Source organism: Cydia strobilella, chromosome 13 (genome assembly GCF_947568885.1).
Source record: "Cydia strobilella chromosome 13, ilCydStro3.1, whole genome shotgun sequence".
Taxonomy (NCBI): Eukaryota; Metazoa; Arthropoda; class Insecta; order Lepidoptera; family Tortricidae; genus Cydia; species Cydia strobilella.
Window position 1 is genome coordinate 1,287,254 of NC_086053.1, and position 204,443 is coordinate 1,491,696.

At 40.0% G+C, this 204,443-nt stretch overlaps 14 protein-coding genes across 17 annotated transcripts; 7 read left to right on the plus strand and 7 right to left on the minus strand.

Moving 5' to 3' along the window:
• Positions 1-275: 275 nt before the first annotated feature.
• Positions 276-18,621, plus strand: LOC134746465 (putative leucine-rich repeat-containing protein DDB_G0290503). The gene is made up of 10 exons (XM_063680862.1): positions 276-475; positions 4,968-5,132; positions 6,116-6,233; positions 6,744-6,923; positions 8,631-10,324; positions 13,405-13,568; positions 13,965-14,075; positions 16,293-16,437; positions 17,761-17,822; positions 18,473-18,621. Exons 1-10 carry the CDS (start codon positions 422-424, stop codon positions 18,612-18,614), a joined length of 2,835 nt encoding a protein of 944 aa, XP_063536932.1. The 5' UTR covers positions 276-421; the 3' UTR covers positions 18,615-18,621.
• Positions 18,622-19,254: 633 nt separating this feature from the next.
• Positions 19,255-45,318, plus strand: LOC134746483 (pericentrin-like). Its single transcript, XM_063680886.1, has 11 exons — positions 19,255-19,395; positions 19,789-19,912; positions 20,901-21,074; positions 21,863-22,047; positions 23,172-23,304; positions 24,454-24,633; positions 34,995-35,158; positions 35,977-36,093; positions 37,080-37,213; positions 38,945-39,008; positions 41,099-45,318. The coding sequence occupies exons 1-11, from the start codon at positions 19,295-19,297 to the stop codon at positions 41,193-41,195; spliced, it is 1,473 nt and encodes a 490-aa protein (XP_063536956.1). The 5' UTR covers positions 19,255-19,294; the 3' UTR covers positions 41,196-45,318.
• LOC134746507 (uncharacterized) lies at positions 28,921-34,067 on the minus strand. The gene is made up of 5 exons (XM_063680918.1): positions 33,937-34,067; positions 32,530-32,635; positions 32,044-32,170; positions 31,207-31,327; positions 28,921-29,191 (listed from the first exon to the last, which is right to left on the minus strand). Exons 1-5 carry the CDS (start codon positions 33,981-33,983, stop codon positions 28,963-28,965), a joined length of 630 nt encoding a protein of 209 aa, XP_063536988.1. The 5' UTR covers positions 33,984-34,067; the 3' UTR covers positions 28,921-28,962.
• Positions 45,275-80,191, minus strand: LOC134746879 (trichohyalin-like). The gene is made up of 15 exons (XM_063681454.1): positions 80,019-80,191; positions 79,211-79,386; positions 78,517-78,720; positions 77,934-78,054; positions 76,542-76,712; positions 64,046-64,167; positions 60,950-61,093; positions 59,945-60,044; positions 59,535-59,745; positions 59,393-59,502; positions 59,217-59,324; positions 48,437-48,520; positions 47,565-47,702; positions 46,164-46,259; positions 45,275-45,410 (listed from the first exon to the last, which is right to left on the minus strand). Exons 1-15 carry the CDS (start codon positions 80,172-80,174, stop codon positions 45,333-45,335), a joined length of 2,019 nt encoding a protein of 672 aa, XP_063537524.1. The 5' UTR covers positions 80,175-80,191; the 3' UTR covers positions 45,275-45,332.
• On the plus strand, positions 53,036-57,439 carry LOC134746488 (odorant receptor 42a-like). Its single transcript, XM_063680895.1, has 5 exons — positions 53,036-53,814; positions 54,479-54,578; positions 55,156-55,257; positions 55,976-56,131; positions 57,315-57,439. The coding sequence occupies exons 1-5, from the start codon at positions 53,060-53,062 to the stop codon at positions 57,390-57,392; spliced, it is 1,191 nt and encodes a 396-aa protein (XP_063536965.1). The 5' UTR covers positions 53,036-53,059; the 3' UTR covers positions 57,393-57,439.
• Positions 64,931-67,688, minus strand: LOC134746420 (uncharacterized). The gene has a single exon (XM_063680787.1). It carries the CDS (start codon positions 66,496-66,498, stop codon positions 64,987-64,989), a length of 1,512 nt encoding a protein of 503 aa, XP_063536857.1. The 5' UTR covers positions 66,499-67,688; the 3' UTR covers positions 64,931-64,986.
• An 884-nt stretch (positions 80,192-81,075) lies between the features above and the next one.
• Positions 81,076-130,388, plus strand: LOC134746880 (protein transport protein Sec31A). The gene is made up of 28 exons (XM_063681455.1): positions 81,076-81,164; positions 81,313-81,533; positions 82,017-82,153; positions 84,468-84,637; positions 85,990-86,072; positions 87,366-87,482; positions 95,745-95,889; positions 97,989-98,147; positions 99,343-99,498; positions 103,747-103,818; positions 104,206-104,306; positions 105,198-105,310; positions 106,665-106,741; positions 107,964-108,020; positions 110,178-110,262; positions 111,417-111,527; positions 112,932-113,129; positions 113,995-114,203; positions 115,645-115,806; positions 118,477-118,585; positions 119,095-119,229; positions 119,276-119,501; positions 119,707-119,909; positions 120,086-120,531; positions 122,953-123,192; positions 124,061-124,189; positions 125,198-125,269; positions 125,886-130,388. The coding sequence occupies exons 2-28, from the start codon at positions 81,331-81,333 to the stop codon at positions 126,072-126,074; spliced, it is 4,104 nt and encodes a 1,367-aa protein (XP_063537525.1). The 5' UTR covers positions 81,076-81,164; positions 81,313-81,330; the 3' UTR covers positions 126,075-130,388.
• Positions 130,389-134,115: 3,727 nt separating this feature from the next.
• On the minus strand, positions 134,116-139,187 carry LOC134746509 (glutathione S-transferase 2-like). Of its 2 annotated transcripts, XM_063680919.1 has the most exons (4): positions 139,042-139,187; positions 136,838-137,005; positions 135,996-136,138; positions 134,116-134,307 (listed from the first exon to the last, which is right to left on the minus strand). In XM_063680919.1, exons 1-4 carry the CDS (start codon positions 139,175-139,177, stop codon positions 134,137-134,139), a joined length of 618 nt encoding a protein of 205 aa, XP_063536989.1. In that variant the 5' UTR covers positions 139,178-139,187; the 3' UTR covers positions 134,116-134,136. The 2 variants fall into 2 exon arrangements, 1 of the variants encoding a protein (XP_063536989.1); XR_010128239.1 differs by lacking the exons at positions 135,996-136,138; positions 136,838-137,005; positions 139,042-139,187 and adding an exon at positions 135,082-135,141 and having other exon boundaries at positions 134,167-134,307.
• Positions 139,188-141,889: 2,702 nt separating this feature from the next.
• LOC134746527 (glutathione S-transferase 2-like) lies at positions 141,890-152,176 on the minus strand. The gene is made up of 5 exons (XM_063680939.1): positions 152,146-152,176; positions 148,868-149,007; positions 144,454-144,621; positions 143,667-143,809; positions 141,890-142,454 (listed from the first exon to the last, which is right to left on the minus strand). The coding sequence occupies exons 2-5, from the start codon at positions 148,998-149,000 to the stop codon at positions 142,284-142,286; spliced, it is 615 nt and encodes a 204-aa protein (XP_063537009.1). The 5' UTR covers positions 149,001-149,007; positions 152,146-152,176; the 3' UTR covers positions 141,890-142,283.
• Positions 152,177-159,500: 7,324 nt separating this feature from the next.
• On the minus strand, positions 159,501-163,349 carry LOC134746510 (glutathione S-transferase 2-like). 2 transcript variants are annotated; one of them, XM_063680921.1, is made up of 5 exons: positions 162,927-163,349; positions 162,572-162,652; positions 161,366-161,512; positions 160,860-160,990; positions 159,501-160,027 (listed from the first exon to the last, which is right to left on the minus strand). In XM_063680921.1, the coding sequence occupies exons 2-5, from the start codon at positions 162,627-162,629 to the stop codon at positions 159,866-159,868; spliced, it is 498 nt and encodes a 165-aa protein (XP_063536991.1). In that variant the 5' UTR covers positions 162,630-162,652; positions 162,927-163,349; the 3' UTR covers positions 159,501-159,865. The 2 variants fall into 2 exon arrangements, with proteins under 2 accessions (XP_063536991.1, XP_063536990.1); XM_063680920.1 differs by having other exon boundaries at positions 159,504-160,027; positions 162,572-162,666; positions 162,927-163,348.
• A 252-nt stretch (positions 163,350-163,601) lies between these two features.
• LOC134746946 (non-structural maintenance of chromosomes element 3 homolog) lies at positions 163,602-168,911 on the plus strand. The gene is made up of 5 exons (XM_063681518.1): positions 163,602-164,003; positions 164,700-164,871; positions 165,735-165,847; positions 166,925-167,020; positions 168,204-168,911. Exons 1-5 carry the CDS (start codon positions 163,731-163,733, stop codon positions 168,279-168,281), a joined length of 732 nt encoding a protein of 243 aa, XP_063537588.1. The 5' UTR covers positions 163,602-163,730; the 3' UTR covers positions 168,282-168,911.
• Positions 168,912-170,300: 1,389 nt separating this feature from the next.
• Positions 170,301-174,896, plus strand: LOC134746475 (uncharacterized). The gene is made up of 3 exons (XM_063680877.1): positions 170,301-170,436; positions 170,552-171,950; positions 173,864-174,896. Exons 2-3 carry the CDS (start codon positions 170,575-170,577, stop codon positions 174,234-174,236), a joined length of 1,749 nt encoding a protein of 582 aa, XP_063536947.1. The 5' UTR covers positions 170,301-170,436; positions 170,552-170,574; the 3' UTR covers positions 174,237-174,896.
• Positions 174,897-174,914: 18 nt separating this feature from the next.
• Positions 174,915-182,625, minus strand: LOC134746474 (SET and MYND domain-containing protein 4-like). Of its 2 annotated transcripts, none has more exons than XM_063680874.1 (4): positions 182,387-182,625; positions 180,897-182,279; positions 178,282-178,429; positions 174,915-176,978 (listed from the first exon to the last, which is right to left on the minus strand). In XM_063680874.1, the coding sequence occupies exons 1-4, from the start codon at positions 182,404-182,406 to the stop codon at positions 176,775-176,777; spliced, it is 1,755 nt and encodes a 584-aa protein (XP_063536944.1). In that variant the 5' UTR covers positions 182,407-182,625; the 3' UTR covers positions 174,915-176,774. The 2 variants fall into 2 exon arrangements, with proteins under 2 accessions (XP_063536944.1, XP_063536946.1); XM_063680876.1 differs by having other exon boundaries at positions 182,379-182,625.
• A 352-nt stretch (positions 182,626-182,977) lies between these two features.
• LOC134746421 (mitochondrial 2-oxoglutarate/malate carrier protein) lies at positions 182,978-201,012 on the plus strand. Its single transcript, XM_063680788.1, has 6 exons — positions 182,978-183,183; positions 185,332-185,550; positions 195,624-195,803; positions 196,372-196,474; positions 196,811-196,929; positions 199,174-201,012. Exons 1-6 carry the CDS (start codon positions 183,104-183,106, stop codon positions 199,352-199,354), a joined length of 882 nt encoding a protein of 293 aa, XP_063536858.1. The 5' UTR covers positions 182,978-183,103; the 3' UTR covers positions 199,355-201,012.
• The last annotated feature ends 3,431 nt before the right edge of the window (positions 201,013-204,443 follow it).

Here is a 204,443-nt window from a genome sequence, read left to right on the forward strand (position 1 = left end):
AGTAATTTTCTAGATGACCGGAAACAACCCCAAAATCTGCCAACCCTACAAAAATGTGTCCACAAAATTAATTACTCTGTACAGATAAATCTGATGGCAACCGTATCATGACATCTCGTGTCATTTCGTGAACGCGAAACATCTGGTGAAAACTGTCCTATCATCTCATAGTGTGATCACAAATCATGTAGTGTGGTGTAGTTGTGATGGACATCGTCGTGTCATTCCGTGAGCGAACCATATGGTATAGTAACTATTGGATCATATCATAGAGTGATCGTAGATCATGTAGTGTGGTGTAGTGAGTGGTGATTGACATCGTGTGTGGTCATTTCGTGAGCGAACCATATGGTCTAGTGACTATCGCATCATATCACCGTGTGGCGTCATGGTATCATGTAGTGTGGTGTAGTGAGTGGTGATGTTTCTGTGGAAATACTTTAGGGATAGTGGTATGGGGCTGCCGGATTTGACGGTGAGTGTGATTGGATCGTCTAGATCGTATATATTTAAAATAATTACTTTGTAAACTTAGACAATCTTGAACAAGATAACTTCCATACAAAGTAAATATTTGCTCTTATAGCCAAGCATCTTTATTTTAGTTCGGTCGAAGATTTGTTACAATTTAGATCTCTATCCAATGTCCCTGCAAAGGATTTTCCCGGTTACTTTTTAAGGATAATTTTTACTTAACATTTTTACTATTCACAACCCTGATTTCAGGGTTGAATTTGCTTCCATATTGAACAACGTTTTGTCACTTATATGTATACGAAGTCGGTGGCAGAAGCTATTAACAATTAATAAAAATCACCAGTTTTGAATCAGTCACAAGTCGTGCCAATCAAACTGATGAAAACGTGAACGGAGCTCAATTGAGGAGTCTTTTCAAAAGGGCTTATTTCTCTATGGACACCATACAAAAATAAGCCCTTTTGAAAAGACACTCCTCAATTTGATACAATGATATCCCTCATTACCGTCAGGATGTTTCAGCGCTTGCCTCTCAATTGAATATGATGCCGTCAATTGGCCCACAATGTCGCAAATGGCCACCTCGATTATTGCACGTTCGCTTGTGTTTATATGCAAGGTATATCTGTAAAATAAATCACAAGTACAAAAAAAATATGATTAAAGATAATACTAATCACACGGTTTGTTTGTGTTAACTTAAAGTTTAACGAAATCATCTCTCCCGAGCCAATTTGTTATACAAACAAAGTACGTAAATAAATTACGGTATTACCACTGTAATAATAAGACTGTGAGCGTCTTGGCTGTGAACTAAGTGTCTACTGCAAACCACGTTCGACGTATTGCCTCCCTGTCACACTTACGTACGAATAAACAAGTGCGACAGGGAGGAAACACGTCGAACGTAGTTCGCGGTTGACCCTCTGACATCACATATGGTGATACAATAAAAACGATTAACTGACTATTAAAACATTTAAAACGAAGTGGCCGTGGCATTGGTGATATTTTTATTTCGAAGGAAAAATAGCGACAAATTAAATACGCGAGTCTCAAACCAAAGTATGTAAATAATTTATTGTAGTTTTTAAAGTCTGCTGTTCATGCTAAATACATATCTACACAGCTAAGCTGGCCAGGTGTTCGAGATTATCTGAACACATTTTAACAACGTTTGCGTTCAATCAAAGCGAAGAGAGATAATACTAACGTTTTAAATAAAATAAAAACTACACGGTAATGACATTAATTATGTGTACAAAACGCGAGAGTTTAAAGTGTTATAAAAACTAAACGTATTGATTTTAGTGATGTTTTTTTATGTCACAAAAATACCTCTGTAAGCTCTTTGTCAACGTATTTTTGAACCACCCCCCATTCATCCTCGAGAACTAATAGCCATAAAAATTATCGGAATGCATTAGTTTAGTGCTCTAATTTACACATTTTCTCAATGAGCATCGTCGAAAATGTTTTCCAGAAAAACTCCCCAATTCTCCGTAAACGCAAAATGATACATAAATGCTATTTATAAAATGGAATTCCAGATATTAGACATTCCAGATGTAGGAAGATGTTATCTCTCTAATAATAAAGCATTCTAATAACTAGTGGATCAATGAACTGTAGGTTTTGCTAATAAATGTAGTGTTGCAATATAATAGCAGTTTATTTATACTAAATTGAGTAAAAAAAAAAAATAGGTTATAGACAGACTAATTAAGTAGTCGGTCAAAAATCAACAACAAACCAAATAGTTGGTCAAAAATCAAGAACAAAGTCCGATTGATGGACCATTAGTGTATACACTTTGCGAGGAAGTCGTCGGTTGCACCAAACTGTTTGTTAAATTTTATTGTATAGAAAGTTTCATAGTAAATTGCCGCGGCGCGCTGGGTGACGTTAATCACTCTGTCAAATGCGGATGGTGCAACTGGCACTTATAAACAAAACGTCTTACAACCAGATAGACATGCGAAAGCATTTTGCAAAAGCTGAAACCGAGAGGCTTTGGGCCTTCGCGCACGTTCGGTCAATAACCGCCTCTCCCAAAAAGGACGCAAGATTTCAATTTACCGCCATTTTTGTATTTTAGTGCTGGCAACCCTAAAAAAACCATTTGACAGCTGAAATAGCTGAATGTTTAGGGTTTGTAAAAATGGCGGGTTATACGAATGATCAACGCGTTTTTATTATTGAACAATATTTCAAAAGTAATGAAAGTTTGGCGGGTACGGTTCGAAAATTCCTAGTCGTGTGATCTCTCGATTCGGTGATCAGAATTGTCCCCCTAGATCTTGCGATTTAACGCTTTTAGATTTCTTTTTAGGATTATTTAAAGTCTAGCCAATAAGCCCACAACCACTCATGCTTTAAAAGAGGAAATTCGATGCTGCATCGGAGAAATTCAGCCGCATCTATGCAAAATGGTCATAGAAAATTTTGACAAAAGAGTGCGTATGTGCCAGCAAAACCTAGGAGGACATTTGCCTGACGTATTATTCCACAAATAACCCTATTTTATGTATTTCAAGATTTTATATACAAATGTATTATAACGACAAAAAAAAATGTGTTTTCCATCAATTTCAAATCTTGCGTCCTATTTTGGGACACCCTTTAGGTGTATGATATCATCTAGGATTTCGAAGAATATACTATTATTGTATCAAATTAATCGTGACACTGAGCCCGAAAGTGATGACGAACGGCCTGGTGATCTTTTAGGCTGAGTTGTAACCGGGGCGGGTAAAATTAGACCGTGTGTGACCCGGTTGGCTAACCGTTGGACTATCGACACGTTAACGTGTTCGGTTTAATGTTTTTAACTTTATTGTGAGTTTATTGCATTGGTTTGGTTTTCGTCATTATATCTACAGGGCTACAGTGATGCAGTGGCGTGACTAGGGGTGGGGGGGCAGAGGGGGCAAGTGCCCCGGGTGCCATCCAAGGGGGGGGCGCCAAAATGGGCAAAAGGCAGCAGCAGGGAAACTTTTGTTAGTCGTCAGGGGGCGCAAATTTGGTGACTACCCCGGGCGCCATATCCTCTAGCTACGCCCCTGCAGTGATGTTTCAAAGCACGAATTAGTCTTACACTTTACACGTCTTCTACAATCAAATCTTTAATGGTGACGAAGGGCTTGGTGATTTTTAGGCGGGGTTTGTAACCGGGGCGGGTAAAATTAGACCGTGTGTGACCCGGTTGGCTAACCGTTGCTGGACTATCGACGCGTTAACGCGTTCGGTTTAATGTTTATTGCTTTGGTTTGGTTTTCGTCATCGTACCTACATCGATGTTTTCTTTTTCGATGTGATGATTTGGAGACGGAAATAAAAACCCATGTAAGAAAAGAAAACATTTTTAAAAATCATTTAGTCAATATTTAACACAACTGGGTGGCTTTTTGGAAGTTCGAAATGCATTTTTTGTCTAAGCGCGTTCACGAACAAAATGTGTAACTGACGAAGTTTATGTATGGACATACTATTTCCAACTAATATTTACCACGTATACAGGGTGGCTAAAAATAAGTGCATTCCCGTTGCCAGGGAGGTTTTGGGGATATACTGAGCAACCACGAAATCGCAAAAACCCTCCCATAGAAAATGGAACAGGCAAAATGTATGAAACAGGCAAATATTTTTTCGCGATTTCGGGGTTGGTCCCGTAGTAAACGTTGCTTAGTATAATCCCAAAACCTCCTTGGTAACGGGAATGCTTTTTATTTTTTAGCCACCGTGTATATGATACCACAAATGTTTACGAACCGTAGGTATTACTTGCGCTCGCATAGCAAATTTTCATAACCGAAGTATATGCATCGAACCAAAAGCCATTAATGGAATTTTATTGTATACTTACTCGTAAACTAGACAAGAACCAGGTCCATGTGAATATTGTGAATACAGGAGTAAATCACAAAAATTGTCTTACTGCAAACATCAAACATTTATTCAGCAAATAGACCACAGGGGCACTTTTACATGTCAATTTTTTGTTAACACTAGTTCTATTTTCGCGCTATCACAATAGAGTCCTTTGCCAAATACTCGAGTTGCTTCTAGTTCAAACAAAGTACAGTTTATTGCAGATACAGGGCTTTATTGTCCTCTTATCAAACATGCGTCGAAAGATTGTCTTTACGTTCGTAATAGGACATTTACCATTAAGTTTACGTTCGTATCACTAGTTCTATTTTCGCGCTATCACAATAGAGTCCTTTGCAAAATACTCGAGTTGCCTCTAGCGTAGGAAACGAAGTACTCTTATCAAACATGCGTCAAAAGATCGTCTTTGCGTTCGTAACAGTACATTTACCATTAAGTTTACGTTCGTATTTTTTTTTATTACTACATGTCTCGATCGTTAGAGGATTACCAGCCTGGTGTTCACAAAATGGCCTCTCTTAAAAGTGTCCTTTATGTCACATTCGGGCGCCAATTTCTTGCGGCCTTAGTATTAATGTACTATTGTTTATTTGTTATAGGAGGTACGCGCTGAACGCGATGTTCTCCAAGCGCGCATGTCAGAGCAAGCGCTCAAGATATCCTCGCTGTCGGCGCGGCTCGAGACTCAGAGGAACAACGCCGAGGCGCTCGCGCACCAGGCGGCCCACCAGCTGACGGTCAGCCTGCACGACGCGCTGGCAGAGGTCAGTCATGTTCACACACATATCATCAGCCTCGCTTTCAGTTGGTGCATATAAGGATGAGAGCGCTAGCATTAGTGTTATCTGTCCCTCTTGAGAGGTCAGTTAATAGTACATTTCCTCTTTCTTTAACTCAAACCGAGGCTGGCTAATGCCACACGGACACCATGGAGACTGTATAAAGGAGCCAAATCACTATGTATGAAAAGTGTCCATCAAAAAACAGTAATTAGGCGGCGCCACCATACACCGAAATACTACCAAAAACAACCTACGTAATTTGGTCGGGTTATTTGTTGCATTATATGCATGGAGACTGTATAAAGGAGCCAAATCTCTATGTATGAAAAGTGTCCATCAAAAAACAGTAATTAGGCGGCGCCACCATTCACCGAAATACTACCAAAAACAACCTACGTAATTTGGTCGGGTTATTTGTTGCCTTATATGGTTCATGTTATACTCATGTCCCAGAGCCTAACTAGCGCCACCGGAGAGATTAGGAACTATTATTTAAAGCTTAACGCGGTCACTTTTACAACAATTCTGCCATAAGAGATTGCGATCCTTTCTATACCATCCATAACGGACACCTCGGCCCTTCCATTCCGTGGCCTCCGAGTTAGTGACTCAAAAACCACATCTCTTGCCTCTCAACGGATAACTTGTAAAAAATAAATAATAATTATATTCATATCTGCTAGTGAGGCACGAATAGTTTATGTTTATGTCTAACCTAACTTGTAGCGGTGGTAGCGTGGTCGCGTCGTGCGTCACCTTCGCGCTTACATACTTGTTAGTACGTGACAGGCAGGGTGACGGCGATAAACACGCGACAGAGTAGATTGATTGCCTGATGTCGAAAGGCACTATTTTTATCATACCCAGACATCTAAAATCATTTACATTATATTTCATTTCATATCAACAGTATTTGGCCGTAAGGTGCACGGAGCACAGTAATCTAATTGTATTTAATTTAACAGGTACAAAGGCTAAAAGAAGAGTTGGAATCAAAAGACAAGCAGTTGATACGAGCAAAGCAGAATTTAGAAGGGAAGGAAAAGCTGAACGAGCGGCACCAAGCGTTATATGGAAACTCATGTAAGTTTACTGACAGCTTTGGATAAAAAACGAATTACAAAGCACATCATATCAGAATCAGAATAAAAAACATATAAACCTCTGCATGCAGGCATAAAAAGGACCAAACACTAATGCAACCATCTCATTCTGTCTTGTAAGTGTGTCCTCTACGTTCGTGGTTTGCCACTATGTAAATTGAAAAAAGTGTAGCCGGGTATAAAATATTTCAATCACAATTTATATAATTTCTATTCTTTTCTGTCGGACTGTACTTGAGACGAATAAGCGAGTAAATGTGGAACATCATAACTATAAGCAAGTCACTTCTTGATTGTTGTAGCAGTGTTAGCGATAGTCATTATCCATACCATATTGTAATCTAATTCCGCTTGTCCGCTTTACCCACACTGCTAACCGTCCATCGGTAAACCTTATTACGAGCACAAAAGCCATAAGATCCACCGATGGGCAGTTAAGAGTGTTGCTGTCTGTACTTGCACTTGACAATACATATTATTCTTCCATCAGGTAACCCCAAAGACAAGGTGATCATTCTCGAGCGCGAGCTCTCCGCAACTCAGACACGTATCGGTCAGCTGGAAGCCCTCGCCAAGAGCTTAGAACAGGATAAAGATGAATTGCAGGCGAGCTTGCGGGACCACCAACGCGCGCTGGCCGAGAGAGAGGAGCAGCTACAGGAGATCATGGGTAAGTCTACTGTCATCTCCGCAGCTCAGACCAGCACAGGTCAGCTGGAAGCTTTAGCAAAGAGAGTAGAACAGGATAAAGATGACTTACAGGCAAGCTTGCGGGACCACCAACGCGCGCTGGCCGAGAGAGAGGAGCAGCTACAGGAGATCTTGGGTAAGTCTACTATTATCTCCGCAGCTCAGACCAGCACAGGTCAGCTGGAAGCTTTAGCAAAGATAGTAAAACAGGATAAAGATGAGTTGCAGGCAAGCTTGCGTGACCACCAACGCGCGCTGGCCGAGAGAGAGGAGCAGCTACAGGAGATCATGGGTAAGTCTACTGTCATCTCCGCAGCTCAGACCAGCACAGGTCAGCTGGAAGCTTTAGCAAAGAGAGTAGAACAGGATAAAGATGACTTACAGGCAAGCTTGCGGGACCACCAACGCGCGCTGGCCGAGAGAGAGGAGCAGCTACAGGAGATCTTGGGTAAGTCTACTATTATCTCCGCAGCTCAGACCAGCACAGGTCAGCTGGAAGCTTTAGCAAAGATAGTAGAACAGGATAAAGATGAGTTGCAGGCAAGCTTGCGTGACCACCAACGCGCGCTGGCCGAGAGAGAGGAGCAGCTACAGGAGATCATGGGTAAGTCTACTGTCATCTCCGCAGCTCAGACCAGCACAGGTCAGCTGGAAGCTTTAGCAAAGAGAGTAGAACAGGATAAAGATGACTTACAGGCAAGCTTGCGGGACCACCAACGCGCGCTGGCCGAGAGAGAGGAGCAGCTACAGGAGATCTTGGGTAAGTCTACTATTATCTCCGCAGCTCAGACCAGCACAGGTCAGCTGGAAGCTTTAGCAAAGATAGTAGAACAAGATAAAGATGAGTTGCAGGCATGCTTGCGTGACCACCAACGCGCGCTGGCCGAGAGAGAGGAGCAGCTACAGGAGATCATGGGTAAGTCTACTGTCATTTCCGCAGCTCAGACCAGCACAGGTCAGCTGGAAGCTTTAGCAAAGAGTCTAGAACAGGATAAGGACGAGTTGCAAGCAAGCTTGCGGGACTACCAACGCGCGTTGGCCGAGAGAGAGGAGCAGCTACAGGAAATCATGGGCATGTTTACAAAGTACTACTTACAAAACTTTAGGTTTAGGTTGTATTTAGGTTCACTTGAACTGACCGTTATTTTATTACCATGTTTACATTTAGACTTTCCCAAATTCACTTGTCAAAAATAATGTGAACAGCCAAACCCCGACTCACTGAGTCAGACTGCACATGTTTGGCAGTGCTCCAACTTCCATTAGTATTATATATCGCGGCACCCACTAATGTAACGTTAAGGACCGTTCAGTGGCTGTTAAGCATAGTGGCTTGGGTTCCGTGTTCGATTGTGTCCAAAATTATATTTGTCGGATTTAACATTTTAATTTAAATAATGCCACTTGGTACATTTTAATAACTTCTAAGTATATTTTATTTAATTCTTACACTGCAGATCAGCCACATTTAAAATCGTTTGCATCAACAAAATTTAACGACTGTCTTTCGTGAGATAGATAATTCTGAAAATAATATTGATGGAACATTACTTTTATAGAAAATGGTCCATTAAAACAAAAAAGGGAGAAGAGAATAAATTGAGGAAATAAGTTCGTCATTCAAACTAAACTATTTTTATTGAGCAATAAAGTTTCAATAAACAATATGTATTTTATTGTCCTACAGCTCTCAAACTGGACGACGACCAAAAAGAAGACGAACCAGAAGGCAAAACGTCCGCCAGAACCCTCAGCGACATAGTGTCCATCTCCGAATTCGACGAACAGGACCTGCAAATGCGTCGCGCCGAACTCAAAGCTCAAAACCTCAGCCTCTCCGGCATCCCCCACGCTGATAACAGAGATAAAACACAAAACAGGACTCAACCCCCTGATGTATCCAAGGCTAACATTAGCTCCCTAAACCTAGACTTTATTGACCACTTTGATCTACCTAGCTTCACACCGAGAGCTGAATCTTTACCATTAACATCCACTCAGAATAAGGACAGGTTTAAGAGAAACGTTAACGAGATGACATTATTCGGTACTGCGGAGACATTTGAAAATGTTAAGCATTCTACAGCTCAAAACATACCTGATAACTGTTCTTTATACCCAAATAGAGAGGTAGATGATAGTAAAGATGTCAGCGTTGCTCCGAAGAAGATTGATTTCTCAGCAGAACCTTCACAAGATAATAGGAGTCATGATGAAGAGTTTACTTCACTAAGAGAACTTGGTATCACACTTGATATAAGGCAGGAGAATTTCCCAGACATATTGACACAGTTGAAACACGAGATTAAGAAGTCTAGGAGCGAACTTGATACTTGCAAATCGGAGTTGAAAAACGCTGAAGAACAATTATGTGAATTCCCAGCTCTTAAAGAAGAAGTAGAAGAGCTGAAAGGATTGCTAGAAAACACCATGGCTACTATGGAGAATGATAAGAAGTTCTATGAAAATCAGCTGGAACATTTCTCTTCAAATAAAACTCTGTTAGAACAAAGAGTGAATGAACTAACGCAAGAAGTTAATGAGAAATCAAAAGATTTACACCTTCTTAAAGAAGATATTTTAAGGAGAGAAAATATGATACTAGAACTAGCTAAAGAGAAACGTAATTTGACCAACAAATTGACTGAATTAGAAGTCAAAATTGACGAAATACAGAGCAGAAATAATTCTCTAGAAAAATGTGAGACCGAAAACCGCATTTTGAAAGAAAAGATTTCTGAACTTCAGAAACTAGAACAGTTAGTATCCGAGAAGAATCAACAAATTGACAGTTTGAACCAACATTTAGACAGATTAGACGACATGCAGAGACGCCTTAATGACAAAACGGAAGAACTGGACAACTTAAAAGAGGCGTTTGAAGAAAAATCAAACGAATTATTCAGACTACAAGATACCATTGACGCTCAAAATCGTGACATCGACAAAATCAACGAAGAAAATAACAACCTTAATGTAACCAACAAAGAACTAAAGCTGAAACTAACTAAACTAGAAAAAGATCAAGAGAACGCGTCACTCAAACTACAAAATAGCGAAACTGAACTAGAAAGAGTGAACTCACTAAACAACGAATTGACATCGAAAATAGACGAACTAAAAGATTTAACAGACAAGCTTAAAGATAAAGAAACAGAGATAGATATACTGAATGAAGACATAAATTCTTACCATGAAGAGATAGCGTCTTTAAAGGAACAGATGAAGATGGTGTCGCGCAGTCCGTCGCCGAAGAGTAAGAGTGAGAAAGGGACGGACAGACAGGCGAGCAACGATAAGAAGCAGTTGGCTAAGATAAGGAAGCAGATCTCACTGCTGCAGCATGAGCTGGACTTTAACAGGAAGGAACTCAATGATAAGGTGAGACATATTTTATTGCTTCGTAACATCATAGAGTAACTTATACTAGAGCGCTACTGTCATAGTAAATTTTGTAACCACAGTAAATTCACTGCCATCTGTTGACACACTTTAAAACTAAAAATGAAGATTTATAAAAATACGATAAAATGTATTTAAATATGGATAAATGATTTTTTTATTTGCATTAATTATTTTTATATGATTTTAACCCATGTTCTTTCACTGGTATGCGTTAAAATTATAAATAACAAACGAAACAGTCAACGCCCTCTATACGAGTGTAGGCCAAAACTAGTGGCGCCATCTGATCGAGAATCAAATTTTCGTGATTTTCGAGGCACGTTTTTTCCTTAGACTGTATCCATCTATTACGGAGTTATATCTGTCTTTGGTAACATGCAGGAAAAAATGGAATACGATGACGCAATAATTTTGATTGTTTAGTTTAGCAGTCAACTCATACAGTCAGATCACTCAGTCTGAGCTAACTTTGAACCAACTTTGATGTGTCATAATAAACTTCGTATTTTAATAGAAATTGGCGTTTATGGAGGACACTGCCACACTTCGTTATTGCAAAGTCTATGAAGAACTATTATTTCTGCTTTAATGATGCTACCGCAGGGTGCATTAATTCTTAGCAGTAATTTTTTACATTTGATTCGATGCCAAAAATATCGGCGATAATGCCAACTTATGGTGTAGAATATAAAGATGAGCGTGAATTTTCACGGCTAAAAGCTTTTTACAGACGTGGGCTATTATAAGTATTAATACGAGTATTAATATTAAAAATATTATTTAAATGAAATTAAATTTCTTTATTTGACAGCAAATCCAATTTGGTCCATAAATTTGTTAGTTATAGCTTATACCTTATGTTAGTAACACAACAACAGTAACCTAATAATAGTATTTTATACAATCGTGATATAATAGAGAGCTTTTCAGTCGAGTACCGTGTTTAAGCAACGAAGCTTGCTGAGTTGCTTAAGTTAAGGTACGAGATTGAAAAGCTTGATTATATCACTATTGTATACAATACTTTTTCTACGAGACAAAAAAAATAATACTTTCAACTAGTAGAATCATATAGGTAAACAAACCAAAAGTATACAGCTATACGCGAGCTGCCGCAGCCCGCGATACCTTCATACAGTTCATACCGATGCCCCGGCCGCCGGGCCCGGCGCCCCCGGCGGGTTGGTCAACGACACCTCCGAGTAACTCATGAGGCCCTGGTACCTGCTCAAGCTAAATTCAATTTTAAGACAGTTTTTTTCTCGATTTTGCCCACCGTAGCCTATGGAGACTAACAAGCAACGCTAAGTGGTTTTCGTAGGGTATGGATGATGCTATATGAAGGGTGTCACATGCGCGTTTCTGACTTATGAAGCAATTGTTTCTACTACAACATAAAATAAAATGTTTTTGTTGGCCAACCAATCACAAAGCAGATGCATTAAATCGAGTCTCCTCGAAATGTATGAAGTTCTATTTTCAAAAATTTTATAATTGACTAAACCGTATTGATAAAATTCTTATGCTTGAGTCGGAAGTGCCATAGACTATCCAACGTTGAAAAAAGTAAGGTTGTAGTGTTGCATGTGAAGTTGTAACACACAGATTATACTCGACGAGTAGAAAAAATATTTAATGAATTATAAACAAAAAGACTTGGTCCGCTGACCCATTGCCCATAACAAAGGACAATCTAGCTTATTAGCTATCATGTTTAAACGTAGCGTCAATATGCTGAACGATTTTCAAGAAAAACTTACAGTGGTTTAAATTAGCACTAGCCCAGCACCAGCGTGAAATAAATTCAGACATTTTTGAATTTAATGTAGCAATAAAGTTCTTATAAGTATTCTCCGATCCAAAACTTTATTGCTCCAAAAACGAATCAATCCAATGTAACTTTGAATGACACCCCTATTCTTCCGTATTAGAGATGTATATGTATATGTTTTTATTTCCGTTAAATTCGACACGTTGCTTGGTACATTAATAGAAGCTACCTGGTATATCGCTTTTTGTAAAATTCGAAAAAAAAATATTTTTTTCCTTTTTCATACAAAATAAATGAATATTGCATTGTAAAAGGTCCTTTAGAGTTACGTAAAAGTTAGTGTGACACATAATGAAAGAAAAGTATGTAATGTCGGAATTGTCAAACTAACTCACCTCAGTAACCTTCTTGTAGTGAATAGCTATCAATGGAAAACCCTTTACTGACGAAACTTAAAAAATAAATAAAATTTGAAGGCAATGAAGAATCTTTTACACAGGCTCAGCAATTAAATTTATTTATTGAATATCTCAAAAACTGTAAGAGTTAAAATACTAGTTTCTTAGAGAAATTAACTTTATATAACCAGAAGAATCTCCCCTTAAAATTAACGGAAATCAAAAATGACACGGTATATGAAAAGATAAAGAGATAAAGAGTTAATTTTTCAACTAGGCATATTACAATGCGCTTATGTACGTCAAATAAAGCTACGCCGGCTGTAACCCTTATACCACTGCTCGAGAAGATATAAATCACTCCTCAATTAGAGGAAGGTAACCCAATATGGGACCGGCAAGAAACTCGGCGGGATACATCATGCATTAATTTACCACAAACGGGTTGTTTTCTGCTCTATTTCTTCTTCTTCCTTGCTCCATCCCACTTCAGGTGGGGACGGCTCTCCTAATTATTTTGCGCCACGAGATTCTTTCGAGGGTTGTCGGATCGGGTAAATTGTTCCTCTTAAGTAATGAGGGCTATCGTTTTTTTGCTCACCAGTTGGCGCCTCTGTTGATGGTGGTCCAAAAGACTATAGAAAAGCTCTCAGTCATTGAAGTGACAAGTGACATTTGACATTTCGAACTATGGAAAAAACCACCATCTACACTAGCGCCCCTAGTGGCGAATTCACACGCGTTAGCCCTCATTGGGTCATGCTGGTCCACCATATTGAGGGCTCTTTTTCTCCAGCAGGTTCAGATCTTTTTTGGCAACGTACTCTACGCCCCTTCGCATCACGTGTCCGTTTTCTGCTCTATTTAATATCTTATTTATTTGACAGGCCTTCGAGCTAGCCAAAGCCAAGCTAGACGTGACAGAGCTTCGCAACAGCCTATCACAAGCCACGAAGCAAGCAGCCGACGGTGAAGAATTCAAAAAAGAAGCAGAGACAATGAGAGCGGAAAGAGACAGATTAGCCGAGCAGCTACAAGCAGTTTCAGAGAGGTGAGAGATCTAAATTATGCGAGTGTTTAATTTATGACCATGATTTTTAGGGTTCCGTACCCAAAGGGTAAAAACGGGACCCTATTACTAAGACTTCACTGTCCGTCCGTCTGTCACCAGGCTGTATCTAATGAACCGTGATAGCTAGACAGTTGAAATTTTCACAGATGATGTATTTCTGTTGCCGCTATAACAACAAATAATAAATATTTAAGTGGGGCTCCCATACAACAAACGTGATGTTTTTGCCGTTTTTTGTGTAATGGTACGTACGTGGAGTCCAACTCGCACTCGGCCGGTTTTTTTTTTTATCTTGTCATTCTAGTCTGTTAAAACCTTGAATTTGGTTGGCACTGCTAATTCCTTGGATATCGTTAAATGCTCTTATTACTGCAGAATACGGGAAGAATCGGACATGACCGAGCTGAAGATGAAACTTCATGAGAAGACTGAGAAGTGCCAGGAATTGGAGGCGGAGATCCAAGACTTGAGAGATCTAGTAGACAGGTAAGTTACCTGTGAAATGTATGTTACCTGAGGCAGGGGCATGGCAAATGAGAAAAAAAGAGTAAAAAGCTTAAGGCCGTTCCATCGGTTTGCCGCTGTCTTTGTCACATTTCGCAAGAAAGAACGGGAAAGAACATACGCGCCAAGTGTCAATTTTGATCGAATTTTGTCGGTTTTTATTTATTTTAAAAACGTTATCTTACAATATCGAAATTCTAAAGCTATGAAATTACTATTTATGTTAAGATTGTTTTTTCTTCTTTTTTTGTTTATAGTATCACATAATAAATAACCGAGTAAAGTAGGATTAAAAGTCCAAGTTAGAGGTTACTTTGGGAATTAATTGTATCGAGCGAAGTGTCATAATTCGTGTATCGGAAGCTATGTTGTTAAAGATAATATAGTCAAGAACTACATATATTTTTTCCACGTCTACGAATATCAACGCCTCTTAGAAAAACATGATCATATAAGGAGATTTTTCGCCTTCTGGCTCAGGGAACCGCCTTAACAAAGGGCGCCAAAATCCCATTTCGCTCTACCCTGATCAAGGATTTGGTCCGGCACTGCTGAGGTAACATACATTTCACTGGAAGCTTAAAATGTTAATAGTGCTCACCTCAAGGCAATGCTTTAGATATTTTCGAAGGTAAAAAGAAAATATACCATCGTTACCGCTCACGGCAACTAGCAATGAAAATAGGTACTATCTACGAAGTAATATAACTGAATTCCATAATTTCATTGAGAGATTTTAAAATCTTCTTATTGGCTCTACTATTCTCTAAGAACAAATAAAATTATTTTCTATGAAAATATTTTAATTTGTGGTTTTTCAAGTAGACACACTACTATTTAAACTATAAACTGAAATAAATGTCATATACGAAGGAAAAAATGACCAAGCCTCCAGTGTCCAGAGCTGGAATCGAACCAGCGTACCCCGTTTACCGGACAGGTGCCTGAACCGCTCGGCTATCCGGTCACGGCGGCATGGGTCGAAATTTCCAAGTATATGACAATTCCCGAAGGCTTGTGGCGCCCCCTGGCCATCTCTAAGGTAGAACAGTATGGTTCGACCTTCTAACTGAATCAACTCAGGTGATTACGGGCTAGCGGGGTTTTCCTTCGTATATGACATTTATTTCAGTTTATGGCTCTACTATTATTTATTAAAAAAGAATAAGTCTAAGGTCTGTTCTTTTTATTCCGTAGACTAAAACGACGTTTCATGTGTAAGACATGACATTTATTAGTACCACATGAAATGTCATTTTAGTCTACGGAATAAAAAAACAGAATATAGTACATGTGGCAGCATTTTTGTTTTCAAAATATTTTTATTTTTAATATTTTATTTTATTTATATTTAGAACGGTTTCACTCACTTGTATTTTTAGTCGCTTTACAAGTAAATACAAGTAAGTGAAACCGTTCTGATCTAAATATTTTGAAATATGTCTCACGATAGTTTGAGTTCGAAAATATTTTTACTTTAAAAAAGATATTAGTTTAATTTGTAAAGTTTAAAGCAAACTAGCATAACGTCATCGATCTCGAAATAGTTTCCCGTCTTTTTAAACTATACGGAATACAATCAGCATCACCTACAGAGGTTGCTAAGTGGGCGGGGTGTCTATCTCAACACAACGTATTGGAAATTTAGTTCTTTAAAGATAAATGTCGTCGCGGGTAAAATTTAATAATTTAAGGTCCTTTGGCTGGCAATTTTACGCTTGAGAGTTAAGGGGTTAAGGAGATAAGCGTCAGATACACCCTTCTATTAGTTACTTCAATGTGCGGAATGCAGTAAATAGAGAAGCATGGCGGGAAACTACGAAAAAAGCCGTACAACGACCTCAATGACCACGACTGCTCTGACAAGAGTATCCGACTGAGAAGAGAGATTAGTTGCTTCTACTTCTGACTACACAAACACAGTCTATAGGTATACAGTCACTGAACCAGCCGTAGCACAGTCGCATTTTTTCCCTTGTCACCATGCCTGTCACGTTCTAACAAGTATGTAAGTGCGAAAGTGACGGGCATAGCGACAGGCGATAAAAATGGAACCATGCTGCGCTCGCTGTAAACTGTATACAGAATGGTCGCGCGCACCCGAGCTGCATACATCGCGATTGTTAGTAGCTCGGTACACATCAAAGTCGTCGGTCTACTGTTACTTCTTACACTGTGAAGTGTGAATTTTGTGTTTAGACTACGCGAAACCGGGCAGCAATGTTCATCGGAGCAACGCGCACTCGTCGTGAGCGGGACGAGGTCTCCCACCGCGGAACTAGAACGGGCACTCAGAGACCAACTCGACTATTCTCATCAACTCGATCAGGACATTATGGAACAGGTACGAATTCACAACGGGACATTCTACTTGTGGACAAATATTTATAAATTTTATAATTTATAACAGTGAGCAGACTGTGAAATACTTTTATAGTTTAATGAGGGCTACCTTTAGTTGGCGCCACTGTAGATGTAGGTCCAGAAAAACAGATCTCAAAATTCTTCTATGCTTATTTTTATAAAATCAATACATTATAATATACACAGAGGTATTTTAACGTCTAAATGTCCCATTTTTACTACCTGTCTAATTTTGCATATATTTAAGTTGGCACTTTTTTAAACCACTAACATTTATTGAGCTATATCTATTGTTTACCATGATTAATCAAAAACGGACAAAGATTTACCACAATTATGAATAAGGAGTGAAAATTTCCCGATAAAAAAGCTTGAAACCCCCAAAACTTCTACGCATTTGACATTTTGAAAGACCTCCATCTACACTAGCGCCCCTAGCGGCGAAATTAAACGCGGTAGCCCTCATTGCGCAATCTCGTAAGAAAAAGACTGCGATTATCGTGCTAAAGCGTTTAAAGTAGACCCATTTTCTAGTGTTGAATGTATTTACCGGTTGATATAACTAACGGATAACCTGCAAGATTGTCATATGTGCCATTTTCAATCAAAAGGGTACTTACTGTCAGTTGTCAATAAGGCGCTATTTCCATACAGCTTCAATTTGAAATCAACCTTATTGACAAGCGACAATGTGGTACCTTTTGGTTGAAAATCAGAAGTCCTCACCACGATCCTCAGAAGTTGTGAACTCTGCAAGTGTTAATAAATTTAAAAATAGACTAGGCAAACTATGCTAACTGTGCTAAGTGAACTATGATTTAGACGTACCAGCATCAGCTGCCTGTCTAAAATGAAATAATAATAATAATAATAAAATACATAAATATACCGACCTTAAAGACGAAATCACTAGGATCTGGAACCAAGAAAAAGTCTACATTGTCCCCATAGTCTTGTCAACGACCGGCGTCATCCCCAAACATCTCCACCATAGTCTGAAGCTCATTGATCTGAAACAAAACACCTACATGCAGCTGCAGAAAGCTGCGATACTAAATACATGCAGAATCGTTAGATAGTTTTTGCAACAAGATGAAGCTAGAACCGAATAAGCTGAATAACCTATTTTTAAAATGTATATCTTTGACTTTATGTCATCTACTTGGCTTAGGCCCGTAGCTGGCATTAACTACCAGCTTATGCTGAGATATAAAAAACCCCTGAAAATAATAATAAATGTCACATATTAGGTAATTAACACCAATGACACCCGAAATATTTAGTAATCATTTCCTTGTTTCAGATTTTATCAGGGAGTAGCGACGAGCATGAAGACATTCCAAGACTCGCTTTGAATTCTTCAAAGTAAGCATTACTTATCTGCTGTACTGTTTTTAGGGTTCCGTACCCAAAGGGTAAAAACGGGACCCTATTACTAAGACTCCGCTGTCCGTCTGTCACCAGGCTGTATCTCATGAACCGTGATAGCTGACAGTTTGAATTTTCACAGATGTGTTTCTGTTGCCGCTAAAACAAATACTAAAAAGTACGGAACCCTCAGTGCGCGAGTCCGACTCGCACTTGGCCGGTTTTTTTTTTTTAGTTAAGGTTTATAAACCATTTGGTTTAGGTAGTCATTTATTTATATTAGTATTTTTTTTCTATCCATTTGCCTATAAATAAATTGTCAAGTTTTAAATATTATCTAAATATCAGAGCAATTTATTGATGCAGTTATTATTGTTCTTAAAAACATTGAATTATTATAGATATGATAAGAATTCACAAAAGGATCGTCAAACACCAAAATTGTATAAAAAAATACTAGTCTAGAAAGTTTCTAGAATAAAAATCTAAATGTCAAAAAATACGGATTACCTATTATATGTAGGTATTCATTGAATTATCAATTTCATCATTATTAACATCATAATAAATAATTAATTAATTTTCAATCACAATCATGAATTGATGATTTATTTATTTTATTTAACTTTAATTTGTATTTTTTTTAGATCATCAAGCTCCCTTCACTCGACATCCTCAGACCGCATGAACCGTCTCAAGTCTGAGAACGATAAGCTGGTCATGCAAGTCAATAATCTGGAAGCGAGGCTGAAGGATAAGGACGCTCTCATCACGGAACTCAACAGGTGAGACCACTTCTTTTAGATCATCAAGCTCCCTTCACTCGACATCCTCAGACCGCATGAACCGTCTCAAGTCTGAGAACGATAAGCTGGTCATGCAAGTCAATAATCTGGAAGCGAGGCTGAAGGATAAGGACGCTCTCATCACGGAACTCAACAGGTGAGACCACTTCTTTTAGATCATCAAGCTCCCTTCACTCGACATCCTCAGACCGCATGAACCGTCTCAAGTCTGAGAACGATAAGCTGGTCATGCAAGTCAATAATCTGGAAGCGAGGCTGAAGGATAAGGACGCTCTCATCACGGAACTCAACAGGTGAGACCACTTCTTTTAGATCATCAAGCTCCCTTCACTCGACATCCTCAGACCGCATGAACCGTCTCAAGTCTGAGAACGATAAGCTGGTCATGCAAGTCAATAATCTGGAAGCGAGGCTGAAGGATAAGGACGCTCTCATCACGGAACTCAACAGGTGAGACCACTTCTTTTAGATCATCAAGCTCCCTTCACTCGACATCCTCAGACCGCATGAACCGTCTCAAGTCTGAGAACGATAAGCTGGTCATGCAAGTCAATAATCTGGAAGCGAGGCTGAAGGATAAGGACGCTCTCATCACGGAACTCAACAGGTGAGACCACTTCTTTTAGATCATCAAGCTCCCTTCACTCGACATCCTCAGACCGCATGAACCGTCTCAAGTCTGAGAACGATAAGCTGGTCATGCAAGTCAATAATCTGGAAGCGAGGCTGAAGGATAAGGACGCTCTCATCACGGAACTCAACAGGTGAGACCACTTCTATTAGATCATCAAGCTCCCTTCACTCGACACGTTTATGTGATTAACGAATAAAATGGCGGCTCTCGCTGTATATAAGTCAATTTCCTGCTTCGAGTTTAACAGATGACGTAATACGTATGCGGTAACTCAGTTTACCAAAAGACGTTTGACAATTCAGTTCAGTTCAGTTCTATATGTTCAGTTACCACAGAACATATTATCGCCGTACAACGCCATTTTGTTGACCGAGTTTTTCTTGAATTTTGCACATTTTATACATAATAATTAATGAGTTTCAGAACTAGCGTTTTTTTATAAATAAAACTTTCTTTCTAGCTTCTTCCCTCAGTATTTGCTTGCCAAAAATGTCTGATTTCTGAATAAAACGCATTGTTTCAGAATACGTGACAAGCTAGTCCAGGACTGGCAGGCGGCCAAACTACGTCTGCAGGCAGAGAAGGACAACTGCGGACGGTTACAGTTGTTACTGCTCACACATAAGGAAAGCGCGGAGACTTTGCAGGTTTGTCCACACTTTCATTCTCTCTCTCCGCCTTATCCTCATTTGGGGTCAGCTCTCCTAGTCCTTCGCCAGGACGCTCTGTCCCGGGTTGTCTCAGATGTGACATTTGCATCTTTCATGTCCTTGTTTATGGTAGCTATCCATTTTTGGAGGGGTCTTCCACTCTTCCTCTTCAAGTCTTGTCCACGCTTTGATTGCTGTACAGATATGATGGTTGCTATTGTATTGCCTATCTTGTCATGCGTAGCTCACACACTTACATACTTGTTACCCAGTGACGATTTAAATGTTAGGCCCGCTAGCAATATCTCGGGGCAGTAAATGGCGTAACTTTTTTTGAGGGTGGGTATATCGCGTTATCAAAGCTTTTAACCGTATCTCGAGAAATTATACCATAACTTCAGCTCTAACGCATATAACTGATTAAAAATGTAAGATGATTCCATTTTCTCTCAAATTAAAAAATGCAATATATTTTGGGCAGGATTAAAACTAACATTTCCAATCAATAAAACTCGAATATAGCATGTAATCCTTCTACATTTTCGTTCAGGATTCATCCGTTTAGATTTGACCTAATGTGTACCTAAAAACTCAAAAATGACGTATGCACATTAATTAATTATTAATTGTGCTAGCCAAGCAGCTAAACCAGCTAAAATTTTAATCAAATACTGCAATACAATACAGTACAACATCACCATTCAGATGTTATTTTACATTGTTTTTCGTCAAAGATCAGATATGTTACATTACAATGTCATGATTAATAATCACCATGATTAATTATTAATTTATAACATTATTCTATGATTATTAACTTGAACAAATAAATCTATCGTACATTTAAGTCTAATCTTGAATCATTTAGAAATATGACGTGTAAAGATTGTATTCTTTTTACCAATAAATAATCTGAATGTGAATCTCTTTTAGTTTCTTTTAGTCTATTGTCAGTAAAACGTATTTTTTTAATCTTTATTTTCAGAACCAAGATTCAAACATGATCCAGATCCTAAAGAAGCGTCTAGAAAGCGCGATGCAATCCGAGCTGGAGCTGCAACAGCGTGAGATGCAGCACAAAGCACGCCTCGCTACGCTCGAACGCCAACTCATGCCCTCGGGGCAGGATGAGCCTAATGCTAAACTGCTTCAGGCAGAGGTAACATAATTTAGTTGTATCTCAAAATGGCAACATTTTAATTACAATTTTCATAGAAGTACGTGACACGACAAGACTTTTTGAAGCCAAAAAAGCAGAATCACGTTCTGAAGAAGAGATCTGTCTTGACATCAAACTAATTTTACAGTTTAATTCATGCATTTTTAGTCACTCGCGCGACATTTCACACGAGAGATATGTCTCGATTTCTCCCTCTTTATTAGTTAGAAATATTAAGCGGGGCGTACCTGTATATCGTGCGAAATGTAATAGTATTTTATACAATCGTGATATAATAGAGAGCTTTTCAGTCGAGCATCGTGTTTAGCAACGAAGCTTGCTGAGTTGCTTAAGTAAGGTACGAGATTGAAAAGCTTAATTATATCACTATTGTATACAATACTTTTTCTACGAGACAAAAAAATAACACTTTCAACTAGTAGAATCATATAGGTACACCAAACCAAAAGTATACAGCTAAGATACGCGAGCTGCCGCAGCCCGCGATACCTTCATACTCGTGCGCGCCCCGGCCGCCTGCCCGGCGCCCCCGGCGGGTTGGTCAACGACACCTCCTCGTAACTCATGAGGCCCTGGTACCTGCTCAAGCTAAATTCAATTTTAAAACAGTTTTTTTCTCAATTTTGGCCACCGTAGCCTATGGAGACTAACAAGCAACGCTAAGCGGTTTTCGTAGGGTATGGATGTTGCTATATGAAGGGTGTCACATGCGCGTTTCTGACATATGAAGCAATTGTTTCCACAAAATAAAATATTTTTTTTTGCAGCAGGAGAATTCAGAAAGGCTCCTTGGCGAGATCTCCCTCCTCAAGTCCAAACTAGAAGTGGAGCGCGTCCGCGCGGGCGACGCGCTCGTCGCGCGCGACCACAGCCGCGCGCGACACCAGAAGGAGATAGACGCCAAGACAGAACAGTGCCATGCGTTAAGAACAGAACTGGCCGAGCTCAGAAGGTAAATCTTAAGGCTGGCGTCCACTAGACTCGCCGAGGCGAATCGAATCGAATCGCAATAATTCACCTTCTATACATTTACTATGAATGGTAAATTCGATTCGATGCGCCGCGGCTCTTCATCAATAGACGCAGTTTCATAGTAAATGTATAGAAGGCGAATTATTGCGATCCGCCTCGGCGACTGGTTGGCAACTGTCAGAGGTTTGCTAACAATGTAGGTAGTACCTATTTTTTATGTAAAACGTGAGATGTTTAAAAAATCCATAGGAGTCTAATCAAAAACTAAGTAATTAATTCCAACTCATGCTATACGTTTCTAATAGGTTTCCCTGTGATCTATAGGTAAAGAGCTATTATGTATTTATTTTTTTTGAAAATTTCGACCCAGTACTTTCGGAGATAAAGGGGGGGAATGGTCATTTTTGACTATTTTCTTAAATAACTTCTAAACTGTTCATTTTAAAATTACAAAAAAATATATTCGAGTTTCTCATAATGAGCTCTTTCATTTGATATGTAACACGATATAGTTTTAAAAACTTTTTTTTTTTTTCTCATTTACTCCCCAAAAGTGGCCCCCATATTTAAAATTAATTTGTTTACAGTTCATGTCCGTCTTTGGGTCACAAACTTACGTATGTGTAGCATATTTCAACTTAATTAGTCCAGTAGTTTCGGAGAAAATAGATTATAAGGATTGACCCCAGTCAAAGTACTTTACAGAGGGTCAAATCTAACAAGTCGTTGACACTCGTTTGTCCCTATCTGACATTTTGACATTTAAGGTTTGCTAGGTTTTATTAATAAGGGGGCATGGTTTGATATACATCATCATCTTCCTCGCGTTGTCCCGGCATTTTGCCACGGCTCATGGGAGCCTGGGGTCCGCTTGGCGACTAATCCCAAGAATTGGCGTTGGCACTAGTTTTTACGAAAGCGACTGCCATCTGACCTTCCAACCCAGAGGGGAAAAACTAGGCCTTGTTGGGATTAGTTCGGTTTCCTCACGATGTTTTCCTTCACCGAAAAGCGACTGGTAAATATCAAATGATATTTCGTACATAAGTTCCGAAAAAATCATTGGTACGAGCCGTGATTTGATATTTTGATTTTTATTAACAGACTTAAGCATGACGCTGGCGTGGAATTACTCCGAGCTAAGGAGCTGCTGAACATCCAGAGCGGCGCCATCGCAGAGCTGGAACAGAAACTGGCGACGCAAGCGCAGAGGCAGAGACCTCTCAATGATGCCTTGGTAACGCAGCATTTACTTTGCTATTTATCAACGTTTCACCAAAGATAGATATAACTCCGTAATAGATGGATACAGTCTAAGGAAAAAACGTGCCTCGAAAATCAAGAAAATTTGATTCTCGTTCAGAGGGCGCTACTAGTTTTGGCCTACAGTCGTATAGATGGCGTTGACGGTTTCGTTTGTTATTTAACAATTTTAACGCATATCAGTGAAAGAACATGGGTCAAAATCATCAAAATAATTAATGCAAATAAAAAAAATCATTTATCTATATTTAAATACATTTTATCGTATTTTTACAAATCTTCAATTTTAGTTTTAAAGTGTGTCGACAGATGGCAGTGAATTTACTGGGGTTACAAAATTTACTATGACAGTACCGCTCTAGTATAAGTTACTCTATGGTTTCACTAAGAATAGGCGGACCTTATGTCTTTGTAATATTTATTTAGTCGTATGGCATATTACAATTCATGGTCGCTTTACAAATTTACAAATTAATAGTTACGTTCTTCACCCAATGGGCTCGTGTACTTCCTTTTTGGGCACTCGGCTTTGTAATATAATAACTAGTAAATAAATTTGACGAACTGTCAGTTATCAATGTGGACCATACTCTCTAGCTAATATTTGTCATGCAAATAAATAATTGGGGTCCCTTTGTTTGACATAATCATTGAAAGTCATAATGTAATGATTGTCATATTATCATTAGTCATAATTCTGAAACCGTTACCTTTTCAGGATTTTCTTTGGGTTATCCTATAGATAGGTTAGAAATCCTATAGATAGGTTTGAGAAAAACCAAATTATGACTAATGATAATATGACATTTACATTATGACTTTCAATAATTATGTCAAACAATAGAAACCCTAAATAATTAAATACGTTAGACTTATAGTGACCGGGATATAGACCGTGATTACCTTTTGTATTATTTATGAGCTCCCGATATTTCGACGCAGTTACATGCATCATGTTCACGGGTGACTGAAGATAGCGGGTGGGTGTCAAAGTTGTGTAGACAGCGCTCGATCTACCCTCATTCTTGCGCGTAAGGTAATCACGGTCTATATCCCGGTCAATATAAGTCTAATGAAACTAACCGTGAATCATTCAAAACTCTAATTAAATACGTTGTTTCAGACGGAAATCGAATCCCACAAAACGGAGTTGGCTCGCGAAATAACCAATCTTCGAGTGTTAGTGACGAGTCCGGAGTTGTCCGCACTGCGCGACGCGAGACAAGAATTATCGTCGCGCGTGCACGCGCTGCAGGACGAGCTGCGGGCGACCAACAAGGGCACTGAAGAAAAAGATCAAGCTGTAAGTACAATCCCGTTGCATCTTGTAGGAGCACTCACATAATTGAAGGCATGTTTACAAAAACAACATAACTAACATTTTTTTGCGGATTTGAGTTTTTGGTATCATAGCATTCGTCTGAGCAGGATCTACACGTAAGAGCAAAATATAGTGTCCAAAAATGACCCCAATGTGAGGATTAAAATAAATCCACTAGTTAAGTAAGATAAATATGTACCTCTGATAGAATACAAAACATAATTTCTATAGAAAATTGTTTTATTTTCTTACAAAAAGAACATAACTAACAAAATTTTACAAAAACGGCATAAGTGACGAACTTATTTTTCAATATTTTTCCAAAAATACTGGTCTTTGAAATGTGTAATCGTATATTTCGGAACTATTGGCCACTTACTAAAATCACCTATACAATGTTTATGTCCAATAACTAATATATAAGAAGACATTTAGTTTTTTTCGTTTCCTGTAAATTCATGTCTAGTGTACTTATGTTGTTTTTGTAAACATGCCTTCAATTATATTATGTATAGACAAGCTGTCGAGAACAAATTGTGTCCGCGAGATGTCCGCCATTTTTTGCGTTTGACGTCTGTCATTAAGCTAAAGAATAAGCGCAGCTAGCCAGTAGCAATAAAGTGCATGCACTTCATTGAGGTGCGGAAACATTTTCTTCGAGAGGCCGCCGCTAGTGTATACATTACCTCAATGTGTAGGAGGGCGTTTTCGAAAATAAATATTGAAAACCTGATTCTTTCAAATCTGGACATTCCGGGGCTCAATCTACTCCGAATCTACAGGATTCTCTATCCTGCCATTAAAAAAAGATGTCCCAAAATTACCTCACGTTTTAATGTGAAAAAATTTCACTTGTATGTGTGTGACGTAGTGGAATGTACAATTTTCATAATTTTTTTTGGATTTTTTTTTTATCATCAGGACAATATGCTAGTGATTCTGAGTTGAAAAAAAACCCAAACCTGTGAGACCCGGATCTGTGAGAATCGGGTTTTCGATATTTATTTTAGAAAACACTGATTTATTCACGATTTTTACTCATTATTATTTACAACGGCGGGACTTAATCACGTAAAATAAGTTATAAAATTACCTCCGACGTTTCGAGGACGGCGTTGTCCCCGTGGTCTCGGAGAAGACTGGCTAAAGTTGACATCAAAATCTTCTAGCCGCGCGAGTTTTTCGAATTTAAAACTTATTTTACACAATTAAGTCCCGTCGTTGTGAATAATATTTTAGAAAAGGCCCAGGAACGTATAAAGCAATAATAGAGAGTACTCTCTCCAGGCGGGTGTTGTGCCTGGGGACCGCAGTCCAAAGATAATTGATCAATTGTATTTATAGTAACTGACGTTCAGAACTCCGTAAGCGCGATGTTGGAAATACTAACGCCATCTGTGTCACGACGTTGATAGTGACAGAGGAGACGTAACACATATACTATCTACGACGAAACAAGAGTGAATAGGCTGTTACTGAACCGGTGAGCTCCATCTTAGGCCCTGTCTTCACTTTCCATCAGGTGTGACTAGGGCCAATCGCCGATCAGTTTATAAAAAAAAAAAAACAAACGAACAAACATCGTACATGTATTTTGGATAACTGAACTAGATGGGTGTTGGTGGATGTGTGTAAATTTCGTTATCTAACATCTGTCACTCTTGCATATTCGAGCGATAAAGAGGCAGATAGCGAAATTTCGGATTCGTGTTTCCAGGTAGGTCCTCTGTAAACAAACCGCCTTGATGCATCAATGTCATATTTTATTATCTCTGAAAACTTGTCAAAAACCTGCTAAATAATAATAATAATAATAATAATAATAATAAATTTATTTGGCAGGCAAGAAACCCAATTTTTACAATTTACAAAAAAAAAAAAAAACAAAAAATACAGTGCAAAATACTAAAACTTACAACCTAAAACAATGAAATAAAATAAAGCATGTATCAGTTACTCTATGGATGGTATAGAAAGGATGCCAATCTCTTATGGCAGAATTGTTGCAAAAGTAAGTTCAGCTTTAAATAATAGTTCCTAATCTCTCCGGTGGCGCTAGTTAGGCTCTGGGACATGAGTATAACATGAACCAACAAATAACCCGACCAAATTACGTAGGTTGTTTTTGGTAGTATTTTGGTGTATGATGGCGCCGCCTAATTACTGTTTTTTGATGGACACTTTTCATACATAGAGATTTGGCGCCTTTATATAGTCTCCATGAGTTACTCTGATTTACTAAAAAGGCTTGTGCTGCACCCTGGTGGCAGAACATTGCAGTAATATTACCTATTGTAGGACCATCTATTTCTTTCGTATAGAGAGCTGAAGACGTAGGCGTGAGTTGGATGGTACGCTTGGGGATACGAGTAGCTTGCTGGTGTCTGCAGCAAACCGTTACGTAACTATACGTTGGAATGTTGAAAAGTTTGTTTTGTAGGTTAGAGGACTACTTTTTAGGTATCATAATGTTTTTAGGTGTCTGGTATAAATGTATTATCAACTTTTTAAGTTTTAAGAATGTCTGTTAGAACTTTCAGTCTAGTATGCTGATTTAAACTAACATGATTTTCACTCATAATTTTAAAACTAACACGCGACTTAATCGCGTACAAACTTACGTTTATTTATGGCCTGACGTTTCGAACGTGACGTTACGTTCGTGTTTACAGGCAGGTCAGTCTGCCTGTGACCACAAACGTCGCGATTAAGTCCCGTGTTCGTTTTAAAATTTCCAGTCTAGTGTCAGTAAATTTGCTAGCCAAAAAATGTCGTTTTTTTTCGCGTCCGTAGGACTCAAGGGGATAAAGGATGTTTGTTTCTGGATTACGTCTCCGATAGTAAACGCTGAAAGACCCTAATAATTTAGTTGATTTTATTTTAGGGTGATTTTATTATTTTAGTAAATCCGTCGGCAAAATGGAAACGCTTAGATTACGTTTAAAAATGAATGATTGGTTTATCGTTCCAAAAATGAACTTTAACAATAAAATAAATGTTGATTGCCGAAGTTGGTTCCTGTTATGTTTAGTTACTAATTATAGTTTAATATTCAAATAAATAATTCCTTTATTTACTTTCCATTGTTTGTTTTCAATATGTTATAAATAGTTATGATCTACAACAATATTAGACTACACTAGTAACTCGAAATGTCAGGCGCATTTTACACTATTTTAATAACAAAACTTCCGTGAGACACAGTCACATTAAATATATTAATAACGGGTCACTCACGTATTTTAAGTCGAAAAACGCTCGACATGTTTCACTCCTCCGGATGACACTCCTCGGTAAGGAGTGAAACATGTCGAGCGTTTTTCGACTTAAAATACGTGAGTGACCCCTTATTATTTACAACGACGGGACTTAATAGCGTAAAATAAGTTTTAAATTTACCTCCGACGTTTCGAGGACGGCGTTGTCCCCGTGGTCTCGGAGAAGACTGGCTAAAGTTGACATCAACATGTTCTAGGCGCGCGAGTTTTTCGAACTACCCGCACTTGGTCTTGTTTACACGTGAGTGATCCGTTATTAATATATTTAATAAATTTACACTATCTCAGGAAAAATCATTAGTATGTTCACTCTCAACATGTTCTTATACTCTCATACAGATGTAGTGCATAATTTGTTTGTGATGTGAAACGCACGAACGTGTTATGCTATTTCAGTCAGTGTCAGTCCAGGAAGTGCTGAGGTTGACTGAATAGCATGATAAATACGAACGTTTCCGAGAAAATACGATGGAAAACAATTATACACTACATCTGTACCCCACGGATCCCTGCATGGGAATTTAAATCTGTTGTTTTATAAAGTCAAGGTCACTTTTCAATTATCAAATCTGACAGGCCGCATACGAGGGGATACTCCTATCATAAAGGCTGGCAACGCACTTGCAACCCCTATGGTTTTGCAGGGGTTCATGGGCGACGTTAACTCATGACCAGGGGCGTAGCTAGAGGATATGGCGCCCGGGGCAGTCACCAAATTTGCGCCCCCTGACGACTGACAAAAGTTTCCCTGCTGCTGCCTTTTGCCCATTTTGGCGCCCCCCCTTGGATGGCGCCCGGGGCGCTTGCCCCCTCTGCCCCCCCCCCCCCCCCCCCTAGTTACGCCACTGAACTCATCAGGCGAATCGTCTGCTTGTTTGCCTCCTATATCATACAAAAATAGAGTAAATAACTAATTACCTACTTATTATTAATATATTTGCTTTGCATTAACGCTAATGCGAATAAGACTCTCTAAGTGAAACCAAAAAAACTTTTATAGCCTTTATTTCGTCTCAATAAGAGCTATTTCAAGCTAAACATCGCTCTCATCGTAATCCGTGACCTTGGTCTCCACCGAACCGTCCTTCTCGTCCGTCAGCGGCTCCACGGACCACACGGCGACCGCGTGCAACACGTAGAGGCTGCAGTATAAAGCGTAGAGCGCCGCGGTGAGCGCAGCGAGCGCGGCCGGGCACAGGCGGTTGGTGGCGCTCGAGTGCCACTGGTGCTCCGTGCATGAGCGGAGGTGCTCGCATAGGTTTCTGGAAATATCATAAAAAGTTAACTTTTCTGGTCTCAAGGTATCAAATTAAGACGTAAACGCGCGTCGCAAGGCATCTGCTTGCGGAAGTCTGCGGTCCTGATGATTATGTTTAGAGATGCACTGGATATTCGGTTACTATCCAGTGTCCTACCTATGCGGCCCTTATTTTAATATCCGGCCGGATGCCGGATAGTGACTTACTATCCGGCCGGATACCGGATAGTAACATTGCTTGATTTCGGAGTAAACAAATTGGATTTAAGAAACAGTCACGGTCATAATCGTACTCGTTTATTATTTTAAAACAATTTAAAGTATTTAAACATTCCACTCACTTGCACGAGCACTCATTTCGAACCTAGAAATGAGTCCGCGCGAAACACGATGCGCACAATCGACACAAACCCTACGGGTTTAACGATACTTTGTAAATTAGTTAGATATTGTTGTTGTAATTACTTAAATAAATAAATAAATAATGAAAAACCGAAATGTAGGTATAGTGCCGCCGATAATCAGGCCGAACATCCGGTATCCGGTCAAACAACTATCCGTTGCATCTCTAATTATGTTACTCCTATGCTGCACCGTTTCACTTTTATGACGCAAAAGAAGAATAGGTACATTGTTGCACGAATGATGACTCTAAAATAGAACAGAATACTCTACTGTAACATCAAAAAAAATAGAGGCGGACAACAAGCGGTCTTATCGCGAAAAAGCAATCAACAACATATAGTTAAAAGACAATTCACAGAACATTGCTGGATCTACCAAATAATTAAAATGGCAACAGTTTAAGCTAGGATTACGTTAGTAAAGTAATAAATATACCTAAGGCGAGGCAACACGCGAGGCAGCTGACGAGGCAATGCAGCGCGTGTGTTACCACCAGCACTATCACCAACACCGTCAGCAGGTACGGCGGCCAACGGAAGGTTCCTAGGGCCGCTGCAAACCTAATCGAAGCTAGGTGTGTGCTAGTAAAGTAATGAATATACCTGAGGCGAGGCAACACACGCTCGAGGCAGCTGACGAGGCAATGCAGTGCGTGTTAGCACCAGCACTATCACCCACACCGTCAGCAGGTACGGAGGCCAGCGAAAGGTTCTCAGGGCCGCTGCAAACCTATAGAAGCTAGGTGTGTGCTAGTAAAGTAATGAATATACCTGAGGCGAGGCAACACACGCTCGAGGCAGCTGACGAGGCAATGCAGCGCGTGTGTTAGCACCAGCACTATCACCCACACCGTCAGCAGGTACGGCGGCCAACGGAAGGTTCCTAGGGCCGCTGCAAACCTAATCGAAGCTAGGTGTGTGCTAGTAATGAATATACCTGAGGCGAGGCAACACACGCTCGAGGCAGCTGACGAGGCAATGCAGTGCGTGTTAGCACCAGCACTATCACCCTCACCGTCAGCAGGTACGGCGGCCAACGGAAGGTTCCTAGGGCCGCTGCAAACCTAATCGAAGCTAGGTGTGTGCTAGTAAAGTAATGAATATACCTGAGGCGAGGCAACACACGCTCGAGGCAGCTGACGAGGCAATGCAGTGCGTGTTAGCACGAGCACTATCACCCACACCGTCAGCAGGTACGGAGGCCAGCGAAAGGTTCTCAGGGCCGCTGCAAACCTATAGAAGCTAGGTGTGTGCTAGTAAAGTAATGAATATACCTGAGGCGAGGCAACACACGCTCGAGGCAGCTGACGAGGCAATGCAGCGCGTGTGTTAGCACCAGCACTATCACCCTCACCGTCAGCAGGTACGGAGGCCAACGGAAGGTTCGCAGGGCCGCTGCAAACCTATAGAAGCTAGGTGTGTGCTAGTAAAGTAATGAATATACCTGAGGCGAGGCAACACACGCTCGAGGCAGCTGACGAGGCAATGCAGCGCGTGTGTTAGCACCAGCACTATCACCCACACCGTCAGCAGGTACGGAGGCCAACGGAAGGTTCGCAGGGCCGCTGCAAACCTAATCGAAGCTAGGTGTGTGCTAGTAAAGTAATGAATATACCTGAGGCGAGGCAACACACGCCCGAGGCAGCTGACGAGGCAATGCAGCGCGTGTGTTAGCACCAGCACTATCACCCACACCGTCAGCAGGTACGGCGGCCAGCGAAAGGTTCCCAGGGCCGCTGCAAAATAAACATTGTTTTACTATTGCGTATGCAACTTCTAAATTCACCCATAACAGAAAAAGTAAGGGCAAATCGCCTAGCATGGTACGGGCATGTGATGCGGAGGGATGAGTCATGTGACGAGAAAGGTATTAAGAATGAATGTGGAGGGAGGTACGTGGAGAGGTAAACCGAGGAAAAGGTGGATGGACTGTGTGAAAGATGATATGAAACTAGCGCAAGTGAATGATGAGATGACGGGTGACAGAGAGGTATGGAAGAAAAAGACATGCTGCGCCGACCCCAAGTGAATGGGACAAGGGCAAGCGAGTGATGTATGCAACTTCTAAATCAAACTACTTAGACAAAACAGAGAGATGTTGTCTTGACCAGGCGATTGTACTTATGTCCACTGTGATTAGACTACATTTCTTAGTCGTGCGTGGCGTGGCGTGCCGTGTACATAGGTAACATAAACATGTTCGAATCTATCTAGGAATTGTGACAACCTCTCTCGTCTATATCGCGAGCAAATTAGAAAAACTACGCTTTTTCACTGGACGTGCCTATTTGCCGCGACCGGAGTTTTTTTGAGCATTGCGGCAAAGCCACCAAGCCAAGCGAGGCTAGTTCAGTTGACTTAAGACCAGCTCATCCAGTCTCCTAGCACTTACTCAGCAAGGCATATAGCTACTGAAGTGAGATGAGGAAGATGTATTATTTAAATAGTATACCTGTCACGAGAGCGCCGCTGTGGCCCTGCGGGTCGAGCAGTCTATCGCGAGAAACGCGGCGCGTTACGTCCAGAGCGTGCCCGGACTTGCGCCCCCGGCGAGGCGAGGTCCGCAGGGAGCGAGCGGACTGCAAATACAAACATAAAAGTTTTACTAAAGCCGTGAACTGCCTAATTTAGAAGAGTCAAATATTTTACAGTGCAAAACATATCAATGCCTCATCTGGCTCACATTTTGTTCGAAAAGGAAAAGACTTACCCGAGGCCCACGGAACGCACGCGTGCAAGCTCAACGCTGGCGCCGGCCGCCATACATCGGTCAAAACAAAATGCTGTCAGCATCTTTTTGCGTTTGCTAGTAAATGCATTTGCAACTAACAGAGACGCTAATATTTTATCACTGTCAAAGTCTTTACGTAAATATCATGATGAAGAAGGGCCATCTGACTCGAGATTTACGTACAAAGTAGAACAGAAAACGGGTTACCGTAGAAGAGAGCTTGGCGAACGAGAGCGGGATGGGTTGCTCCTTCTCATCAGTCTCCTTGGCGTTCAGCTCCGTCTTGGTGAACGAGGGGTGGTCCCCGCACATACTGCGAAACAAAAATATTATCAACATCAACAATCCATTGAGACATATCTAAGATCGATTAGTTCTATCATAGAGTAACTTATACTAGAGCGGTACTGTCATAGTAAATTTTGTAACCCCAGTAAATTCACTGCCATCTGTCGACACACTTTAAAACTAAAAATAAATATTTATAAAAATACGATAAAATGTATTTAAATATGGATAAATGATTTTTTTATTTGCATTAATTATTTTTATATGATTTTAACCCATGTTCTTTCACTGGTAACTGGTATGCGTTAAAATTATAAATAACAAACGAAACAGTCAACGCCCTCTATACGAGTGTAGGCCAAAACTAGTGGCGCCATCTGATCGAGAATCAAATTTTCGTGATTTTCGAGGCACGTTTTTTCCTTAGACTGTATCCATCTATTACGGAGTTATATCTATCTTTGGTTCTATGTTCTGTAATCCAGTTATTATCCAACTATTCCAAGTGAAACTAAAGCCTGAATAGGACGACAAAACTACGAGTTTTTCTAATTATATTCATATTTGAGACGATAAACCCACATCCGCAACTTGCAAACAATAGAGCAAAGTAGCTTGTATTCTGTCATAACGTGAGCTGCGTTTAACGTAATTGGGGACAAAACATAGAATTACCCGCGGTTCCGTCTTGCAGCTATTAATTCTTAACGGCCTTTTTTGCTTAACTTCAGCCGAAGACGAAAAACGTATTTCACCGAGTCCCAACTACCCTTGTGCCAAAACGTTTGAAACCTTTTTAGCTGTTTTGAGCTGATGGAAACAAATATACAATATTATGTTTCCAATCTTTATCATTTTGGGAATGAATAGCATGTGTTCTAGTCAGGCGCCTTTGAATGAATGAATGTTTTCTTTATTCAGGCAATAGACACATTACATAATTTTAATTTTAAAATGCAAATTGCAAATTTTTGACTTTGAGAACCAATAATTTTGCCGATCCAAAAGCTACAATGAATATTGTTGCTCCGCGGATTTGTTGGTATAAATCTGCCATCGACTGCGTAGAACTCGTTAAAAATTCTACCCCATTGTAGTGACAAGGATGTGCGCTTAGGGATTGAATTTAAAAGAAATCTTTCTTACTGCACTTCTCCAACATGTGTTTTAAATTTCAAAGTCCTGCCGGCAATAGTAGGCTGTGTGTTTTTATCAATATCTATATAACTTGACCATTTTATATACTTCGAAGGTGTGTTAAATATAACCACCAACGTAAGAATTTTCCGCGAGATATTGAACATTGAATTTTTGTGTGATACTTACACCATATTGGGGAGCTTGGGTGACTCGGTTATAGGATCCATCTCCATTCCTGCTATTCCTTCATCTTTACAGTTTTATGCACTTTGCAAATAAAATATAAATAAATAAAAATGTATAAAAACAGTCACACCAGTGACCGTGACATATAAATAAACGTTTGTCAAAACGACATTCTATTTTTAATTTTTCAAACGAAAATTTTAATCCAGACGTTCTTGCGAATAGGTTGATTTAATTTAGTGTCATTATCTAATGGACGAAAGTGAAAGCTCATGAATACAGGTCGTTCTTTATTAACTGTTCTTAAAATGTGTCTTGGTAACATGAAATAAATGTATTGAATTGGATTAACTGATTTCTTTTAATACTTTTGTTTAGTAGCTAATTGACCTGTACCTAGGACAATTTGGTACGACGTTGGAATAAGATAAATATATAGTTTTCAATCGTCAAAAGCCTTTTTATTGTTCCTAATTTTCTAGTCATATTCTTGTAACGCCTACATACCATGTGCCTTTAGTTCTCCTTGAGACAGACTTGATACAGCAGAAGACACAATGTTCATTAGATTCGGACCAAGCTGGCTTTGCACAGATTTTGCAGTGACAAAGTGTGGAAGCGTTACCATCATCACATCATTAACTTAAGAGTTATTCTCTTGTCGGTGGAGTATCTTCCAGCTTTCCCTATCCTGCGCCAGCTCTTTGACTTTATGATACGACACGACCCCTACTTTTTTTCACTTGATCTAAAAAGCTGCGTCTGGGTTTTCCTCTACCCCGCTTGCTTGGTATGAGCGTTACCATCAATGTCAAATTCCTATGAAAATGTATTTGCACTTCCACACTGTTACGTCAAGCCCGTCAAGATTGGTGCAGAGTTAGCTTAGACGGTTCTTTTTTTATGCCTTCTTCTTCTTCCTCGGTTCCTCATGGCTGAGTGTCGCGTCGCGACCACATGAGGTCGTTATTTTGTGCACCAAGGTTCTCCATTCTGCACGATTTTCCTTATTTTTTATGGCCTTGGTTATTAAACATAACCAACCTATTTGTCACCAGATCCGCTACCTCCACAACCGCTGCCTGAAGCTGGAAAGCTGCCGCAAGGCCCTCGTATGGCAAAAGCGATATCTACAGCGAGTTGTGGCCGGATACAACGAACTGGAACGTAGCCTACGGTTAACGCGCACACCTGAGCGGAGCACCGGCAAAAAGAGATTCAAGTAAGTGTTACTTACTGCTGTGGCGCGACGACCCGAAGTGGATCTTGGCCTCCGACACCAAAGACAGACGGACACAACACAGAACAGAACAGAAGTAAGTGTTAGGAGGAGTTAAAGTCTCGAGATCAAAAAGATGCAGCTGTTTTAAGTTGCAGGATTGAATCGAGTTGTAGTAGGTGGCGATCACGATAGATCAGGGATGGTCGCAGTGATACCTACATATTAGGCTTTGGAGCCATAGCCCCTAACATGAAGAGGAAGCGTTGTTTATATCTAGCCTAGGTGTTTGTTGTTGTTGTCCAGGTCAAGTTGTTGTCCAGGTCCAGGTGACGTTCTCCAAGCATGTAACAAGCACCTAACGGACCTAGACGAGGCGAGATAAACCGTAAAATTCTACCGGGAAATAATGGGACGGCCAATAAAAGCTAACTGTTAATAGGGCTCTTCCAGATTCCTTTGGAATATAGATTAGATACGAGAGACAAAGGCATATTAGAAATTGAAACGCAATGTTTATTATTAAAATTAAGATAATGAATAAATAAATATGAATAGTCCTAATCTTTGCATTACATTTACAGTCCGAAGGTTTTTTAAAGCACAAACCTTCCTCATAGTTTTAATTCACAATGTTTAAATTATGAGGGTTTTCGGAAAATTGTAGATTCCCATTTCGGAGCAATTTAGGAAAAAAAATGCTAGTCGTTTTCGCAAAAATAAATAAAAAACTACTACCCGCCTTGCAAATTTTAAGTACCATCGTTGGCAATGCCAGATTGGCAGTGTTTCCATTCCCTTTAATGACTGGTTGTTTTCAGATGCGTGGCTACGTGCGTGATCGTGGTGCTGCGAATGAGTTTCCTGGTGCGGCGGCGCGCGCAGCTCCGCGCGTTGTCTGCCACCGCTATCCTGCGCCCGCGCACCGATAATACTCCGTGAGTATTATTGTTGCTATCCGATCTCCAAAGGGGAAACTAGGCCTTATTGTAGTATGTGTGTTTGTGTTTAATAGTCTCCATATTTAGCTACACTACACTACCTGTTGACGTTTGTATGAGTTCTACATTTCCTGCTACCCAAAGGTTGTCTGGAAGAGATCGCTTTTTAGCGATAAGACCGCCTGTTGTTACCTGGTTCTATTTTTTCTTTAAATATTTCTTTGTAGTTTTACATGTATGTAAAATGTATAATTTTGGTGCAATAAAAAATATTTACTTACTTACTTATTTATTGGGACTGTGAACTTGTTGATACAAGCACAGAATAAATAATATTCTTACAGAAGATTCACTCTCTAACAAAATGCGTCTATTACGACAGATATGACCGCTAGGTGGCGCATGCGCGAACCGTAGCGTAGCGGTGCGCGGCAATTATTATGGCTAGACCTCAGAACTGGGGGCGGCCGCATGTACTTGTAGCGGGGCGACGAAATCGCGGAGCGAGTCACGCCTGGTACAAGTGTGGTTCTAACTTGCAAATTCCCATTTATAAACTGAACTATTAGGTGTTTATCATTATCAGATTATCACAGTATGGGGTTCTTCAAAAAAGGAGTGTACAGGTTTTTAAAGGGTCGGCAACGCGCGTGTAATATCTCCGGTGTTGCAGGCGTCCATAGGCTACGGTAACTGCTTACCAGCAGGCGGGCCGTATGCTTGATTGCCGACGTGGTATAAAAAATAATAATAATCACACAAGTGTTTATGTGGCGCTTGTGTGGTAACCGTTCGGCTGCAAGTGAATGGACATTTTATTCATATGTGATAAAACATCTCTCACAACTCATCTCAAACAACTTTGATAGTTATATAATATACTCGGATTCGTTAACTATTTGATTACGTGATCTGAGACATTAGTTACTTTACTGCCTACTTACTAGGTATGTACTCGTAATATAGTATTAATGTTAATGCAGGTCGTCCGCGAGGTCCACGGACGGCGCGCCGGCCTCGCGGCCCCGGCCCGGCCCCCGGCCCCGCGCGCGCGACACGCTGGCGCGGAGGGTCCTCGACCACGACCGGACGCTGCAGTCGCCCGCTACACCGCAGCGTAAGTTTAACTATTTTAGTGACATGGGCAGGGCCGGATCTAGGGTAGAGCGGCCGCTCTGGGCGCCGGATGGCAAGGGGGCGCCAAAAAAGCAAATGAAAAAAAAAAAAAAAATAAGGCGAGTGTGACGCGGGCCCAAAATACGGTTCGTTTTGCTTTTGGGTAAAAAGCTTCAGCGAAGGGCGACAAAACCCGATTTCGCTCTACAACTCGTTTTCTTAATCTTATTCTTAAGTGAACAATTCTTATTCTTATTCTTAAGTGAAATTAGAAAAGGAGTTCCGCTTGTAATATTAGTTGTAGTTTATTATGGTCTCCGGTTAACGGCGTATGCTGCGCACAGCGTCACGTTCACATCACATTATATGGCGGAACTACAACATTTCCATATAACATGACGCTGCACATACGGCGTCAACTGGAGACCAAATCTTTATATATCCTTTAGTTTTAAAAATATTTTCTTTGTCTAAAACACCCAGGTTGAAGCACAGAATAAATAATAGTACTACCGTACAGAAAGGAAACTTCCTACATCTTATGTTGCGAAAATACCATTTAGTTGAGGTTATACCGTGCTTGCAGTTGCAGGCAGTTTTAGTTTTGCCAGTAGCCGCTGGCGCTAGCAGCTGCAAGCTGGTTTTTGACAGATGGTATGGTCGCATTCATAATTATTAATTGTCTATGGATTTGTTTGTTTGTTTCTTGAATGTTTTTCTTTTTTTTTCTCGTATACTTGTTTTTTTATTTTTGTTTGTGCTCTTCGTGTATTTCTTTTTGGTTTGGTTAATATGTTTGTATATAATTAGGTATTCTTTGTAATGTTTTAATATGTATCTTTGTGTGTTATCTGTCGTGGCATCACCGAATGGGCCCTACGGAAGACCAGCGCTGGCTTTATAGCTACCATTATGCTGAGTTGGGTCCATTTCGTGATGCACACGATGATCTCTTCTTTTCTTGCTGTTGTTGTCTGTACATGTTCGTACTTGTGTTGTGATCGTCACGAATAAATGTCTTTTATCTTTATCTTTATCTACAAAATTGAAGTTTGACAGCGGTTTAGGGTCGAATCATGCTGTCCCTTTCTAATATACGGCACTATCCCTTTCGGCTATTTAGGGTTGTCAAAATTCAAGTCAATATCTGTGGTTGTGCACGCAAAGGGACGTCAAATTGTGCCAATACTAATAATTACTCGGAACAACGCTGAGCCGAGCCGAAGCGAGGAGATTCGCACCCCTAGTTGAAGTCTGTCTGGTGACAAACTATGGGGGTTTCGACTAAAAGGATTTAACTATTTATGAGTGATGGCATAGAGTAACTTATACTAGAGCGGTAGTGTCATAGTAAATTTTGTAACCCCAGTAAATTCACTGCCATCTGTCGACACACTTTAAAACTAAAAATGAAGATTTATAAAAATACGATAAAATGTATTTAAATATGGATAAATGATTTTTTTTATTTGTATTAATTATTTTTATGATTTTGACCCATGTTCTGTCACTGATATGCGTTAAAATTGTTAAATAACAAAAACGAAACCGTCAACGCCATCTATACGACAGTTGGCCAAAACTAGTAGCGCCCTCTGAACGAGAATCAAATTTTCTTGATTTTCGAGGCACGTTTTTTTCTTAGACTGTATCCATCTATTACGGAGTTATATCTATCTTTGGTGATGGTAAATAAAAACGACGGAAGCTTATAATTTTTGTTCTGTTCCAGTGGGTGACTTCATCCGTCGGTCCTACAGCTCCAACTCACAACATGACGACTCCTTCGAGCTAAGGTGAGCTATCTGTACTCCGGTTTTTTTTTTAATCATATTTTTTATTGCAGAGGCGTATTTAAATATTTGGCGCCCCGGGCCATTAGGCCTCTGCCGCCCCTCATGACCCATGAAGTAAACACGAAAACATATTTTTTTCGCAGTGCCTTTCTGCAGAGCTTGATATCGAACCTATAGCCAATTGTGAGCGAGGCCGACGGCCGAGCTCTGCATAAGGCCGGAGGCCCGGAGCGTCTGATTGTGGTGTGCTGCCCTGTGAGGCATAAGGCCGAACTGCAGAAGAACAGAGCTTAAAGCATTGGTCATGTCTAAGGGAGGCTGAAGGCTACGAATATGATTAAAGTTTTCTGCGGGCCCAAGAGACTTAAAGGGCTTTAGTGGAGCTGAGCTTCCCGCGCATCGTCTTCCGCGCAAAGCCAAAGGTCGAGGTGGGAAAAATCTATGTTTGGGATTGGAAAAATGACCACGTTAAAGTGACACCAAAAGGCCGAGCTCCACATAAAGAGGTTCAATGCAAGGTCGAAGACCGAGCTGGAGGAGGGGAGAGCTTGGAATTGGCTTGGAGCTTGGAACCAATGTGATCTCGGCTCTCCTGCTACCTGCTACTCGACCTTTGGCGTTCGCTCAAATTAAAGCAATGGCGCGACTTGCTGGAAATGCTGGAATGCTTCGGGTCGCCTGGAAGGTGCGACTTTTAAGCTTTTCAGGGCTCGCAACCTAAAAAAAACTAACTAACTAATTATGCCGGACTAAAAAGTCCGCCATAATTTTTATTGGCCGGCTTCTATAGTCGTCGCTCACGGCGTTTATGCCGACGTCAAGCATGCAGCATTAAAAAGCATTAACGGAAGCGCGCGGCCTTAGGGCGATGTGAAGAGCGACGTCACAGGGCGACATCATGAGAACTCAGCTGAGTTTCTTGCTGCAGTCTTCTCGGCTAGGCTAGGTTGTAGTGAACCAGCGATAAAACTCCCATTAGCTCGATTCCCTACACCCTCAGATCAGGTTGAGACCGCTCAACCGATTTGCGCTGGAGCGAAAACTCTTTAGGAGTATTCCAGCGTAGCAAAACCGTCTCGTGTAATGCTGAAGGGTCCTGGATTTTCCCCAGGCTACCATCCCCCACACAGTCCTATCGCTCTAATTGGCCTCGTGCAATAGTGCCCAAGTCAGGTTCGAAAAAAAGGCGACATCATGAGAACTCGACGACAATCCGACGTGGGTATATAGGTAGAACGTAGAAGGGAAAGGGGCACAAACGCGCTGTAAAAATTGTAATGTGACTACTGGCAATAGACAACGAATAGTTGCTTATTTTAAATTAAATTATGTCCAGTCAGTAACACCACAAAAAAAAACAAATTATTCGGGCGCCACCGGCGCACCCGAAACTGAAAGCCAGCGGCGGCCTGCGCCGCCCCCCGCAGCCTGCCGCCCCGGGCCATGGCCCCCTTGGCCCTAGGGTAAATACGCCCCTGTTTTATTGCATTAATTGTATTTATGCACGTACATGTATTCTATATGTGACGTTTTCAACCAAAAGGTACCACATTGTCGCTTGTCGATAAGGTCGATTTCAAATTAATGCTATATGGAAATAGCGCCTTATTGACAACCGACAATAAGTACCAGTTTGATTGAAAATGGCACATATCTTTATTTTTTTGACTCCCGACGCAAAAAGAGGGGTGGTTTAAGTTTGACACCAATGTCTGTCTGTCTATCTGTTGCATCGTAGGTATTTAACGGAAAGACCGATTTCGATGCAATTTTTTTACGTGAAAACTAGTTTTCTTGCGGTGGTTCTGTACTATGTTTGATAGAAATCCGCAACTCGACTGGACAACTCCTTTGCGCATCCCGTGACCGCATCTTTAAGACAAAGTTTGGTTTTGCGAGCCACATTAGGGCATTTCATAATCCGGACCAGAATTGTTAATGGGGTCGCCATTGCCGGATGCGGCAAGGAAGAAGATGATGATGATGATAGAAATCCATAGAAAAATATCAGCTCTTATTCAAAATGATGTATTTTTGGCATTATAGGAGGAGTAGTGTAGGAGGTTCTTTAAATTTTATTTCTATTTTAGTACTCCCCTTGGCGGCACCTCGGCCTACCGGGACAAGCTGGGCCTCGTGAGCCGCCGCCTCCACCACGCCGTGGACGCCTCCCGAGACGTGCCTTGATGACGCCGAGCGTCACGTCACATCGCCAAGACGTGACGTCACAACACCGAGCGTCACAACACACGGCGAACAGTCCAGCGAACGTACTGGAGTTTACGCTAATTCTGTGCGAACTTAGCGTGGCCGCGCCATAACTTGGCGGGCAGACTTGGCTCAAACGAAATCTAGCATTGGTCGCGAATATTTCAAAAAAAGAGTCACGTGACCAGTTGTGTCGGGGCAGGTTCGTTCGCATCGTGAAATTATCTAAACAGCCAAAATATATTATCTAGCCAGTTAGCAAAATGTCTTTTGAAGTTAGTTTCACTTTTAATTTAGACTTGATTAACCAAATATTTTGGTTTATATTTTGTAAACTGGCTATTGTTTTAGATAAGTTCATGAATGGTAGAAGTAATTTATTTTCATATTTTATGATGTATGACTGGTGCGGAATCTTATATGCTGACATATTGTACTTATCACGAATTGACTCCTATCTTGCCTATTGATACGAAAGTTGTTTCTGCTATTCCTACTTTATTTTCGGTCGTGTAGATAAAGTGCGATTTTATAACTTTCAAGAAAATAGCGCACTCCCATCTTAAAAGCCGGTAGCGCTATTGCAACCTTTAGTGTTCATGGCCGACAGTATTGTGTACCACCTGCTTATTTAAATTGCCTCTTACATAAAAAACAATCTTTATCTGATTATTGCTGGGCCTTATATTTGATGTGAATGATATGTCGGCATTTGAAGGTTCTAATGTTGCATTTTATTTATAAATGAATCCCAATGCATTTCCATATGATTGGCCAGAAATAGACGTAAGTATTAGAATAGTGCCAAATTGAATTAGTTTTATTTGTGTTACTTAATTTATGTTTAAATTAGATAAGCGTTGGAAATCGTTCCATGTTTCGGTTGTTGCCACTCCGCCTATTTGTTTTTTTTTTGTATGTATGTATGAGAGTGGATTGTATGTAATATTTAATATCGGAAACCTTGTCGTCCTACCTTGCCTTAGTACAGTTAGATTTGAAATTATCAAAGCGTTCAAAAATGACGATAAAATAATGTCATTATAAATTTCGCTATGATATTTTGTGTCTATAACTATGGACTTTAGAATAATTCTTTACATACACTATTTTTGATTCAAATTTTAAACAATTGTAGATGACATATTATATTAATGACATTTCTTACATAATTTAATGTGCTAAGATTTAATTAAAACACAATATAGACTGGTATTTAAGCATTGCACGTCGTTGCAAAAACAGCCTTGCTCGATGCACTTAAAGTTCATTATTTACTGACATACCAGTCTTGAAGTCCAGTTTACAGGAATACATTTGGTCATTGACCTCTTGTATCTCTATCATCACAAATATACTCGTCTCTCTCACACACATAAGGCATATCTATTCAGAGTTAGCTTGTGTTCTTTATAAACTTTCTTTAGAATTAGAATTATTTTTAGTATCAAAACACTTAAGTAGAATTAGATAGCAATGACCAAATTTCTTCCTGTATTCATTTGGAGGATATAACCAAATGGAGACGCTTTGTCTGTAATTTTCTGACAATTTTTGCGGGGGAGGGGCGCGTCAAATGTATACGTAACCACAATAAATAATAGTAGTTGGTACAGAAGGTTCACTCTCTAACAAAACGCGTCTATCACGACAGATATGACCGCTAGGTGGCGCTGAGCAGGCCGTTCCGTAGCGGTGCGCGGCAACCACTATGGCTAGACACCAAAATTGGTGTGGGTCGCATGTACTTATAGCGACGCGACGAATTCGCGGAGTGAGCCACGCCTGACGTGACGTAAAAATAGCCGTGTCAGATAAACGTTAGTCCATACAATGTGTATGACCATTGGTCATAGTTTCGACAGAGGAAAACGTCGGTTAATGGCTACTCCGTTTGGTTATAGGTGTATTCGTTAAAATAGCAATTGCATTATAATTTTTAGATTTCGGACACACGAAAGTACAAGTTAGTATAAGTTAGCGACTGACTCGACCGAACGATCTAGAGCTCTATTACGAACGACATAGTGGCGTTATTTGCAGGTCCGAGTGAATTGTTATTAACGAACATATTTTATGACTAACTGATTGATAGAATACCTTAACTCACGTGAATAAGGTTTAGTTTTTGTTAGTTTATCGCGTCAATGGAACGAGTTAAAAGCTACAATCTTTTAACCGGATTTTCATAAACGATAATTGACTTTATATGTGCCATTTTCAACCAAAAGGGTACTTATTGTCGCTTATCAATAAGGCGCCATTTCCATATAGCGACAATGTGGTACCTTTTGGTTGAAAACGTCACATATTTTCAGTTTTGTAGTACAGTCAGCATCAAAAACAGCGAAAAAAGCGAAAGAAAATATTTTCAGTACTTCATGTATTTCTATTGCCGACTGTGCTTCCAGTATTATCTATAAAACTATGTATTTAAGTTATTTTTCCAATTAAGATAAGATAAGATAGTTATCTTATTATCTTATCTTTCTTATTATTTTTCCAATTGTATGAATTATCAATGACCTTTTGTGCAGGTATATTTGAAATGAACTATGATATCTAGATAATAGTTGTTCGCTAATAATAATTTATTTTTTTAACTATAGACAATATTTTGTAAGCCAAAGCCAACGAAAGTATTACGAAAGCTGTGTACCTAGAAATTTAACTTAAGGCAAATTCCACTACATTTGTTAAACCTTTCTAGAAAATCTAGTGAATACTGATCAATTTAAATTAATATTTAAACATAAAAATAATGCTCAAGACTTTCTAGAAAATGGTTGCTGTTTGTATATGTACGGTCAGCAGTAAAAGTCACGCGTCTTGTAAAAAAATTGGTTCACGTTTATAATTGTCAATAAGACACATTTGCAAGTCGAATAAAATGCTCTCTAAAAGTGTACTTTTGTTGTTGACTGTACGCATGTTAAACTGTCAGTGTGCATTTGCCTTTATCTTTCCGATGGCACAAACCTGTTACAGTATTGGCGTATTTGAGGGACCAAAAGTTCACGTTGCATTCAGAAGACCTTATCATAAAGAGATAATGTCCATTTTGTAGTGGCAAAAGTATCATGGATCAATTTAATACCAGAAATTATAATCATGTTAATAATTCTGTTTTAACCCTTGAATGCATAGTGATGTATGTATGTACACAACAAAAAACATATAATTTTATGCATAATTAGGTAAAATCTATTTGGTCCTGTATAATTATTATGATCGTAAATTAATACGCTTTCCGTCGTTTTATTGAAATTTGCGCAGTATTTATGTTTAAAAAAAATTACATTTCTTTTAACACGAAATGGCGGAAAATTGGGAAAATTTTATGATTTTTAGTATGTAATTTAGGCGGTTTTTTGGGGTTTGTAATTATTTATATTTAAAATCTTTATTATAGGTATATTACAAATAGTATAAATTTCTAATGGTAGTAAGATTTTTTATATCTTTTACCAATAATTGTATAAATTTACATAAATTATTATTTACCCTATGTAAATTCTAATACTGGTTAAGCAGTGAAAATCGATGTTTTAATTTATATTTTTATTTTTCCTAGAATCAGTAAACAAGTATGTAAGACATATATTAATTTCCGGCAAAAAGAAAAAATCATGCATTTAAGGGTTAAAATGGTTTGTTAAATTAAAAACCTTATTCCAACAAGATAAAGTTCAAATTTCAATGCGAACTCGAAATCCCTCGATAATTGACGCAGCGTAAAGAAACTACACTCAATATGACCAAAGATTTATTTTAGTAAGCTATTTTAATTTAGTCTTGTAATCGACACGCAACGAACAAAGTGGGTACTTCGGTAGCACGGTGACCGCACTTATTACATTGACAACAATTTTTACTAACATACCAATAAAAGTAAAGTTTAGTTCAACCAATTTACGCAGAATAAAATACCAACTATGCCTTAATTAAATGCATTGTAATAAGGTTTTAAGCACTGGTATTACCGAACCGAATACCGAAAAACCCTACTAATATTACTAACAGGACCACCAAGTGTCTAGTCACAGCAGCAGTGCCATAGCTCTCTAGACATGACAGAACTATAATAAATTAATATTTTGTATATGTTTGTTTTATTTATTTCTTCAACGGGCAAGTGCAGCTCGGCGTGAGGCAGGGGACCACGGAGATCGGTGGTAGCTTGAACAGGTCAATCTGAAAACGATTGTAATTGGTAATATTACGCGAAACTCTGCGTAGGGGGCGCCATGGCCCCCAGGCCCCAGGTTGCCAGGGCAATGTATATACTTTGTGTAATTTGTGTTAATAAATAAAAATAAAAAAATACCACAATTTGAGGGTCTATCGCGAAACAAGATGAAAATCGAAATTTCGTTATCTAACATCTCTGTCACGCATATTCGAGCGATAAAGAGGCAGATAGCGAAATTTCGGATTCGCGTTTTCCGGTAGGTCCTCTGTAAACAAACCGCCTTGATGCATCAATGTCATATATTATTATCTCTGAAAACTTGTCAAAAACCTGTTAAAGGTACAGTATGTATAAGTTACTCTATGGTTTACTAAAAAGGCTAGTGCTGCACTCTGGTGGCAAAACATTGCAGTAATATCCCCTATTGAAAGAAAGAAAGAAAAAACATTTATTGTAAAAACCTTCTACAAACAGCGCCACTTCAGTTACAAAAAAAAGAACTTACTCACTAAACACTTAAAGCAGTGTTATTGCAGTGGCTGGATACAAATTGGAAAATAATTTAAATATTAATATATTTTTACTTTTTTATTGTGGGACGTACCACATTATTATAATCTATAAACGGTTAAACCCAGTGTCAAATTGTACTGGTAACGCATGTTAACTCCAGGTTTAACGGATTAACCCTGGGTTAGTGAATGGTGCAAGTGGACCTTAAGGGTAGACTAAAGACATCGGCTGTAAGCAGTTACCTCAGCAGGTGTCCTCTGCAGACCGTTGGCGCGCCCGACCCTCTTATAGTCTGCCACCGTCTCCTCGACAGGAGACGCTGACGCAGACTGCCCCGCCTGCGCAAAACATAATTATGTCAGCGTATCAGGGCTATAACCGCGTAAATCGAACTTCGCAAATTGCGGGCATCTTTCTCTGTCCCTCTAATTAAGTCCCTTATTGGAGTAAAAGAAAAATATCCCGACAATTAGCAAATTTCGGTTTTCGCGGTGGGACTAAAAACAACACTATCATCTGATCATCAATGTAACCTGTCTTTGCAATAAAGTGAATTGTCACTTTGACCTCTCCCTTGAGTAGGGAACTATGATAGCACCCATGAGGCTGACATGTTCACCTAGTGTCCAAAGCCTCCATAAAAACCAGATAAAAAAAAAAAAAAAACCAGTGTGGACAAATGTACCATACATTCAAATGACCTACGCAAACGCCTTAAGAGGAAACAGGACGGCCGCTTCTTCATACAAACGTAGTCCCCATTTTTCCTCTCTGGATACTGACATTATGGAAAATATTTTTACATAATTTGATGTATTACAACCATAGCTATATGGCCCTACGCGATCGCGAAAATGCAGTCCCAAAAACGATTGCAGGATATCCTGTCATCTTAAACCACCTTGTTCCGATCCGACGCTTGTACGATCGTGTGGAAGGTGGTCCGCCGTATGTCCGTTAAGGATGCAGTTATAAGTGAGAGCAAGAAAGAGATATGCTGACCGGACCAAGGTCGCGATCTGGTACGCCCGTCTGTTAAGACCTTTAGATAGAGCCACGCCGTTGTGTCACCTATGCATGAGGGCTACCGCGTTTAATTTCGCCGCTAGGGAATGTAGATGGAGGTTTTTCAAAATGTCAAACGCATAGAAGTGTGGGAGGTTTCAAGCTTTTTTTATCGGGAATTTTCACTCCTTATTCATAATTGTGGTGTGTGGTTTCCCCTCTGGGTTGGAAGGTCAGATGGCAGTCGCTTTCGTAAAAACTAGTGCCTACGCCAATTCTTGGGATTAGTTGCCAAGCGGACCCCAGGCTCCCGTGAGCCGTGGCAAAATGCCGGGACAACGCGAGGAAGATGATGATTCATAATTGTGGTAAATCTTTGTCCATCTTTGATTAATCATGGTAAACAATAGATATATAGCTCAATAAATGTTATTGGTTTAAAAAAAGTTGAAATTATACAGGTTGAAAAAATGGCACATTTAGACGTTAAAATACCGTTGTGTATATTAGAACGTATTGATTTTATAAAAGTAAGCATAGAAGAATTTTGAGATCTGTTTTTCTAGACCTACATCTACAGTGGCGCCAACTGGTGAGCACAAAAGCGGTAGCCCTCATTGTCCTACAAAACACTTCACCTTGCCACCGTTCAGAGCGGGCTGCAAGCCGCTTCTCTTGCCAACAGGACCACCCACTACCTGGGGCGTAGTCTCCTCTTCTGGTTCGGGCTGCGGTGGAGGCTCGGGCTTATACCCCGGGTCTGGTATGCAGCAATCCTATAGAAATACTTGAATATGTATCATAACTATGAAACCTTAATAAAATATTTTTCTCAGAATTTAATTTTAACAACTTTAGATCAAAAACAACAAATTTATAAACCCCCGAACAATAATAACTGCTCCAACTGTTGAGTTAACGTGCATCATACTTCCTTTAAAAAAAAAGGTCGATAACTCTTTTTAAAGACATTTGCGGATATTAATTTGCAAGGAAACTGTATTTAATTTTATATGTGTAATTGTGTAGGTATCGCCGTCCCCGCGCCTTTGGGAGCAAAAAAAAAACAGACTGAAACTTTTCGGAAAGGATTAAACTGGCATATTATCTCTTGCATCAGTATCAGTAGTTCCATTGCACTAATTCAGAGAAAAGAAACAAAAAAAACTAGATTTTTACTTAAAAAAGGGCTTCCCATAAAATAATAAATGTCAAGATTCGGACTGAACCAACAGAAAAAATTACACTCCCAACGCTCTTTGTTCTGTTCAAGTCACTGAAAAAAAAGTTTATTTGAACAAAAAAATAGTAATAATCACTATTTTTTTCTAATTCCCAGGACAACAAACTTTTTTAATCGCAAGAAGTCGATTTTAGGCTTAGATACAGGTTGGCTAAAAGTTATGTGCATTCCCGTTGCCAGGGAGGTTTTGGGATTATACTGAGCAACTTTTACTATGGGACTTGTAAGGTAGTTTTTACATGGATACTGTGTTAATGTTAGTGTTACCTTGGGTCTGTAGTCGGGGAAGTGCGACTGTACCGTCTTCGACAGCTCCGGCATCGGGTACAGGCGGTACAGCGAACAGTAGCGCTGTGGGAAGAGATGCATAGTAAGTACCTAACGTATCAATCACAGGGCGGACACGCTATACATCAAAAATCACTTGCGTTTCTATGCTGAACGGCACGTCTGTACACGCGGCATGCGTAATAGTGTGTTGCTTAAAAATAGTACTGAGCGGCCGGCAAACGGCCGACAATCTGGTGTCGCGGGGCGAGGTAATTCGAATCGGGGCGGGGCGGTGCGTGGCCGTTCTGTATGATTCTGTGGTATCAATTACATTTACCGAGCGGTATTTATCTTGAAATTGCTAGCTTGTACAGAGATATTGGCGTGTGCATGGCGTTCTTGGGTATGACGGATAGCGTTCAAAAGTTTAATACACTACCAAAAAATTCAATCGATCGACCAAATGCCGCAATGTAAGTATCCATACTTTAGGGCTCTCCAATATTAACTTTAAGGAAGATTCAAAATCAATCAATAAACTCTATAACGTACAACTAATCACAGGTATTTATAATAATTATACTTACTAGGAGACTCCATTAACTGTATCGTCCAAACGAAAATATAAAACGAGAATATTTTTAATAGGTACCTTATATAGTAATCTAAAGCTCTCCATTATTAATAAAGAAAAAGGGGTTTTCCTTAATAGTCTAGTAAAAAAAAATCGCTCTCCTTCTTGATGCGACTGGCAAATTATATTACTTTTTGGGAAACCGGGTTTTTTAACCTAATTAGACCCCGTTGAATCCGAATTTGCCGGTTGCCCCATCGAAATCTTGACCGGAAGTGAGATATTCAAAAAGGCGCGAAATTCAAATTTTCTATGGGACGATATCCCTTCGCGCCTACATTTTTTAAATTTACCACCTTTTTATACTGACAAGATTTGCTTGACCAACTATAAAACGATTGATAAATGAAATATTCGCACAAATTCTAAATTAATAAATGGCTAAAACATTGAATAAAATATTTAATAAATAAATATATACCTAGTACTTATATAAAATCTATTTAATTAAAGCCCTTCAAGTACTTTTTTTTATACCACGTCGTTGACAAACAAGCATACGGCCTATGGACGTAAGCAATCACCATAGCCTACGGACGATTTTGTGACTCGGCTCACTACTGGGATTTCGTGTTTCGGTGCGGCGCTTACGACGATTTTATTTTAATCTTTAAAGGGCTTTATATTTTGAACCATGGCAGATAGTTACTCCAATTATTTCTTGCAACAATTATTATAAAAAAAAAATTTTAAAATGTGGGTCTCCCTTACAAGGAACTCATTAGGGTCGCTATGTAGGGTATTTAATAGCCGCCATCTTGAATATCTCACTACCGGTCAAGATTTCGATTGGGCAACCGGCAAATTCGGATTAAGCGGGATCAAATTAGGTTAAAAAACCAGTTTGCCAGTCGACATGGAATTTTTCAAAAATATGACCAGTCTATAACACCTGTACAAAGAAATTACAAATTACACAAAGAAATGAAACCAATTAGGTTGGTTAACAAGAAACTGCGCCATACCTTATAATTAAGGAAATATCTGGTAGCTAAATTTGTCGTTTTTTTACCAATTATGTCATTTAAAAAAAGCTATCTAATTAACACCTTCGATTAAATTACATGTTGTTGCGAGAAAAACTTTGTTCACACTTAAAAATTGTACTTTACAAGAAACCTTTTTTATGGGAAGCGAATGAAACGCTGAACTTTACACCTATATCCTGGTCAGATCTTAGAATTGATCATTTCATGATGTGGCAATCATTTCATTTTAAAGCCTGACCAGTAACATATGATCACGCGCCATGTTGCGGAATTTAATTGGAACTAATTTTTCATACTATACTGAACTGTCACCATATGAATGAGAATGACAGCGCCTTCTTTTTTTTTTTTTATGGCATCGCGCTCCTGGCGCATTCAGCCAAACGAGTAAAACGGGGAAACGGACAGCGCCTTCTTGACAATGATCATGTATTACTGGTCACTCTGGTCAGGCTTTAACCAAGTCATGTAAATGCCAAACCGAACCTAAAAATGCTCATTCTACCCTCACTCTACCGAATTTGTTGTGTAAACAGATAAAGAGAGCATTCTTTCATTGTTCTTCCTTTTTTGCGAAGATTCTAAGAATGCTTGCTCACTTCATCACACTCACGAGCGTGCCAAACGGTTTCTTCGAGGACTAGTCGAGGGACTTTTTCTATTTATTTATCCATAAGCCATAAATTGTATGTGTACATGTTGATGTTAGGCAATACAGTGAGAATCAATACAATTTTACCCAGTGAGTGTAGCTTAGCGTTGAAAAAACCGGGAAAATTTCGGGAAAATTACAAAATGGCTCGTTTTTTTCAAGTTTCTTTCGAAACAAACAATGTATTTTTCAATATACTTAATTAGGAATTTAAACAGGTAGGTTATTAAGGTTGCATGTCTAATGTGTTTGTTTATGGCATTGACACTGTCATCACTCATCAGTGGCATTGTGTGTGACGTATTTAATTTTTCTGAATAGAACTGGAAAAAACCGAAAAAAAACGAAATTTTGTAAAATTCCCGAAAAAAACATGATTTTTTCCGGAATTTTCATTCCTAGTGTAGCTACAGTACCTACATATTTACATACTTATTAACTAACAGTTTATACTATATTATTTTTATCTAAAAACCAACCATTTGGTGATAAATACCAGAATGAAACTCCTCTACGACGAAATTATTACGTCTAGGGGCTAATTGTATTGTCAAGAGCATGAGCTGCACTATGGTTGTAAATAAGTTATTTTAAATGGCATTCGTGTTATGTGGGGTCAGTTTTTTTTTCTCTATTAAAGATTATGTGTAAAAAGTTTTTATATAATGTTAACTTTAGAAAAACATTAGAAAAAAATGTGTTATGTAACTTATGTATATCGTCTAAGTATTTAAAACTACTTTTCACCAAGTCACTTTGTAAAAATAGGTTTGATTAATAAATCCCAAGCGTTTTTCTATACAGTACCGGCCAATAATATATCACCTTTGAGTGTTTTTGTATGGGGTTGTATAGAGTAAAAATATAGGTTAGTTTGTAGATTGCATGTTTTACTAGTCATTTTATACAAATATATCATGAATACTGCAATGAAATACTGTGAATTACAATAGGATACTCAGCATATTACTAAAAATCTCTACTAAAAAAATGAAGTTAGCAATACCAAAAAAACTTCTATGAAAAAACCATTATATGAGGCCAATTTTTCTCATCGCTTGTACAAAGGAATACTACTAGACTACCTAAAGTAGTGAGGTGGAAATCACTCACAAATATAAAGAAAAAGTTATACCGTAAAAACATTATTGGCCGGTACTATATACTCGTATCGATATTTCATTTTGTGTAGCCTTGTGTAGCATTTTGTATAATGAGGAGCTTTCTTCGTCTAACGTCTAACTAATAACTCAAAATATATATACCACCTTGGGTCAAACATCTTGTTGAGATGAATTAAACCAGCCTAATTACGAAATGGTTTTTTAAGACGGTTGATGAGTACCCTCGACCACCCTCTAGGTCCTACCTACTTCTATCTACAAGCGCTCCCGCGGTACTGCATTGCATGAGACTGCTGATGTCGCGAGCGTGCTTCACCGGTAATTTATGACGAGAAGGCGCAGTTTAAAAAAAAATATCAAAAAAATATAGTGGACATTTATACAAAATGATGTGTAAGAGCAGTTTAAGCAAATGTTGTAGATTGTTTTAGTATCAAAATTAAGTCGAAATTAAGTGACAATTTTCAAAGAAAATGTCACTTGTTTTGAAATAATTTCTGGAGAAAATTTATTTCGTCTAACTTTTATTTACACAACTTCAAAGTCACAATAACAAAAATGTAGTGTATTAAAGTTAAAGTACAGGATATCTGTAATACACAATTACAATTTTTAGCATTCCAAACTTTACGAAATTACAAATAGGAGCTTAAAAATCAGTGCTTTACGCGCGTTTACCTAAATGTCCATCAGAAAAAAAATCATTACTAATTTAGTGAGTCTGTTTTCAAATTTTTTTTCTTATAGAATGGAAGATAAGAAGATGTGCTAATTGAAATCAGTACTTGTAATTTCTATTAGTTAACAAAAAGTGTAAAATTTCACCGACGAAATCTATAAATTTTATATTTTTGCGACTCAAATCGTTACCGCCCTCTTAACATAAAAAAAATGTTTGATCTCAATACAAACTTTCAAACCCTTTTTACCGCCTTAGGGAATGAATTTTCAAAAAGGCTGAAATTAGTTTTCTTGTTTTGAATAAAATAACTTTTTACAAAGTTTTCAATACTTAGTCCAACCTGGTGTGCAAATTATAGATAGAATAAGTCATATATATAGATAGAATATGTAGGTAAGTAAAAACGCAGACCACATTTTAAAAAGAAACATTACAATTTGAAAGCGCCTTTACATTACACTAATTAGGTACACTAGACTGTCTTATACACCTACTTCTAGTAAACCCTTCAGAAGCAAAGAACCTACTTATTCGTCACTATGTCGACCAAGCAGTCAGACAGTTTCACTCAAAACAGATTTTTCTGGACCGTCTTTGGCCTATGGCCCGGGAAAATACCTAACAAATATTACAAATACTTCTCTCTTACCTATCTAATCATTACCTTCGTCACTTACAATGCCCTTTTGACGATAAACCTCTATTACACGCCGCCCAGAATCGACTTACTTATTCGAGAAATCGTTTTTTTCTTCAACGAAATAGCAGTCGCATTCAAAGTGTCTATGGTGATTTTTAAACGGAAGAAAATCGCAGCCATATTTGATATGCTCGATTGCGACGAATTTCAAGGAAACGATGATATTGGCAGAGAGATTGTTAGAAAGCACAACGATTATTACAAAAAATACTTGACGAGTTTTACTCTTCTGTGCAACATAACATATTTTTTTCTAGTGTTTTCTCCTGTATTTACATTTGTAATTTATGAAAACACTTTGGAACTGCCTGTGTGCAAGTATTATTTTCTTTCTGATGAAACAAGAAATGACTATATTTATTTGATTTTTGTATACCAATCATTTGGTATGTACAGTCATATGATGTACAACGTAAATATTGATACTTTTATCGCTGGTTACATTATATTGGCAATAGCACAAATTAAGGTGCTTCAACATGATTTGGAAAATTTGAAAGTAGATAAGTCTGACGATGGCAGCGGTAAATTGCTGGATCTAAAACAGCAGCAGAAATTGCGTAAAATTATTCATCACTACGGATTTATTTTAGAGTAAGTTAGGTTGATTAACGATTGCCGATTCTAAATACACATAAAAATAGGCATGTGATTATTTGTGCAACTAAAAAACAGATCATTTTTGCTTTGAATGCTAATTTTGAGCCCTGAGCAAGCTAAAGATTCTATAAGTTAGACTATTGAGTGCAACGAGGAACTCAAAACACGAGATGTAACATGTACACCCCAGGCAACAACGAAACAACGTTGTTTTCTTTAATATCTCATGTTTCTATCTTTGCTGTATATATTTGTAAACTAAGACTTACATTAGGCAAACCCAAAAGATTAAAAATACACGCTTAATATCAAAACATCCTAAAATATTGTCAAAAAGCTAAAAAAAGTAGGAAAAAGTTACATAATTATACCTACCCTTTAATTACATGACAAAATGTTGAATTGGCAACTATCACAGCCAGAGTAATTGCTTTTAAAATGTTCTATTATTATTTTTACCAAATTGCTAATGAGTAGTATAAAATCCATCGCTTAAAAGATCATACTTTTCTATTGAAATACTCGTACAAGCTTGTTTCCATACTTTTGGCCTGGGGTGTAAATAACTTTGGTCGTCATCTTACGAGTATAGTCACAGCAAAAATACTTTTCTCTGAGAACGGCCGTTTAGTTAGGCACTTGTTGCCCCTTGTTTCAGGTACTGCAAGGAGTTTCAGGACGTGATCAGTGGGCCTATGTTCGTTCAGTACGGGATCGGGTCCTCCATAATTTGCGTCTCAATATGCCGATTTCTTCTGGTGAGAAACTAATACTCATGAAAAATCTTTAAATTTAAAATTTATTTATAACACACATCTGTTTTAGAAAACAAATGTGGTTTTGAGACTTTTGAATTTGAAGAAAGGTTCTTTTTAATAAATAAATCAATTTATGTATACACGGTGGCTGAAGAATAAGTGCATTCCCGTTGCCAGGGAGGTTTTGGGACTATACTGAGTAATTTTTACTATGGGACCAACCCCGGTATCGCGAAAAAGTTTTGGTTGTTTCATACATTTTGCCTGGTCCATTTTCTATGGGAGGGTAAAAAAATTTTTTGCGATTTCGTGGTTGGTCCCATAGTAAAAGTTACTCAGTATAATCCCAAAACCTCCCTGGCAACGGGAATGCACTTATTTTTTAGCCACCCTGTATATATAATTATCGTTCCATTCAAACGCGATTAAGTTTTTGTAAACCAATTCCACCTGTCAAATAACCTTTATACTGTACCCTATGAGTTTGTATATGTTACTCGAAATAAAAATGATTGATTTATTTATTTTATTATTATTATACTATATGTGCCCACTACTAACATCTACCTTACCTTAGCCAGCAACATTGGAGACCTACACGTTCACGGTGACTTACTTCCTGTCCCTCCACATGGAGATACTCGCCCCGGCTTGGCTAGGCACTCAGCTTAAATACGAGGTAAACTATTTAGGTGGAACGGAACCATACACAGAAATAAATATACCATAGAAGACGCAAATGCATCTACTTCGCGTGTCCGAACCCCGAACAAGCGTCGAGGTTGACCGTCGCTCTTTACAGTCAACGCGCGTCAGTTGTTGCAGCCGGACGTCCGTGAAAATTTAAAAAATGCTTCGTTGCATCAGCCCAAAAATTGCGAGCACCCAAAGGCAAAAACATATTTCCTATCACAGATAAGTAATTTTAAAATTATATTATGCGTAAATTTTGTATGAAAAAGTCGGCACGCTTGGTTTCAATACAAATCGTGGCATTTGCGTCATCTAGCGTATATATTAAATCTGTGGAACCACAGTGGTTCCACACTATTCGTAGTCATGCCTTAAGAAGGGTGGTAGAGAGGATTATTTAAATATATTGAACTGGATTACACCTCTATCTATTTAGGTATAGTAACATTAGTAACTCGTGTACCTATTTGTTCAAGGAAAGCGTCATTTAATGAAGCGGAACTGCTGATGAGAACACAACGACATTAAATAACGGCTTTGTTTTAACAGTCATTTCTTTTTTCATTAAAGGTTTAAAAGCGTCGTACGATTGCCCCAAACCCTCTGTTAAAACATTCGCAATTTTTTTATGGAAACTATCATACATAGTTCCTGTTTGTAGTTGATCAGTCTGTCAAGTTAGTTCCCTGTGTCTTTGGTTTTAGAGTCACGAGTTAATGACAGCAGCGTACAAGAGCGAATGGTTGCCGCGCTCGGAGCGCTACAAGAGATCTCTCAAGCTCTTCGTGGAGCGAGTGAAGAATCCCATCATAATTACTGGACTGAAGATGTTCCCGCTGTCACTGCCCACTTACATATCGGTAATAAGTTCCCTATGTATTTTTCAACCCTGCTTTGGTCACGAGTAGGGAATGCAAATCGGTTATAACCGTAACCGAAATAATAGGATATAACCTATTATTTTGTCAAAAATTCATAACCGATTATTAGAAACTCGAATAACCGGTTATGGTTATTTTCGGTTATTTATTTATGACTTACTATGAATTGATCTTCTAATGATTACAAAATCCTGCCTTTTTTTTAGTTGTGACGCCTGTGGCTTTAACTTGTCATTCGTGAACTTTAGTAACGAAATATACCTACCTAATTTACTTGCCTTATTTATGAAATACATATTTTGATTGAATATTGTACCACGTTCATAATTTCAATTCTACCATATTTTAAAATAAGCGTACCTAACCGATTATCGGTTATTTTTCGGGTACCTACACGAATCGACACGACACGAGTTGCGAATTACCTATTCGCACGTATAAAGTTTCACAGTACCCTTTAAATTTTCGACATAGGCACGGAAACTGCTTATTCCCAAGTACCACCAATATGTAATACTGTAACCTCGCGCACTGTATTGACTCTGCATTCAATGCTCGCTCAGTACACAGATGCCGACATGTTCGCTAATAGTTTAGCATACTTATGCAATACTGCTAGACATTTTCTAAATTCTAAATATTGTAATTAAATTGATTGTAATGAATTGTAGGTACATTTTATCTTTCTTGAAATTTTATAAACTTAACATTGTAATTATTTGACTGAATTTGTAAATATCTTTCTTGACATTTTATCTGTTTGCATGTTTTTTTTTGTAATTTTCCTGACATTTATATATCTACTGTTCTAGGGTGTAAGTGAATTGGTGTAGTACTGTAAGCTTGCACTGTATTAAATAAACAATAAACAGTTATTTTCGTGGTCCAAGGGGCTAAGTGTTCAATACAAATTCAAATAAAACCGGCCAAGTGCGAGTCCGAGGGTTCCGTACTTTTTAGTATTTGTTGTTATAGCGGCAACAGAAATACATCATCTGTGAAAATTTCAACTGTCTAGCTATCACGGTTCATGAGATACAGCCTGGTGACAGACAGACAGACGGACAGCGGAGTCTTAGTAATAGGGTCCCGTTTTTACCCTTTGGGTACGGAACCCTAAAAGTAATCTCATAACATTGTAAGACTGTTTTACTTTTTCCAGATAATGAAAACTGCTTATTCCTGCTTCACATTGATTCGAATTCTCCAGAACCGACAAGAATTGGAGGCAAGAACATAAAATATATGTTATGTAATTGAATTGTGACGTTTTCAACCAAAAGTTACCACATTGTCGCTTGTTGATAAGGTTGATTTCTAATTGAAGCTATATGGAAATAGCGCCTTACTGGCAAGCGACAATAAGTACCCTTTTGGTTGAAAATGGCACAATTTATGTTGTTTATGTACCGTACCTACTTACTCATCAAATAATTTTACGGTTTAGTCTCACTTGTTTGTGTATGTCTTAATATCTCACAACAGTTAAAATTCGATTACTTACTCATCAACCAATTGTACTTAATGGAGAAAAAAATTAAAGAGATCATTGTTTATTAGTAGTTTCTTTGCTGATAAATACCTTTACCTACGGTTTTCCCTGTCAGTTATTGTTACATACAGAGTGGAAAAAGTTTATGGGCCCTGGAGGGAAAGTGCCTTAAAACCTTAAGTTAGTTCATTTTACTTAAAGGAAACATTCTTTTTTTTTAAGTAATAAACATAACTGCATTCTATTTTTTTTTTAATTCGCTTAGTCTCGCCCGGGAATCGAACCGACAAAAAAAATATTCGCTATTTTATTCCACCAGTCGATACAGTTCATGTCAATGTTTACATTTTTTTAATTTTAAGTCGGTACGATTCCCGGGCGAGACAAGCGAATATTAAAAAATCTGAATGCAGTTTTGCTTCTTTAAAAAAATAAAAGAATGCTTCCTTGAAGTAAAATGAGCTAACTTAATGGCACCTCTACACGATGGCCCAGCCTAGGCCAGTCTAAGGGACGCAGCTATGCGGTGGAATGGATAGCAATATCACTTGCTCCCTCTAACGCATAAATGCGTCCCTTGGACTGGCCTACGCTGGGCCATCGTGTAGAGGAGCCATAAGGTTTTAAGGTACTTTCCCTCCAGAGCCCATAATTTTTTGCCACACTGTATAACTATATATAGTAAGGTGAAATGCTGATTGATTGTACTAGACGTGTACATATTTAGACAAATTCGTGCAATAGAATTTGTCAGCTAATATAGATGGCGTTGTACATTATGCGATACCACAAGAGTCACATAACATACGGTAAGAAAGATTTTTCTTTACACTTAACATATACATCACAATATCACCATATATTTCATGTTAACCATTTTTTTTGTACAATAAAGTAAGTAAGTAAGTAAATATTCTTTATTGCACCAAAATTATACATTTTACATACATGTAAAACTACAAAGAAATATTTAAAGAAAAATAGAACCAGGTAACAACAGGCGGTCTTATCGCTAAAAAGCGATCTCTTCCAGACAACCTTTGGGTAGCAGGAAATGTAGAACTCATACAAAAGTCAACAGGTAGTGCAAAGAGCTAAATATGGAGACTATTAAACACAAACACACATACTACAATTACTACTTATACATATAAGTATTAAAACAAAACCTAACACACAAATAAATATACAATACAATATATATATATATATATATATATATATATATATATATATATATATATATATAATATATATTTATACAAGCATATATACAATATATAAAATGGCAACTTAAGGCAGAGATAGAAAGTATAGTTTTAGCTGATTTTATAAAGTGATTTATTTTGAATAAAGTGATTTATTGTACAAAAAAAAACTAGTAATATGTACGTACATCAAGAGCCTTGCGCAGCGCGTAGTCGGGCCTATGATGGCGCCGCGCCTCGGCCAGCAGCTCCTGCGCGTGCGCGAACAGCCTGTTGTCCGCGTCGCGTAGCTTCCTCTCTGCGACTCGATATAGAAGGAGCAAGAGATACTGCTAAACTCGAGCCTTCTAGGCTGGGTACGTACATCAAGAGCCTTGCGCAGCGCGTAGTCGGGCCTGTGATGTCGCCGCGCCTCGGCCAGCAGCTCCTGCGCGTGCGCGAACAGCCTGTTGTCCGCGTCGCGTAGCTTCCTCTCTGCGACTCGATATAGAAGGAGCAAGAGATACTGCTAAACTCGAGCCTTCTAGGCTGGGTACGTACATCAAGAGCCTTGCGCAGCGCGTAGTCGGGCCTATGATGGCGCCGCGCCTCGGCCAGCAGCTCCTGCGCGTGCGCGAACAGCCTGTTGTCCGCGTCGCGTAGCTTCCTCTCTGCGACTCGATATAGAAGGAGCAAGAGATACTGCTAAACTCGAGCCTTCTAGGCTGGGTACGTACATCAAGAGCCTTGCGCAGCGCGTAGTCGGGCCTGTGATGTCGCCGCGCCTCGGCCAGCAGCTCCTGCGCGTGCGCGAACAGCCTGTTGTCCGCGTCGCGTAGCTTCCTCTCGGCCAGCTCGCCGTAGAAGTAGCGGGTTTCGGCTCGCTCGCGCGCATCGCGCTCATCTCGCTCTTTCTGGAATTCAATGTCATTTATATCACCTGCATCAAAATATTTGGGTTATAACCCTTGCAAATATAGTCTACTTTCCGTATGAATTTTTTCATGGCGTTTGCCCTCGATTAAGTGTTAAAATTCTATATTAAAAATGCAATTTTGCGTTGGCCCCCTCTTATTTAAGTACAACATAAGGCAGAAATTGTATGTGACTCACCCAAAGCCTGAGCGTCTCCTCTCTGAACTCTTTTATCTTGCGCGCCTTCTCCTGACGTAGTTTCTCCTGGAAGTCTTCGTACAGCTCTTGATTCTTGAACCTTGAAAATAAATATAAATTACTTGCTTGTATTTTTTTAAAGTTTTGAAACAAATTCTGTATCTATAGTTTGTCAAAGGACTGTTTCATTTCAAACATAGACAGAGAGAATCATACTATCTTTGTCTTACACTAGTAGGTACTGTGGGTACTAGCACCCAAAAGAAAGGGATGAGTATAATTTTCCTGGTTGTTACTGACTGATAAATTAGTTTGACCAACTATATTTTGTATTTGTAGACTACAAGGAGAACGGCTGGAAATGCTGAAATGGCAACTGTCAAAGGTTTGCAGAGATGGCGCCATCATAGCTTGCCCCTTTTTCTGAGATTTGGCTTAAAGGGCTGGCATCCAGGGCACTTAAAAAACAAAAATTTTACACAATTCTGGGGATTGACAGGGCAAACTATGCTGGCGCCATCTGCTGATTATTTCGACCGGCCAAACCCATTCTTGGGTTTTCGAATTGTTATACGTCTTTAGGCGTTTTACACGTTGGAATTGTGCCCAGTAAAAAAACGCAAATACAACCATAGGTACCTGTATGGGCTCCATTGTCACCATGCTAGGTGAGGTCATTCACGTGGGTTGGGTCACTCTACTGGTGACACTTGACAGACATTTCATTTATAAGGGTCGTTCACGTGTAATGGGTCACTAAACTTCTTCCGGTCACTCAGCGATGCTGAGTCACTAACCGGTTCATCATCTCCCACTGCCGCCACGTGTTGAACTCGTGCAGCCGGCGCGCTTCGTCCTCGTCGGCGAGGAACTTGTCTTGAACGTGTCGTTCATATTTAAAGCTCCATTGTCACCGTTTCTACGTCAGTTCACTCATTGTGGGTCACTCACGTTGGTTAGGTCACTCACGTGGGTCGGCTAACTCGCCTCTGATGAGACACTCACCGGTTCATCATCTCCCACTGGCGCTGGGTATTAAACTCGTGCAGGCGGCGCGCCTCGTCTGCAAGGAACTTGTCTTGAACCTCCTGTTTTTCTCGTTTGAAGCGCGCCTCTTTCTCTCTGTCCTTGCGTAGTCTTGTCTCAGCGCTGATGACACAAAATAAAATACATTAGATTCTAGATACATCCATTTATTTATGGTATTTATACTGTTGTTAGTTAAAAAAAATATGGAAGACTTACTTCCACCCAACAGCTGCTAGGCGCCAGGATCGAGTACTAATACTATAGTATAACATAACCAAAGTAGGTTTTAAATTCAAAACTGCAAAAATGGCCCAGAGTCAAATAGGAGGATATTATGGCATTATAGACGCTGGCTAAAAAATAATGTGCATTCCCGTTGTCAGGGAGGTTTTGGGATTATACTGAGCAACTTTTACTATCCCCGAAATCGCGAAAAAAAATTTGGCTGGTCCATTTTCTATGGGAGGGTAATTTTTTTTTCGCGATTTCGTGGTTGGTGTCATAGTAAAACTTGCTCAGTATAATCCCAAAACCTCCCTGGCAAAGGGAAGGCACTTATTTTTTTGCCACCCTGTATACCATTTTTGGACTATACTTCGTTTCATTAGCATTAGAAAGAACTTTGCAGATGTAAGCTTGTTTCGAATTGGGCCCTTTTAGCTATTATTTTCCATGCTACATTACATTAGATAATTCCATTATTGTTATTATCCAATTAAATAGCCTGATAAAAACTACATGCTTACTTCTGTGGAATCCAATCTAAAACAAACGAAGTGTAGCTCTCCCTCTATTATTGAAAAGATACCAAATATATAAAGGCATAGTTGTACAAAATACCTATACATATTATTATGATGAATAAGGTTTAAAATTACAAAAGAAACACAGCTTAAATAAAACGAAAAGTAGCAAATATATTTTAATAATCAGCATAATTACATTTTCAAAAAATATTGTTAACTGCATGCATAGTTATTATCCAAGGTAATATTTTTCGTCAAAATCTTTCCATTCGTTTTGAGATCTCAGCACATGTTCAATAACATTCTTCACTGACAAATGTGGATAATCTGTAATTAGATCTTGTATTATGGATCTCTTAAACATACCTACTCCAAGTATATTTTTCGTCAAAATCTTTCCATTCATTTTGAGATCTCAGCACATGTTCAACAACATTTTGCAATGACAAATGTGGATAATCTGTAATTAGATCTTGTATTATGGATCTCTTAAACCCACCTACTCCAAGTGTAATAATATATTGACGGTCCCTCATACCCTGGCTTGGTTTTCCCGAATACAAAATACCTGAACACAGCCTTTTTATAATAGGATGGTCTTCTGCAGGCCCAGGAACAACTTCTATAACCGGAAGCACACTAGCACTCTGGTACTTTTCTATAGTTTCTTTCAATGCAGCATTTAGCAAGCAGATCTGATTAGCACTGAAATAAGTTGGGGATATCTGGACAATCTCTTGTTCCCTGATGATACTTGCAGGCCCTACAGCTTCTTCATCTTTCCATGTTGTTACTTTATTGATAGATTCTTTTATTTCACTTATAACAGACATCACTTGCTTGAAGTCACTGTCCAGATGACTGATCTGTTTGGTGCTAAAATCAGTTGGAGATTTTGATGAAGCCTGATTACAAATTGGAGTTTCTTTGTCTAATATTTTTATTGCATCTGCAGTCTCAGAATCTTCTGAAGTTGCCTTTGTTGTAGTCTCCCTTAACAACTCTTTTATTTCACTTACATCATACATAATTTGTTTCAAGTGTCCGGCCAGATTGGTCATCTGTTCCACGCTTAAAGTTGGAGATATCTGGACAATATTTTGCTTGTATGCTTCATTTTCGTCTATTATTTCTATCACCTCATTGGAAATCAATTCTTCATCTTTACCTGATGCATTAATCCAATCATTATTTTTATTATCATCATTGCAATTACATCCCCCTTCTATTTCAGGCGGATTTTGATTTGTTTCTTTGCATTCGGCAGATTTCTTCGGTTGGTTTTCCAGGTCGGCCATTTTGTCAAGCGCAGGTTTGTAGGCCAGGACAGCCAAGTCATTCAAATTGATTTCAGTCTCGTCATTTCCAAATAGTAACTTATTGTTTTTTAAAACTAGTTGTTCGAGCCTTTCCAAAGTTAATTGCTGCCGGTCTACCTTATTGTCTAACTCTGTCATTTTTTCAGACATGATATTAAACTTTTCATTTATATTTCTGTGTATGACATGCAAGTTTCTCATATAATCCTTTTGATCAGTTATATCTCGTTGGAGCTGTTTTAATACTTCTACCATAATATTAGCAGCCATTCTATTAGTATTACTTGTTTCTTGGCAAGAAATATCAAGTTACTTACTTTGAGTTTCTTAGATTTTTGCTAGATTTAACTGACTCGTTCTCGTGCGTTCTATACAACTCTCGCACTACACCACTTCTATTTACTACTCAGTATTCGTTTAATTTATAATAATCACAAACGATTGAGATTCATGGATTCAATTCGATACAGCCGTGGTAGGTAGGTAGTAGTAGAAATAGGAATTGAAATGAAATTTATCTAAATTGTGGGGTTGGGAAATTTTTAAAACCGCCATCTAACGATGTTGTCAGTGTAAAATTAAAGTAAGTGCGTTCAAAAAATTAGTTTTTTTAATACGGATTATTTGGATACTATAATACCATCTATGTTTGCAAATATAGGCTCATTGCGCTGGTTTCCGTCCATACTCTAGAGCCTAGTTTCCATCCACTTGAGGGATTAGCAAATACTATATTTCATTTTTAATTTGCTGCTTGCGAAACAGACGCCCATGGCCATGGCGATGACGGTGGCTTGGCATGGCTCATCGTTAAGGCCCTCCACACTCATGCGCGAACCACGGCGCGAAGCCGCGAACGCGAGTGTGGAACTTACATGACCTTGTCTGTGACGGTAGCCTCCAAACTGGCTTGCTCCTTGTCCGCGCGCGCGGACTCGCTGCTCTGCAAGCGCTTGCTGTTCAGCTCCAACACGCGCTGCTCGTCGCTGGCCTAATGGTCAACTCACATGGCTTCCTTCTCTCTGACGGCGGCCTCCAGACTGGCTTGCTCCTTGTCCGCGCGCGCGGACTCCCCGCTCTGCAAGCGCTTGCTGTTCAGCTCCAGCACGCGCAGCTGCTCGTCGCGGGCCTGAAAGTCATAAACAACCTATATAATCATTGCAAACTACGAGAATCAGAAATAATCTCAGAATAATGACTAAAGCATAGAAGTCGGGCAAAAATGCTTCGCAAATATGTATACCCGTACTTTACTTCCTTACGAATTAGATAATGTGCCGAAAAGAGATGCATATATGCTTGTTATTTCTCATTTACGTACGGTGTCATAAGCTCAGAATAATGACTAAAGCATAGAAGTCGGGCAAAAATGCTTCGCAAATATGTATACCCGTACTTTACTTCCTTACGAATTAGATAATGTGCCGAAAAGAGATGCATATATGCTTGTTATTTCTCATTTACGTACGGTGTCATAAGTTTGATAATTTGCTAGGGATGTGACTGTGTCGACTTTTTATATCGATAAATTATGCATAAGTTTATGTGCCGTGTAAAAGAATAATCACGAAATTGGCAAATTGATAATAGTCTGTGTTAGCGCCTATTTGCGCTGTTTAAATAATACAAGGTATCACTTGAGAATTACCATTTTAATGGGTTTTATTACAATGTACAATAACTATATGTATAGGTTCTATGTCTAGGACACGCGCGTTTATCGTGGTGGTTAGATTGCAAGAGAGGGATGAGCTCGCAGCGATGCCCGAAGATGCGTCGTATGTGTGAAACTCTGGCGCTAGCATCGCGCTTTCTGGTTGGACGCCGATCCCGCCGTCTATGTTGGCATCTTGGGGCTGCAGGGCTACGTTTCCACACATCATTGGTTGGCGCTGCTAGCGGTGTTGCCACAGCGCTAACATACTCCGGGGCGCTGAAAGACTCTCTTTCAGGACTCTCCCTGTTGGACAGGCAGCGGGCATATTCGGTTGAGTGCTCGCTTGACTATTCCCCTAGCTGTATTGATGTCTGCTACGCGCGGCACGCCATCCTTTCCATTATACAGCTTGACGACTCTGCCCATGCGCCATAGCAAAGGCGGCAAGCCTTCCTCCTTGACTAGTACGAGCTCTCCGAGCTGTAGATCGCGTTGCCTCTCGCGCCACTTGTATCGCTGTTGCTGTAGGGACACGTACTCGGCCGACCAGCGCTTCCAGAAGTGTTGCCGCAGCTGCTCTAGCCTCAGGTAGCGGTCCAGGCGGTTTGGGTTCCGGTCTTGCAGTGGCGGAGCCGGCAGCGACGTGAGCGGCCTAAAAATGAGAAAGTGCCCGGGAGTAAGGGGGTAAAAGTCATTAGGGGAGGGGGAGAGTGGACAGAGAGGCCTACTGTTCAAAATTGCCTCCACTTGGCTAAAGAGAGACGAAAGTTCCTCAAAGGTAAGGTGTGTGTTGCCCAAAACTCGTTTGAGATGAAATTTGGCGCTTTTAATACCTGCCTCTGCGTAGCCATTAAAGTTAGGGGCGTAAGCTGGCGCGAATTTAAATCTTATACCCTGACCAGCTGCAAAATTAGATATATTGTTTTCATGTAGCTTAAAAAAATCATTTATTTCTTTGGCTGCAGCTACAAAGTTTCTACCATTATCACAAAACAGCTCCGCAGGTTTGCCGCGCCTGGCGATAAATCTGCGGAGTGCCAGCACAAATGCGTCCTTAGACAAGTCGCTAACAGCTTCCAAATGAACACATTTATATCTTAAGCATATAAATAGACACATATAACATTTAGTGATCTTACATCCACGTCCACGGCGATCAGTTATTAAATAAGGACCGACTAAGTCTACAGCTGTTGACGTGAATGGAAAATCAGCCTTTATGCGTTGCGCTGGTAAATTGCCCATTATATTTTTTAAAGTTTGGCCAGCGATTCTTTTACAAGTGACACAATTGTGGGCCGTGCTCCTTGCTAGGTTTCTGCCCCCAACCGGCCATATCAAGTCCCGTACTGAGCATAGCAATAGCTGTGGTCCTGCATGTAGGAGACGTATGTGTTCATGTGTAAAGATGAGTTTGGTTAGTGTGTGTTTAGCACGTAATAACATGGGATGCTTCTGTTCGTAACTACAATCTGAAGCATCTAGCCTTCCCCCGACTCTCAAGAGACCTTGTGAGTCCATAAATGGGTTTAGTGTTATAATGTGTGATCTACGACTCAACCTGTGACCCATGCGCATCGTTTCAAGCTCGGAAGCAAATGACTGCTTTTGTGCAATTTTAACTAAAGTATGTAAAGAGTCTGTAAGCTCTTGTGGCGATAGTGAGCCGGTTAGTTTAGGCATGCTAGGCTTACAGTTATTTATGAAACGGAGCACATAAGCCATAGTATGTTGTATCCTTTTATATTTTGAAAATCTATTAAAATCTATGACAGATGGTTCGTCGCCTGTGCTTGTAAGCATAGACGTTACCTTGATTTCAGGCAAGACCTCCGGTTCTACAGACTTTAGCTTTGGCCACTCATTTTCAGGCTTTAATAGAAACTCGGGGCCCCCCCACCACAGAGCGTTTCCAGAGACATGCTGTGGATCTACACCACGTGTTGCAAGATCGCTTGGATTTTCTTTTGTAGGTACATGTCTCCAGGTAGCTCCGGGAGTGAGACTGTCTATAGCGGCTACTCGGTTTGCTACAAAAGTTTTAAGTTTGGATCTGTCTGTCTTTAGCCAAGCCAGGCAGCAGCTAGAGTCAGTCCAGAATATAGTGCGCGAGACAGGACGTCTCCAGGCCTTTACAACGGCTGCATACGTTTGTGCTGCTAACAAGCACCCGGCCAATTCCAGACGCGGTATACTTGTACGCCGGATTGGAGCTATTCTGTCCCGCGCACACAGCAGGTGGACTTGTTGTTCACCCGAGTCAGAAATAGTTTTTACATAAATGCATGCTGCGTATGCAGTCTCTGCTGCGTCAGAAAAGCAATGTAGCTCTATTGTGGAAGGTGACTCACACAATACATATCTAGGTATACTAAGTGCTTTAATGTGATTCAAATTTTTAATAAATCGGGACCAGCTTCGCTGTATTTCAGGAGAAACTGGCTCGTCCCAAGATTTGCCTTCTTTCCACAAAGTTTGAATCAATATTTTAGGTTTGACTGTGCATAGGCTTAATAGCCCTAAGGGATCAAATACTTGAAATGTTTTAGACAAAATTGTTCTCTTTGTAACTGTTTCATCAGATTGATCATTTTTAATTGAAAAATTTAATATATCTTGGCTGGGTTGCCACCCTAGTCCAAGTGTTTGACAAGCTTGACTCAAAGCTAGATGATCATCTTGATTAATGTACTCCGACTTTAATAACGCGTTTGAATTCGAACGGTATTTACGCAAATTAAAGCAACCAGAGGCTAAAACCTGTGATACGCCAGCCTGTATTTGAAGCAGCTCTGATTCAGAGTCTGCACCAGTTAATAAGTCATCACAGTAAAAATCATTTTGTATAATGGTCCTAACCAAAGGATCCTTGCTCTCAGCCCCTAGCTGCCACAAACAACGAGCCGCTAGCCAGCTCGCTGACGCAAAACCGTATGTAACAGTATTTAAAGTGAGAGAGCGTATAGGTAGGTGCTCGTCTTCGCGCCATAGGATCACTTGTAGGTTTCTGTCCATTTCATTCATTAAATTTTGCCTGTACTGTTTTTCTATGTCACCAGAGAGCACATACCTGTACTGACGGAATCTAAGCAATATCTCAAACAGGGTATTTTGTATATTTGGTCCTACCAGCTGGATATCATTGATGGAATAACCAGAGGAGGTTGGGCAACTAGCGTTGAACACAGTTCTCAAGCGAGTAGATTCACTCTCCTTCATCACAGGGTGATGAGGGAGGTGATTGGCTTTGTAACATTGCTCAGACTCCGACAGATGCCCTAAATCTCTATATTCATTTATAAAATCAACGTACATTGATTTAAGCTCAGGTTGTTTACTGAAACGCTTTTCTAAGTTAAACAAGCGCTTCTTAGCTATGTTGAACGTGTTGCCTAGGCAGTCTGGTGTGTCTTTTAAAGGCAAACGCACTACAAATCTGCCGTCAGGTTGGCGGTAGGTATTTTCAACAAAATGTTTTTCTATAGGGTGAGATTCGAACTCACGCCCATTTTTGATGGAGTCGGCCTCTGGCGGCAGCTAGTCTGTCTCCCAAAACTTAGTCATCTGGGCCGACAGATCAGCTAAGCAAAGATGGCTACGTGTGGTCAGCGAATTTACATGTGTAGTGGCTCCCTGTACGGGTCCAGCTACAAGCCACCCAAGTTTGGATGGGATTAGGTAGGTGCGCTTGCTCGTTGGCATTGTCTTAGCAGCACCTGTTACAATGGCCCAAAACGTTTCTACACCCAAAAGCATATCAATTTGGGATGGGACATTAAAGGTTGGGTCAGCAAGCTGCATAGAAGCAGGTAAGTTAAGGTGACTAACGTCAACATATTTGATTGGGAAGCGATCAGTTATTTGGTCTAAAACTAGAAAGTCAAGATTGGCATTGAAATCGCTTAATTTAGATTTAATATGAGCTGCACAAAGTACAGGCTTATAGGTCAGAGGTGTATTTCCTATTCCTGTAACATTTGAGGCAGTTAGAGGCTGAAGATCAAGTTGCAAGCGTTGTCTTAATGCTTCAGTAAGATAATTAGACTGTGAGCAACTATCTAAGAGACACTTCACAGTCTCTTTTTTATTGTTGAAAGGGTTAACTATTTCAATTAGAGCTGTTGAAAGCAATGCTTCGCTATTGGTAAGCAAAGTGTTAGCAGTGAAGGTGCGTGACACCTCTCCACTGTCAGTGGTTAGTATAGTGGAGGAGCAGGCTACATCAACCCTATCACTATTGGTAGACTGAACTGCCTGTTCTATGTTAGCTCCGCTAGAGGTAGTGTTTGTTTGTGTGGTGTGTAGGTATGTATTATGTCTCTTTCTACATACGCGACAGCCATTTAACTTGCATGCACGGGTCTCGTGGTCCGGTCGGAGGCAGACATGGCACAGCTTCAGAGCGGACGCCAGCGACCAGCGCTCGTCGACTGACATTTTTCTAAAGGTTGGGCAGTCGTACACTCTGTGATCTCCATGGCATATGACGCACGGCCTACCCTTGTTGTCACTTTGTTTCTCTGAAATCATGAAGGTTTTTATGTTTTTATCATGTTTAAATGAAGTTTTATTACCCACAGGCTCAGGCCTGTGGTTAGCTTGTTTGTCCCGCTTAGAGCGGTATAGGTTTTCTAAAATATCTGCACGATTCTTTAAAAATTCCCTAAAATCTTCAAGTGTGGGCCACTCCTTAAGAGTGTTTCTATGCTCTTCCCATTTTGAGTTAGTATTGGTGTCTAATTTTGCAGATAACAAATGAACTAACATTGTATCCCAATGCTCCGTCGGTTGTCCCAATGTTTTAAGGGCACGGAGGTTCTTAATAACATGATCGCTTAAAAATCTTAATGATTTATCAGATTCTCGCTGTATGGGCTCTAAATTAAATAAAGCATTCAAGTGGTTAGTAATTAGTTGCCTTTTGTTACTGAACCTGTTGCACAACAATTTCCAGGCTTCAGTGTAGTTGACAGCGGAGACTTCAAGATTTGCTATGACCCTCGAAGCTTCTGATAATGAAATTTATGAATAGGCTTGATGTGCTCATTATTGTGAATTAAAGATTCATAAAGGTCTTTAAATTCCATCCATTTGTAATAAGATCCGTCAAATTTAGAGATTTTAATTTGAGGGAGCTTGAAGCCGAGATGCTCCGAGTGGCAGCCGCCTGAAGAACAGGTTTTTACAGAAGTCTCCGGTGATATCTTTTGAGCCTGAGAGCGTTCAAGTATATTCTGAGCTGTAGCTATAGCAGTGTTAATATGGGTCTCATTAACGTCCCGCTCTGAAAGTTCACTGTCAAGATTGTCAGAATTAGCTACTTCTATCGAAGTTTGCAGCTCGTCAAGGCGCGTGGACAACTCTATAACTTTGTTTAATCTTAAGGTCAGCTCATTGAATTTAACACCGGTTAGCACTTCATCATCTGTGATTGTTTTTAAGTAACCACGGAATTTAGAGATCTGACCCTTTATGGAGCCACGTTTAACACGTAGTTCTGCCAAAAAAGCTTCCTTTTTTGCAGCTTCAGTCATGTTGAATTATGTTTTTAGCTGAGCTATCAAGTCTAGCAATAAAATTTTAATTTAAATGCAAGTTTAAAGTTATCCACGTAAGAAAATAAAAATTGGCAAAACAGCTTACGCCCCTTATTGACTTCAACAGCTACGCAGAGGCGCCCTTGGTGTGTTGCAACAGCTTGCGGCTTCACACACTGGATAGCCTGACACGTGGTGACAGACGTGGGCGTGGCACGATGTATACGTGGCACGTGGCACGCACTTCGACAGGCCGTCCACTGAAATCGTGCAACAAATGTGCATATGCGAACACAAACCAAGGTGCAAGCAGCGGTGAAGTTAAAGAAACTGCTTAGGTCAGCGAAAGTAAAATAAAAGTGATACAATATAATTCAATTTTTTAAATAGAACACACGGTTGGGCCTTTAAGTGCAAAGAACAAAGCGTGAATGCGTGCTCAAAAGGTTTCCCCACGAAATAAAAAGGCTCATGCAATTTCACTGGTTTTTTAGCGAAGTACGTTTTTAAATTTAAAATGTTATGAAATAGCACTTCACTATAGTTTATGTGCCTAATTAAGAAAGCCCCGATAGGCCTTTAAGCAGAAATAAAGTTAACAGTTGGTATATGCTAACGTGGCTTGGGGGGTTAGAATTTACGAGTTCACACACGTTTATCACTTTGAAGAACTATTCTGAAAGTAAAACACAACTAAAGGCAATAATTAGACAATAAGCACTCTTTTAAGGTTAGATTGGAAGGGAATTCAGTGATATTTAAGTTTAAGTTGTCAACTTTGTCAAGTAAGGTTAAGTAGAGGTCAATGTACTAAGGTATTTTTTACAAATGTCAAGTTTTTGAAGTTACGTTTAATTTAAGTTGAATTTATTTTAAATTAGAAGATAAGTATTAATGTTTAAGGTAAATGGCAAGGAAAACGGGTTAGGTTGGGCACTCCCTCACGGCACTTTCCTGGATTCGCCGGCCGCCTTGTAGTAACTTGATTGCGTGCCGGACCCAGTCGCCGCTGCCTCATTTTGATGTTGATTGCGTTGATCTTGAGCTGGCGGCGCTGGCTGGCAATGTTGCTGGTTGGTGGTGGCTTGCGTCGGCGCCTGCTCCAGGCCCACAGAGTCCCAATATGGCCGCTTTCTTGTTTGTGGCACTGTAAAAATGCTTAAATATGTTCCGCGCGTGTCCTGTCACGGTCGCCAATTTATGTTAGCGCCTATTTGCGCTGTTTAAATAATACAAGGTATCACTTGAGAATTACCATTTTAATGGGTTTTATTACAATGTACAATAACTATATGTATAGGTTCTATGTCTAGGACACGCGCGTTTATCGTGGTGGTTAGATTGCAAGAGAGGGATGAGCTCGCAGCGATGCCCGAAGATGCGTCGTATGTGTGAAACTCTGGCGCTAGCATCGCGCCTTCTGGTTGGACGCCGATCCCGCCGTCTATGTTGGCATCTTGGGGCTGCAGGGCTACGTTTCCACACATCATTGGTTGGCGCTGCTAGCGGTGTTGCCACAGCGCTAACAGTCTGGCTAATGAAAGTTGAACCTGGAAAAACGCGGCAATTTCAAGAAATCTGTAGCAGGCGGCTCGTTGAAATGAAATGAAATGCGTGGAATACAAGGATTGCATAACTTTTATACTTTTTATAATTTTCATATTCTAAAAATCATTAAAAAGTATAAAATTTATGCAATCCTTGGAATCAAAGAGCCGCCTGATATGAGGATTAATGCATGTACCTAATATAGCTTTTATCTCATTTGCAGTCTACCACTCAGAACCGTCTAACTATACCTCTCGTTTTTTTATCATTAGAAAAAAGGCGAGCGATCTTAACGTGTCGTTTTATCGAAAAACACTTTGAAAATAAGTCACAACAAATATAATATACGATCATTTACATACTTTTGCTTTCATAAGTAAAATATTGCTATATTTATAAAAAAACTTGTCAATAAAAAGACACGTGGAAATGGTTTACCGTTTTTTCTAATGCTAAAAGACTAAGTATAGTTTCTAGTCATGTACAGTCAGCTGCAGAGAAAAGGCACCCCCCCTGCATACAAAGTTCTGTAAATTAGTATGGACGTGGGGTACCTTTTCTCTGCAGCTGACTGTACCAAATAGGAAATGAAAACGTTCGTGTAATATATTTTTTTAAATTTAATAATAGGGAATATTACGCGAAACTCGGCGTAGGTGGCGCCACTATCACAATCTGAGGGTCTATCGCGAAACAAGAAAATCGAACTTTCGTTATCTAACATCTCTGTCACTCTTGCGTATTCGAGCGATAAAGAGGCAGCTAGATAACGAAATTTCGGATTCGAGTTTTCCGGTAGGTCCCCTGAAAACTTGTCAAAAACCTGTTAAAGGTACAGTATGAATAAGTTACGATACGGTGCACTAAAAAAGCTAGTGCTGCACTCTGGTGGCAGAACATTGCAGTAATATCCCCTATTCCTCGTCCTTTGGAAATCTGAAATAAAAAGTTGAGTTTTGTGACCAACAATATTAATAAAAGGAACATTCATCAATGATCATTAATGTCTTTTTTATTAGGGTTCCGTACCCAAAGGGTAAAGACGGGACCCTATTACTAATACTTCGCTGTCCGTCTGTCTGTCACCAGGCTGTATCTCATGAACCGTGATAGCTAGACAGTTGAAATTTTCACAGATGATGTATTTCTGTTGCCGCTATAACAACAAATACTAAAAAGTACGGTCCCCTTGGTGCGCGCGTCCGACCCGCACTTGACCGGTTTTTAGTATTAAACTATAGTCTGGCAAACACAATCTGTCAGTAAGTAAGAACAAAGAAAACTATAGGTACAGTCGAAGGCAAAAATATCGATCCAGACAAATGGCTTAAAAATATGTGAACACGATTTTATTGTCTGAGCGTACACATATTTTTGAGACTTTGGGAATGTATATATATTTATGCCCTTGACTGTACTCATCAATTAAAATGAGACAGTCCTGGGCCAAACTATAAGAAAGCTGTAAATGTCGATAGGTTATTGATCTGAGGTCGATACATCACTATGCCAAAAATATAACCTTTCATACTTAGCAGAAAAGTTCGAAAATTTATGCAAAAATCTATATAGACTTGAATGCAAGTAATTACATAAACAATATATCGATTTCTATGTTTAGGGTCAGGTCCTATAAATTAATTTCTTCAAAATTGAACAAAACTCACCGATTAAAGGTTATCGGTTCGTGCGTATTTTATTTTCTTCCTGTATGCGATTTACAGCCCTCGATCACACAAGACATTATCACAAAGGGAACTTCAAACCATTACAAATAAAAACTCAACACGTTTTCCAACAATCTTTCAGGAATAGCAAGAATATAATTAAAATAAACCAAGATGACCGCTGAAACATCCCGAAATATTTCAACTAAAATAATACGACTATGTCAAGTTGTTACAGTTGACACCTACCTGTGAAATAACGAACTTATATTTTATTTGGCTGGATTATATTATAGAACCACATAGGACCATTTGACATTTCCCTCAGTTCATCTTATGACAATACTGAAAAAAACGAAAGGACTTGCGGATTGTTGTCTCACTCACTCATAGACAAAAAGTAATAACGTGTTGTGAATACGATATCTTTTACCAAGCTTTTATTTTTGCCCGGCTTCTTTGCTTTAGTCATTATTCTGAGGTCATAAGTTTGATAATTTGCTAGGGATGTGACTGTGTCGACTTTTTATATCGATAAATTATGCATAAGTTTATGTGCCGTGTAAAAGAATAATCACGAAATTGGCAAATTGATAATAGTCTGGCTAATGAAAGTTGAACCTGAAAAAACGCGGCAATTTCAAGAAATCTGTAGCAGGCGGCTCGTTGAAATGAAATGAAATGCGTGGAATACAAGGATTGCATAACTTTTATACTTTTTATAATTTTCATATTCTAAAAATCATTAAAAAGTATAAAAATTATGCAATCCTTGGAATCAAAGAGCCGCCTGATATGAGGATTAATGCATGTACCTAATATAGCTTTTATCTCATTTGCAGTCTACCACTCAGAACCGTCTAAATATACCTCTCGTTTTTTATCATTAGAAAGAAGGCGAGCGATCTTAACGTGTCGTTTTATCGAAAAACACTTTGAAAATAAGTCACAACAAATATAATATACGATCATTTACATACTTTTGCTTTCATAAGTAAAATATTGCTATATTTATAAAAAAACTTGTCAATAAAAAGACACGTGGAAATGGTTTACCGTTTTTTCTAATGCTAAAAGACTAAGTATAGTTTCTAGTCATGTACAGTCAGCTGCAGAGAAAAGGCACCCCCCCTGCATACAAAGTTCTGTAAATTAGTATGGACGTGGGGTACCTTTTCTCTGCAGCTGACTGTACCAAATAGGAAATGAAAACGTTCGTGTAATATATATTTTTTAATTTAATAATAGGGAATATTACGCGAAACTCGGCGTAGGTGGCGCCACTATCACAATCTGAGGGTCTATCGCGAAACAAGAAAATCGAACTTTCGTTATCTAACATCTCTGTCACTCTTGCGTATTCGAGCGATAAAGAGGCAGCTAGATAACGAAATTTCGGATTCGAGTTTTCCGGTAGGTCCCCTGAAAACTTGTCAAAAACCTGTTAAAGGTACAGTATGAATAAGTTACGATACGGTGCACTAAAAAAGCTAGTGCTGCACTCTGGTGGCAGAACATTGCAGTAATATCCCCTATTCCTCGTCCTTTGGAAATCTGAAATAAAAAGTTGAGTTTTGTGACCAACAATATTAATAAAAGGAACATACATCAATGATCATTAATGTCTTTTTTATTAGGGTTCCGTACCCAAAGGGGTTAAGACGGGACCCTATTACTAATACTTCGCTGTCCGTCTGTCTGTCACCAGGCTGTATCTCATGAACCGTGATAGCTAGACAGTTGAAATTTTCACAGATGATGTATTTTTGTTGCCGCTATAACAACAAATACTAAAAAGTACGGTCCCCTTGGTGCGCGCGTCCGACCCGCACTTGACCGGTTTTTAGTATTAAACTATAGTCTGGCAAACACAATCTGTCAGTAAGTAAGAACAAAGAAAACTATAGGTACAGTCGAAGGCAAAAATATCGATCCAGACAAATAGCTTAAAAATATGTGAACACGATTTTATTGTCTGAGCGTACACATATTTTTGAGACTTTGGGAATGTATATATATTTATGCCCTTGACTGTACTCATCAATTAAAATGAGACAGTCCTGGGCCAAACTATAAGAAAGCTGTAAATGTCGATAGGTTATTGATCTGAGGTCGATACATCACTATGCCAAAAATATAACCTTTCATACTTAGCAGAAAAGTTCGAAAATTTATGCAAAAATCTATATAGACTTGAATGCAAGTAATAATTACATAAACAATATATCGATTTCTATGTTTAGGGTCAGGTCCTATAAATGAATTTCTTCAAAATTGAACAAAACTCACCGATTAAAGGTTATCGGTTCGTGCGTATTTTATTTTCTTCCTGTATGCGATTTACAGCCCTCGATCACACAAGACATTATCACAAAGGGAACTTCAAACCATTACAAATAAAAACTCAACACGTTTTCCAACAATCTTTCAGGAATAGCAAGAATATAATTAAAATAAACCAAGATGACCGCTGAAACATCCCGAAATATTTCAACTAAAATAATACGACTATGTCAAGTTGTTACAGTTGACACCTACCTGTGAAATAACGAACTTATATTTTATTTGGCTGGATTATATTATAGAACCACATAGGACCATTTGACATTTCCCTCAGTTCATCTTATGACAATACTGAAAACAACGAAAGAACTTGCGGATTGTTGTCTCACTCACTCATAGACAAAAAGTAATAACGTGTTGTGAATACGATATCTTTTACCAAGCTTTTATTTTTGCCCGGCTTCTTTGCTTTAGTTATTATTCTGAGGAAATAATAAACTGACAGCATATAAAAAATATGCATATGTTTACACATATGTTATAACTGATGTTTTTGCTTAAGGGCCCTCCACACTCATGCGCGAATCACGGCGCGTAGCCGCGAACTTAAGTGCAGATCTGCGAAATCGACTCCACACTCGTGTTCGCGGCTTTGCTCCGCGATTCGCGCATGAGTGTGGAGCGAGCTTTACACCTCGTTCAGTTCTTTATCGGCACATGGCATTGTAGCTTGTCGTCCAGTTGGTCGCGCGCGCGCTCCTCTGCCAGCCACGCATCTAAATCATCATTATTATTGTAGCTATCTGCTTACTTCTTTTTCAGTTTTCTTCCTCAGCGCCTGGGTCCTGGCCCGCGAGCGCTGTAACACGGCGATCAGCTTGTCGTCCAGTTCGTCCCGAGCGCGCTCCTCAGCCCGTCGGACGTCTAATTCGGCCTTAGACTGTTTCATGTCGGCGAGGATTCGGGCTTTTTCGGCTTTGTTCTGACAGGGCAAATAGATAAGTATGAATTGACTGTGTCTAAAACCAACCATATTTTATGAAAGAGCTATCCAAACGAATACATTACTTACCTACCTGATATTTAACAATTGAGGGTACCTATAATCATCATACTTAGTGCTAGTTCTGCATAGATTTTATAGTGACTAAGTTTGGAAGCACCGCCATAATCAACCGTCGTGACAGAAACCGAATGAAAAATTCGGTCCGTGCGGCGAGTCAAACAAAATATACTGCATTCGGGATGACGTCATTCGTTTTTTTTAGGGTTCCGTACCCAAGGCTGAAAACGGGACCCCATTACTAAGACTTCGCTGTCCGTCTGTCCGTCCGTCTGTCACCAGGCCCGTCATCAACCGGGCGGGCGGGCGGTGGGTCTCATGAACCGTGATAGCTAGACAGTTGAAATTTTCACAGATGATGTATTTCTATTGCCGCTATATGTAACAACAAAATACTAAAAACAGAATAAAATAAATATTTAAGTGCGGCTCCCATACAACAAACGTGTTTTTTTTGCGTTATGGTACGGAACCCTTCGTGCACGAGTCGGACTCGCACTTGGCCGGTTTTTTCGTTCCACCCGAACGCGCGGCTGCGCTTTGGAACGAACGTCAAAGTCCCTCCACACTCGTGCGCGAATCGCGGCGCGAAGCCGCGAACGCGAGTGTGGATTCTAGTTCGCTAATCAGCGAAATCGACTCCACACTTGCGTTCGCGGCTTCGCGCCGCGTAGTCTGGAGCGGGCTTCAGGTATTTTTCCCGTTCAGAAAAATACAGAACGGCCTGGTCGAACATTTTGTATGAAAAAAGTGCATTCATGTTTCCGAATCTTTATTCCCAGTTCGGATTCTTGATCAGGAAACCGAACGTATATGGCCAGCCTAATGTGGGGGATCCTAATTTGGCACAAAAAAAGTCAAGGTCGTGTGTTCAAGCCTCCTTATTGAGGCTGGCTGCAGCGCAGACGCACGGAATTTTTACCCGGTTTCCGTACGGAATAACATGTGTGAACGGGACGTCGCTCCACACATGCATAGCGTTGTCTCGCTTGCACATGTCATTCCGTACGGAAAATTCCGTGCGTCTGCGGCCAGGGTGACGCTCAACAGTTACTTAATATATTAGCTCTGATTAGGAAAAAATACAAAAAGAGGGTCACAGACTTTGTATCTCCTACACTATCAAATTAAGGGACTCACGAAATTGCGCTCAAATTCGCTAAGTGCTTCCATCTGTTCGTTGGCCTTCATGTTGTCTACGATCTGATAATTCAGCTCCGTTTCGTGCTCCGTACGATTGCGCTCAGCCACTTCGTGGGCCCTGTGTTGAACATAACGTCACCATTAGAGATCCTTTCCCTAAAGCTCCCTCCACACTCGAGTTCGCGGCTTCGCGCCGCGTAGTCTGGAGCGGACTTAACATGGCTTAAGGACGAGATGCTATCGTAACATGTGCGGTTTTACGCCGTATCTGATTATAAATTCTACAATTCTAGCTTAGTCCGTTATCGTGGTCACTTACAAGGTCCCTCCACACTCGTGCGCGAATCGCGGCGCGAAGCCGCGTAGTCTGGAGCGCGCTTTAGCCCTTTTTCTAGTGACAATATTGGCTTGCCAGACTATATACATAAGTACCATCCTCAATCAAAAGGTTACTTTAATGTCGGTTGTCAATAAGGCGCTATTTCCATATAGCTTCAATCATGCTTCAATTTGAAATCAACTTATCGACAACCGACAATTTGGTTAAAAAAGTCATATATGTAGTATAGAGTTTACTCACTGTTCCAAAATCTCTTTCTGGTGCTGTTTATTAACTTCGAAACGACTTTGACGCCTCGTTTTCATGAGAGCGTGCCACTCGGCCGCGCGGCGGATGATTTCGTCGTCGTCTTTCCTCTTCTGCTCTCTCTCTTCCCGCATTCGCTCGCCTTTAAACTTGAGCTGTTCTTGCTGCTCTTTCTGTACGCAGGTCTCTATAACTGCACTGAAATAGCATAAAAATATACTTTAATCTGATTTGGCTGAAACTTGAATTAATTGAATCCTCAGTTAAAATCTGGCATTAAATGAATCCATAGGGGTCCTGTTTAAAATTATGAGGTACTCGGACACCGGACAGTTTGTGCTGAGAGAGATAGAGAAAGGTATAGGTTAATTCCCTTTCGCTCTTACCAGCAAGATAGCAGAAAATTTCCCGCGACCGGATAGATCTATAAGCTAGACTTACTAGATTCATGGCTAGACTAGACTGGCAATGGCAAACCAATTTACCAGTAAAAAGGCGCGTAAGGAAAATTTGGTGCGGGAGGTCCAACCACCACGAAGCATATACATTTTTCAAACGTTGCGCCTTTTTCTAGCGACAATTGGTCTGCTAGTTATAATAATCATATTGCTTGACAGAGATATCTGTTGTGGTTTTCCTGGGGAACATGAACATACAAATCTTTTCGCAAAATTTGGTGTTGTCTTACCGGAGAAACATCTTCGGCGCGTCCTTATTCTTGAATATGGTGTCACGTGCACTGTACATGAGACGCGCCTGTTCATCGCGTTTATTTCGCATGTACTTCTTGTAGAATTTGGTGTTGGCCTGCTCGGCGGCCTCAACGCGTGCGCGTCGCAACTCCTCGTTACGTTTGTTCACATTCTGAAAGATTAAGTTACGAGAATAGTGCGAACTGTTTCTTGTTTTGAACTTTGAACATCTCTAAAACGGTATTAAGCCCACTCTAGACTACGTGGCACGAAGCCGCGAACGTGAATTGCGTGAATGTGGAGTCGATTTCGCTGATTAGCGAACTAGACTCCACACTCGCGTTCGCGGCTTCAGATACAGATACAGATAGTTTATTCATAACGCCAAGTTACATGTCATCAGGTAATAGGTACATATTCAATTTAACTGTTACACATTTTAATTGGTACATTCAATTTAACACATTTAATTTAACACGGAATGACTTCGCGCTATGATTCGCGCATGAGTGTGGAGGGCCTGTTAAGATTGATATAAAACGAAGCGCGACTAGACTCGAGGACCCGAGTCTTGAGATGATGGATGATGGAACGGCGGTAAAGGTTTGAACTTTGAACAATCACTGACCCTAGGTCGAGTCGAGTTTTATATGTTGAGCCCTGAAACGTGTTATTAACAGTTAGATATTACGTTATCAGCGCCTCAGAAAGAGATTGAGAGCAATGACAGGTTGCGTTTTATAAAGGCCTCTAGGTACTTTATAAAACGCGACCGCTAGTCGTAGGTACTTTCCTTAGACTCACCTCGAAAGAATTGGGCCACTCGCGAGTCATGTGTGAGCTCTGCTCGTTCAGACGTTTAACATACTCGCTCTGGCGCGCCGCATCCTTGTTCTCCCGACTGCCGTCCGTCCATGAGACCAGTTTGTCGAACTCCGCTTGAGATAATACCAGCGGCATGGTTCTGGAAGGAAAAAAAAACCTGATTATATCTTTTTAAATATATATAGGAAGAAATTTAGATAGGAAGGATTGCTCTGAAGCCTCTGAAGGACTGTTCTAAGTGCTTATAAAAGAGATGAGGATATAATCAGAAAATTAACCACTAGACTTGGAAAGCAGAGTCCGCGCGACTCATTAATTTTTTCATACAGGAATATAAAAGGGCGCAGCGTGAGAAGGCCCCAGACTAGATGGACCGATGATCTGGTTAAAGTCGCGGGAAACCATTGGTTGAGGGCAGGAAATGACCGTTCGTTGTGGAGATCCTTGGGGGAGGCCTTTATCCAGCAGTGGACGTCTTTCGGCTGAGATGAAGATGATGATGAAAAGGGTGCTTACACGTCTTTGTTTTGTTTCTTTCCAGTCAAACGCTTATAGGTGTCTCAATGTCTTGTACATATTTACAAATTCTTACGATGTTTGTTTTTACTTCTTTTCTTTTGTCAGGATCACTGACATAATAAATATTCTATGAGCAAAATGGTCATAAGTATAGCAAGCAGGTTGCAATACAAATTAGTAGCTATTCTAATTATTCAAGAAAATAATTGTGAATTTAGAAAATAATTAAAATAAAAGTTTGTAGACAAACCAAAACCCAAAAAGATGTACTGTTGCCTTAGTTGCCTAGGAGATTTAAATAGCAGTGTTGGCAAATTTTGTGTGCGTGTTAGTAGATTTTAAGAAACTAAATTTATTAAAGTAAATAAATAAATGTGGCATCCTATCCAACATGAGATTTTTTTAAATACATAAGCGGGCCCATAAGAGTGTTTGTCTTTATTTATATTAAGCCATTTTTAAACACACGCTATAACGAAACGCAACATCTTCAGCCATCTGTCAAACTGACAGCGTATTTAATCATAGTTAATATACGTCAGCCACGTTGGAACTGCCAACTCGGTGTTTTTATGATAAATATTTTATTTTTGTCATCTAAATACCGTAAGTTTCACATAAGCTGCATTTTTTATTGCTTCAGAAATCTTTAACAATGCTTTGGACACGTGCCACTGTTGTTTTTTCGGTTTTGCGCGTCATAAAAGTGGTGACATAATTGTCTGAAGTAGTGGTTGTGTTTGGTTTGTTTTAGCGGCGTTGGCGAGTGAGCATGAAGATCAAGGAGCTGAAGCGGACGGTGAACGTGAGCTGGTCGCCGGCGGAGCAGGCGCCGGTGCTGCTGGCGGCCGGCTCGGCAGCGCAGCAGGTTGACGCGTCCTTCAGCAGCTCAGCGCAGTTGGACCTGTATTCCTTGAATTTGGAGGACCCTGGACTCGATTTGGAACTAAAAGCCAGTCTGCAAACGCAGCATAAGTGAGTTATTTCGATCTTGTTGTAAAGAAATCTGCTTGCAGTTTATTTGCATTGCAATTTCACTTCTTATTAGTTAAATATCTTATAAGAAAAGGTTAGTGATATCGAGATACCAAAAGTCTTTAAAAAAGTCATGCTTTATTGAATGTAATTGATTATCTAGCATCCAGATTTATTATTATTTATTGACAGTGCAATACCAATATGCTTAATTGCTGACCAATTAAATACTATTTTCATAAACAATTACCACATCATTTATCAACCTCTTTAATTAAACGATTACAATAAATACAACCATCATCCTGTGTGCAAAATTACGTTATTTTTACGATCATGTATAAAGTAGTGGCTCTGTGAGGTATGCCGCGCCCGTACGTACAAAATGACATACTACTCTGTCATGACGCCCAACATTCCTCAGCCGTGCACGGAATTCGCGCGCAGACAGTACATAAATTTATATTTTTTATATATTTCCAGATTTCAAAAGCTAGTATGGTCAGGAGCAGGTGTCATTGTGGGGGGCTGTGATGGTGGTCTCCTAGAGTTCTACAGTGCTGACAGGCTGCTCAAGAATGCTGAAAACCCACTGCTGGGCAGCAACACTAAACACAACAGTAAGTATTGAAATTATTTTAAACGGGTTACTCACATATCACAAAGTTTACTAAATGCTCGACATTTTTCGATATAATTTTCGAGGGTCTTCTTCGTGGAGCAACAACTCGTCGTGCGCTCGGTCAGTTACGGCTGTGCAGTAAAATTGTTGCTCCGAGAAGAAGATCCTCAAAAATTGGATCAAAACATGTCAAGTGTTTATTGAACTCAACCTAGTAACTGGTTTAAGATATAGAATCGTATAAATTTTTTGGAGTCTCACGGGAGTTTTATAGTTAAACAATGGTAAGTTTGGAAAAAAGTATGGGTTTCCTGCAATTTTTTTTTTTACAAATTATGCGATGTGTGGTTCCAATTTTGCAGTTTTTTAAACATATTGTCTTTTTTTTGTGTACTCATTGTTTCATTTTATTAAAAATAATCCGTCTGCACAAAGTTAAAAGTGTTTGAATCTGAGCAGTTACTAAAAAAACATGTCTATTCTAAATGTGCAGTTCAGTGATAGTGTCCAAGTTATATCGCGCCTGATAAGAAGTGAGCATTATTGGCCGACAACGGTTGTTTACATTTTTAAATAAATTAGAACGATCAATGAACTGATAATATTTTACTCTTGAAGTTTTTGTATTATTACAAACGATCAGGTTAAATCTTAAGTTCAGCTTTGGCAATACATTGACAATTTAATTATAATATATAATAAAAAAATTAAAGGTACAAAACGTACAAGAGGTCCAAAAGTAAAGTACAAAAGGTCGTACGCGAGTGGAATATATTACCCGAAGCAGTGATATGTGCTCCTTCAGTGAACACTTTTAAAAACAGACTTTACAAACACTTAAAACAACTAACCAAATAAACACTAATTGTTTAAAAAAAACAAGTGCAGTGATATACACGCATCAGCAAACCATTTGTCACAGCAAATGTTTAGTTATTAAGTTACAGATATAAGGTTAAGGTTATAGATATAATGTTTATAGGTTAAGTAACTTTTTGATATTGTGTTTTCTGTATTCGCTGTTGTGGCAATAAATACATATTCATTCATTCATTCATATTCATCAGCTTTCAGCTGCTAGTGTATTAAACAATATAATAACATACTGATTTAAACTAACGCGATTTTCACTCATAATTTTAAAACTAACACGGGGCTACTTACGTTTATTTATGGCCTGACGTTTCGAACGTGACGTTACGTTCGTGGTCACAGGCAGACTGGCAAGGAATTTCAACATCTTGCCGCGCGGGTTTTGCGACCTACCCGCACTTGATCTTGATTATTAACTTGTACGCTAGGGTTGTCACGTTGCCTACACACAACACTCACGACATCCGATGGTATGTGGTGGGATGTTTTTTCCTCCTTCTATCTATCTATCTATCTAGCCCTTTTATTCTGAGCTAGAGTATGTCCCGTAGCTCAGTGTGCCGCTTGGCAAAGGCCTCCTCTAGCTCTTTCCATTGAGGTCTGTCGTGGGCCACTCTTCTCCAGTTCGGGCCCGCTGTGAGTTTGAGTTCATCCTCCCATCTTGTTCGGGGTCTCCTCTGGCCCCGTGTACAACCTCTTGGATACCAATCTGTTACCATTTTGCTCCATTTTTCCCGCCTGTCTCTCAACATGTGGCCAGTCCATCTCCACTTCTGCTGATCTATTTTAGTGAGTATGTCGGTCACTTTTGTTTTTTTCCTCCTTACATTTGCTAATTACTGGATTCCACGAAGACGAAATCCCCTATGTACGCGATTAAGTCTTGGTTAGTTTTAAAATGATGAATATAATAACAATAATAAAACACAACCGACTATAGCAGGCAGTGTCATTATCATTACCTCATGCTGCAAAGTGCATAAAAATGTTCACTATGTTTCAACCTTTCTTAAAATATTTCAAGTACCATTTCTTTTATCTCATTAAGCCGCTCCACACTCTCGACAAAACTACACGAGACTTGCCGAATACGAGAGTGTAGAGTGAGTATGCGTCTATGTTCGTATGCATTTAGTGTGCGACTGACGGGAGCGCGCCGAGATAGTTTCGCGCTAACATAAAAGTTCACGAGACCTCTTTGATGTTGGCCATTTTACCGACACGAAATGGAGACAACACGAATATACGCGAGACAACACGAACATAGACGAATACTCACTCTACACTCGTATTCGGCAAGTCTTGTGTAGTTTTGTCGAGTGTGGAGCGAGCTTTATGTTTTCTAATATAATAAATTCAATCAAACAGTACAACTGGGTTCAAACTGTTCAAAGCACAAGGCCATCACATTTCAGATTTTTTTGTGTCTTGTCCCACAGATCATGTGTCAGCATTGGATATAAACCCTTATCAGAAGAACCTCCTGGCCTCCGGAGCCTCTGACAGCGAGATCTTCATCTGGGACCTGAACAACACAAGCCAACCAATGGCTCCAGGCAACAAGAGCCAGCCGTTGGATCATGTGCAAGCTCTGGCCTGGAATCAGCAGGTGAGATCCATTAGCAGAACCTTGCCTCCAGAGGGTCTGTGGCTCCTGGTCTCCAAAGCCTCTGACAGTGACATCTTCGTCTGGGACCTAAACAACACAAGCCAACCCATGGCTCCGGGCAACAAGAGTCAGCTGTTGGATCATGTGCAAGCTCTGGCCCGGAATCAGCAGGTGGGATCCATTAGCAGAACCTTTCCTCCAGAGCAGGGATGTTACAGATGCCGATTTTTTGCGGATGCGGATTTTTAAAGGCTCACATCCGCGGATGCGGATGCCGATGTCGAGATTAGGTACATGAAAAACGCCAAATATTACACTTTAGTAATTTTCATTTAAAAAAAACGAAACTTAGTATTTGAACAAGAATATAGGTGCCCCACTATCGCATTACTATACTAAAGTCCAAATAAAACAAACTTTTGACTTCTTGTCGCTGTCCGTCATAGGCTAAAGTGCTCGATCGACAAATCACAAAAACGAAACTAGATTCCTATTGGCTAATGATGACGAAATTACCTAGCACTTACGCCGCCGCTAAGACGTTCTCGTTGCACCTACCTGTTCCACATCCGCATCCGCATTAAGCTCCGCATCGATTTTATGCGGATGCGGATGTTGAAAATAATGCGGAGGTTCTACTCCAGAGGGTCTGGGGCTCCTGGTCTCCGAAGCCTCTGACATTGAGATCTTCACCTGGGACCTGAACAACACCAGTCAACCCATGGCTCCGGGCAACAAGACCCAGCCGCTGGACCATGTGCATGGAATCAGCAGATGAAATATATGAGTTTGATCAAAATGGGGCAGTTTTATATGAAACATTCAAGAGGTTAAGCACTGCCTTTTTTAAATAGTAATACTACTCATTGTTTCAAATTTTATATTTGTCAAATTATTACAAAAAGACAATTTTTAGGGTTCCGTACCCAAAGCGTAAAAACGGGACCCTTTTACTAAGACTCCACTGTCCGTCTGTCTGTCTGTCTGTCTGTATGCCACCAGGCTGTATCTCATGAACCGTGATAGCTAGACAGTTGAAATTTTCACAGATGATGTATTTCTGTTGCCGCTATAACAACAAATACTAAAAACAGAATAAAATAAATATTTAAGTGCGGCTCCAACACAACAAACGTGATTTTTTGCCGTTTTTTGCGTAATGGTACGGAACCCTTCGTGCGCGAGTCCGACTCGCACTTGGCCGGTTTTTTTAAATAAACATGGCAAGAAATTTAAATGCTACAAGCAATATAATTTATTTGCTTTCACTAGTAGCATAGCCAGCATTACATCCTCATTCGGCAGTTGGTTGCTTTTACTTTTTGTAATAATTTTGTGTCATTTTCAATAAGGTGCAACACATTCTTGGTTCAACCTTTGCGTCCAGATGCGTCGTGTGGGATCTGCGGAAAAACGAGCCTATTATGAAATTAAGGTGAGGCTTCTTTCTGTAACATACATATTTTAACTGTCAACATTTTAGTAAATATTTTTTAATTATGCTGACTAATCTAGAGGTTACTTAACTGAGGCCTTTATTATGAATTTATTGTGGTTGTGATAAGTTATTAAAACTTCAATACTTACACTAAATTTAGTCTCAAAACTAAGCTAATTTCTACTACAAAACACCCGCGCAACTAGTTTACCGACCAGTCATAGCACTTGACGACTTCTGGCTTGCCTCATTCGAGAAAGTTGAGCTCTTTATCGTACAGAATTTAAAGAAAAATCAGACCATTTGGTAATTAATCAGATAATTTGAATTATCTTCAATGAAATCACTATAGCAGTTAGAAAAGCCATTTCTAGGATGAAAAATCACAAAGCGAGTGGACCGGACGACATACCAGCCGAAGTTTGGAAAACCCTCAAAGACGGGGAGGTGTGGCTATGTGAACTTTTCAACAACATCCTTAGAAATGAAAGAATGCCTGATACGTGGCGTATAAGCACGCTTGTTCCTTTCTATAAAAACAAAGGGAATGTTCGGGACTGTCGAAATTTCCGTGGGATAAAACTGACGTCACACACACTAAAAATTAGGGAAAGCCTGAGCGAACGCCTATTAAACGTCATCACAATAACTGATAATCAGTTTGGGTTTACACCGGGAAAGAGTACCACAGATGCGATTCATGCTATAAGATTAGTAATGTAAAAAGCCCGTGAAAATAAGGAGAACGTGATGATGGCCTTTATATAGGTAGATCTTGAAAAGGCCTTCGACCGTGTACCGAGAATGATCATATGGCGAGCCTTAAGAGCTCACGGTGTCCATGAATGCTATGTTCGACTTATAAGGGACATGTATACGGATGTACAAACAAGGGTTAGAAGCCCAGCGGGAATTTCGGAGAGCTTTAATATAAAAGTAGGTGTACACCAAGGTAGCGCACTAAGCCCATTACTCTTCAATGTAGTGATGAACTATCTGATTGCAAAAATACAAAACCCAACACCGTGGAACCTCTTGTATGCCGATGGTGTAGTGTTAATATCGAAAGACCCACACGCACTTCAGGAAAACCTCGAACAATGGAGAGAGTCACTAGAAACTAATGGATTGCGCATCAGTAGAACAAAAACCGAATACATGATCTGCAATTTCAACCCAAATAGTCCCATAAACGCTACTATAAAGCTCGACGGCATAAACCTTCCGCAAGTAAAAACCTTCAAATACCTGTAAAATGATGGTGGTATAATATGTATGTCTGTGTGTCAGTGACAACGTGTCCCGCACCCGCTGGCGCGCGCTGGCGTGGCACCCCGGCGTGGCGACGCAGCTGTGTGTGGCCTCCGAGGACGACGCCGCTCCCGTTGTTCAGCTCTGGGACCTCAGGTATTTATATATAGATGTCTGTGTGTCAGTGACAACGTGTCCCGCACCCGCTGGCGCGCGCTGGCGTGGCACCCCGGCGTGGCGACGCAGCTGTGTGTGGCCTCCGAGGACGACGCCGCTCCCGTTGTTCAGCTCTGGGACCTCAGGTATTTATATATAGATGTCTGTGTGTCAGTGACAACGTGTCCCGCACCCGCTGGCGCGCGCTGGCGTGGCACCCCGGCGTGGCGACGCAGCTGTGTGTGGCCTCCGAGGACGACGCCGCTCCCGTTGTTCAGCTCTGGGACCTCAGGTATTTATATATAGATGTCTGTGTGTCAGTCACAACGTGTCCCGCACCCGCTGGCGCGCGCTGGCGTGGCACCCCGGCGTGGCGACGCAGCTGTGTGTGGCCTCCGAGGACGACGCCGCTCCCGTTGTTCAGCTCTGGGACCTCAGGTATTTATATATAGATGTCTGTGTGTCAGTGACAACGTGTCCCGCACCCGCTGGCGCGCGCTGGCGTGGCACCCCGGCGTGGCGACGCAGCTGTGTGTGGCCTCCGAGGACGACGCCGCTCCCGTTGTTCAGCTCTGGGACCTCAGGTATTTATATATAGATGTCTGTGTGTCAGTGACAACGTGTCCCGCACCCGCTGGCGCGCGCTGGCGTGGCACCCCGGCGTGGCGACGCAGCTGTGTGTGGCCTCCGAGGACGACGCCGCTCCCGTTGTTCAGCTCTGGGACCTCAGGTATTTATATATAGATGTCTGTGTGTCAGTGACAACGTGTCCCGCACCCGCTGGCGCGCGCTGGCGTGGCACCCCGGCGTGGCGACGCAGCTGTGTGTGGCCTCCGAGGACGACGCCGCTCCCGTTGTTCAGCTCTGGGACCTCAGGTATTTATATATAGATGTCTGTGTGTCAGTGACAACGTGTCCCGCACCCGCTGGCGCGCGCTGGCGTGGCACCCCGGCGTGGCGACGCAGCTGTGTGTGGCCTCCGAGGACGACGCCGCTCCCGTTGTTCAGCTCTGGGACCTCAGGTATTTATATATAGATGTCTGTGTGTCAGTCACAACGTGTCCCGCACCCGCTGGCGCGCGCTGGCGTGGCACCCCGGCGTGGCGACGCAGCTGTGTGTGGCCTCCGAGGACGACGCCGCTCCCGTTGTTCAGCTCTGGGACCTCAGGTATTTATATATAGATGTCTGTGTGTCAGTGACAACGTGTCCCGCACCCGCTGGCGCGCGCTGGCGTGGCACCCCGGCGTGGCGACGCAGCTGTGTGTGGCCTCCGAGGACGACGCCGCTCCCGTTGTTCAGCTCTGGGACCTCAGGTATTTATATATAGATGTCTGTGTGTCAGTCACAACGTGTCCCGCACCCGCTGGCGCGCGCTGGCGTGGCACCCCGGCGTGGCGACGCAGCTGTGTGTGGCCTCCGAGGACGACGCCGCTCCCGTTGTTCAGCTCTGGGACCTCAGGTATTTATATATAGATGTCTGTGTGTCAGTGACAACGTGTCCCGCACCCGCTGGCGCGCGCTGGCGTGGCACCCCGGCGTGGCGACGCAGCTGTGTGTGGCCTCCGAGGACGACGCCGCTCCCGTTGTTCAGCTCTGGGACCTCAGGTATTTATATATAGATGTCTGTGTGTCAGTGACAACGTGTCCCGCACCCGCTGGCGCGCGCTGGCGTGGCACCCCGGCGTGGCGACGCAGCTGTGTGTGGCCTCCGAGGACGACGCCGCTCCCGTTGTTCAGCTCTGGGACCTCAGGTATTTATATATAGATGTCTGTGTGTCAGTGACAACGTGTCCCGCACCCGCTGGCGCGCGCTGGCGTGGCACCCCGGCGTGGCGACGCAGCTGTGTGTGGCCTCCGAGGACGACGCCGCTCCCGTTGTTCAGCTCTGGGACCTCAGGTATTTATATATAGATGTCTGTGTGTCAGTCACAACGTGTCCCGCACCCGCTGGCGCGCGCTGGCGTGGCACCCCGGCGTGGCGACGCAGCTGTGTGTGGCCTCCGAGGACGACGCCGCTCCCGTTGTTCAGCTCTGGGACCTCAGGTATTTATATATAGATGTCTGTGTGTCAGTGACAACGTGTCCCGCACCCGCTGGCGCGCGCTGGCGTGGCACCCCGGCGTGGCGACGCAGCTGTGTGTGGCCTCCGAGGACGACGCCGCTCCCGTTGTTCAGCTCTGGGACCTCAGGTATTTATATATAGATGTCTGTGTGTCAGTCACAACGTGTCCCGCACCCGCTGGCGCGCGCTGGCGTGGCACCCCGGCGTGGCGACGCAGCTGTGTGTGGCCTCCGAGGACGACGCCGCTCCCGTTGTTCAGCTCTGGGACCTCAGGTATTTATATATAGATGTCTGTGTGTCAGTGACAACGTGTCCCGCACCCGCTGGCGCGCGCTGGCGTGGCACCCCGGCGTGGCGACGCAGCTGTGTGTGGCCTCCGAGGACGACGCCGCTCCCGTTGTTCAGCTCTGGGACCTCAGGTATTTTTTTTTTTTTTTTTTTTTTTTAATTTATTTAGGAAACAAACAGTCACATACAGATAAGTTTAAACTTGCAGATATACAATAAGACCTATAGTTCCATTAATTATAACATACTGATATTGACAACAAGTAGAAACAGGGCCTGTTCGGCACTACCTATAAATAGGAAGATACACAGAAGTAACAATTGGATACACAACTAATAAAGTACCTAAGTATCAAACATGCTTACAAACATACATACGTTACATAAGACTATAGAACAATTACAATTATTTTTTTTTTTTTTTAAACAAAGACTGCTATGGAAAAAGTAAGCTCCGCAGACCACTACTATATTTACCGAAAGACAATGAGAAGATATCTAGATTTATGAAATTAACATTGTAATCATGACAGGCTCGTCTAAAAAAAGTATTTTTGGCGAAATTAGATCTACAAAAATCGATATGGAATGTTTGGGGGTGGCGCGTGGGAATACGAGGCAATTTAAAGACAATTTTTTCAAGAAGAGTGGAAGAATCAGTAAGGCCATTTAAGAGTTTATACAGAAACATTTGGTCTATATAAACACGTCGTGTATCTAGTGGCCCTAGACTACGACGGTGTGTGCTATTCTCTGACATATTCAGACCGTGGCGGAAATTGAGCGACTTTAACAGCTTTTTTTGGATTCTTTCAATTCTTTTTATGTGAACGGTATATTGAGGGGTCCAGACGACGCTACCGAACTCTAAAATGCTGCGAACGTAAGAGGAGTATAATACTTTTAGGGTGTTTGGATCTTTAAATGGTTGAGATAGTCTAAGTATCAGGCCCAATTTCTTGTAGGCCCTCTCGGAGATGTGGTCTATGTGTGAAATGAAGTTAAGCTTAGAATCCAAAATAATACCAAGATCTCGGACCTTGGTGATTCTATTTATGATCTTTCCTGAAAAACTATAATTGAAAAGAAGGGGACTTTGTTTATGAGTGAAAGTAATACAGTTGCATTTATCAGGGTTCAGAAGCAATTGGTTATAACCGCAATATGCGGCAAAGCTATCAAGATCGCGTTGCATGTCCAGGCAGTCGTTCTTTGTTTTTATGATTTTGAAAATTTTTGTATCGTCTGCATAAACTAGATGTCTTGAACTAGAAAACGATGAACCCATGTCGTTTACATATATGATAAATAAAAGCGGTCCTAAATGAGAGCCTTGAGGGACCCCTGAATCAATGGTTAAGTATCTGGAAGTATAGCCTCTTAGTGATACTGCCTGGCATCGGTTCTGGATGTAGGATTCAATCCACCTGTAGAGGTCTCCGTGTATACCGAGTTCGTATAATTTGTGTAGTAACATAGTGTGATTAATTTTATCAAAAGCTTTTGAGAAATCGGTATACACGGCGTCAACCTGATGACCGTTGCCAATAGCGTTCAAAATAAAATCAGTGAAGGTAATAAGATTGGTGTCAACACTACGGCCACGAAGAAAACCGTGTTGGTCAGGGGAAATTATACGAATGATACAATTTGTCAGTTCGGATGTAACAATTTTTTCTAATATTTTGCCAAAAATGCATAATTTAGATATGGGTCTATACTGTGTAACATCATGTTTATCTCCGCTTTTATGTATTGGTGTTATTAAAGCCGTTTTCCAAACAGACGGGAAACAACCCTCGGATAACGATTTACGGAAAATAATAGTAAGAGGAGTAGCCAATTCCTTGCTACAGCGAGAGATTAAGATTGGATGAATACGGTCAAGTCCCGCTCCCTTATTTGTGTTAACCTGTTGGAGATGTTTAACAACGAGTTTATTATTTATGTTAATCGAAGAGATATCTACCGGGCTATTGTTAGTACGAGAATTTGGAGAAACAGAGTACGCGATACCTTTAACAAAAACTGAGTGGAAATAATCGTTGAAATAATTAGCTACTGTCTCACTGTCAGTTGAGGAATTGCCTCCATAATACATACAGTCTGGGGTTTTATTTGCGGAAAACTTTGATTTAATGAAAGACCAAAAATATTTAGGACACTTACGGATATTTTTCTCAGCAAAAGATATGTATGAATTATAGCAATCCAGTTCCATTTTGTGCTCTCTTGTTCTTAACAGCTTGAATGCAAGATAGTCTAAAGGATTTTTGTAAGTTTTCCACCTGGTGTGAATTTTACGCTTTTCTCGACCTAATTTCACTAATGCCCGGGTGTACCAAGGGGGACGATTACTAGAGCAGTTTGTCTTACTGAGAGGAACGTACTTTTTAATAAGAGTATTTAAGATTGAGTAAAAATGAGTAGTAGCCTGTTCAGTATTCATATATTGCATTGGGGTCCAGTCAGTAGAAGAAAGAGCGTCACGTATTTTTTCGTAATTTGCAGCATAAAAAAGTAATTTCTCTCTAGGAGGATCATACGCGGCCGAAAGAAAAGGAAGCTTGATGTTAATGTCGAGAGATTTGTGATGGGAGTCCTCAGGGGTTAGTGGTGTCGTACAATGCGTAACAGAGCAAGACAAATCGCTTAACACCAGGTCCAAGATCCGATTGTTTACATTCGAGCACCCGTTAAGTTGTTTTAAACCCGAGAGGTTTAAGAAATCGGAGATTAAGGTTGCAGTCGTATTGTTGTTTGTGTCAATAACTAAACTTCCATTAAGAAGCGTCCAAATGGCATGACTAATATTAAAATCGCCTAGAATTATGTAACTATCGTTCGGATTACTAATTATAAAATCGGACGCAGAGTCAAAAAAGGATTGCAAGTCGGAATAATGTTCACCGCCGTGAGGGAAATAACAACAAGCAATAAATAACTTAGCCCGATGCGCGGCAGCGCCGGGCGGGCGCGTCCGCGGCGGCGGCGCGACGGTGCCGGCGCGTTCGATGCTCAGCCACAGCTCCTCCCGGCGCGGGCCGGAGCGCAGCTCGGGGCGCTCGCGCACCGCCAGGCCGCGCCCGCGGCGCACCGCCACCAGCACGCCGCCGCCCCGCCCCGCGCCGTCGCCGCGCGCCGAGCACCGGTCGTGGCGGTAAACGGCATAATCATTCCAGAAATACTCAGCATCGTTAAAGTCACTCGTCAACCACGTCTCTGTCAGGCATATAATATCATAATCGGCTTTCAAAACGTTTGCCAGAAAATAATGCGATTTAGTTCGCAACCCCCTAACATTTTGATAGTAAACGTTTAAGTCAGGTACTGTCGTCACGAGAAATACAGGTTTGTATAATATATTATGAAATTCAAAAGTATTAAATGTGGTAATAAAAATAGGTATATTAAAGGGCTATTGTTATTGAGACAATTTCCGAGCGTAACAAAAAATAAGTTGAGTCGCCTGTACGAGAAAAGTATGTATGGGTGGGTAAAACGAGTGCAGTTAATTGTAATTTTAGGTATAATTAGAAACACGGTTATAGTCAGTGAGAGTGTGTTTAAATTGTTTTTATAACGTAATAGTAATATCGTTGATCGGCGTAGCAGTAAAGTGAGCACGTAAACAACGTAAATAATGAGTCATTTCAGTTTTGAAAGGTCGGATTCGTTTGAGATATGCAGGATTTTAGATTTATCATTTTTACGCATTAAAATCTTGCAATCTCTAACCCACAGGTAGGCATAGTTTAAATTAGATTTAACTGCACGGGCTTTTTTTAATAATAGCTTATTTTCGCGAGTTAGGTGGTCGTTTATGTAGAGGTTTTGTGGGGGCCCCGGCATTCCGATGTCGACCGTGGTGAGTGTCCGGCGCGTGCGCATAGCCGCCAGCAGCTCGTCCTTGCGGCGGCGCTGCACGAATCGCACGATGACTGCTGGCTCGCGGTCCGCGCCGGCGCGCCCGGCCCCGCCGCTCGCTAAAGCGGTGATGGTTCCAAAGCGACGCACTCGGTGAATGGAATCGATGTCGGAGTCCGACACAAAAACTCCTAGCTTTCTTGATATATCGGTCAAAAGGGACATAAGATTTTCCCCACTTTTATAGGTTAGTCCGGAAATTTCAATGTTGCTCAAGCGAGAGAATTGATCGCGACTATTCAAATCGTTTTTGAGGGATTCAATAGTAACACAGGCCTCGTCAAAACTCTTCTGCAGGGGACCCAGTGAGGAAACTTTGTCTTCTACGAGAACCAGCCGCGCATCTATGGCAGTAAGCGAGGTGTCGAGCTCGCTCCATTTTGCATTAAGCTCCTGCAGGCCCTGTGAGGTTGCGCGAATCTCGCTTTTAATAGTGTTAACATCCAATTTCATTGCGTTAAAGTCATTTCGAAACGATCTGATCTCGTTCAGAATGTCGGCGGTGGTTCCGGTGTCCGCTGATGGCGTATTTCGGCAGTTTACACATCGCCAGGCTGCTTTTGCTGCGGTCCCTTTTTTTCGATACGTGGCTTCAGTCAATCCAGCACAATCGAAGTGCAATCGGCCGCGGCATTGACCACACTCAGCAAAGTCCGTTAATTCATCACCACACTTAGCGCAATTCATTTTAATCTTGGGTAGACTTTTGAGGTTAGTGCAAAAACACAACACAAAAATGAACCTTAAGTTTGTGAACACAAGGCTGCAATACGTATGCACTTAGATTAAAATTAACTTGTAAACAAGTCCCGGTACCTATGAGTCGAGTTAACCGCGATAAGGAAAAAGTGCAGGCGGCCGCTCCGACCCGGTTTCGAGCGTTGAATGACCTCCGAGGACGACGCCGCTCCCGTTGTTCAGCTCTGGGACCTCAGGTATTTATATATAGATGTCTGTGTGTCAGTGACAACGTGTCCCGCACCCGCTGGCGCGCGCTGGCGTGGCACCCCGGCGTGGCGACGCAGCTGTGTGTGGCCTCCGAGGACGACGCCGCTCCCGTTGTTCAGCTCTGGGACCTCAGGTATTTATATATAGATGTCTGTGTGTCAGTGACAACGTGTCCCGCACCCGCTGGCGCGCGCTGGCGTGGCACCCCGGCGTGGCGACGCAGCTGTGTGTGGCCTCCGAGGACGACGCCGCTCCCGTTGTTCAGCTCTGGGACCTCAGGTATTTATATATAGATGTCTGTGTGTCAGTGACAACGTGTCCCGCACCCGCTGGCGCGCGCTGGCGTGGCACCCCGGCGTGGCGACACAGCTGTGTGTGGCCTCCGAGGACGACGCCGCTCCCGTTGTTCAGCTCTGGGACCTCAGGTATTTATATTTACTGATATGAAAGGGTCTACCGCGATATAATTTCATTATTATTACTTTAAATCCCACCTTTGACGTTCGACGTCGGATTTAACGTAAAAATAATGGAATTATATTGCGGTAGACCCGTTCATATCACTAAATATGTGCAGAAACGCGAGAGTTTAAAGTATCAGTTATTCATTGTATCTACATTACACAACACTTTCCATCATATCACATAGCATCAAACTAACGATGCACATTTTAGTTTTTTTCTTGATGAAAATTTAAATAATACACTTTTAATAATTAACAATTATCGGGTTATTTATATTGAAAATTACGAGACCAATTATTTAAAAAAAATGTTCTGCGTTTTATTTCCCAAGTTAATGAATCGGTTTTGATTCGATTCACAAATTTTACTTATCACCACATACAAAATGCATCTCTACACTGACAAAAAACTTAATTGCACCCCTTTTTTCCCGACTTATTAATTATAACGACATCATAAATGCTTAGTGTACAAAAGTAATCCGATATCGTAGATATTTTGACAATTCCGTCTACTTTACACTGTTTGATAAAAAATATAGGTTTGTATGTTTGTGATTTTTTGTCGCCAGATTGGCAGCTTCTCCGCTAGTAACACTGGAGGGTCACCAGAAGGGCGTGATGGCATTATCCTGGTGTCGTCAGGACCCTGACCTCCTCCTGTCAGCCGGCCGAGACGGTCGGGTGCTTTGTTGGAACCCTAATAACACCCAACCGGTAAGTTCCAGACCTTACCAAAATATCCATTATGATTGCCAGATTGTAAAATTATGTACAAACTGTGTGCGTTGCAGCAGAACAAAAGGGTCACGGCTCAGTGATACGCTTCGCTCTTTGGAGCAAAGCACTGATTTTCTGCCGGAACCCAGGTCACAACAGATAATATATAAACGATGTACTTACGTAAGCGGAATGAAATGTACTGTGTTAAGTGTGATTATATGTGCATGTCATGTGATAATTACTTGATTAAATATTAAGACAGTAGGTAAATTGATCCGTGTGTACTGTGTGTAAGTCTCCTAGTTGTGTGACATCAGCCCCACTATGTTATATCTTAAAATCTACAACCAAATAGCCGAATGGAATCCCAGCGGTTTGTTTTTCAAGTATTTTTTAAAGTGACTTTTAAATGTCTTTTTAGATTTAAGCTGTCTTAAAGGCGGAGGGATATCATTCCAGCATTTGGTCGCAAAAAAACGGAAACAACAGAATATACGCAATGCGACAAAATTAAAAACACGTTTTAACATTGCTGACAACTGACAACACAACATACCAAAAACAACCTACGTAATTTGGTCGGGTTATTTGTTACCCACCATAAACCATGGGTAATTAAAAAAATGTGAGACTGTGACAAGGACAAACAATAATAGCGCTTTCTCTGCTACTCCTACTGAAAGTTCCATAAGTGCATCTCGTTCGGTCATCTGTCCCCTCCCCCATTTCATCTCTATATTATTGTACCTTTGGGAGACATACGAAATGCCGGGAGAATCCAAACTAATCCCGACCATCTGAAACTTCTGCCTTATCCTAGGGATCTTAAAGTCCATAATAAGTCATAAGATTACGTCAAATTAAATGAACAATAAATGTGAAATGGCTGAAATGCTCGAACAACATTAATACTACTAGTAGCAAACGTCAGTTGGACGCCAACGTGTGACGTTATCACGCTCTGTCGAATTCCCGCCAAAAATTATGAGCGTTTCAACAGCTCAAAAAATTTCACCATTTTAAATATTTTTTAATAAAATAATGTGAAGGTTTATAAAAGTTTTTTTTTCGGTGTTCAAACGATATCAATAATGATAATAAAAAAAGTCATGCATTGAGCTAATTCCATGGTGGCTAGCTGCTGGTGGAAATGGCACAGTAAGAACCTAAGAACAGTGGATGTTTGACGTACGAGTAACATGGTGTCCGCGCGGCCCTATTTAAGAGGCCGTAGTCGATTTTGGAGCAAAAATGTAAAATTGATAGATTTAGTCGTTGAAATTATACACGTTTTGTTACATAATATCTAAATAACAAGTATTGATTTCTATTAGCACGTCTTCTCATCTTGCCTTTTAATAATGAGGTCGGGAGCGTGCGTCACCGGTAATGCATGAAGAGAAGAGGCAGTTTTTAAAAATTCATCAAAAAATCATGGTGGTAAATTATACAAATTGATGTATAAGAATAGTTTCAGCAAATGTTGTAGATTGGTTAGGTATCAAAATTACGTTGAAATTAAGTCGATTTTCAGAGAAATTGTCACTTGTTTTGAAGAAATTTCTGGAGAAATTTGATTTCGTCTAACTTTCATTTACACTACTTCAAAGTCATAATAATAAAAATGTAGTCTGATAAACGTCAAGTACAGGATATGTGTAATACAAAATTACCATGTTTAGCAGTCCAAACTTTACGAAATTTACAAATAAGAGCGACAAAATCAGTGCTTTACGCGCGTTTACCTAAACGTCCATCAGAAAAGCAAACATTACTGATTTAGTGAGTCTGTTTTCAAAAAATTGATCTGATAAAAGGTAAGATAAGAAGACGTGCTAATAGAAACCAGTACTTGTTATTTCAATTAGGTAACAAAAGGTGTAAAATTTCACGGACTAAATCTATCAATTTTACATTTTAGCGACTAAAATCGACACCGGCCTCTTAATGTACATAGAGGTAACTGAGTAACTGACCATTCTAGACTGTAATTCAATATAATAAGGTATATTATTGATTGGTAGGTGTTCTGCCTAGAGATTTTTTAAAGAATTCCCTTCCTTATCGCTAGTACTTAAAGTCCATATTTCCAGGGTGGCGAGCTGCTCGTCGAAGTGGCACAACAGGAGCAGTGGGTGTTTGACGTGTCCTGGTGTGCGCGGGACCCTAGTTTACTGGTGTCGAGCTCTTTCGAGCAACAAGTCACCGTACATTCGCTGCTGGGCGGGGGAGGCAGTGCGAGGCCTGAAACTGTAAGTTTCATAAGTATTATTGACTTTAATCCTTTCCGATTCTATGAAATCTACCAATGTGAAATTTAGTTCATCTGTGAATTTGTTTTCTTGTCAACGATTTTTTTACAAATAAGCCAGAAATCGTTAAACAATGAATCTCACGCCTCTCTTTTGAAAGATTTCCAAAAATTAAATCGGCAGAAAAAACACTATATAATTATTGTACTTACACCTCTGGGCCCTATATCCTATATAACTTGCAATTACAACTTACAAGTGACAAAATTGTAGATTTAACAAGTTTGTGTACCAGAAATCATAGTAGGTGACAAATTTGTATTATTTATTTTTAACAAATATGTAAATTGTTAATTGTGTATGTTAATTGTGTTGTTACTAAACGGGCCCCTGATATGTATGTAATAATTGTGCATGTAATGCTATAAATTGTATAATTGTATAATGCTTTAAATATCGCGGCCATAAGCCTCAATTTCTGTCCATATGTAGTGGTACTCTATGTTACACAATTAGACATTTAACCTATAGGTATAGACACTTAGCCGTAAGAGACTTGACTGACAGACTGACCAACGTAAATCCTTAGTAGCTAAGGTTATTAGCACTAGCACCTATCTTCATCTTTAGACATACTTTCTTTTTTTTTCAATCTAGTTTTTAATTCACTAACTGGTCGCCCAAGATACAGGCTATGCCTAGTTTGGGGACCCCTGTTCATACTGTTTTAAATGTACCGCTGTATGCGCGCAACCTGGACCTCATGTATACTCAATCTGCAAATCTTTGTGTGCAAAATAAATATATTTTCATTTTTTCATGTAACACATTATCTACAACGTAACAATATTGTCGACTTGTACACTTGCAAAGTTTTTTGTGATCCCAGGATTCGCAGGGGCCCGTTTATCAAAAGCTTGTAGCTTGTAATACAAGTGGAAGCCCCTTTTTGACAGCTTTTGTTAGAAAGGGACTTCCACTTGTATTACAAGCTACAAGCTTTTGATAAACGGGCCCCCGGGGCCCGTTTCTCAGAAGCTTGTAACTTGTAATACAAGCGGATGTCACTTTTTGACTTTCACTTGTATTACAAGCTACAAGCTTTTCATAAACAGGACATTGATCTTTTTTTGCCCGAGCTGAAACGAAGACGCTTCGTGCTCGCTCGGCCTATAAACAGGCACGATTGTTACAGAGCGGTCAAAACCAGTCGAACATACTGGAGGCATTCGGAGCGGCGTCGCTCGGACAGCTGCCGGCCGTGTCGCGCGCCGCCCCCGCCCCCGCGCCGCGCGCCGTGCTGCCCCGGGCGCCCAGGTGGCTGCGGAAACCCGTCGGAGCCAAGTTTGCCGTGAGTACATACAGCCTGCCGTGTCGCCCCCGCCCCCGCCCCCGCCCCCGCGCCGCGCGCCGTGCTGCCCCGGGCGCCCAGGTGGCTGCGGAAACCCGTCGGAGCCAAGTTTGCCGTGAGTACATACAGCCTGCCGTGTCGCCCCCGCCCCCGCCCCCGCCCCCGCGCCGCGCGCCGTGCTGCCCCGGGCGCCCAGGTGGCTGCGGAAACCCGTCGGAGCCAAGTTTGCCGTGAGTACATACAGCCTGCCGTGTCGCCCCCGCCCCCGCCCCCGCCCCCGCGCCGCGCGCCGTGCTGCCCCGGGCGCCCAGGTGGCTGCGGAAACCCGTCGGAGCCAAGTTTGCCGTGAGTACATACAGCCTGCCGTGTCGCCCCCGCCCCCGCCCCCGCCCCCGCGCCGCGCGCCGTGCTGCCCCGGGCGCCCAGGTGGCTGCGGAAACCCGTCGGAGCCAAGTTTGCCGTGAGTACATACAGCCTGCCGTGTCGCCCCCGCCCCCGCCCCCGCCCCCGCGCCGCGCGCCGTGCTGCCCCGGGCGCCCAGGTGGCTGCGGAAACCCGTCGGAGCCAAATTTGCCGTGAGTACATACAGCCTGCCGTGTCGCCCCCGCCCCCGCCCCCGCGCCGCGCGCCGTGCTGCCCCGGGCGCCCAGGTGGCTGCGGAAACCCGTCGGAGCCAAGTTTGCCGTGAGTACATACAGCCTGCCGTGTCGCCCCCGCCCCCGCCCCCGCCCCCGCGCCGCGCGCCGTGCTGCCCCGGGCGCCCAGGTGGCTGCGGAAACCCGTCGGAGCCAAGTTTGCCGTGAGTACATACAGCCTGCCGTGTCGCCCCCGCCCCCGCCCCCGCCCCCGCGCCGCGCGCCGTGCTGCCCCGGGCGCCCAGGTGGCTGCGGAAACCCGTCGGAGCCAAGTTTGCCGTGAGTACATACAGCCTGCCGTGTCGCCCCCGCCCCCGCCCCCGCCCCCGCCCCCGCGCCCCGCGCCGTGCTGCCCCGGGCGCCCAGGTGGCTGCGGAAACCCGTCGGAGCCAAGTTTGCCGTGAGTACATACAGCCTGCCGTGTCGCCCCCGCCCCCGCCCCCGCCCCCGCGCCGCGCGCCGTGCTGCCCCGGGCGCCCAGGTGGCTGCGGAAACCCGTCGGAGCCAAGTTTGCCGTGAGTACATACAGCCTGCCGTGTCGCCCCCGCCCCCGCCCCCGCCCCCGCGCCGCGCGCCGTGCTGCCCCGGGCGCCCAGGTGGCTGCGGAAACCCGTCGGAGCCAAGTTTGCCGTGAGTACATACAGCCTGCCGTGTCGCCCCCGCCCCCGCCCCCGCCCCCGCGCCCCGCGCCGTGCTGCCCCGGGCGCCCAGGTGGCTGCGGAAACCCGTCGGAGCCAAGTTTGCCGTGAGTACATACAGCCTGCCGTGTCGCCCCCGCCCCCGCCCCCGCCCCCGCGCCGCGCGCCGTGCTGCCCCGGGCGCCCAGGTGGCTGCGGAAACCCGTCGGAGCCAAGTTTGCCGTGAGTACATACAGCCTGCCGTGTCGCCCCCGCCCCCGCCCCCGCCCCCGCGCCGCGCGCCGTGCTGCCCCGGGCGCCCAGGTGGCTGCGGAAACCCGTCGGAGCCAAGTTTGCCGTGAGTACATACAGCCTGCCGTGTCGCCCCCGCCCCCGCCCCCGCCCCCGCGCCGCGCGCCGTGCTGCCCCGGGCGCCCAGGTGGCTGCGGAAACCCGTCGGAGCCAAGTTTGCCGTGAGTACATACAGCCTGCCGTGTCGCCCCCGCCCCCGCCCCCGCCCCCGCGCCGCGCGCCGTGCTGCCCCGGGCGCCCAGGTGGCTGCGGAAACCCGTCGGAGCCAAGTTTGCCGTGAGTACATACAGCCTGCCGTGTCGCCCCCGCCCCCGCCCCCGCCCCCGCGCCCCGCGCCGTGCTGCCCCGGGCGCCCAGGTGGCTGCGGAAACCCGTCGGAGCCAAGTTTGCCGTGAATACATACAGCCTGCCGTGTCGCCCCCGCCCCCGCCCCCGCCCCCGCGCCCCGCGCCGTGCTGCCCCGGGCGCCCAGGTGGCTGCGGAAACCCGTCGGAGCCAAGTTTGCCGTGAGTATATACAGCCTGCCGTGTCGCCCCCGCCCCCGCCCCCGCCCCCGCCCCCGCGCCCCGCGCCGTGCTGCCCCGGGCGCCCAGGTGGCTGCGGAAACCCGTCGGAGCCAAGTTTGCCGTGAGTACATACAGCCTGCCGTGTCGCCCCCGCCCCCGCCCCCGCCCCCGCGCCCCGCGCCGTGCTGCCCCGGGCGCCCAGGTGGCTGCGGAAACCCGTCGGAGCCAAGTTTGCCGTGAGTACATACAGCCTGCCGTGTCGCCCCCGCCCCCGCCCCCGCCCCCGCGCCGCGCGCCGTGCTGCCCCGGGCGCCCAGGTGGCTGCGGAAACCCGTCGGAGCCAAGTTTGCCGTGAGTACATACAGCCTGCCGTGTCGCCCCCGCCCCCGCCCCCGCCCCCGCGCCCCGCGCCGTGCTGCCCCGGGCGCCCAGGTGGCTGCGGAAACCCGTCGGAGCCAAGTTTGCCGTGAGTACATACAGCCTGCCGTGTCGCCCCCGCCCCCGCCCCCGCCCCCGTTCCCCGCGCCGTGCTGCCCCGTGTATTTTATTCATTGGTTTCGGCTTGCCACGAAAACTGGGGCCCGTTTCTCAAAAGCTTATAACTTGTAATACAAGCGGATGTCACTTTTTGACAGCTTTTGTTAGAAAGGGACTTCCACTTGTATTACAAGTTACAAGCTTTTGAGAAACGGGCCCCTGTGCCCTGTTTATCAAAAGCTTGTAGCTTGTAAAACAAGCGGAGCTCACTTTTTGACAGCTTTTGTTAGACAGGGACTTCCACTTGTATTACAAGCTACAAGCTTTTGATAAACAGGGCACTGGTGTCGTGTAAACAGACTGAGAACGTGTTACGGACGCTGTAACTATTTTCGCCATAAATGGAGCTGGCGAAACTCTGCGCCCTGCGACTGTAGTGAAGAGGTTCAAACCGTTCATAACCGGGCATATTATACGGCGCTGCCCTCTGCACTCTTTTCCAGGCCCCCCGGAAGATCTGTTTAAATTAACACCTGACGCAATCTCGTGGCTCGGGACTCTGAATGTGAATTTGTAATTATTTTATTTAGCTACATAATGTTTGAAAATGTTTATGTAAATACGATACGGTATACGATTAAATAATTTGGTTTTAATCAAACACCTGCCATTCAAACTAGAAATTGCGTATAAACCATTCCATTAGGACGCGAATTATGACCTCGATGGATGCTACACTTATATTAAATGTTTTTCTGCAAATTGATTGCCTTGAAACATTAATCAGCGAGAGAGTAGTGAGAAAATAGGTTAGCGAATAACTTAATTAGTCTTACGTAAATGGAAGTCATAAGCAGAGCCCGGAACCGTCGCCGCAATCTTTTTAGAGTTAGAAACATTTTTTATCGATATCGATAGTTGGGTAATGGGAGAAAAAAATGGTCCACCAATTAAATAATATATTTAATAAGTAAATTTACGCAAGGGTTTTGTAAAATTATATAGAAATAGATGCAATTTCTTCTTCGAAATCTACGTCAGCAGTACATACAGCAGCACATGACATTATGTTTGGTTTGTGACAGTGTTAGGAGTAGATAATCATTATCATCAATTTCTCAAACTTCTCTGGGAGTAAACAGTGTCGTTTATCAGTTAAAAGCCATTTATGTATACTATTAAATTATGTATACTAATTTTATCTGTTTGTTTATAATTTTATACAAACGTAACAATTTTTTTTTGAAATATTTTGTTTTTAATTGATTGACCGTTGACCGTCTTTTTTCTTCTATTAAGTAACTTACTTACTAAATACTACTACTACGTATACTATAACTTACTTCATATAAGAAAAAAGACGGACACAACTATCGATATCGATAAAAAAATGTTTCTAACTGTAGCAAGATTGCGACAGTCTTTTGTTTTGCCGCGAAAATTCCGGGCTCAGGGGCCCGTTTATCAAAATCTTGTAGCTTGTAATACAAGTGGAAGCCCCTTTTTGACAGCTTTTGTTAGAAAGGGACCTTCCACTTGTATTACAAGCTACAAGCTTTTGATAAACGGGCCCCTGGTCATAAAATCTTAACATTTTGACGTATCGGCTGATGAGTGATGACAGACCCAGAAGTTAGTTGAAACATAAATTAAAAAATATAAATCTCCTTAACCTTACTTAATAAATAAGTTTTCTTTCAGTTCGGCGGCAAACTGGTGACGTTTGAGAAGTGTCCTCAAGAAAATCCACAGAAAATTGTACATATTAGTCAGGTAATTGTTGTTAAACAATAATATTAATAAAATCAGTTACATGTACGTCTAAGGTGCCTTGTTTAAAACCGTAAACCAAAAGGAATATATAATCCCACCAAAAACATTTTCACGTAAACTGTTGCCAAGACGAAAACATAAGGCTCGCACTGTCAAAAAGTTATCAGATCTCTTGTAGAGCCAAGTCACTTTTTCTTGAGTCTATCTCAGTGTATAAGTACTATAATGCCCACTTGCACCCTTGCACCATTCATTGCAGTTAAACCTGGAATTACCATAGTTACTAGTACAATTTCACACTGGGTTAACGGTTTAACCGCTTAACCCCGGGTTAGTGGGATGGATGGGATTTGTATTCATATTAATTTTTACCGGGTAATAATTCAGGTGGTGAGCGAACCAGAAATAATCGAGATGGCGGCGGAGCTGGACGGAGTTCTCAGCTCTACTCTCAGCAACGAGCCGGGCGCCATCGAAGCGTTAGCACAGTGAGTGTAATACCTAGTAATAAACTAGATATGGGCCGAATATTCGGTAATTATTCGGTATTCGGCAAGTTCTCCGATACTGTTAGAAGTATTAGAACAAATTAAATTATTTTCAGAAAATACTTTAATTTGTTTTTATTTTAAGTAGAAACACTACTATATAAATTATAAACTGGCACCTGCCGCGATAGCAGAGGACGCTGGTTCGATTCCAGCCTGGGGCACTGGAGGCCTTGATCACTTTTTCTTAGTATAGGCACCCAGGTTCTTGTGTGATTTATTGACGGTTACCTATTGTGTTGCAGAAAGTTTTTTGACATATTTTAATGTTATTTGGCAGAAATGTCGTTTAGCAAAATTACCTTTCGCATACTGCTTTTTGCATAATATTGCATTCCAGAATTTCTTTTTGCATAATATTATTTGGCAGAAAACCCTAACCTAACCCACTTAGAAAATTCTGGCATATTAATATTATGCGAAATGACTATTATGGCAAGTATATATTTATGCGAAAGTATATTGAAGTGTATTTCTGACAAATAATATTCTGTATTCGTGGAAAGAATGAGTGAAAGAAGGCTAACAAAGAGAGTGTATAAGGGAGAGGTAGAAACGGGAGTTGGAAGGTGCAGACCTCGGCGGACTTTCTCTGATCAGATCGGGGAAATCCTGAAGAAAGGCCAGGTCAAGAGCACCCTAAACCGGCGAGCGTGTATGAGGAATGTTATGAAAGTGAAGGAAGCGAAAGAGGTATGTCAGGATCGTAGCAAGTGGAAATCCGTGGTCTCTGCCTACCCCTCCGGGAAATAGGCGTGATTATATGTATGTATGTAATATTCTGTCAGATGAGGGGAACCCGTGGTCGACTAATCGTACTTTGGTTTGCAGATACTGTCGGCAAAAAGGCGACGCTGCGAGCGAGCAAAATGATCGCTACACGTGGTTCTTCCTCCGAGCGAGTTTCTTACCTAATTTTAGGAGCGAAGTGCTAAATCTGCTGGGTAAGTCCGCCGTTTTCAATATCTTTCTAAGGCCCAAGGTCCTACAGTACCTCTTCAGTTCGATGAAATTTAAACCCTATTCAATTGGAACAAAGTCGCTTTTTTTGCTTTGTTTCGTCCAATTTTCCAACAATGCAAACGACTCTTCCTACATTATAGGTTCAAATTTCATTGGCAAATTTTGGATATTTCATTTGTAAGGCTGGGCCTTAGGAGGATAAGATAATTTTACATTTATTTTATTGATTCGCGTTATATTGAATCTTTTCAGCAAGTAAAGTTAGCATCGAAAGTAGGGGATATGCTCTAATGGCTTTGCAAATAGATTTTTTTTGTACTACGTCGGTGGCAAACAAGCATACGGCCTGCCTGATGTAAGCAGTCTCCGTAGCCTATGTACGCCTGCAACTCCAGAGGAGTTACATGCGCGTTGCCGACCCTAACACTCCTCTCCCTCGAGCTCTGGCAACCTTACTCAACGGCAGGAACACAACACTATTAGTAGGGTCTAGTGTTATTTGGCTGCGGTTTTCTGTAAGGTGGAGGTACTTCCCCAGTTGGGCTCTGCTCTAGATCTGTAATGACATCCGCTGTCCTGTGCCCTGACATGCAAAGCGAGATGTCATTCACAGTGCCCATACCTCTCTTATGGACGTAGTTTAAGGACATATCCGGGTCATAAAAGAGATATGTCTCTATTGCAAGCAAGGCCTCCGCTGCAACTATTTAATTAGTGTTAGATTAGGTAATTATTAGTTTAGTTTAGTTTAGAATAGTAAAATTTAATATAGATTAGAATGTATAAATAAGATTAATAATAATTATTATCTTAATGTAATGGGTTGATACCTAAATAAATAACATTTTTATTTATTTTATTTATTTATATGTAGAACAGTTATAGTGTAGCAGATACTTTAGAAGGCGTTTTATTTGCTATGAATGAAGCATGTCTGCTGACTGACTGACTGACAAAATGGTGTAGTTTAGATAAATATTCTCATATTTAAATTCAAGCTAAATAAAAACATATTTTTATTTTTAATTCAGGACATTAGTAGTGTGACTACTTAAACACAAATCAAAATATTTAATAAAATAATTTGATTTGTTCCCAATGTTGTGTATAGATGGCAGTACCAGTCTCTCTCGCTATAACATAATTCCGTAAGGAATTCATATAGGAGGTGCAAGCGCGCACTGCTTGCCCTTAGAGCTGGTCAAAGACGCCTAGTCTTACTAAGATGGCATATAGTCGAGAAATTGAGACGGGTATCCTGCCTTCACCACTGGAGGGCTTCGTCACTTTTTCTTTAATATATGACATCTATTTCAGTTTATAATTTTAATTCAGGATTCAAGCAGGACGAAATCCCGTCGAAGTTCAAGAGTGGAATCGCCGACCAGACAGACCACGCTGGGCTAAGCCGGGTAAGTTATATAAGACCAGAGAACTCAGAGAAGTGTATTACAAAGATTTTTAGCATCCATACAACACTGAAAAAAAAATGCTAGAAAATTTGACATTCTTGATGCTATTTCTTGTGTTTGTAATTTATCCCCTGCTAACTGCCTAAAGCTAATGCTATACAGTCTGAAAAAAATTATGGGCCCTGGAGGGAAAGTACCTTAAAACCTTAAGTTAGCTCATTTTACTTAAAGGAAACATTCTTTAATTTTAAAAGGAACAAAACTGCATTCAAAGATTCTTTTTAATTCGTTCGTCTCGCCCGGGAATCGAACTGAAAAAAAAAACAAAAAAATTAACACCATCTATTTTATTCTACTAGATTTCTCCAAGAAACATTAGGTTTTACACTCGTCTGTCGTACAAAATATTCATAAAATCGAATATTTACTATTCAAGAATATTTTTAGCCAAAAATATAAATAAATAAAGATTGAATGAATGCAGTTTTGTTTCTTTTTAAAAATAAAAGAATGTTTCCTTAAAATTAATTACATTAACTTAAGGTTTAGGCACTTTCCCTCCAGGGCCCATTAGTTTTTTCCACCCTGTATACTCTTTCTGTAACTCTAATCTCACCCTTACACTCGTCATATAAAATTTACTATAACTTCTGTATACAGCCTACCCTTGGGCTCATAATTAATAACAGCTGTATTTCTTTACACTCTATTTAATACAAATTTACTTATATAACTCTATTTGGGCACCCTAATAGAAAGTCTTGAAATGTTATATTTTGTTATGCGTTACGTTCATTTGTAATGTAAAAGCTATAAAAGTATGAAATGTTGCTATAAAAATATAAATTAAGGGTTCCTAATAGAGTTGTGTATTCTAACAAAAAATAAACATTCAAAACAGTATCTGGAAAAATCTGATGGAGGATGACATTTATTTTCTGCATAAAATCAACATCGAGTAATTCCGAAAATCACCTATAATTGCATATTGCATCACATTTAAGTTGTCCCATTTTCGGAATACTCGTCAATCCGAAGCATCTATTCGGAATCACCCGAATAGGCTGTTATATACTCTATTTCAAACGCCTTAAAGTACAAAATCAATGAAAAATACAACCGTCAGATTTCTCCATGCCATAACGCCGTAACTCTTCCCCACTGCCACTGTAAATTATACCCTGCACCAGTGTACATAAGGTTTGTTTCAACACGCGCCCAGGGCGAGTCCACGGAGACCGACGCGGAACTCTCCACTGACACCAGCACTGATCTTTCGGTGAGTTCGGGTTCTATGTAACATAGCTCAACGATTGTGGACTTTAAAGTTATATGCATATGGTTCAAAATTAAATTTCAATAGTGCGACAGGTTATGAATACTTGCTGTGGGATGGAAAATTTACTATCATGAAATACATTTTTCTCAACAATGGACGGCAAAGTCGACGTTGCCGGTTAAAAAGTAGGTCGCGAAGTGCGTAGTTTATGGTCAGTAAAAAAATTTAAAAAGTTAAAAACATTGCAGTCTCGATTTTGGGACTGCAATGTTGCATACAAATTCCATTATTTGTCGAGTTCCAAACTTTTTAAAAGTTGAAGTGGCCATATCAAATGAAAGCATAGGTTCATTAAACAGCCAAACAGATGATCAGTACTTATTATTATAATGTTGGTACCGCGACTATTTAGGTGTCTCAAATAGGTTGGTGAATTTTCAGCAGAAAAATACACTTCCATTTTTAATTAAAAAAATAAAACGGCGGCAAAGCAAATCTTTTTACTTTTTTCTGTGAAAATATATACACAAGAACGTTGCTTCTGTAAAATATTTCTATTACATTTGCATTTATTGCGCCATTTTTGAGAAAAGCACTATATATGACTCGGCTGGAAGGCTACTTGCTGGCTTCGGATTCAATTAAACGGACTCCCAAGGTCGTCCGTTTAAAACGAATCCTCAGCCAGCAAGTAGCTACTTCCGAGCCTCGACAATAATGTACTATTCTAATGCGAGTGTTCGGGTTGCGGGTTGGCGGTGATGTTAAAACGTCCGGACTAGTCCGGAGAGTAGTAAAGTCGTCATCAATAGAACTTGCAAAAAATGTAAACAAATATGACAGATTTTGTTAGTGTTTGACATATAACCACAGAATAACTAATAGTACTACCGTACAGAAAATTCACTCCTTCACAAAAGTCAGAATTTAGAAAAAAATTTTTAGGATTTTTGTTCCTTCTGAGGGCGAAATGTTTATCCATTATTGTCAGTAACAGAACACTTTATAGTGTTTTTATTACGCAATAAAGACGTAAAATGTTATATTTTGTTATGCGTTAAGCTTATTAATAAATTAAATTTAATTGAGCTATGTTATACATTGGATGTCATCTAAATTCTTAACTTTCTAATCAGTGCTTACTGACTCTAACGACATCTTTACAAACTTTCCTTAATACAGTAAATAACGCATGCACATTGATATTATAGTACATTACGATACAAGTGCGAAAAATAGGAAATTCGCATCGAGTGGCGATAAATTAAAACACGACCGAAAGAAGTGTTTTAAATCGACACGTGTTGCGAATTAACTATTCGCACATGTATCGTACAACGTTTTACAGTACATATGGCCCTTTAAATGTTTGACATAGTGACGTAATGCGCTAGGTAAAGTAGGTAATTATCGCATTAGTGCGGTAAAGTAGCACCGATATGTACTGTAATAGTACATTATGATACAAGTGTGCTAAGTTGGTCATTACACACGAGGCAATATTGTGCGCGCGAGCTGTAAGCGAGCGCGCAATAAGAAAGCCGATGTGTGTAATGACCAATGCACACGCGTTTCATACGACGTTTTTCAACACACTTGCGAGAAAAAAAAGATACTCATATTAATCAAATTTTAATAGTTAAAACAGTTAGTATTGTGTGTTTCATCTGTCATACTCGTACTGCCGGCCGGCCCTCGCTCGCCCCGGCCGCGGGCGGCGCGGCGCGCAGGCGGTCGGGCGCGCCGGTGCCCGCCAGTCCGACCAATTAAAGAAGGCTCCCTTTCCATGCATATTATTAGCAATCAGTTAGCTTCTTAACTCAGTCGGATAATATAATGAAAAAGCACGAGTGGAATAATACACTGAAAGAGCACGCGTGTTTAATATCTAGGATTATGAGCCAAAAATCGGAAGAATAAAAACGTCGTTTTGAGCAAGTGTGTTGAAAATACTTTTACAGTAAAACTATGTACGTTACATGTGCAAATAGGTAATTCGCAACTTGTGTCGATTTAAAACACTCCCTACGGTCGTGTTTTGTATTTATCGCCACTCGTTACGAATTTCCTATTTTTCGCACTTGTATCGTAATGTACTATTAACATAGTTTTTAAAGTAATCATAAATGTATATAATTGAGTGTGTATTCGTTGCAGGATGCACACACACTGATCGAAAGGAAACTGGCAAATTTGGATCTGGAGCCCCAAGCGCAAAATGTCGTCATTCCCAACGGAGAAGGTACTTAATTTCAATTTTTAGGGTTCCGTACCCATAGGGTAAAAACGGGACCCTATGACTAAGACTCCTTTGTCCGTCTGTCTTTCACCAGGCTGTAACCGTGATAACTAGACAGTTGTTTCTGTTGCAGCTATAACAACAAATACTAAAAAGTACGGAACCCTCGTTGGGCGAGTCCGACTCGCACTTGTCCGGTTTTTTTATATTTGTGAATCCAAATACATTATGTAATACAGTTGTGTAATATAGATCCTGTCGGAACACTCCTAATACCTTATACTATTGATTTGCTATTATACCTTATACTATCCTATATGTGGTATTTTCTATAAAAAGGGACCTTATTGTCGATGGCGCTTACGCCATTATAAACGATGCTCCGATGATACAAATACAATGCCGCGCGACGCTGTGCGGCGTAAGCGTTATCGGCAATAAGGTCCCTTTTCATAGAAAATGCCCCATATTACCTTATCCTAATACCTTTAAATACTATTGATTAAAATTTCATAGCCAATTTTCTTGTATTGAGGGCTGCTGTAGCAATGGCACAGAATAAGTAATAGTATTTACAGTACATATGGTGCTACTTTCTCGCACTAGTGCGTAAAGAGCACTTTTTGTGCATATGTCGAAAGTTTAAAGGGCCATATGTATAGGTACTGTAAACCGTTGTACGATACACGTGCGAATAGGTAATTCGCAGCTCATGTCGATTTAAAACACTCCCTGCGGTCGTGTTTTAATTTATCGCCACTCGTTTCGAATTTCCTCTTTTCTGCACTTGTATCGTAAATAACTATTTCATACAGAACGGCCACGCCCCGACTCGAGTGACCTCGCCCCGCGACACCAGATTGACGGCCGTTTGCCGGCCGCTCAATACTTTTTTTAATCAACTTACTCACACAATGACGCATGACGCGTGTACAGACGTGCCGTTCACACATAGAAACGCAAGTGATTTTTGATGTATAGCGTGTCCGCCCTGTGATGGGACTCGAACCCAGGACCATCGACTTGTATTTGTAGATAGGGTCACTGCCACTGCCCACCTCTAGCCTATCCGGCCATGGCAGTATCCCTCTTTAATTTCTAAGTCTTAACTTAACATTAAAAGATTTAATAATAATTTGCACATTAAAAATTAAAAGATTCGACAAGCTTGATCTGCCGCGCGCTGGTGTGCGGGAACCTGGAGGAGGCCGTGGAGCTGTGTCTGGACGCCAAGAGGGTGGCTGACGCCCTCATCATCGCCTCTCTGGGTAACTTATTTTTTAATTTATGTCCCATCTCTGGTCTGATATTTTTTTGCAGTTCTTTCAATTTGCTACGAGCATAGCCTGTTTTTAGGGTTCCGTACCCAAAAGGTAAAATCGGGACCCTATTACTAAGACTCCGCTGTCCGTCTGTCTATCTGTCACCAGGCTGTATCTCATGAACCGTGATAGCTAGACAGTTGAACTTTTCACAGATGGTGTATTTCTGTTGCCGCTATAACAACAAATACTAAAAACAGAATAATATAAATATTTAAATGGGGCTCCCATACAACAAACGTGACGCTGTTTTGTTTTGTAATGGTACGGAACCCTTCGTGCGCGAGTCCGACTCGCACTTGGCCGGTTTTTGTTTCCGTAGACTAAAATGACAACCACAAATGTCAAACGTAGTAATAATGTGACCAGCATAAAACAAACAGTGCTGATCTTTGATTTCGGTTTGTGAATAACCGATAAATATTAAATTCAAAATAAACAATAAATAAAATCTACTCACTACTAATCTACTCAAACATTTAAAAAATGATATTGACGTATCGCCGACTTGACGCAACGCCATTTTGGTATTTTTGGTTTACGTATTCGACATTCGTTACTTGTATAGGGGTCCAGGCAGGAGGAGTGAGGCAAACAGCGGTCAGTCTTATAATGAATGTTTATTATAATAAATTGTCGCCTTATATAGTATTTCCATACTTTATTAAAATCAGAAAGGTAGGTATCCTAGAACTGTAGAATTTAATCTACCCTCTTACGTAAATCGCGCATCTAACGATAGCGATGGCATGTCTTCTATCCCGCTCTCGATCGCCGGATACATGAAGTGGGTAGTGGAAAATACAGCAATTCAGGATTACCCTTCCGCGGAGCATCTCACTATGTTGCTGTTGAGAGTAGCACGCCCTGTCTTCTATCTTGCTCCAACCGTTGAATAAATACAAGCGCGCCGCCTGCGCGCGCCTCAGTTGCGCCCGGCCGTCGATGCGAACGCATGTCCCATACTTGTATAGTGATCGGATGTATTCAGTGCATTTTCTCTCGTCTTCATCAACAAATATAAGTACCCCCAATAGTTAATTTTCGGTTAGTACCGGTTGTAGCACATCACTATTTATAAGACGTAAAAAACTAGCAACACATGAAATGTCATTTTAGTTTACGGAATAAAAAAACAGACTAGGTGTAATAAAACTATGAAAACGGATTATATCGCGTATATTGAATTTATAATACATCCCGACGTTTCGAACTCTTTACAGCGTTCGTGGTCAACGGGTGATTCAATATACGCGATATAATCCGTTTTCATAGTTTTATTTCATGAGTAACTATCGCGGTAACCGAAGACAAGACTAGGTGTACTTTAACAATTTAATTTCTCCACAGGCAGCCAGGAGCTTCTCTACAAAGTCCAGAAATACCACCTAGCGCATTCCGGACGAGACCCGGTGGCCCTAGTGGCCAGTAGTTTGTTAAACGGCCGCTGGGAGGCGCTAGTGTCTTCCTCGAGCCCGTCTTCGTGGAGAGATGTACTGGCGGCATGTGTCACACACACTGAGGGCGCCGAGCTACAGCATTACTGCGGTAAGGATTTTAAAGACTCAGTTTTATTGGTTGATGTCAAAGATAGATAGATATAACTCCGTAATAGATAGATACAGTCTAAGGAAAAAACGTGCCTCGAAAATCACGAAAATTTGATTCTCGATCAGATGGCGCCACTACCTTTGGCCTACTCTCGTATAGAGGGCGTTGACGGTTTCGTTTGTTATTTAACAATTTTAACGCATATCAGTGAAAGAACATGGGTCATAATCATAAAAATAATGAATGCAAATAAAAAAAAACATTTATCCATATTTTAATACATTTTATCGTATTTTTATAAATCTTCATTTTTAGTTTTAAAGTGTGTCGATAGATGGCAGTGAATTTACTGTGGTTACAAAATTTGCTATGACAGTACCGCTCTATCCTATTATATCCTCTTTGGTTGATATACAGCGTGCGGTGACTCCCCCCGCAGGCGAGGCGGTAAAACGACTAGTGAATCTAATAAATGAGGGTTTTATAGAATATATCTACCGATGAAAACTATTAAATTGGAAACAGTTCCCCGAATGCGGAGCCCTATGGCATGGGTTATGGAAATCTCCCGCACCCCGCATGCGGGTGCTGTCGACCAATGAAAACAGTTCCCGAATGCGGGGCGGTTCCTGTGGCATGCGTTATGGAAATCGCCCGGACCCAGAAGTCCAGCATCACTTTAATAAGAGCAACCACCGTATAACTTCATGCTCTATTAGCGCACTATTAATATAGACGAAATAGTTAGAAATTATGATTGTTAAATTGTCGCACTGTACAGATGCCAATTATAAAAAAAAGGTACTGAACTACTATTGGTAGGACCGTGAGCCTTAGTTATTGTTTTTTTTTATTCTTGTAGAAATGCTCGGCAATCGTCTCTCAAAAGAAACCGACCCAGCCCTCGCAGAGGCAGCGACAGTGTGCTATCTAGTGGGCGCGGCGGCCGACGCCCTGTTGTCTCGCTGGGCGGCGAGGCGGAAGGACGGGGGAGCGCACGCCTTGGCAAAACTCACCGAGCTGGCGCTGCTGATGAGGAGAGCTGCCGCCGCTAGAGGGAGAGACACACAGGTGAGATAGAGACAGTAATAGCCGCCCAAAAGAAACCGACCCAGCCCTCGCAGAGGCAGCAACAGTGTGCTATCTAGTGGGCGCGTCGGCCGACGCTTTGTTATGATGCAGATGGGACGAGCTGCGGCCGCTAGAGGGAGAGACACACAGGTGAGATAGAGACAGGAATACTGGGAGCTAGTGCCGATACGTTATTGGGCGGCGAAACGGAAGGACGGGGGAGCGCACGCCTTGGCAGAACTCACCGAGCTGGCGTTGTTAATAAAGGAGAGCTGCGGCCGCTAGAGGGAGAGACGCACAGGTGAGATAGAGACAGGAATAGTGGGAGCTAGTGCCGATACGTTATTATCCCATTGGGTCGCGAAAATGAAGGACGGGGGAGCCATTAGAGGGAGAGACACACGGGTAAGGAAAAACCGGCCAAGTGCGAGTCGGACTCGCGCACGAAGGGTTCCGCACCATAACGCAAAAAATGGCAAAAAAATTACGTTTGTTGTGACAATAAACAATATTTATTTTATTCTGTATTTTTTTAGTAAGTAAGTAAATATTTTTTATTGCATCAAAATTATACATTTTACATACATGTAAAACTACAAAGAAATATTTAAAGAAAAAATAGAACCAGGTAACAACAGGCGGTCTTATCGCTAAAAAGCGATCTCTTCCAGACAACCTTTGGGTAGCAGGAAATGTAGAACTCATACAAAAGTCAACAGGTAGTGCAAAGAGCTAAATGTATATATTTAGTATTTGTTGTTTAACCGCCAACAGAAATACATCATATTTTGTGAAAATTTCAACTGTCTAGCTATCATGGTTCATGAGAGTCTGGTGACAGACGGACAGACAGACAGCGGAGTCTTAGTAATAGGGTCTCGTTTTTACCCTTTCGGTACGGAACCCTAAAAACATGAAATAACATTGTTACGCTTTAGTTTTTTTTGGAATGACCCTTTTAGTGTATATAAGCAAAGATAGATATAACTCCGTAATAGATGGATACAGTCTAAGGAAAAAACGTGCCTCGAAAATCACGAAAATTTGATTCTCGATCAGAGGGCGCCACTAGTTTTGGCCTACACTCGTATAGAGGGCGTTGACGGTTTCGTTTGTTATTTATAATTTTAACGCATATCAGTGAAAGAACATGGGTCAAAATCATAAAAATAATTAATGCAAATAAAAAAAATCATTTATCCATATTTAAATACATTTTATCGTATTTTTATAAGTATTTATTTTTAGTTTTAAAGTGTGTCGACAGATGGTAGTGAATTTACTGGGGTTACAAAATTTATTATGACAGTACCGCTCTAGTATAAGTTACTCTATGATATAAGTGTAAGTGTAAGCTGATAAAACGCATACTCCCTTTAGTTTTTTGTGAAATGACCTATTTAGTGAATAAAAGTGTATTGATAAAACCGCTTTTTTCCAGAATGGCGGCAAACTGGAAGCAGTCCTCACAGAATACGCGGGGCGCCTGGCGGCGCAGGGCTGCCTCCGCAGCGCCCTCAACAGTCTGCAGGGCGCGCCGCCCACCGAGCTGCACGCACGCCTCAACACGGCCCTGGGACTCAACCCTAGACGGCAAAGCCAAGTAACTTTTTTTTTTTTTTTTTTTTTTTTTTTTTTTTTTTTTTTTTTCAATTTATTTAGGTAAACAAACAGCCACTACAAGTAATACATATTATACTAATTACTACAATGTCTACAATATGTGTGGCCCACACCGCTTACCACTAACTAACATGAATAATGTTCATTCAGAGTCAAACTAATCACCGTCAAGTCTTAAGGACTACCGGTGTCGACAACAACATAATAACTTGTTTATATGTGACCTTTTCAACCACACACACACACACACACACATTTAATGTAGATAAAATTGTATTAGTTTAAGTTTTCTTTCTGCTTCTGTTAAACTAAATACTAAATAATTGTAGCTACGGAGAAGCGGGGCTTCCTGATACAGGTATAATATACTAAATAGGAAGTCCCAACCTACTACCTTGTAATGTAACATTTTATTAATGTTTTTTTTTTTTACTAGCCCATTATGGTGTCCCACTGCTGGGCAAAGGCCTCTCCCCTTGTCTTCCACGACTCCCGATATAATGCCTCCTCCGGCCAGTTGTTGAGAAAGGTGTCTAGGTCGTCCCGCCATCTCCGTCTGGGCCTGCCGGGTCCGCGCCCCTCTTCTGGCATCCATTTGGTGGCTATGCTAGCCCATCTGTCTGGATGCATGCGGCAGACGTGACCGGCCCAGTCCCATTTGAGCCTAGCAGTCTTAAAATATTTTCATTTTTCATTTTCATTTTCATTTTTCAACCAAAAGGTACCACATTGTCGGTTGTCGATAACGTTGATTACTAATTGAAACTATATGGAAATAGCGCTTTACTGACAAGCGACAATAAGTACCCTTTTGGTTGAAAATGGCACATATCAGCGAAGATAGATATAACTCCGTAATAGATGGATACGGTCTATGGAAAAAACTTGTCACGAAAATCAAGAAAATTTGATTCTCAAACATATGGCGCCCCTACCTTTGGCCTACTCTCGGATAGATGGCGTTGACGGTTTCGTTTTTATTTTTTAACAATTTTACGCGTAGAGAAAGAACATGAGTCAAAATCATATAAAAATAATTAATGCGAATAGAATAAAAACATTTATCCATATATAAATACATTTTATGATATTTTTATATATCTTCATTTTTAGTTTTAATCGTGTGTCGATAGATGGCAGTGAATTTACTGTGGCTACAAAATTTACTATGAGAGTACCGCTCTATCCTGTTATATCCTCTTTGATATCAGTCATATTTGTGATCACAACCAACTGATCCACCCACCACTACTGTTTAGAGTGTTTAGCCACCTGTTTTTTTCGACAGGAAAGCTTCATATTTGTCATTTGAGAAATTTCCAACCGGAAATTTAAAATTTAAAAATTTAAATTTCATTAAGACTTCATTAGACTCATACGTTAATAAACATCAAACATCAAACATTTATTCAGCAAATAGGCCACAGGGGCATTTCTACATGTCAATTTTACAAACAATAAAATTAACCCAAAATTACAAAAAAAAAACAATTACATAAATATACCTAATGTCAAATTACACAAAAAAAAGCTAATAAAAAATATACAAACAACAAAAGTACTAACATTGTTTAGAGATGTAAAAGTCTCTAGGTGTCAGAGATAAAATGTATATAATAATAAAAAAGATCATCAAATTATCCAGAGATGTAAAGGGTCTCCAAGACTTGAATTGCTATATAATTAATAAAAAGACAAGATATTAAATCAGACAAACAGACAAGAACCGAATGAAGTGCCTCACGTTAATGCCACTCAAAAGTAAAGTTACATAGGTAAAATGTAGCCCGTGTAAACTTAAACAGACCGAGAAACTAGTAGCTTTGTGAGCTGTAGACCTCGCGATAAGCTTAATAACTGTAAAATAAAAAATAAAAAACTGTAATAGATGTCATATATTAAAGAAAAAGTGACGAAGCCCTCCAGTGGTGAAGGCCGGATTCGAACCGGCGTCTTTAGCTATCGCGGCTAACGCCATGAACCTCTAGGCCACCTCGCCACGGCGGTACCGTCACAATTTCTCCACTATATGCCATCTTAGTAAGACTAGGCGTCTTTGACCAGCTCTAAAGCGAGGTTTAGACTAGCAAGCACTTGCATGCAATTTACTTTACATTTCCGACTAGTGAGGTAAACTGCATTCAAAATGTTTATCAGATACCGCAATGTAATGAAAATTGCATGCAAGTTCTTGCTAGTCTAAACCTCGTATAAGGGCAAGCAGTGCGCGCTTGCACCTCCTAAACGAATTCCGCACGGATTTACCTGGTGCGACGCGTCCGCGCCAGCTCAAACAGCGTCCTAGAAATGATTGCGGACAAGTTTTGTCCGTATATCGCATTTTACTGCGGACTTCATACGCCCGGCGGCACTGTGGTAAACACATTGAGAAATAGATGAAGGGTGTCAATGTGTTTACCACAGTTACCTATCTTAATGTAATTTATGTAATATGTTATCGTGTTAATGTTTGTGTTTTGTTTAATGTTTGTATTATGTACTTATGAGCCACAGATACTCTAAATAAATTAATTTTAATTTAATTTTACGTTATAGCGAGAGAGACTCGTGCTGCCATCTATGATTTGTTCCCAAACTTGTTCATATTAAAAATACTTACTTCGTTGTAACTGGCTATGTTTTGTTGCAGCAGCAACAGCAAGGTATGCCGCAGTTCGCGCGCTGCCGCAGTACGAGCGGTCACGCCAAGCGCGGACATTTGGTGGCACACAACGATGTTTCAAATACCTACAGCGCAGGTTAGTTCTCGATAGTATTTTGAGATAGATAATCTGTGTACCTTTAAGATGGTTGTGATAACTTTACCGTTTAGCGGTTGACCATTCAACGGCAGGTGTGATTTAAGTTATTTTAATTATTTATATAATATAATAGGTTAACCTTTATTGCACAATACAAGAAAGTACAAATGTCGGACTTACTGCCATAAGGCATTCTCTACCAGTCAACCATTGGCGCGATCTTGTATATACGGTAGCTATAAAATAAGTGCATTCCCGTTGCCAGGGAGGTTTTGGGATTATACTGAGCAGTTTTTACTATGGGACCAACCCCGAAATCGCGAAAAAACATTTGGCTGGTCCATTTTCTATGGGAGGGAAAAAAAAATTCGCGATTCCGCGGTGGGTCCCATAGTAAAAGTTACTCAGTATAATCCCAAAACCTCCCTGGCAATGGGAATGCACTTATTTTTTAGCCACCCTGTATATGTATTTTAGTCTTATTTGGACTATTTTGTCTCCAACAGTGGCGCCATCATACGAGCCCAACCCTTGGGCACAACAACAACAAGCCGCTCCCTCCCTCCCCGCGCAGCCCTTCTCGCCCGCCGCGCCCGCGCCGCCCCAACCCCCCCGCCCGGGCAGCGTGGGGCCGCAGTCTGGTAAATGTTCCGCGCTACACTACAACACATACACAACAACAACAAGCCGCTCCCTCCCTCCCCGCGCAGCCCTTCTCGCCCGCCGCGCCCGCGCCGCCCCAACCCCCCCGCCCGGGCAGCGTGGGGCCGCAGTCTGGTAAATGTTCCGCGCTACACTACAACACATACACAACAACAACAAGCCGCTCCCTCCCTCCCCGCGCAGCCCTTCTCGCCCGCCGCGCCCGCGCCGCCCCAACCCCCCCGCCCGGGCAGCGTGGGGCCGCAGTCTGGTAAATGTTCCGCGCTACACTACAACACATACACAACAACAACAAGCCGCTCCCTCCCTCCCCGCGCAGCCCTTCTCGCCCGCCGCGCCCGCGCCGCCCCAACCCCCCCGCCCGGGCAGCGTGGGGCCGCAGTCTGGTAAATGTTCCGCGCTACACTACAACACATACACAACAACAACAAGCCGCTCCCTCCCTCCCCGCGCAGCCCTTCTCGCCCGCCGCGCCCGCGCCGCCCCAACCCCCCCGCCCGGGCAGCGTGGGGCCGCAGTCTGGTAAATGTTCCGCGCTACACTACAACACATACACAACAACAACAAGCCGCTCCCTCCCTCCCCGCGCAGCCCTTCTCGCCCGCCGCGCCCGCGCCGCCCCAACCCCCCCGCCCGGGCAGCGTGGGGCCGCAGTCTGGTAAATGTTCCGCGCTACACTACAACACATACACAACAACAACAAGCCGCTCCCTCCCTCCCCGCGCAGCCCTTCTCGCCCGCCGCGCCCGCTAAATCGCTGCCGAGTTAACTTGGTCTGACTCTTATTAATCTTGTATTATTAATAACTTACAAACTTATTATACTTTTTTCCAGGTGGCATAACCTCCAAATCCAAATACAAAGTGGACCCGTCCGTACAATCCGCCCCCCTCTACAACCAATACAGCTTCAATAACCCCCAACCCCCCACTTATGGGTTTAACAGTCCCCTTCCCGACCAATACAGTGGGGCGACAGTCCCTAGCAGTGGGAGCTACACGTACAACCAGCCGCTAAACCCGAGCCAGCTGAACCCGACCAACCCGACTGTAAATCCATTGAACCCGATGAACCCGAGTGTAAATCCGATGAACCCGAGCGTAAATCCATTAAACCCGATGAACCCGAGTGTAAATCCACTTAACCCAATGAACCCGAGTGTAAACCCGATGAACCCGGCGCCAGTAGCGAGTCAAGTGAACGGCAACTACCATCAGGAGCGGCGGCAGGAGGCGCCGCCTGGCTGGAACGACCCGCCACCGGTTACTGCCAAACCTAAGGTAGGTTTTGTAATTATATTTAAAAAAAATGTAAAGAAATGACTGCGATAAATTGACTATCATCAAGTTACTGACATATCATATATTTACGTGTTATTTTTACTTTATTTATCAAAATTTGAGGATCATCATCTTCCTTGCGTTATCCCAGCTTTTTGCAGTTCATGAGAGCCTGGTGTCCGCTTAGCAACTAGTCCCAAGAATTGGCTTAAGCACTAGTTTTTACGAATGCCGACTGCCATTTGACATCTGACCTTCCAACCCAGAGGGTAAACTAGACCTTATTGAGATTAGTCCGGTTTCCTCACGATGTTTTCGTTCACCGAAAACCGACTGGTTAATATCAAATGATATTTCGTAATCCGTTCTAATAATTAAAAAAGAAATATTTTGCTTGTACTACAAGTCAAGTTATACATTATTTCGGCAAACAGGGCCTGGGTTTAGAATATAAAATTGATTAGAGTGTAGTTTGTCAGGTTTAGTACTGAAAATGAATGTGTTTAGTACGGTTACCACCCCGAATCCGGCGAGATGTCGGCGCTCCACGCGGGCACGAGGCGGTGGGGACGCATTATAGAGCATCGCCGCGCCGGCGAGGTAGCCTTTGAGACGAGTTTTGTGTGTCTGTTAGTGTGACCCTTTTTGATAACAATTTTTACTAGAGATGCCCCGAATTGTGGTTTTGTACGAATACAAAATATTCGGCCCCTCTCGGCCGAAACGCCGAATATTCGGTATGACGTGCGATCGTTTTGAAACACAATTATTATCAAAACTGTTCGCCAATAAACCACGTTTGCCAAGATATTTTTTTTTGTTGAACGGAATTAATGAATGTACCGAGTTAGAGTCGATCAAATCAGTCCCATGATAAAAATAAAATATTAAAAGGTTCTTCGTACTCGTATTTAACAACTTTCCAAGAATACATTTTTTTAAATAATAAATATACCTAGTTTTTGGTTAATTTTAATGTCCATTTTTTTTTAGATAGAATTCGGGCGAATACTGAATATTCGGCAAAGTGACCAAATGGGCCGTATACCGAATAGTTTCCGAAAATTCGTGGCATCTCTAATTTTTACCAGAAAAAACCGACTTCACAAAATATTTCACTTTGTAAATCGGCCCAGCCGTCAACCTCCGAGAAATTGAGAAAAACCACTTTACGTTTAACCCGTGAAAAGTAGATTGAGATTAATCATCGATAATAAATTAGAACCATAACTCAAATCAAACCCCGAATATTTGGAATTATAGAGTTTGGAATGTAATAAAATTAAAAACATGACGAATCAGCCCAAACCCGTAACATAGCATTAACGTTTTATCATTCGTCCCCTTCATAATTTCATGTTTTTTGTCTCGTTATTAAAATTTTATGACCGAGATACTTTTATTTTTAACCGAACAATTTTTGCTTTTGGCCCTTTTGGAAGTGTTTCGTTTCGACTAATCAAAATTGTAAATAGAGTTTTTGTTGTGTTCTATTTTTCGCAAATTGTAACCTTTATAGGTAATACTTTACTTAGACTTACATAAACCAAAGATAGATATAACTCCGTAATAGATGGATACAGTCTAAGGAAAAAACGTGCCTCGAAAATCAAGAAAATTTGATTCTCGTTCAGAGGGCGCTACTAGTTTTGGCCTACAGTCGTATAGATGGCGTTGACGGTTTCGTTTGTTATTTAACAATTTTAACGCATATCAGTGAAAGAACATGGGTCAAAATCATAAAAATAATTAATGCAAATAAAAAAAATCATTTATCTATATTTAAATACATTCTATCGTATTTTTATAAATCTTCATTTTTAGTTTTAAAGTGTGTCGACAGATGGCAGTGAATTTACTGGGGTTACAAAATTTACTATGACAGTACCGCTCTAGTATAAGTTACTCTATGCATAAACTATACAAAGAGGCTTCGGGCAAAGCATATTTATGAAATGTTGGCGATGGAACATGGAACATTGTAACATTTCAAATAACAACCGTTGAACTAGCACCATTCTTAGTGCCCGTAAGGCCCGTCATACACGGCACGGCACGTAACTATACAAATATTGATAAACGGCAAATCTTACTTAATCGCGTACAAACTTACGTTTATTTATGGCCTGACGTTTCGAACGTGACGTTACGTTCGTGGTCACAGGCAGACTGGCAAGGAATTGTATTAACATTTTCTTGCTGCGCGGATTCGAAACGTCAAGCCATAAATAAACGTAAGTTTGTACGCGATTAAGTCCCGTGGTTTTAAAATTATGAGTGAAAATCGTGTTAGTTTAAATCGACAAATCTCACTAAAATGTGACCGACAAAATCTAAAATTAGTCAAGAGACTGAGACAGATTACATAATAAATAAAAAATGTTAACACTGTAATCCTTACCGAGACTAATCTACTTTTAGCCAAAACAAGAAGTCCAACAACAGGCACCCATCACCCACCCCTTATATGGAGTCGAACCCACGCACGTGCCTCTAAACCCTGCCCAGCAATATCCTGGGCAACAACAGTACCCTGGACAACAGTATCCTGGACAACAACAGTATCCTGGCCAACAACAGTACCCTGGACAACAACAGTACCCAGGGCAGTACGACCAGTATCAGCAGCAACAGTACCCGCCTGTACAGCAGTATCCTCAGGTAACAAACTTAACCACCTATTCTCCAAAATCTTCCAACTATCCTATCCACCAAAACTAACTCGAATGTCTCCGTTCAGGTGTGAATGGTGTGATAATTATTTACATAAAATAGTCACATAAATGGGAGAAAAAATCTAAAGTAATCTAAACAAAACCAAAAAGGACATCGGTATTCATACTTAACCTTTAAACCATTTGACATTCCTTTCTATTAATTCGATTTAGAACCGTAATTCTTATTAGTTGTAGCAGGGGTGCGAAACTCCTAGCTTCGGGTAAACTCGGCTCCGTTGGGCTCAGCATTGCTCCGAGCAATTGTTATTGCCGTCCTTTGCGTGCACGACCACAGATAATAGAAATACAAATAGAAATACTTTATTTGGTGTAACATATAAAATATAAAACTTAACCTATTACATCTTATTCTAATATATTCTAACACCAAAATGGATGCCACTCAGCATATGCCGATGACTAAGATATTTAGCCATGGCGCTGGTTTTCAGGGCAATAATAATGACCTGAATTTTGACAACCCTAAATAGCCGAAAGGGATAGTGCCATATATTAGAAAGGGACATCATGATTCGACCCTGAACCGCTGTCAAACTTCGGTTTTCTAAGAAGTTTCCTTTCTGTACGGTAGTACTTTTATTTATTCTGTGGTTGTAGTAAAGATACGTTTTTGTTGCAAGTATGTTACCGCTATGGACTTAAGGCGTAATTACGTATTGATCTATATTATTATTAGGTAATAAATTTGCCAATAAAACTGTCATTTAATTATCTGGGATATAAACCACCGCTTAGACATGCTACCGTTTCAAAATACACCCTAACCATTACAAAATATGGTCTACTTTCAGTCGGCGTCACCTTTACCGGCCGTGGAAGCAAAACCCGCGCAGAAGTCTGAACTACCAGAGGAACATAAAGTCATGCAGAGTGTCTTTGACGCTATTAGGGCTGAATGCTCTAATAGAGCTGCTAACCCGGTAAGTGGACCTTAATGTGTAGTAAATATGGTCTAGATTCCAGTGAAAGCTACTCCAAGAACATAGTCATAGCTGTTCTGTAAATTGAATACCTTTTGATCAATGATTTGTTTGTAATGGTTCATTAACCTACACCTATGGGGAATTCGTTGCACACAAGGTCAGTGCCTAGCATTGTAGTCAAGAAAAAAAAAACCTCTATAATTATAATAAATTTAATATAATTTTTGTGACATGTGAATTGACTTTTGTTTTCTTTTTTTGTTTTTTGATATTTATTTCTAATTTCGACCATGATTTACTTTATTTAATTTTTTGTTTTTGTTACACCTAAATATTTATTGTTTAGATATTAATTTTAAGTTTTATCTCGATTTATATTTTAACTGTATTGTAATTATAAGTATTTGACATGTAAATTGGTTTTATGAATAAAATGATTATGATTATGATTATGATTAAAGAAAAAATGTAAGATCAAGGAAGACCGCCATATCCTCTCATCTGTGGCTTGTAAAAGATGTGCTATTTAAATAGTGACCTTGAAGTTCAAATTTTGAATTTAAAATTGCCGCAAAAACTGATGCCCGATTCGGGTCTAACATAGATGAAAGGATATAACATTTTTGGTTGCGAAGATCGCCATAGGGCAAGAGCGTATGTGTATATTGTGTATACGTACTACGCTCAGAGACAGTCTGAAAGGAATAGATTCACTCTTGGGGCCCGTTTATCAAAAGCTTGTAGGTTGTAATACAAGTGGAAGTCCCTTTTTGACAGCTTTTGTTAGAAAGGGACTTCCACTGGGTCCCCTGCTCTACCGACCTTCTGTAAGCGGAGTATAACGCACGACTCGCACGAGTGAAGCGACTGAATAGCTTGTAGACACTTGGACAGTCTTACCCGATAAACGGTCTTCTCGACATTTACCTTATTTGTTTTTGGAAAGTAACTTATATAGACTTAATTATGGATTTAAATAACTGTTTTATTATTTGTTTCGTTTAGCAAATGAAGAGGAAACTAGAAGATGTCCAACGGAGGCTGGAAACTCTGTACGACCTGTTGCGAGAATACCGGGTGAGTGACGAACGCATTTATGGGCAAATCAACTTTTTGACCGACAGTTTAGAGTGTCTCTTGCGTTACTCAAAATGTCTCTGTAATTACCAAGAAATCAAACTTCAGAAAATATGTATATTAATACATAGTTTCTGTTTATTCGGTTTAACAGTTGGGGCCTTGAAATTTAGATGGGAATTTACAACGAAGTTTAAAAGTTGTCAACAGATTTGTGTTAGTCAAAAAATTCATTCACTCTTATAGACCTAAGGAGAACGGCCCCTCTCCATAGGTCTGCCACCTTGTAATACAGGCAAATAACAAAACTTCTGACAATCAAACAATAAAAAATCTTCTTCATCTGACGAGAAAGTAAGATCGTCGATACATCCGCCAAAGACATCTGACGCAAATGACGCCATGATTTTAGTTTTATGGTTTCATGATTAGAGTTAATAATACGATTACGCTTACGCGACGCTTGGTGCCCAGAACTACGCGTCTCGTACTCGTAACGTTTTTACGATACGCTTACGTTTACGCTCCGTGTGCTGGGGGCCTTATTCCTGGAATTTTCACATTTTCTACAATCGGTAACTACTTGCTTTTATTAATATTCTGTTATCTTGTGTAGCTGTCGGAGACAGCATTAAGCTCGCTCCACACGTGCGTGCAGTACGTGCAGTCGTCGGACTACGAGAACGCGTTGCACTTGACGACCACACTCGCGACCGGCGCCGACTTCGCCGCCGCGGCGTCGTTCTTGCCCGGGCTTAAAACGCTATTCCAACTCGCGGGACAACTGCAAGTTTACGTGCGGTGAGCGCCATGAACGCCTATGTGCGTTTGTAGTCACTGCCAAGAACGCACATGTGCGTTCGCTTGTTACACTGCAGTGAATGTGTCAATCTAACGCGATTCTATCCATATTTAAGTATGATAAAATTTATAAATTATTTCCAATATAATTAACTTTTGAACGCTACAGATCAATAGTTGTCAAACCTAAAATACAAACTTTTAAGTCTCCGGCAAGCTCGGCCGAATTTCACCTTCTCATTTTAAAACTACGTGTATTATAATAAAACTTTGCACATACAATGATATGAAGTATATCTAGGTCTGAAATTAGTTTATATAGCTCTAGTTTATAAAACAAACGAAATAGAGCTAAAACAAGTTTTGCATGAAAAACTTAATATCGCTGTATTTTTTTTACTATGGTACCTGAAGCTACATGAACTAATTACAGACATAGATATACCTTATCCTATTGTAAGTACTATCTAGCTAGCAATCTAGTTAGTCTTTTTTTTTTTATTACAAAAAGGCAAGCATTTGACCGCAATCTCACCTGATGGTAAGTGCCGATGCAGTCTAGGATGGATCATGCTTACCTAAAAGATGTCTATTCACTCTCGATTTAAAAAGTTATAGTGGACTGGGAATATATTTGCAGGAAGTGAATTCCACTCCTTAGCCGTTCGCATGATAAAGCTGGATGCATAGCGCTTAGTACGAATCAGTGGCAGAGTAACGACGTAAGGCTAGTCGTTTTATAATGAGAGCGTAACTACGTTTGTATGGAGAACCGACCTTGCCAGGGACTCTTTTAAGTATTGAAATTATGTGTCTACCTAATTCATATATATTTAACGCTATTTCTACTGAGCTCGTTCACTTACCTGTACTAACAATGGCATTCTGTTAAACAAAAGCCATTTTCTTTTGTGCCTGCGCGCGTGGCCAATTGTGTGTGAGCCTCAGGCACAAAGGCCACGCGCTGACACAAAAGAAATAATGGCTTTTGTTTAACAGAATGCCATTGTTAGTACAGGTAAGTGAACGAGCTCAGTAGAGATAGCGTTAACTATACCTATGTACTCATGTTCTGGCGGCTATTATAATACTGTAGCGACTGTGGTGTCCCTACGATTAAGAGGAAAATGGACGACCACTTCTCCACACAAAGGTAGTCCCCATTTTCCTCTGAATATAACACTATGGACATTTGAATGTAACATTATGGACATTTGTGACGTTTTCAACCAAAACATTGTCGCTTGTCGATAAGGTTGATTTCTAATTGAAGCTATGTAGAAAAGACGCCTTACTGACAAGCGACAATAAGTACCCTTTTGGTTGAAAATGGCACATTTAGATGACTTGATGTATAAGTATTAACCGTATTAACCATAGCTTTCATGTAACTTTTTAAAATTTGTCTTTTTCTTTGTGTAATAGAATACTTTCTATCGAATTCAGTCAGGGATAAGGTACCTCGTATGCAGAGATGGGCATTAATCGATTAATCTTTTAGTTAACTAATAAATCGATTAAAAATATCAATCGTCATTTTTTAATCGCGATTAATTTAGTTGCGATTAAATTAGTTGTGAGAATGTTCGACTAACAACTAAATTAGTTTTAGTTTCAATCGACTAAATTTCACGATTAAATCTATATTAAAACTACGTAGTCGCCCGTTTTTGCATTTTTTATCTTGTAATATGTAACTACAAGTACGTATGTATGTAACATACGGAGGTACTCGTATGTTGTAACTATGTTAGTTTGGGTAGAATTTTGCGACTTATTTTGAAGCAGATATCTTCATCCGATTGAGCTAAAATTATGTATACACGTTTAATTTGAAATGCTTGAATGACAATGCAAATAATGCCATAATATTATTATAACGATATATTGGTAATAACGACAAATAGCGAAAAACTGCATTGTTTACAAATCGCAAACAATAAAGTAGGTTGGTGGATTATTAATACTTTGAATTATACGATACTGAGTAAATCTTAGACATAGAAACTATCAATATTTCGCTGTCTCTGACAATAGTAAAACTCTTTTTAGTGTCACGCGGTGACAAAACAATGGGATAATCCTACTTACCTGGAACTGGAAGTTGTTTGTTGCATTTTGGTGCAAGTGCCGACGCATCTTCTAAAAATAACACGTTCTATGAATGACACATCTGCATGTTGTTTATTATCTACGCGGTCTATTTTGTTTTCAACGTGTGGTCATTAAACTTACTTACTTTAGTAGCAAAATAATAGTGAGAACAGATCTCACTCCTTAGAAACGGTCAAAATATCGTAAGTAATACATGACTATTTTATTTTTAAACATCCGTTAAGATGTCCTAATCAGTCTGTCAACATAGCCATACCGAGGTATTCTATACAATTTGCTTCTAACATTAGTCGCGAGAAAATAGTCTAACTAATTAGTCGATTACAAAATTTAGTTGTCCGATATCAATCGGCAACTAATTTAGTTGCAACTAATTTAGTTGCAACTAAATTAGTTGCACTCTATACAACTAAGATTGATCAATCGTCGTTTTCAATCGTCAGTCGCAATTAATTCTTGTAATCTTAATCGTTAGTCGATTACATTTTGCCCATCTCTGCTCGTATGTATCGAAGTTAGTTATTACTCGACTGACAAGCGAATGGTGATGTTTTGTTCATCTACCTCATTGAATTCCAGTCTCCATAGACCCTTAAAATTATCCCTTATAGTAGATCTATACAATACTTGGTTTTATTACTGATTACAGTATAATCTCACTAATCCGGCACTAATGCTGACACAAAGAGAGCCGGATTACTGGAAAATTCGGTTTACTGGAAGTTAGAGCAAATCTGCATATTATTGATGTGTTTTAGTATGTCGTAGAAATACATTTTACTAAAATAATAAATTAAAAAAAAAACTACTCTTATCTGGACTCTTAGCCCATTTATAAAGAGATTGAAGGGCGAAAATAAAAGCGCACATAGTAAATTAGGACATAGAATGATCATTTGTATACCAATTTTATGGCCGTAACACACCATCACACCGCACCAAGGTCATTGTGCGACGCATCCATAAGTAAGAGAGAGAAAGCGATATCTCTTTCTCGCTCTTACGTTGTTACTTACGCTCTGTCGCTGTTACGACCATTAGTGCCGGATTACTGGGTATACCGGACCATCGAAGTGCCAGATTATCGTGATTACACTGTACTATTAACGACCAATAGAAACTTACTAGAATATAATGCGCAGACTTTCCATAAATGTGCTCGTTATTAAACTTATTAATTTCATAATTTATACATTACCTATAAATAAAACTATGAAAACGGATTATATCGCGTATATTTAATTTATAATAAATCCCATTCCCAATTTATAGTTTTATTTCATGATTAACTATCGCGGTAACCGAAGACAATATTAATTTATACATTGTTTTATGTTAGATTGTTTGGAACTTTAAAACACATTTAAATTAAAAATTGTGTTATTGTTAATTTTTTTATATTATCCGATAAGATCTATCAAGTCGATGATGTAAGTTATTATTTTGTGCCTTATTTTAATTATGCTATAAAAAATGTACTTCTACTAACAGTGCCACTTAACAATTTGTGACGTTTTCAACCAAAAGGTACTACATTGTCGCTTGTCGATAAGGTTGATTTCAAATTAATGCTATATGGAAATAGCGCCTTATTGACAACCGACAATAAGTACCCTTTTGGTTGAGAATGACACACTTCGTAAGTGACAATAAAAACTCACTAATTACTACCAGAAGTTCTGAGCCATATTGAAAATCGATGGAAAATCAAAACGCAAAATTGTTTAGAAACTGAGGCCAAATGCCTGACACATATACACTCAACACAAGAGCAATTAATTCAGCTCATTGTAGTTAGAAATTATATATATGGTGACCGATTTTCGATGCTCTTTCGTGTAAAAAAAAACGCATGCATGCGTTTAATTTTCGATATCGCTATTGGTAAAAACGTTATTTGATCTATCATTACTAATATTAGATAAAAAATTGTGCATTTAAATGATTTAGTAAGGCGTTTGTTAATCATAAAATTTACTATTTGTTCCTTAATTAATATTTATTTTATTAAATTCTAACAATTATATCGTACCCCACTCCTAAAGGGTAGTACATATTTATTACCCAAAGACACTAATAAAATGAATGCGAGTGTACTTTCGTACTGAAGTATGACGACTATATTGTTTAAATTAATGTATTATTGTATAATATAATAATGTATTATAGATTTATAATAACAATGAAATATATTTTTAGAAATTATTGTGTATTTCATTCTTACCTTTTATCAATTTCAAATCTCAGTAAATTAATCTCAATCTTCACTGAGAAGACGATACAAACGTCTGAACATGACTTTAGAGACGTGTACAGTTATTTATGAGCACCTTGGTCGCTCCGATATATACCCAAGTAACAAAATTTGGTACTATAGAAGTCCTGAGAACGTTTTGGAGCGTGCTAATTAGTGTTCATGATTAGCACTATAATGGTGTTGGAAACGTTTACAAAACCCCAAATAGGCCCTAGTTTTATCACTGATTTATTCTATAAACATTACCATAGAGTAACTTATACTAGAGCGGTACTGTCATAGTAAATTTTGTAACCCCAGTAAATTCACTGCCATCTGTCAACACACTTTAAAACTAAACATTAAGATTTATAAAAATACGATAAAATGTATTTAAATATAGATAAATGATTTTTTTTATATGCATTAATTATTTTTATGATTTTGATCCTTTCACTGATATGCGTCAAAATTTTTAAATAACAAACGAAACAGTCAACGCCATCTATACGACAGTGGGCCAAAACTAGTGGCGCCCTCTGAACGAGAATCAAATTTTCTTGATTTTCGAGGCACGTTTTTTCCTTAGACTGTAAACATCTATTACGGAGTTATATCTATCTTTGACATTACGTAAAGGCTCTCACGGTGATAAATCAGTTCTATTGTTTCATGTTTTATTACTAAAATAGTGCTGTCTTCAACGTTTATGTCGCAATTTGCAATTATAAAAGTAACCAAAACATGTTAACAGGCCTTAATAGGAGCATTCCACGAAATTGTCTACCGTTGTCCCGTACGTGTACGACAACGAATTTTCTCAGGATTTGCAGGTATACGAGTTTCCTTTTCTCATTTCTGTGACAAATGGTCAAAAATATGCACAGAATAATAATCATTTGTTATAAACGCCGAAAAAAAGTCGCAACACAGGAAATAAAATGCGTTTTTCATTTCTCATGCTCTGAAAGAGGGTCATTGTTGTTCTAAAAGGTGTGCAGAAAATGATACGTGTCTGCACTAGAGCATTTTACTTTCGAAATACGATTTTTTTATTTTTTTAAGATAAGTAATTAAAATTTGAGTTTAAATGGATTTGTTATATAATTTCTATTCTGATATTTGACTCTCCATTCCATAAATAACGACACATTTGCCTGAATTGTTAATTGAAAGTACCCTCAAGAAATACTATAAAAATGTATATACACTTGGTCATGGTTAAAAATATGCATTTTACTTTCCTCGTATTCGAAATGAAAAGTAGAGTGTTTAACTCGGGTGAAAGGCACTCATTTCAGCCTCGGACTATTGGCGCTCTCACTGCGTTCGAGCGCCAAAATACCTCGACAGAAATTAGTGCCTTTCATCCCTTGGTTAACAATCTACTATTTCGGGACAGTCCGTGGAATGCTCCAATATTGATTGCGCGTGCTATATATAAAAACCTATTACTCATTCTCATCATGACCTCGGCAATGAAGATAAATTGTATAGCAACAGTCTTTGTATACTGCCGCTTGTAACTATAGTTACGAGTTAAAATAGACCATAACATCCTTATAACTTTACGATCAATGTCGGTTGATAATATCTATCGTATTACATTTGGAATATTGTACCTATACATATGTATTTATGACTAGCTTGAATAATAAAATTGTTTGCGCTTAAATCTAACAATGCGCTCTGAAGCAGGGACCGGACAACCCTTTCCGCGATAAAACCCTTTCAATGGGCGACACTTAAACACGGTTAACACATTGAAAGACTTTCCCTTTTGAACTGCAAGCCCATTCATACCCTTACCTTTGACTAACCCTTACCGAAAAGCTAACCAAAAATAAGGCTAGCTCTTAATAAGGGTTACCCTTATCTTTAAGCGCTTTTTATAAAGGTTTCCCTTTGCGTGAAAGAGACAGGATTAGTATATATCTACGGTAGTGTATGAAAAGGAAAGAAAATACGTGCCTAGTTAAAGAACGCCGCCGTCGCCGCCGACGATCGCTCGGATTCGAAGTAATGTGTGCTTTATGAACAAGGTAGACGACTTAAATTAGCACGCTTATATGCTAAAAGGGAAGCCCTTTATAAGGCTAACCCTTATAAGCAATATGCAAGGTGTTAGTGAGCGGATGATAAGGGTTTTGTAAGGGTATTTGGGCTACCGATTACTCAAATGTGGTAGCTTTATATAAGGGTTTTTAAAAGCAAAACAAAGGGTTTTGTCTGGCAAAGGGTATGATGAGTTAAGCCTTATGCAATACCCTTATAAAACCCCGATAAGGGATAGCGGGCCGGTCCCTGTTCTGAAGCCTATTTGAAGTATTTGAACGTAGTAACTAAGAACTTCTCTAGTAAATGGCTCTCGTCTTAAGCGCGCTCCAGACTAGAGTCGATTTCGCTGATTAGTGAGCTAGACTCCACACTCGCGTTCGCGGCTTTGCTCCTTTGCGTCTGGACGGGCCTGGGGCGAGTTTTGCGAATGTGTATGTTAGTTTGATGAATAAAATAAACACAAAAAAATTATGCAGCTTTATTTAACTTTACACAAAGATAAAATTACTGATTATAATATATACACACATAACATGTAGAGTCAAAGAATTTCCTGCTCATTTTGTACATATTATTAAATTGTAAAACGGGACTGACGCGTATTTAAGTTAAGATTTACCTCCGACGTTTCGAGGACGGCGTTGTCCCCGTGGTCTTGGAGAAGACTGGCTAAAGTTGACATCAACATCTAGCCGCGCGAGTTTTTCGAACTACCCGCACTTGTTCGGAGCTATCTTCACGCATGTAGGAATAAGATTGACCCCGTTGACCACGAACGCTGTAAAGAGTTCGAAACGTCGGGATGTATTATAAATTCAATATACGCGATATAATCCGTTTTCATAGTTTTATTACCCGCACTTGGTCTTGTTTATCAGCTTGAACTTTGCGCACTAGGGATGTTACTCTGTCGACACACAACACTAACGATATTCGATTTATCGACTGTCGACATTCGTTTCCGCTTACATTTACTAATGACTTAAGTCCCGTTTTACAATTTAATAATGTGTAGAAATCGTGAAAGTTTAAATCAGCATTTGGTACATTTCTCACAGTCACAATGGTATGAGGTGATGGAGGAGATGAAAGTGGGAGGACCCGCGTGAAATCGCCTTTTCATACAAACGTAGTTCTTATTTTCCTCCCTGGATATTAACATTATTGAAAACATTTTGACACAATTTGTTGTATATCGACCACAGCTAAGCCCCTACGTTTCTTCTTTTCGAATTTTCAATTATTATAAACGTTATTCCACCTGTCAAATATGTATTTTGTCTCACATTTTGCTTAATGAGAGAAAGAGAGTAAATCACTATTGGACATATATAGATATTGGACAGATGGAATCTGTTTATCGCTCCTAATTTTTCCTATAATCAAAAAATCCAAAAAAGTCAAACGTAGGGGCATAGCTATGGTTAATATACATCAAATTATGTAAAAATATTTTCCATAATGTCAATATCCAAAGAGGAAAATGGGGACTACGTTTGTATGGAGAAGCGGCCGTCCTGTTAACTCTTAGGGCCAGTTGCACCAACCACGATTAACAGACCGATTAACGTCAAGCAGCAGAGAACTATGAAACTTTCCATACAATAAAATTTAGCGAACGGTAAAACGGTGACAGACGGTTTAGTGCAACCGACCCTTAATATTCGGTCTCGGGCGCGGCGTCAGCGTAGACCTTGACCTTGGGGAGGGAATAGACGGTCTGCACGAGTTTTTTGAAGGCGGGGTAGCGCTTGTCAAGGTCGGGGGCCTGCAGCATCACCTTAAGGTATTCGTAGATGCCCGCAAAAACGAAGTCGCCCCAGGTCAGCTGTAATATAATACATAATACAACATTAACACTAGACATATTACTTCGTAAAGACGGGCATCGGCACTACCAATGATAGATATAACCAGGCATCGTAAACTGCGAGCGAAATCCATTGAAACGACGTACTTTGACTTGACAACAACCCTAGTACTTCAATGGATTTCGCTCGCAGTTTACGTTGCCTGGATATAACTCCGTAATAGATGGAATATGGATACAGTCTAAGGAAAAAACGTGCCTCGAAAATCAAGAAAATTTGATTCCTCGATCAGATGGCGCCACTACCTTTGCCTTTGGCCTACTCTCGGATAGGTGGCGTTGACGGTGTCGTTTGTTATTTAACAATTTTAACGCATTTCAGTGAAAGAACATGGGTCAAAATCATATAAAAATAATTAATGCAAATAAAAAAATCATTTATCCATATATAAATACATTTTATCGTATTTTTATACATCTTCATTTTTAGTTTTAATCGTGTGTCGGTAGATGGCAGTGAATTTACTGTGGTTACAAAATTTACTATGACAGTACCGCTCTAGTTCTCTTCTCTTCTCATGTTTCGGAGAGCCTAGGTCTCCATTTTCAAGCACTAACAGTACCTGAGTGAGTAGCGGTCACGACGGATGGGCGTCACGTACTGCGGCGGGTATAACGGGTTGGATATGTCTCACGATAGTTTAAATTCGGTCCATACTAAATTGTTGCATAAATTTATCAGAAACCTAAACTATTAACTGCACGACATTGTGAATAATAATGTAAACAAACCTTGCCCAGCGCGAGGTGTCCGTTGTTCTCCTTCAGGATCTGGTCGAGCTTGGAGACGTCCTCAGTTGTCCTTCGTCAACAACAGGCCTGACTCCTTCACAGGAACAACAATTAACTGACCTTGCCCAGCGCGAGGTGTCCGTTGTTCTCCTTGAGGATCAGATCGAGCTTGGAGACGTCCTCAGTTGTCCTTCATCAACAACAGGCCTGACTCCTGTGAGAACAACAATTAACTGACCTTGCCCAGCGCGAGGTGTCCGTTGTTCTTCTTCAGGATCATATCGAGCTTGGAGACGTCTTCAGTTGTCCTTCATCAACAACAGGTCTGTGAGAACAACAATAACAGACCTTGCCCAGCGCGAGGTGTCCGTTGTTCTCCTTTAGGATCATATCGAGCTTGGAGACGTCTTCAGTTGTCCTTCATCAACAACAGGTCTGTGAGAACAACAATAACTGACCTTGCCCAGCGCGAGGTGTCCGTTGTTCTCCTTCAGGATCATATCGAGCTTGGAGACGTCTTCAGTTGTCCTTCATCAACAACAGGTCTGTGAGAACAACAATAACAGACCTTGCCCAGCGCGAGGTGTCCGTTGTTCTCCTTCAGGATCTGGTCGAGCTTGGAGATGTCCTCAGTTGTCCTTCATCAACAACAGGCCTGACTCCTGTGAGAACAACAATTAACTGACCTCTCCCAGCGCGAGGTGTCCGTTGTTCTCCTTCAGGATCATATCGAGCTTGGAGACGTCTTCAGTTGTCCTTCATCAACAACAGGTCTGTGAGAACAACAATAACAGACCTTGCCCAGCGCGAGGTGTCCGTTGTTATCCTTGAGGATCAGGTCGAGCTTGGAGATGTCCTCAGTTGTCCTTCATCAACAACAGGCCTGACTCCTGTGTGAACAACAATTTACTGACCTTGCCTAGCGCGAGGTGTCCCTTGTTCTCCTTGAGGATCTGGTCGAGCTTGGCCAGCATGCCAGGGTACACGTTCTTGGAGTAGTCCTCGTGCTTTTTGGCCTTCAGGGCCGCGTCGGGCTCGTATTCAACTTGTGCTGATTCTGTTGGAAAAATATTAATTGACCTTCCTGTAAGGCAGGCCATGTACGACGTATGCACCCACAGAGGTGGGCTAAACTAGCCACGGAGTAAACGCCGGCATGATCGGCCTAAGAGGAGATGGCGGGACGACCAGCGCATTTCTCAGCAACTGGACGGATACTACAGTTAATCGGGAAGATTGGTAGTCTAGGGGGGGAGGCCTTTGCCCAGCAGTGCGATACTTTATAGGCTCGTTAAAAAACCTTCCTGTGAATATTTGCTCCACTATGTCGCTGTGGTTTTCGCAATGTGTAACTAGAAGACACAGTAGTCACAGATGTAACCAGGCGTGTAACCAAGTGGGCAGGGTATAATCATAATCATTTATTTGCACATAAAAAGGGTTTTACATAGATATTATAAAAGTTACATGGTCTTTGTTTTTAGCTGTTTGTGTTGTGTGTTTTGTTTTTAGCATGTGGCCCGAAAAGACTGCTCATGGTGCAAAATGGCTGGTAGAGTTAAAAGACCTTGGGCAGTCGCGCCTAGCAGTGAAGCCAAAAATGCGTTGGTATGATGATATCAAAAGAACAGCTCGAAATGGGCACATAGTGCGCAAAGCAGACCAGAATGGCAAGAATTGAAGGAGGCCTACATGTCTAAGATTAAAAAGGGCTAAGAAGAAGAACTAGAAGACATCTATACATTCGTAAACTTACTAGTTCTGATTTCGTTGATGAATTCAACGTTCTGATCAATAAGGAAGTCCTCCTCGATGTTGGATCCTGCCAGGCCGTGCTTGCGGCCGAGGTAACGGGAGATGGGTATGCTCTGCGCGTACTGCTTGCCCTCAACCACCATCACTGGCATCTGGCCGAATGGGGTTTCTGAAACAATCATACATTATTAACCCCTTATTATTCATTAAATATGTACCTGATGTGATGGTTAAATCCTGGACCAGTAGCGCTCGAGCGCGCGAGCTACGCAGTACTCTTGAGGAGAGTTTCAATGTGATTGAAAATAATTAATTATAATTGATAATTCAATGAATATATATATACCTATATTAGGTAATCCGTATTTTTTGACATTTAGATTTTTATTCTAGAAAGTTTCTAGACTAGTATATTTTTATACAATTTTGGTGTTTGACGATCCTTTTGTGAAATTCTTATTATTAAGTTTGACATATCTATAATAATTCAATGATTTTAAGAATAATTTAGATTAAGGTAATATTGGTAAAACTTGACAATTTAAAAGTGCTTGTTGCTAGGCCTATTTGAATAAAGAATATTTTGACTTTGACTTTGTACTAGTAATTTCAGCAAATTGTTTTAAATGAGAGCGTATTAACTTCGATTGTCTGGTGGCAGCTAGGTTCGTGTGACTTCTCAGAAACACGTACACGGAGAGCTAGCTACGGAATTAGGTTTGCAATTTATAGAGCAATGAAATCCCTCTAGTTATTAGTGTGTCATACTATCATTGTGTGATATAACATCTAATTATGCTAATTAGCTGTTAATTCGAATATAACATTGCCAGGCGTTTTAATTGGGGGAAAAGTAGTGCCAGTGACCACTGTCACACCCACCGCTGAACAGCTGCCAGGCGCCCGGATTAATTGATAGTATAACACACTAACTAGAGGGATTTCGTTGCTCTATAAATTGCAAACCTATTTCCGTAGCTAGCTCTTAGACCAACGGCTTTGTGATAAAATTACCGTTTTGGCCATGAAATTGCAAAAAATCAAGCCACTAAAATTTCCTGTTTTTCTTGCAGATATTGGTTACACACGATGACACGATGTTCCAAAGTTGTCATAATCATAAACAATGACTAGCACATTATTTTGTTATAGCATCCGTGATTTGTGATTTCACAATTCATGCATGCAACGTGATATCAAATATTATCACTATTTATCATGATTGTAAATATCGTAGGTCAGCAGGTTGGCAGTCAGCGGCAAAGGCACCCTGCATACAAATTTCTGTAAATTTGTATGGACGTGGGGCACCTTTTCTCTGCAGCTACCTAGACGAGATAATAAAGATAGGGGGGCGTGACGTGGTTTTCATATGGCCACTTTAGAGTAGGTGGGTGAATCGATTATTGTTGTTATTTTCTCTACATTTCTTCTTACCTCTTTTTGGAGTGACGGATGACAATATTAGTACAACAAATAACAAATAAATGCATTCCGTAAAATGGGGTGAGTAGGTTTCGCGGGGAGAGTTGGGTTACGAATGGGGAGAGAAGGGATGAAAGGGGGGTGAGATGAGATTTTAAGGCTACTGCTACAAAATTAATGTATTCCAATTTAAAATGGAGCTATAAGTACCTAGTACCCAGGTAGCAAAATGACGTCAGCGACGTCATAATTACGGCATTATTACGTCATAATGACGTCGCTGACGTCATAATGACGTATAAATGCTACTGGGGTAATACTCATAATAATAAAAAATCGATCCAACAATCTTCCAAAATCACCTTTGTATGAAATCCCATCTCACCCCAATTACGAGGGACTACGGGGTGAGCTGGGATTTCCTGTTTATGGTCAAAGTTATGAAATGGAACTACCCAAAATAAAATAAAAACTAAAATACAAACGTCCAACACTTATTTTATACACCATTCAGTTTGCATATGTAAAAATAAAATGTTATCGAGGTTTGAATGTCAGTTTTGTCCCTACTCACCCCATTTTACGGTTATTAAAAATTGGCTTCATACGGCTTCCACTATCATTTATCATTTATTTTCAGGCATGGCCCATAGAAGTGTTAGTAACAAAAAACTTAAATACTAATGTTAAACAGTACAATTAATTAAAACCTACCATGCAAATCAATATACTTAGAGCTAGGACTAGGACCTAGGACTATTAGCCTGCTTAGGAACTTACTAGGCTTGAAGTTGGGCCAGTCTTCAAGCGTGACCCTGTTGTCCTTCCAGTCCTCGCCGCCGTACGCGAGCAGCATGCGGATTGACTCGCCCAGGGCCTTGAAGTCGCCGAAGTAGTAAAACTCGATTTGAGGCATTTTGGCTCTGGAAGAGGTTACGATCAATTCAGTGAAATAATTATCAGTGTTTATATTGATACCTATCAGAGCAAGTGAAAGGTTCCAAAATTGAACCACGTAGTGGGTCTGATCGTTGAGAGGGATTTCCGAATTTCGGAATCTTGATCGTTGCGAGCTTTTCAGAGTGCTGAGGGTGTAAGGGGGGTTGAAGGTACCTTTTATCAGATTTTTTCTCATATCTCGAATAGCATTATAAACGTGTCACTTTCAGCCCGCTTCGTAAACAGACTCAATTTCAAAGCATGAGAAAAAAAAAATTACTTATTACTTCGGACAAGTTTCTACACAAAATTTTCTACGAATTAGGGTCATATTTATTTTTACTCTACGATCAATACTTTACGAGCTACAGGGTGTTTAAGTTTACAAAGAGAAGAAAATGACGTTTTTTCGTAGTTGTACATCATAACTCATCAAAAATATACCATAAATTCGACCACTTTGCCCGCTTGGCTACCTACTTCTACTTCGCGTGCAAATCGCGATTAAATCAAAATATCTACATTTTAATAACAAAACTTCCGTGAGACACAGACATATTAAATATATAAATAACGGGTCACTCACGTGTTTTAAGTCGAAAACGCTCAACATGTTTCACTCCGTACCGAGGAGCGTCATCAGGAGCTTGCGTCGACGGTGACGGACCGGCGCAGACTGCGGGCCACAGCCCTCCGCGCAACATGTCGAGCGTTTTCGACTTAAAACACGTGAGTGACCCGTTATTAATATATTTAATATATCTACATTACACAACTACCTACAACAATACATATAATTTTCTGTTATAAAGGCATGCCCAATCAATACCTAGTTACTAACGTGGATCCGCGTTCCGGCATTTGTTTCCACCTACTTGCTTATAACAACTTATAATATGGGACGGCAACACAAAGAAGTAGGTAAGTCACTTTTTCAGCCTTAGAGCCACTTTCAATTTATATTAATTTATAAACGTGTCACTTTCAGCCCGCTTCATAGTAAACAGACTCAATTTCAAAGCATGAGAAATGACAAAAAAATATTTATATCAAGATTTACTTACAAATGAGAGGACCGGCCGGCACAAGAAAAACGAACGACTGACGCCCAAGGCCGACCAATTCGGTTTATATTAGCGAGTGATATGAATGATATATGATCACAGTTAATCACTAATAAGACAATACGAAAGAATAAGAAGAATAAGAATATGGAAGAGATCTCTATTAGAGATAAGTTTGCCTTAGTAGATATACTTACAATTTTTACTCTGTTATGTCTATTTTGTGTAAACTTGTTTATTTTATACCAGCAATTCTTGTATATATATATATATATATATATATATTTCGGGGATCTCGAAAACGGCCCTAACGATTTCGATGAAATTTGCTATATGGGGGTTTTCGGGGACGAAAAATCGATGTAATGTTTTCCGAGCAAAGCTCGGTCTCCCAGATATTGCGCAATAAAGTGACATACATACATACAATACAGTATATACCTACTGTGGGTACCTATTTTTATTTAAGTACGTCCTCTGTCGCGAACGGCCCATGTGTAAACACATTACTTTTGCTACTCGTCGACTGTAATGGTTGAATTAAATTTAAGATTTCGTATACCAAAATGTAATTGGGTATACTTTTCATGTATGGGCATCCCAACTCAACTATAATAATCATTTCGAAACGGTTAGTCAACTATGAAATTGACCAGTCACAGCTCGCAGCTGTCAAGAGGCGAAAACATTTATTTCTAAGGGATTAATTTATACTATAAAAGCAATACAATAATTTTTACTCTTTGACGGTTAGCGAACAAAAATGCACGTGCTATGCTAATTGTCCATTATAAGATGAGCTGCTTCCAGTACCGGCAGCGTTGCGAACGGGGGTCTTATTGCACCGGATGTGGCGCTAACCCTGATACTGCAATCGCCAGGCGGGAAGAGAATAGTGATGGGGCAAGCGATAAGTACCATACCTATCGACAATAATGAGATCGATATCATAGAAGCGCTGGTAGCCTAGCGGTAAGAGCGTGCGACTTTCAATCCAGAGGTCGCAGGTTCAAACCTCGGCTATACCAATGAGTTTTTCGTAACTTATGTACGAAATATCATTAAATGATATACATCAAATTTTGATATTTACCAGTCGCTTTCGGTGAAGGAAAACATCGTCAGGAAACCGGACTAATCCCAACAAGGCCTAGTTTCCTCTCTGGGTTGGAAGGTCAGATGACAGTCGCTTTCGAAAAACTAGGGCCTACGCCAATTCTCGGGATTAGTTGCCAAGCGGACCCCAGGCTCCCATGAGCCATGGCAAAATGTCGGGACAACGCAAGGAAGATGATGAAAACGAAAAGGGCCGTGAATCGACCCTTGAGGCACACCAGCTGGAACTGGGTGAACTGAAGTGGAGATCTCGTTTCTCCTATTGAACAGCAAACCATCTCTCTCTCAAATAAGACTGTATAATTTTAACCAAGTGTAACGGTATTCCAAATGCGCGAGTCCGACTCGCACTTGGCCGGTTTTTGATATTTTTATACATTTTCAATTTTAATCCTGTGTCGATAGATTGCAGTAAATTTACTGTGGCTACAAAATTTACTATGACAATAACTCTCTAATCTCTATACACTATTCTCCATGGGCACCTACTTCTAAATAAAACAAAGAAGTAAAAATAATCAGCTTTATTTCACTTAAAAATAACATTACTGCTCAGACTACACACATAACATGTACTCAAAATATAATACATACTACATATAACGTAACAAAGTGCTTTTCAAATGCAAGACTAATACTAGAAGGTTGAACCACAAATTCTGAAAACGGTGTTCGAATTTATTTAAACACAAACTTGTTAAAGCATTCCATTCGCTTCTTTCTCCTCTTGATAAAAATAGGAGGGTACTATATCTTTTATCTTTATCATAATACTAAGAGCGCCGTTATGTACTAGATGGTCTCATTTTTTTAAGCCTGCACTATTGCTTTCAGGTAACGTGATAAAAAAATATAAAAATATCTGGTCGCCGTTATGTATTACGTACTGGTGGCTCGATCGCTTTAAAGTTCGGTCTTGGACGCGGCGTCAGTGTAAGCCTTGACCTTGGGGAGGGAACAGACGGTCTGAACGAGTTTCTTGAAGGCGGGGAAGCGCTCGTCAAGGTCGGGGGCCTGCAGCATCACCTTAAGGTATTCGTACATGCCCGCAAACACGAAGTCGCCCCAGGTCAGCTGTAATATAATACATAATACAACATTAACAAAAACCGAAATAGCTATTCGCAGGTGAGTTGATTCGGTTAGGAGATCGAACCATACTGTTATACCTTAGGGATGGCCAGGGGGCGCCACAAGCCCTCAGAAAATTGTCATATACTTGGAAATTTCTACCCATGCCACCGTGACCGGATAGCCGAGCGGTCTAGGTATCTGTCGCGTAAACAGATAACTTGAGAGGAAGCTGGTTTGATTCCAGCACTGGAGGCCTTGGTCACTTTTTCCTTCGTATATGTCATTTTTTTTGTTTATAGTTTAAATAGTGTAGTGACACACTCTTGTCCTTCATCAACAGCAGGCTTGCGAGAACACCTAACAACAATAAACTGATCTTGCCCAGCGCGAGGTGTACGTTGTTCTCCTTGGGGGTCTGGTCCAGCAAGCCAGGGTACACTTCGAGACGTCCTATCTTGGCCTTTATCAATTACAACTGCCAAAAATACCTGACAACAATAAACTGACCTTGCCCAGCGCAAGGTGTTCGTTGTTCTCGTTGAGGATCTGGTCGAGCTTGGCCAGCATGCCAGGGTACACTATCTTGGAGAAGTCATCTCTTGTCCTTCATCAACAACAGGCCTGCGAGAACACCTAACAACAACAACTGACCTTGCCCAGCGCAAGGTGTCCGTTGTTCTCCTTGAGGATCTGATCGAGCTTGGCCAGCATGCCAGGGTACACGTTCTTGGAGAAGTCTTCTCTTGTCCTTCATCAACAACAGGCCTGCAAGAACACCTAACAACAATAACTGACCTTGCCCAGCGCGATGTGTCCGTTGTTCTCCTTGAGGATCTGGTCGAGCTTGGCCAGCATGCCAGGGTACACATTCTTGGAGAAGTCCTCTCTTGTCCTTCATCAACAACAGGCCTGCGAGAACACCTAACAACAACAACTGACCTTGCCCATGTTATCCTTGAGGATCTGATCGAGCTTGGCCAGCATGCCAGGGTACACGTTCTTGGAGAAGTCCTCTCTTGTCCTTCATCAACAACAGGCCTGCGAGAACACCTAACAACAACAACTGACCTTGCCCAGCGCGATGTGTCCGTTGTTCTCCTTGAGGATCTGGTCGAGCTTGGCCAGCATGCCAGGGTACACGTTCTTGGAGAAGTCCTCTCTTGTCCTTCATCAACAACAGGCCTGCGAGAACACCTAACAACAACAACTGACCTTGCCCAGCGCGATGTGTCCGTTGTTCTCCTTGAGGATCTGGTCGAGCTTGGCCAGCATGCCAGGGTACACGTTCTTGGAGAAGTCCTCGTGCTTCTTGGCTTTCAGGGCCGCGTCGGGTTCGTATTGAACTTGTGCGGACTCTGTTGGAAAAATATTAATTATTAATCTTCCTGTGAAAATTTGCTCTACTGGTAAACTACTGGTACTGGTAATCTTTTGTGTCTTTTTGTGTAAATTGTAACCTATCCACAAATAATCCAAAATAGGTACTAATCATATGGCGGTATAATATATCTATTACAATTTTCAGAAGAATGAGCAATCGGCATAGATCAATGAAACTATTCATTTCTTTCTCAAATGAGCATATTTTCAGTCATAGCTTCACTGACTTCGCCCGATAGACAATAATAGGTAATGTTATGTTTTCGCCATAGACATCTAAAGATACTTGTCAATTGAAGGGTACACGGAAAGAACATGTCTAGTCACTTTTTTCGGAAAATGAGATTTTCATTAAAGTAGAGCTCTTAATGAACTATTAGTTGTATCCTTTGCTGCCACTGTATAATATATGTAACACAACTTTTTTTTAGTTAAAAAAGACCTGGTCACGGAATTACCATACATTTTGATATGGTTCCAAATTTTAAAACCGCGATTACTCAGAATGTTACTAAAGTGACTAGACATGTTCTTTCCGTGTACCCTTCAATTAGTACCGGGACCGATGGTCGCTGAGGTATTCGTAATGTGTAACTAGAAGACACCTGTGTAAACTTACTCGCTCTGATGTCGTTGAGGAACTCTACGTTCTGGTCGATCAGTAAGTCCTCCTCGATGTTGGATCCTGCCAGGCCGTGCTTGCGGCCGAGGTACCGGGAGATGGGTATGCTCTGCGCGTACTGCTTGCCCTCAACCACCATCACTGGCATCTGGCCGAATGGGGTTTCTGAAACAATCATACATTGTTAACCCTTATCCATACTAATATTATAAATGCGAAAGTCTGTCTGTCTGTCTGTTCCCTCTTCACGCTTAAACCGCCGGATCGATTTAGATGAAATTTGGCATAGAGATAGGTTGAGTCCCTGAGAAGGACATAGGATAGTTTTTATCCCGAAAATCATTTCTTAAGAAAGTAAAAAGCGGGGCGGGAATTGAGATAATTAATGAAGTGCCTGCTAATTCGTGTGCATAATATGCTCAAATTGAATGATTGCTCTGAGAATTTTTCCAGGCGCTAAATTTACTTTAACTGCTGTTACTGAGTCCACGCAGACGAAGTCGCTGGCAAAAGCTAGTTATTAAATAAACATGTACCTGATGGTTCCCGCGTGTCTTTCAAGTCCTTTAATGAAACAAAACTGGCAGTTATGTAAACATCAAGAAAACTAAAACAGTTCTGATTTGCCACGAAAAAAAATATATAGGTGCGCACGCGCACGACACAATGTACAATCGCCTGCGATCGCGGTGTTCGGGCGATACTAGTTTAAAGCCTTGCAGGTAGGCAGTAGGCACCTGCCAAGGCAAATTTTTAGGGTTCCGTAGCCAAATGGCAAAAAACGGAACCCTTATGGATTCGTCATGTCTGTCTGTCCGTCCGTATGTCACAGCCACTTACTATAAGAACTATACTGTTGAAACTTGGTAAGTAGATATGATTAATAGAAAAAAAAAAAATTTTTTGGGGGTTCCCCATACTTAGAACTCAATTTTTTTTTATCAAACCCGTGCGATCTATGGATAGGTCTTCGAAAATTATATTGAGGTTTCTAATATAATCTTTTTCTAAACTGAATAGCTTGCGCGAGAGACACTTCCAAAGTGGTGAAATGTGCCCCCCCCCCCCTGTAACTTCTCAAATAAGAGAATGATAAAACTAAAAAAAATATATGATGTACATTACCATGCAAACTTCTATTTGAACGAGTTTCTCTTTGATTCTCTTCTATTTGATTGGTTTGAACGAGATCTAGTAAGTAGTTTTTTTAATACGTCATAAATCATAAACCGCAATTTACCTTTCATTCAATCAACTCTATTAAAAAAAAACATTTAATTTCATAAACATATTTAAGTGGGGCTCCCATACAACAAACGTGATTTTATGCCGTTTTTGTGTAATGGTACGGAACCCTTAGTGCGCGAGTCCGACTCGCATGCATTTGGCCGTTTTTCTTAAATGGAACACCGCGAGCGCAGGCGATTGCATCTTGTTATAATCATATCAGTGGTTCGAGGTACATACTCAAACAATGACAAGCACATTATTTGCAATAACCACCGTGATTTGTGATTTCACAATTCATGCAACGTGATGATATTGTTATCAGTTTAATCACTATTGTTACCTACCTACTGAAATGGTACGTTACAATTATCACATTTTATTTACATTAAATCATTTTACGGTTTAGACTCGCTTGTTTTAGTCACTCGCGCGACATGTTTCGGAGAGCCTAGGTCTCCTTTCTCAAGCACTAATAGTGCGAGCAGCGTTCGCGACGACCGTGTATTGCGACTATTGCGTACTGCCGCTGCCGCGCGCAGCGTCGCTCGCTATTGGTGCTTGAGAAAGGAGGCCTAGGCTCTCCGAAACATGTCGCGCGAGTGACTAAAACAAGTGTCTAAACCGTAAAATGATTTAATGTTAGTATGTCTCACAACAGTTTAATTTTGACATTTTATTTAGTATAAAATGTTAGTAGAATAAGTAGGTATTACCTATAGACGTACTGCTCTATATTTGTGTAACGTTTCTTCGCTGGTGATTAGGGTTTCGTACCCAAAGGGTAAAAACGGGACCCTATTACTAAGACTCCGCTGTCCGTCTGTCCGTCCGTCTGTCTGTCTGTCACCAGGCTGTATCTCATGAACCGTGATAGCTAGACAGTTGAAATTTTCACAGACGATGTATTTCTGTTGCCGCAATAACAGCAAATACTAAAAAGTACGGAACCCTCGGTGCACGAGTCCGACTCGCACTTGGCCGGTTTTTTAATAATTAATTATGTAAGATATAGAAATGAATGAAATGCAATTTTTATTTTATTAAGAAATGAAACTGTAAATTATGTTTGTTTATTAAGGAATAAAGAGGCTATATCATTATTATATTATATTACCTAAACACGAGATTATCTCCTTATTGGGGGGGGTGTGACGTGGTTTTTGTCTGGATACTAAACTTTAGAAACATCTAAGAACAACACTCTTCCTTCACCGACCGTTTTCACATATACGCTATACTTAGTTTAGCTGCTGTTACTAAGTCCACGCAGACGAAGTCGAGGGCAAAAGCTAGTGTGTATGTATTAGGCTAGATAACCCAGGTCCGATCCCTGCGGAAGGGTTTCCATAAGGCTGGCTGCGATCCCCCTTTGGATGGCTATGCCGATCCGTTGGGCGAGGAACGAGCCAGCCCTACGGTCCCCGGTGACCTCGATAATTTTTTTGGAGATCTGCCGAATTAATTTTTGAGCGCTTGGGCACCACACGGTCCCAGAATTTCGACAGCAAATGCCGCAAATATATGCCGGTATTATGGTGTAGACTTCGCTGCTGTTGATTTGTATTATGTTTAGGTATGTGTAGTAAGTAAGAAGTCCCAAAACTCCGCTGGCTTCTAGTTGAAAATCACTGTGAAACATCTTTATTCTTTACCAACCGTCTGAAATAAGTGGCAGACTATAATTAGCGGAAAACCTTGCATCTCTGACAAATGACAATGCCAGCGCTCGGCTGTCGCACCTATCATTCATTCAAATCAAATAAGCCCTCTATTATCGACTTATCGTGCATAACAACCGCACGATAAATAAAATATTGTACAGAACTACATAATATGTTGTGCATAACTGTTTTCCATCGTATTTTTATCGGAAAAGTTCGTATTTTGTCATTCTACTTCAATCAATGTCAGGACTTTTTGTACTGACACTGACTGAAATAGTTCGTAAGCTTCCTTGAAAATATGATGGAAAATAATTATGCGCTACATTTGAAATAGTAGATTGTGTTACAAGGGAGCAAAATGACATATTTACGGCGAGGGCGTACATTGAATCCTAAACGAAGCGAAGGATTCTATAATAGAATCCCGAGAGCAACGAGGGATTCTAAAGTAGAATCCTGAGCGTAGTGAGGGATTCAAGTGTGTTACGCCCAATTTGGAAATAATTTTGCTACCATGTGACACATACTGCTTTTCACATCACCTATGAGGTAATTATGATGTTACAAATATTATTTAAGCTAAAAAAATAATGTGCAAAAAAATGTAAAAATAGTGTCCTAGAACAGAAAAGTGTTACTTTGATCCCTCCTAGCAGGGAAGAAAAGTGCCACTTTGATCCCTCCTAGCAGGGAACAAAAACCCGTTTTTCGAATTGGTGATGTGAAAAGAGTTTTGTATCGCATATTGCCCGTCGTCTATTTTGTTATACTACTTGTATAAGTTGAGTTTCGATTACAGTAAGCCTTTATTATATTTATAAATGACGATTCATGATAGTCGAAGGAAACCGTTAATGATACCAAAGTCATTTATTTAATTGATAAAGTTCCATGAATAGAACTTCTGTCTCACGGACAATGGTTAACGAATACCGCGTTCCTGCATGAGTCATGGGTGTTTTCTGTGTATTTAAATATTTATAAATATTTAAGTATATATTACATTGTTATTTCAAGTACCCACAACACAAGCCTTATTTAGTTTACTGTGGGACTTAGTCAATTTGTGTGATAATGTCCTATTATGTCCCCCGGTGTCCCCCCCCCCATGCCCCGCCCCTGGATCCGCCGAGGCATACTAGAAGAGAGAGGCCTGATGCTCAGCAGTGAGCTGATATATGATGAGCAGGCATCGTAAACTGCGAGCGAAATCCATTGAAGTACTAGGGTTGTAACTGGTTGTCATACGTCATTTCAATGGATTTCGCTCGCAGTTTACGATGCCTGATGATGAATTAGTAACTTACTAGGGCCAGTCTTCAGGTGTCCCCTGTTGCCATTCCAGTCCTCGCCGTCGTAATGGTAAGCAGAACGATCTGAGGCATCCAGGCTTATATAGCGTGAGCGTGGCGTTGCGGCGGTATTGGCTTTTTGCACCGTATGCGGTGCGCGGTGCGTAGGTATCAATCAGAGGACGCACGGAGAGTTATTTAGTCCTGATTAGGGTAGTAACTTACTAGGCTTGAAGTTGGGCCAGTCTTCAGGAGTGACCCTGTTGTCTTTCCAGTCCTCGCCGCCGTAGGCCAGAAGCATGCGGATTGACTCGCCCAGGGCCTTGACGGGGAAGTAGTAGAATTCGATCTGAGGCATTTTGGATCTGAAAGAGAAAATTATGACCAGAGTGGAACAACCTGACAGAAGAAGAAAATTAATATAAATAAATTAGAGGTAGTACATGTTTTACAAACAAAACTTCTACTCCCTCTATTTTCTTTGTACTTATTACAATTTTTGGCAACAAAACTACTACCAGACATACATGCCAATGGGGTTGGCAACTGTCAAAGGTTTGCAGAGATGGCGCCATCATAACTTGCCCCTTTTTCTATGAGATTTGGCTTAAAGGGCTAGCATTCCATTAAAAAAACAAAAAATTGACGCAATTCTAGGGATTGACAGGGCAAGCTATGCTGGTGCCATCTGCTAAATATTTCGACCGGCCAACCCCATTAAGCAGAGATGTGACTTTTTTCAAATACTTTTATTTAAAATGCAAATATGGGAGCGTTCAAATATTACGTAACGCAATCCCCCTCCCCGTGTAACGCGCCGTAACGTTTTCGTGTTATTGAAACTACGGTGCCTAGTACTCCGGGAAATTGGCGTGATTATGTATAACTATGTTTGTATTTCATTTAATTCAGAACAAATTAAATTAAGTACTTTCTTATGAAAAAACATTGAATTATATTGCTTTTACCAATGAACGTTCTGATTCTGATCAAAAACAGCCCTCCTACAAGCTGTTATAGACGATAACTCGATAACGCTTATCAGAATTTTACAAAAGAGGAGTGAGGATTACAGTTGTGCTGTTCTCGAGAACGTTCTCGCACGAGACAAAACGGATAACCACAAATATAATGAGGATGCAATGCAACTAGGTAAACGCTAATAGTTAGTAAGAAGTTATATTATTATCGTTAAATCGTTAATATTTGGTTAAAATTAAATACTTAAGCCCAAAGCTATATAAGCCTACAAGTTTAAATAAGTACTTTACCAGCTGCCAGAGTTTAGCGGTATGCCTATAAAAATCTTCGATGCAATTTGCACACGTCAAGGACTCACCACAACAACGCTTCTAAAACGGTACAAAACTACTAATCTAGCAAGAAAATTACTTCTAAAACCACAGTAAATGCCATAAAACGTATCAACACTAAATCTTTGCACAGAATATTTAACAAAAATATGTATTCGAGTAAAAATACTTGTAGGTATTTGTGCAAAATACTTGTATCAAGAATAACTTACGGAGTTAGGTTAGAGAACCAGCCGGCGCGAGAAACACGGACGACTGCCGCCCAAGGCCGACCGCATGGGTTTATATTAGTGAGTGATAAACAGATCACCGTTTATCACTAGATAGATGAAAATTATTTTCATTGTCTTTTTTTGTCCCCAAAAAATGTGACGGAGTGGAGCTTTTTGTATGAGATGAAATTTATTTTTTAATTTTTCTCATTTAAAATATAATCTACAGCTAGAAAGACTTGCGATAGCACTCGACTTTTTTTATTTTTTTATTTGATAAAAGACGGAAATACAAACGTGACAGAGTAGTCATAAACAAGACAAGGGTAGTATACTATGTAGGTATATCTAAGAAATGCCTAGTATATAATGATGCTGAATTTGCTGACTCACGCTCAAAGCTTATCACGTGATCACTTATTAGAAACGGGATTATTATTATTAGACTAAATTAGATCCGCGTATTTTTTATGTTATAGGACATCGCCTGATGGTAAGCTATTACCGACGCCCATGGACACCCGCAACAGCAACACCAAAGGGGTTATAAGGGCCTTTAAGATGGGAGTATGTACGCTCTTTTCTTTACAGCGTTCTGTCAAGCCCTCTATTTGCAGGAACAGCGTAGTGTAATATAAATTTAAAAAATCCGACATGTACTGGAATTCCGATATTGTACCCCTTCAATTCCGGTATTGAAACATGTAAAAATCTGTCTGATATTTCGGTATTAAGGATTCCAGGAATTACCTACGGCATATAAAACTCGACCCCTGGGAACCGTTTTTCTTACCCTGCGTACTAACTACGTAAGCGAACAACTCGTGAACGCGAAGCGAAGCTGGCCCACGGCGTTCGCGTTCGCAACGAGATCGCCCACGTAGGACACTTCTATAGGTATCAAAGGATTGATTCAACCCGCGCCGCATGGCCGCGTTTCGTGTTCACGTGTCGTTCGCCTACGTAGTACGCAGGGTAAGAAAAAACAGGGAAACGGTTCCTGAACAGAATTCCCAAAATCCTAAATATCAGACAGACTTTTACATGTTTCAATACCGGAATTGAAGGGGTATACAATATCGGAATTCCAGTACATGTCGGATTTTTTAAATTTACTTTTATATATTTTATAAAAACATGAAATAATTACGATGAAAACGGCGAGTTGCGAGTATGACGCACGGGGAACTGAACTACGACTATATTCCATATTAAAAGAATAGAATAGAATAAAATTTATTCAGGAAGCTCAAACAACAACAATTTAACAAAAAAATGTCACAATAACGGTTTAAAACGTCACTGAAAAGGTTTCCAGTTTCCACTCAGCTTGAAAACTAGAGCTGGACGGAAACTAGCGCAATGACCCTACCATACCTACAAAAAGATGCGGTGCGGAATGCAATAAGCCATGCTGGGCTTAGCTATTATGAGAGCTAAGAATGGGCTTAGTAAAGTGATTATGAGAGCTAGCGCCTACGAATAAGAAACCTTCGCGACGGTAGTGGCAACTTCGCAAGTCGCTAGTTTTTTGATGCGGGATCTAGTGGCGGGTAATCTATGGTTTGGGCTGGGCAAGTGGGCACAGTCACACACTATCTAATTGTCTATATTTATGCCTATTGGTATGCCGGCTTAGTAGATATGCTACGCGTATTGTATACCGGTTGGTTCTAAACATACATACATACATACAGTATTTATTTACCTATTTTATCTGTATTGCACAAAAGAAAAACTTATCGTACAAAAGGACTTAATGCCAAAAAGCATTCTCTACCAGTCAACCTAAAGTCAAACAAAAGTACCTAGTAAAGAAATTACTATTAGATAGTTTACAAAGGTTGAAACTAAAGTTTTGAACATTAACCTAACACAGTTTTAAGAAATTTCGAGCCATGCCAGCGAACGAACCAACCGGTGTTAAAGTCAAATCTACTCCATCATTATTTAACAGCCGCATTAAATATCTTTACACTTACTTTTAATCCAGAATTTACGGAGCAGAAGTAAAAACTGTAAAAAGCAATAATTCCACAGATGAAAGATGACAGAATAACCACAATTGCCACCAAAGAGCATATAATCACTTGATTGCCACAATAACCGGCTTTGCTTATTTGGTCAGAGCCATAGACAGAGTAACTTTTTTATATACTGAACCAGATCTGTCATATTAAAGCAGACGTCCGTAACAGACGGGCGTACCGGACCGCGACTTTGGTCCGGTCAAGTCAGCTTATTTCTTTCTCGGTCCTACTTATAACTGCGCCTGACCCCCCTGACCAAAGAATATAATACTCACCCCTGACCCTACACGAGCGCTTTTTTTTTTTTTTTTTTTTATTATTAATGGCATCGCGCTCCTGGCGCATTCAGCCAAACGAGTAAAACGGGGAAACGGAATTAAAGGATTACATTATAACGGATGAGACGGAATTTTGGATGGATCAGGGAAAGGTAAAGTATAAATTAAAGTTTTATATTATGACGTGATAGGAATGAATATAATACTTTAAATATATCTGGAGAGGAATCATTAATATGCAGGAGTGATGTAATGGATGTGGGAAACTGAACTTTTAGATCTGACAGCTGTCTTAATAATAAAGAACAATCATTTAGGCTACATGCAAAAAATATATGGTTAAGATCAGCGGGATCAGCTCCACAAATACATGCGGAGCTGGCCACACGATTTTGCAGTTTCAGGTGTTGTGGAGTACATACGTGACCCAACCTCATTCGGATTAACATACTGGTAGCCGGTTTTGACAAAGAGATTTTAGCAAACCATGGTTTGATAGGAATTGATGATTGAATGCTCCGATAGTGTAACGCAGAAGCAGTACCTGTACCAGATGTCCACTGTTTCGTCCACTCCTTTCGTAGGAATAATTTGGGTAGAGCTAATAGGTCTTCAGCAACATTTTTAAATGGAAACATGTCTCCACAGATAATGGCATCTCGAGCTAATTCATCAACTCTTTCATTGCCTTTAATCCCTCTATGACCAGGAATCCAAGCAATGGAGACGGAATACCCTTTAAGATGACATTTTAACAATAGGCTACGAATTTGATATATAATTGGGTTGTTGGATTTAGATTTAAAAGGAATTTTAGATATTGCTTGAAGAGAACTTAAAGAATCCGAAAATATAATTGTTTTTTTAAGATGCATAATGATGATAAACTCTAATGCTTTCAGGATTCCAAAGCACTCACCACTGTACACAGAGGATTCGGGAGGCAACTTTATCTTTTGGTAAATATTGGATTGAATATGAAGTACTCCAATACCAACACAACCACTGACGGACATCTTAGAAGCATCGGTATACATATGGTTAGCATCCTGACAATCAGTGCCAATAAAACCCAGAAATTGTTGGTTTTGTTCTATATCATTCTTTGAAATACCTATATTCAGGAGAACTGGAGGAACTAGTGTAAGAGACTCATATTCATGCTGAAAAATGGGAAGTGTAGAAGAGCTAACAGTGGGAGCTGAAATAGATTTAAATTTTTGAAAACTTTTGATTAAACAAGGAGGACTCTTGTGTGTCCAATAGTTGGAAGTAGTTATTTGAAGAAGGAGGTTAGACAAGATTCTCCAGAGTTGATGATTAGAGAATTGGGAGCAACGGAAAAGAAATCTATCACAAAGATATTGGCGTCGTAAATGTAACGGAGGCTCTGCATACTCAACTTGCATAGCATTGATAGGACTAGAATTCATGGCACCACAAATGATTCTAAGGGCTTTAGACTGAATACGATCTAGTTTTTGGAAGCCAGCGACATACCCTGGCTCTAGCAAAAATGTCCCATAATCTAAAATACTTCTTATTAAAGCATTGTACATTAGTTTCATGCAAAAGGGATGTGAACCCCACCAAACACCAGAAACACACCTAAGAATATTAATATTTTTTTCACATTTAGAAACTATGTACTCACAATGTGGGAGACCTGTTAATTTACTGTCTAAAATGACACCAAGGAATTTAGTTTTAACTTTTACTGAAATGGAGTAGTTATCAAATTGCACTTTGATTGGAGGAGGAAACAGTTTTCTAGTAAATAAAACCACAACACTTTTAGGAACAGAAAGTTCTAAACCATTAGAATCTAACCATGACTTCAGGAAACCTAAGGAACTAGTGACTGATCTACTGGCCTGTTCAGGAGAAAGATTTGATGAATAAAGTAATAAATCATCAGCATACTGTAAGACACTAACTGTACCATTTAGCGATGCCTCTAAATCAGATGTATAGATATTGTATAACAATGGACTTAATACAGATCCTTGTGGTAATCCTCTCCACACTAAACGAGAAATTTTATTGTTGTCATCGATAAGAAGACTAATGGACCGTTCAGATAAAAGGTTTATTACAAAGTTACTCAACATTTCTGGAATGCCTAACTTGAGAAGCTTATCTTGTAACACTGAAACCAAAACATTATCATAAGCAGCACTTATATCAAGAAAAGCAGCTACTATTGACTCATTTTTAGAAAATGCCAATCGTATGTCTGCAATTAATATTGACAAACTATCATAGGTAGATCTACCTTTTCGGAACCCAAACTGACTATGAGATAGTAATTGATTTTTTTCAACAAAAAATTCTAACCTGTTTTTAATTAAGTGTTCGGCTACTTTTGCAAATACTGAGGAGAGGGCAATAGGGCGATAGGAAGAAACATCTGATGCTGGTTTATTGGGTTTTAAAATAGGAATAACTACTTGGGATCTCCATGAATCTGGTACTATACCGGACTGAATAACCAAATTTACTATGCTTAAATAATAAGAAACTATGCCATCGCTGGCATTTACTAAAAATGAGTAAGGCACTCCATCTTCACCAGGAGCACTATCTTTTAAATTGCTTAATACACCCTTTAATTCTTCCATTTTAAAAGGGCCATTAAAGGTGGAATCTAAGCAAGGATCATATAAAAAGGTTGCAGGTTGGAACACATACTCTTCAGGAACAGATGAAGGAGCTAGTCTGTCTATAAATTGTTGTGCAAGATTAGGGGGCAATGTGCGGCTTGAGGGTTCGTTGAATGCATGTCTGAACCTTTTGATGTTGTTCCATACTATGGAAGGTTTTACATTAGGATTGAGAGACGCACAAAATCGTCTCCAACCTTCATATTTCTTCCTACGCAACAATTTCTTAGTATCACGCGCAACCTGCATGTACGATTCAAAGTTTTCAGTTGTCATAGAATGACGGTAAAGTCTTTCAGCCTCTTTTCGTTTTTTAATGGCTTGGGAACAATCCTGATCCCACCAAGGAGGAGATGGAATTTTATTAATAACACTATTTTTTACAGGAAAAACATCATCAGCTGTTTCTGTGATCACCCGGGCCAAAGCAACCGAGCAGCCAACTACGTCAGTATCATCTAAACTTGGCAAAAACAACAATTTCTTCTCTACACAGCTTTTGAAATTTTTCCAGTCAGCATTACATAAATTGTACTTAAGCCTAGGGCTAGGTTTCGAAGGTGGTCGTTTTGTTGAAGGAAATGAGACTATAATTGGAAAATGATCACTACCAAATGTAGAATCTAGAGTTTGCCAGATGAAAGAGGAAGCCAGTTCAGCGGAGCAAATGGATAGATCAACAGCACTGGGAGATTCTGTAGGCGCTGTACGGCGAGTCGGAGAGCCAGTATTTAGGACACATAGATTGTAATCATCTAGAATTTTTAAAACACGATGTCCATTATAGTTGGATGCTAAACTGCCCCAAAACTGATGGTGTGAATTGAAATCTCCTAGAATCAACAAGGGCCTAGGTAAAGAAGTGATGATTTGTTCTAATTCGTTAAAAATAGAAGATGATTGATGAGGAATATATACAGAGAGAATGCAGATGTTATTTACAATGGCAGCAACAATTGAAAAATCATCACTATGAGATGGGAGATGAAGAGATGAGAATGATTCAGAATTCCTGATGAGTAAAGCTACTCCACCCCACCCATCAGGACGGTCCTCTCTGAGGCATGAATAGCCAGTAGCTCTTAGAAGAGCTCCAGGCTTGAGCCATGTCTCAGACAGGGCAAAAACACATGGATTAAATTTATTTAATAAATGAATGAAATCATGTTTTTTATTGATTATGCTTCTGCAATTCCATTGGATTATATTGTCCATTATTTTTAATTGCAAATGTAAGAGAGTCAATCATAGGGGCAACGTGGGACGGTAAAGTAAGGTTTGGTGTGGACAAAAGAGTTCTTAGGGCCTCGATAGACTCGGCGATTACTAGTCGATCTTCCTTTTCTGTTTCCTGGCGTAAAGCACAACCGTTTGGAGAAGAAGGGATAGAGTATTCATTTATAATGGCCCGATGTGCAGCCACATCATAGCCATGGGTAGTCTTTTTAACAGTAGGACGAGGTTTCAAAAAAACAGTTTTTCTGCTGCCATGGCTAAGAGGGCGCACATTCGAACTAGTACCTGGAACTGAACTTTGCACACTGATACGAGGTAAATCTGATTGAGTATGTGGTTGTGACACTTGAGACTTAACCATGTCTGCAAACGATTTTGATATGGCTGGGTGCAGTTTAACGGCTTCTCCATAAGAGATGCAGTTATTTGCCATACTAACTTTGATTTCTTTTTGCCTTACATGTTCTGGGCATGACCTGTTTGTGGCGAAGTGAAAGCCATTGCATAAACAGCAAATGGCATCCTCCTCCTCCACTACACAGGTATTTCCAGGATGCATTTCCCCGCACTTAAAACATTTGGGCTTCGAACGACAGTTATTTTTAGTATGTCCAAATTTACAGCATAAAAAACATTGAATGGTCGGAAAAATGTACAATTCGACGGCAAGAGAGTTGTAGCATGAAAAGACTCGTTTGGGTAATACTTGACCGTCAAATGTCAAAACGACTGTCTCTGAAGGTTGCCAGGTAACAGAACCATTAACCACAACTCTGTGGTTCAAACGTCGTACTTTTAAAACTTTTCCACACCCCATAGGTACGGAAATATTGGAAACAATTTCCTCCTCCGACCACTGTGCAGGAATACCGCGAACCAAGCCCATACGGGTCACGGAAAACGACGGAATGTATGCAGTAAAATTTTCTAAATCAAGACACGTATCAGTAACAAATAAGTTCGCATCGACGTAATTTGAAAACGACATTGCTATACGTGTCCTACCAATGCGCTTAACACTTCCATTAATAATGTTTTTGAAGCCTTTTTTGACTAAAAATTTCCCAAAGGACACCGGGTGCAGAGATGATTTTGCATCAGTTTGTTTAAGTTGAACGTGTACCGTAAAGGGAGCAACATCTAAAGATGAAAATAAATTCCTGCCAACCTTGGTGCTAGTAGTGTCCTTATTTGTATTTACTTTATCCGAAGAGTTTATGGTAGACTGAATGTTAGACTTTGAAGGAGCTTGGGTGTCTTGTATGTTCTCCTGACAATCGCACGAATAATCCCCGCCATCATTTTTCCTTCTTTTTTTATTACATGTTTTGCATCGTTTGTGACTCTGACTCTTATTTCTTTTACGTTCACTCCTGCTACCTACAGAAGTGTCCGTGTCCATGGCCGAATCTATTGTGACATTACTTCCGACCTGGAGGTTTTCACCTCCAGGGTCGGGGGGGTCGTCGTCCCCCATTACATATATACAAGAAAACTTACCAACTACGACGAAATCACACTAATTATATATACAAATACAATAATATATACAAACTATGAGAAAAATTATATACAAATTACTGATTCCCTGATCTACACTATTAAAATTGAAATTAAATTTACAAGAAACCTAAAACTTGACCGCCACGTTTCACGTTTCCCGCGCTTTTTTCACACGAGCGCTTTTTCAACGCTCGTTAAAATAGCGCTTAAATCTGCCCGCACGCTTAATTCGATTTAAAGACCAAGGATTAAAGTAAAAAATCCAACAACGCTTGATAAAAAGCGCTACCGCCATCGTGTGAATAAATACACATGTTTCCATTTGTGTCATTCAAACCCTTTTTTAACACGCGTTGGAAAAGCGCTCGTAAATATTTAAAGATTCTCTTAATTATTTGTCCCTGTAGATACAATAAATATCTTGTATTATTGGTATAAGCATCAAGAAAACAACGTGAGGTGGTCAAACTGCTTGTCGGACGCATACAGGTTGGAGTGCGGGGTGAGACAGGGGGGGCTGTCCTCGCCGTTGCTCTTTAACTTGTATGTAAATGAACTAATCGTTGCGCTTAGCAGGCATCACGTTGGATGTCACATAGATGATGTATGTGTAAATAATTTATCTTACGCAGACGATATGGTTTTGCTGAGTGCATCGGTTTGCGGCCTCAGAACACTGTTGCAGACATGTGAAAAATATGCATCCGAACATGGTCTAATTTATAACACTGCTAAGAGCGAAATCATGGTGTTCAAGGCGGGGCCCAGAGACCCGCAGTACGTTCCCTCTCTTGTTCTGAATGGAGTACCTCTTAGCAGGGTTCAACAGTTCAAGTACCTCGGACATGTATTAACCGAGGACCTAAAAGATAACGCGGATATGGAGCGGGAGCGTAGGTCGTTGGCGGCACGAGCGAACATGATCGCCCACAGATTTGCACGTTGTTCAACTTTAGTAAAAATAACCCTTTTTAAGGCGTACTGTACTTCTTTCTACACTAGCAATCTGTGGGCTCATTTCACTCAAAAGTCGTTTAACTCCCTGCGCGTCCAATATAATAACGCGTTCAGGGTGATGTTGCGGCTGCCGCGCCACTGCAGTGCGTCGAGCATGTTCGCAGAAGCGCGCACCGATTGCTTCTACGCCACTCTGCGTAAGCGGTGCGCGGCGATGCTCAGCAGAGTGCGCGCCAGCCGCAACAGCGTCCTGGCCATGATCGCAGACCGGCTGGATTGCCCGTATATGAGTCACTGTGTAAGTGTTGTACGGGCTCCAGCAAGTAAATGATTGTTTATAATTTAGTGTAATTTTTTAATTTATGTAATTTTAATTTAATTGATAACCTGTTTTAATTTAATTTATAACCTATTTTAATTTAATTGTAATTTTTAATTTGTATTATTGTGGACCATTGTTGTCTGGAATTAAATAAATGATTATGATTAATTGAAAAACGCCTAAGTACTATAGTTTCGTTGTGCAATTTCGATGTTGCTGTGGGGCTACCGCGAAAACCGAAATTCGCAATTTGCGGGGATAGACTAATGTGGCTCTTACAAGTAGGGTAAAAACATGAAAATTTTGTCTTGAAATTCAAATATGTATTAAAATATGTACGATTATTTAATAATTATGTACAACGTTTTACAGTACATATGGCCCAAAGGCCCTTTAAATTTTCGACCTAGTTACGTAATGTGCTTATTATAGCACAGGGTGTCGCAATGGAGCCCCAGATGTACTGTAAAAGTGATTACACATGAGTAACAGGTGTTGAAATGATTACATATTACAATTGACTTTTTTTTTTACTAACATAACTCTGAAAAGAAAATCATTTTTCTGACTTGATAATAAGCTAATGAGATCACTATAATTTACGAAAAAAAATGAATTAACGAGCAATAGACATTAAAACTCTGAATCCAGATGTGTATGCCCACCTTAATAATAAAAAAACAAGATTCGTTTAGAAACAACAAAACGCCTAAGTACTGTCATGCGTTCGTTCTAAAGCAGTCTTCACAGTTGGCACCGCAGTCAACTGCTGCACCAGCAGCTCGATGTGGGCAAACTGGTCGCTAGACAGTTCCAGCGCCTGCCGCACGTGCTCCCACATGCCGGCCAGCAGAAAGTCCGCCCAGGTTAACTGTGGAAAAACGCCTTTATAATCCTCCTTCCATCCTTCTTAAAAGCCAGTCCAGACCGGAGAATTTTTCGTCCAACTTGATTAAACTGTCTAATAAAATCAGTTAATGTGGACGCAAAAATTAAATTGGCTTGCCGATCTCCCGTGATTCGATTGTAAGATTATGACCGATCAAATGGAGATGCGGACGCAAGAATGCCAATTTAGACGCTAGTACGCGTGTATAGGGTAATTTTAAATAAATCCAAAATTGGTGATTCAATTGTGTACGTACGTGTGGATGGCTTTCTAATCCGAATAAGTCAATTTGATTATCCCGTGTGGACGGACCTTAAGCGACAGTACACTAGCTTTACTATAGTTTGTCAAGGGACTGTCTCATTTCAAACATAGACAGAGAGAATCATACTACCTTTGCCTTACACTAGTACTAGCACCCAAAAGAAAAGGATGAGTATAGTTTTCTTTGTTCCTATTTACTGACAAGATTTGCTTGACCAACTATAACTTCATTCCCTTTTGTTAATTAACAAAACTACCTTAAAAGTGCGGTACGGAACCGTGCAAAGAGCATGATCCGATTAGGCCTTATTGTTTTTTTTACTGAGCGCTAGATGGCCTCTGACGACAGCGTCTAGTTTGGCGAGCCACGCTAGCGCCTTTTGTTCGTCAAATAGTCTAGCTCGGGCCACTAGTATAACGAGAGTTTACCTTGCTGAGCGCCAAATGGCCGCGGTTGGTGGCCACGACAGCGTCCAGTTTGGCGAGGCACGCTAGCGCCATCTGTTCGTCGGATGGACTTACTCTGGTTACCAGTATAATAAGAGTTTACCTTGCTGAGCGCCAAATGGCCGCGGTTGGTGGCCACGACAACGTCTAGTTTGGCGAGGCAGGCCAGCGCCATCTGTTCGTCAAATGGACTAGCTCGGGAATCCAACTCTTCTGCGCCTATGGCTTGTATGTCTGAAATAATACAAAACATATGTGTTTTTTTTTATTATTGACTGAACTAATAGCAGATTACTGATTAGTGCATAAATACCATAGAGAAATATAAGTAAGGAAAACGTGCTAACTCCATTACTTACATCAGTTTTCTTACCCAAACGCGAGTTATGTAAATTTGTTTATAAATATAATGTAATACCGTTTTAGTTTCGGCAATAAAGGCTATTATGATTATGATTATATTCAATTTTTTGTTAGTTCAGTTTTTAAGGGTTCGCAAGGTCTCAGAGCTGATAGTTAATTTACAGTAGTTAACAAACTGTCTGACATGATTAAAAGCCCTGGAGTGCCACAATTATGAACATAATTTGAGGCATTGTAACAACTTACTGCTCAATAGGTCGATGAAAACATCAACAATCTTGTCTATCTCTAGGTCTTCAAAGGAGTCTGAGCCCGCGAAGCCATGGCTTCGGCCCAGGCAGCGGATAACCGCCACACTGTAAAGACCACAGCGGGACGGGCTGTCCAATAACACTGCAAAAGAATATATATTATAGGACATTCTGACACAAATTGACTAAGCCCCACAGTAAGCCCAAGAAGGCTTGTGTTGTGGGTACTTAGACAACGATATATATAATATACAAATACTTCAATACATCTTCATAAGGCTTGCAAAAGTTGCAAATATAAAATTAATAAAATAAATAAAATAAAAATAGCCTTTATTTCTGAAGTTTTGTAACAATCTACTTAAAAATAAACCTTATTTTTCTCTATAATTATATATATATTACTATTTTCTAGTTCCCATCGACAACTTCAGCTTGTCCTCCGACATAGGCCTCTTCCAAGTCCTAAATATAAAATTACTATTCAAAAATGATATTCATTTGATCTATCATAAACATCTTAGACAGTGCAATAGCAAACTGACATAATATCCCCTAATGCCAAACAGTAGCATTAGCCTGAAAAGTTAACAAGCAAAAATAAACATAAGGTCAATAGAGATAAGTGTGGCTCGCCTTCACTATGAGACCTGTTTACAACTTGATTAGGTTTATTGCAACTTCATAAATAAAAAAAAAATGTTATTTGATTTCTATTGAGCAGGTCACTCAACCAAAAGTCCTTTTGGAGGTCCAGTAAATAAGCCTTGCAACGTAGTTTGAAAACCGCCAGGGATTTGTTTTTGATTTGCTTGTGTTTAGTCGCAAATGTATCAACTATCACTAACCACTAATCAATGTATAAACAATGTGTAAAATAATGTAGTGGTGTAGGTAATACTGCAGTACTACATTATTATTATAGATCTCTGTACTACACTAAGTGAGAAAATCCCATCCTTTAATTAAAAAAATAGAAAAAAAAAAAAGTGTAAACTGGTCCCAGTATGAAGGCCGGCAAGGGTTTAGATTTCCTACTAAAAATGTTGATGCACCACTGAGTAGTTTTAAAGAAACAGTTTAGTGAGTAAGTTAGTTTGTAACTGAAGCGGCGTTGTCTGTAGAAGGTTTTTACAATAAATGTCTTTTCTTTCCTTTCTTTCTTTCAAATAAATTTAAATAGATATCATTGATTCCGCACCTTCCCTGGTTTCCGAGCCAGCTTCGGTGAGATGTTGCCCCGAGTAAGCCAGCAACATCTGAATACTCTTGTGGAAGCCTTCTGTGGGCAATGAGCTGCAAATATATATTATTTCTTATTTAAGAAAAAATAATATTATGGTAGTTTTTGCTGTATAATATCAGTGTTACATTGGGGATAAAGGGTTAAATTGAATAATATAGGTATGCGAGATAATGCATAATGTTGTGAACTTTAGCTGAACTTAGCTATTTTCGTCCTGAAATAAAAGTTCCAGGGTTTCAAGGACACGCCCGCGCCGACGCAGTAGCGAGAGAGGAGTCCAGCACTTGTTGCATGTTTATCACTTACTTACATTTCTTTGCTTTCCTGTTTATCAGTCTTTTTTGTTTTAAATAATTTTCCTAAACTGCGAAAAGACATGATTAGCTGTAAATATATTTCGATGATTCTGAAATTGCACTCTATCGAATTGACCCTATTTCAATAATTGTTTTCTGTTAAACAATAAAAGTAATATTATGTGATCGCCGGTTTTATATGACGATTTTCTTACGAAAATTATTTCGATTTATTTTTATGTGATGCATCTCTGGGGAACTCATTATCAATAATATCAATGTGTAGGAAATTGCTGACGCACTGCACAATTTACAACTTATTCCGCGTTGTACGAAATTAATTAAATCTATTTGAAAACCATTACAAAAGAAAACAATTTCAAAACATAATTCAATTAACTGAATTAACCGAGAACCGAGTGACATTTCTAAAGGGCCTACCGCGAACCACGTTTGACGTGTTGCCTCTCTGTCGCACTTGTAAATTCGTACTTGAAAGTGTGACAGGGAGGCAACACGTCGTACGTGGTTCGCGGTAGGCCCTCTGGAGTCGAGAACCGGCGACTCCCTCCCTCGTGACAATTGGAAATTCAAATTAAAAACAGGGCTGCTAACATCAAGAACTTTAAGAAGGCAATGTTAACCAATTCTAGCTACTTCTCTAACTAGTCTGTGGTTACAAATCTAATTCTGACATTGACGTTTGTGTTATAGTGGGAAGTTCACAGGAAATTCATGCGAAATTCACAATATTCACATTGTTTATTACCGAAGTTTATTTACTACAACGATTGTAGTTGTACACTTGTTTCGCAAACATGAGTAAAAGAAAACGTCAGAGGTCTTTGCCGCCCACACAAAATGCTTCATCACTTTCATCAGCTTCACTAGATGACGGATCGGACGAAGAGGATCATGTTCATAACATTCAGAACGCCGTTAAGGAGTGCGCTCGATATATCCTTAGTCGGGAAGGAAGCAAGATCCCTATCAAAAAAGCTGATATCGCCAAGCATTTGGCTACGGCTTGCCAGACTCCACCGCAGCATGTCTCTGGAGTCATTAGTGCTGCTGAAAAATTACTTAAAAAGGTGTGTTTTACTGCTGTACAAGTGTACACTTGTATTGCTATTATCAGTCTTTTCGGAAAACGTTTAGTATTTTTTTGAAATATATTCGAAGTGAGTTTGTATGCATCTTTTTTTTTTTTTTACTATGTCGGTGGCAAATAAGCATACGGCCCGCCTGATGGTAAGCGGTCACCGTAGCCTATGGACGCCTGCAACTCCAGAGGTGTTACATGCGCGTTGCCGACCCTAACACCCGGCACCCTCTATGAGCTTCGTATATGATGTAAGATAATGCAAGCACTATGTAGTATGTACTCATTTGATCCATTTCACTTCTTTGAAATCAGCAATCTTGGATTGGATTCTCACTTTATCTCTAAAGCTGCTGGACCAAATTTTATACAGCTATAAGGAGTATTCTACGTCTACCGTTGTCCGGTACGAACGGTGAATTTTCTGAAGATTTACAGGTCTAGGAGTTATTTTTTCTGTGATTAATGTACAAAAATACGGCCAGAAAAATAATCATCAGCTTAAATGCCGGAATTTTTTTTTTTGTTTTTTAATGGGGTTTCGTCACTCAGTGACGATGGAAAAAAGTTCTAATACACAAAATAAAATGCGTTTGTACGGGAGCCCGTGGAATGCTCCAAGTTTAGAATGCTTAAGCTACAAGTTTGCTGTAAATTATTCTTCATTCCAACCAATTTCTTCCAGGTGTATGGTTACAAGTTGGTCTCAATTAAAGGTAAAAGTGGGGTGCTGTACATAGTGGTGTTAGCAGAGGAGTGTGAGTCTCTCCCGTCCAATGTGTCGGAGTCGGAACTCAGGACCATGTTGATGGCTTCGCTCACACACATATTCATGTCTGGGGGCAGTGTCAAGGAAGGTGAGAAGAAGGATTATAAAGAGATTTTTTTAAATTTATTACTATGTAAACAAATGGATTATCTTAACTAACTTAGCGGATTCACTCACGTATCACGTGACGCCCACCTGTCGTGACTGCTACTCACTCAGGCACTGTTAGTGCTTGAGCTCACCTAGGCTCTCTGAAACATGTCGCGCGAGTGACTAAAAATACATGAGTGAAACCGCTAAGTTAGTTAAGTTATTATGTCTCACGATAGTTTAAATTCGAAATAGAATAGAATAGAATATATTATCACTAGATACATATAAAAAGCCATTTATTTCTGGGTAACAGAATACAATATAAAATATTTTTGCTTAATCCAAGATATATAATTAATATTGATAATTTTAAGCCAATAAGTTTGACTGTCCACTTATGTGCACAATGAGCTGGAGGACCAAATCACTTTTACATATTTATTATTAGTGTTATTTTAACTAACATGTAGATTAAGCTAAAAAAACTAACAATATGTGGACCTAATGTCTGTATTAAAAAATTAATTAATTAATTCATTACAAAAATTACACCAGAACCCTCTTAAGAGGTATAGGCCTCTTCTAGCTTGATCTGATTTTTGCAGTCTTGGGCCTCCCAGATCCAGTTGGCCCCCGCTACTTTTACTGTCGTCAGCCCAGCGTGCCAATTGCTATCTTCTTTTCCTTTTTCCATCTGGACCAGGCTGTTGCTTGTACCCTGTAGGCTGTACCCTTTGGGTACGGAACCCTAAAAATAATAAAAGTATTTTTGTTTTTGAAACTAATCTATGTATTTATAAAATTCAGAATACTTGTGACAAGTTTAATTGTTTTACTTGATGTAATGTTTTCTTCTAGATGACCTGTGGAAGTTCCTGAGCGAGGCTGGTCTGCTGGAGGAGAATGACTTTGCTGGCAGGAAGGCTTTTATTGCGACCTTCACTAGGCAACTGTACTTGTCATTCACAAAGGTTCATATTTTATTTTTAACACTTTTTTAGGGTTCCGTACCCACAGGGTAAAAACGGGACCCTATTACTAAGACTCCGCTGTCTGTCTGTCTGTCCGTCTGTCACCAGGCTGTATCTCATGAACCGTGATAGCTAGACAGTTGATATTTTCACAGATGATGTATTTCTGATGCCGCTATAACAACAATTACTAAAAATAGAATAAAATAAATATTATTAGTTGGGTATAATTTTAAATGACACTCCGAGTACGACTAGTTTTTTATTCCTTGACAAGTCAACAGCCAAAAAAGCCCGTGATCCCAAGTGACCGCTGCTTATATAACTTTACATAATGAATGACTGGTTTGAATGAATGATGGAATGATGTCACTTGAAATATTAATCACATTACTAATTATTTAAATTACGAGTTTTATAAATTGAAAATGATAATTAACGTCATCTGAATTATTTAATTCTGACAACACTAACGGCAAGTGACATCATTCGACATAATAACAACAAACTTAATAATATTTTTCTTATAACTAACAATATTTAAACACTTATGCTCTGATACAACAAACGTGATATTTTTGCTATGATTTTTTGGATTATATTGTCTTCGGTTACCGCGATAGTTACTCATGAAATAAAACTATGAAAGGGGAGCCTAAGGATTGTTATTTGGTATTTGGCATATTTTTCAATGTTCGTTCGGCCATTCGACTATTCGGTTCGGTTTGAAGTGCCAAATATTTACCGAATAAACATTTTTTTTTAAGGACGTCCGCTAGGATGCACTTCGCGATCGGTTATGACTGCCACGACAATTTACGAGAAGTCGTGTCTCATATTTTCAATAAATTATAAATATTCAACCGAGCCACTAATTACTAAATCATTCAAATTGGTATCTTATATTTTCAGAAAATAAAATAAGAATGGGGGTCTAAAATATATGAACAATCCTAATATTCCTAATTCACTTAACGGTAACTACTGGATTTTACCAGATTGATCTAAGGGAATTCTTTTTTTTTTAACATGAATGGTTCTCAATAGTAATTTTGTTTTAAATTGAAATGTTTTCAGGTTGGCGATGGCGATTTAGCCTGGAACGTTTTTGAATGGGGCCAGAGAGCTCATCAGGAAGTACCCAAAATGTTCCTGTTACAGAAGATGGCTGAGGTAACATAATGTTATGGATAATACGTTATATTTACTTATCATTCTCAGTGCTCTCGAACCTGAACCACCAATGTGAAAGTGATAAGTAGCCTTACCACAACTGCCTTATTGACGCTAGCGAATATGTCAATGTCAAACAGGTGGTGGCCGATTGCCGAATAGGTATTACTTTTTAGGGTCCCGTACCCAAAGGGTAAAAACGGGACCCTATTACTAAGACTCCACTTGCCGTCCGTATGTCACCAGGCTGTATCTCATGAACCGTGATAGCTAGGCAGTTTAAATCTTCAGAGATGATGTATTTCTATTGCCGCTATAACAACAACGAATTAATAAACTAGTGGATATGAAATGACAGCTTTTTAGTATGAAAACCAGTGTTGCCAAACTCACACATTCATAGTTAAGTACAACACGGCATACATTAATAGCAACTTTCCATTCCAATAGGGTTTTCTTCTTCTTCTTCTTCTTTTAAAATTATGGCTTCAGCCCAGTGGGACTATTTCGCCAGTATCAAGGTATTGAGAGGTTTACAAACGACAAAAATTGTACGGTTGTACAAGACAGTGTACGGTGATTTGTTAGCTCTTGTAAATCGATAGCTAGTCTTTACAAGAAGCACGTGGACTACCGGCCGTTGACTCCAAGATGGTGGTTAAACGCGCTTCAAAATTAATTCTCCATTCACTGCACACTACCACATTAGTTTACTGTATAATAAGCTATCGATATTACACTTTAAACAATATTAATAAGCAAAAAACAAAGTAATTAATCACGATGCTAACTATCAAGATGGCGCTCGAACCGGAAGTCCCAATAGGGTTTTACCGGTTGACATTTTTAGAATGAATATCAACTGTAGGTAACATATAACACGGTCTAAAATAAAACGTCAAAGTTATGAACAGGCATCGTAAACTGCGAGCGAAATCCATTGAAATGACATATGACAACCAGTTACAACCCTAGGTGTGAAACATAATCTGTTCTTTAATTATTTCCAAAGTCCTGGGAGAGAGACAGTGCTGAGTGCGCGGGGTGGGATCATTTAGGGTGGCATGCTTGTAAAATTACCTTGTTTAAATTTAGAATTTAATTTTGATTGTCATTGCTTATCAAGTTATTGACTTTATGCTTGTCCCGTTCTGTCAAGTGAATGTGTTTATTTTTGTTTCAGGCATTCGAGAAAACTCCTGACCATTGGGCCGAGCAGTACAAACAAGCGACTGAAACTAACACTGCGGCCGCGTCATAAAAAATAAGCTTATTGTTATCGTAAATTACTGTTCCAGTCGTTAAATGTTGTCATTATTGTTATTGATCTAATGTACACTTGCATTTGCCGACGGTATGCAAGCGAGACAGCGCTGTATGCATGGCGCTGTCTCGTTCGGACACCGTTGCCGCATCTGTGGGTCTACCACAGTCTGGCAAAAAGAGTAGAAATTAAAAAGTGGCAACACTGTAGTGTCGTCCCGTTTTTCTTAGATTGATTTGAAACGGACGACACTACAGTGTTGCCACTTTTTATTTTCTACTCTTTTTTGCCAGACTGTACGAACCGATCCAATCGCCCGTCCGTCTATTTGCTTCCTATAACGATAACGATATTTCAATGTTCATGGCAAGGCCTCTGATTGCGGCGACAGTGAAGATTGATTTATTGCCCTTGTCTTAGACTTATTGCAAGTCAGGTGATAGATAAATAAGGGTACAGTACAGGCTAAGTGGTGGCCTTTACTGTCTCTTCTTATTAGATTATTAAGCCCCCTAAACACACGTGCGCGAATCGCGCCTTAGCGCCGCGATTCACGCACGAGTGTGAAGGACGCTTTATAGGTTTTAAGTCGTTTTATAGCAAATAAAAGTTTTTCATATGATTCGATTTTCTTGTTTTATTAGTTCTACTTTAGGTACTCTTCCTAAGCGCCCTAACTCCTTTTACATCGCCCTGTCAGAGATGTAGGGTCAGAGAAATAGTGTAGTCTATAACTATTAAGGGGCTACCGGAGGTTTTCATCGATTTTTGACAAGTTTTGAATCGTATCTGCCACTTTTGCACTACATATAGAATTATAAGACAAACGGCTATCGGTTCTTCAATCCTTTATCTCCATATTTGTCTACCAGAAGTACCAGATTTTTAATGAAATTAATACTTATTTATTTATGATTTTTTTAAACATTATCTAAAAAAACACTTTTCGTATCTCGATTGCCGTGAAAAATCTTACATATACGAAATCTACATATTTGGGTTCGTCTTTGATGTCTCTAAAAGGTTTTAATTTTAAACTAAACACAAAAGTTATGGCCAGAAAACCAGTTTTTTGACCTAAAATTGTTCAACTTTGTTGCCAAATATCTCGAAAACAATGAACTTTGAAGTAAATATGGGATACTATATTGCTTAAAGCCGTTGCTATTAAAATGATAAGCTACAAAAAACATTAGAAAACTAAGGGATTCAGATCGAAGGTCATTGTGGGGCATGGGATCCCCTTAAATGGAACATTTTGAACAACCTCTACGCGACAATAATGCCTTGCATCATTTTGGGAAGGAGCTGATACTCTTCAAACTGCTGGGTCGATTTTTATCAAACAGCCAAAAAACGCTGCAAGGAAAGTCTCTTTCAACTTTCAAGTAAAAAAAACCGCATCGAAATCTGTCTATCCGTTTAAGAGACGACGCCGTAGCTATATAACGGTAACACAGTTAAATTCGATCAGATGCTGCTTTAGACTTCGCGCATGATTGTGGAGGGCCCTTAAAGTCGTGTTGCGATTCACGCACATAGTCTGGAGGAGGCTTTACATGCGCTGCGTGCAATCATATCTGCTCACAGAATCAGTAAATAACTGAAATAAAACAGCGAAAATATCCAGCAAATATAGTTGGTCAAGCAAATCTTGTCAGTAAATAGGAAGAAAGAAAACTATACTCATCCTTTTCTTTTGGGTGCTAGTACTAGTGTAAAACAAAGGTAGTATGATCAAAGTATGATTCTCTCTGTCTATGTTTGAAATGAGACAGTCCCTTGACAAACTATAACTATCTTTATATAATAAAATTGTGGACTTTTCATGCATATATTTTATTTAATGCTGCCACAAAAATCTTACAAACTATAAAAGCGAGAAACAGATCTCTTTCTCGCTCTCACTTATGGTCGCGGTGCGGTGCGGTAGTGTGTTACGCTTTAAACTTCGTATTCGTAATAAGGTTCCTCCACACTCATGCGCGAATCACGGCGCCCTATACGTTTGGGAACGTCCTCTTATTTGTTTTCACTCCTTGGCTTAAAGGACTCGCGTCCAGGCCATAATTCTAAAAAAAAAAATGTTCTCACTCCGGCTGTCACTGCAACGCTGTTCGATTCAATTTAGGTTCGCGGGTATAATTAACAGGTAAGCAGAAATATCAATGGAATAATCGTTTCTTTTACTGTAAATACTAACCCTGTTTGAATTCCATAGTATTTTACTCATACGTGTAACATCATTTCGTTAAATTCACTTCCAGCCCGAGCATTGCGTTACAAAACTATGTGGCGAAGTCCCGGTTTTAACGAAGAATTGCTAAGAAGATATGGGTGCCTCGAAGATATATACAATGCTATGCGAAGCAATGACTTAGCCGATGTTGTTTATACAGCCTTAGACGTGATAAAGAAGACGGGCAGCGTGCCACTATTGTTAAATGAAAAGAAATCTGAATCCAAGTCAACAGAGTTACGACAGCTAGGTAATCAGGCTTACAAGAAAAAGAAATACCATGAGGCGCTCGTACTGTATAATAAAGCTCTAAAATATGCTCCAAACAAGTCCAATGCAATGAAATTAGCTTTTAGTAATAGATCTGCTCTTTTTATAACAGTGAAGGCTTATTCTGCGTGTATAGACGATCTTGACACTTGTTTCGAGATGGGCTGTCCCCCGGAGATAAAGACTAAGCTGAACAATAGATATGGGGAAGCTTTAGAAAGCATGGGGACGGATGAGTGGCTGCCGGTGCAAAAATTTGCTAATGGTTATTTCAAAATGTTGTATGAGTCACTTAATCCACAGATATCTAGTGCTACAATGGATGTTGGGGTTATAATGGAAGACAACTGCCCCAAAATAGTTGCCGCTAGAGATGTCAAAGTGGGGACTGTACTGGCAGTTGAACCAGCCTTTGTTATTGATATGAACTCTGACAATTTGAACATAGCTTGTTACAATTGCCAAAAACTTGAATATAACTTGATTCCATGCGAAGGATGCTGCCATGTCATGTTTTGTGACACACTCTGTATGCAAGAATGTATGGACCAGTATCATTCAGTAGAATGTAAGATTATAGACCTTTTTGAGACTACAGGATGTACTGTGGAATGTACAGAGAAAATTAGACTGGCTATAAAAGCTGCAATCAAAATGAAGTTTCATAGCACGTGGAAGAAGTTAATTGATGATTCAAAAGTCTATGGCATGGAGCGATTAAATGATAGTTCTATAAATGAAATTTACGACTACCGGGAGAACATATCACTGCTATGTTTTAAAGAGAACAGGAACTTTATTTATGGAACGATGTATAATGCTAGTTTTATTCTAGCAGCTGTACTATACTACGTGGCTAAGACGAACTTCTTTCCGTATGATTACAAAGAAAGACAGGAAGCTATCAAATGTCTCGGTAGGGTTATGATGTATCTAACATTATTTGGGACTCCTACGATAATACGTGACGCTGCTTCAATCAACAACTCTTCAAAGATTGAGTTTCATGATTGGGAGAACTTTGGGTTGTTCCCGATGGTGGGCAAGCTAAGGAACTCCTGCAGGGCTAACACACTGACAGTTGGGTTGAATGACAAGGTGGCGCTTGTAGCCCTGGAGCCCATTTCTCGAGGAACCGAGATTACCATTACTTACCTGTAAGTGTAATTTTATTTGTACAGCTCTTTACTTTACATTTTTCTAGCTCTTCCTAATATTTCATTCAGGAGTGGGTATCTAAGTGTTTTTTCTTTTCTTTCATATTACCCACACTGTTGAGCGTTTCTTAAAAAAAAGCCACATTAATTTTGTATTTTTTCTTAAATTTAGTATTATTTCTACTTAGAATCACGAGCTCTTTCGATCCTAATGGGATAAAAAAATGTCCCAAGGTTTTTTCCTATTGTGTTACCATTTCCTGGTATACTTCATATGGCAGTAACAAAAAGGAAAGTTTGAAAAATGTATAATAAGGATGAAAAGGGCTCGTGATCCTGACTCGAAATAACACAAAAGTGGCAAATAGGTCACATAAAAAAAAATGGCAAAAAAAGAAACGCTCGTTAGGTTTATAATCTTTCACAGGCTTCTGTTCTGGTTTTGGTCACCTCAAGGTAAAATCTTCAACCTAGTTTCTACATACCTAATTTCATCAAATAAGTGCAGAGACTACACCGTCACCGCATTATTAAGCATTTATTAAGAGGTTTAATACCCCATTTTATACCACAGAAGCCCAGGTACACTCCTAAAGATTATTATTTCTAATTTAACAGGAGTATTGGTCGTAATAAGGTATTTGACTGTATTTCAAATATATTATTTTTATTTTACACCATGCATCAAATAAAGCACCAGAAGATTAATAGAGAAACGTAGACAGCAGTTATTTTTAGACAATTTCTTTTTTAAAACCCGTTTAAAACTATAAAGAGTAGGTGATTTCATTGTGACGTCACATGCTAGTGTTTCATATAAATTCCATAGTAGCAAAATCGTTTTGACAGTTCGAAAAAAGAAACTGATTTGACTAGTAGTCAAATACCCTATTGTGGGCGCAACTGAAAAAAAACGGTCGCGCTTCCATATTAAATGAGTACGTACGTGGACTTCCGGTTCGAACGCCATCTTGATATAGTAGCCTCGTGATTAATTCCTTTGTTTTTTGCTCATTAATATTGTTTAAAGTGTAATATCGATAGCTTTATTATATAATAATGTAATTTGGTAGTGTGCAGTGAATGGAGAATTAATCTCAAAGCGTGTTTAACCACCATTTTGGAGTCAACGGCCGGTAGTCCACGTGTTTCTCGTAAAATCCAGCTATCGGTTTTACGAGACAACTACAACAATCACCGAACAGCGTCGTGCTCTAAGAGCATTTATTTTGTTCCTACCCTTTTACGTGACATTGGCTACGGGCAACATCGCCCTCAAGTCCATCAAGAAAAGAAAAGAGTACGTACGTAGTGGTTTTTATGTGTTCTGGTTCAGTCATGTAGCAGATAAGATATATGTAACTAGAGACTGATGACCCCACAGTCAAACTCTTTATTGAGTTTTGTGGGGCTATGATTGTAGTAAGAATACTGTCAAACATCAAACATTTATTCAGCAAATAGGCCACAGGGGCACTTTTACATGTCAATTTTTACAAACAATAAAATTAACCCAAAATTACAAAAAAAAGAAAAAAAAATCCATACTAATATTATAAATGCGAAAGTCTGTCTGTCTGTGTGTTCCCTCTTCACGCTTATACCGCTGAATCGATTTAGATGAAATTTGGCATAGAGATAGGTTGAGTCCCTGAGAAGGACATAGGATAGTTTTTATCCCGAAAATCATCCCTTAAGAAAGTAAAAAGCGGGGTGGAATTGAGATAATTAATGACGTGCCTGCTAATTTGTGTGCATAATATGCTCAAATTGAATTTGCTATGAGAATTTTTCCAGGCGCTATACTTACTTTAGCTGTTGTTACTAAGTCCACGCAGACTAGTATTAAATAAATAAAATAAAATAAAAAAGTTACTTTCACATTAATAATATGTATAATTTTCTTTTTGCAGAGGTCACTGGCTAGACAAGGGAGCAGACTGCAACTCAGTAAGAAACAGAAACATGTACGTCCTCTACTCCTCCGTATGCAACTGCATCATTTGCTCCGGCGACTGGCAACACCGATGTGACACCCTCACGCTCGCACAGTTAGCCTGCTACAAAAAACTCAAACTCCAAGAGATTAACTTCAATAAGATATCAACACCTTATAAGAATATATGCAAGACTTTGTCTGAGTTACATAATGTGCCGTTTTCTGAAGAGTATACTAAAGTATATAAGTCGTTGCGTGCGTGTATTTTACATTTGCAGCATGTAAACACAGAGAATGTGGTTTTAGAGAAAGCGCGGGCGAAAGACACGTGTGCCCATGTCCTATGATGGCATAAATTATTTGTAGTGCTCCAAGTGTTGATTATTTAACAGTAATTTCATATTAAAAGTTTTTAATTTATTAGTTTTGTTTGGAGATTATAAAACGTAAATCTAGTATAAAGCGCGCTCCAGACTACGCGGCGCGAATCCGCGAACACGAGAACTAGACTCCACACTCGCGTTCGCGGCTTCGCGCACGAGTGTGGAGGGCCCTTTAGACCAAGAAGAGTCTGCAACGATTTTGATAGCACACGCAGTGCAAGTGTTATTTATACGTCATAATTTCATAGAAGTTTGACGTTTAAAATAACTCGCACTGTGTGTGCTATCAAAATCGTTGCAGACTTATCTTGGTCTAACTCTATATGGCTCGTTTTTGTGACTCAAATATGTAAAATGTGGACGTGGAAATAAAGTCCTTTACCCTTTTCCAGGCCGCACTAATCTACAAGGTTTTCCCAAAAAAAATCTAAACATATTCCAATTAATCCTGCTTTGATGATTCGTTTGAAGTCACATTTCCCGAAAATGCAATCTAATGTGAATCTTAAATCGGAATGTTAAAGTTGAAGTTGTATTGACGTATATGTGGTCAATAAATCGAATTTTGCCAGGAAAAGGGTTAAAACTATGATTTGTTTAATTAAGTGGCGCCATAAATGGCAATAATAAAACGACTTTGTACCAAAATCAAGTCTTTATTACTTACTTTTTGCGAAAAACTTCAAAAAATTAAGTGTCATAGGTATGTCCATTCATCAATTGCAGCTGTATTATTATTATTACTGTTGTGGCCTCGTTGTTGCCGCTGTATCTGTCAATTATCTTGATTGATTGTTCTCTTACTTTTCTTGCACCATTTTTATTATATCTCTGGAGCATCTCTGTTTAGCCCCATGGTTGACTGGTATGTCTTTAGGCTTTGAGTCCGCCATTTGTATTTTTTTTTTGTATTTTGTGCAAAAAAGTTTAAATAAATAAAATGAGACGTCCTCCGTCGCATTACTGCCGCGATTTTGATGTTCATTCATTCACTCATCATTCATTCTTTTTAAATTAAATGGATTCAGTCCAGTGGGACTATTTCGCCAGCGTCGAGGTATTAGGAGCTTTAAATACGACTAAAATTGTACCGTCAGACAGTGTACGGTGAATTTATTAGCTCACGTAAAGCAATAGCCTGACTTTCTTTACAAGAAGCACGTGGGCTACCGGCCGTTGACTCCAAAATGGTGGTTAAACGCGTTTCAAGATTAATTCTCCATTCACTGCACACTACCACATTAGTTTACTGTATAATAAGCTATCGATATTACAGGTTAAAACATATTAATGAGCAAAAAACAAAGAAACTAATCACGAGGCGTGAGGCGTGACTATCAAGATGGCGCTCAACCCGGAAGACTCATTTCATCAAGGAAATTAACAGATACAGTGGTGGCCAAGACGCCGCAACAGACATGCAACTGCAGTTGATATCAGAACACCACAAGTCTATTTTTGACAGTCTATAATTTATCTATAATTAACAGTCATATAGTAAAATCTTTGACAACAATAATACCAGCTTTGGGGTCATCCATTAATTACATCACACGTTTAGGGGGGTCAAGCAAATGTGACATGTTGTGACAAGGGGGAGTCACAAACTTTGTGATGTCACTTTAACTTATTTAAATTAAAAACTGTAATAGATTTCATATATTAAAGAAAAAGTGACGAAGCCCTCCAGTGGTAAAGGCCGGATTCGAACCGGCGTCTTTAGCTATCGCGGCTAACGCCATGAACCCCTAGGCCACCCCGCCACGGCGGTGCCCGTCCGAATTTCTCGACTATATGCCATCTTAGTAAGACTAGATGTCTTTGACCAGCTCTAAGGGCAAGCAGTGCGCGCTTGCACCTCCTAAACGAACTCCTTACGGATTTACGTTGTAGCGAGAGAGACTGGTGCTGCCATCTATGAACAAGTTTGAGAACAAATACAATTATTTTTATTAAATATTTTGATTTGTGTTTTTTAAAGTAGTCACTACTATATATAAATTAAAAACTGTAATAGATGTCATATATTAAAGAAAAAGTGACGAAGCCCTCCAGTGGTGAAGGCCGGATTCGAACGTACTTTAAAAAACACTAATCAAAATATTTAATAAAATAATTGTATTTGTTCTCAAACTTGTTATTTAAATTATTTTATTCGCTGTACAGTTAAATAACAAGTTTTTGGAACAATCGTTTTTAATCGTTTAATTTTGTTTCCTAATCTGTTTTGGGTTATAAAATTACTAATATTTCTTTTGTCAAGAATATTTTGATAAAATATTAATAATACTTAATTGGATTTGCTGTTTTCATTGAAAAAGTTTATAATAAAATAAAATGCGTTTATTTTTAGACAACTCATAGGTCCATAGCATTGTTAGTAAGACCTTAACTAAACATTAAAAAGTTTAGGTTTGCCAAGGAGGGGGAATCAAAAAACCTTGAAATTCGTGTGACGTAATTAATGGAACCCTTATCTCTGACAACAATAAAACCCGCTTTTTAGCGACTAATCATAATATTGGTAGTGACAGCAAACTGCGCTAAGCTCAGTTGGGTGCGCAGCTCCCTGAACAATTCATAGTGCTCCTTGGTGTTGGGCAGATCCTCGAACAACGTCAGCGCCTTGCAAGTCTCGCGGAAGAAGGAGGGGTCTCGCTGGGGCATTACGTGGTTCTTTCGCATGTTGTCCCAAGAGGAATACAGCTGAAACAAGTAATTGCCAAAAAAAATTTTTGTGACACTTATTGCTGACTGTACTTCTTCTCGTTTGCATGTCTATCGAGTACTTCTTGAGACCTTTATAATGAGCCTAAACTTGATGTGTTTGTGTTTTTCCATCGAGGAGTTCCTTTGGCTACCTACCGGCTGCATCATCAGAACACCTCCATGTTAGCAATTATTGCATTGTCACCGGAATTACGACAGTACTCGAAATTTCAACTGAATCAGATACCGGGAAGTGGTTCAAATATTAGTTACAAGATTTGAAGCACTATATATGTATACAAAGGTAGGTATATACGCAGTGAAGCTAAATAAGTGTGTAAAAAAAATTTTTTTGGGGACAATCTTACACAGATATGTCCCCAACATATTTCAACACCTTCTGGGGCCCGTTTCTCAAAAGCTTGTAACTTGTAATACAAGCAGTGCCCTGTTTATCAAAAGCTTGTAGCTTGTAATACAAGTGGAAGTCCCTTTTTAACAAAAGCTGTCAAAAAGTGAGTTCCGCTTGTATTACAAGCTACAAACTTTTGATAAACAGGGCACTGCTTGTATTACAAGTTACAAGCTTTTGAGAAACGGGCCCCAGGTGTCAAGAAAGGGGAATAAAAGCAAACCCGTAAAAGATATAGCCATTTGTTTAACCCCTCGTGCTTTGACACCTGAGCAAGCGAAATATTCCAAAATTGAACAACGAGCGTAGGGAGTTCAGTTGTTTGAAAAGTAGAATCTTGAGCGTTGCGTTACGACCAGGATATAGACCGTGATTACCTTTTGTATTATTTATAGCTCATAAATAATACAAAAGGTAATCACGGTCTATATCCCGTTCAATATCATCATCATCATTCAATTTAAGAGCTGTGGGCTCTTGTCGGTGCAGCGTGATGAAGTTGTCTCCACCTTGGTCGATCAATATAAGTCTAGTGAAACCAACCGTGAATCATTCAACTCTAATCGAAAGCTGCTGCATTGCTGTACTATACTGACAATGACACCTGACACTACTGACCTAACCTTCTTTTGTTTGGCGTCTAGGTCTCGTCTCCGGAAGCTGTGTATGTCCCAGCCTTGAGCACACACGCGGCAGCTGTACCTACACGTTCAGGATGATGAGGGGTGTAACATGCGCGTTGCTGTACTGAAACTAACCTTCTTCAGCTTGACGTCTAGCTCTCGTCTCCGGAAGCTGTGTATGTCCCAGCCTTGGGCACACACGCGGCAGCTGCACACGTTCAGGATGATGAGAGGGTAACATGCGCGTTGCTCTACTGAAACTAACCTTCTTCAGTTTGACGTCTAGCTCTCGTCTCCGGAAGCTGTGTATGTCCCAGCCTTGGACACACACGCGGCAGCTGCACACGTTCACAATGTTCTGATATAGCTTCATTCGGCGCTGGTCTTCGTATAGGTTCTCGTACCAGTGGCCGCTGAAACACAACATTTTTTACAAGCTTTTATTTTGGGTCTATTGTTTCCCATAAAGTCATAATGTATTGTTTGTCGACATTTTCGTTAGTCATAATTTGGTTATTATCAGAAACGCGTAACTTTTAAGGATTGCCATAAAACAAACCTAACCTAACCTATGTATAGGGATAACCCGAGGAAAACCCTGAAAAGTTAACGGTTTCAAAATTATGACTAACGATAATATGACAATCATTACGTTATGACTTTCAATAATTATGTCAAACAAGGGGTCCCTTTTATTTTAAATTAATTTTTAACAAGCAGAAACGTCTGCGAATGATGCTATTATGCTTAGAATAAATTTAAAAGTGGAATAATTACTGCCTTGGGTGAGACTTGAACTCACGGCCTCTGGATTGATACTCCAGCGCGTCTGCAAACGTTTGTTTGTTAAAAACCGGCCAAGTGCGAGTCGGACTCGCGCATCGCGGGTTCCGTACTTTTTAGAATTTGTTGTTATAGCGGCAACAGAAATACATAATTTGTGAAAATTTCAACTGTCTAGCTATCACGGTTCATGAGATACAGTCTGGTGACAGACAGACGGACAGCGGAGTCTTAGTAATAGGGTCCCGTTTTTACCCTTTGGGTACGAAACAACCCTAAAAATTAATTTAGAATGGGTAGCACATCGTAACTGGTGAATTTCCAATATGACTTGGAACTCTGGTGGCCATTTAAGAAAGCTCTTAGTAGATGGCGCTAGGGTCCCCTAGACCCATATAGTGGGAAGATTTGCTGACTATGGATGAAGTCTTGGTGGCTCAGTTGGCAGAGCGCTGGAGTATTGAAACGCTTTTTGATTAATTAATTAAAAATATTTAGTATAATTTAGTTTTAGACTTAGGTAGTTTAATTTACTAGCGCACGCAACTCTGTAAACTAAATCTTGCTACTGTTTATTTTACTTTTCTGTCCATAATCTTGTGTAAAAATGGCATCTCACCTCCCTAACAATAAATTGTAACTAAATCTTCTTATCCTTCTGTGCACACATGTTTAGAGTTATAGTCTAGATCTGAACTGTATGCTAATATTGTATTAATTTCTGCAATTGTCTGTAACTTGTTTTGTGAGCCAAATAAATAAAATAAATAAAAGTATCAATCCAGAGGCCGTGAGTTCAAGTCTCACCCAAGGCAGTTACTTTTATTTTACTTGCCCTGTTAGTATGTTAGTGACGGGCAATTCTTGGAAGCTTTTGATCCACTTTCCGATTGAGCTGAAATTTTGCATACATATGTAAGTTGGATGGCAATGCAATATTATGATGACATGGAGCTGATCTGACGATGGAGACAGAAGGACATGGGAACTCTGTGATAAAACAACGCAAACTAATTGTGTTTGGGATTGTTAGAATTGTCTCGATGAGTATTAATTGCCTGTGGAAACTTGGAAAGAAAAGGACAGTTGGCGATAAAAGCTTGTACCAAAAATTTAATTTTTGACAAAAACGTATTACGTAATACATCATTATGAATACCATAGATTCTTTGATTCGACAGCTATAAGGTATGGATGGTGCTATGCGGCTCGTACATGACGCAAGAGCTCTGAGAGCCTACTGCGATCCGCGTTCGACGTGTTGCCTCCCCGTCACACTTACGTACGAATTTACAAGTGTGACAGAAAGACAACACGACGTTTTTTACAAGTGCGACAGAAAGACAACACGACGTGTTGAACACGTCGAATATGGTTCGCGATAGACCCTCTGGTTTTCTGTTGCGAGTTTTACGCCGTATCGCCCGTATCATAGCGCCTTCTACAACAGCTGCACATTCACACTCATGGGCACAATTTTTCTTATACAATCTATTATTGTTAAGAATAAATAAAGAATAAAGGTATATGAGCTCACAACTACATTGCCTAAATGTCACTACATAGGTAGTATAAAACAAGGTCGCTTCCGCTGTCTGTCCGTCCGTCTGTCCCTATGTATGCTTAGATCTTTAAAACCACGCAACGGATTTTGATGTGGTTTTTTTAATAGATAGAGTGATTCAAGAGGAAGGTTTATATGTATAATTTGTAAAGGTTTTGTGTAAATTAGTTAAACTACTCGTGCGAAGCCGGGGCAGGTCGCTAGTAACTTATAAAAGGCAGACTTAATGCTAAAAAGCATTCTCGGATAAATACAAATAGTGCAGAGAAAAACTAAAACTAGTATTAATATAGATCTGAGTTTTTTTTTATAGATTAGTAGTTAAAATGTCTATAATTTTGAGCACATAAAGAGACAAGGATTTAGCACTTTTTATATATGTGACGTTTTCAATCAAAAGGTACCACATTGTCGCTTAACATAAGGGACGAAAATTGCTTGTATCTTTATACGAAAAACCTGTCAAGAGCGTCTTTATGGCAAGCGACAATGTGGTACCTTTTGCTTGAAAACGACACATATGTACTACTTACACATAAGAAACTGTCAGCTCAGACATCTTCTTGATAGGTCTTATAGCTATCAGCGCTAAGCGGTCATCAAGCCCAAGCGCCAGCAGGTTCGCTTCGCAGCAGTGTTTCAGTTTCCCCGCAAATGGGAACCAGCCGTAGTGAGCCGGCATGTCCGTCACAATCTGACCAACAGTCAGTTCCTCTGCAGAAGTGACAACTTCTGTAGCTGGGCAGTTTAACTGCAGAGTGAGGCAGAGCTTTCCAAAGCATTTCTTTGCTTCAAGACCTTCAGATTTTGATTGAGGAAAGAAACCAAGGACTCTTTCCAACCGATGCAACACTGAGGCATAAATGAAGGCACTATTATACAGCGCACCAAAGACAAAACGCCTATCTTCTTTAAAGCACAAGATTGAAGAATAGTTTTGGACATTGTATATTTCGCTCAATGAACTCTCATTTAGTCTGCTGGTCCCAATGTTGTTTGCTTCTTTAACCAGAGTGCTCCAGTCCTTGCAGAGTGACTTTAGTTTCAAGAATGTCTTGATTGCCAAACGGAATTTGTGGCCTGCGTCAACTGCTAGCAGAATATCCATGATCTGACATTCTACATTATGGTACTCATTCAGACAGCGCTCCTTGCATTGCAAGCTGCAGAAGAGTGCAACACAGCAGTTATCACAAGGCATCAAATTGAAAGTCATCTTTTGGCAATAATGGCATGAGACGAGACATTTATCCGGGAGAGAATGAGTTACAAACGCAGTTTCTATAGCTACCACTGTACCAATTTTTAAATCCTTAGTAGCAACTACCTCTTGTTCTCCATCTTCAGAAACTATATCCACGTCGGCAGATAGGCAAGATATATCAGAATGTTTTTTCAGATTAAACTTGAAATACTCTTGAGCCCAATCGCACAGCAATATGTTGTTCTTAAGATTTTCTTTCCACATTGATTCCATACATTGTTCATATCTCTTATTTAGTTTCTTTGCCAGGTCTCCAGTGCACCCAAGTTTGCGACAAGTCTCAATGTCTTTAAGACATGCGGAATATGCATTTAAATGGAAAAGTAGTGCCGACCGATTTCCGTAAGCATGCAGCATTTCTATGGAGCCTTTTGGAGCAAAGAGTAAAGCCTTGTTATACATTTCCAATGCCATCTGGTAGTTTTCCTCCTGGTAATAATCATTCCCACGACTGCGAAATACGCAAGACCTGTCGTTATTTTTTAAATGGGAGTGCAGACGAGGAAATCCCTTAGTAATACTTAGTACTTTATAAGCTTCTAATACTGCTGACCCATCTAAATTGTTCACTGCTTTGTAAATATCTCCCAAAAGACCTTTTCTAAGCAGTATCTCGTTATAAAGCATAGGGTTTCCGAAACTCATATTGGCACTAAAACAACAGGAAAATGACGGTTGTAAACAACAATGAACTAATTATAGCTGAAGTTTGTGTTTTAAAAGTAAATTATGTAAATAAAAAGGTACTTACTGAATCACTGACTTGTTGGGTAGAACATGTGATGGATGTAAACTTGATGTAAAGTTTTTTGTCAAGTTCGTTACTTCAACAGGAAACTGGAACAAATTATTGTTGCCGCTTATTTAATATTTTAGTCAATTTGCAGCGTTATCAAATATTTTTGACACTGCTGATAAACATTAAACTTCCGAAAGGATTTGCTGACAACGCAACGAATTATAAAAACGCGCGAGACGTTGGGGGGACGGGGGACCGATACCGATATTCCGAAATTCAAACAGATCGCAGTTGGATTGGGATGGGGTTCCAATATTATAAACCATAGACTCGTGTGTAATTAAAAATTAGGTTGGTTACCTTGATTTTTATTTTATTTAAAATGATAAATTCATTAATTAGTAATCCTATGTAAATAAGTCAATGAGATTATAAATCCGGTTTTTACTGCTTTTGTGATTGTAAAAGATTCCGTTCCGTAAGTTACGTTCACCGTTCCTTGTTGGTTCCACATGTGTTCACATTCCTCCTAGCTAGCTTTATCTGTACTCTACCTACGTCCCCTACGTCAAATGAAAACGTCAAAGTCAAAACCAGCTGCAAATTGCAAAATCCCTCAGCGCGGCAGCGGAGGCAGTCTGTTGAGTGTCATTTTCAAGTTTTGGTGCAGTGTTTTAAATCAAATTTATTCTAAAAACTTGTAACAAGTGTTGTGATTTAAGTGATAACTGTACACCATGAGCCAAGCCGTAGCCGACCCGCCTAAGGAGCGGTACATTCCCAATGGACTTAAGTTCGCCTTCGGTGGCCTTGCAGGGTACTGTGCATATTATTAGAGACCTAAATTTGTCCTTTATTTCAAAATCAATGTCATTAATTAGTTTCAAAACAAACATGTGTTTTCTTGAATATCTGTTTGTACACTGAATGATTTTTTGTAATTATAATTTTAAAAGGCAAGGTGCTATTTTCGTAACTAATACAAAACCGTACTTGTCTATAAGTTAAACTTTAATTAATTTGTCGGAAGTTTAAAGACCTTGCCTAATAGTACTTTAACTTACTTTTACTTTCACTTTAACCTAAATATGATCTGTACATATTGTTTGTTACTTTATAGTTTATTACATAATCCATGGTATACCCAATGAGTAGTACAGTCGAAGGCAAAAATATCGATCCAGACAAATGGCTCAAAAATATGTGAACACGACTTTATTGTCTAAGGTGTAAGAGCGTACACATATTTTTGCAACTTTTGGAAAGTATACAGCAGGAAAAAGCTGGATGTATATGGCAAAGGACAGGGAAAGGTGGAAAAGAATGGAGGAGGCTTTTACCCTCAGAGGGGCCACATAACAAAGACATAGTTATAGATAAAGTATAAATTGAAAAATACATTGTTAAGTGGAAAATAAAGCTGTAATAATAATATATTTATTACCTTGACTGTACCTAGACTGGCTAGAAATCTCTTCTCTTCTTAGTCGTGCACTTTTGGCAGAGTGGTCGTGGTCATGTCTAGGTTGAGTTTCGCCACCACTTCCATGGTGATGCGACGCGTGTGCGACGCCATGTAGCTCTATGTTTGGAGGTCTGAGAATTCTCGTTTATGCTGCAGTGTGTGACAGACTTCATGAGGTCTGTCCATCCCTTTAAAGAGCGCCCACGAGATCTTTTGCCCTCGACTTTCCCTTGCACCACCCTTTCCATCGAGTTCTCATTGCGGGAGATGTGCCCGAAATATACTAACCTAAAACTAATTTTAAGCTTTTTTTAGTTTGCTGTTTTAATTATATCTTTCCAAAACATATAGGTTTTCAATAAGAATCTTATAAAATAAAATAAAATAAAATAAAAAAATCTTATATTATGGAGTTATTTTATAAGCAAATATAAAAAGGCATAATCAAAAGTGATATATCATTCTAACATATACATAATATTGTTATCAAAGTAGTAAAGATTGGATTATGGATTATACAATTATCACATTAAATGAAAGTATCTTTACATTGTAAAATCAATTCAAATACCTACTTACTCACTTACTCCGTTGGCTCAGCGACCCAAAATGAGACTTGGCCTCCGACGCAAGACAGCGCAACTTTTCTTGATCCTGTGCGACCTCTCGCCTATTGGTGACTCGAAGTTCGCGCAGATCCGCCTCCACCATGTCGACAAATTTAATTTAAAGCAGGGGTCGCAACCTATTAGCAGCCAAGGGCCACATAGCAGTTAACGAAATTGACGCGGGCCGCACTTTGCTAATATTTATGACTTTATCAGGTATTGTCGTTTGTCAAGATTACCTACAAAATAGCTAGGGAGGCTCGCGGGCCGCAAGTGAGAGGTTCGCGGGCCACATGCGTCCTGCGGGCCGCCTGTTGCCGACCCCTGATTTAAAGGAATGCAAAAAAAAGTTTAATTACTAATTTTTGAAATTACTTTAGGGGCTGTAATCCAGTAATTAAACTTTTTTTTGTGTTCCTGTAAACTTGTCAATTTTTGTTGGCAGAGATTTTGATAATTCAGACAGTGCAAGTGCTATTTAAATGTCATAATTTTATAGAAGTTTGACATTTAAAATAACACTTGTGCCTTGTGCTGTCTGGGCTATCAAAATCACTGCTTAACTTAGCACAAAACTTAGCTTGGTCTAACTCTAGTGTCAAAACTTCGAAAATTATTTTGCAAAATGTATTTATTATGAATAACTTTGTTTTAAACAACATTGAGAGTAGAATTTTTTTTTTGAAAGAAGAACGGCCAGTGTAGACATGCCTCGGCAGTGGCGGCGCGCGCGAGTCACGTCTACACTGGCCGTTTTGTGCGCGAGGAAATTGCCTCGCGCGTATTCTCACTGTGTGGACCCGGCTAATTGGGTTTAAGTTCCTTCTTCTGTATACAATTTACCTCTCAAAGAAATTTAAATGCATACTAATGTATATTAATTTGTCTACAGTATGGCTGCCACCTGTGTGGTCCAGCCTTTAGACCTCATCAAAACCCGGATGCAGCTGAGCGGAGGCGGGCGCTCCTCATTCACTGTTGCCGGAGAGATTGTCGCCAGAGAAGGCTTTGTGGCTCTCTATACTGGTCTCTCCGCTGGTCTGTTGCGGCAGGCTACATACACTACTACCAGGCTTGGGGTGTATAATATACTCTTCGACACATATAAAGAGTAAGTTTTATACAAGCTTTTTACAAGACTACAAGAACTGGTCGCAATTATCAATGTGATAGCGCCATTAATGAAAGTGTCTCTCTCTTTTACATGCTGTTTGGCTTCGTATGTGAGAAAAAAAAGTTGAAGTTTTTTTTCTCCGTACGTTATAATTTTAATTATTTTTTTTACCGCTAATATGCATTTTTTTGAAAAATTGCAATGAATAATATTTTTTTTAAATCAAATTTTCTATCGAACGCGATTTTTTTTTATAGCGAAATAAGCAATACCTACTTTTCTTGATTTGGGACCGGTGTACTACGCGTCCACAAAGCCATTATCGGCCACGCCGTAGTGCTACGAGCGTAGCTCAGCAGTAATTAAGCGAAATATTTTTCAGGTACCTAACCGCTTTTATCTAAAAGAATATCTAGAAAATAAAATGTATCAGTTTCATGATATTGATATTGCAGGGAAAGGCCCGTCTATTGTTTTTAAAGTAACGACCTATTTTCTAATTCTAACTAACAGCAATTAATTCATTTTCTATGAAAAGGGACCTTATTGTCGATGGCGTTTACGCCGCACAGCGTCGCGCGGCATTGTATTTATATCGGAGCATCGTTTATAATGGCGTAAGCGCCGTCGACAACAAGGTCTCTTTATAGGAAATACCACATTTATACAAACTATTTATTAATCTGTGATTTATAGCTATTTTACTCATTTAAACAGTAGAAGTATTGACTGAGCAGTTATATTTATTATTTCAATTTTTAATTGACAACAATACGTAATCTTGTACTTGGTGTAATGATTTTTTGTAGCCAAGGCCGTTATCCGGCCGAGTTGATAATGTACAGTCGAAGGCAAAAATATCGATCCCGACAAATGGCAAAAAAATATGTGAACACGACTTTATTGTCTAAGGTGTAAGAGCGTACACATATTTTTGAAACTTTGGGAATGTATATATATTTATGCCCTTGACTTTAGCTACCTACAAATTTCCTACCATACTGCATACAGTGTAAGTACAGTCGCCAATGTCGCCATTACATTATATCGGAGCGGCCAAGGTGGTCAAAAATAGTAAACATGCTCTTCAACCATATTGTTGTAAATATATTTGATCAACAGGCTGTGTAGCAGTGTTGGCCGAATGTTAATTGTAATTAAACAGTAACGGACGGTTACAGTTTACGGTTCAATTTGTACTGGTTAATGGTTAATTGCATTAACGTTTCGGCCAACACTGCAGTGTGTAGTGTATTAGCCATTACGATTATTAACGATAGCGGTTCTATAACTTTTTTTCATAATTAGACGGGGTTTTAACATTCTTGTTTTAGTAATGTATAAATCAGTACACATTGTTAATCTTATACAATAAACTGGTTTTATCCGCTTTAAAATTTACTTCTATCAAATTAAACACTTAAGTCACTATCAATATTTTCGATACTCGCTATCTATTCTATCGATTACGAATAGTATGATGATGTATGATGTTTGTAGATTACAAATAAATATAACGTAACAAATATGTAACATGTAGAGATAGAGATTCACTGGTCTGTGGCTATTAATAAAGCGGGGAGGGAGCGAGAGCGATTTCTAGCTTTTTATTGACGCTCTAAAATCTCTTAATGCTCTAATAGCACAATCGGAATAGGACAAACTGCGAAATCTCTTGGACAGTGATAAAATTTGGTGTATATGTTAATTAAAGGTCCCTTTTTCATGTCCACACCATTTGACATTTGGGGACCTCCAAGGAACCGCAGCCATCTTGGAAAATGTGTGCCTATCTGAAAAAAATCGCATTTTACTCTGAATTTACGTATTCTATGGAAATATGGTGTAAGGCAACATTAAATCTTACTAAATTCTACACAAAAAAGTCCTACATACCTTTGCGGAAAAATTAAATCTTCTTGTAGAAAATACTTGTTGAATCCAGATTTAACGCTTATAGTTTTCCAGGGAACATTCTCTTGATATCTTCGGTCTAAAATGATTTATTATTATTCTCTTGATATGAAGTTTGGATGAATAGGAATTCCACGTTTGTCTATACATTTGTACACGATCCACCCCAATATCGGCAATATCAACATCAAGGCGGATAGACGAAATAATTTCACCATTATTTTGGATGGTGCCACAGAAATAAATATACCATAGAAGACGCAAACGCATCTACTTCGCGTGTCCGAACCCCGACCAAGCGTCGAGGTTAACCGTCGCTCTTTACAGTCCACGCGCGTCAGTTATTGCAGCCGGACGTCCGTGAAAACTTAAAATATGCTTGGTTGCATGATAATTAACTGCAACAGCCCAAAAATTGCGAGCACCCAAAGGCAAGAACATATTTCCTATAACAGATAAGTAATTTTAAAATTATGTTATGCATAAATTTTGTATAAAAAAGGCGGCACGCTTGGTTTCAATACAAATTCACAACGACGGGACTTAAAACTGAGGTAAATTTACAACTTATTTTACGCGTTTAAGTCCCGTCGTTGTGAATAATAATAACCTAAAAGATATCAATGGAATGGAGGGCTAAACCCAAGTAAAATGGGATAAAAAGTCTGGCTTCCTCACGACCTTGATCTCTCGTTCTCTACGTCTATAGGACTCAATTTTAAATCGGCAATAGTTACGATATGACATTTCAACGGTGGCCTCTGCGTTTTCACTTTCCACTATGAATCGCTCCGTTCGAAGCGTGACCTTATACAATTAGATGTGCGTTGATAACAGCTTGTGTCACACACAGCCATGAGATACCATAGTAATGCCTCTGGAAATTAACACGCTAAATACGCAGGGTCAAGCGACCATTGTTATCTTGGTCGCCTTCTAAATATGAGGACACTGTTGTGTTGAATTTCGATCTTCAGCTTTTTATAATAACGCTTATATTTAAGGAAATGAATCATAATCATAAATGTTCTTAAAATTAAGTAAGTACCTAAGTACAGTCACGCTCCGTGATTGTTATGCCATTGCAACGACTTAAATTTAACAAAGTGAGATTTGTCATTACATAACGTCATATTATTATAGAAATTTGACATTGCTACACTTTGCTTAATCCGACTCTATCATAAAAATAGCTCTATAACTGTACTTGTGCCTAGCTAAAGAAAAAACATCAGTTCCTTTCGCTCTACTCTCGTTATTCCTTGTGTAGGTACATAATTTTCCATTTGTACATTTCTCTTTGTTTGTGCAATAAAATTTAAATAAATAATATTGTCTTCGGTTACCGCGATAGTTACTCATGAAATAAAACTATGAAAACGGATTATATCGCGTATATTGAATTTATAACACATCCCGACGTTTCGAACCCTTTACAGCGTTCGTGCATGGTCAACGGGTGACTGAGGAAAAATTACAAAGTGCAAAAATACCCACATACTAAAATAATGAACAATCATAGACTATAAACTTTAAGGCTGGTTGTACATGCAAAATCGGTAAATCGGTTAAATAAATAAATAAATAAATAAAATAATTTAAAGATAGGTATATCGGAATGGCAAAGGTGCTACAAAACATCTGGACGTGGACTTTAACGTTCTGATAATAGTCTGTTCAGATATTTGTGAGCACTGACCGTTGCCTATCTGATAGACTGTAAATATTTATATTGTTAATATGTTTATTTTTAACTTTTCTTGAATAATAGAAGTTTCCAAGTTCAAGAAATATAGATAATGAAATCTTAAATGAGACAAAATATAGCAAGTTACATTCACTTTGTAAATGATAAACGTCACAGCATCTATTTCTATAATCTCTATAAATATAGTAAATCAGTGCCGCCGCGTTGGTCTGATAGAGAATAACCATTCCAACCAACCTTCCGTCCGTTCTATCTATTCTCAGAATCTACTGAGCTATCCCAATCTTGGGGTTCATCCATTAACTACGTCACACGAATTTTGAGGTTTTTTGACCCCTTCTTGTCACATTTGGCAAACCTCTCTCCCTTGGTGTGACGTCACATTTTTTCAATCAAATCGGCAAATCGAATTAAGAATTATTAATATTTAATCTAAATATTTTTGACAAAAGAAGTATTAGTAATTTTATAACCCAAAACTGATTAGGAAAGGAAATTAAACGATTAATAAAAACGATTATCGTTCCAAAAATTGTTATTTAACTGTACAGCGAATAAAATAATTTAAATAAGTTAGTGACGTCACAAAGTTTGTGACTCCCCCCTTCCCCTTGTCACATGTCACATTTTCTTGAGCCGCTCCCCCCCTAAACGTGTGATGTAACCCCTTGTTGACGTACAATAATGGCATTGGTCTACGAGGCCGTTTACGAAAGCACTTATCATTGTATTTTTTATCATAAGTAGGTACATATATGTTTTTAAATAGGGTTTGCTAAACTTTTTTGTATATCTGCGGGCCTATGGGAGAAAAACAATCCTCTCCTCTCCCTTTAAAAGTGTGTGGTAGGTAGTAAAAATATCATAGAACTTATAAGAGTTAGGTACTATAGCAGCAACATTTTTAACAGACTAAACCCTACACCTTACCTACACTACACTACACCCTAGAACCTAACACCGTGCACGGTGCTGTTTAAGAGGAATTTCCTCCCGCGGACACTGGCTGTGGAATGAGCTCCCACCCGAGGTTTTCTCAAAGGGACTACGTAATTACGTATGGAGGGTATGGGGTTCTTCAAAAAAGGAGTGGACACGTCGCCAAATAAATCAAATCAAAATGTTAGTTTTAAAGGGTCGGCAACGCTTTAGGTATGTTGGCCCCTGCAGGTGCCCATACGCTACGGTGACCGCTTTCCATCAGGCGGCCGAATGCTTGTTTGCCACCGACGTGATATTCCGACTCGGCGACTGTAAAGGATGATGTAACTTTGCAGTGAAACAAGACCGCAATAATGGTTTCTAGTTTATACACATAGTCCGTAAGTATCGGGTCATTTTGCGCGAGTTGATGTCTGATACGTAAGTGATAATATTATGGAATCAAATGAAAACAAGATGAAAAGTATAGTCAGTTGGAGTAATAAAAATCAAAATATTTTTATTCGGTAGCTTAAAAAAACACAAATTACAATATCTGCGCTGGTGCCTCTTTTTAAGTGAGAAAACACTTGTGCTAAGAGAGCACCGCTCTTCCACGCGGTTAGTTAACAGTTATCTTAGGAGTATATAAAGTATATTTAACTACATTTTTTTTTCAACATTAACAAAACAACTAAACATGATTTCAATGTAATTATACTACTATAGGGTAATATAGAAAAGATGTGTGTGTGTGTGTGTGTGTGTGTGTGCGTGCGTGCGTGCGTGCGTGCGTGCGTGCGTGCGTGCGTGCGTGCGTGCGTGTGTGTGTGTGTTTGCAGAGTAAATAGAGGTCGTTAGTAGGGAATCTGAATGGCTTTTGGTGCATGACTTTTAGCAAGAAACTTAGTCTTTGTGGCACCACCCCATACAGAGATACAATATGTGATGACGGATTGAGCCAGTGATACGTAAACTTGATTTAGCACAGTACATTAATAGGCTTCTTAAATCCCACTACGGAAATACGTTCACTCTCCGTGATTTTTTAGCCATTAAGGCGGTTCCCTGAGCCAGAAGGCGAAAAATCTCCTTATATGATCATGTTTTTCTAAGAGGCGTTGATATTCGTAGACGTGGAAAAAATATATGTAGATCTTGACTATATTCTCTTTAACAACATAGCTTCCGATACACGAATTATGACGTCCTACCTAAATTAGTTGTTCAATACTTAGGTATACTATGGCTACGTCAAAGTCACCCAAAGGGCAATGGAGAGGGCTCTGCGTGATCGCATCAGAAATAAGGCCATCCGCAGCAGAACCAAAGTAACCGATGTAGCCCTCCGAATCGCTAAACTTAAGTGGCAGTGGGCGGGGCACATTGCACGTAGAACCGATGGCCGTTGGGGCGGAAAGGTTCTCGAGTGGCTACCACGTACCGGAAGGCGCAGCGTGGGTAGGCCCCCCACAAGGTGAACTGATGACCTGGTAAAGGTCGCGGGAGTCCGCTGGATGCGGGTGGCGCAAGACCGGTCATTGTGGCACTCTTTGAGGGAGGCCTATGTCCAGCAGTGAACGTCCTCTGGCTGATATGATGATGACGATGACTATGGCTACGGAATGTTCCAATTTAGCTAGAATCTTTAATGGCTTAACAATCACAGAGCGTGTCTGTAGGTCATACGAATACAAAACCGAAACTAGAATAGGTACGGTCGAACATTTTAATTTGTGACCCATTTCGTACCTCAGTGACAATCAATATGAAAGTCGCTAGAGACCTCATATATATATCATAGGTCCGAAATTAAAATCCTTGAATGTACCATTATAAGTACCTAAGTACTCCTCTGTTACCCGGAGCAAAGACCTATAGTTATTTGTTATACAAGGGTGCAAAGTTGTATTTTACCCGCGAGTGTGGAATTAAAGCATGAGCAAGCGAAAGGATTCTATAGTTGAACCACGAGCGAAGCGAGTGGTTTTAAAATAGAATCCTGAGCGTAGCGAGTGTTTCAACACACGAGAAGTAAAATACATTTGCACCCGTGTGTAACACAAAACTTTTCCCCTCACTAGCGAGGAAAGTGCAACATCCACAGGCGTTAGATCATCTTCATCACTGGAATCACTAATTTTTTTACGATATTATAACAGAAAACATTAGAAATTCGATTTTTACGTGAGTCGGTGAGAAGAACAGTAAAAATTTTGTTGACAATGTTGACATTTCTGTTCTGACGTTCAGAAATGTCAACGATGCGTTTTGAAATTGCATCGACTCAACTTGTGCGTTCAGAATTATATTTAATATCATTACAAAAAATCTAACGTTTCCTATGGAATTTTAAGGTTTATGACTTAAAATTATTAAATAAAGCTAAATTTGGTATTTTTTATTAGATTCTCAAACCATTTATTTAATGATAATTAATATCGAACGAACCATTATCATGAGCGTTTTACGTTTTGTTATCTGTCAAGCTACTTAAACACGCTCCATCCAAGGTCAAATTACTTTCCCCACTAGTGGATAAAATGCGTTTTTCCCCGCTTGTTTTAAAGGATAAAAGACGGCTTTCCGAGCTAGTGAGGGGAAAAGTATATAACTCCCTATACGATGAATAAAGTCTAAGGAAAAAACGTGCCTCGGAAAAAAAAATCGGTTTTTGCATAGATGGCGCTACCACCGTTAGCCTATTCTGGGCTAGATGGCGTTGACGGTTTCGCTTATTATTTAACAATTTTAACACATATCAGTAAAAGAACATGGGTCAAAATAATATAAAAATAATAAATACAAATTAAAAAATAATTCATCCATATATATTGTATATACATTTTTTGATATTTATATACATTTTCATTTTTAGTTATAATCGTGTGTCGATAGACAGATGGCAGTAAATTTACTGTGACTACAAGATTGTCATTATCCTATATTCTCTTTGCCCGGAGGGTATCTGGATGAGATAGTTTTTATCTATTGGACCGCTAGTTAGGGTTCCGTACCCAAAGGGTAAAAACGGGACCCTATTACTAAGACTCCGCTGTCCGTCTGTCTGTCCGTCTGTCACCAGGCTGTATCTCGTGATCTGTGATAGCTAGACAGCTGAAATTGTCACAGATGATGTATTTCGGTTGCCGCTATAACAACAAATACTAAAAACAGAATAAAATAGCGATCCCATACAACAAACGTGATTTTTGACCGAAGTTAAGCAACGTCGGGCGGGGTCAGTACTTGGATGGGTGACCGTTTTTATAGTTAATCGTACGGAACCCTTCGTGTGTGAGTCCGACTCGCACTTGGCCGGTTTTTATTTATACTTAAGATTATTTTAGTGTGAGGTGTACAACAGTATTGTAGTTGTAAAATATTATCATTGTTACAATAAGACGGTCTGCTCGTTAACGTTTCGACCCGCGACCTCACGCGATAACAGTATTGTGTATTACACAAAATAACACTTTTTCGAGCGTACTGTACTTCGCTGTACGCCTGCAGCCTGTGGACGAGGTACACGCAGCGTTCTATGAATGCCATGCGTGTACACTGTACAGTACAACGACGCGTTCAGGGTACTGTTGCGGCTGCCGCGATGCTGCAGCGCGTCGGGCATGTTCGCCGACGCGCATGTGGATGGTTTCCACGCGACGCTGCGCAAGCGCTGCGCCGCGAAGCTCCGAAGGGTGCGCGACAGCCGCCACAGTCTCCTGGCCGTCGTGGCAGGGAGATGGGACAGTGCACTTATTAGGCACTGGACCTCCCAACATCTTAGTTTAGGTACTAACATAGTAATTTAAGTATAATTGTAACTAACAAAATATGGATTGTATTATCGTCCGAATTAAATGTTTTTTTATTTTTATTTATTTATTTTATTACAATAAGATATAACATATCTTATTAAGCGTTGGTGGCCTAGCGGTAAGAGCGTGCGACTTGCAATCCGCAGGTCGCAGGTTCGAACCCTGGCTCGTACCAATGAGTTTTTCGGAACTTATGTACGAAATATCATTTGATATTTACCAGTCGCTTTTCGGTGAAGGAAAACATCGTGAGGAAACCGGACTAATCCCAACAAGTCCTAGTTTCCCCTCTGGGTTGGAAGGTCAGATGGCAGTCGCTTTCGTAAAAACTAGTGCCTACGCCAATTCTTGGGATTAGTTGCCAAGCGGACCCCAGGCTCCCATGAGCAATGGCAAAATGCCGGGACAACGCGAGGAAGATGAGATGATGATAACTTATATTATCTTGCCGTAAAATACTATAGATATACTTTTTATAAACTTGAAACTCTCAGTTTCTGTTGAGTAAATATCACGACTCACTCACTACCGTCTTCTGACCGAATACTGAATGTATGGATGGTATAGAAAGGATCGCAATCTCTTATGGCAGAATTGTTGCAAAAGTGACCACTTTCAGCTTTAAATAATAGTTCCTAATCTCTCCGGTGGCGCTAGTTAGGCTCTGGGACATGAGTATAACATGAACCATATAAGGCAACAAATAACCCGACCAAATTACGTAGGTTGGTTTTGGTAGTATTTCGGTGTATGGTGGCGCCGCCTAATTACTGTTTTTTGATGGACACTTTTCATACATAGAGATTTGGCTCCTTTATATAGTCTCCATGACTGAATGGGTGAGCATAGAGTGCTCACTCCATAGATCAGTTTTCTTGCTCCGAGCAATTACTAGGGTTGGCACATCTTGACGTCCCTTTGCGTGCACGACCACAGATAAGATAATGACTTAAATTTTGACAACCATAAATAGCCGAAAGGGATAGTGCCATATATTAGAAAGGGACAGCATGATTCGTCCCTGAATCGCTGTCAAACATCGGTTTTGTAGGAAGTTTCCTTTCTGTACGGTAGCACTATTATTTATTCTGTGTTAAAACGCTTATTATTTTCGTAGTCGACATCTAGCGTCTAGTAGCGGATTTATCAGTACCGCTACTTGACACTAGATGTCATGTGTCGCGTCTGACGAAAAGTGTAATACTCAACAATTTACAACTAATATGTATTACAAGCAGAAGGAGTTGAAAAGGAGAGTTCCGGTTATAATATTAGCTGAAAATTGGGAGCATTAGACTTATCGTTCGTCGCGACATCTATTGTCAAGTAGCAGTACTGATAATTCCGCTACTTGACTCTAGATGTCGACTGCGAAAATAATGAGCGTTTTGGTAAGAAAACTGATGTATGGAGTGAGCATATTAAACATATTATCAGGAGCAGGAGGAGGAGTGAAACATGTCGAGCGTTTTCGATTTAAAATACGTGAGTGACCCGTTATTAATATGTCTGTGTCTCACGGAAGTTTTGTTATGGAGTGAGCACTCTATGCTTACTTATTTCTCTATGCACGAGATGAACTACCCGTTTTTTCGATATTTCAAATTTTGTCTATAAAAGATCATAAAGAAGGAATGAACGAAAAACGGCCGAGCACGAGTTAGCTCAAAAAGGTTCTATGTTCGAAATTTATTTTGTCCTCGTTTCAGACGAAATGCCGGCGCCGCCCCTGGCTTCGGCACTAAGACCCTCCTGGGTGTCGCTGCGGGCTCCATAGGCGCCTTCGTGGGCACCCCGGCTGAGGTGGCTCTTATCCGCATGACGGCCGATGGCCGCCTGCCCGCTGACCAGCGAAGGAATTACAAGAATGTGGCTGACGCCCTCATCAGGTATGAATGTCAACATATGTTAACACCGATAAAACTAAGATATTAGGCTCACAAACCCCTTTGCACTCCCGTCTTCCTGGATAATAAGTATCCTATGTTTTCAAGGCTATAAACTATATCTGTGCCTTTCATCTAAAAACTAGGCATCCAAAACTACTCATGTCCGCGCGCCTATGAGGGCTATCGTTTTTTTACTCACCAGTTGGCGCCTCTGTTGATGGTGGTCCAAAAGACTAAAGAACAGCTGTCAGTCATTGAAGTGACAAGTGACATTTGACATTTCGAACTATGGAAAAGACTACCATCTACACTAGCGCCCCTAGCGGCGAATTCATACGCGTTAGCCCTCATTCCGTGCATTCGGAGGTCGAGGAAGTGGCGGGGTGTGCGCCGCGCCCGTACGCTACTCTGTCATGACGCCCAAAATTCCTAACATTCCTCAGCCGTGCACGGAATTCGCGCGCGGACAGTAGTGAAAATTATAATGATTTCCGAGTTTTCTCGACAGGTTTTTGCTACTTTTAATATTTCTTGTAATATGACTATGTTCTATTGCACTTGTTTACAGGATAGTACGCGAAGAAGGAGTCTTAAAGTTATGGCGCGGCGCCACGCCCACCGTCGGGCGAGCCATGGTCGTCAACGCAGCTCAGCTCAGCACATACTCACAGGTCAGTCTATATACCATCATCAACCTTATTGGGAAGACATAAGGTTCAACAATGGTCACTCGGCGCCACATGGTCGTCAACGCAGCTCAGCATATTCTTCTTTCTAATCTATTCTTTGCATCAGTTTCTTGTTATTGTTTTAGGCGGATAAAAATGGATCGCTTTATGCCCTTGTTGTACAGTTGCCATCAGATATATAGGAGCGGCCGAGGTGGTCAAAAATATCTGAACACGCACTCTACGCCTTGACAATAAAGGCGTGTTCAGATATTTGTGAGCGCCTTGACCGCTCCGATATATCTGATGGCGACTGTACAATCTACTATTGTGTTGCAGGCGCGCGAGATGTTCATAGGCTACGTACCTGATGGTATTACACTGCACTTCTGCGCGTCCATGGTGTCCGGGCTGGTCACAACCATCGCCTCGATGCCGGTCGACATCATCAAAACTAGGTAAGTTATTTTAGTAATCTCACAATACTCAGCGATTTGTAGTTAGTTGTTAAGCGGGTAAAGTGTTCAGATAGGACTGAACATACCTATATTGTTAAGTGAATATGATAGTGTGATGCATCAAGGCGGTTTGTTTACAGGGGATCTACCGGGAAACGCGAATCAGAAATTTCGCTATCTGCCTCTTTATCGCTCGAATATGCAAGAGTGAGAGATGTTAGATGACGAAATTTCGATTTACTTTGTTTCGCGATAGACCCTCAGATTGTGGTAGGGGCGCCCCCAACGCATAGTTTCGCGTAATATTCCCTATTTGTGCTATTTTCAACCAAACGGGTACTTATTGTCGCTTGTCAGTAAGGCGCTATTTCCATATAGCTTCAATTAGAAATCAACCTTATCGACAACCGACAATTGGTTGAAAACGTCACATTTAAGAGGCCAGTGTCGATTTTGGAGCAAAAATGTAAAATTGATAGATTTAGTCGTTGAATTTATACACGTTTTGTTACGTAATATCTAAATAACAAGTATTGGTTTCTATTAGCACGTCTTCTCATCTTGCCTTTTAATAATGAGGTCGCGAGCGTGCGTCACCGCAGGTTAGGTTAGGCAGTTTTTAAAAATTCATCAAAAAATTATGGTGGTAAATTATACAAATTGATGTATAAGAATAGTTTCAGCAAATGTTGTAGATTGTTTAAGTATCAAAAGGGTATACAAAGAGATAGCGGCGCGCCTTATAGACGCCACAAGGGACCAGAAGGCTGGCCAGTATTTTGCTCAACGCTAGCATTGCCATTCAACGTGGCAATGCAGCCAGCCTTCTGGCCACACTGCCCATCGGCAGTGACTTGGAGGACGTGTTTTATTTATAGGGACTTTATTTTAAGTTTATTTATACCTAGTTTGTATTATTATTTTTAAGCCTATTTGTATTTGTATATCTTTATTTATATTACTTGTATACATGTTTAGTTGTAGTATCAAAATTACGTTGAAATTAAGTCGATTTTCAGAGAAATTGTCACTTGTTTTGAAGTAATTTCTGGAGAAAATTGATTTCGTCTCTTTCATTTACACTACTTCAAAGTCATAATAATAAAAATGTAGTCTGTAAAAGGTGGAGTGGAGGAGTGGAGGATATACAAAATTACCATGTTTAGCCGTCCAAACTTTACGAAGTTTACAAATAAGAGCGACAAAATCAGTGTTTTACGCGCGTTTGCCTAAACGTCCGTCAGAAAAAAAATCATTACTAATTTAGTGTCTGTTTTCAAAAAAATTATCTGATAAAAGGTAAGATAAGAAGACGTGCTAATAGAAACCAGTACTTGTTATTTCAATTAGGTAACAAAAGGTGTACAATTTCACCGACTAAATCTATCAATTTTATATTTTTGCGACTAAAATCGATACCGGCCTCTTAATAATCGGATAATAATCGGATTTAAATTTTTTTAAATGAGATAGGTAACCTGTAATGTTTCATTATAGAATATAATAGAATAGAATAGAATACTTTATTCGTAAACACACACAGACAATAGACATACATTAAAAGAACATGAAAATAAAGTGTCACGAAATGGCCCCATCTCAGCATGCTGCTGGCGACTTCCAGCGCTGATCTTCCGATGAGACCATCAGGTGAGAATCACGGAAGGTAACAGACAAAAAGAAAGCAACATAAAAGAAAGAGACATACAATATGGCGAAAAATAAAATTACACATCGTTTACACAAACTAATACAAAAAGAGATAAAATATGACGACATAAGAACATAACTTAAGCAAAAACCTTTTGTGAGGCAATGGATGACCGTCCGTCCTCAGTTAGTTATTAATATTTCTTTGTATATTGTTTTATTTTGTGTATATACCTCGTTTCTTGGAATTTGTGTAAAATAAAAAAAATGTCATACCTAGTCCCAGATTGTATTCTGTACCTTGTTTGTATGTATTACTTTCTGTCCTAAATTTCGCAGTGCATTAGTACCTACTGTAATGCTGTGTAATTTTTTTTTAATAAATAAATAAATAATTACAAAACATTAAGTAGACTTACACGGATCAACCGACCGAACATGTGCCGGTCCGGTCGGACCATATCGTGGCGCGACATTAAGCGTGCATAACTAGCGCCAGTGGTGGCTACATGACATAAAATTCAATGACAATGACAGAATTGACAAACAAGCATAAAGATAGAAGTGAAGTGAGTGAATCTATTATAATTCCAGGATCCAAAACGCGGCCAAGGGCCAAAGCCAGCTGTCCGTGGTGTCCGCCCTGCTCAAGCGCGAGGGCGTGCTGTCCTTGTGGAAGGGCTTCCTGCCGTACTACGCGCGCCTCGGCCCGCACACCGTGCTCACCTTCATCTTCCTAGAGCAGATGAACGCCGCTTACTTCAACTACATGTAGGGACTATTCTATTTTAAGCGTACACTCAAAGAATTGTGCCATTTTCAACCAAAAGGGTACTTTTTGTCGGTTGTCAATAAGACGCTATTTCCATATAGCTTCAATTAGAAATCAACCTTATCGACAAGCGACAATGTGGTACCTCTTGGTTGAAAACGTCACAGATATAACTCCGTAATAGATGGATACAGTCTAAGGAAATAACGTGCGTCGAAAATTAAGAAAATTTGATTATCGATCAGGCGCCACTATAGTCTGGAAAAAAGTTTAAAGTGGCAACACTGTAGTGTCGTCCCTTTCAAATCTATCTTAGAAAAATGGGACGACACTACAGCCAGCCAACTTTTTTGCCAGATTGTACCTTTGGCCTACTTTCGAATAGATGTCGTTGACGGTTTAGTTTGTTATTTAACAATTTTAACGCATATCAATGAAAGAACATGGGTCAAAATCATATAAAAATCATTTATCCATATATAAATACATTTTTTGATATTTTTAGTTTTAATCGTGTGTCGACAGATGGCAGTGAATTTACTGTGACTACAAAATTTACTATGACAGTACCGCTATTCTCCTATATCCTCTTTGGTACAGTGGAAAATCGGAATTTTGATGAACTGGTTTGTGAATGAAAAAGTTCATTCACACGGTACGAGTTTTTATTTCGAACATACTAATATTGATATAAACGGGTACAACGCGATATAATTTCATTACTTTTACCTTACGTTTCAGCTGCGTTTTAATTTCAAATTTAAATTTTCTGAATAAATAAAATTGAATTGCGAATCGAATTGTAAGTACTGAATACTCGAATTATGGCGATATTAGTATAGTACATATAATATAATCATGTTATCATACGTTTTATTTCTCACATTATATACCGTATGAAAAACTCGTACCATGTAAACATAGAGTAACTTATACTAGAGCGGTACTGTCATAGTAAATTTTGTAGCCACAGTAAATTCACTGCCATCTGTCGACACACTTTAAAACTAAAAATGAAGATTTATAAAAATACGATAAAATGTATTTAAATATGGATAAATGTTTTTTTTTATTTGCATTAATTATTTTTATGATTTTGACCCATGTTCTTTCACTGATATGCGTTAAAATTGTTAAATAACAAACGAAACCGTCAACGCCATCTATACGACAGTAGGCCAAAGCTAGTAGCGCCCTCTGAACGAGAATCAAATTTTCTTGATTTTCGAGGCACGTTTTTTCCTTAGACTGTATCCATCTATTACGGAGTTATATCTATCTTTGAGGTAAATATGTCTTTATCGTCGTAGGTACAATAGGTCTTTAATATAACAAGACTTACAAAGTTTGAATTTTCGGCTGTTTAATATTGACAAAACAGTTCTAGCTGTAATGTAAGAAAATCGAATGTACGTTCAAAAAATCAAGAATCGATGTAAGCTCGATATTAACTCGATTAACACTTTAAAAACTAAGTTGGCAAGATTTTACAATATAAATGTTTTGTAAATTCTACAATTGTAGAAATATTTATTATTGGACTAGGAATTCGAAAAATTATATCAAGTGCCAAAATTAAAAACTAAAAAGCAACATTTTCATTGTGATTAAATATTCCATTTATGTTTCTAAACACATATTTGTTTTTTAAGTTTATATATCGTCGCTATACTTACTCAACCTCATATCTGCAACAATCATTTGATGGAAGTGTCGCTTTTCTTTCATTCGGAATAAGGGTGTTTTTGTCATCAAATGAGTGTTGCAGATACGAGGTTGAGTAAGTATAGCGGCGATATGAATTCTATAAGGTTATTTTCATAGTTGTTTTCGCTTTTCGAGATTTTATTTTTGATTCATATTGTACAGTCAAGTGTAAAAATATGGGTGCACACATCAGACTCAAAAATATGTCCCATAGCTCTTATGCCAGCGAATTAAGAACTATGGGACATATTTTTGAGTGAGTTATATGCACCCATATTTTTACACTTGACTGTACCATATTTACACATTATTTAGATTTAGGGATAATGTGATATTGATATGAGTGATGGGATATTTGTATACGATGCCCTATATTACTTTATATTAATACTTTATATTTAAAAATCTATAAGAAATATCTGTGTATTTTTGACATTAGGGGAAACTCGGGCAATTACGTTATATGCGAAATAACGTTATAAAGATGTAGAGCATAATTATTTTCCATCGTAGTATCACGGAAACGTACGAAAGTGTCTTGCTATTTCAGTCAGTCTCGGTACAAAAAGTACTGAGGTTGACTGAAGTAGCATGACACACGACACGAACGTTTCCGAGAAAATACGATGGAAAACAATAATGCACCACATCGGTACCATTTTTCATGCTTATTTATGCGATCCAAACACTATGACTAATAATGACATTACCTTCGCCTTAGAGTAATAACATTACTAAAATATTATTAATAGTGTAGGGAAATTAAATGAAATGAAAATTGGAACGAGAAAATGGATAGAAATTATTATTCGTGTTAGTAGGAGACGAATAATAATTTCATTCCATTTTCTTTCATAGTGTCTGGACCGCATTAAACAGTGACGATGTTAACCAAGTTTACCCTCCGCGCAACAGTGATATTGTACAGTATCTGTCATTTTACCTATTCTATGCTAATATCAGAATATAATTCATAGTTTAGATACGCACATTTATAGTTAGAATCGGATCGTACAAATTAATTAATATTTTTTTGGATATCTTTACAATTTTTGTAAGTTTTTAAACTATTGCATACGATCTATATAGTAAACAAAATGCATTGTTGAAACACTTATTAAAATTTAATTACACTTCAAAAGTTTACTCTAGATTTTAATTACCTCAGTCCACTTAACATTAAATGTCAACTAATTGTGTTATTTATTACCTAGTTATGATTAATTTTGTCACTCGAGCTTAATATAGAACAATATATGGTATAATGCCATCCACGGCACAGTAAATGTATCTCATAGCCATTGCATTTTAGACCTCATAATTTTATGTTATATTTTGATAGATTATAATTCTCTGTGACATTCGAGCTTAAAATAATGACTTAAGAGTCCACGGCAAGCTCGGCCGAATTTCACCCTCCCATACAAACGGAGTTTCGTTCTCATTTTAAAACTACGTGTTGGATTGTAATGAAACTTTGCACATACAATGACATGAGGTATATCTAGGTCTGTAATTAGTTTATATAGCTCAAGTATATGCAACAAACGTAATAGAGCAAAAACAAGGTTTGTATGAAAAACTTAAATTAGCTGTATTTTTTTATTATGGTATCTGAAGCTACATAAACTAATTACGGACATAAATATACCTTATCCCATTGTAAGTACAAAGTTTCAGAACACTCTAGCTAGTCGTTTTATAATGAGAGCGGAACTACGTTTGTATGGAGAACCGAGCTTGCCGATTCTTAATGCAAGTGTTATGTTTACACACTATCGAATTTAAATAATTCGATTTCAACTAAAATATTAAAAAATATGCATTAAAATACTGAAATGAAATACTTTATTTCAGGCAATTAGTGGGCCATAGAAAAATAAGCAGAATACTTATTAAGCATACATATGTGGTATTTTCTATAAAAAGGGACCTTATTGTCGATGGCGCTTACGCCATTATTAACGATGCTCCGATATAAATACAATGGCGCGCGACGCTGTGCGGCGTAAGCGCCATCGACAATAAGGTCCCTTTTCATAGAAAATGCCCCATATTACATCATCATGGTTGCGATGTAGTCAGCATCAGAAGTTGCTAAGCGGGCGAGGTGTTCAAAATGATCTTGACGTGACTTTATTGTAAAGAGAATAAGAACGTGTCAAGGTAATTTTGAACACCTCGCCCGCTTAGCAACTTCCGCTGCTGACTGTATCACGGAATCCCGCAGATTATAATTAAATTAAGCAAAATAAACATTGCATAGAAATTCTTGGTTACCAATTTGCATAAGACCATTCATATGAAATATTCTGTATGATATTTATAGGTGTACGTATATGTACCTACTTATGTTTTTATAAATAGATCTAACTGTGACTAACATAGTGCAGACATGGACGTTATTAAAGTGTTTTGTTGTAACTTAGCATTTTAATTTAACCTCAAATTTTCACTGTTACCCCGATTTAAACTTAGGTACGAGTAAGTATTTTGAAGGTATCACCCGATTCCATTACGTAAGTAAATCTATTTACAGTACATATAATGCTACTTTACCGCACTAGTGCTATAATAAGCTCTTTACGTAACTATGTAAACAAAAATAAACATTTATGATTTATGTCGAAAACTTAATGTCATGTGTACTGTAAAACGTTGTACGATACATGTGCGAATAGGTAATTCGCAACTCGTGTCGAATTAAAACACTCCCGTCGGTCGTAATTTAATTTACAGTACATATCGTGCTACTTTCTCGCACTAGTGCGTAAAGAGCACTTTTCATGCATATGTCGAAAGTTTAAAAGGCCATATGTACCTACTGTAAAACGTTTTACGATACACCTGCGAAAAGGTAATTCGCAACTCGTGTCGATTTAAAACGCTCCCTGTGGTCGTGTTTTAATTTATCGCCAATCGTTTCGAATTTCCTCTTTTCCGTACTTGTATCGTAAATAACTATTATCGCCACTCGTTTCGAATTTCCTATTTTTCGCACTTGTATCGTAATGTACTATTTTATGTCTATCAGATTAACTCTACATCAAAAGCTCTTATACACCATGGCCCAGCGTAGGCCAGTCTAAGGGACGCAGCTATGCGGTGAAATGAGATAGCAATATCACTTGCTCCCTCTAGCGCAGAAATGCGTCCCTTGGACTGGCTTACACTGGGCCATGGTGTACAGAAGCCATAAGAGGCCTAAGGCCTCATTCACGAGCGTTTTTTTAACGCGCGTTAAAAAAGCGTTTGAATGACACAAATGGAAACATGTGTATTTTCCCCTCACTAGCTTGGAAAGCCGTTTTTTATCCTTTAAAACAAGCGGGTAAAAACGCATTTTATCCACTAGTGGGGAAAGTAATTTCATAATTAGACCTTG

Coding starts and splice junctions, on each gene's coding strand:
- LOC134746474 (XM_063680874.1), bottom strand. CDS start 182,406: ATGTTCTACCCAACAAGTCA. Junction 178,430..180,896: donor GAGCTGACAGTTTCTTATGT/GTAAGTAGTACA, acceptor GTTGTGTTTCAG/CGGCCACTGGTACGAGAACC. Junction 176,979..178,281: donor TAGACGTCAAACTGAAGAAG/GTTAGTTTCAGT, acceptor TACTTGTTTCAG/CTGTATTCCTCTTGGGACAA.
- LOC134746879 (XM_063681454.1), bottom strand. CDS start 80,174: ATGCCGCTGGTATTATCTCAAGCGGAGTTCGACAAACTGGTCTCATGG. Junction 76,713..77,933: donor GCGAATTTGAGCGCAATTTC/GTGAGTCCCTTA, acceptor TTGCCCTGTCAG/AACAAAGCCGAAAAAGCCCG. Junction 45,411..46,163: donor TGCAGAGGACACCTGCTGAG/GTAACTGCTTAC, acceptor AATCGTTTTCAG/ATTGACCTGTTCAAGCTACC.
- LOC134746421 (XM_063680788.1), top strand. CDS start 183,104: ATGAGCCAAGCCGTAGCCGACCCGCCTAAGGAGCGGTACATTCCCAAT. Junction 183,184..185,331: donor GCCTTCGGTGGCCTTGCAGG/GTACTGTGCATA, acceptor ATTTGTCTACAG/TATGGCTGCCACCTGTGTGG. Junction 196,475..196,810: donor AGCTCAGCACATACTCACAG/GTCAGTCTATAT, acceptor ATTGTGTTGCAG/GCGCGCGAGATGTTCATAGG.
- LOC134746488 (XM_063680895.1), top strand. CDS start 53,060: ATGTCGACCAAGCAGTCAGACAGTTTCACTCAAAACAGATTTTTCTGG. Junction 55,258..55,975: donor GCACTCAGCTTAAATACGAG/GTAAACTATTTA, acceptor CTTTGGTTTTAG/AGTCACGAGTTAATGACAGC. Junction 56,132..57,314: donor CACTGCCCACTTACATATCG/GTAATAAGTTCC, acceptor TACTTTTTCCAG/ATAATGAAAACTGCTTATTC.
- LOC134746475 (XM_063680877.1), top strand. CDS start 170,575: ATGTGGCGAAGTCCCGGTTTTAACGAAGAATTGCTAAGAAGATATGGG. Junction 171,951..173,863: donor GAGATTACCATTACTTACCT/GTAAGTGTAATT, acceptor TTCTTTTTGCAG/AGGTCACTGGCTAGACAAGG.
- LOC134746507 (XM_063680918.1), bottom strand. CDS start 33,983: ATGGAGATGGATCCTATAACCGAGTCACCCAAGCTCCCCAATATGGT. Junction 32,636..33,936: donor CCCAAGCTCCCCAATATGGT/GTAAGTATCACA, acceptor TTTGTTTCGCAG/TATGTGCGGGGACCACCCCT. Junction 31,328..32,043: donor CAGCGGCGCTCTCGTGACAG/GTATACTATTTA, acceptor TTTATTTTGCAG/CGGCCCTGGGAACCTTTCGC.
- LOC134746946 (XM_063681518.1), top strand. CDS start 163,731: ATGAGTAAAAGAAAACGTCAGAGGTCTTTGCCGCCCACACAAAATGCT. Junction 164,004..164,699: donor CTGAAAAATTACTTAAAAAG/GTGTGTTTTACT, acceptor AATTTCTTCCAG/GTGTATGGTTACAAGTTGGT. Junction 164,872..165,734: donor TGGGGGCAGTGTCAAGGAAG/GTGAGAAGAAGG, acceptor GTTTTCTTCTAG/ATGACCTGTGGAAGTTCCTG.
- LOC134746483 (XM_063680886.1), top strand. CDS start 19,295: ATGAACCGTCTCAAGTCTGAGAACGATAAGCTGGTCATGCAAGTCAAT. Junction 22,048..23,171: donor GAACTGGCCGAGCTCAGAAG/GTAAATCTTAAG, acceptor TTTTATTAACAG/ACTTAAGCATGACGCTGGCG. Junction 39,009..41,098: donor GACGACTCCTTCGAGCTAAG/GTGAGCTATCTG, acceptor TTTCTATTTTAG/TACTCCCCTTGGCGGCACCT.
- LOC134746527 (XM_063680939.1), bottom strand. CDS start 149,000: ATGCCTCAGATCGAATTCTACTACTTCCCCGTCAAGGCCCTGGGCGAG. Junction 144,622..148,867: donor CTGGCCCAACTTCAAGCCTA/GTAAGTTACTAC, acceptor TGATTGTTTCAG/AAACCCCATTCGGCCAGATG. Junction 142,455..143,666: donor GACACATCGCGCTGGGCAAG/GTCAGTTGTTGT, acceptor ATTATATTACAG/CTGACCTGGGGCGACTTCGT.
- LOC134746510 (XM_063680920.1), bottom strand. CDS start 162,994: ATGTCTTTTCGCAGTTTAGGAAAATTATTTAAAACAAAAAAGACTGAT. Junction 162,667..162,926: donor AAACAGGAAAGCAAAGAAAT/GTAAGTAAGTGA, acceptor ATATATTTGCAG/CTCATTGCCCACAGAAGGCT. Junction 161,513..162,571: donor TGGCTCGGAAACCAGGGAAG/GTGCGGAATCAA, acceptor ATTCTTTTGCAG/TGTTATTGGACAGCCCGTCC.
- LOC134746420 (XM_063680787.1), bottom strand. CDS start 66,498: ATGCTTACAAGCACAGGCGACGAACCATCTGTCATAGATTTTAATAGA.
- LOC134746465 (XM_063680862.1), top strand. CDS start 422: ATGTTTCTGTGGAAATACTTTAGGGATAGTGGTATGGGGCTGCCGGAT. Junction 6,924..8,630: donor GCAGCTACAGGAGATCATGG/GTAAGTCTACTG, acceptor ATTGTCCTACAG/CTCTCAAACTGGACGACGAC. Junction 10,325..13,404: donor GGAAGGAACTCAATGATAAG/GTGAGACATATT, acceptor TTTATTTGACAG/GCCTTCGAGCTAGCCAAAGC.
- LOC134746880 (XM_063681455.1), top strand. CDS start 81,331: ATGAAGATCAAGGAGCTGAAGCGGACGGTGAACGTGAGCTGGTCGCCG. Junction 111,528..112,931: donor CCTCATCATCGCCTCTCTGG/GTAACTTATTTT, acceptor ATTTCTCCACAG/GCAGCCAGGAGCTTCTCTAC. Junction 118,586..119,094: donor TTCAAATACCTACAGCGCAG/GTTAGTTCTCGA, acceptor TGTCTCCAACAG/TGGCGCCATCATACGAGCCC.
- LOC134746509 (XM_063680919.1), bottom strand. CDS start 139,177: ATGCCTCAAATCGAGTTTTACTACTTCGGCGACTTCAAGGCCCTGGGC. Junction 136,139..136,837: donor CATCAACGAAATCAGAACTA/GTAAGTTTACGA, acceptor TTTTTCCAACAG/AATCAGCACAAGTTGAATAC. Junction 134,308..135,995: donor GACACCTCGCGCTAGGCAAG/GTCAGTAAATTG, acceptor ATTATATTACAG/CTGACCTGGGGCGACTTCGT.